A 235,594-nucleotide genomic window follows, 5' to 3' on the forward strand; every position below is an offset into this window, starting at 1 on the left:
CAAATTCTAATTTTTCGACTAATCGAGGTTCGATTTTTTGTTTGAATCTAAAATAACAAATTAAGAGTTACAAAGTAACAAAGGTAATTTTTAAGATCCGCTAGGTAGAATTAATGAATAAATTTTTTTAATCTAACAACAAATGCTGAATTTTTCTTATTGAAAATAATTTCATTTTATTCTCCTAAAGTTTATGTTTTCACTTAAGTCTTTAAAATTTAATCAATGTATTCATTCCATTTTTTATACTGGTTAGTGTATTTAACCCTTGGTTCCTATTCTTGTTGTCATTTTTTGTGTTTAAGAAATACTTGGGTTTGATCTTTTTGCTTATTTTTAGCTCTTCTGTTCTTGTTCAATGCATGGTGTAAAATTTACTACTAGAATAAGAATCTTGGGTTAAAAAATAATAAATTTTACATATTTATACATTTAAATCCTACTACGGGATTCGCTATTTAAAAAAAAACATATTATATGTACAAAAAATCATTATATTTATTGTTTTTAATTTGAAAATATTTTTTTCTGGAGTATGGGAGCAATGACAATTTAAAAAAAATAGAGAATGATGAAAATACTTTGATTTTTATTTTAAAATATTTGTTTTGGTTTTTGGTTGTGAACATACTACATAAACAAATTTTATATTTTTAGATATATAAATAAATGTTAAACTTAAAAAAAAATATTAGTATAACAATTAGCTCTTGTACTTGTTTGTATTGGAAATTTGATATTTACCTCAATTGAAAAAAAAATCTAAAAATTTTAAATAACGTCTTGCAATACTTGTTTTTCTTTCAAAAGTTTTATGGCAAATATTTTTCATGTTGGCTTTGAAAGTTTTTTTGCTTCTATTGTATGATTTTCATAATATCATAATTATTGCAGTAACAAATATGCTATATTGAATTTTAATACTAACAAAGATTACCTAACGATAGAAAAAAGAAGTATAGTTTGCAACGCCCATACAACAAGTGTACAATCTACAATGTAAACCATACGCACATACCGTACACATAAAAGAGTACAGCACATTAAAATGTATTATAAAGTAGGTATCTTTTGCTTTTTAATTCAATGAAAAAATCAGCTGAGTTGTAAGTCTAATTTACAATTTTTTGTTCGTGGCGCTGACATCTTAGCGTTAAAATCGAATAGTACAGCTAACCGATTTAGGAAAATAGAATCAATTTTAATTGCGAAAACTATACATTATCGTAACCAATGTAAATTTTGTATGACATATTTGATACTGGCAGAGAAGCTTGGACTATTTTTATCTTCTCTATTGAATACTGGCGGATCAAAATAACTCAAATGTAATAAATAAATTATATCTTAAGGTAAGTAAATTTTATTATATTAATAGGAAAATCACAAAAACTTACAAAAAAGTTTGTTATATCGAAGACGTATAATAATCCAGACTTATGGCACATCGAAAGTATACAATTACAAAAAAAGGTATAAATATTTGCTTCGACATAACTTTAAGAATTAATAGGCTAAAATTATCTATATTTTCAACTGATTGTAATAGGGCATTTTACAAGCCTCTCCAACTTCTGCAAGACTGTTCTCACAGAGCCAGAATAAGATATCTAGTCTTTGGCTCGACAAAAATCGAGAAGTCTAAGGTTTAACAATCCAGAGAAGCATTAGAACTAGAATTCGCGAAACTTGACAATAATCATAATGCCAGATTTAGAATTGCTAACTATCTTTTGTTTGTAATGCAAAAACCGTTACGTGTTAATATTTTATTTTCTTATACATAAAAATAATAGTAATAGCTGCATTTTCATGCAGCGAATTTAAAACCACAAAAGTGATTTGACTGATATTTACAAGAAAGAAGTTGTTAGAACAAATCCTGCAGGTTATAGAATAAATAAACGAAGTGTATTGCCAGAGAATGCTAAATTTCTATCCGTGGATACAGTTAGCGTTACGAATTAAGAATTTTCTCGCGTGGAAATTTCCTGTGATCGGCGGATTACTATACCTTTCTATACCTTTAATGGGGTCGAGTTAGCACGGGTCTGCGGGTTTTTTGGCTCCTGCGTCCATCCTATGATGGTATTTTTAGCAAAACCATGGTTATCGATGGATGATGGAAATAGCAGCACTTACAAATACTGTTTAATAATGGTACCTTTTGGTGACCTCTTTTATATTTAAGCGATTTTCATGACCTCTTCATAATTTTACTGTAAATACAAGAAAAAGAACTCTTCGAGTGAGTAAAATGACGTCATTTGACGTTTCAAAATGTTGTTATGATATGAATATAACTGGAATTATTCAAATTATTATTGTTTTGCTAGTCATTAACCTCAATGTATTTTTTGTTATAAAATATACTTAATAATTAAAAGAATACAAAAAAACGAATAAATTGGAACAAGTTTTGGCATCTTGTCTAAAAAAGCCAACAGAATGGGTTATGAAGTGAATCGATTTCAGGGTGATGTTGATGAAGAATTAATATGCCCTATTTGTTCTGGAGTTTTAGAGGATCCATTACAGGTTGGTTCAAAAATTAATTTCAAAAATAATATATATTTTTGTTTAAATTTGTGGGTAATATTTAGGCACCTGTTTGTGAGCATGCATTTTGTCGAGTATGCATACAAGAATGGATATCACGACAACCAACATGTCCAGTCGATCGACAATCGATTACGTTTACACAATTACGACCTGTACCTCGAATATTACGAAATTTATTAGCACGAATGTGTATATCATGTGATAATTTTGTTTATGGTTGTCCTATGATATTAAAATTGGATGCTTTGGCATCACATTTGGAAGAATGTGAACACAATCCAAAAAGACCCTTACCCTGTGAACAAGGTTGTGGATTAGTGATACCAAAAGATGAATTGCAAGAGCATAATTGTGTACGAGAATTACGCACGTTAATGCAATCACAACAACAGAAAATGGCGGATTTTCAACGGGAACTTACTGAACAAAGGTTTATTATTAAGGAACAGAAACGTGAACTGAAACTGCTCAAGGTTAGTTTATAAAATACATTTCAGTTAAACTTCTTTTCTTGATATTTTCGTATATAAAAAGTGTTGGTTCGTTAGAGTTTGTTGTATTATACCCTTTTTGGAAGTTTGCATGTATTAGTTAAGTTTTCTATCCATTTTAGGATTTTATGCGTGCAATGCGATTATCAAATCCAACAATGCGAGCTATTGCCGATCAAATGGAACGTGATGAAACAATTCGTTGGATTGGTTCCCTAACACGAGCACGAGTAACTCGATGGGGCGGTATGATCTCTACACCGGATGAAATCCTCCAAACAATGATAAAACGATCTTTACTCGAATCTGGTTGCCCATCACACATCATCAACGAACTAATGGGTAATTGTCATGAAAGTAGATGGCCACCAGGTTTAAATTCATTAGAAACGCGTCAAAATAATCGTCGTCAATATGAAAATTATATATGTAAACGTGTTCCTGGTAAACAAGCAGTTTTAGTCTTCCCTTGTGATAATACGCACATGCCAGAAGAAATGATGATTGAACCCGGTTTAGTTATGATATTCGCGCATGGCATTGAGTGACATTCAAAGTGATAGTATAATGCATTTATTTATTTTATTATGAGTTCGTTTTTTTTTTTATTAAAAAAAAGAGGCTCTTCATTTAAAAAAAACTTGTGATTTACTAGGTTTTTATTTCAGTGACATAAAATCATGTCGTTAAGAAAATGTTAAAACCTTGAATAGTTTTTTAAATTCGAATCATCGACAAAAATATTATGATTGTTGATATTCGGATACAAAATAGTTATTAAGTGAAATGGAGGTAAATTAGTTCATAAGTTAGTGAATGTCCATTATATACTAATGTAATTTATGGAAAATAATCGATAAAATTTATGGCTAATTTTTAAATCGTTAGTATTTGCAAGTTAAATTTTTGATTTTAACAAGTGAGGGCGCGTTAATCTAATCAAATATTTACTTGGATGTTAAAATTCCTATAGAAATAAACTTCAAAGTACAGAATGTTTCATGGTTACGAATAGTATATATATTTTTTCAATAAAGGCGCTTAATCCTGCCGATACTTTAAAAGCGTACACTCTTTTTCGATTTAGGGTAAAAAATTGGGTTATTTTGGATTAAAATTAAATAAAGAAATGTCTAAAGATATATAGTGTGTCCCCGGATTTAGGTAACCATACTTGTAAATTTCCTTATTTTGCATTTTAAGAAAAAAAGTCATTCTTTATAAGAAGTTTTGCTTATTCTGAAATGTATGTAGGTATATTTAAAACTTCTTAATAATGTACAGGGTAGCCAAAAATTTGGAATCACTATTTTTATTTTTGGTCAACTACCCTTCTTTTTTATAAGTTGGCGAAAAGTTATTCGCAATTAACAATTATGACTCTATACAAAATATCAAGAAGATCCGTGTACTTTAATTATAGCATCATTTTTTATTTGCACAAAAGCTCTAATTATAAAAACACGTAAGAAAGAAAAGAATAATAAATCAATGAACATGTACTATCTGAGAGTGTATTTTTTTGTGGACTAGTTTAGAAAATTAAAAAGAAAATTTATTTTCTCGGATAAACATTCACTAAGAATGGAATTGTCAAAGTTGGAAAGTTCTTCTTGATATTTTGTATTAGAGTCATAATTGTAAATTTCAAGTAACTTTTTTTTGTAACATTTTTTCAACTTATAAAAAGGAAGGGTAGTTTATAAAAAAAAAATAGTGATACCAAATTTTTGGCTATCGTATACATTATTTAGAATATTCCTACATACTTTTCATAATAAGCAAAACTTCTTATAAAGAATGACTTTTTTTCTTAAAATGCAAAATAAGGAAATTTACAAGCATAGTTACCTCTATCCGAGGACACACAGTATATATTCCAACATTAATTCAATAGAAATTCATATTTTGAATTTTAACCCATAACTTATTGCCCCAAATCATATAATTATTGAAAATCACTGCCCCCTTCTTTAGAAATAACAAATCTGAACTATTATTTTTTTATTTTTATCGTGTGATATTATTTCTAGCACTATTTTTCAAAATATTTATAATGATTCTTAGAATTTGATCTAGGTTTTTGCATTTTAATAACGGTATTGTTTATTCTTATGAAGCTGCGAATACATTTTTTTAATTTTTTTTCATACTTGTGAGTCAAAAAACATTTATAAATGTATATTTCATGCACAGTAAAATGTGCCAAATTGTAAAAAAAAACTTGTAATATAAGCTCTGTTTTTTGTTCTTTTTTTTAAATTGTGTCTTTTACTATACATGATTTTTGTTAATCAAAATCAAATTTTCAATAAAATATGATTTTCTAAAAATATTTTTGCTGCATTAATTTCTTTTCTAAAAAACTTTACTTATATTCAGTAAACCTAATTGGGGTGAGACAAATAAGGCTGATAATAATGCTAATAAAAGGGATAATGCTAATGGCTTCCTAGCATCTAGACCAATGGGTCTTCAGTCCTCTCTCTGAGAACAGTCTGTCACCCGGAGACGAGAAGTCTCCGGATAAGAAGTGGTATTTTAATCAGATAAATCTATAGGATTCTGTCGTTGCCAGAGTCCGCGCATAAAGCTCACAGATTCTTCGCTAGGATTGCTCTCAGGATTGATGAATAAAATTTTCGGACCCAAACATCATATACGTGACTCCTTGTAGATGTAAATAACATGTATATATATTTCATAGTCCTCCTTACACCGTAGTGCCACACTGTTTTGTATGTTATATTGAGAGTAGCGAAAATCTCGTCAAGATATCGAATATTTACGATTACTTTGGTATCCATTTCTATGTGCTTAAAAATACTGTCGACAAAATTGGTAAATTTATTTATTCTTTCTTTGATAAAAAATTTGTATACATTTGTTTGTTGTTTAAGAATCTTTATTCAAAATATTTATCTTGAATTATTATTTCTATTTGAATTTAAGTTTTTTAAATAGTTGGGCATACATTATAACGCACACCGTGGAAAGCTTCTTTTTCTTTTATTTCCATTAATTTATCATTGATAATGATATTTTTCATGCAACCAACATAAGGTTCGTCGGTAGCGTTAATAAAACCACGTAATCTCTTTGCATATGGATGCCCTCCAATAAACAGACCGTGTTTGGTGTCTGTGCGTTTCTCTGGTCCTCCTTTGCCAGTTGTTCCATATACATTATCAACTGATACCGTAACAACATTCTTTGATTTTAAAACTGGAAAAATGGTATAATTAATTTTTTTATTGATAATAAAAAGCTTGGAAAATAAAGTACTAGTAGAAAAAAAGGGGACAATATGCTTCAGACTAGGGAATAATTACAAATCATTAAAGGTGGAGGTTTTTGAAAAAAAAGAAGAATGCCATAACTTCAATAATGGCCGACTCTAAGGTCCTAATGAGTTTCAAGGAAGTATAGTTCCCTGAGCAAAGCTAGGAGAGAACAAGAAATATCAGTGCTTTAAAGAGGGCCGTAGATAAAATCTCGGTGACACAAAACACGATAACGAAGGAAGATGACAAAACAGGATTATTTCGTAGCCTGGGTGGTTCTGTGTTTGGAAATATGTTGATATAGTCTAAAGTGATAAACTACACAGCTGTTAAAACGAATATCTTAGACACAGGAAACTATTATTTAAAAGAGAAAGATAGCAAATGACAAATACTACCAGAAACTGCAAGAATAAAAAGTGCTGTGCCATTGTCAAGCATTGGAAAAAAGAGGTAAATATAAAAAAATTAATGAATTAGACAAGATGCTGGAAATATTTCAACTTCAAGCAAAAAGACTAGAAAAGAATTCTTCATGAAAATAAGGACAATACAGTAGGTGATTAGAACCCAGGTATCCGAAGTGGCAGGCTTAGTAAAGTAAATCTTTAGACTTTATTTAGGGTGGAAAAATAGGGAATATTTTCTTAGGAGCACGGTAAACTCAATAAAATAATTTTGTTTTTCTATGATCTTGGGAATTCAGATTTGATAAAGACATTTGCATTTCTGTGGAGAGATAGAAACTGCAATGCAAGAATTGAACTACAACTGTAAGAATTTCTTCTATGGCAAACAAATGAAGCAGTTTTTCATAATCCATAAGATCTTCTTATCCAAGAGTTCCATCTTTTCTACGGCAATGAACTTTGAAAGGAATAGCTTCTAAATAGTACTACATTTTCTAAACTGAATTAATATAAAAAACTTACGTTTAATTGAATGCCAGTTACCATTGCAGAAGTAATGTGGTGAATTTGGTTTAAATGTAGCTTCAAATGGTGGATCATCCTTATTTTTAACGGTAACTATAATATCACCATCTTTTAATATTAGAATTAAGTGATCCTTTTTACCATGTACACTTAATATAATTCCTGTATTCTTACGTGGTTTTATATCTAATTGTACTGTGAATTGTATACCAACTTTGAATTTTTGTTCTAACTTAACATAACCACCATCTTTGGTAAAGAATATTCCAGGCTCAACATGTTCAGAGCATGGTACAACGTCTGGCATTATTGAAGGTTGACCAACAAGTTTACCATTATGATGGAAATTTCGAATACATCCATACAGTGCTGTATTTACTCCCTACGAAATTTTTTTAAATTAATATTATAATTAAATATCAGATTTAAAATTACGAAAACCTTACTTATCCATTGGACTTGTGGTAAATATTATTTTTAATTAAATTATTTTTAGGTCATAAGATACGGACGCACTTGAAAAATTTGCGAGTAGCCCAAGTGAATAACTTATTTAAAAAAACCTGTGAACAGCACAGCTTCTTCATTAAGGTCATATTTCCCCCTCATTAGATGCTTCTTATATTATTTAAATTGAAATGAGATTTTTGTTTTTTCATATTTTTCAACACATTAAATATTTATATAAAAGCGTTGGAAGAGGGTTCGATCGCATTAAAAACCACGAAAATCCAAAGATTTTTTGACATAATACTAGGGCGAGAACTGAGAGACTGTGTAAAAGTGTGCAACGTTTCAAAAATTTCGAAAAAGCCATTACGACACAATAAAGAGAGTGGAGGTGGCCGGAATTTGACATCCACAAAAGTCATTTTATTGGAAATGCGAAACAAGCGGTTTTAACCAAGAAATCTCCTCCTAAATTTACACCCCTAATAACCCTACGTCCTGATATTCATCTCATTTCAATTAATGGGAATCGCTAAAGTTGCCCAAATGTAGTAAGAAAAAAAAATATATATTTGCATTACGTTGTTTGTAATGCTAAAGAACAATTCTCGGAAAAAAAAAAATGACCTAAATTCAGTTTTATCGATTTTGACCCAGAAGGACTGGCTTTTCATCAAAGATCACAGAGTCATTGTTAAAGTAGGATAAATTTGCAAAAATTTGAGGCCAAAACGGTTTTTATAGGATCGATAGTTTCGGAGGCACAGCTTTTTAAAATTTGGCCAATTTTTCAAGTTAGGCGATTACTCCTCCACAGATGACGTGCCAGACGAGATGAAGTAAACAGAGAATTGTCGGTGTCCGTCTGGATATTTTTGAAAGCCCTCATAACATCTCATCTTGGACTAAACAGGCCCATCAAACTGGGCAAAATTTGATTAAAATATCCATCCAATCCATCTGAAGACCTATTATTTCATTCCAAAACCCTTTCCTTCCTCTTAGTTGGCTCTCTTAGTTTTACTTATGATTGAAGCGAATATAATATCAAATCAAATATCGTACCACATTTTGAAGGACCGGTTGAGAGATTTGAAATGAAATTCCTCCTAAATAAAATGGTGCTTGTAAATTGGCTACTTGTGTATTTTCATCAGGTAATATATCCTCCATTGGTGGATCATGATCTACTATTAATTTCCCTGCTAAATGATGTCGGCTGATGGTTACATAATGCCAAATACCATCATTGATTGGTCTGTCATGGAGTATTGATCTAACTTCATTTCCTAATTTAAATCTAAGTTCCAGCTGTAAGTAGAGATTATCAATCAGAAAAATGATTCCAGTTGGCCTAAACTATTACTATAGACGAAATTTTATTCTTACCTTTCCTTTATTTAACACTAGTGATGTAAACTGCGAATGATCTTTACTCGCAGCATAAAATATTACAGCGTCACTGAATACATCCTCTGGTTCATCTAATTTTATTTCTATGGAAATATTCATGCTATGCTTATGTCGAATTGGTAGAGTATTTTCAGTGAATTCAATTCGACTGTATGGCATTGTACCAAATCTGTAACCACTGTTAAAACCAATCTGTTCCGTTTCTGGTTCGAGAGGTAATGCACACTCTTCTGTTTTTGGTGGTTGTGTCATTCGAGTTCTAGCTGTAGTAACCGTTGTAGTGGTAACTGGATTAAGTTCATTTTCATCTAAGTTACTTAGAGTTGTATGATCTACGGAATCTGGTGCCCACTTATCTCTGTTATCTTCTAAATCTGGTGGTTGAATTGGTGGAGGTATATTATAACCTAAATGAAAAAAAATTATAACATGTACTAATCTGAATCTATCAAAATTCATAGATTGATCCTTGAATTTCAAAAGTTATAACAACTTATAACACCCCTTTTTTGATTCGAGGGTAAAAATGATATGTTTAAATCGATATAGGGTATGGTAGTACATAAACCGGAAAAAGTTAATAATTTCACCTCGGAAAACGTCTTCCTGAGGTTTAAGGGGTCGCAGATTTCGAATCTGTGGTTAAAAAGCAACTGAGGATGGTTGCAGTACCATTAAAACCACCCCTTAAAAATGGTTTTAATGGAGTTGCTGTTTTTAATTGCTGCCTCAGTAATTCTCGAATACGATTCGTCGTTCGAATGGTAAGGTCAATGTATGTAGGTACACAATTTTTTTAAACATATGGAAGATGCAGGGAAAAGACGGAAAATAAAAAACATCGGAAAAAAAAATAAAATTGCTAAAGGTATTTCCAACATTTTAAAAGGAAGGATTAAGAGAAGTTTACTGGAATTACGAAAACTTAAGCCCTCCTATTTGTTTCAAATTGATACTGGATACGCTGTTGGGCAAAAAATTGAAGTTACCTGCACTAGATTGTAGATGCCAAAGTTATAGAACTTCCTTACGAAAATTAATTATAAAAAGTAATACTAACTTGGAGGCGGGACGTTTGGTCGATCTAAAACAGCAGATGTAGAACAATTTCCTAATATAACATTATATTTATCCACTGCATTTGCAAAATTAATTACAACTCCATTGAGTATAACATCTTCAATACATCCAGCGTATGGTATTCTAGATCCCAATCGGTTTTCTGGTACATCTAAGCTTGTTGGAATTCCACCGAAATAAATGTGTTTATATGTAAACTTACGAACTGGCAACGTTTGTTTTCGTCTAAAAATAAATAAATCAAATCAAAAGGTTATCCTTCAGTTTTGTATAAAATCTAAAATACTTACGTAAAGTTATCGTAATCGTTAACAAATATATTCAATGAATCAGCACGATGTGTTGCAGTGATTACATATCGTTCTCCATCGTTTAGTTTGATGTATGAAGAAACTAATGATGTGTTTTGATTTCGTAAAATAAGATCACCATTTGAAAGTGCTAGCGATAATGTGTCGTTTTGTAATTCATTTGTCGCGTAGAATATGATACCATCTAATTGTAAAGTGTTGATCGATAATGTAATCTCAAATTCTAATCGTGTTGTCGCGTTTGGATATAGCAAATAGCCTGGATGATTTTTATCGAATGATACCATTCCATGGAACTAGTGAACATAAGTAAATTACTATTAACTTCGTATCTTTCATCAGAATTTAAGAATAACTTCTTTTTTTTCCTCAATTTTTCTTGCTTGGGCACTAAATAGTAATTAAAGGCTATTCTTGTTTTTTTTTTTTCCGAAAAGGAGAAAGAATAAACTGTACTTACCTTCGGTGAACAACCTGGAGTCACATCAAAAGCGGCTGATTGTAAATTCAAATCAACTGGTGTAATATCAATACTAACTTCATCAATACACCCATCAAAGTGGTCATTAGTAACCGTACCATAATTATGGGCGCCCGGATATCCACCAAAGTACATATCATCTGATAATTTAATATCAGTATTTAATCCCCTCGCTGTTAAATTGTACGTACTGCTATCAACTCTTAGCCGTCCGTTTTGATTTAAACGGCCCGCTTCAATCTTATGCCATTTACCATCATTGACAATTTCAGTCGATTGGACAAAGGCTGGAACATTATCTGCAAGTTTATATTGATAAACAACAAATCCGTTACGTAGTTCTAACGACACAAATGATTCTTCTTTTGCTGTTAAGAATATTAAACCATCACTGGCTTCTGTTTTTAATTTTAAGCTTAAGCCTAATCTATTCGGACTCAAGTATGAACGAGCATCCAATTTCATGTATCCTTTACCATTGAATCGATAACCAGTTGTTGGTGCTACATCTATTAACTTTTCTCTAAAAAGGGTAATTCATGATAAAATTTATCCTCAAAAACTTTTACAGCCAAAATGTTTGGTTTTATAATTATCTCACCGCAGTTTTGATCCTCTGATATTACTGCCATCAACAAAGTTCCAAAGCGATATCGGTTTGCCGCCAATAACAAGTTCCTGAATATGTCCTTCAAATGCTGGATCACTATTTTGTAACTGAAGCTTAGATGCTAATGGATAACCACCTACAAATAATTTCGATTGGCCAACATCCAAGTTGAAGATTGAACTAGTTCCTTCAAGTTTCTCTTCATTATCATACGCTTTAACTTCCTTTGTTGGCAACTCTTCACGAACTATTAATTTTATATTTTTACCAACCCTAATAAAAAATTTTTTAGAATAGTATATGAAAATAAAATTTTTTATCGTATTATATTTTTTTTTTATTCAGGTTCATGTTCTGTACCTGTCTACAATTATTTGATACCAATTGTTATCGGCAACGTATTTATTACCAATGATTTTCTTTGGTCCATTACCAAGATCAATAGTTAGCACTGGATATCCATTTTGAATTTCTATTGCCATAAAATCATCCTAAAAATAAATTTTTAATTACTTTTAAAGTACTGAAAGAGTTTTTCTAGTCAACTTAAAAAAGGCACTCTGTTTAATGATCCAAAACTTAAAAAAGTAATTTTCTGCTTGATAATTCTAAGCAGTCCAGCTTAAGAAAATCAATTAAAAATCATTAAAATTTTAATAAATTTGAATAGTTTTAAATCGTTTATCTGTTTTTGAGATTTTTTGAAAATAATTCATTTTTAATCATTTCGTATAGTTCGGTGAAAACTATAAATTCCCGTTTAAAACTATTCAAAATTTTAATTCGGTCTATATCTATGAATTTTCTATGAATCGTTTTATAAATTTCTAGTATCTCCAACGATTTAGAATGAATAAAAATGATTGAACGATTTGAAATGGTTTTTCTGAACCTGAGAGTATTAACTTTAGAATGAAATGAAACTTGAGTAGGTAGATTAGAATACTTCCCGAGGTATTGAGGTATTTAAAAACAACTCTATTTTTTTAATTAACATAGATTACGGGTACAAATTTTTATGGCAATAGACAAAAAATAAGGAACATAAGTTTTCGTAACGAATTCGCCTTTGACGGTTGCTCAGAAAACTTACAGATACTCCTTTAGAAACAAAATAATGAACTTACTGTATTAGTTCGACGTAATTTTGTACCTTGTTCATTACCAAGATACAATAGGAAACCATTTTTATTTTCTGTTTTGAAATAAAATGAAACTTTAGTTGATGTACTAAGTGATGGTAGAACAGTTGGATTTTTAAGTTGTAATGTACTATTCCTATAGAATTGTACACCAACATCGATACGATTGACTTCATCACGAGCTTGTGCAATCATTTCATTTAATTTTTCAATTTTATTATGTATATCTAATACATCACGTTGTTGGATCCCTTTGTCGGGTGTTACTTGATCCATTAAATCTTTTAGATCTGGTAGAATTTTGTTTATATTTTCCACTGAAATTTGAAAATAAACACATCAAATACTCTTAAAATAAATTACACTTGGCTGGTAGATTAGATAAGAACTAGGAGTTGCTTTTTAAAGATCTTTTATTTATTTATTTATTTATCGTATCTTTTGAAAGAGAGATTTCCTGTTTCCTTTTCTTCATGACAAAATCCGCAGATTTTATGCTGTGTTATTAAGTCAACTGTGGTCAATACAATCCAGAAGGCGTATTGACCACATACTGCGTTGAGATTATAATAGCAGTTGTTAATGGCATCATTTCTTGTTTCATCTACCCTTTTACATTAAGGTTTGATTTTGTATGAGAGCTTAATGTTCGATATCACCGCTTCAGTCAACCTGATAGCTAAGTATCTGCAGAATGGTCGATATTTTCGACTGGTATTATGATCTCAAAATACGACGAATGTGATAATATACAATTTATAAAAGTCAGAAAATCGAATTATGAGAATGATTGAAAATAGAATGCCAAAGAAAATGCTTCTAGGTGGTATGCAAGGTATGATCGACGAAGGGGTCGACCAAGAAGACATTGGCTGGAAGCGCGAAGAGTGATCTGTGCAAACTTGAAGTAATAAACTGCAAATGAAAGTCTATGTGTAGAGATCAGTGGTATAAAATTGTTTAGAGACCAAGGCCCAGGAGATCACAATCCTAGGATAGTGATATAAAATCAGTTTAGTAATTTTAATCTTCGTTTCATACTTTGGAAGGTATCTCGCACTGATATTAAATAAAATTTACAATCTCTATTTTTTGACATGGTGGATAAAACGATAACTTCTCAAAGTAAACAATTTTCCTTGATTACTGCCAACTATAAAATGCATTTTCCTAAGTAAAACTATAAATAATGCAAATTTTAGATGTTTTGTTGCTAGTTACAACTTGGAGCGCCAAATGCTTGTTTTAAGAAAAAAATATAAATTATTATTATTTAATTTTTTTAATGGTTTGAAGTCTTTTATCGCTAAGACTATTAGCAGTTCGTATGAAAAAACAAAACAATGTAATTACAAAAAATGTAAATCTAACGAAGTATGTGTAATTACCTACCGATAAAAAACACGGATAAAACACATAATAACCATGTCACCATAATAAAAATAAGTAATAAAATAAGGACTTGCAGAGTCATAATTAAAACAGAACAGGCAAGTAAAAATAGTAAAATTTAAATAAAAAAATTAATTAATATTAAAAACTAGATATCTCAAGTTCGAGTACTCATACAATGATAAGTATTGCTATCAGTTTACATCTACCCAGAATGTGATAAATTATTTCTATAACAACAAAATTAAAAAAAAAAAAATTTAATACATACATTTATCATTCGCTGTATTCATTTTCTGCAATGTATCATGGTACACTTTTGGTAATTTTTCAGCTTCTCTCAATTTATCTGGTAAATTATCATTAATTTCATTGGACAAATTTGTTGCATCCAACGCCTGAGAATCTGCATAATTCACTTTATTATTCGCGCCAGTAATATCAACAATTGGTTTAAATAATTTTGGATTATCCGCTACAGCATGTACTTTATTCAAACTTTTATTTGCTTCGCCTAATATATACTCAATTTCTGATACATTATTTCTCGCAGCTTCCACTTGTGGAACTAAATCGTAATCTACACTGTTTAATAATTCAATGACGTTTTGTAACAATTCATCTGATTTTCTTTCAGAATTATGGCCAGAATTTTGTAAACTATTTAATATTTTTGATGCATTTTTATTGAATGTATTTGTGAGATTTAACAAGCTTTGTGTGTTGTTTACATCAGATACAATTCCTTTATAAGCGTTTGCAGCTTGGACGGCTTTATCGACGTCACTTTTTTTTGTTTTGTTTATTAGTTCTTCTAAAATGTTTGCCTATAATAATAAAAATGGTATTTTACTTATAAGATCTTCTAGAAAAAAAAATTTATCACGCGGGAGCTCCATAAACTAAATAAATTCCCTCTTAAAAATAGTAAAAAATGTAATTGTTATTAGTCGAGAAATAAAGATTATAACTCGAAAAATATCATAACTCGAAAGGATATTTGTTGGATCAAATAAATGTTCAGATAATAAATTTTAGTAACAAAATTTATTAATTACCTACTTTTCAATATTAATCGATAAATTTCAAAAACTTGTATACCCTCTACTAAAAGCTCCCTCTTGCATATGCTTCGATTTTTTCGTTCCTGTTGATATCAAAATTAGCTCAGATATCAAATTAAATTCCGATCGAACTAAAATTGTGACCACTAGAGCGCGGTACAAGCACATGCATACATAAATTTGGTCAGGCAAAGTGGTTAATCGACCTTCACTCGGGACATCGAAAAAAGATCTAGTTTTTTCTTAAATGTAAAATTTAAGTCCTAGTCTTAACTTCCAACTATTTAGATTAGAATATTTTAAAAACTACACGTCTAAGTACTTTGTTTATACATTTTTAATATTTACGGCAATCGATGAAGTATAAGTTTTTAAATTTTTGTTCTATATTAATATGGTTTTTATTTTTTTATTATACGTTAGAAAATTTTGCTGTAAATATAATTTTTTCGAGTAATTTTACTCAAAAAGAAGAGTAATTATTAAATTAATAATTAATAATTATTTAATTATTTTGTATAATTACAAATAACTTCATTTAAAGCAAGCAAAATTAAATTTCAAATTCTGTATTCAGTCCAAGTAAATTAATCATTTGGTTTTACTTAAATTTTTAAATGAGCAATTTCTCAGCGGATTTCCTGAAAATTCTGTTTAATAATTAAAACCCCATAACTTTGCGTTGAAAAACTGCTTCAGAATTTAAAGAAAATACACAAATAACCAATTAACAATTTCCTTGGAGTAATTTTATCCATTTGGTTAATTATTCGCACCCTGAGAAACCGAATTTAGTGTCGCTTCAACCACGATCACCGTGCCACCTATAGGTTTTAGGAGCTAGGAATGGTCAACAAATTTTTTAAATTAATAATTTAGATACTATACCTTTGTAACTAGATCTTCTCGATATTCCATTGCTCTGTTCAGATTTGTTCTGATATCATCAATTTCTCGATCGTTCAACAAAACGGTATCATTTAATGTATTTTTAATTAAATTCAATTCTAATTCATTCGACAATAAATCATCGAATGAATTTTTCGCACCCGTATAATAATTCGTAGCATTTTTTACTAATTCGTTTGATGAATTCAATTTTTGTTCAATTTCATTTATTTTTTCATTAACTCTATCCACTTTACTCGTCCTTTGAGAATATCTAGGGCAGAAATTAAATGAATTTAAGTAAATTATTCTAGAAAAGTTATACAGAATATATCAAAATGACTATATTTTAATGAATGAGAGTCACCAAAATATTATTTTTGGCATAAAGCTCATTTAATTATAATTATGACAACTTATGTCGAGTACGTAAAACTACTTAAAAAATTTTTTAAATATAATAAAATAATTGGTCGAAAAACTTGTAATTGTACAAATATTGTTGTAATTGTACAAGAATAGTTTGTCAAAAAACTTGGGCGCACTTATTTTGAGATACTCTGTTTATAATATTTATAAAACATACCTATTTTTATCATTTAAATCCTTAACTTTATCAACATTTTCATTAACTAAATTAGCATAATTTGTTAAATTTTCCAAACGTAATACAAAATCTTGATTTCGATTTCGTAGATTATCTAAGAAATCACTTTGTTCGTTTCGTGGTTGACTAAAATTCAACATTTTATCTAACAAGACTTTTGATTTACTCAATTGTTTCGTTGTTAAATTTAGCGGCGTAGTAAAATTCACTAAACTTATTTCATTTGATATGTTTTTGGATTTTTTAATTGCGGGGTCCAATTGTACACCTAAAATTCATTTTAAATATTATGTCTGCTAGCTTTTACCCATGGATTCGTCTACGTTAAACATATTGCTGTGAGAATAAGATTCATAATTTTGCAAAGGATTTCATAATTTTGCAACTATCATCAATATCGGATCAGTACCTTATCCGTGAAACGGAAGCGTACAAAACAATAATTGAGATTTCTTTCATAGAAAGAAGAGAAAAGTTCAGAGACATTTCATTTTCGAGAGCAAATTTTAAAATAAATTTCGAATAAAAAAGATTAGATTTTTTTGTTGGTGATTTAAAAAGAGATTTTGTACTGTTCGGGAAAAAAATTATATCATTTGAATAATCAAAAAAATACTTACTACTACCAGTTTCTAATCGATTTACAATTGAATCGACTTCGTCAACAGTTTGATAAGTTTTATCCGCAATTTCTTTAATCGCTTGTAGTGTATCATGGGCACGTTGTTTGACATTACCCGCTTCTTCAATCGATTTATTAGCATTTTGGAAAGCAAATTCAATTTTTTGATTTAAATTTTTTGTATTTTGATTCAAAGTCACAAATGAATTATTCAATGATATTAAATCTAAATTATTTGGATTTAATTTTGCTACTTGTGGAGTATACTTGTCTATGGTATTGTTAATATACGTAAGACGTTGTGATGTGAAATAATTAGTGGAAATTGTTTCGAACTGATCTATAATTGGATTAATTTCATCTCGCATAGCATCTGTGACATCTAGAAGATCATGAACACACGAATCAGATGCATAACATCCGCGATCTGGTATGAATACCCATCGATTTTCACAATGATCACATTTTACACCTTTTACATCTTTCAGGCAAGTACATTCTCCAGTTGTTTGGTTGCAACCAACGCCCATTGAGTACTCTGAATGGCATCCACATGCTGTAATTGGATTAAAATCAGTATACTATATATTTGATTCTCCTGAAAGAGAGGGACAAGAGAGAGTGCTGAATGGTAAAGTTAAATATTAATCAGTAAATCACGAACTATAGAATTCAGGACGTACCGATGCTATTATTATCTGTCCCCTAAATTGAGACCATTCAATATTAAGAATTCCTTTTAATGCATTACTTACATGTACAGCCATTTTCAGTGAAATTCCAATATCCTGCAACACATGTATCACAATTTCTACCAGTTACACCTGGCTGACATCTACATTGTCCATTGTTTGGATCACATTGTGAGCTGGTTGATGCTATTGAACAACCACAAGGTAAACATCCTAGGCCTGATTCAAATCCATAATGATTTTCTTCGCAACGATCACATTTTTGACCAACCACATTTGGTTTACAATGGCATGTACCGTCCGCATTGTCACAATAGTCAACACCAAGTTCATCACAGTCACATCCTTTAAAAAAAAATTGAAATTGCAAAATTTGAGAGTCGCTTTTAATTTTTTGTTACACCTAATCGATTTTACATACTCTGACAATTTTTTTGTTGGATGGCATCCCCATAAAATCCAGGCGCACACAATTCACATACTTTGCCGAACGAATTGTTTAAACATTTTAGACACTCTCCACTAACGGTATCACATGCTCCATTTTCTGTGGGATCTATATTACCAGAACAATTACATGGCTTACAGTAATCATTGAGTTCTTCTGGTCGTCCATAGTATCCATTTGAACAACTTTCACATCGACTTCCAGTATAGCCTGGTTTACACTCACAGCTTATGAAATTACCATCTGCGCTTACATCACAACGTACTCCAAAACTGTAATGAGATTAAATTTATGAATTCGTTCACAAATCATTTGTCTCAAATGGTATTTATAAGAACATATTGATTATTTGACAGTCGAAAGAAGGTACGTGGTATAATGGAATGCTTAGTTATCCCTATTTCTATCCCTGTATCTCTATATATCCCTATACAGAAACAAAATCTAGGAAAGTCAGAAAAAGTATAAAAAGGAGATCTTCGAGCCGGAGCAAAAAAGATTTTATCTAGAAATCTCTAATTGAATATAACTTACTTATTGGAAGCTAGTGGAACAGGACAAGCACATATCAAACAATCTCTGAATGTTCCAATCGTTGCATCTCCATGGTAACCAATCTCACATTGTTCGCAATGATCTCCCGCCGTATTATGTTGACAATTCAAGCATATACCAGTGTTCACATCACAAGTGTTCGAATGTCCGTTACATTGACAAGGTACACAATATCCACCATGAGGACCATGGTCAACCCTATAATATCCTGGAGCACATTCCTCACATGAAAGTCCAACATAATTAGGTGGGCATTGACAATCTTCAACCGCTGATGCAAGCTGTGAATTTGGTATGTATTGAGGTGCTGCTACTTGCAAAGATACTTTAGAGATTCTAATAAATAAAAATTTATTGATAAAATCATTTCGTAAACATAAATTACAAATAATTATATTTTACTTACCTTGTTGAAATACTTTCATTCCAATATGTGGCTCGAACAAATATGCCTTCTAAGTTTTGTAATGCAGTCATTAAAGTATCTCGAGATACGGATCCTCCATTTAATAAAGAAAAGCTTTGTTCTACTATATTCACGGTTGATGTGAAAAGAATACCAGAAGTAGGTTGCTCCAAGGATCTATACAAAAGGATTATATCTCCACTCTTTAATATTACATCTGGAGTATACGTGGACTGTCCTGGAATGTTCAAAAAAAATCTTTAATAAAAATCATACAAAAAGATGTGCAACTCGAGAATGTAACTCAAGGATACAAAATCGTTAAAAATAAAGAAATTACCGTCCATTTTAGATTGATATAGCACTGTGTAAGTCAAATCGCCACCGTAAGCCGTTAACTTATTTCCGAGGTAAATTTCCGGTGCTGAAATGTATAATAATGATTCTTTGTCGATATCTCCCAGAATATTAATAGTATCTTCGTCAGGTTTTTCGGGAACTACTAACAATGGAGTAAATTGTGCATCATTATCTTCTTCATTAAATTGAACTGCGGCAATTAACCAACTGTCCATGTGAATAATCTAAAAACAGATAATTCTTTTAAAAATTAAATGATTTTATATACAGGATGTCTTAGAATAATAAATAATAAAGTAAAACGATTATTTATGTTACTCTTTTTAAAATAGTCCATTTTTATTCATGGGATTCTATATCTCATACTTACATTAACTCTGTAAAAATCGGAACTTGTACAGCGAGTAGTCTTTCCAAAACAGAAACATTTTGTACAACCTTCTGGATTTGAATCTTGTAAATTGAATGATCCATCGACACATAAATCACAAGCATTTCCATAAACATTAGCTTTACAGAAACATTCGGCTGTTTGTAAATCACATATTTCTTCGGTTGTACCACGCTCATCACATTCGCACTCTTCACAATATGGAAAACTGTAATATCCAGCCGAACATCTACTGCAAGTACGATCAATCACTTTTGGCTTACACCTTGAAAATAAAATAAATTTTTGTGCATTTAGTTCACAAATATGATGTGATGTAAAATAAAAAGAATTTTATCCTGCCGGGAAAAAATTATCAGAGAAGTGAATTTTGAATTCAAATTCGAAACTTCACCAAATTGTAATAAATTTTAAACTTTTTTTTTTTTATTTATACGATTATAGCAAAATAATAATTTTTAGTTTTGGCAAGATAAAATTCCTTTTTCTCCAAGAAAATAATTTTGTAAAAAAAATAATTACTCGCAATTTCCATTTAATAAATCACATTGTAAGTTTCCATTGAGGACTCCAAGTGGATTACATTTACATTCTTCACATCCAATACTTATATCAAAACCGTAGGTGAGTGGTTCACATTGATCACAATTTGGACCAGTAACATGTGGTAAGCAAATACATTGACCTAAAAATAATTTTTATCTTTTATCCCATCTTTAGGCTAGAAATTTATAATATAGTAAAAATCAAACATAATGTCTTTGATTAGTTAAGCAAATATTATATTCTGAATTAAACTCAAAAGTGATAAAGCACCCAGATTTGATTAGGGACAGATTTTACAGCCTCTTCAAATTTTTTTTTGAAACATCATAAATTCAACAGGCAGGCTAAACTTTAGGCTAAGAGCTTTGTATGTTATTCTCATCTTTACATAATCACATAGCGATTTTCACTTCCATAGGAAGTTCATATGTGGTGGAATTGACAGTTGTGTTTAAAGACTAGGAAGCGAAAGTTTCAAACTGATTCAAAATGTCACAATCTACACGGATTTTCAGGTAACACTCAAGGCAATAAAATGTATAACGATTAGAAAAAAATTAAATTAACTCAATCTCTGTCGAGTTTCTGGAATTAGTGATATGAAGGAGAGTGTTAAGGCATAGATAAACCAGCAAAGTTGGTAGCGGCCAACGACAGTGCACAGGAGAAAGACTCACTACTTTCATCGATCAATGTCTTAAAGAAGGTTTTAAACGAATGAACTTCACACGAGGCTCGAAATGTTTCAAGCCAACTGATTAGAAATTTAGTTTTAATTTTTGTGAAAATTAAGGAAGCATAACGGATCACAGATCTTCGATTAAAAGTTACACGCTTAAATGAAAGATATATCAAAACATGGGACAATTTAATATCTGTATCCTTATCAAATTTCGGCAAAGGTTTTATGCAATTTATAAACTCTCTCCAGATTATTTGCCTGACGGGAATACTTTTTGCTACGACTTAGCTTTCACTTACATTTGTGGGGGCATTATAATTTATTTTTGTTTTTTGTCTTATTTAATTTAAATATTTAAATTTACCAGTGTTTGGTTCACAAAATGCTGTTATAGGGCAATTACACGGTTGGCAATCTGGAAATCCGTAGTATCCTGCTTTACATATTTCACATTTACGGCCTATTATATTTGGTTTGCATGGACATTGTCCTCCAAACATTTCACATTCGAAACTCAATGAACCATCAAAATCACATTGACATGGTTTTGCTCCATTATTGTATGCAGCTGTTAATGAAAATACTGAATCACGACAAAATCCTTCTTCTGTTGTACTTATATAAAAGTTATTTTGTCCACATTTTGTAATAAATTCATTTGTTTGGTCAAATTTATCCTCGAGTAAAATTTTTTCAGCATACGAATCAGCAGGAATTACCAGAATATAATCTAGCCACACTCTTTTATCATCGGGTAGCTAAACAAACGAAAAATAATATTAATTTAAAGTTTTTTTTTGGCAGCACGCCAACGATTGTTGTTTATTTTAATTTTAAAATTTTAGCTACCCTAAAGAAAAATTGATTTATAAGATGCGAAATAGATTGTTACGCATAGTTGACGCATACATATTATTAAATTGACTGCGTTTCATCGATAAAAGCGATTAAAAAACAGTGACGATTATAAGTGTTTGTATTAAACAAAAACCGCCAAAATAGGTTTTTATGTACAGTTTGTAAGATATTGTATTTACTTTCAATGTGACGACAAAATTTTCGGTTAATGTAAAAGCATTTCCACCATTATTTAATTCGATAATCGATCGGCAACCTGTATTTGATGGACAGTGCGTTACTGGAACGTGGGCCTCGTAATATCGCCCGTTATGAACCACAACACTTAAATCAAACTCTGTAACAAATAAAATTTAGTGAATGCTGCTGAAAGATTGATTTATTTGTTTTTTTAAAATTCGAAGTGTTTTCGAAGGTCATTTGATAAAGATCAAAATCCGTAGACTGATTCTGAACTTGAATACGTACTTGGATGGTCCGGCTGATAATAGTGAATAACAAATACATAATTTCCTGGAGATGGAACTTTTGAGCTAACATCTATCATTGGTTCCTGTTCGCTTAATAATATTAATTGAGTTGTATTTTTATAAATATTTGGCGGCAATTCTTTCGATAATAATTCTTCATTTCCAATTTCAAATTGTACTTTTTTCGAATCTGGTGCTAATGGGAATTTCGATGCAACACATAATCCATCTTTTCGAACACAAACTGATTGTGGCAATATGTAATCCAATGACCATTGTTCGTATGGAATAAATGTTACGGATTTAATGCCAATTTGTGGATTATCACGTCCCTGGAATATAAACAGAATTATAAATTCTATTCCATACCTTTTATTAGTTTCTGATAGTCAAAAACTTTGCAAAGATGTGTACAAATTTTTACTTAATTCTCGGTTACGCGAAATTTTCAAAATAAAATTTCTCATTTTAAAGTGTTTAAAATGGTTCTATTTTATTTGAGTGAAAGTTAGAACTTAATTTAAAATAAATACTAACCTTTAATACAGTTCGAATATTATTCGAATTAAAATTGAAGACGGCTACTCGATGATCCTTATCGGTGACTACTTGACGACATACAGTCGTGTAAGGACATGGGTATAAAACTACCCGACCTTTTTCACGATCTTGTTGATCACTTGTTTCAACAGATATATCAACTGTTTGATTATCACTAATCGGTGTTATGTAATTGATTAAAATTACATAAGCCCCAGTTTTTGATATAGTCACATCAAAATTGATTTCTAATTGATTGTTATTAATTAATGGTATCTCATTTTCACCAAGTTCACGTAGTTGATTAATATCATTATGATATTCTTTTAATCCAGAACGAGCATCCCCATCAGAAATAAATCCACCCTGGCCATGTACAGTATCAAATTGGTTTATATTTGGATATCGATAATGACGGCAAAAACCCTTTTCACCAATAACACAAGGTGTTTTTACATTTTGTGTTAAAATTGTTGCCTCATAAAAGGCAGCCGGCAACAATACGAAATAATCCTGTAAAATAAAACAATAATCAATATGCAACAAGCTATATAGGTTTTGGTTCATTAATGTGTGGAATGTTCTTTTTTATTTTCCGATCAAGGTACTTACAACAAGTAAATTTTTATTGATTTTCAAACTTATAGACCACTTTCCAGGATTCATTACAAATGGTGAAGGTATTAATCCATGTATTCCAGATACGGTTACAAAAGCCGGTTGTTCTGATGGTTTAAAAACAACCGTAAACGATTGTTCAATATCACTTGGATTATCCGGTACAATTTCGATACGTCCCACAACATCTTGTGAATTTTTATTAATATACCGAAGCACCATTCGATATAATGATGATTTAGGAATATAAACATCTTGAATAATTTCTGTTTGTAAATCGTTAAAAACACCATACCCTTTCCATGAAAAATTCGGGAATGTTTCTTCAAAAAATCCAAATCGAACTTTGTTATTTCTAGGCGTTCGACCATCTTCGATTTCATATTGATATTGATATAATGTGGGGAAATAATGATTTTGCATCGGTTTGTCACACTGTTTGCCTCGTATTCTGGGATGACATTGACATTGTCCAGAAGTTTTGTCACAAATACTGTTTACAGATCCGCCGATGTCACAACCACAATCTAAATAAAATTTTCGTTAAACAAATACAATTTTTCCAAATTTAATTTTCCTAACTCGATTAATGTTTTAGCATTAACTTCATATGAAAAACTTCATTCTCTGTGAAAATAAGGTATAATTTTACCTGTACACCCAAATAAATTGTTTTCTTGTAAATTGTAGGATCCGTCTTTACACTCATTACATTCTTTGGATGTTACAGATGGTTTACAAACACATTGCCCAGAGTTTGTGTCACATACACCCATAGCACCCATTACACCCGGTACATGGCACGTACATTCTAAAAATTAAATTAAATTAATTTGAATAAAACACCCAAAAAAAAAAGGATTCATACCTTCACATCCATCAGGATTATTTGCATTTAAATTCCAGAACAGGGGACGACATTTATCACAAATACGTCCTTCAACACGCTCTTTACATTCACATAATTGACCAGCTGGTACGGAACCACATCCAGTAAACGCTTGAACAACTCCCGCAGGATGACAATTACATTCTAAAATTTATAAAAAAAGTTGACTAAAAATAGAAAAATTCAAAGTCTTTTATAGAAATGGTTCGGTTCAAACCTTCACAATTTGGAAAATTGTAAAACCCTTCTTTACATGAATCACAACGGTCGCCTTCGAAATTTTCATGACACTGACATTTTCCTTGATTGTCACAGGATATACCATTTGAGCCCTTGGTGTAACAGTTACAATCTAATTTTCAAATAAAAGGAAAACTGAATGTAGTAATCAAGATTGAGATTTATTTTCCCTTCTACAATTAATTCCCCCCCCCTGAAAATAAAAATAAATTTTAACATCATATTTCTTACATAAGCATTCAGGATATTTATAATATCCAGGACTGCATTGTTCACAGGTACGACTTGCAAAATTTGATAAACAGGAACATGTTCCCGTTTCGTCACAAACAGACGAAGATGAACCCACTTCGCTACAATTGCATGGTTGACAGTTTGGATATCCAAAGTATCCAGGAATACATCGATCACATCGATCGCCGCCATATCCTTGTTTACATAAACAAGACCCATTATTTTTATCACATATTCCAGGTTCGGTACCAACAGTATCACAGTTACAGACTAAATAAAAAAAAAAAAAAAAAAAAAAAACGAAATGTATAAATTAACGTGTATCATTAACCGACTTATAAAATGAGACAAAAACAATAAGTTCCTGGCCCCATTTTCCTTGTCGGTTCGTTTTTTTATTTATTCTCATACTTACAAGTGCAGTAAGGATAATTGAAAAATCCATCAGAGCATTCATCGCATATTCTGCCTTGGTAATTGTTTTTACAATTGCAATTGCCTGTTTCTTGATTGCAAGCACTATCTAAAGATCCTTGAAGATTACATTCACAAGCTGGAAGAAATATAATTTAAATTTAGCGCATGCTTTTAGCTTTCGTCAAAATATGTATAATGCTTCTTGCTTATGTGAAAAAAAGGATCCTACGTAGATTTTGAAAAATAAATTAATCGTGTTTCAAAAAACGTTTACAGATTATAAGAGACCAAAACATAAAACGAAAGTTTCACAAATCTGTAGTCAAATTGAACTGTAAGCCAATGAAGCAAAAATTAGAGTTTTAAGGTCCTATAAATTTAAAATAAAGTCTTAAGAACTTTGTTTGTCTAAACGCATGATCATGGAGCAATCAAAATTTAAAATCGAAAACGCCCAGATCAAATAGTAGATATAAAGTATAGAGAAACGGTGCTATATGGACCTAAGCGAGTCAATTCACCTTCTGTTGAGTCCCCAAAAATATTAATGTAATGGGGAACACTAAACCAAATGAACTGGCAAAAGCGATAAACTCACAGTTTAAAGAAATTTATGGTGAAATTATCTTAAAAGAACAAATGAAGACATGGGAAAACTGTGATGACTGCCGACTGGCCCAGACTTTATGAGATAGATAAAGATAAAATTTACGATGAAGAGGAGGAGATATTTGAAAATCTGCTGTGCTACTTTCTAGCATTCTAGAATTGGAAATGCTTCATGCCAAAGGATTAAATAAGGTTATGGGTTTATGAAAAATTAGGGTAGCATAATGGAACATTGTTGAAAAAAGATTCCAAAAAGTAACAAATTTTCCCAAACTCCATTAAAAAAATTTTTGAAAGTTTCTGCCAATGTATGTGCTGCAAATTGATATTTCAAAGTACAGTTCTAAACTGTTAAAGCTTTAAATTTACTATCAATTTAAATTTGCTTGCCACAGTCAGTTTTAAAAGCTCGACTAGAAAAATATTGAATCCAATCGAATACAATTTTCGATGCAAATAATATGTCTAAAACTTTTGCAATTATAGCATTAAAATATTTAAAAAAATTATTTAAGTACATACGTAAACATTTTGGAAAATCGTAATATCCTTCAGCACAGCGATCACAATAAGTACCATTGTAATTGCTTTTACATGCACATCGACCATTATATGCTTCACATTGTCCCCCACGTGTTCCATTTATATTACATTCACATGGACGACAATCTGGATATCCAAAATATCCTTCACTACACGTGGAACAATCAGGTGATTTGAATGCTGGTTTACATTCACATTGGCCAGTGCCTTCAGCACAATTACCAGTTGAATAAAATGTATCACAATTACAAGCTGAAATCATTAACAGGTTATCTATTTTATATTAAAAAAAAAAAATCGGTATAGCAACTAGGTTTAACACATTATTTATTCAGCATTGATAAAAGGCAATATAATATTGACTCAAACAAAATGGTAATCCAGTTTCGGAGACCTTCCTCTTTATATATCTTAATAGAAATTATGAAAAGACGGGTCTAAAAAGAGTAGTAGCGCCCTAGATTTTTTTAATGGAGGAAACGTCTTTTTTTTATTTAAAAAAATTTAAACCGCAAAAAATTCAAAGTGATTTCCTCTAGTTGATTCTCCTTTGGTTGATTTTAAACGGAAAAAACACAGATAAGGAAGCCGAAGTTTTCATCATCTTCTCATGGAATTGGCAATTGTCCAGATTTTCTTGACCATTTTATGAGATACTCAATACACTAACAGAAAACAACATTTACCACCACCACCCCCCCCACCCAAAAAAAAGGTTTCACTATATCTTCGATTGAATTTTTATTTTCTGAAAAATTTAATTATATCGCCCAAACAATTTTACTATTGGGCATCTTTTTTTGTCATTTTTTTGGGTTGAGTTTTAGGTCGCAAATTGCCTACTCTGGAAAAATTACGAAAATATAAAGAAAATAAATCTTACGTTGGCAAACATCTGTCTCATTCCAATGTTTGTTGTACGGTCTGTAGAATCTCGCTTTGCATCGATTACAATTAATACCTTCTGTATTGTGTTGGCAATTTTGACAAACGCCACCACCATCATAATTACCATGAATATCAATCGATTGACCTAAACGATCTACTTCTGGATCGTATATACACTCGGTTGCGTGGTTAAAACAGTTACATCCTGAAAACAAAAGGAACTCGTAAAAGAGTTTCATAGAAAATTGTAATTTTCTATAGTAAAGAAATAATTACTTTCACAAACGAACGGCTTAAAACTCGAAGATTGTCTCCATTTTTTTTGCACGTAATTTGGACAACATTCAGCGCATTGTGGTCCACATGTTCGATGTACACATTGACAAATTAATGTATTCGATGTTTTTGATTCTAGTTGACATGTGTCTGCATGCCCGTTACACATACAACGACCTCCGATACTAATATCTTTGATTGAATAAAAGTACTAAAAGAAAATATGGTTGAAAAAGACTGATCTCTTCATTTAAAAAAACACAAATTTGTTCGTCATTTTTCGGAGGTTGCAAATTCTATGAGCTAATTAGTTTTTACTTGGAAACATCATATTTTGAAGCGAAGAACAAATAAGTGCAATTTTCTTACTTTGGAAATAATAAGAAGCTAAGAATATTTACCCGTCTAGTAACAGTTGGATCCTGTCTTGCCACAGACATTAAATGCCCTAATAATGTTTTTGTACGTAAAAATCTTAGACGAACGTTTGTTGCTCGTGTCCATTCTTGTAATTCGGTTGAATTAAAATACATATTTGCCGATGGTCGATTTTTTAACAGTGATATAGGTATCTAAATGCAAAAATATTTTGAAAAATGTATAAGTTATTGACAAAATTTTTAATTCTTGAAATAACTTACTTCGCCGCCTTCTAATGGTACAATTTGTGAATAATCCGTGGTACAAATAACTGAATTATCCCGGTAAATTGGTTGATTATGCTCTACACCAAAATTATAACCACAATCATGGGGTGATTCAGCAAAATATTGCCATGGTTCATAAGTTTGACCATAATCTTTTGATTTTTCTAATACCCATAAACCAGGTCGGGGTGAATTTCCCATTTTTATAAATACATAAGCAACATGGAATTCCTAGAAAAGTTCATTAAAAAAATACACAATTATTTAAAACTCCCTCATTTAGCATTTCAAGCCTTTTATAGAATAGAAAAACAATAACTGAGTTAATATACGCAAAGCGTAGGTTTTCCCCACTTAAGGGAAAACCACCAAACTAAGATATTATTGAAGAAAAACACAAAGCTGTCTTTGTACTATATTTCGACCCTCTAAGCATAATCAGAGGGAAGATACATCCGTTAATTTTACCCCGTTTTTTGGGGTTTACGCGAATATACCTAGCTTCTGATTGGGGTTGATGGCATAGATAATCAATTATAATAGTTAGTAGGACGAAGCTTGTTATATAAGGGTAGGTTTGTGTGTATCTTAAAATTGCCCTAACTTTGGGACGTATTCATATCGAGAAATTTTTTAGGGTTTATGGAATTAGCCGGAGATGTCTCCTTCCGATTGGCATAAAAGTTCTATCGCAACCATCACGAATTATTTAATCTTTGCGCCTCCTGAGCTATTGTATTTTAACATTTTATGAGACTTATGTACAGTTATGTGTTAAATTATATAACATATTAACACAAGAAAGAATACATCATTTTTCTAAAAATATCATTGTTAGAATCACTTAAAATATACCCAGCTACACATGAAATATGAACACTTATGTTTACCAGATGTTTTTAACTTTGATTTTTTTGTTTTCTTTCTAGTTTTATATGTACAGAGAAATTTTAAGGAATGGTAACATTACTAAACTGGGTATGTTCGTATCTTTTACATTTAAATGTGGTTTTTGTCGTCTAGTTTTAATCATTTAAAATTACCCTGTATTTGTTTAAACAAATATTGTATTTTGTAATTACATATTCATGTTTTTAAGGAATCGGCTGATGTAAAATTGTAAAACATTATGGTTTATTCTTTTATTTTAAATATTATTTTATCTTTTAAAATCATAGCATAAAAAAAAGTTTTACAACAATCCTTTTATCTTTTACAAAATTCAGGAATTTTTCGATTAAAAAGTCATGGAATAATATAGAATGATAAGAAGTCAAATAGGTATAATCAATATCAATTAATACATAGTATAAAAAAAGTCGCTTCCGTCTATCTGTCTCTAATCCATATGTATGCTTAGATCTTTAAACTACGCAACGGATTTTGATGCGGTTTTTTTTAATAGATAGAGGAAGGTTTTTATGTATAATACCTGCATAATGTAGTAGAGTAGGGAGTTGAAAAGGGTGTGCTTCAAAAGCTTAAAAAGTAGTGCATCGATTAATATCAAATATTGAAAAAATTTACAACTAGCTTCAAGGATTGTTTTTATCAATTTTTAGCTTTAGGGGGGTGGAAAGGTGGAGCGAAAAAGTACGGAAGAATAATCGAATATTTTCAAATATACCCAAGTGGGGTATCAAATAAAAAAACATGACGTGTACATTACAAAACTGTAACCCCTACGCAAGGGCATATGGCGGAGGGGGTAATAGTGGGGATGTTGGCCAGGCAAGCGAGTAGTTCACACGCGAGTAGTAATATATTATCATTTTTTTAATCAGTATATCTTTGCCAAAAGCAGCAAATGAAATTGTCCAATTTTGAAACCTAACAACTAGTTTCATTTAAGAAATAAATTTCAAAAATAATTCCATATTTTCCTTCCCAACTCCCATTTTTTGATTGCCGGCCCATACATTTTGGTTCGTTCTCTTTCAAGAAGGTCTATAAACTTTTATTTTTATGGAAAAATTAGAATTAACGAATAAGAGAAAAAATTTGGTTTTTTTAATGAGAATTTGAATAACGCATGCATAAATTATTTTGCATGGGAAAATGGGCAGTCGAGAGTTCGAGATTTTTAATATTGCAATTTGAAGGATATCGGTTGTACCACTGCTACATGACTCAACATTTTTGTTGAACTAAATTATTTAAATATTTTCATATAATAAACAACAAAAATCGTGTTCGTAACTAAATTGAAATTTTTCTAAGCACCTTGAAAGAGAACCTTGCAATTACGAAATTCAATACGAGTAATAATTACGCTTCATAAGAATTAATCATAATGAAAAAAGATTGATGACTCTATTTAATTAATATTAAAATTAATTACTATACATTTTGGATATTAATTTTGAAGAGAAATATTAAATAATTTGTATTTTATTTAAAATTATTTATAATAAAGAGTTTTATTATATTAAAAATAAAAAAAATAAGAATTATTTTGTGATGATAACAATGATACATATTTATCTCAAATTATATCCGTTCCTAAAATGTAGGAGTTGTAATATCAATTTTATAATACATCCTGAGACGCGATAACAACGATTTTTTTTGTATAGTTTATTGCTTTGTAATGAATTCTGTTCATAAAAGATATGCAGCTTTTTACTCGAAGCACTGGTAGACACATTTAACGTTTTATTCGATATATTGTTTTTTTGATCTGCAAAATCCTGTTTTTTATAGGAAATTTGGATTGGGAAAAATTGCCTTGATAAATAATCCTTAAAATAGGTTCATGAGGTCGTCGTAACTTTAGAACAAACAAAAGGTAATAATATTGAGATAATGCTATTGCTTTTACTAGCTTTTTATACCATGTATATGAAATGTACCAAGGTATACTAAGTTTAGTCCCAAGTTTGTAACGCTTAAAAATATTGATGCTATGAACAAAATTTTGGTATAGGTGTTCATAAAATCACCTAATTAGTCCATTTCCGATTGTTTGTCTGTCTGTCGCCTGTCCGTCTGCCATCACGATTACTCAAAAAAGAGATATCAAGCTGAAATTTTTATAACGTGCTGAGGACGTAAAAAGTGAGGTCGAATTTGTAAATGAGCAACATAGGTGAATTGGGTCTTGGGTCCGTAGAACCCATCTTGTAAACCGTTAGAGATAGAACAAAAGTTTAAATTTAAGAAATGTTCTTTATAAAAAAATAAACAACTTTTGTTTAAAACATTTTTCGTAAACATCACTGTTTATCCGTGAGAGCGCATATTATGTGCAAATTGTAGTATTATATGGGTATATCAGTTATGTATGTGTAATGTGACAGAGTAATCAACACTCTCATACATGGTATTTCAACAACTAACTCAGTCAATTGTTTGTTTCCACTTGTTAACCTGGATCAAAATAGCCCGAAAATGACATATAACTCGAGTAAAACTGTTTATATCCCTGCCAGCATCTGCACTATTTTAAGATGATATCACATATAACAAATTTATTTAAATTTTTTTTCTAAATAATAAATTAAAAATTATTATTATGTCATACGATGTCGGCATAACTGCAAGGTTCTTTTCTTTCTCATAAGCCCTAATTGTTTATAATATAATAAAAAAATTTTATTTAACAATTATTTTTTATTAGAAAAAATAAATAAAATATAAAACAGATGTGCCGTCTAATCAATTTTTAATAATATTTTGCAATTTTGAAAAACTTTAAGTATAATTCGCTTAGTAATATAATAACAAAATTTTTTGCTTTATTGTTTTATAAATTATTTATTCTAATTCAATAAAATTTTAAATAGCTGATTTAAAAAATCTTTCAGAAATTTCATTTGAATTGACTTGATTTAGATACTCTCATTTTGAATACAATTTTAAACGATATCTCCTACCATGTAAAAATTAACCAAAATTTTCATATTTTTTGATAAGCCAATCAGGAGATATTTTGGCAAGAATATTCGTAAGAAATTGAAACATATTCTTATTATAATCATTGAGGTATTGCAAAATTGAGCCAACCCTAGACTATATGAGAGTTTTTATTGTTTTTAGGGTTCAATATCGAAATATGTAAAACTAAATTCTTTTTACTTATTTAATATTTGATTATTGATGAAAATCTTAGACATTGTTGCAAGGGCTATGACACAAACCATCTCCGATGGGAGGAAAAGCATCACTTATTTGAGAAATGCAAATTTTAAGGAATTATAAAAATAACAATAACTTACTTGTCCAAAAGCAATAGTTAAATTAACTTCATTATATTTGGATCCTCTTGATAATGGAGGACTTTGCCACCATGTTTCAATTCCATCAATTGCTTTTGTGGCATTATGATTTTTCTTTGGGTCTGATGGATCGCAAACATCACAGAACTATAAAAATAATATTCCAATTTAGTTTAGTTTCTTGTTGTTTTTGTATCAAAAACCTTTATTAAATTTTTTTGTATCAAAAGCCTTTATTAAATTCCATTTTGTTTTCAGTTTAATTAATAACTAAACTTGGATTGAATCGCTGAATACAAAATTTGAATGTTTAAAAAAAAAAAAATTAAATCAATTTTTTAAAGGGAATAATAGGAGCAAATATTTTTAATTATTCTATTTTTTTCTTAAAGCTTAATATGGTTAATCTCTAAGTAAATTTCAATCTGGCGAATATGTTTTTTGCGACAGTTAGACAATTAGAATTCTAGTTATTTTTCTTTCATTACAGGAGGAATAAGTCATCAATGAATGGGACAAATTACTTCAAGTGATATATGTATTTTAAAATTAAATGTTCTTTTCTTAAAATCTGTAGTATTATGTACAATATGTTTCAGGTTTAATGCACTGAAGTACATCCAAGTCACTAAAATGTTAAGCTTATATACCCGTAAAATAGTGACACATTTTCTAGCTGTGCTAAAAAGTAGGTAGAAATTTGCTAGGGAACAAAAATAACAATCCATTTCCGGGTCCCTAATCTAATTTAGACATTCACAGACCTTATCTATACAGTTTGTGAGAGCCTCAGGGTATCCCCTTTCATTCTTTCGATTGATAAAAACTTGTACAATGTAGAAAATTGGAATGTTTTCTTTAAATATTCGAATTTATTGAATATGGAAAACATATTTTTTTCCACCATTTATTTCATGGGCTTCAATTTTTTATGCGGAACCCTCAAAAACATTTTTTAGTGGACTGAATTGTGAATTTAAACCGTCCTCCCATCCCCTATCCACTTGAACACACAAAAATTTCCACCATCCGTTTAGGAGGAGTTCAATTATAATCGCCGATGGCGCGAATTCCATTATTTTTGTTCACTCAAAGAGAGCTCAACTTACCAAAAGAAGTTTTCACTTCAAGAACTATTCGTACGATTCATTTTCATATTATAATTTTGCATTTCAAATTTCATTACTTTTGGATTATTTACTTTTTTAATTTTTGCTGTTATTGGAACAAATGAAATTTACAAAATTAAAAAAAACCCCGACAGAAAATTTGTTTTTCGGGTCACTCTCCATTAAATTGCATTTTTCCAAATTGAGTCGATTTTGAAGATCATCACCAATTTTTTAGTTTTTTTGGGTACGGAACCCTATACTCGGAAATGTAGCTAAGAACACTCTCCTTTAAATTACCTTTCAAACGAAACCAAAAAAATCAAAATCGGTTCATCCATTTAGGCGCTACGATGTCACAGACAGACAGACACACACATAGCGGTCAAACTTCTAACACCCCCGTTTTTTTAGTTTGGGTGGTTAAAAACAGGATCATTTATATTTTATATTCCAATAACAACCAAGAGTCAATAGCCGGTAATCTTTTTATTGCGGGTCATATAATAATTATGAATACCCATAAATTAAGGTTCTCAACTCTCTGTAATTCTAAAACATCTAATGAATATCCTGATTGGATTGGCGCTGATTAGATCACGAAATTTTCAAATTGTCTCAAATATAACTACAAGAACTTGAAACATTCTGTACTACAACTTAATCATCTGTATTCTGTAGCTTAAGTTGTTCCATGCTGGTTTTTGTATATATTTGTATACATGTTGCAGGTGTTTCGTTTAAAATCTCTGTCAAGATTTTTTAAAGAATTAAAAACCCATTCAATTTGGTTTATAAGTAATATGTGGATTATTTCATTTTTCTTACTTATCCTGAAATACCAGCTCATTTAAAGATTGTTTCAAATTTTATATTACCTAGAGAAGCTTCGAATTTCTCTAAAATTTTCTAATTTGAATTACTGAAGGGTAATTGTTTTTAAAATCAAACTATATAAAATGCATTTTTATTGATTTCGAGGCCATTCGAGGTTTACCTACTCATTTATATAATTGGCTAAACACTACAATACTCGAAATCTATCTGTTTTTCGTTGAATTTAAATTTAAAAAAAGTATTTATCTTTGATCATTTCTATAATAGGTATTACCAAATTTTAATTTTTAAGAATATTGAAAATAAAAAGCAAATACCAGCGAAATATTTAAAATAAAAAAATGATTAACCAGATTAAACAGAATTAAAAAAATAGAACATGAAGAATTTGGAATATTGATGTAATAGTTTATCATTTTTTTACGAAAGGGTCAATAAATTATTATCAAAAATTATTTTTATAAAAATAATTCAAGATTATGGAAACAGTAAACCAATTCATAAATTCCTCTAATCTCAAAATATATTTAAATAAAAAAAAATTAATTCAAGGAAAAATATTGCGATTTTGTGATATACATTTATAAAAAAACTGTTTTTTTTTTCAGCTCCAAAATTTTGTATAAAGTATTTAATCCTGGTCGTAAATATTTTAAAAAGCAATTCAGAAACTACAATTTTAGCCAAGAAAAAAATTAAGAAAATCATTTACCTGGCCATGGATGACATTAACATTAGCATCCGTTAAATCGGTATTAGCACCAGTAAGCTTACAGTAAAGCTCAGGAACATCATCCGTATCTTCACCACATGTAGCCGTAGCCGTAATATTACGACCCAAAGCTAAATTAAAGTATGGTGGTGTTAAACTTTGTGATTCATCTAATATTTCTGCACTCGCATTAATTTGTCCAAAATTATTTACTAACACACAAATTATAAAAAATACTAAAAACATTTTTTTGGAACGTTGCGGCGAACGTAGAGTAAACACTCTACCGCACCACTCTACCATTACTACTTAACTACAACTCACAAACTATACTGATCAATCAGCGGCATTCATTTAAGTCTTTTACCATCTTCTCATATTTTTGTTAAAGGCGCAAGAGGAAGACACAAAAATAGTTTAATGTAAAAGCATGTATATACTCAAAGTGGGCAGGATTGGGGGTAGTCATTTTATTTCGTCTATGCCAGTCAGTCAGTCACTCAGCCACTATGTGACTGACTACTATTTCATTCATCTCTTGAAATAATATGTGTGAGATTAGTCTGGTCCATGATAAACAGCATCTCTACCAAAAATATTTGTATACTAATGCCTTAACATCAGTGAATTCCAGAATTTTTGGAAAAAATATTTCATTGAATTTCATAGTTTTAAAAGTATAAAAAACCTGTTTTTAAGTTTATGTATTAAAAAACTCGACTGAAAATATATTGAGCTTTTATTTTATGTTGATGAGCCATATTATGACGGTGTTAAAATTTAAAAATTATATATTTTAACTATCCAAAGGTATGCAGGTTTTGGCACGCCTATATCAAAACCCAAAATTAATTGTGCTCAACAATTTTAATGAAAAAATTATGATGTCGTTTATATACCAATTACGAGTATTTACCAATTTCTAGGATTGCCACTTCAAAGTTCCGGGAAATTGGGACGCAGTGAAATTAATCTAATTATATCACCGAATAGTAATCAATCATATTTTGGATGTCTTGCATACCCAGTTTTCCATTAGGAATTAAAAATGCAAGTAAATAGATTATCCTCCCTTACGTGAATATACGAAACAAATAATCCTAAAATCTCTTTATTTACTAAACCCTACAGGATTTATGTTGATATCGGGAATAGAGAGGAACTAAACGATTTTTGGTCACTCAAGCAAATCTGAGAACTTGATAGCCCTACCATTGTCTGTTGTCTCTCCAAAAACTTTACATCGTTGTTCCACACTTTATGGTCGTTTATTTAGGAAATGATTATTATTAATAAATAGGCAACCTGTATATCTGGAATGTTTTCGTTTGCCTAAATGTTTTAAACGCATAGCTATTTTTATTAGATACACAAATGATGCATAAATAAGTATATAGTAAAAGATTTTCCAGCTATTTTTATAATCTTTTATTGATTTTTCTTCTAAATTAATTATTTTTGCTAATATTATCATTCTTACATCTAAGAAGCAAAAGTAAAGAATGTCTCAGATCTCATGTTCATTGTTGGTGGCAAACATGAGATCTGAGACATTCTTTATTTGCTCCAAGCGGCAACTACGTTTATAGCACAGCGAAATGAAAATTGACACTTACCGCGGAGAGAAGAAAAAAATATTTTTTCATTTCCCTATACCCAAAAAACATAAATATCCTGTTTATTGTACAAATAGATGAGCATTTTTATACCATGTATATATGAAATATACATAGTATATTAAGTTTAGTCCCAAGTTTGTTATACCATGTATATATGAAATATACATAGTATATTAAGTTTAGTCGCAAGTTTGTAACGCTTAAAAATAATGATGCTAGGAAAAAAATTTTGTCATAGGTGTTCATAAGATCACCTAATTAGTCCATTTCCGGTTGTCCGTCCGTCCGTCCGTCCGTCTGTGGACACGATAACTCAAAAACAAAAAAAGATATCAAGCTGAAATTTTTACAGCGTACTCAGGGCGTAAAAAGTGAGGTCAAGTTCGTAAATGAGCATCATAGGTCAATTGGGTCTTGAGTCCGTAGAACTTATCTTGTAAACCGTTAGAGATAGAACCAAAGTTTAGAATGTAAAAATGTTTCATATCAAAAATTAAAAAACTTTTGTTTGAAACATTTTTTCGTAAACATCACTGTTTACCCGTGAGGGCGCCAATTAGGCGGAAATTTTATAATATGTTCTATACTTGATTATCAGTTATGTATGTGTCACATGTTTGTATGTGTAATGTGATAAAGAAATCAACACTGACTATGCATGGTATTTCAACAATTAACTCAGTCAATTGTTTGTTTTCACTTGTTTCTTCATAAATATTAAAACTATTCAATAGTAAAAAAATTACTAAAATTTATTTAAACGAATAGGCAGCTCTACTTTGCATATTCCATTCAAAATTATTACTACAAAATTATTAATTATTCCAAAATTACAAGTATTGGTTTTTTCGATTTTTTGGAATTTTTTTAAGGGGTACCCCTTTAAAAAAATCGAAAAAATCGAGAAAATTTTTTTCTCTCCAATTTCGATAAAAGTCAGTTTATAAGGTAATTATGACCCATAAATTACAAAAATGGTATTAATATAACGGTTAGGCAACTAGTTTCGGAGATATCGAGCCAAAATATGGGATAATGGGTGATAATTCAAAAATTTTGCTTCCAATCATCAAATGAATACGATTTTTGAATTTTTTGGGTCAAAATTACCTTATATACTAAGTTTTATCCAAATCAGAAACCATAAATTTTTTTCGATTTTTTGGAATTTTTTTAAGGGGTACCCCTTTAAAAAAATCGAAAAAATCGAGAAAATTTTTTTGTCTCTGATTTGGATAAAACTCTGTTTATAAGGTAATTTTAACCCAAAAAATTCAAAAATCGTATTAATATAACGGTTAGGCAACTAGTTTCGGAGATATCGAGCCAAAATATGGGATAATGGGTGATAATTCAAAAATTTTGCTTCCAATCATCAAATGAATACGATTTTTGAATTTTTTGGGTCAAAATTACCTTATATACTAAGTTTTATCCAAATCAGAAACCATAAATTTTTTTCGATTTTTTGGAATTTTTTTAAGGGGTACCCCTTTAAAAAAATCGAAAAAATCGAGAAAATTTTTTTGTTTCTGATTTTGATAAAACTCTGTTTATAAGGTAATTTTAACCCAAAAAATTCAAAAATCGTATTAATATAACGGTTAGGCAACTAGTTTCGGAGATATCGAGCCAAAATATGGGATAATAGGTGATAATTCAAAAATTATGCTTCCAATCATCAAATGAATACGATTTTTGAATTTTTTGGGTCAAAATTACCTTATATACTAAGTTTCATTCAAATCAGAAACCATAAATTTTTTTCGATTTTTTGTTTATGTACTTTAGTTTTTAGTTTATGTATATGAAATATACCAAGGTGTACTAAGTTTTGTCCCAAGTTTGTAACGCTTAAAAATCTTGATGCTATGAAAAAAATTTAGGTATAGGTGTTCATAAAATCATTAAATTAGTCCATTTTCGGTCTGTCTGTCTGTCGTCTGTCCATCTGTCATCACGATAACTCAAAAACGAAAAAACATATCAAGCTGAATAAAAGTCTTTTTTTGCAATTTCATATATCATCTATAATATCTCTTACTTAGATATTTATATGCCTAGATGTAAATCGAACTAGTGGTATATGTGTGACATGTATGTATGTGTAATGTGAAAGAGTTATCAACACTGCCTATACATGGTATTTCAACAATTAACTCAGTCAATTGTTTGTTTTCACTTGTTTTAGATATAAACAAAATCGTTCCGAAATAAAAGCTTATCGTATAGGATTTCAATTTTTGTATTTTTTTCCAGAAAACAATTTTTTTTTTAATTTTCTCGACTTTTTTTTTTAAAAAAAAAAAAAAGGTTTTTGTCTCCGATATCTATAAAAATCATTTTCTGGAGTAATTTTGATTCAAAAAATACAAAAATCTGGTTTATCAGACGTTTAGTTTCTGAGATGTAGAAATTGAGATAAAGACGATAGATTTCGTTCAATCGTAAAATGAAAAAAATTTCTGTGTGTTTCAAATAAACAAAAGGTCTAGACTTTGCAGTATGCAATGAAATAAGACTAAAAAATTATTAATTATTCAGAAAATGCTGCTCAAATTTCCATGAAAAGTTAAGACCTCCTCCTGGATCCGCACTTGATAATAATATTGATTGTACATGATTTCGTTTAAAAGATGTGTGAAATAATCTTCAAGGTCTAGTTTATATAAATATTGTACCAATGATAACGCTAAGTTAAGTTTAATACAACTTTTTTGTTTAATCATCATTTCTTTTTATAAAAATAAACTAAAAAGACATTATTGTATCACTATTAGATTACCGATCGGCGCTTCGTGAATAAATTGCTGAATTAGAACTTTTAAATGCTGGAAAAAAGTCAATTACCTAAATTATTCATCTCAAATTTATTGTTCATTATTGAGTGTCGATCGTATTCGTCACTAACTAGAAGTAAAACAAATAATTGACTTAGTTCATTATTGAAATACCCTGTGTATAAAGTTTTGAATGCCAGTGCTTGCATTACTTTTTTTTTTATAAATTAGAAGGGTTTAAAAAACCAACACAATTTTATTTGCTTTGATGTTCGAAAATTTTCGAAAGTATTTTTTAGAACTTTTCTGTTTTATTATTCACAAAACCATTAGTTGAAGCTACCTGCAAATTTTCAATTGCCTATCTGTTTCACGGGTAGGCGGGCGGACAGCCGGAAATGAACTAATTAGGTGATTTATGAACACCCATATCAAAATTTTGTTCGTACCATGAATATTTCTAAGCGTTACAAACTTGGGACTAAAATTGGCATGCTTTAACATATATTTCATATATACAAGGTAAAAGAATAGAAAATTAACGATAAACACCTAGAAATTAGATTTTGTTGAAATTATTAAAGCTTGTTTTGTTCGATTTCTAAGTTTTCCCGCTCTCCAGATTTGACCGGGATACTCCAGAAATCGTATACGTTTTTCCCGACTCCCGATATCAAAATACATCCTCCAAAGTTCAGCAAATAAAGAGATTTTTTGATTATTTGTTTGTTGTTTCATATTCAGGAAAATTCGTCATTTGACGGTTAATATAAAACATCTCCCTGTTTTCTGGTTTATCGCCCGACTTCACGGAAACTTGAAGAGACGACTCCACCGATTTATCTAATGTATATATATAGTCGATAGAGAAATAAACAACTAAAATAAATTTTAACAATCCATTTATTTATTGAAAATATAATTAAAAAAATTATAAAAAAACATAATATAAAATGTCTTAATTCGAAACATCGAGAAGATTTTTTTGCCTACGTAAATCTTTTTACTGCACAAAAATATGGCAATTCTAGAAACATCTATGAAAGGATTAAAGAGAAGTGTTTATAAGTTTGATAATCTTGAATAAACTTTTAAAACTTCAATAATTACACAAATTTGAAAAATTATAAGTTTCGTCAAGAACATCGTACAAGAAAACTTAAACTGTAAAGTGTTCGTAGTGTCTCGGGCGATAGAACTAAAAATTTATTAACAAATTGAGTAATGACAGCTGTCAACATTTTTCAACCCATGGAATACGAACAACTATTTTAATTAAAAAAGTAAATTTTTGAAAAATAGGTTGAGAACCCCGCAAAAACACTAGAAGGTCAAAAAAACTTCTTGAATTTAAAAAATAAAATAAATTTCCATCATACACTTTAAAACTTTTAAAGTTTACAGAATTTTGTAAAAATATAAAGTTATTTTATAAATTTATTCAATTTATAAAGTAAATAACATTTTTTGTTCTGGAACTTAACAATTTAACACTAGTTTACTAAATTTTAAAATTAACACTGGGTTTTGTTGCATCAATTGAATGAAATATAAATTGTAAAATATAATGTTCTTAAAATATTAATATTAATAGAAATATTATTTGCACATGTAAAAAATGGCTGAATAATTATTTAAAAAAAAAATTATGTTATCAATTATTATCACAGATAATAATGTCTTTAATTAAGGGAAATTGTACATATACAAAATATGACATATTTTTGAATAACTTTGATAAAATACGATTCCTACTTCGAATAATTAACAAAATTAGGTAGCTTAAAAATGGATTTAAACCGTTAATTTTTGTACATAAGCCTTATTAAAACTAAATTGTACAAGATTTATAATGAAATAACCGCTAATAATAATTCTAAGTATGCTGATAATTTGTCAACAATTTTTAATAGTTTTACTACCTTTACATGAAAAATCAAATTTTAATTAAAGATACCTAAAATTTGTAGATTTTGTTTTATAAGATACAATTTTTTTTAAATTTAATTTGATTTAATAATTTTTTCTTCCTTATTGGTTATTTTAACTTTCGTATAATCGCGGTACACATACGGTTTTGGTATTAATCGACATGTGCCTTCCTCTTATAATAATATGCTGTAAGCAAAATTGATGTGCTAAGAATGGTTGATACCACAAAATTCAATAATAATATTGGGTCGTTTGAATCCATTAAAATACTAATTATACGCGCTGAAATATAAACATTTTCGTTAAAAACAATTTTTATTATAATTTTATAAATTCTAATTAAGTCTTTAAATTATACTTACTAAAATTTGTTGACGCTGATATGAACCAAGTGAACAAACTTATCGATTCAGCATTTCCCAATTGAATAATTTTAATCAATTGTACAACTTTACTTGAAGCACTAATCGGCGTATTAAACGGCTGAAATATAGACCAAAATCTTATCAAATTTTAGTCTTCATGCAGTTAGAAAATCAAATAGGACAGTTTTATGACACTGCATACGGTGGTGACAAAAAAAAAATGGTCAAACCACGGCTTCATTGTTAACAGTTTATAGCGGCAATTTTCATTAACTTTTTGAGGAAAACGGTATGGCGGACAAAAAAATCGAGAGCCAAAAAATTAAGACCAGTTGTTTTAATTTTTTCTAATGAAGTTTTTCATAATTTTTTCTCTTTTATAAACAACTTTTAATTTTGTAAAAAATTAAAAGAAGTCAAATTAATTGTTATTAAGTAATCAACTAGGTTGATCAACTTTTCAAGAAATAACAGATGTTCCTTAAGGTTCGATTCTTGAACCTGTTTCACATATAATTTTTACTGGTTAGTCCGTGGTTTTATCGGTATATTGATTGATTGCTATCATGATTTAATTCCGTCTGTAAGTAAGAGCCTCATTTTCAACACTTTGGATCACTTCTAAAACTATGAGTGCCTGTTTTACCACAATCAAATTTATCAATTATAATAAAAGTTGAACTTGACGTATCATCAAGAGAAGTTTACCATGTTCAACTCTTGGAATAAAATTAAAATCAATTTTAAGATAATCTTCTAGGTTGATTTAAGTAAGTAATAGGTAGTTATTTTTTATACGTACAATAAGAGCTGTTAAAATTCCTGGTGGTACAAATCCTAATAAAAACATCGCAAAGATTCCAAAATATAAAGAAGCACCAGCAAAAGCCTTAAAATTAATGAGATTCGAATATTGCAGAGTTAGATATATTATAATCCAATCTTGAACCAACAGAAAATGATATTCCAAATATGAGAGTAATGCATATCCATTTCGATAATTATAGCAAATTGACACCGAATAACTAAAAATAATAAAATTTTGAATAAAATAAAGATTATAAACTGTGATTATATAAAATGTTTACCTGTAAACTTCGAGTAAAAGACTTGCTAAACTTATTCCGTATGCAGTTTTCGCTTCTCGTAATTTAAAAATTTGTGGCACTTTTTGTACAAAACATACTGTAACAGTGATCAAACTCAAAAAATTCACAATATATAATATAAAAGGACTTGGTACTTTTTCAATTTCAGCCATGTTTATTTATTAATTATTAATTTTAAAAAAAAATTTTAGAGACAGATCATTGCGTGAGTACTTAATTTGAAACCTTGTTTTTTTTTTGGACAGTACTGAAGGTCAATATAAATAGATGAATACGATGTATATCGTACTTATGTATATATTTTGAAGATTAATGTAATGATACTTCTTATCACATTTTTAGAATCCATAAAAGGATAATAATAAGTCATTTATCAAAGTATTACATTCTTCCCTATTACATAATCCATGCATGGTATTATGCAGATAAGTATGTATGCACTTTACGATTATATAATCAATTAATTTTAATCTTTGAAATTCTCCTTAAACAATTTTTTGTTGAAGTCCATTAAAATACTGTAGTAAACAGAACAGATACAAATTATGATTTCCGAATAATAATTAACTTTTCAAAATTTTGAAAATGTTTCAAAAAAAAAGGTACCGTTCAGTAGAGTAAATCACGATGCAAATTTTTTGGAATATTGCGCGAAACAAAAATGAATCATTATACCATGTATATGAAATATACATAGTTGGTAATAGTTGGTTTAGGTGTTCATAGAATCACCTAATTAGTCCATTTCCGTATGTCTGTCTGTCTGTCGTCTGTCATCACGATTACTCAAAAATGAAGAGACATCAAGCTGAAATTTTTATAGTGTGCTTAAGACGTAAATGAGCAATATAGGTCAATTGGGTTTTGGGTCCGTAGGACCCAACTTGTAAACCGTTAGAGGTAGAACAAATGTTTAAATGTAATGTTCCTTATAAAAAAATCAACAATTTTTGTTTGAAACATTTTCTTGTAAACATCACTGTTTACCCACGAGGGCGCTAATTAGGTGAAAATTTTGTAGTAGGTATTAATATGGGAACATCAGTTATGTGTGTGTAGCTATTTAAGAGTGAAACAATTAACTCAGTCAATTGTTTGTGAAGCAATCAATCATTAATCACTTCCTTGTTATGGCTATACAAACTTTTAATTTTCCAACGAGAAGATTTTTTAGTCTCAGCCTAAAAAGATTCTTAAAACCAAGTTCGTGTTTTGCTTTCTTATACTTAAAAAAAAAAAATGTCTCTCACTTAGAGATATGAACTCTTCAAGTTTGTAGTTGGTTTGTAGTAGATTCCATTTTTGAGATTGTTGACGACTCAGCTACCTGAAGTCTCGCCCTTTTATTCAGACTTTGATATGAGTTTTGCTTTTTCTGGGTCCAAACATTAAGAAAATCACAGTTATACTATTTTTATCACAATTCAGAGCAAGTTTAACCATAGATAAAATATAGTAATGGGAAAGTTTAACTTAGATATCTGCTGGAATATCTTAATATAAATAAAATCCAATTCATTGTTTGTAAATGTAATTTACCGATTTAAATTTTGTAGAGTTTGAGTAGAATGCGTTCTATAAAATAGCTTTAGTCAAAATGACGTTTAAATGTCAAATAAAATAATTGATTTAACCTAAATTTGTATCGTGCATTTTTGAGGTTATGTGTAATTATTTTGATATTTTCATACAAAAGTATTTCAGGTTTTAATTTTATTAAAAATAAAATTTAAAAATGTGCGATATTAGTGAATTGGACAGTTCAGAATTGGGTACTAAAGAATATTGGGATAAACAGTATGAAACGGAAATTGAAAACTTTCGCCAGCATGGTGACATGGGAGATATTTGGTTTGGTGAAGATGCCGTTGATCGAATAGTACGATGGATAACAAAAAATAAAGATATTAAAGTCGATAGTGGTATTGTAGATATTGGATGTGGAAATGGCTATATCTTATTAAATTTAGCTCAAAGAAATTTTACGAAACTATTGGGTATTGATTACTCAGAATCTGCTGTCTTATTGGCTAAAGAAATAGCAAAAAAAGAAAATGTGCCTAACGTAAAATATGAAGTAATTGATTAATTTTTTTAAATGTACACCTTTTTTTTTGCTGGAGAATTTTTAAAAATGCATTTTCTAGGTTTGTAACGTATTGGAGGACGTAACTAAATTAGTGAATCAATTTGATGTTGTCCACGATAAAGGCACATACGATGCAATTAGTTTAAATCCAGAAAATCCAAAAGATTGCCGAGAGAAGTATATAAAAAATATATGGAGCATATTAAAATTAAATGGATTATTGATAATAACATCATGTAATTGGACTCAAGAAGAATTATTGGAACAATTTAAGGAATACTTTAAATTGTACGAAGTAATTCCAACACCACAATTTAAATTTGGTAATAAAGTTGGTAATGTCGTTACATCAATTGTTATGCAAAACTGTAATTTATAAGTTTATTTATTGAAAATCAATTTTTTATAATAAACGTAATCATTCTCAATTATTTTTTTAAAATTTGACTTTGTTTTTATTTACTTCCCTAAATTATTATCTGACTGACAATGCGTCCCCTAATTACCTATAACCCCTAAGATCGGTATTTTATTTTTAAATGGCATTATGAGCATTTATATATGTACTTATATTTTACATTAGGATGCCCAAAATTGTATTATATGAGCATTTATATACTAAATTTCATATATGATTTTCTAATTTGATAACTACTAACTATTAAATTTTCGACTTTACCTGATTTTTGGAATTTTATCGGTACCGTTTAGAAATATAAGAAAGCTTTCTAGAAGTTCAAAATACTTCTGAATAACTTTTCCCAATAGGTGAGTATTTGAGATCTCGTCAAAAATTTCTCCAAAATGTGGCGTAGTCATAGTTTCTCAAATATGATACAATATTCCACATGAAGAGTATTTCATGGATCGATTTCAGGCAGTTTTTCAAAAATAATAACTGCCTACAGGTAATGAAAGCCAAATTAACGAATTTTCGTGACTTGTGGGTCCTAATTTAGAAAATCCATAAATCGATATACAGTTTTTTTTTTTTTTTTTTAAATTTACCCGTTGATAATGAAAAACTAGATACGGTTTGGAAAGGTTTATAAACAAAGCAGAATTTATGATCTATTAGACTTTTTTAAGTTATTTACAAAATTTCATTAAATATGGAACAAGTCAAAGATTTTCATTATCCTAGAAATTGACCGTGCTGTAAGTAATCATAAAATCAGGAGAGGGAATGCGGTATATAGGCCGCTTAAATCAGGCCCTATACGCCAGAAATCTAAGGGGTAAAATTTGTTCAATATTTTCAAAAAGTACAGGATATATACGCTACACCTTTTCAGATCAAACCACAGAGTATATGCCGTATACCGCAGAAATAAGTAGTGGTAAAGGTAATAAATTTTGCTTATCTCGAGTTCATCGACTGTATTATTACAACAATAACAAAAATCAATGATTTTATAACAATGTAAATGTAACTGGTGGTCAAAGTGGTATAAATAAATATGGTTGCCAAGTCAACGGAAAAACAGATAATTATTTTAATAGAATACACGTGTATTCTATTAAAATATAATAATAACAATTATAAAGAAAATTAAATTTAAAAAAAATGGATAGAAGAATGCCGTCAAAACAATTATCGCTTGGACGAACTTCGAAAGCTTCGTTTATACCGTCACATGATGTTTCATTAGTTTCGTTAACAAAAAGCCGCAAGTATGATGGATTTGAAAAATAATTTATAAAATTCAAACTTAATAATTGGAAACTTTTTTCTTTTTAGAAAATCCATTAGATCGAAATCAACTCTTGTAAGTGGCATGTTTTGATTTTTTAAATTTTAAACGTTTTTAACTAAGCGTCAATCTATTTGCCTTTATTTTCCTTTTGTTTAGTTTAATTTACCTATGCTTTATAGAACTATCTTGCACACAGTTTTTGTGGTGATAAAAAACATTATAGTTTATCCGATCGAAATAAAAATACGCTACAAAGGAGGACGTTAATGAGTAGATTTTTTGATCCAAAATTGAAAAAAATGTCAAGTTGATCGCGCGTATGAAATTTTTGCAACTAAACATTTTAGAACATTTGTATCAATACTTTTATATTCTTGTAATTTGTGTGTTAGGAATTTTACAATTTTAGAGGTTTGATCTAATTCTTTTATATGAGCGACAAACTCTTTTAAATTTGAATTATTGCTTATTGTAATTTTTTAGGAAGAAAAAACAACAGTTGAAGGATCACGCTCTACGGTAACGACTACATCACTTGACAGTAAAGATATTGTTCCCAGCTCAGATCCAGCAAATAAATTAATTTATAAACCAAAGAAAAAATATGAACGACCTCCTAATATTATACCATTTCATATACCACATAAAAAATTATTGGAGAAAATTGATCATAAAAAAGAATTACCGCAACCTTTGGTAATGATGCAATTTTTAGATATCCACAATAAGATCGTACCAAGTTAAAATTTCAATATTCATTTGCCTTCAAAACTTCAATATGTTCGTATAACATGTTCTCTACCCACAGAAAAAGTTTCGAATACACCTTGCAGTATTAAAAGGTTTGAATTTGACTTATAAGTATTTTGCGTTATTACTGACTAGCTGTTAAACATCGAGGACGTTTAAATGAACGACTTGTTGAATTAAATGTTTTATCGTGGTGTAATTTTATTGTGGGCCATTTGTAATTTATTTAAAATAGTGATGCAACATATTACTTCTATATCGATATAATGAATTAGAAGCATCGATATTAAAGAATATCGATATTTTGTAAAGTATATTGAATTTGGAGTAATGATCTATACAAAATTTTTCCTATTTTTCTGCCGTCTGCGTAACTTACGGTAGAGTCCTTTACTTATAAATACAGGGCATTACCTTAAATTTAAACACCACATTTTACTTCTGCCCCGACAACGACGAGGGTTATGTATTTGACCGGTATGTATGTACATCACGCTCTAAAAAGTATGAAAAAATTAAAATATTTCCATCTGAATAAAATCGTCATTAGCCAGGGGATCTCTTTTCCGTCCTGTGGCATACTTTTTAATCTTAGAGGTCTCCCGATTGTAATGACGGTTTTATTCAGATGAAAATATTTTATTTTTTTCATACCTTTTAGAGCGTGATTTTGAAGTCGTCGGGGTTTAAGTTTTTGAACTTTATTACTGTAGTACCTACCCGTTTTCCACGAGACTAATCCGTTTACTGTTAAATCTATAGTTGAATAATGATACATTTTTTTCATTATTAGTATTCGATATTATATTTCTTAAGCAATATAGAACCAGCGGCAGTTTGATCAATTATAATTAATGGGGTGGTAAGTTTTCACACTGTCGTCGCTTCGAAAAAAACGAATTAAAATATTAAATAACCTCTGCCATAGACGAAAATGTCTGAGGAACCGAGGTTAAACAATTTTAATATTAAAATCGATATTATATCGATGTATCGGAACATCTAATATCGATATTCATATGTCGATTTAAAATATCGATAGTGCCATGCCTAGTTACATCCATTAATTATTGATATTGCATTTTCAGACAGGATATAGGCAATTTCAGGATAAAATGATGGTACGCAAATTACCCTCACTTGATAAATCAGTTTCAATTAGTGAAACACTAAAACCTGAAGAACCACCCAAAAAGGGTAAGGAATGCACTTCGTTATCATTAAAATGTCTTTAGTTGTTTAATACTAGCTATTTATGTTTTTCAGTTCAACGGATGGAATCAATATCACGGCACATTTCAAGGGATTCCAAACAATCCAGAACATCCTTCACAATGAGTAGACCATTTTCATTAGAGCATATTCCAAGAAGAAAAAGGCCGAGTTGTATTGTTGATCAAGAACAACTCATTAACAAAGTTGAAAATGATCCAGAATATTCATTTTTTTATATGAGTTATGCAGTTGATAGGTCTTCGGAGTATTTTAATCCATACGCATTGAAGTATAAAAAATTTGTTATTTAATTTTAATAAAGCAAAATAATGTACCTTTCTAGAATTTTGAGTAGTTAACAGCCTCTTTTTACTTTTCAAAATCATTAGTTTCATTTGAATGCATGTTTTGACGAAATAATCCACGAGTTTAGGCGCCAAAAAGGATAGGTTGCTAGATATCTTAAATAATCTGTGGAAAAACAAGAGTTAAAATAAATTATTTTTCGAACATTTTTGTAGTTATAAAAAAACTTCAACAATAGTTTACATAAATGCTATATACATTGCCTAAAAACGTACTTGTAACTTGCTTTGTTTGGTGCATTTTGAAGTTTCTTTCGTCAACCATTTTCATCTTTGGTTCATTATATGCAATCTCAGAAACTGCACACCCAATCGTTAAATGGGCCCAATGTTTGCTTTTTGGGATAAAAATTACAATAAAAAGTGATTTTATCGAAATTTGATGAAATATGGTATTCAAGGTCATTTTGACCCAACAAATACTAAAATAGGGTTCATTTAATGGCTGGATTAGTAGTTTCTTTTTGAGATATCGTTTAAAGTACTATAAGAAATGCTTTTATAAACGATTCTGGAGACATTTCGAAAAATACTCATCTTATCGTGAAATGAGCTGAAATTTGTATTTTTATTTTGGCTCTTGTTACCCTTAATAATATAAGCATAAAAAATGTTTAATTTTACGATTGGATACTTCCATCATATAGGATTTTAGGCGACATCTCAGAAATTTTGTATTTTTTAGAGTTAAAATTACTTTAAAGTGATTTTTTTTATCCAAATCTTTTAAAAAATTGAAAAAATCACAAAAATATTAATTTAAATGAAATTTAGTATTTTTTTTAACAAGAGAAAGGTATTTCTCAAATTTATTTTTCCACAGAATCGTAAAGTATGAAGAAATTGATAAACAAAATTTTCTAACAATGAGTACACAAGCAGTTACCCAATATTATGGCAATGAGGTGTATTATACACCACTGGATCAATGGAAACATGAGTATGAATTATATTTAAAAGTACATGATATAAAATTATTTCGTTTGTATCGTGAATGGAAAGCATTCTTTTTATGGCGTAAGAGTATCTTATTTCGTAAATTTATGGCAGCTGCTTCATTTTTGGAAGAGAATTGCTATATTTTAATACCAATATTGCGAGATGCTTTATTGTCAATACAAGCGATGTGTTTTAAATTGGAAAGTGGTAATTTTATGAATACAAAAGTTTTTCAAAATTATTTGTTGTACTATTTTGTTGATTGCCAGGTAAATAATATTGAATTCAGTAATTCCAAAAACTGTCTATAACATTTCTTCATGATATTATTGGGAAAATCATTTTGCCATACGATAACCGGAGCCTTTAAATATAACTATGACTTAAACTGGATTTCAACAAGATTTGAATAAATAAATTTTAAGAAACGATAGTAATTTGTAACACAACTGTTCCAATAAAGGAATGATGACCGACCGATATATATTGACTGTTTGACGTTAATAGTGATTCTTCAAATAAAAGCACGGCAATAAACCATCTCAAGCCCGTCCATTTAAACCATCCATACTTTGACGACTTTAATACTATTAAAAAAAAGGAGAAATAATTCTCAAAAACTTATTAATATTCGACGCGGAAATAGGTGTCTTCTTAATATCTAATGATGAGAACCTACCCAATTTTATTATAGCCTTAGATACCTTAAAATTTTCTTTAGTATTTTATACAAGAATTAATAATATTACTTTTGTAGTATTCGAATATATTTTATTTGAAAACACAATTACTTGAATTTCAAAGCATGTCAACAGAAATAGTAAATACAGCTTTGCATAACGAATTACAAGTGCAAGGATTTACTATAGACGATCGAAATATACTAAATCCTCCAATGCGTAATAAATCAGACCCACCACCTAAAATGTCTTATATCGAACAAGCAAGAAAAAAACGTGTATGTACGCGATTGTCTCGGTAAGTCACAGACATTGAGATTGATGGAATAGGAGACTAGCAGCAGTTAGTTTAGATTTGCAGCAAAAAAGAATAACTAAAGAATGACAGAAAATTCCTTTTGCCCGAATGGTCTTATATGATTAAAAAACCGAAATACCAAGAAGCCAGTCAGTTATTTTTCTTTGCACCTGCATATTCGGGCAAGAATGTTGAAAAAATTGGCTGAGACTTGTATATTCTGATCACTGCCAGTATTTTTTCTATACGACTTGCCGTTCTTAGTAGCTCCAAACCATAAAAACAGCACTGGTCTGACAATCTTTAAGAAATATTATTTACTGCATAATTTAGTAGCAGATTCATGGAGAAATTCCACAAATTTGGTGCACAATCTTTCACAGTCCTGAGGAATACTTTTTCATAACTATATACCCAATACGTATAAATGTTGTGATAAACACTCAAAGAGTAAATACTAAGTAAACGCTTGTAAGACAAATCGTAGATTCCCCTTTTCTATTAATCTCTGTGGTATCGAATAATATAAAAACTTTTCTATCAATTCATAATTTTTCTGTTAGTTTTGTAGAATTAATTGATTTTCTAACCATAAGTATGATACATTCGTTAATGAGGAATTCATTTGAAGACTTTGAGCGAGTACTTCGAATACAAATGGATTTCATACCAACCGATCAACAATTAGAATCGACGGATATAAGTGCCGAATATAAAACGGATAGAAATATTGATCCATTATTTATATATGATGCATTAATGGATGTTGAAAAATTATTTTTTGATCCAACAAAAGAATTAACGAATGATGCATTCGTTAACATTATTAATTACTGGGATGAAGTTATTAGGTTGATTACACCATTATTAGATAATCCATTGTATGATCCATTTATCAGGTATGAATTGAATAATACGCTCTGATAATAAAAATTCAGTTTAGACGAAATACTTTAAAAGAAATAAATATGTCATATCGAGGTTGAAATCACTGTGAAGGCGTTCATGTATTACGGAAGTTTTTTTTCAAATTGTTTTTGCTTTTGGTTGCGCCCTACAATTTTAAGTAATATTGAATTTTCCGAAATTATGCTTATGTAATACTTGAACAATGCCAAAAACTAAAATGAATCAATTTAATAAGTTTAATCATCTTTCCACGAATCAACTGAGATTTTTTAATTGTTTTCCAGTCCAATGATAAACAATAAACAAGAGGATCGTTTAATTGGATATGGCCCTTCTTTACAAATGGTATTAGACGATGATAAAGAAATGCATCGCCTACATGGAAAAATATTCGAATATTTTGAAATTTGTTGGGCCGCAATGGAAAAATATGTGCAAAGATTTGAACCAATTCGGTTATTTTATGCAGAAGATGTTTCAGTGGATAGAGAGAAACTACGTGCAAGTAAAAGTTAGTTTTGCTTAATTAAAATATGCTATTTAATTTAATTTTAATCTATTATTATACTTGTGAAAATTAAATAATCAAAAATCTATTTGTTCGTTTAGATTTAACGGAGTTTAAAAATATGTTACAACGATATAATAATGAATTGCAACAAATTGGAACAATTATAATTTCACAAGATATTGGAATATTCCGTTTAAAACTACAAGAGATAAGGGAAGTTGCGTATCCAGAGCCTATTAATTTGATAAAAGAAATTAATGAAATATTACCAGAGTAAGTTGATACTTTTTTTCACTTTCGTTGTTTGATTTCGAATTCAGAAAAAGATATCGTCAAATAAACTTGCCATGACTTCGAGTCGCGTTCACAGAGATAAGGATAATAGTAGATCGAGGATTTAGATGATTAAGTAGTTACAAAAGAAATCTATAATTTAAAACAGAATTCGATTTTGAAAAGTGAGTTCAAAAACTAAATGAACGGAAATTTAAACCAATATATTTTAGCCTTCTTAAATATGCTTGCTAAAAGTCCAATTTAATAGGATCGATAATTTTAGCATTTCCAATTCAATTTAAAATTGTGCGCTCAGAAAGTTCAACACCCCCGCCCCCCCATGAAAGTTTCCCAAGAAAACAGCATCGTTTCCATTGAGTTGAAAATCAACTTTCAAATGTGGTAAATAGCTCGCATATGAACGATGACGCGAAAGTTGGACAAAACAAGAAAAAAGTATCAGCCATGAGTCGTACGGGGTTAGCTAATTTTAATGCCATGGACATAAAGTCAGACACATATCTACTCAGCTATTTTTTGGGAAGTATAATAAAATTTTTAATAATATCTTTCTGATAGGCTTGGAAATCAACAAATTAAAAAAATTATGGATGATGTAGCTGCTGCTCATGTTTATTTAGAAAAAGAACCAAAAACAACTGCTGAATATGTTGCATTATTGGAATACATGGATCAATTAACAATGAAAATTGATTTCCTAGAAGCAGATCTAGATTATGCAAAAGATTTATATGATATCACAGATGAATATCAAATTGCAATTGATAATGAAGATGTTGAAGCATATTTAAATTGTGGACAATATATAAATGGATTACGTAATATCTCAGATCAAATAATTGATAATAAAGAGAAAGTGATTGATAAATTAGGCAATTGTATTACACATGATTTTGATGAATTAATGATTGAAGTCACAAATTTAAAAGTTGAAATATCTGTAAGCGAATGAAATTTTTTTTGCTATATGCTTACCAAAGTTGTCACACAAGATAAGACACAGATTTTGCAGTTTTGTTTCGAAATTCGTAAGAAAGATGTTACTCTGATTGAAAGAATTATAATTCGATCTTAGGCTTATAAGTGTCTTGCCTTGTTTTTATTTCAAACAACCTAACTTTCTTAACTATTTTCCTGATTAATATTAATATACTAGAATTAAAAGAAAACGGAAAAATTATGATAGATGCGAAGACGGATTCTAAAAAAAATCAAATTTTACTCCTTCCTACTCCTCGTAGAATAATGATCAGGTTGTACTTTCCATTTACATAGAAATCCAAGTCACTAAATTTGTGGAAAAATATAACTTTCTTAGATTATTAATGTGCTTTGATCTATACAAACAGAGAAATCTATAAAACTTTCTTAACTTTAGCGCGGATCCTTTCGTTTGTTCTTCCTAAGGTCTTAAAAATTCTTTACACTGCACTGATATGAAGTATAAATATTTTATTATTTTTAGCAACCTTGGTTAATAAACTCTCGTTCGGATCCTAAAAAAGTAACCGAAACATTACTTCGATTGAAAGAATCACTTGAAGATTGTCAAAAAAGAGTTCAACATTATAAAAAAATCCAAAAAACTTATCGGGTAATGACAGATATTTTTTATTTGTTTAAAAAAAAACCTTTTTAAGCAAAAGTTTTGATTTATAGCTGGAAGTAACACGTTTTGATATTTTGGATCAAGCAATAAGTGATGTTAAACTACGCTTACTATTATGGGATACGGTGCAATCATGGAACGAAGCAGTTGAGAGTTGGCAATATAACGTATTTAGTAAATTAGATTTAGAAGAAATTAGTGATACAACACTTAGAAATATAAAAAATGTCAACGCATTGGAACGTGGCTTGCCATTAAATGATCTAGTTCCAAGTTTAAAACAAAGTGTTGAAATAATGAAAGACAAACTACCGGTGATCCAATATTTACGTAATCCTTCACTGCGACCTCGTCATTGGATGCAAATTGAAAATTTATTAAAACATAAATTTAAACCGGATGAAGTGATAACCTTAGATTTGCTTGAAAGTTTAGATTGTTTTAAGTATCCAGAACAGTTAATGGAAATTGCTGGACAAGCTAGTTCTGAATATGCGTTAGAAGCAATGCTTAAGAAAGTTGAAGATAATTGGAAACAAATTGAGTTTAATATTTTGCCATATAAAGATACGAAAGATGTTTTCATATTGGGGTCAACAGAAGAAGTTCAGGTCTTATTGGATGAAAGTATGATTACAGTGAATACAGTGGCAGCATCACGTAATGTTGGGCCAATAAAACATAAAGTTGATGAATGGGTACAAAAATTGGACTTGTTTTCGAAAACTTTGGTAATTAGATTAATAATACTACTGTATATGATTCGTAAAATTTAAGTCATATTGAGTTAAACTGAAAAAAAAGCCAAAACTGTGATGAAAAAAGTCACCTTCACTCATAGCCGAGCATTTTAGGACTTACAGCCCACCATTACCAAAAGATGTACAATATTGCAGAATAAGGAAAAGCATTTTGGGTCAGACAAATTAAGGAAAATTACATTTCAAATATTTTATATTTTAGGATGAATGGTTATCTGTTCAACAACAATGGATGTATTTGGAAGTTATATTTTCAGCACCCGATATTCAGAGGCAATTACCAAACGAATCAAAAATGTTTCAAACCGTTGACAAAGCCTATAAAGAAGTTATGCGACGTACTGCTAAAATTCCACTTGCCATGCAAGCAGCAATTAGTTCTGATGTATTAGAAACATTTCAAAATTGTAATAATCTATTGGATCAAATTATGAAATGTTTGGAAGCGTATCTCGAAGTGAAACGTGTCAGTTTTCCACGCTTTTATTTTTTATCCAATGATGAATTATTGGAAATATTAGCGCAAACACGAAATCCACATGCTGTTCAACCACATTTACGAAAATGTTTCGATGCTATTTCCAAATTACAATTTGGTTCAAAAGTAATCGAACGAGAGATCGAACCATCAATTGATGAAACTCCGTCAGTGATCGGTGAACCAAAAGTAGTTTTAACAAACGATATTGTGGCAATGATCTCACCAGAGGGTGAAGTTGTTGAGTTAGTGAAAGGTCTAAAAGCACGTGGTAATGTTGAAAATTGGCTTGGTCGTGTTGAAGATGGTATGTTTGTAATTTTACGCAGAAAAATGAAAGCAGCTATTCAAGATTATAAAGAACAAACTATTCAAGATTGGATAAGTTGCCATCCAAATCAGGTAACATTCGGCAGGACTTTGATCCTCCTTTTTAAATTTTTAATTTAAATAACTGGAACTCCCATTGAACGGCAGCAAACAAAAATAGAAAAAGTATCATTCTGTATTACCAAGTTAATCAAGGACGCCGCTAAAAATTTTCCGCCATCGCGAATCCCTCATATTTGATTTTTTTTACCCGACTGTCAGGAAGTGGTTATGTTTTTATTTATAAAGAAATTTCTTTTCTATGAAATTCATCTCTCCAACATTTTACCCCCTCTCCTAGCCCATTGACTGGCGACGCCTTTAGAGCTAATGAGCAAGTTCTTGAAGTTCCAAAGGGTGGACATCAGTGGGTATTTTGACTTAATCAGGGAGCCCCACATTGAATCAGTCTATCATGTAAATGCATTTCACAGTTTTCTGTTCAAAAGTAAAAGCAATATATAGATAGATATCTGTAGGTAGGCCTCGGTTACTCTGAAACTTGAAACAAAAATCTTATGGCTTCCTAAAATATGGTTGGCTATTGTATAATACAGTAAACTAATTATTTTCTAGATTGTGTTAGTTGTATCTCAAATAATCTGGGCCAGTGAAGTGCACGCAATTTTTGATTCAGAGGGTGATAAAGATGCTCAAATGGTTGCATTCTTGGAAAAGAACTATCAAGTGCGTATCAATAAATAATAATACAGATAAAGAAGAAGAATTTAAATAATTCCAATTTCAATTATAGGGTCTGAATCTTTTAGCTGACTTTGTTCGAAGTGACCTTAATCCAATTGTGCGAAAAATAGTCATAGCACTTATTACAATTGATGTCCACGCTCGTGATACAGTTTCTTTGCTAGTAAATAACCATGTACAATCGAGGTAGGTATGACTTATTCTTTTTATGTTGAATATAGACTTCGCATAAAAAAACTTTCAACATGCACACTACTAAACAAAGTCTTTTGTTGCAACGAAGAACATATTGTGGGATATTAGCCCGAAAAAATTGGGTAGAAATTTCATTTATATGAAGAAGAATAATCTGTTAATTTTTCAGTGAGGATTTTGAATGGTTGAAAATGATACGTTATTATTGGGATAGAGAAATTGATAATTGTTTGGCAAGAATGTCAAATGCTCAATATGTCTATGGATATGAATATTTAGGTGTCGGTGGTGTTTTGGTAATAACACCATTAACTGATCGCTGTTACTTATGTTTGATGGGTGCCTTGCAATTGGATTTAGGTGGTGCACCTGCAGGGCCTGCTGGCACAGGCAAAACTGAAACAACCAAAGATTTAGCTAAATCACTAGCTATACAATGTGTTGTATTCAATTGTTCAGAAGGTTTAGATTATCGTATGATGGGTAGATTCTTCTCTGGATTGGCACAATCTGGTGCTTGGTGTTGTTTTGATGAATTTAATCGTATTGATATTGAAGTGCTATCTGTAATTGCACAACAATTGATTACAATTAAAAATGCAAAAACTGCTGGATTAAAACGGTAATCATTTTTCCTAAATTATGTTTTGTATTGAAATTGCATCTATTGCATCTATTATACAACTCATTTTAATAATGAATTTCTTTTTGATAGATTTATGTTTGAAGGACGTGAAATTAAATTGGTTCGCAGTTGCGCTGCTTTCATCACAATGAATCCCGGATACGCAGGACGTACGGAGTTACCAGACAATTTGAAAGCACTATTTAGACCTATATCTATGATGGTACCTGATTATGGTAATTATTTTTGAGTGCAAGTGAATTTTTTTAGTGCAAATTTGAAAGAAATTTTATGTCTTTTAGCTTTAATTGCTGAAGTAACATTGTATTCGGAAGGATTTGTATCATCAAGACTTTTAGCAAAGAAAATGACACAAATGTATAAATTGTGCAGTGAACAATTATCACAGCAAGATCATTATGATTTTGGTATGCGTGCAGTAAAAAGTGTATTAGTAATGGCAGGATCTTTGAAACGTGCTAATCCAGATAAAAATGAAGATATTGTATTGATTAGAGCATTAAGAGATTCTAATCTGCCTAAGTTTTTAGCAGATGATGCTTTATTATTTAAGGTACATGCGCTATCAATAAAGTTATTTTAGAGTAAAAATTATAATACTGTTCGAAGCATCATAGGAAGAATAATAAAGTGTCATATTTAAATTATTGTTTTCTGAACAGTTTAAATAACATTGCAGGGTATTTTGGGTGATTTATTCCCTGGCCGTGAACTACCAATAGCTGATTACGGCGAATTTGAAATAGCAATTAAATTTATTCAGCAAGAGTTGGGATTACAACAGGAAGACTGTCAAGTAAATAAAGTTATTCAACTGCATGAAACGATGATTGTTCGTTGGGGTGTTATGTTGGTAGGACCTACTGGCGGTGGCAAAACCTCAGTTTTAAATGTATGAAATATCATTAAGTTCTTTATTTTATATCAGGGCTTATGTTTTCACATAAAACTTTAAGAATGGAAGTTGCAATAAACTAACGATCTTGCTAAAGCAGAAAATACAGAAAAGCTTAAAGAAGTATTTTGTTGAGAATTATCTCAAACAATAAATAAGTTTACTTTCTAGATCTCATAACAACTTTTTAAAACAACCGTCCTGATTAATTTTATATCCTAATCCTGTTAGCAAACTATACCTGTAAGAATCAAATTAAAATACCAAAAATTTTGACAGGTTCTTGCTGGAGCTTTGACCAAAATGCATACAGATGAAATCGAAGGTCAATATTTCCAACCGGTTAATCAGTTTATTCTCAATCCAAAAGCTGTGGCAATAGGTGAATTATACGGTGAAGTAAATATATTGACTATGGAATGGCGTGATGGTCTTTTAGGAATTGGAGTTCGAAAAGCAGTTAATGTAGGCATTAAAAAATTTGCACCCACTTTCTCGTCGTACATCTTAGTATTTCGAGCTGATCAGTTTACGAAGCAGACAGGCACGTGAGCGTAAAACGCGCAGTTATTATTATTATTTTTTTCACCCAAAATTTTGATGATCGTTTTAAAGTTCCTTGAATTAAAAAAATACTATTTTTAGCATTAGATAGATAGATAGATAGATATAAGTGTCATAAAATTGCCTGCAATGAAAATTCAAAGACTTTTGATTCCTGATTTTGCATGATTAACATCCTGTTTTACAAAATGATATGGCCTGAAAGAGGGTGTACACGCGGAAAAACTTCAGCAGTGATCAATTTATTTAATGTTTTAAAGGCTGGTAATATGGACCACCAATGGATTGTTTGTGATGGACCCGTGGATGCTGTATGGATTGAAAATTTAAATACTGTTTTGGATGACAATAAAATGTTATGTTTGGCAAATTCGGAACGTATAAAACTTACCCCTTATGTTCATATGGTTTTTGAAGTACAAGATTTATCACAAGCTTCTCCAGCCACCGTTAGTCGTTGTGGTATGGTATACATAGATCCAGGTGAATTAAAATGGTTACCATATGTAAAATCATGGCTAGCCAGAATTGAAGAAACAATTCTAACTCCCGACATAAAACTATACTTGTCGAATATATTCCAAAATTATGTTGACTTATGCTTTAATTATATCCAAAGGCATTGTGAGCATGCTATTAATCAAGTTGACATTAGCAAAGTTACAATGTTATGCAAATTAATTGAAAGTATTTTACGAATGCCAGGAAGTATTGATAAAAGTATGGATAAAAGTATGATCATTACATTTGTATCTCAAGCATTTGTATTTTCTTTGCTATGGAGTTTGGGAGGTAATCTTACAGCAAATACACGTGACAAATTTGAGATATACCTTCGTGAAAAATTATTTTTGGATTGGGAGGATGCTGCTTTACCGCAAGTGGGATCCTATTGGCAAATATTTTTGAATAATGTGACCAAAAGAATGGAAATGTGGACAGTATTAACACCAGAATTTACTTATGATTCAACAATACCATTTTTTGATATGCTTGTACCAACTATTGATACTGTACGATTCGGTTACATAATGGAACGAATGTTAGACGTAAATGCATCCGTTATGTTCACTGGAGATACTGGTGTAGGAAAATCTGTAATTGCCAAATCAGTCTTGAATAAAATTCAACATGATGGAGTATGGATTCCAGTAGTATTTAATTTCTCAGCACAAACAAGTAGTTTTCGAACACAAGAAATGTTTGAAGTGAAGTTAGAAAAACGACGTAAAGCTATAATAGGTGCTCCTATTGGAAAAAAGATTGTTATTTTTGTGGATGATGTAAACATGCCAAAATTAGAAACCTATGGAGCGCAACCACCAATTGAATTACTACGACAGTATTTAGATTTTGGTGGATTATATGATCGAAAAAAATTATTTTGGAAACAAATTGTGGATGTAATAATAACATGTGCTTGTGCACCTCCGGGTGGTGGACGGAATCCATTAACACCACGATTTGTACGACATTTTGGTATGCTTTGCATACCTCCACCCAACGAAAGTTCCATGAAAGTGATTTTTTCAGCGATTATTCGTGGCTTTTTTTGGGATTTTAGTAAGGAAATTCAAGAAATCGCCGATCCTGTCGTGGATGCAGCAGTTGAAGTTTATTTGCGAATTGAAACTGATTTATTGCCCACCCCAGATAAATCTCACTATGTGTTTAATTTACGAGATTTATCAAAGTGTGTTCAAGGAATTTTGCAAGCAGATTCTGGGACAATGCGAGAACAAGTTTTAATCAAACGATTGTTTTACCATGAATGTCTTCGAGTATATGGAGATCGTTTAATAAATATGGAAGATAAAAGTTATTTTTACCATTTACTAGAGGCAGTTTCTTTTAAATACTTTGGAGACAAAGTTTTAGAATTACCAGATCAAAAAATTTTAGAAAAAACACCAATGCTATTATTTGGTGATTTTATAAATACAACTATAGCGAAAGAAGAACGTTTATACGAAGAGATTACTAGTATGGAAAAGTTACAAAATTGTCTTACCGAATATTTGGAAGATTATAATTTGTCAGCTTCCAAACAAATGAATTTAAACTTTTTCCAAGATGCCTTAGAGCATACAACAATCATAGCACGTATCTTGAGAGCAGAACGTGGCAACGCTTTATTAGTTGGCGTTGGTGGAATGGGAAAACAAAGTTTAACACGTTTAGCATCCCACGTGAATATGTGTAAAGTGATTCAAATTGAATTATCACGTAATTACGATCACGGATCATTTTTTGAAGACTTACGTGGCATGTATTATGTGGCAGGTGTAAAAAATTTAAATACAACGTTTATATTTACTGATACCCAAATTTTGCAAGAGGAATTTTTGGAAGATGTGAATAATATATTAAATTCTGGAGATGTACCAAATTTATTTACCGGAGATGATTACGAAAAAGTTATGACTGGTATTTTGGAACCGGCAAAAAAATCTGGACATAGTGGCAGCCGCGATGCAATGTATGATTTTTTTATTGGGCGTGTTCGATCCAATTTACATTTAGCATTGTGCATGAGTCCTGTGGGTGATGCATTTCGACGACGTTGTAGAATGTTTCCATCGTTGGTCAATTGTTGTACCATTGATTGGTTTACAAAGTGGCCAGCAGCTGCATTGTTATCAGTGGCAACTGATAATCTAAAAGGTGTTACAGAAGACGAAAATGTTCAGGAAAAATTAGCAAAAATTTGTGTTACAATTCATGAAGTAAGTATTTTTGTTCATAAATTTGAGATGATTCTCTGGCATTGAACCTGATTAAACTTCTCCTATACAATCGAGAGTAATTTTTGAAAATTTCTTTCCAAAAGGCCGGTATACAAGTAAGGAAAAACGGTATGTAACCTAGCGTATTATAATGCGTTATAAGGATCGGAAGGGGCGTTCTTGAATTGAGGTTTTATTACATTTATAAATAAATAATTGCTTGTTCATTTGTTGCATATCAAAATGGTTTTTGGCGTGAAATAATATAAATAAAAGGTGGGTTAGATAGGGAAGGCTGAAATTTCCCGTTTTTAGCAGTATGTATTGCGAATTGAAAAGAAAATGTCCTCACTTTTATACTTAAGACGAAATCAATATTTGCATTTAAACTTCCTAATGTGACTAAAATTTATTTTTCAGAGTGTTGAAACAATGACACAAAGATTTTTTGTAGAAATGCGAAGGTACTTTTATACTACACCAAGCAGTTATTTAGAGTTATTGAAATTATATCGAAAAATGTTATCAGACAAACACGAAGATATTGTTCAACGTAGGGAACGTATTGCGAATGGTCTTAAGGTAAAATTGAATTTTTAAAATTTTAAGCCTAGGGCTGAATATTATTTTTGCAGCGGAATATTATCTTTTTGTTTGCAGAAACTTTATGAAACTAATAATGTTGTTGACTCAATGAAAGCTGAGCTTGTTGCAATGGAACCATCGTTAAAAGCTAAAAATAGAGATGTAGCAGAACTTGTTGATTATGTATCGAGACGACAAGCTGAAGCTGATAAAGTGCGTGCAGTGGTGCTTGAAGATGAAGCAGCAGCTAAAATTAAAGCTGAATCGTGTCAAAAACTAGCTGAAGAAGCTGCAAAAGACCTTGAGAGAGCAATGCCGGCTATGCGAGCTGCAGAAAAAGCAGTGACAGATTTGAAAAAAGAAGCAATAAATGAATTGAAAGTACTGCAAAAGCCACCGGAAAATGTAAAATGGGTAATGGAGCCCGTTTGTATCCTGTTTGGTTCAAAGTAAATACATTAATTATGCTTAACATTATTGCTTTTAAGAAGCCTATAAAGTCTCTTTCTCTGAAGGAGAAAAGTCTCTTTCTCTGAAGGAATTAAATTTTGTTTGTATGAAGAAATTAAAGTAATATCTTTTTTTTTGTAGAACTGATTGGGATTCAGCAAGAAAGCTGATGGGTGATAATTTCTTATACAGGTTACAACACTATGATAGAAATAATATTCCTGAATCAATGTTAAAGAAATTAGTTCCCTACTTAACACATCCAAATTTTAAGGAAGAATATGTGGCAGCCTCATCTAAAGTATGTGAAACTATGGTTGTATGGGTGAAAGCAATTGACGTCTATGCGAAAATTTATAAAGAAGTGAAACCAAAAATAATCAAGTAAGAAAAACTAAAAAAGTTCGAATATTCTAAGTTACGATACCGTTATTATGATACGAAATCCCATATCGTTGATAATCAGAAGTGAAAAGAAATAGTAAAATGAAACCTGAATAATTGAGACCTTATGGAACCTAAGATTTTTGAGTAATTAAAGAGACTTACTCAGTTTCCCTCATGCCTGGCTGTGTTAGTCAGGCTCTAAAATAGTCAGGTTTTTATTAAAATCCGAGAAAAATTAATTCTAATTAAAACAACAATTATTATATTTGTATTACTTATATTGCATAATCCACTTTCTTTTTTAATTTTTCAAAAGAAAAATTAATTGTTTTACATGTATTCGATCTAAAAACAATTAATCGATGTAAAACAATTAATATTTCTTTTGAAAATTTATTTAAAAAATGGATTATCCAAAATAAATATGAGTAATACAAATATAAAATTTGTTGTTTTAATTTGAATATGGAATTCCACAAAATAAATCTCAGCACAATGAATAAAATTAATTATATCTTATTTTGCAAAATTATTTCTTATTCCTAAAAGTCTTTACAATGATTGTCCCACCGTAGGTTGATTTAGATAAATTTGCCTATTCTTGAATTTGTGATTTTGAAAATTACAATAGAAAGCTGTCGAATCATGGAAAAATCCTCCAAATTATATTTTCCTTCTTAACAAATAGCATTCAGAGCTAATTGGATAAGAGTATAACCTATGTCTTAAGAGCGCCAACGACGGAGCATGCAAGATAATGCATGCCCAAAAAAATTTTAGCATCATTTATTGGATCATCAGTCATCAGATCATTTTGCTAAATTTTCAGGCGAGAAGAAGCAGACAAAGAGTATAAAGAAGTAATGACAGTATTAAAAGCTAAACAAGCGATGTTAGCCGAAGTTGAAGCTAAAATTGCAGATTTACAAGATCAGTATAAAAGAACTTTATCTGAATTTAAAGAATTGCAAAATATGATGAATATAACAGCAGGTCGTCTTAATAGGGCTGGACGATTAACTTCAGCTTTGGGTGATGAACAGCTACGTTGGGAAAAAGCTGTCGAGGTATTGTTATACGTAAATTGAATACACTCAATAAAATATAGTCAATGTCTTTTTTTAATTCTTAGAATTTTGGTGTTCTGTTAATAAATTTAATTGGCGACATTTTAATAGCCGCAGCATCTGTAGCCTATTTAGGAGCTTTCACTTTGAATTACAGAGTAGAACTTGTAACAGCATGGCTAAAATTGCTAAAAGCATTGCAAATTGATTCATCTGAAACATTTAAGTATGTATGAATGGTAAAATTCATTGTTTTTCTAAATCTCGTTAAATGGATGAGTAATTTGAAGACTGTAGATGTAGGTTTTATATTTTTACAGCTCCCCCTGCCAATCCTCGCCTAATTTCTTTGATGGTCAATTTACACTTAAACCTCACATTATTATCATTATTCTTAAGAACCTTGACATAAAATTGGCTTTGATACTGAGATGATCCTCAAATGCAATTTAAGAATGCCATTTTTCAGATTTTTCACAGTGTTTTTGAACACAAAATCGACATTGGTGTCGATGAAATTTGCTTTTACGATCATATATTCAATCAATTATATTGAGCCTCTATAAGTCAACTCAGAAAGCAATTTAAATTATTACCTTCCATCGTTATCTTAACGGTGTATAAAGCCACGTTTCTATTTATTTTCACTAACGTTAACATTTAAAATACTAGTGTGATAGATTAGGAGCTTTGCGCTTTTTCCCCATTATCTTTACACAATAAAGCAATAAATGTTTTTATTAGAAATATTTTTCGATATTTCAAAAAATATCTAGAATAAAACGCATATTTAATTTCAAATGTTTTTAGTCTAATAACAGTATTAGCAGATCCTTATGAAATACGAGTTTGGAATACATGTACGTTACCCAGTGATAATATGTCCATTGAAAATGCAATTTTTGTCACGCGAGCAGGTCGTTGGCCGTTAATGATTGATCCTCAAGAACAGGTAAATTGAGCTTAAATAATATACTAATTTTGTCTGTATCGACATATCCAGGAAATATTCTTCATCTCGCATATTTGTAACAGTCAAAAGTATGTATTTTGAATTTTTAAATACATCTAAGTACAGATGCGCACAAAATCTAGTTCTGAGTTGATAGAAACGAATGAGTTGTTTGGCTCATAGCACAAATTGTTAATTTTAATTAATCTACATTAGGCAAACAGATGGATTCGTTCATTGGAACAAGCAAATGGATTAAAAATAACAAAATTAACTGATCCAAATTTTATGAGAATTCTCGAATCATCAATACGTATTGGAGTTCCTGTATTATTAGAAGAAGTTGGTGAAACACTTGATCCAACACTTGCACCTATATTGGCGAAGCAAATTACTTTAGTGGGTGGTAGATTAATGATACATTTAGGTGACACTGATATTGAATACGAAAAAAGTTTTAAATTTTATATAACAACCAAATTACCAAATCCACACTACATGCCAGAAGTTTGTATTCAAGTGACATTAGTTAATTTCACTGTTACGCCATCAGGCCTGGAGGAACAATTATTGGGGTATGTTTATTATTATTTTTAAAATAATTTCAATAAGATCGAATCAAATTTGCCTGTGTTATCAAAAAAATCAAACTTTTTAACTTTATGACGCCCGGCGCATGTTTTAAAAGTCTTAAATTAAGAGTTCTGTTATTTTTAATACTCTTTTAACATCATAAAAAAAATTACTGTGAGCAGTCTCGATATTTGCTAGCTTCGGGAGCTGACTGCTCCATTCTTTTCAATGCTTAGGCGGTCTTTTGACCTTCGAGATCCTGATGTACTGCACTACTCAGCCCTATAATAGCTACGCCACCAACTATTTTATCAAGTCCTCGCCATAAACGAAAAATATTATGACAGATGAAAGGCCTCGAAGAACAATTTTTTGAATTAATCTCATTTTTTAAGCCTCGAAAAAATTTTTAAATTTGCTTCCAGAGATGTAGTGCGGCTTGAACGTCCAGATTTGGAACAAATGAGAACTGAATGTATTGTTCGAATTAATGAAGATAAAAATCAATTGACTAATATTGAAGACAAAATATTGAAACTGTTATTCAACTCGACGGGAAATATCTTAGACGACGAAGAGTTGATTAACACTCTAAACGAAAGTAAAGTAAGTTTCCAGAAATTTACTTAAATTTACCCGAGATATTGGATTAACTAAATATTGATATTTTTTCTTAGGAAACTTCAGCTGTTATTGCTTCTCGATTAATTGAAGCTGAAGAAACAGAAGTAAATATATCAGTAGCTAGGGAAAAATACCGTACCGTAGCAACAAGAGGTTCAATTTTATTCTTTGTTGTATCTCAATTGGCGGAAATCGATCCTATGTATCAGTATTCATTAAAATATTTTAACAATGTAAGTTGAATCACAACCTTCAGTTTGAACGACTCGATCGATTTTAACAATAATCAGTTTTTTTACTTTAATTTTCTAAATTCAAAGTTAGAAAATTAAAATTGTTAAGACAGCCAATTATTTCTTGGTGGATTTGTACTAGATACACCCTTGTAACCTGTTCGTTCAACTAGAACATGAAGCAAGCGCGGATCCACAAAATTTTTTTGAGGAGTCATATATAAGAACTTTTCATAAAATAAACTTACTTACTTTTTTGAGGACAAAATGGGAGAAATTACCTCTCGCTGGATTCACGCTTGGTATATGTCACAGCCAAAATTCTTATTGGAAAAAACCCATTTTAAGTGCAAATAGTCTGACTTATTTGGATTGACACTGATTACTATAAAAAGTTTGGCGAACTTTGTATTTTGTGGAAATATGTAGTTTTAATTTTGTGAACTTTTTGTTATGGACATAAAATTTACAAAATAATTTTAAGAAATCTGTTTAATATTAATTTTAGCTATTTAATAACACAATTGAAATTAGTGAAAAAAATGAAGATTTACCCACAAGATTACAAATATTATATCGTGAATTAACGTTAGCTGTATATACGAACATTTCACGTGGATTATTTGAAAGGCATAAACTGGTTTTTAGTTTTCTATTATGTGTAAATGTATTAATGAATGCTGGAGAAATATCTGCCGCCAAATGGAGCTATTTAATAAATGGCCCTTTGGGTGCAAAAGCATCCAAACCAAAACCAAATGTGGCAACTTTATCCGATCAAGTATGGACATCAGTATTATATTTAGAAGAAGTATTTTCCGATATTTTTAGTGGTATTGAAGCAGATTGCTTATCAAAGATTACAGTCAACATTGGTGATTATATGCAGGTAAAAAAATAAAATAGAGGGCTGGTAAGTTGACATCTCCCAAAAGCTCATAATTTGCGTTCTAAGGTTTATAAAACGAACCCATTGTAATCCATTATTTTCTTTGTTAATATTCTAAAAGAGCCAATTTTTTGGGATTCATTGCTTGTAATGGTTATTCATTTTATGCCCATTTTCTTCTATGTTCGAAAGGGTCTTATGTGAAAGATTGGAAAGGCCATGACCTAATCCATCGTTCTGTTTTAGAGAAAAATCAGACTGGAAAATAATAAAAACTTTCAAAAAAGAAATTATAGTAAAAATTATTTTCAGGAAATTAGTGTGATATATGGTAATGAAACAAAACCTACAATAGATTGGGAAAACAAATTAGAAGCATTTGAAAAATTAATGTTGGTGAGATGTTTGAAGGAAGAAAAATTAGTTTTTTGCATAACATCGTATGTAAAATTCAAATTGGGCCAAGCTTTTGTTGAAAGTCCTCAAGTAACATTAAATTTATTGTAAGAATTATTTTGTTTGTTGTATCATAAGGACGTTCATTTGCCAACCTGTTTTGCTGTGTGCGTTCATAGAAAAACAGTATGTAATATGACGTCCTTGTTCTTTTATCATTTTTGTATACCCAAAAAAAAAACTAGAGCTTAACATAAAGTTTAATAAAAATATTTCGATATTAGGTACCAAGATATAAATAACACAACTCCGTTAATATTTGTACTGAGCACAGGATCCGATCCGTTTGCAGCATTTCAAAGATTTGCCGCTGAAATGGATTTTACAGATAAAATACAAAGTATTTCATTAGGGCAAGGACAAGGTCCTGTTGCCGAACGATTATTGGAACGTGGTCGTTTGAAAGGAGAATGGGTATTCTTACAGGTTAGGTCTAACCCTTACAAATTTGCGTCCTTGATGAAACGAATTGTAAAACATTTTATATTTGAATTTAGAATTGCCATTTGGCAACTTCCTGGATGCTGAATATGGAACGTCTAATTTTAAAATTATCCGAACGTGGTACCAAAGTTCATCAAGATTTTCGTTTGTATTTAAGTTCTATGCCATTAAAATCATTTCCAGTATCGGTTTTGCAAAATTCTGTAAAAGTAACAAATGAACCTCCGAAAGGGTTACGTTCAAATATTAAACGAGCATTTTCTGAATTAAACGAAGAGGAATTTGAATATCATCGTAAGTTACTAACTAATTCCAAGATTATGTAATGATATGAGAGCTGGCAATGTTTTTAAGAGTTTATTTAGAGATGGCTGAATTTCGGAATTTCTTTCCTTAGGACACTTAGGTCCGACTGGAGTACGTCTTGCATCTCAAATCGGTTACGTTAATTAATCCGGTATTAAATTAATCGAATTTTAATCTGTCAAATTTAAAATTACATTCTTTAATTGTAAAATCAAAATTTCAGCCTCACTAAAATTATTAAAATACGTTTTTTTAAATTAATAGAATAATGTCTGCCGAGGTATTAGCAACGTAAAAACTTTCTAGAAATTATATTTTATATTGCTTTTTTGGAAATGTGCACTAAAAAAGCAACCGTTCTCAGGTACCAGATTTCCTTCATCCTAATTGCATTAAGAAAAGAAATATTCAAAATTCAACCATCTTAAAATGAACTTTTTTCTGGCATTGCTAGACTCTTCTGCCGTAATATAAATTGTTATTGTTTTAACATGAATATCTAAGCTTTGGGAATGGATTGGAGAAAAATTGTATTTGGAATTATATTCTTCCAAGCAGTTATACAAGAACGGAAAAAATTTGGACCGCTTGGGTGGAATATTGTTTATGAATTCACAGATAATGATCGTGAATGTGCTCTTTTGAATTTTAAAATGTTTTGCGCTGGTGGATATATTCCTTGGGATGCATTGGAATATATAACGGGTAAAAATTTATCAATAATTAAAGCTCAATCGTATGAAACTTTTCGAAATTCAGTTTTCTGAGAAATTACAAAAAATACATGTGGCATATAACCTTAGCTAGCAAAATGTAATATAATTTACAACACTTTTACACTTTTACTTACAACAGCAGGAAATTTGTTGGACACTTCGACCACTTGATAACATTAATAGTTATTAAACAATAAAATAGTGGTTGGTCATTGGTGATAGCTTAAACATACCGTCATCATGCTCATTAGAAAAGGCAACACTTTCGAAAAAAGTCGTAGACGGAATTTTGATAGACTAGCCGAAAGGAATTAGCCACTCACTAAAGTGTCAAGTATATATAAATCATTAACAAAGCACCCACGGTCTATTAGCCTGCACGAAATTGCATTTTCCAAAAAGTGGCTTATGAGTTATGCTATCACTTTGTTTTAAAAAATCCGATATTTTCAAGAAGTTACCAGAAGCAGAAACCGAATCCTTTAAATCAATGCAGTTTTCAATAATTTTTCTTAAGTTCTTACAAGAATTCATTGCATTTTTCTAAGTTCTTACAAGAATGCATTGCATATCACTTTATAGTTTCATGCGATGGCAACTCGTCTTATAAAAATATGATTCTCTCTTTGAAATTTACTAGGCGAAATTACCTATGGTGGGCGAGTGACCGATAATTGGGATCAACGTTGTTTAAAAACAATATTAAAAATATTCTTTTCGAAACCAACTTTGAAGCCCGGTTACAAATTTTCTCCGTCTGGTATTTATTATTGTCCCGAAGAAGTAAAATTATCCAAATTTAAAGAGTACATTGATAATCTACCATTAATTGAACAGCCGGAAATATTTGGAATGCATGAAAATGCAAATGTTGCCTACCAAACTAAAGAAACGGGTGACATTCTGACTACAATACGTCATTCGCAACCTCGCACTGAAGAGACAGGTGAAGGCAAATCAGCCAATGAAATTGTGATTGAACTAGCCATAATGATTGAGAAAAGTATTATTACAAAAATTATGATGGACGATGTTTACCCTCCAATGTTTGAGGTAAATTCTAGAAACACGGAACCATCAAAATTATTGAGCGTCTGCCAACAAGATTTTGATAATGTAACTTTTTTTTAGAGGGATAAGGAAGGTCGATTACCATCATTAACTACAGTTCTGACTCAAGAAATTGATCGTTTTAATAAATTACTGAAACTTATTCATAGCTCATTAGATATGCTTAAAAAAGCGATTAAAGGATTCGTAGTAATGTCTGAAGAATTAGAAAGTATGTTTGTGGCTATGTTACATAATCAAGTACCAGGTTTATGGGCAAAAAAAGCTTATCCATCTTTAAAAATTTTGGGGAGTTGGGTGATTGACTTGCAATTACGATTGGATTTCATTTTAGTATGTAAAATAAAAATTTTCAATCACCAATTTTGAATCAGCAGATTTACGAATGATAACATATAGTTAAAGGCCATTGTTAAGATATTTCGAAAACAAAATAATGTAATAACCAAAAAAAATTTGAAATTTTATTTATCAATTAATCATCTTTTTATACATCTTATGTGAAAAATTCATATCGATTCTCTGTACGGTTTAGAAGAAAGAAATTAACTATCAAAGTCAGTGTTTTTACCAAAAAAGTTTTTCTTTTTCATGCACAGTTCTTAATTTTTGTATGATTTTAAAGCTTAAAACTTGAGGAATACTTATAAAAGTTTTTTCTATAAATGGTAAAACATTTTTAAAAGAACTTATTGACTAAAAACCAACATTTATCACCATGTAAAAGAAGGGCTGTTTTTAATAATGAATTTCTCGTAATTTGTAAGGAGAATCGAATTGAAATTTATACAGAAGGCGTTATAAATACTCATATCAATTGACATACAAAATTTCTTTTTTTTTTGTTTGGTATCGAAACACCTTAAGTTATCCTATATACAGCGTTGCAGTTTTTGTATTATTTTTATAAATAAGATGTCTAAAAATTTTCTAGGAATTTTTTTTCGTTTTTAGAAATTTAAATGCCTTGAAACAAATTTTTAATGACCCTTTTGACCCTATTAATATTATCGGATCTCCCTATTTGAAGCAGCCTACAAAATTTCAATTCTCTATCTTTTATAGTTTTTGAGAAAATTAAGTTTGGCCCTAGTTTGGCTGGAAAACAAAAATGTTTCAAACAAAAGCTATTTATTTTTTCATAAGGAAAAATTTTTAAATTACTTTTGTTCTCTTACGGTTTACAAGATAAAGACCTATAATTAGATGATGAACACCTATACCAAAATTTGGTTTTTGCCATCAATATTTCTAAGCGCTGCAAACTTGGGACTAAATTTAATATACTCTGATATATTTCATACATAGGGTATAAAAATACTTTATAGCTAATTCAGAATTGGGCGTAGAAAATGAAAGGCTATTTATTATAAACAAATTTCATTCATCTAGCGCTGGCTTGAAGTTGGGATGCCTCCATCAATTTGGATAAGTGGTTTTTTTTTCCCACAAGGATTTCTTACTGGATGTTTGCAAACACATGCCCGTAAATACAATTTGCCAATCGATTCCTTATTATTTGATTTTACGATGACAAATATTTATATTGATCAGGCAGACATAAAGGCATTTAATGATAAAGAAGGGAAGAATGCTGTAAGTCTTAGAAAATTAATTGTTTTTTGCTGATTTTATTTAAGAAATTTGAATTAAACTAAAATTTAATATAAAATTGAATCATCGATACCAAACTAATTTTGGTAAAAATTATTTTTAAAACAAGTGAAAACAAACAATTGATTGAGTTAACTGTTGAAATACCATGAATAGACAGTTTTGACTATGCAATCGTTTTTTTTTTTACGTCATATAAGTAAAAAAAGATAGTCACTCGTAGATACACACATATAACTGATATTCCTATACATACTAATAATGTTCTAACCTAATTTGCGCCCCCACAGATAAACAGTGATGTTTACGGAAAAAATTTTAAAACAAAAGTTGTTTTAAGGTTTATAAGGACCATTTTTTGCATTAAAACTTTTGTTCTATCTCTAACAGTTTACAAGATGGGTCCTACGGACATTTAACAGACCTAGGTTGCTCATTTACGAACTCACACTTTTTACGTCAGCACGTTATAATAATTTCAGCTTGATATCTCTTTTCGTTTTTGTGTTATCGTGTTAACGGGCGGACAGACAGACGGATAGAAAACCGGACTAATTAGTTGATTTTATGAAACCTATACAAAGGTTTTGTTCATAGCATCAATATTTTTAAGCGTTACAAACTTGGGATAAAACTTAGTATACCTTAATATATTTTATATATACATGGTATAAAAAAGCTGCGTATTATTCACGATTTTGACTATATTTTTAGGTTGCTGAAATTTTTGAAAATCTTCCCGTAGTAAAAGATGGTGCTATCGTACATGGATTATTTGTCGATGCAGCTAGATTTGATACTGATAGAATGCTTTTGGTTGATCCAAATCCAGGTAATCATTTTTGAAAATTTTTGGAATATTTTATAATCCATATAAAATACATTTATGCTTTGCTAGTAAATATTTTGCTAAGAATGAAGTGCCTTAGTAGGAAATCTAACGCAAACTAGCAAAAATAATGTCATTTAAACTAATTTTCTTCCAAATAATGGCAAAAGATTTGAGGACTGTCACGTGTTATAATTCAAGCAAGCTTCAACTCCAAATTTCTTAAGTATGTAACTTTATTCCAGAACTACAAAGTTTTGAATAGGTTAAGATACTCCTCCCTCGAAGAAAGTTCTCCACATCGCGAGATATGACTAGCAGAAAACGCATCATCACATCGAAAGATTTCCTTTAACAAAATTTACTTATTTTAAGAGCTCTTTCAAGTCACAAACATAATTATCATTTTTCCAGTTGTTAAACAAATGTTCAATAATTTTTAGGAGAAATGAATCCACCATTACCAGCAATGTGTTTAACACCATGCACAAAATTACCAGAAGATGATCCACGTTATAATGCACCATTGTATAAAACATCAATACGAGCTGGAGTTCTTTCAACAACCGGACATAGTACAAATTTCGTTATTTCGGTTTTACTACCGGCTAGTGAACCACAAAGCTATTGGATTATTAGAGGAACGGCTCTTTTAACTCAATTAACTAATTAATTAATTTTTATAGTTATGTATTTACATAAAATGTTAAAATAAATTTATACTTTTGTTTTAAAATTGAATTTTAAGTAGTTTTCATTCTTTCAACCTTAAAAATTTATTTACTAAAATAACATGATAATTATTTGCACTCACCCATAAATAATTATTCTCAACACAATTATTTTTTTAATAAAAATTCTCAAAGGATTGTAACTGAGTAACTAATGACAATAAAATGTTGAGTAAATTAAGTTTGAATTTGAAAGTTCGTAAAACGATTGTAAATTAATTAAGTAATGATTGTACACTATTAGCATGCCAGTCTTACTACTTTAAGGTTCTTTCTACGCGTATGTGTTATTCTTATTTGGAAAAGAATTATATAGTTTAAAACAGGGTGGGCCATTTTAATGGCTAATAGCTTGTTTTGTAATTAAACAATCAAAAAAAGAACTTAAACAAAATTGTAGATTTTGATGGGGGACATCGAGACATTAGATTGGACCTGGGGTGGACCCAGGGTTGCTTTCATAGCCAATTTAGATTCTAAACGGTAAGAGATATAATAACACTACAAATTTGAAAGTTTATTTTCATAAAAAAAACTAACAACTTTTGAAGAAATTCGACTTAAAAATATGTCATTGCATTTAATCGAAAGAAAATACGCTCAAATTTAATTGATAATAATTTTTTAAAAGTCTTAATTTATGTATTTACTAGCTTGATATTCACCCGCTTCGCTAGGCTTAAAAGTAAAGACCATCGCGTTAGAGCCTCCACCTCTCTTGCTCTAGCTTATCTCCCTTTCATAACACTGGAAATAGGGGTAGGGATTGTTTTAAACAGGTAAAATATATGTACAGAACAGATGGCCATGAATTGTATCTTGTTCACAACTTTACAGAAATCTTTAATTTATGGTTCAAAATGATGCTCATAGATGACGTAGTGAAATGTCATAGGTTAAATTTAATTTTTTTCAATATATCTTTATAAATTACAGCTCTTGTGTAAGTCTGATGTTTGGTCTATATTGTTTTAGTTTCATTCAAACCCATTCGCTAGTTTTTGCGTGAAAGCGTAACAAACGAATGCCTTTACTTTCATAATTATAATATAAGTAGGGATAAAAATTAAGTGCTTTCAATTTACATATTTGCCACAAGTATATGTGCGCACTGAACTACCACCCGACGACGTTTCGTAAGGGTTAAGGACGCCACAGATTATTTGCAAGCCTCGCTATTCTACCATCTCTACCCCACATAGTGAACACACTGCCGAAATACAAAACATCATCTATTAAACGCTATCAACTAGAATATTCCCAAATATATACAATACATTACACACCCTAGTCTCTAACGGGAATCACCCAATTTTATAAAAATCATTTTGTTATAATTACATCTCTATGTACAATGTACAGTATAGTAAAGAATCTCAAATAATTCTTTCCTATTATTACATAATCATCCATTATATAACATACCTACATATAAATTATATCAAAACTAGGTTGCAGGAGGTTATACAAAAATCAACACCAACAAAACATCACGAGAACGACAATGCAAAGCAAAGCAAGTGGAGAGAAAAATATTGTACACGGTGAATGTTGAATATGTGATGCGATAGTTGAGTTATGTGATCTAACTGAGGTATGATTTGCGCATGTGCAAATAATTTGACAAGTAAATAGAAGAAAGAAAGAATGCGGGGGTGGTAATCATAGATACATACATACACACCGACCGGCGCGGCGCATTCAAAACAACTACACACATATAGAACACACTACAGTATGTACGTACGGTGTACGGATGATGATTTAGAAGTAGGGGCCAGCAGTACTGTAACTCGCATCACAATACGATGACGAACTAAATAAATGTGGTTTTGTAGATGTTCAAGTGTGTACTTGTACTAGCGATGATCATCAAAACATAGTTAGAATTTGCAGCTGATTGTATACACAAAAAAAAGCACCCATCATAGATAGTGGCATCTATATTGTAGACAAGTAGACGTTCTCCGATTTTTGAATCACAGTGAGAACAATGTAAATAAAATAAATAACCTTATTCAGCTCAGCTTTTTAAATATCTCTCCCTTAATTTATTTAAATCAGGAAACGATCCTTTTTAATTTAAATTACCCGGTTTTTTATTCAAATGTGAGTGTCTTTTGTTTTTATTGCCAAAACAAAACTAAATCGCTTATCGATTTTGTGTTAATAAGTGATAGTGTTTTGTTATTATTTTAAATTAACATAACCTTTTGACAAATTGCAAAAAAAAAAACATATCATCTAGGTAAGTATTGTGCCAAAAATATACTTGAGTTTGTGATTAAAAATGTGCCATTAATAGAAAAAAAACTTGAACTTTTTGAAAGTGATAACTGAGAAAGAGTGCGTTTTTTTTTGTTTGTAATTAAATAATGAATTTATAAAACTGGTGTAACAAAATGTTATCATATATTTTACCAATGGATGAAAAACCACCCTTATTGCCAAATAAAGATCATTTACAATTAAATTTTGAATCGAAACCACCCGAATCACCAAAATTAGTGACAACAAATGGTAATACAACATCGTCTGATAATACACCGTTAATAAATAATACAAATAGCCAAATTACATCAACAAATAATATAAATATAAATAATAAGAAACCATTTATTAGTAATATAACATCGGTGAATAATTATGTAAAAAGTGGTGCAATTAAATATCATTTGGCGCAAGGTAATATATCGAAGGAGAGTAGTGTTAGTAGCTGTTTAAGTGATGCAACTACCGCGAGTTCTATGACGCCAACAAGTACAATCAGTGACAAACCGAAAACGAAAATATTAGCGAATGGAACTAAACATACTTCACTTAAAAGGTAAGATTAATATTAGTTTTGGATAATTGTACAGAGTGTTTAGAAAAAGGGTTGGGAGCTATGTTGGTCCAGAGTGATGAGCGACCTTGAAAAGCTAGATATGTTAGAGAATATAAAGATTTGAAATGTCAGGCATTTTTGTTTTAACAAAATTTGTTTCAACATACAAAATCATGGAATTTCATGACACTAACTAATTCGATTGCCACTTTATTCTAAGATTTGAGCAGAAAAAACAGATCTTTGGTATAGCCAATTGCCAATTGTTCAATATGTAAAAAGAAAAGCAGCTATCCTCAGGCTGCGAATTTCTTAGTAATAAATGCGATTGCAGCTCTGCATACAAGTAGGAAAAATATTACCGAAAAATTTAAATTTGAGATTTTCGAAAATAATACCTTTGCCCTTAGCAAAAACAAAATGATGCGTGCTGGAGTATAAATAAACTTGGGGAGGAAAGGTGAGATTTTCTTGTCCACGTCAGACAAATTGGTGAACTTGTGTGTTTGCGCTGTGGAAATTTCAAAACTGACTGGCCTGAGATTTTGTGTGTGCTAACGTTGCGCCAACAAAATCTCAAAATCTAAATTTCAGTAGGGTTTTGAGAAGAAATAATTGCTGCAAAACATAACAAAAATAAAAATTTTAAACTTTCGGGATCAAGACAATTTTTTCACTGAGAGAAATTTTCACTTGCCTAAACTAAAACAATGACAAAATATATCTGCAAAAAAAAAATTCAAATTTTTGGATGCTAGCGTTTAGCACCTATGATTTTGTAAACAAAAATAGCGCTTGTGCAAATATTATGATGCAAATGATTAGTACTAAAAAAACCCAAAATAATCCAAACTAGGGAGGTGAAACTTCACAGACTTAATAATTCCATATTTAAATATTTGATTATACAACCTTTGACATTGTGAAAGGTTGAATTTCCAAGAAATGCAATACTATTTATTACTTTTTAACAGTGCATGTCTATAAAATTTCACATTTGAACAAACTTTTCAACCTTTTGCTTTTCGAAAATCCTTTTTTCATTCAGAAAAAAGTTATACAATTTTTATTATTTTTATTTCATTAATTCCTTAAAAATAATAACAACAATTGCTTGTTCATAAAAATCCCTTTTCTAAAATACTCTGTATAGGTTAGGAATAACTAGGGAATTGATTATTTTTGAAGGTTTATTCGTACTAAAAATCAATTTTTATATGTAGACCGACCAGATTTTAATTTGATATATAAAAATTGTATTTTGTTATCACCTTGGGATAAAAAAAAAGTGCTGATAAACCTTATTGCTAATATTGATAATAATATTTTTCCAATCTGTTTATTTGTAACGATAAAATATACAGGGTGTCTTTTTTGACTTGCTCAAATCACAATAAATACGCTTAAAATTTTTTTTTTTTTAATTTTTTAAAATAAAAGTTATCTTTTTTCCCCTATAAAATACGAATCACATGTAAGGAATATAGGGTTTCATTTGAAAAAGTTTATTTGACCATCATTTAACTTAGAGCCTACCCACCTAAAAATAAACATGTATTTGGAATTGATCGAGGCTTTCAAATGATACAACTTTTGTTTGAAACAATTTCTTGCATCTCAATCATTTTTTTATTTTTTTGTAAGTTAAAAAAACAACCTGTATATGGCGTTCATTCTAAAAATTATTATTAACAAGTGAAAATATAAATATTATCAAAGAACTCGATATTTCGAAATAAATTTACGTATTTCGACTACTAAGGAGTCATCATCAGTATGAATAAGCTAATTGTAATAACTTTTATTGTGTATGTTACTCGTTGCTAATTTGGTGGCGTACTACGCCGACTTGGTAGTCGAAATACATAAAATTAAGTGAAAATAAACAATTCACTAATGGTTAATCGTTGAAATACCCTGTATAGACAATGTTGAATATCAGTGTTTGCATTATTTTTAATAAATAAGAAAAAACTAAAAAATCAACACATATTATAGCGGCCTTTTTGTATCTACTTTTTGAAAATTTTTTGAAGTATTTTCTAGAAGAGTTTTTTTTTCGTTTTTCAATAATCTTTGACAAGACTTACAAATTGAAGCTGCCTACAAATTTTCAACTCTCTATCTTTTAAATTTTTGGAAAAAACGACCATTAAAGTTTTGATATAATTTACGTCCTCCCGAGAAAACAATGACATTAACGAAAAAATATTTCAAACAAAAGTTATTTATTTTTTATAATAAACATCTTTTACATTTAAGCTTTTGTTGTATCTCCTTCATACGGTTTACAAGATCCAAATATTTGTCTGATAATCAAATGAACTGGATTTTTGTAATATTTACGTTCTAATTATCTAAGAAAATAGAAAAACTGAACAAAATATTCGTAAAGATTTCAAAAATTTTGTTTTCGGCAAGGATAAAACTCATTGTCTTCGAGATAAAGTTTTAAATTCTATGAAAAAGAAATTAGGAAAAATGATAAATTATGGAAAATCCTGAAGGAATTTCGACATATGATTCCCATCCGATATTTTCCCAAATTATTTCATACAGATGCTTATTAAACACGCTATATACTCCAATTAAAAACACTCTACATATTTCAATTTATTTCTATCAGAAAGTAACAAAAGACTTTTCAAATTAAATTGAATTTTCGCTTGCGGTAATGTTACATATGGGTACAGTCAAATGTTACGAGACTTCGTTCTATTATACTGCTGTTTGATGATAGGTATTTTTTTTTTGTTCAACAAACGAAATGCAGAATGTAGATTATGCAGAAAAAAAACTTTTTAATTCTACCCATAGTTCTGTTTATAGTTGTCAGTGAAAGTGATGGATATGTATATACACAGTGGCTCATAAAAAAGTGTCCTGTATAAGAATAAAATATAAAATGAATCAAGCGTCAAGCAGTCAATATGGCAATCATAAGGAGATTTAAATTTAAAAAAAAAATCGACTGGGTTAATTATTAAAATAACCTGTATAGACATTGTTGGTTACGCAATCGTTTGTTTTTTTTACGTCACAGAAGTAATGAAAGATAGTCACTCTTGCACACAAATTAATAAGAGTATCTTTGCTCTCACTTCCTCAGTGGACATAGTACATGCTATAAACAAACACATACATAGTATAATTAGGTTTATAATTTTTTACATTTAAATTTTTGTTCTGTCTCTAACGGTTTACAAAATGAGCCCACCCGTCTGTTCGTCAAACGATAACTCAAGAACGAAAAGGGATATCAAGCTGAAATATTTATAGGATGCTCAGGTCAACATAGGTCAATTGGGTTTTTGGTCCGTAGGACCTATCACGTAAACTATTAGATTGGGGATAGAACAAAAGTTTAAATTTAAAAAGTAAACAACTTTTAATTGAAATTTTTTTTCGAAAACATCATAGTTTACCCGTGAGGGCGCAAATTATGACATAATTTTCTCCATTATCTCCAAAACTATAGAAGATTGCGAGTTGGAAATTTGCAGGTAGCTTCAACTAGTGGTATTGTGAAAGATTCTCGAAAAACGCAAAAGACATATAGAAAATATCTCTTATAATAATTTATTAAACATAATCTAAGCACTGACATTCAACACTTTCTTGACAGGGCATTTTCAACAATTAACTCTTTGATAAATTTGGCTCAAATTCAGCTCAAAAACTTGCAGGAAAATGTTTCAAACAAACGTAAGTTTTTGGTTGAACGGTGAAAACCTAATGGTGACTTTGAATTTATCCTTGACCTTCAAGGATTTTTTTACAAGACACAAAACAATTCGAGTTTTTAATGAAATAGACTTGGAATAATACTACCAATTGATAAGTTTTTCCGTATAAAAACCAGCCCATATTTTGAAGGAAATATTTTTTTGTATTCATAATTTGAAATTATCTACCCTACTTTGTTTATCAATAATATCTTTTACTTTATTCGAATTTTTGCTCAAGCTGTTCGATTTATACGAAAAAATGTTTTCAATGTTCCCGTACTCTTATTCTTAGAAATGAGACGTCTCTTTTGTCGGCGTGTTAGCGAACAGAAGGGCTAAGTTCAACCATCTTGTTTATTTATTGTTACACTATAATCATCGTCTCAATATGTCGTCTCATTAAAATACAATAAATTTGCATTTAAGAAATACCACCCTACCCATTTTAAAGGCTAAATAGACTGTTATAGTTCTACTAAATAAGTTGATTGATTGGAAGTAATTTTGATACACCCTGAAACATTGTTGCCAACTTTACCTTCTGTTGCCAACTCTATCTTTGTCAAATCTACTACCTCGTAAGGAAAATCTACAAACTTACTTTATAAAAAAATAAAAATTTTAATAAAATTCCGTGAAAATGCTCTTAATATTATGTTTCTTGGTTTTTATCAACATTTTTATTGTCCTTTCATTAAACACTTACCGAAGAACAATTCTGAATTGTTTAATCAAAATATGAGGTTCGGGATATAGTTTTGATAAAGAGCGACCAAAACCGACAAAAGGGCATCACGGTGGGTTTCACAGAAAAAAAAAGATTGGATCTATCAACTTTTAAGCAGGATTTGCTGAAAATTATCAACATTTTAAATTATAGTTACCACCTAGACAAATTTTGAGTTAGCAACACTGACCTGCAATAAAATAAAACAAGTGATATAAAAGTATACACTGAAAAAAAAAAAAATTAAGAAAATGATAACCTCCGAATCTCGGAGTTGGTCGTTTCATATTGAAATAAAAAAAAATATACTTTCAAACAATTGATTAACAATTGGAACAAGTACAGCTAAATATTTTATTTACAATAGAATGGGATTGAATTTAAAATATGAATTCATTGATACAAAATCACTGAAGTTAAATAAACAAAATCATTACTTCTATGAAAGAGATTGATTTTAGTTTAAAGTCATGCATTTTATTGATGAATTAAAAGAAAATTTCTTTGCGTTTGCTTTAAATAGAGTATTTGGTTATTATGATCGCATATCTATCATGTTTAGTCCATATGTGATTGAGCCAACTTCATAAAGATTATTGTTACTAGTTAACAGAGAATTTGAAATAAACATATTGATCATTTTAATAAGATTTACCATATTTCTTAGTATGTTTGTAACAAGCATCGATAGCGCCATTGGTTAAGCTGTAGACTTAGGAAATTAAAATCAATAGTAATCCATATGCCGCTAGTTCAAATCCTACTTCAAGAATATTTTTTTTTTTTTTAATAATCCTGTTAGCAGGTATAAACCTTTTTTCTACCTGCTCGTGTAGCTGTGACAATCACATCAGTATTTTGTTATAATATTTATAAGTGGTAGAATCAATCAAAAAAAGATTGCTTAAAATTATGATGCATTTCAAAACAACAATATTTGAAATTTGATTTGACAGTATATTACTTTCATACAAACAAGTCATGCGTTTGTGACAACTTCACCACTCCACCCCGTACGGTAATAATATCACATTCGTGGCACCATTCGCCGTATATGATCTCGCGTTGAGGTTGAAACATTCTCATATCGGTTGGTATTAAGATTTTTTTTTTCAGTGTAGCTACCCATATAATAAAACACGTCGCATTTCATTGTAGCAAGCTCGTCATCAGAGAGCTAGATAAAATTGTTTTTTTTCTGCGTTTCTTTTATTATCGTACACATAACACACAGCCACAGTATTTGCAGCACATAAGTAAGTGACATGAAGTGCATGGTACTTAATACTTTTTTTTTCTACTATTCAAATCGGATTTCCAGACTTTTGGAATGAGACACGATTTTATATAATATATAAAAATTGTTTGTAGAAAGTTGTGTATAAAAATATAAAGCTTTTGTAATTGTAAGTGTACGTTGATAATATTAAGTGGATTATTTATTATAATTTATTTATAATAATATTTGTTTAATATTATTATTAATTAGTTTTGTTCGGAAAAGTTATCTAGAATACGAGTTACGGTTTTTATATTAATGTGTCTACTAGGTTTTGAAGTTTACTACTTTTTTTTATGTGTCTGGGCAGGTATTATGATTAAATGTTTTAATAAATTAAGGATGTACAAGCACGGTACTGGAGTACGAAAGGATCTTAGTCGAGTAAGATGTAGTACCAAGAGTCAAACGTATCTTGAATGATTCTGTAGTTTCTTGGTAGATATTGCTATTTATTAAAATTCATTTGTACTGAAGTAATGGTTTATCAGAATGCAAGTTGGCCGAAGACTTGTTGTCAATGTCGTTTTGTTTTCGAGAAAACTAAAAATAAATTTTTTTTGTGAAAACAATCCAAATTGGTGATTCAAAATATACGGATCGGTTGGAATTTTTTTGCTTAAAAACTTTTATTCAAAATATTTTTTTCCTGAAATGCACAGTTTTTAAGAAAAATTAAATAGAAACAAACAAAATACGGAAAATATTACGTTGACGTAAATTTTTCCAGAAAATGTGAATGATAAGAGAAAGTTTATATATACAAATTGATCAGAAATTTTACACCCAATAACTTTGAATTGATCTATTTTTCCATTAAAATGCATAGTTTTCGAGTAAATTGCAAATAGTTATGTAAAATCGTGGAAAATCGTTTTCCGAAATTACCGTTTCTTTTTTGCGCATATGAAAATTGTTAATCTACAGATAAACTTAAAATTGGCATGGGTGGTATTGCTGCACCCAAAACTTCAGTAAATTTCACCCAACGTGATGGGACTATATCGTTATTTATGACGGGATAAAATTTCAAATACGCAAAGTGATGTACTTTGAATCTAACAACATGATGTACCTTGATACATTGAATTGATACATGGAAATATACCTATGAAGTTTGCACTAAATAAAATTATATTTTTGTTTTTTATGGGATTCCAACTATAATAGGTATACGTGAAAAATAGAAGTCTCATTCATCCTGAGCCATTAAAAATACTAGTTGAAGTTGTTTCTGAAACACGTAAAGTTTTAAATGTTTCAATCGCATATGTTCTATGATGCTGTTCTCTAGATTGAACTGAACAATCGTTGGGATGATCCTAGGTACATTAAGGTGAAAACGAACCATTGTAAATTTGGATGTATCATGGATCACATCTCATGTACCATGGTTCACTATTTTAATCGATAGTTGTTTAGTATATAAACTCTCGAAAAAATACATACTATTGCGAAATATTAGTAAAAATTGCATGGCTGTAAGTACCCAAAAATGCAGCGTACAGGTTCTTTTCGTTGTGTATCAATTCATCACTTAATTTTTTAATATCACGTTTTTTCAATTAAAATGAAATAAAATTTCAATTACCTATTATTTAAAAATCTTAAATAATTAAGTTCAATTAAAAAGTCTTAAATAATTTAGTTCAATTAAAAATAATATTGATTACATTAATTTTGTTTAGTATGATGTGAAATAACTTTTAGGTATTAATGAAACTTATAGAAATTATCAAAATATTTATATTATAAAATATTGATAATGAATTCTTATATGCATATTATTTAATGTTTACAATATGTAATAAAATGTTATTATTTTCCAATCAATAATATTATTGACAAATTTATTGATATACATATCAGCAAAAATTTTTATTCATATCAAAATATTACAATACATGATATAGAAATTGTTAATTAATTAATTAACTACATACAATTGATGTTGATTAATTACAATAAAAATTAACTTGAAAATATCTTTTTTATTACTTCCCTTATTATATATAGTTAGTTTTTTGTGAGTCCCAGAGATCTTCCTCATTCTTCATCAAATTCCATAATATACCCGTAATTAAAGAGTTTATCGTGTCGGCCAAATAGATCCACGGTCTAAAAATGTACCGCTTCTCTTAAATTTGAGATTTAAAATCATTTAAGAAGAGATCCTTTAATGGATGCGTCGTCAAACAAAACATTGTCCCAAATTCGATTTAAGTGCGAATTTCTCGTGAAATTTTAATAACTGAATAATTATTCTTATATTAATTTTATAATAAGTTGGATGAATCTAGCGGGTTTTTATCGAAGCAAAATTTTATCGAATTCATTATCAAAATCCGCTAGATTTATCCAACTAAATGTATTAAATTAATGTGCTTTTGAGGTTAGCATCCGGTTTGTTGGAATCAGTAATATTTTAAGTCGTATATTTTCAAATACAAACCATTATTTATTTATTTGAGGTGTCAGAAATATTCCAATTTTTGGGAAAATCATCCTACTAGTTTTCTCGAATGGTATATTGTTCGGAACAACTAGCATCATCAAGAAGAATTAAAAATTTTGATTCTTAAAAATAGTAGCATGGGGGAAAATAATTTTTAGAGGTGATAGAAAAATAATTTTTTTGGAATTATAAAAAATATAATCTGATTATGAAATATAAACTCGAAAAATTATCGCTTTTAAAAAATCTGGCGTAAATTGGACGCATATATTCAATTGGGAAGTTTATTTTGTTATCTTTCAAAAATTTTTAGAATAAATAGTAGAATAGGTTGACAAAATTAAGTTAAATAAAGAAATGTATATGTATTTCCCCGTGAATCGAAAACAAAAATATTTAAAATTATTTTGAAAATACATTCGACTATCCAAATTTTAAATGATTATTTATGTGGTGGAATTCCCTAAGTAACGGTCGGGAAAACAATAGGCAATTTAAAACACGTGGACATTTATGAATGATTTTTTTGGCCTTGAATTGTGAACTTGTGGAATATTTAATTTTTAGATAATAAAAGATGTAAATGTCTCAGGTTCTCAACATTTAAAGGCATGATGATTTTTGAACTTTTTGTATTAAATATCTAATTAATGGCATAATTAATTTCTATTTCATTCGAACCACGTACCTACAATCTTCCAATTCAAATAACGATTTTTTCTGTTCAATAAAAGGTGCAGTGTAAAATTGAAACTCGGATATAAGTTTTGCACTTTGTAAAATTTATATAAAAGTACAGTTATTCACGGAAATACAATATTAAAAGTATCTCACGGATTTATTAGTTCTCAGAGCAGAGTTAATAAATAGTGACATAATTTACAATCATATAAAATATAAACAATTTAGTTAGATTTGTACGTGACCGTAACTATTTTACAAACAAAATAAAATCAGTTAATCACGTGTTAAAATCTATGTTCTATCCATAAGTGAAAAGGGGTCAAGTTCTCGTTTGTTTTAAAATTCAGCAAAAAAAAGTCTTGACGAATCTATTTAAGAATATGCCGGATAATTAATAAAGAAAAATTTCTGGTTATTCCATTCTGGCACAGATTGTATATCCTTTATTAGACGAAAAAAGATTATTAGTTTTCACGAAAATCTTACATTCGTTGAAGACATTATCACCTTCCGTGATGAGAGGCATCTTTTTATGCTTTCCATAATTGGAGACATTCTTTCTATGTATCTTTGGTATCTTTGTATGAAACCATCTCCATTCTTTTTATGAAGAAGTTATCAGTTGCCACATATTAGGGACAAAGCAAGGATGGGAAAATAAGAAAACCACGAAAAAATTCTTCAAAAGTCAAAGTAATGCTCGCTGTTTTCTTCAATCTGTATCATAATCTTACTCACTTAAACTTGTACTTTGATCTAGCTTTTAGCCATTGATCTTGGTTCTTCCATAATTGCTTTATATGTCTTGCACACCTGGTGTTGCTCTTTCACATTAGCAAGACCAAACATAAATTGCAAGACCAAGACTAATTAAATGTAGAACAAAGATGAAAAATCCGTAAGACTAAATGTGATCCCATTTTGAAACTTACTAAATACATATCGGCCCTTGGACGAAAATTATGCATTTTATTTTATAATTTCCAGTATAAATGAAGTAACTTTGCTCGAACTTGTATTAACGCAATCCCATTTGTGTAGATTAATTCAATAAAATTACCCCATATTTGCGAATTTATCAAAACACGTGAATTAGAATTTGTATACATGTAATATAAACTCTTCATATTTATTACAGTAAATATATATTTTTTTATTATTGATTAAGAAGATACGTGATGAGAAAACTCATATTCAAGTTATGTCATTCATGTATCGCTTATTCTTATAAAGTGTAGTTGAGCGCGATGCTCTCTGCCATAGCATGCGTTTCAACAACGATACACAAATTGATGTAGAAACTAATCGGAGAAGAATATGTAAAACATGGTGAGTTCTTCTATTCCGCTTAATGAAATTATCAAGAATAAGAATATTTATGTTATAATTGCCTTATAGTGATTGAAAATACGTCACTTTTCGTTCACCATTTGGTCTTTGGTGTTTGGTCTCTGTTAGAAATTGGATGAGTAAAATTAGCAAACAAAGTTTTCGGAAGCTTTGGAGAACGTTACAAATACTGGAGCATTTAAGCTGTATTTGAGATTGATATTTTTATTACGAAATCAAATTTTTACATTTATTTCAAATTTTTGTGTACTTTATGTATCCCAAAGTCCTTCATACATGATATTTTTAATAGCTTTTGTCATATTAACACATTATACCACGAAACACATGATAGCGAGATCGTACTTCTGTTCTATGTAAGTGCCTGAATTATAAGTAACCTTTGCGTGTATTATTATACTGTTTGTATGTGACAAAAACATCATATTTTTATTATGAAACCAAGTTTTTACATTTGTTTGAAATTTGTTTAGTACTTTCTTTAGTCAAAATACCTCAGTATTTGAGGTATTACAATTGAAAATCTGCCCAAATGTATTTTTGTTTGCTAATTTTAAGTTTCCGTACTAATTTATTGGTAGTATCTACAACAGGCATGGGCGAGTTATTTTAAGTCGAAGTCACCATTGTTATAATTTTTTTGTGTGCCACAAACTTTATTGTGTGTCTCTTTATCCAAGTCCGCATTGCTCATAGAGGAGGAAGCGAGGCGGGTATACGATTCTTCTACCTATCTTAGTTTCTCTAATAGTAATGGGATAGGTAGAAAAAAAAAGTTGTGTCTCTGTCTTACTCGTATTATTGATTGACACTGGTTAGGTTGTCGCTGTCTTGCTCGTTATTTAGTTACAGAAGTGTGAGGGACTTCTCAGAGTCACATTTGCCCATGCCTGCTAATCTACATGAAAAAATGAAACATTCCTAAAAAATTTAATTGATGTCAATAAATTTAATTGATTTTGAAATATCGTATTTCAAAATTTAGTAATTTTATACCCACATTTCGCATATTAAATTTAAATTTTATACCCACATTCCGCATATTAAATTCACAATTCGATATATTTTATTATTTTCAAAAGTATTTTACTTATTAAAAAATTTCTTCACAAAATTTTTAATTTTATTATTTATCTATGCGTTTTTAACCATAGAGATAAGTAGACACGTATACCTGTCGTTGTCTCTCTTATACACCTACAACTTCTGCCTCTTTCTACCTCTCTCCCTGCAGTCAAGAATTTACCTATTGCGTTTCTTATGTCTATACAGTTCTATGGTATTATTTCTATGGTTATAACCTCATAATAAAACTTTTGAGCTAAACTACACTAGTAATCACAAAAATGTGCCCCTTTCCCACTACTCGCCTGTGCTCACTAGGATGCCTAATGTGAAGTCTGAGAAGGGGAGAGTGTAAAGAAGGCAGTAAATTATCCATTTTCAAATACATTGCAAATGTTGTATGAGGTCAACAAACTTTTCTCTTTCATATATTAAAATTTATGAAATCAAATTTTACAAAATTTGACCCACAATTTATTTTAGAGGATTCCACATTCTGAATTTATAATAAACATTGTCGTGTTCCAATATATTCTATTCGACATAAAATAAAATATTCGCTCATATGAGTTTCTTCATGTTCAATTTCGATTAGAACCCCTACCCTTGATAACATGGAGATGAGGAATCAAAAGTCTGTTTTTAATAATGAAATCAACTCTCATTAATGTAGGTATTATATTATATTTTATTATTAACATGTAGTGATGCGTGCAATTTAATCTGAGACATCCTGTATACACGAGACTTGACATAAATATTAATATTTGTTACATGATACTGATATAAAAAAATACTTTTTAGAATTTTTGTATCAAAAGTGGTGCATAAATACTGTTCCATAAAAGATTCAGTCATGGTAATAATCAGTATTATAAACAACGTATATATGATAGAAATTCTTTGACAATGACCTGCATGATCTAAGGGGAGCATGGGTCTGAGATATCTACCAAAAAAAAAGCATATTTTTGTAATTTTTTTTACAGATTACCTTAGGTCAGGTTAGGTTATATTGGCTGTCCACGAAGGACACACTTGGGCTATAGAGCCCATTGTGATAACATACATGTGTTTTACCACCTTTCCGCTTATAATTTCATTTATCAGCTCCTCAATTTCAGAGGCTGAGTGCACCTCCTTCACGCATATATCATCATGCACTACACCAGTCCATCACAACTATTAATTAAATTTTTTTTGTTGTGACGGCGGTAATCGAATCCGCTACCCTAAGCATACCGCTGACGGAATTGGTTACGCCTTAACAACTGAGTTATTAGGGCGACAGAGTACCTTATTTATCAATATTTTTAAACTTATTGTACATTGTTAAGCATTATTCTAAGAATATACTGCTATATTTTCATAAAAAAATATTGTAAGTTCAGCCAGTGGTAGTGGTGAGAACCAAGTCATATCTTCTTCCAGTGATCTTCCAGTCAGGATAACTCATTATTGCTACATCTGAAACTAAAAAATCAAAGGGACATCTTTAATAAATAAGTATATCTTGGATTTGAATGAATGAATAATTAACAAAATATTCATTTTTGAATTTTTGGTGAAGGTGTAGTCAAAAAACTCAACAAAAATTGCTCTTTTTGTTAATTAAAAATAAGTTGTAATTTTAAAAAAAATCCTTGAATGAGAAAACTGCTGTTAGTGCGTCTAAAAAGCTTGATTTTATCTACAAACCGAAATATAAAAATTTCTTAGGAATAATATTATTATTATTATTATTATATTAACTTTAAAAATCATAATAATAAGAAAGCAGTAGGTATAGCTAAGCATTCAACCGTGTACACAAAAAAAATTAGTTCGATACAAATAGTAAACTGTTTCATTTGACTATGAGAAAAGTAGACTTCATTTTATATATTATGTTATCATTCATTCATTGTAAGGTGAATAAACTTTACAAAGTTGTGAAAACATTTTAAAAATAAATTTTTCTTTAACCTACTTGTTATTTCATTTTAAAAGAAAATCGTTATTTATTTAGAAAAATAATTTTGCAAAATTCGTTTAGTGCAGAATCTAATATACAAAATTATTTTGTTTAGGTAGGTTCTTGGGAATAAGTGTCTATAAAATATCTGCGCTAACAGGGCGTGAGAAGTTAAAGATTCGGACTCAAAATCCTTTGAAAATTGATCCATAAGTCTCATTTGGTATGTTTTTAGGGCTTGGGTGGTCATTGATTTTAATTCCCTCGACAAATGCGAAGCGACTTCTTGTAAACCGATTATTTGATACTTTGTTATAAAATGTTCTCAATCGAGTCGGTTCGACCGTTTAGGGGCTACGATGCCACTGTGAAACACAAAGACGCACAGATAAACACTGTAAACTTATAACTCTCCTTCTTAAATAAATATCAAAGTGATGGTCAAGGACATCAGATGAGATGAAAAGGATACTTAGAGAGCTATCATTTTTTGGGACAAATTTTTGGGATTATTTTAATTGAAATTGAAATATTTGAGTTGGCTTTGTTCTTTTGAATCATTGTTTTAAATTATCTAATTATTTTACCATTTTATTTTTCTAAATGAATTGAACCAGGTTTATTTGACCATTCATTTCAATTATAATTATTTATATGTCATGCCTTTTCCAAATTAAATCGATTTTGAAAATCATCGCCAATTTTTTCCGGTACGGAAACCTTAGCTCGCACTTAAAGCATAGTTAAGAATACTCTCCGTTAAATTACCTTTCTAATGAAAGCAAAAAAATTAAAATCGGTTTATTCGTTCAGGCGTTACGATGCCACAGACAGACAAACACACAGACACACACACATAGCGGTCAAACTTATAACACCCCTTTTTTTAGTTCGGGGATTAAAAAATCCAACGCATGTAAAATCGTAAAAATTATATTTTTATCATTCAATGTATAGAGCTCTTATTATATCGCAAGTTTAATGACCAAGAATTTTCTGGGACCATATTGAAAAACGTTAAAGAATTTGCTCTACATAAAACAAAACATATCAAACTCTAAATCTTTTTCTTTCTTAAAGTGGACTAAAATTAATTAAATATTCAATAAACGGAGTACATAAAATTATAACTCTTAAAGTAGGGTAACTAAAATGAATCACACACAATATTTATGATTTAAGAACTAGGAACTAACTAGAAAACTAAGTGAGAATGAGAATTGAGAGTATTGTAACATAATGTTGTATTTTAGTACTATGATGGCATAACATAATTATGTTTAAATTAATACAAAAGGTGATTTATTTTCTCTCAGTATGAATACGTTTTATATACGTATGATAGAAGATTGTTATGCCACCAAACAAATTGATTTGAATGGCAACTTTATTAATATATATCATACAAGTTAAATTAATACATATATACATGCTTCAATTTAAATCTTTACTCCAATAATCGAGGAAAAAAACTGAAAAAACAGTCTAACTACTTCAGGACATCACATTCACTTTACATTTAAAAAAAATTATTTTATCTATATATGGGACAAGTTCCAGCATTATTTGATTCTTGGCATTTTACCTGGACAATTATAAAATTACAAGACTTTTTGATTCCTGACATTTTTTATCTTACCTCACCGTCTTCGATGTATATGCGTTTCGATATATATTTGACATTTTCGATATATTATTTTAACCACAAAATGACAGATTTTTTAAGCCCTTATCGCAGCTTATTTAGGTTTCTTCATAAATAATATAAATAATTTTCTTTTTAGTCTATTTTTTATATTTTTGGATAAAATAATTCTCTGTATATACAAAATTTATAGGCCTCGTTGAGGGTTTTACTGACCTTTTAAGCAAATGTATAATTTGCTTGGACTACATACGGCATCGGCGTTACTGGATAAATAATATAATAACATCTCTTCAGACTATCAAATTATAACATCGAGTACCTACTTATGTAAAACTGTAGTTTATTTTTTATATTTATATCATTCTAATTTACTCTGTCATAATAAAAAAACTGATGACGTCAATCAGTCGGGTTTGTTTAATAGCCAATTTAGATCCTAACCGGTAAGAAATTGAATAATATTCTATGCCAATATGGCAGACATAAACAGGCTTAAATCTTAAAACAGCACCATTCGAAAAAACTGGACCATTAAGAGAGTCAGAAAGTATTAATTAACACATTTGAACAGTATTATTGTAAATTGCTACAGTTTCTTAATATCCATGTATTTATTCAACACCAGTTGAAACCTAATTTAAGGTAGTAAGAGCGCCAAGACAATTTTAGACTTAGGGTTGAAATTATATTTGTACCTTAGTTTCAAATTTGATGATTAATTTTGTTATAATTTCATGAATATAGACGAAAAATAAGAATAAAATTTTTCGATATCTGCCTTGGTTTTCGCAATATCGAAAGCTTAATAATTATATATAATTTTCATTTTTCGATATTTTGAAAATTACTCCAGATATCAAAGAATTGTATTCTTACTTTTCGTCTTATATTGTCAAGTTATAACATAATTCACTATCAAAATTGAAAAATATAAATTTGTGTCCCCACTACCGTGCTCATACATCCTTAATTTTCCCTGTGCTTCCACCACATTATCAAAGCCTTCCATTTATGAGAATAGAGCTAATAAATTTTGAAATTTTTTATCAAATTTTCGGAACACTATGAATAAAAATATTCAAACTTTAGACACATACATTGTTCAGACATTCATTCTGTGAATTGCTTGTATTGTTATCTATTGGGTGGGTAAAAAAAATAATTATATCCACAGGGAGTCAATAATTGAATGCGGTATACATTCAATGATATAAACTAGAATTGATAATTGCAATAATGAAATCGTTTTCAAAATATAATAATTGTTTATAATCTTTTGTATTTGACTGCTAGACATATTCTTCAATTCACAATACTATAATGGCGTAATCAATATGGTTTTTTTGTACATTTTTCATGGCCTTTACGAAATCAATTATTAAAAAGTTATTTGATTGATACACGTAAATAAATTTGGTTTAAATAAAAAAATTGAAAATTGGGATTTTGAAAAAATATTATTTTTAATTTTTTGTTGCCAAAAATGGAAAGATCATAGATAAGTTTTAAAAAATTGTTTTTTTTTTTCATGATAATTTTAAAGTTACAGGTAGTTTTAAATGAATTTTTGAAAAGAGAAACGATAATGCCCTACAAAAAAAATGTTTGTAAAAGATCGTGTAACGTCATAATGTCAATTAATAATTGTATACTATTCAATAAACATTATTACGTCACAACGATGTTTAACAAACAATTGCAATAGTTGCATAGCTAAACGGTAAGAGAATAACATTTTAAATAAGAAAGTTGATTCTCATAAAAAAACTAACAATTTGTGTTTAAAACATTTTTTCGAAAAACGTTAGCTCTCAGAGGAAACGAGACTTAAAAACAAAGTTTATCGATAATTTTAAAGTTACAGGTAGTTTTAAATGAATTTTTGAAAAGAGAAATGGTAATGCCCTACAAAAAAAATGTTTGTAAAAGATCGTGTAACGTCATAATGTCAATTAATAATTGTATACTATTCAATAAACATTATTACGTCACAACGATGCTTAACAAACAATTGCAATAGTTGCATAGCTAAACGGTAAGAGAATAACATTTTAAATAAGAAAGTTGATTCTCATAAAAAAACTAACAATTTGTGTTTAAAACATTTTTTCGAAAAACGTTAGCTCTCAGAGGAAACGAGACTTAAAAACAAAGTTTATCGATAATTGTGGGTCAAAGACACAGGTGAACCTCTATTCCCCTTGACAACTTTTGGCTAAATAATTTTTCCGTAGTTGACGTGTTTTCTTTCGATTAATTGCAATAATGAAATATTTTAAGTCGTATTTTCTCCGAAAGCTAACATTTTTTGAAGGAGGATCAATTTTTTAATTTAAAGTGTTATTCTATCTTTTACCGTTTAGGATATAAATTGGCTATTAAAGAAACCCGAAGAACTAGATTCAATCTGAGGTCAGAACATCATATCCGAGATCAAACTCTGCAACTTTTGTTTAAGACTTTTTGATTGGTTAACTACAAAACGAGATATTTAGGTGTATATATTAAAATGACTCCTGTATATTTGTTTATGTTATTAAAATTTAAGATTTTGAAAGATTGTTTATTGATCTCGTATTTGAAACAAAAAGTGTTTGTTTTTAACAAAACTATTGTCCTGTATCATTATGTAAATTTCCAAAATTGATTGAAAATACAGTAGAATCTCGATAAGTTAAAGTCCAAGGGAAACACAAAATATTTTAAGTTATAGAGGTTTTAAGTTATCAAGTGTCTATGTTAGGTAAGTTATAGAGGTTGCGTATTTTAAGTTATAGAGGTTTTGGGCTCTGATGGGAAGGGAACATAGTATTTTTTGAAGTAACAGAGGTTTTTATGTTACCGAGGTTTAAGTTATCGAGATTCTACTGTATTACAACAAGAAGACTAGAGAATGTCGAATAACTGTTAACACTCGGTATAAAATGTCGTCCTATTTATTAAGAATAATAATAACGATCAATTTACCAATGTTTACGTTTGTTTAAAATCATGTACATTTTTGTTTATATATCTCTTACAACTGTTATGTAAAATTTCATTGTAAGGATGTTATAAGGTTTCTTAGTACAGTTGTTTTATTATAATAATATTGTTTCAAAAAATATTTATTAGATTTCATTTTAAGAAAATTTTAATGAATTTGTGTAAGATAAATATTACTCAATGAAAATTAATGGAAAGTTTTTTTATAAAGTTGCAAGAGCCAATTAAAAAACAAACTTCATGTTCGATTTTAAAATGAAATCAGTCATGGGAATTGTCGATGGAAGTGAAAACTTAAAACTTTGGAATAACTGACCTTCGACCAAACTGGAGCTTCCGGTAGTGAAGCTCGCTGCGCTCGCATATAACTCTAATAAATACCTATTTACATTCCCTGAATAATAATAATAAATAATACCTGAATACTATTCAAATAGCTGTTCACAATTCTAAATAAATATGGTGGGAGCGCAAATAAATACATTTGAATAGTAAAATGTAATGTAATATATTATTTATATGCGTTTTCACCATTCATTTCATGGGTTTTAAATTTTTTGGCGCGGAACCCTCAAACAAATTTTTTATTTTAGTGGACTGAGTTGTGAACCTAACCATTCATGCATCCTCTTAACTACATACACAAAATTTCATCAAAAACGGTCCACCACTTTAGGAGGAGTTCAATTTCAAACACGCGATGACGCGAATTCCATAATTTTTGTTCATACAACAATTTGGCACGTGCTCAATGTGCCAAAAAAATTTTCACTTCAAAATTTTTTTTTTTAAATTATACGTAAAAATTGTTTTTTTTATTTTACATTTAAAATGGATTTTTGTCATAAATGTTTTTGAAAATTGTGTTCGCGACAAATGCAAAGCATTGCATATAGAGACATTGTTCAAATTAACGTCTTGCAGCAACAAGGTGGCAATTGATCTGGCGATAACAGGGACTTTTGAGATTCTGAAAATGTCAAGGGATAATAAGATAATTATAAGCTCGGTTAAAGAAATAAACAAAAATATTTTATGAGTAATGTTGGACCGTGAAGCCCTGATCTTAATCGAAATCATTTTTAACCACATTTGGTTTTTGAATTAATTTTACGTACGTACATAATTTTTAACAAAATGTATGGAAAATTAATTATTATTATTTTTTTTTTATTAATTTAAACACAAGAAAAGAAATTGCTTTAATTATAGAATTAATCATAGAATTTCACAAAAATTTCAAATTTCGCAATTCGATCACCACTCTGAAAATGTTTGTGATTGCTTCTTTGTTTGGGACCAAATTTTTGGCGCATGAAAATTTTTGAGCACTAAGATATTTGCTATTTTAGGGAGAAACACAAAATTTATAAAGTCTCTTATTTAACTGTTAGTAAATTTATAACATTTGTCATGAACAACATGTGCTATATCTTCCATTTATGTTTTCTGAAAGTTAATATGCAAAACATAAGTGTAACGAAAAGCATGAAGTCCCATTACTGGCTCCTGGAGTGAAATAAAAGATTTATTAGATTTGTTTTCATGAAATTACATAAATTTTATAAAATAAATACTGAATGAATCTTTATGTACACATTCCAATATGAATAATTATTAAAATAATAAATAAGACATAATTTTTGAATAAATATGAAATCATAAATTTTCTAGGCCAAATTTTAAAGACGCACTGCACAGATCTATTTGATATGTAATTTTTATATCCTGTTATATGAGATATATATCGAGGTATACTAATTTTAGTAAGTTTGTAACGCTTAAAAATTTGATTATACGAACAAAATTTTGGTATATGTGTTCATAAAATCATCTAATTAGCTATCAAAACGATAACTCAAAAACGAAAAGAGATATCAAGCTCAAATTTTTATAGAGTGCTCAGGACGTAAAAAATGAGTTTGAGTTCGTAAATGAGCAACATGGATAAACTGTTAGAGAAAGAACAAAAGTTTAAATGTAAAAAATTACCCTTAAAAAAATAAACAACTTTTGTTTGAAACGTTTATTCGTAAACATTACTGTTTACCCGTGAGAGCGCCAATTATGACAAGATATGGTTTTCATTTTCTATAAAACTACAAAAGATATAAGGATGAATTCTTGTTGACTTCGAGTTAAGACATAGATATTGAAATAACTAGTGGTCTTGTGAAAGATTATCGAAAAACGAGAAAAAAAATCTAGAAAATGTGTTGATTTTTAAACTTTTCTAATTTATTAAAAATAATGCAAGCACTGACATTAACCACTTTCTAGACAAGGTATTTCAACAATTAATTCAGTCAATTATTTGTTTTCACTTGTTTTTTTTTTGGTTCTATTTTTGTAAAATGATTTCATTTTATTTTACTATTAAAAGTTGTAAACCTTGTGTAATTTGAAATAAATATATATTATATGAAATAAACATGCAAAAATATTTTACATACACTCGACGACAAAACAAGTGGGTCTAAAAAGTATGAATCATAATTAATATTTACGTTGTATGTGAATGACATATACAGCGGATGTCAGAAGGAGTGTACTAAATTTTAATAGTATGTTATACATTTATATACGCGCAAAATAAACATAAAATAAAAATTGAATCCTTTGAAAAAGCGATCGATAATTATTACTGCCACCAAAATGATTTGCAAAAATTAAAATAAAATTTTTCCTAAAAGAAATTTCAAATATTTCGAAAATTGCTTAATAATAATATCTCAACTAAAATGATTTGATTGCGTTTTTTCTTTTTAATTTATTAGATAAATATCTGACATAGTGTTGGCAACGGCAAATCTGTCTGATAATTATAATTTATATTGCTAAAAGGACATGGAATAATAAAATCGTCTTAAAATGATTTTAAAATTAAAAAAGTAATTTTTGCAGTTTTTCTTCGGTAATGCTTACTAGACGCATCCCTATCTAATTTCAATAAGAAAAGAATAAAGGGTTTTGAATTTCATAAAAATTTGAATTTTCTAAATTTCCAAACCACACAAAATGTAATATTATCTTGGTTATTTTTTTATTCATCGAATATTAAGTACACTCCATTTAATATGAAAAATGATGATAGCCAAATGGCCACCCTTGGATCTTCTGCAGCAGTTTATTCGTTCAAGGTAATTTTCTATGTCTTTTCGGGAGTTGTTTCGGCCATAATTTGGCGGATTTTGGCTTTTAGGTGCTCCTACGTCGCAGTTTGTTGATATAAATGCAACTCTTAAGAAAACACCTATAAAAAAGAAATCCAATGGCGTTCAGACGCACGGTACGATAATACGCACGCCTTACTCTATCTTCAATTCTTACAGTTTCCCGGAACTTTTGTACAATGATGCGAATTGTTCGCTCACTTGGACGGTTAAATTGGTCATATCTTCCCGTAAAAGTCTATACATAGTTCTTACAGAAAAGACAATTTGAGCGTTGAGCGTTAGTTAATAAACTGTTCATTTCGTAAATGGGCAGTACCTTTGACTTGAAACAAAGAAAAGTATTCAGAGCAATCTTATTTACAGAGTTGCAAACTTAAAGGAAACTGGATCTTTTTTTTTTTTTTTAAATACTTAGTAGTCTCTAAGTAAACTTTTTTTGCGGCGATGCCAGCTCTTATACTATTGGTATTCTTGTATAGCAACTAATAAAATGGCTTTTATTCAAATAGATGTCAATCTATTCGAAGGATTCCCTAACGTTTGTGTCATATTCTTTCTCATTTTGTCTGATTAAATTAAATTATGTACGGAATCCTGTTTAATATGTGCGTGACCAACATGCTTTTAGACAGAGTGTTTTTAATTACTTTATCACATTTTCAGGTCAAAAATATCATTTAAAATAATTTTTTGTGAATGTTATTTAAAAGATCACATACAAGGTCAATAAAATGAATATGAATATTCTAGTTTGCATATTTGTAAATTTTAATTTTAATATGGCTTTAATTAATTCATATATTTTACTTGTACGTAATAAAAAGAATATATTTTGTGTCTAGTTCTAGGAAAATCTCATTGAAAAATCTACGAAATTTTTTTTTTTAATTTCAGAAGAATTCTTTAGCGGTTACTGAACATTTTCAAAAATAATAACAATTTTTGTAAAAACAAAAACTATCATTAACTTTTGAAAGAGTGAAATAGTACTTTTTTGGAAGAAAGTTGCTGGTGAAAATTTTGTTTTTAATTGAAAACTGATTTGACTGTTACGCAAATATTTTAAAAAATTTTGTATGAAATCGATCTTAGAAATCGCGCTTCGTATGTGATTTGGATTAATATTTCATATTTTCCTGAAATGAAACCGATTTTTGAATATTTTTTGTGTGAAAGCTACCTTATGTTACTGCTATTTTTCCGAATTAGGAGACTATCAAAAGTAATTTTTTGGATTGATATCAGAGAAATAATTGTCTGAGAGTTAAATAAACTACATTTTTGTGACTCTTCACAATTTTTTTTAAATACAAATTTTATACAAATATTTTTTTGTAAAACGTTGATCTTTTTCCAGGAAAATTGAGATATTATATATTTTTTAAACAAAAACTGCTGTAATTGGATTTACACGTTGTAAAATTTCTTATACACACAGATAGAAATAATCCAAATATATATAAAAACATGTTAAAATGTCTATATACTGTACTAATTAATATGAATGCGTATATCCTATAACTAATATTATAAATGCGAAAGTAATTTTGTCTGTCTGTCTGTTTGTTTGTTACGTTTTCAAGCCTAAACCGCTGAATCAGTTTTGATGGCTTCCGTTATAGAAATGGATGAGACCATGGAAAAAGTTACATTTTGTCGCGAAAATACTGGAAAGGAGTTAAATAGAGAATGAAAGTTGAATAGGCCATAACACATTATGAAATTTAGTTTAGTTTCGTTTAATATTCATAGATGACGTTTATGAATATATTTATTTAGGTTTTGCTTACTAAATTCAATGACAGTTGGTCGCTATGACCGATATATGAGCTGTTCTAAAATAAAGTGAATAAGGCTCCAAATAAAGTTTACAGGGTTTGAAATAGTATTACAATTTTGTTTTGTTTAACTGAAAGAATATTTACATTTAATACAAGGACATGCGTTGGTCGTTATAGCCGATCTATATACAGGGTTGGTCATTTTAATCTATACACCAAAATATCTCGTTTTGTAGTTAACCAATCAAAAAATAACTTGCACAAAAGATGCAGAGTTTGTCATGTTCTAACATCAGATTGGTCCCATTGCTTCGGGTTTCTTTAATAGCCAATTTACATTTTAAACGGTAACAGATAGAATAACACTTTAAATAAGAAAGTTTTCTTTCGATTAAATGCAATAATGACATATTTTTAAGTAGCATTTCTTCTTTGTAGCTTGTGTTTTTCGACAAAATGTTTTAAACAAACAAAAATTGTTCGTTTTTTTATGAGAATTAACTTTCTAATTTAAAGTATTATATTCTATCTCTTACCGTTTTGGATCTAAATTGGCTACTAATCCCGAAGAACTAGGTTCAATCTGATGTCAGACCATGACGTCGAAACTGCAACTTTTAATTGGTTAACTACAATGAGATATTTAGGTGTACAGATTAAAATGGTCCAGCTTGTATATACAAGCAAAGCGGGCGGACAACGGTTAGTAGTTTATATACCTTCAAAATTATTATGATAAATATCAAGGGCAAGTAGCATATTTGAGGTGGTCCTAAATCATTAGTTAATGTTTGTAAATTATAGGTTAACAAAATTTATTATGGTAAATATTTTATTGGAATAAAATTCACATATGTACCTACTCAGATTGTTTGTGTTTTATTTACACAAAAAATAATCAAAACAAATTCCTTAAAGGTACAAGTAATTCATTTCAAAAGGTCAAATTATAAATCAAATTACTGACGATGTTTGCATAAACATTTAAACAATATAATAAGCTAACTTCGTAATTGAAGCATCAAATTTTGCAAAAGTGAGATATAGTTTAGAAAAACAAAACTAGACTAAAACGTATAAAATAAGTTTTTCGGGTACCCATAGCTTTATTTACATTGTACTGTCTTCAAAACGAACGCTACATGGTAATCATGAAATCACTCTTCTTGCACTGAAACGCTACACAAAATAATTTCTATTGATAAATTAATAATTTTAGAAACTGTTCTCGCAATGTCTCCTGATCTTAAGAAGACGTACAAGCATTGGAAAAAATGCTCTTTCCATTGGTTTTTGGTACAAATAAATATTGTTTTTAGTTTTGTAACTCTAAGGGGCATCAAAATCTGGTTAAGTTTTTGTAGTAAACCCTCCCTGCGGCTATACTGTTTTTTGAGTTGTATGCAATAAACGTTTACCGGTTTTATAAACATTCTAAGTAGCAGATTTTAAAAAGCCACCTGCTGTTGCAAAAACTTGCCTTTTCTAATAATTTACGATTTAAGTATAAAATTGCATTAAATCCTTTTAATGATTTTTGACATTAAACTTGTGTATTTTAAATGTGGTTTATTCAATCATTTCGATTCTAAAAAATATAGAGTCAGTGGCGTCGTGAATCAATGGACTAGAACCTGAAAGATACAAAATCTGAATTATAAGTAAAAAATATTAAAGGTCCCTGATGCTAAATAGTTTTACGCTTTTCTTACGCATGTAATTTCATTTGACAGATTTAGACTTGACACATGTTGCTTAGTTGATTTTTGATGATTCTTTAGAATTTGGATAAGGCAATCTTAATAAATTTTTGAGGAAGATTACATTTATTTATAAGTTTTTCTTTAGTATCTTATTAAATTCCTATATACCTATTATAAATGTGAAAGTAAGGGTGTTTGTTATGCTTTCACGCAAAAACTACTCAATGAATTTGAATGAAACTTGACAATAATATAGCCCATACATCAGAATAACACATGAGCTATAATTTATAAAGATATCTTTTTATAAAAATATTTAAAAAATTATATTTATTGTTTTGACATTTCATAAACCAGGATGAAGTAGATACAATTTATGGTCATCTGTTCAACCAAGGTTGTCAGACATTTGTCAGGCTTGTTTCATATTTTTTTTTAATGATCTTTGTCACTTATTTAAGGACAAGAACGCGGGCGAAGCCTTTTGTAAAAGCTAGTGGATATATAAAAATGAGAATCTAGAAAGAAAAGTTCGTAGAAGTACTCCAATTCAATAAATCATTAAGTTTGAATTTATTACACCAATAATTTCATTTGTACGAGTGACTTGGTGGGCATAATAAAGCATGTCTTCTAAATTAATTATGGGTGTCAATAATTGAAATTAAGTTTGTGTAATAGCTGGCTCTAATATCTAAAGAACCAATACACGCTCCGTAGAAATTAAAAACTAACAACCATGTACAATATAACGTTGAAATGAAAAAAGGTCAGACTTGATGTCTATGAAATAAAACAAGATTGAATATTATTTTTTGCAAATGAAATTTTAAACAATCTCTTTATATATTATTTTCTACACAGTCGTTAAAATGAAACGAGTTTTTTTTTTGTAATGTATCAATTTACTTTTGAATTAGTAATTTGAAAGGAAATTTTATTTAAAAAAAAAAAAAGAAAGCGGAAGTAATAGTTATAATTTAAATAAATATATATATAAATTATTATAAATATAAATGTCTTTCACCTTCAATGTAAATTATAATGTTTCAATAAATTTTTTATTACATAATTTTTTTTTTGTATGACACGACAAGATTTACTTTTTAAATAGATACTGTAAAGATGTGTAAAAAATTTCGTGAGCAGCATAGGTCCATCACTTAGGTCATATTTTCCCCTCATTAGTTGGGAAGTTAATAAGTTAATACTACTAAGAAATAAGTTTCTTATCATCAACTTAATCGTGAAAAAAAGAAGTTAATACTGCCAAAAGACACTTTTTCGACACTAATTCAACTCATATAAAAATTTCCAATGTTCTAGCTCTGAAAGGACTCAGAAAGTGAGCAAATCCTTAAAAACATGTTTTTTCTATATAAAAAAAAGGTGGAGATATTGGAAAGTTGACACCCTCAAAAGGCATTTCCTTGATACCTAAACGTTCTACACTCCGTAGGTTCGATACAATAAAAACACCACTAGATAAATTCCACAATAAATCAATTTACAACATCGATTTCCTTAACAACTAATGTATTTAATGATTTAAGAATGATAACTTTTCGGATTGTACTGCTGTATCAACTGTCCTCAATGACTATTCGTTATGGACTCTCCATATCGACTGACTTGTTATTTCATAGAACTCATAGCTAAACTTTTACATATAAGCTGTTTCAAACGAAAATCGGTTCAACTTTTTTAATTACTTTAGGTTCTAGACTTAATTTCATTCAATCTATAAAATACCATCAACGCTCCTACTATACCAAACTCGTTACAATACTAACTGAACCTAAAACCCTCTCTTAATCCTCTAACTTAATTTGAAGAGCTCTGGAAATGAGCAAAGTTTTAAAAATACAAAAAAGTGCTGGGAATCGTTCTAACTAGTAAGCAACGATACTTACCATGTTTCTGGTAATTTGAACTACCGGACAACTACTAAATGTAGCGGCAAAAACTACATATATTGGGAAACAACCCAAAATCCCATAAATCATGTTCTGGGGTCTTGAAACGGATTCATTAAACACTTTCATTTTTCAACGTGGACCTTTGATACAGTACATAGTCTATATTTTCGGATTCGGAGAAAATATGACTAAAAGATTTAGAGAGTAAAACTAAAGATATATAATTTATATTTCATTTTGATAGTTGATTCATTATTAAAGACTTATTTAAGAAATTATTAATTCATTATTCAAGAAATTATTAATCTTCTTTAATCGCAAATTAAATAACAATATTTGATTATTTTTGTTTCGATATTAATCGGAGTATATTAGCTCAAAGGGTCGTCCCCGGGATCGAAACCAAAAAATTCGCCCGAATTTCGTTTAAAGAAGACTACAGCTCTGAAACTACTATTTGAAACTATTGAAACATTGAGATACGAATTAAAAGAGTGGTTTTACTATGTAGTTCAAAAGTCTGTGTTGATTACCCTCCTATTCTTCGGAAGTTTCCCGCTCATATATTTTAAAACAAAGAGAGATCTTTGTGTGATCTTCGCTTTAGTTTCTAGGATCAATTCTACAAACTGGAAATCAAACCAGACAAAACCGATATACATATGTAAAATTGTAACAGAGGTTGAATTGGATGTTTTTATTGAGTAAAGTTTGCATGTTAACGAACCATGAAAAGTGAAAAGTTTATTTGAAACTTTACACCTACTTCAAATAAATATCCACCGCATATTTTCGTTTTAAACCTACACAATAATATAATACTAATTATATTTATAATTATACTTGTGTTTTTTTTTTTCGCGATGAACTAAATTAAAACGAATTTAAAATTAAATATTTATAAAATTCTTGTCTATTTCGAAAATAACGCGTAGGTTTTTGCGGAATTTTTGTCTTTCTGTTAATTTAATTCAGTGAAATAAAAGCAATTCATGATATAAAATATTATAAACATTATATAAAAAAAAATTTTGATTATGTTTTTCAAACAATGTAATCGTAGGTGAATTTTGTTTAAATACAAAATAGCAATTTCTTTTTAAAATGTATGAAGTATAAATACTTCGCGTTTGTTTTTTTGTTTTATAGAGTCTGATGAAGATTCACAAGATGTAGTTTAGAGCAGGCATGAGCGAGTTATATAAACTTTATTGTGCTTCTTTATCCAAGTCCGCATTGCTCATAGAGGAGGGAGCGAAACGGATATACGACTCTTCTACCTAACTTAGTTTCTTTTATAGTAATGAGATCATATTATTGGTTGATACTGGTTAGGTTGTCGCTGTCTTGCTCGTTATTTAGTTACAGAAGTGTGAGGGACTTCTCTGAGTCACATTTGCCCATGCCTGGGATAGAGTATTTCCGTGAATGCAGAAAAAGCTTTAACTTTTATAATGTATTTTTGTAAACCCTTTTACTTGGCATTTTGATTTTTTTTAAATTATAATCTCGCAAGTTATCTCAACAACGCTATTATTGTTTCTTTTAATATTCAAGGAAAACTAACGGCATTTTAATTTGTCAGTAGGTGTAAATGACTTCAAAATGCCTTTCCATAAAAACAACCATTAAAAAGTTACCACCATATTGAAATAATTCTAAAATACATTGTGTTATAGTAGCAATAAATGCAAAATTGATTTGATGTATAATTTGGCATATTTACAAAGTTTTTACAACAACAAATCGTAAAAATTATTTGTATATCCTTTAATCATAAAAATTTGTTTTTAACAAAATTATTATGTCGTCGTATTTTTGTTCATAATGATTACATAAACGAATGATGAGCGGTAAAATTTCGATTCAAAAATTTATTGTTTTAACTGTAGTGGATAATAAATTATTCATTTATTTAAGATATTTCTATTGGAGTGAGATAAAATGCGATAACTCTTTAGTGAAAAAATATATTTCTGTAAATAGTAGTGTGTTAGTACAGCAAATTTTTATAGGTAAATCACATAGGTAATTCAACAACGTTGCCGCTTGTACAATTCATTTCTGAATTACACTAAATATTCGTCAAAAACTAATCTTTCTTTATTGTTTTTTTCGTAAACAAAACGATCAATTACATCCTATTTAGGCTGAAAGCATCCCTAATTTGTTTATTTACATATATCTACTTTTGTTTGCAAAGTTACTATCTGTAGCAAAAACGCGAACTAAAAATGTTCAAAAATGCCTTCGAAATATTAAGTCGCAGAGCGTATTCGATTCGTTAGAGTATGAGGAAATTTTGTGACCTAAATTGATTTATAAGAAAATAAAAATATGCAATTTGCATTAATAATATGCATTTTGTAAATATACTAAATTCACAATTCGGTTAATTGTGATGAAAATGATTCCAAACTTGTTACTTGGGGGGTTTTTGCAGTCGCGATTACGAATATAGCGTCGGGATTGGTCTCTGAGGTACTTGGTGATCAGGGTTATATAACTATTCGGTGCCTCGGAGATCAATTCTGCCACGGTATTCGTGCTCAACGACCCCAAACATCTCTGAATAACGAGTTTGGATCGATTATATAACGAATTTCTCGAAAGCTCAAGGATACGGTGGGGATACCGTTTACTCTAGGACCAGATACCTCACAGCCCAATTCTGACGTGATATTCGTATTCATCGACCTCAAATACTTTCATGTAACAAGTTTGGAATCATTTTTATCACTATTAACTGAATTGTGAATGTAGTATATTTACGGTTAATTTAAAATACAATATAAAATGCATATAATTAATGCAAATTGCATATTTTTAATTTCTTATATATCAATTTAGATCAAAAAATTTCCTGGCGCTCTAACGAATCGAATGCCGAAAACCGCATTACAATGCGACTTACTGTTCAAATTTTGCGAACTTCATTGCTTCGTTTCTGAAAACAACTTTGAAAATTTTGAGCAGTTTTTTGTATAAAACTTGATGTCGTTGAAAACTACTTGTTTGCACAATTTCGTGCAAGACTACTTTTAGTCTCATGTCGTTAGAAATACCTTAACTACAGAATTTATGAATTGGCGATTCATAAACAGTTTCCACATCTTAATCAGTTGTTAAAATAGTACTAAATGCACTGCAAATGTTTTTGAAAATGTTTGCAAAAGAGAACAATTTTTTCATTTTTCACGATTGCTCACCTTTTCGCACAAAAACAAATGCCACTATCAATTTCGTATTTAAAAATCCATTCCACAATTTTGACATTTGAAAAATAACTGAAATAAATGATTTTAATATAAAATGAATCAATTCAAATCACGAATCAAAGTTATTCGATTCAGCATTAATATGCACTCAACATATGATACACCAAAACGTAAATAAACGATATATGGAACTGATCCAGTAAAATATAATTAAACGTAATAATTATTATGTTTTAGCTTTAGGTACTTACTATATATAGATTTAAAATTTATTATTGGTATGTCCTTGATTATAATACATTCAAGGTATATTTTTTATTTATGTTTTATTGTGAAATTTGAATTAATTCAAAAAATGTTTTGTAAATTTATGTTTTTTTGTTTCCAAAAGTGTTAAATTATAATGTAAGTACAACAAAAACTACGTTGCTTTGTTATAAATATTACACAAATGGAAAATTTACTTTATAAAATCTTAAAACTTATAGGGTGGCCAAATTTTGTAGACTTCAAACATATTCAATTCACTGAGGAACAAAAAAATATTATTTTTCTGCGGCATTAATTTTGGTAATTGTTTTTGATATCTGGATGACAGAGCTTTACTCGGTATTTTTTAGTTAAACGCATATTTTATCACTAATATAAGAACCGTTTAAAACTCCACATAAGTACCAATTTGAATGTCCCAGTAATGTACTTTATTTCGTTAACTACAATATACACCAATAGATGTCAGGAAGAGTCATATTTTGCAGTGTATGTTTCAGTTTTTCATAAAAAACGACGTTTTTTAAAAATGAGAAACCTAGCTAGATCGACTTTTCGACCCAAAAAACCCCTGCACGTTTGCTCGTTTAAATATATAAGATAATATGTGTTTATTTTGTTTGGATTTTTACTGAGAAAATTTAACCGTGGGAAAAACAAATGCCATTAATGAGCCATTGATAAGCCGGGAAAATATCAATCTTCCACCGCTTTACATTAAGCTTGGGCTAATAAAACAGTTCATCAAAGCTTTGGACTCGAGACAGTTCATCAAAGCTCTGGTTTTAAATATGCATGTCAAATATTTCCAGCCCTGAGTGTGAAAAAATTGAAAGCAGACATATTTGACGGATCACAAATTCGTACCCTCCTAAGAGACACTGAATTCACTAACCATATGACGCAGATCGAATCGGAAACATGGGTAAGCTTTGTATCAGAAGTCAAGGAGCTAATATGAGCGTTAAATTGCATTATTTACATACGCACAATCTGGGCGATTACAGTGAGGAACAAGGAGAACGGTTCCACCAGGGCATCAGAACTATAGAGGAAAGATACCAAGGCCGATGAGACCACCATATGATGGCAAACTATTGTTGGATGTTTATGAGGGATTGTCTCGAAGTATATATTTCTTAGTTAATTAGTTGATGTTCTGTATCTCATGAGCTAGAGTTAACTTGACAAATTTGCTATTTTTTTCGTATACAACACACTGAAGCTATACAAAATTGACTTCTATTTACCATGCCGCAAAATAACTGTTCCCCAGGGAATTAACTTTTATATTTTCTGAAACTCTCAAAAATTATAGACCGTAGGACATCACGGCTTTTTTTAAAATAATGAATACATACTTGAAACTTCGTGAGTGGCTTCCTTTTGACGAGTTTATCAAACTTTCCTCTACGATTTTTTTTTGAAAAGGCTGCGTTTTCTATAGGCATGATAACGTTAAGACTTATGTATTTATCATTTAAAGAAACCTGTGGTGTCCCACAGGTTTCTATAAGAAATGAATTTTTTTCGGCCAATTGCTTTAATTCTAGGATAAATATGAAAAATTGGGAAAAACCTAATAAATATAATGAAATCATTTAAGATCATTTATTTTTCATAAAGAATCATTATGATTCATAATAATTTAAAGACGATCTCCTTGACATTTATTTTGTAAAACAACAAGAGAGACTGATTGATGCCAAGTCTAACTTTAGATCTTCTAAAACAAATTCAAGTTCAAAAACATTTAATTACGCTCTGTCAGTGTTCTTCTCACTTTGATGTTTTTATCACATTTATTCGATTTATTCTTTACATATTTTTTTTTTACACTTCGACTCAAATTGAAATCGATCACCGCTCTTCTCATATAATATGCTTGTTTCTAAACATCTCATGTGTATGTTATTTTAGTTGTTTATTGACACGGTGGTGTGTGCCCCCACACACGCTTCACTAAACAATCATGTGTGTACACATTATTTGTATTTACGTCATTCTTTCCATTTTTTGAAATTCAAACGGTATCTTATTTTTTCAAATCATGTCCTTAAAGTTAGCAACATCTAATTAAAATCTTGGATGGATCTGTTCAATCTGTAATTATTCCGGTGATAACACCTGAAAGATCTTGCCAGCATTTCAATAGCTGGGTAATATTAACCTGAATTTCAAAAACCGAGTTATAGTTTAATCTGATTTCGCTATTTCGGGCTTATGGGCCAAGAGCGACCCAGCAAGTACTACATGGTTAAAAAGAGGAAATAAAATCTGTTTTAACTAAGCCGTAGCTAACTATGTTTCCTATTTTTTAAAACCACAACTTTGGGTCATAACTCAACCGTTTTATTTAAATTTTACCCTCCATTGGATTGTACAGAAAAATGTGCCTTTAGGATGCCAAATTTATATTCTCAACTTTACAAACAACGACTTTTTCTATCGTTTTTAACGAGTTTTCCACTTTCGTTTATTGAATTTAGTGACTTTTTACTCGATTGCAACCAAAGTAAAAAAAGGAAGAGAATTTAGCACTTTATGTATGTATGTTTCTTGACCGTGTCTTCAACTATTTAATGAGTAATGAAGCTATAAGCTTGAAACAAGATTTAGGGTGAATATATCTTGTTTGGTATCAAATGAAAGTGTGGTATCAATATTGAATATCACATTTAGTATTAAAATGAAGGCATTTGAAAAAAAATAAAAAAGAGAATAATTTAATGAATAAAATAAAATAAAATTTAAAACAATTCGACTACATAAAAGATGAAAATAAAGATAAATTATAGAGAAAGGTAATCAAAGGATTATATCTTATTTTGATTAAAAGACAATTGTAGTAGAAGGTAAGATGTTTGGCCACCAACTGCGAATCTTTTCAAATAGAATCAGCATTTTGGTCTTCACCTAAATTTTACGTTTGTTTTAATTTTTGTTGTTGTCGGTTTTAGATTTTAAAGGAGGATAGCGTTAGCTTAAAAGACATTTACAATCTTTCTTCATATACTAAAATACAATTAGTCATACTTTATTTATAAACAATTACACTATTATTATTTGTTGATATATTTGACAAGTTTATTTTTATTTTTTTATTATATTATTTTAATATTTATTATTCATTTGTTTATTCTTTTGCAAACAATCTCAGGGACATAATATATGTTCATGAGTAAATAAAATAAATAAAAAAGATTTTTTATGAACAAGTTTTCTTAATTACTTTTTATCGCAAAAATATACTTATACCTTATAAAAAAGTATTTTTATGGACTTTTAATTAAGTAAAGTAAAAATTACTTTCGCAATTTGTTTGAGTATTTTATTTTAATTGACTGGTGTAGAATGTTACAAAAGAGATAATGACGCGAGAGTCATGGATGAACATATTGTCGGGTAATTATTCATATGGGTAATAAACGTAATTTATTATGTTGTCTGGTCGCTACAAATTACAAAAAAATGCTGAAAACATGATTATTTATTCGGATTTTGTTGTGTAGAAGGGTTTTGGACTTTAAAAGGTCAAGTTCGTTAATGAGAAAAGTTGACAGATAATCAAAAGGTGGAGGGGGGTGATTTTGGTATGAAAAAGGGCTTTGATGTTTGAAAGGTCAAGTTCGTTAATGAGAAAAATCGACAGATAATCAAAAGGTGAAGGAGGGGGGCGCAAAGAACAAAATTTTGAATTATTGAAAATAAAATTTCTTTTTTAATTTTTAATCAGTTTTAAGCAAACAAGTACTCTTGTAATTCTTGAAAAAAAAGTGTTATTTTTTCAATCTAAGTGGGGATTCGCTTAGTTAACTCAGCTCTTGCGCTACGAATTTCTTAAAAATAATTTATTAAAAATAATGCAAGAGCACTGACATTCAAGATTTGCTATACAAGGTATTACAACTATTAACTCACCCAATTGTTTGTATTCACTCACTGGAAAAAAATTAAAATAATGACAACTTCATCCCGAAGTTGGCCATTTCATTTTGAAATAAAGTAAAAATACTTTCAAACAATTTGATACAAAATCACTGAAGTTAAATAAACAAAATCATTACTTAAATAAAGCGAATCGATGAATTAAAAGAAAATTTCTTTGCGTTTGCGTTTTTTGAAAGAAAATAAACGTGCTCATGCGGTTGTGTCAATCACATTACTATTTTACTATAATATTTATAACTGATAGACTCAATAAAAAAAAAGTGTTTAAAACTATGTCGCATTTCAAAACAACAATATTTGGAATTTGTTAGACAGTATATTATTGCTGTCATACAAGCAACTTATGCGTTTGTGTCAATTTCATCACTCAACCCCGTACGGTAGAAGTATCAAATTCGTGGCCCCATTCGGCATATTTGCTCTCGCGATGAGGTTGAGACCATTCATTTGCTATATTTTTTCAATCCAGGATTTCAAGAAGAAAACAAATGTTATTAATATCTTCTACTTATAATAATAATTTTTTTTCTTTTTCCATTTTCTACTCGTTTTCTTCTTGTTTTACTAATTATTCCAACCAACGTCACTTCGTTCGATAGTTAAACACGATATTATGGCGGCCTAATGAAGAAAAAAATATTTTGAATACTTTTGTTTTTACGATGTTTGGAATATTTTAACGGTATTATTGTGACTATAAATTCATTGATTTATTGTTTTTCGAAATATTCATTAGAATAGTTAACTCATTTTTTGAAAGAGCATTGAACGGCTACCTAAATATAGCGAATATATTTTTTATTGCTTAAAATAGTGACCACAGTGAGTAGCACTTCCTTGTTTAAATACTTTTCGTGACTTGTTTCATTAATTACTACCTCTAAGCGGTGAACTTCATAGTTTTTAATAATATAATAACTTCCTATCATAACGATGAAAGTTTGTTAATAAGTGCTGTTAAGTGTATAATTATTATGGGTGGATTCTTTCCAACAAATTTTGTAAATGTCAGGAAATAAAGATTTTTTTAAAGAATAATTTAGGATATGATAAGAAAAAATTAAATATAAAGTGAGGTACATGAGAAAAAGCATCATGAAAACTATTTACAAAACTTATGAATTAAAATTTTATAATTCCTACGATCGGATGACTTACTGATGACTTTGAAGTGTATATTTTAAAAATATATTGAGTAAATTGCTTGTTACACATATTTACCTTTCTCATGTTAGTATGACGAAAATTTTTAGTATTTTACCTACTTTTTATGGCAAGTGTTAAAAAAATTTTGGTATCATATTTTAGGAAAAAATTTTTCAGGCTTCAAATTGTTAAAGCTCAAAGGCATAGTTTTATGATCACCTTGAATTTAATTTTGCCCAGAAATGTTAGAACGCCAACTCTGACAAAAGATGTGTGCTTTAAATTAGAAAGTTGTTCTTTATAAAACAAATATTCATTCTAATGTGAAAATCTATCTGTACATACTTAAATTTTAAGGTATTTCGATATCAAAAAATGAAAATGATCCAAAAAATTTGAAATTTTATTTATCAATTAATCATCCTTTTATACATCTGTTGTGAAAAATTCATATCGATTCTCTGAACGATTTAGGAGAAATTAACTATCAAAGTCAGTGTTCTTACCAACAAATTTTTTCATTTTTATGACAGTTCTTAATTTTTTTATGATTTAAAAGCTTAAACATTTTTAAACATTTAGTATGACTGTTTTATATATTTAATAATAAATTTATCGTAAAACCGTACAGAGAATCAACTTGTGTTAGTTTTTTGGTTACGCTTTCGTTTTGGTATCGAAACACCTTAATTTGATCTAAATAATTTTTTTTGGAAAGGTATTTATCGCAAACTAACCATCCTGCAATACTAGTCTAATAATACTATTTTTGCCGTATGTATTTGATTGAATAAATTTACCAACAGACAATGTGAGGTGTTATTGCGGAAAGATTTTATTATTTTTCATATATTTCTGTGTACCTACCCGGTATAATTTTAAAAGTCTGACAATAACATACACAAAAAATGTCAACTATAACAAATAATCTTCTCCGATTACAAAATTCGTCAACATTAATAAAATTATCAAAAATTTAAAAATATAATTTTATTATGTCTGTGAATCAACATTTGAATATTTTTATTATAATAAACTTTAAAATATATTTATAAAAACAAGCACAATTAAAAACGAATTAAAATTTTTAATAATAATAATAACACGAATATAATCAAACATAATTTATTATAATGAAAGTATTTTAATTCATTAGCTTACAGTTTATTTTAAAAACTGAACTCAAATGTGATGTTTATAGATCAGGAGCTAATCGTATTAAAATTACAATAAAGTGAGGCTACAGTAAAGAATATTGTGCTTTCTGAACACAGTCACAATCCGGGAATTATCAGTGAACAAGGTTGGCCGAAAATTATCATTTGAATCAGAGGAAATAAATTCAATAATCCTTTGAAACTATCTCACAGTAAAAAAAGATTTGTATGCTATTCGAATTTAAATTACTTTCGACAATGATTTTATTGTATTAAAAATGTTGATGCTTTTTCGATATCATATATGATTTTTGGGATCCAGCCATGCTTAAAGAGGTACCAATAAATTCGTAATTTTGGTTCACAAAACACAGAAATCCAATTTATTTCCTGACAAGATTCGTTATTCTCGAAATATGTATTTCCGAAGGTATCTCTGAAATATAGGCGTTATTTCATCGAATTTTGGGCGATACGGGCGATAAAAATACTCAACCAATCGTCAAATGAACGCAATTTTTGTATTTTTTGTATTAGAAATCTGTATATGGAGTTTTACTCATTTCCAAAACAAAAAGTTAATGCGAAAAATCGAGAAAAAAAATTTCGTATCCGATTCCGATAAAACTCATTATAATTGTAAGATAATTTCAACCTAAAAAAATACAAAACTGCGATTCACTTGATAATTGGATTCAAATCCCATTCCAAAAACGAATTATCGTATCGATTCAGGCATAATTTCTTAGTATTTGGTAATTAGTCAAATATGCTGGGTTTTCGAGATTTTTCGAAAATTTTTTATCGATTGATCATTAAAATAAACAACATCAAATAAAATCGTAAAAATTGAAAAAATCCAAATTTTTTATTTTCTACTTAAAAATAAATCAATATTTATTGCTACAAGTGTTCAAAGCGGCTTTGAGCATAAAAATAATTTAAAAAAAATTAAAGTATGACAATTTATACTTTAAAAAATCAAAATTAGAAATTATAATTAAATTTTGATAGTTGATTCTAGTAATCACGCAGAATTTAACGAGGATTTTAGTTTAGTAACTACCAATCCGACTAAAACTTGAGCGATATAAGTGCTTTACGGTACCATTGCCAATGCAATTTTGAAAAAAATTTTGAAGTTTTGGAAATTTCAACATTGAATTTTTTCATTCGTTCGATCTGAATAAGATACTGGAAGAAATGATGCATAAAGTAGATACTGTGACCACCTGATCTATATGTAATATATTAGACTTCATAATGTGATCAATCTAAAATGACTTAATAACATCAACTAGGTAATTAATTAATAATTACATATACAATTTACAATTCATATATAGACTTGTTTAGTAAAACTGCATTTCATTTATTAATTCTTTTTAAATAAAACTTATGTATTATACACGCTCTGTACTCCGCTACAAATTTATCATCACCTTTATGAATATTAAAAGTGTTCACCACATTATCAACACTTATAATATTTATTTAAAAAAAAAAGTATTAGTCATCATTAATAATTATTAATATTATTATTTAAATGAACTTAAATTAAATGATATTTAAAAAAATGACACTTTATAAATATGAGTGCATTATTTATTTTAATAATTTGTTAAGTCCTACGTATTTGTTATTGTTTTTTTAATGCAACTTGTTAATTCATAGAGATGAGACTGTGAAGATGAAATTAGGCTTTGTGTGTCTTAAGGTAGTTCCTCCGCGACCGTCCAGTCAAAAAGTTTTGGACTAATACTATCATTCAGTGCATTAACTGTGCTATGACTATTATACATATACCATATATTATTTTGACAAGACTGTAGTTCCTCACTACTGATTCTAGTATACATATAAGCACACACACTATGACATATGCCTTTAACATTAGTCTTCATATCTTTTCCACAAAAATCATCGCTAAAACGAGTTATTTATTTAAGTTTTTTATCGAAACTATATGGTAAATAATTTTTATTTTTATTTATATATTTTCTAAATATAGTATTCTACATTATATTAGTTTTTCATAGAGATGGTGGACGTCATTCATTGGTAAATAAATATAATATTTGTAAATTTGTGTATTTTTATACACTTCTCCCATGTACACGTACAAATTGCGTCACTTTTAATTGCTAATATCTCATGTATGGCATGGTAAATCATCTTCTAATTTTAACAGCAAGTGTATTATGAATTAAATATTTTATATTCTGAGTTTTGAGAGATTCTTGGAATATCACTTTCGTGTAGGTACTACCTTAATTTTAAATTTGGATTTTTCTTAACTGTTTGATATAAGAATATAATTCTAATAATTTCAATGAATAACAACTCTTAGATGATCTTTGGCCTATTTTAAGATACCTTTTCATTCTTATTTTGGTTCTACTCGTTTTACAATCATCTGTTTCTTGACTGGTCCTGGCTTTACATCCCCACTCCCCATCCGGAAGTGATTCATTTTACACCTCCCTAAGTTCAAAATATTTAATATAAGTATTTATTTGATGATTCCGAAAAGATTTTATACCAGAAATTATGTATTAATTACCAATACATGTATATTGAAAAACCGTCTCGGTGGCCGAGCGAGTAAAGAGGCAATGGCCTTTAACCGTTTGACTACTCACTGAGAGGTTGCGGGTTCGAATCCAGGCAGCGAGAGTCTGATGCATTAATTGATCACACTGTCGTCGCTTGGATAAGAATAACGTTTCCGACTCCACCCGCATTATAAATTTAATTGTATCCTGATGTAATTTAAAATAAATGAAGATTAAAATGATGATGATGAGATGGATGACTGAAAACGGAGGTTTAACTCCATTATTTTCTTTATTATATTGAAAAAGCAATTTAAAATTTCCATCTGAATTATATGTGAAACTTTGAAATTTGAAAAATCTCAATAAAAACAGAGATAAAAACCTTTTGCCACCGAATAAATAATATTAATTATACTTTGTAATGGAAGCGCAGAAAAATTTAATTGAAAACTTTTACCCATCTCAGCCTTCTCACATTAATTAGAAACTGATGAAAATGCTTATTAGATTTTCCAGCACTCTAATCGTAAAGCTACAAAATATATCAAAGCAATTTAGTGCCACAGGGTTTTATCCATTCTTCTACACAAGCTAAAATGCTGTGTTTTTTCTGGTAATCAGAAAAAATAGTCCTGGAAAAATAGACCGAAAATTTAATTGAGACGTATTATTGTTTTAATTACTAGTTGGTTGGATTCTGAAGTTTTTTGCCCTTGTGTTCAAAAAAGGACACTATTATAGAAATTTTTTTTGGTCTATTTTTCGTAGCAATGTGGATATTTGAGATCATTTCAAGTGAGAAATTAGAAAATTCTGCTAAGAGTTAAGCCCCTAACTTTCAAACCTGAAAATAGCCTTACAGCTTCAACAAATTGATAACGTACAATCAACCAATATTGATAATATGATGTACGCGCTTTCAAAAAACTACAACCGGTGTTTATTCAACCAATTCAAATTAACTAAGTTGGGGAAATATAAAACTCTTCCATAAACTGACCGAGGATGAATATAAATTTTGAATGCGTATGCGAGTTATCAAAAAAAAAAAAAAAAAAACAAGAAAAAAGACCGACTCGTGTTGAAAGATTAGTTAAGGAATTTTGGATTAGCTCAACTAATTTATGAAAATTTATAACTGGAATGAAATGGCCTTTTACCTTGGAAGTTTCACCTAGACAATTTATGAATAAATCCAATTTGTTTATGATTTATTTCTGTCAACAGTTGAATCAAATGCAATTAAAATGGAAAATAACAAATGATGTAATCGTTATTAATTTATTATCTATTATCCAAAACTCAATTAATGTGAACAAGCCTTTATATAAAATAATGATGAACAATTACAATATTGTCATACTTACGTAAACAAAAACTGTTTGAATTAGTTTACTGTAGTAGGTACTGGTAAACAGTAATGCAGCACATTTATATAAAATAGTTGAACATCCGTTTGACATTGTGACATTATAAACTATTTATTAATTAGAAATATCGTGTACACTACACGTACAATATGAAAATGACCTTCAAATGTTATTTGTTTATTATTGTTATTGTACATACAAGTGTATGATGGAAAATCATTTTCTTTATGTATGCAGGATAAGTACTCTCTTTCTGCACTGTTTTCCATTCAATAATTAACCAATGATTACCCTACACTGTAAAAAAAAAACTAGATTGAAACAAACGCATTTAATTGGCTGTTGATGTTCTTAATAACAAGTAAATGTTTGTTGAGTCAATGATCTCAATACTTAAGTCAAGAGAATAAGTATTTGAAAATTTTCTTAATCCAAGAACTTCTAGCTAGTACTTTTTTATAGTGAAGTGCGACAAATAAATTTGGTACACTAAAGTGATAATTAGCTATTTGTCATTGAATTGCTCAGAAAATAAAAATTATCCGTAATTAAAGTATACACTTCGTGCCGATTGTGTATTACATACTTAAGTGGTAGAAGTATTCGGTAATCGGAATTGAGTTTGTCGAGAGAAGTTGTTCTGAAATTCGGATTCTGACATTTTTAGCCCTTGCGTTAAAAAATGGGACACTATTACAAAAATTTTTTTTGCTCTATTTTTTCCGGGTCTACTTTTTTCCTAAATCCGAAGTATTCATATTGTTCATAATTCTAACTCCACTGTTGTGTACAATTAAAAATTTTCCGTTCTAGTTGTATAATATACTATTTTCATATTCATGATTGACGTTATGACGAAAAATTACGATGGATATAACATGCAATTTTCCCAACAAAAGAATGTTTACAAAAAAAGTACACCGGTAATGTATTTATTATACACGAACATACGGTCAATAAAACAGTTTGGTTAGGAAACAGTTGGAAAGGTTAGAATAGGGGATCGAACTAAATTTTTTTTATCACTTCAGGTGAAGACTTCTCACTGGAAGTGCAGAAAAGTGAAGTTAGTTTATTCAAATATTTACTAGTATGCAAAATATGAACGTTTAAAATTTCTAATTAAACAAAGAGGAAGATACCTACTAGTGACGTCATACGTGGGTATCGTCATAGAAATTAAATATAAAACTTTGTTTTGCTAAAAGGAAATGGACAAATACAATTTTTGATTGCTTATAACTTCTTCGTTTTTTAATCAATTTTAATTTCACTTTTAAATGTCATGGTATCAAGTCTAGTAATATGGCCAATTCGACATCAGGATTATCCACTATTGCAAAATAATTTAAAGAAATATAAATGTTGGAGCTTTCTTTTACATTTTTAGTTTTTTCATTAACAATCCTGGAATCTTTGAAGAAAAAAAGGTACATCTGAGTCAAATTGATTGCGACACAAAGCTCTTTAATGTCTTACTTCTTAATCTAATCTTCTATATCAGATCAGATTGATAAAATTTTATTGATCTTTCTTTTAACGTGACACTATAAGTATACACAAAAATATATTATATAAAAATAAGAAAAGTGAAACAGCACTCAATTTATTTCCTTCAAGGCGTGGCTTATTGCGGGTTTCTTAACATAAACCCCAGGCTTGAAAAAAGTAAATTTAAATTCCATGATCTGGGCGGTTAATTACACAATCAAAGGACCCCGAAAAATTATATAATGGAAAGGTAGTAAGAGGCATTTTACTACCTCTGTAAAACTCTGTAAAACTTTTTCAAACCGCCTCCAAAATGTTCTTCAGATCATTCTGATCAAAAGCTCTCAAGGGCACAAAATTTTTTAACGGGTAGTTTTCGAGGTACGGTTGATCAAAACTGCACATGCATTATAGTCATATAGCCCATTCGTTAAATAATTTTGTGGCAGTGCTGACTTTTGATCAGCACAACCTGAAAATATTTTGTGGGCGACTTGAAAGAGTTTTACAGAAAGCTTTTCCCAGTCATATAGGTACTATAAATATAATGTGTAGCTTTCATCACCCATAGAAACCAATATTTAAAAAGTTTTGTGGCCGTGAGAGTTTTTGATCAGAACGATCTAAAGAACATGGTGGGGGTGGTTTCCTAGTCGTATATTAAAACTGTTATATTCGTAGTTCATCATTCGTAGCTCGAAAACTAATCGTTAAAAATTTTATGGCCGTGAGAACTTTTGATTAGAATAATCCAAAGAACATTTTAGGGTGGGGTTAAAAAAGTTTCAAATAACTTTCTATTTTCGTATTTAATCTTGCGGGGTATTTAGATGAACTTAAATCAATAATCCAATTCAACAATAAAAATAATGAAATTTTTCGTTTAATCTTCTATTTTGAGTGTTGGATTGCGGAACTTTTTTGGTAGCTGAAAGTTCCTAAATTAAGTAACAGCTATCAACGCTGTCTTTGTTCTTTTATTTCAATGACATAATACTTAAGTCGTGCATTATTTCTGGAACATCGTTTAAATAGCTCCAGTATTAACAATATTTTCGATGCATTTATACAAACTATTTCTATTATAATTATAATTTGTTGTTGCATTTATGTTTTATTCATTAATGTTGTTAGGGGAAATTTAATTTAATATCAGTTGTTTAGAGAAATAGTAATATCAGTTGTTTAGAGAAATAGATTCATGGAATATTTTAATCAAATGGAATATACGGAAAATACGGTTTAATAAATCTAATTAATTAATTGGTTATTGCGTTGTATGTTTAATTTTATATGCATTTATTAAGATTTTTGTACACAAGGACGAATTAAACGAACATTTCGAATCATTACTCATGTAAATTAACATTTTATGAGTTTATAATGTATTTAAACAATTAAATATTAAATCCCTTTAATTTACAGCGCTCCCACCAATATTCACTTTGATTTGTTTTTCTAACCAACGCAGCGTTTTCATAAATATTCAATATTAGGTTTCATTCATTTTTTGTAATTGCAACATACTCATCCTTAGTGCAGCCCCTCTGAAAACATAGCTGAAATTGTTTCTTGTTTTTGTATACAGTAAAATACATATTATCAATTCAAAATATTAAACAAAAATCAAATAAAGCGTGAATCTATAAAATACGTCACGTAATATTTTGTTTTTTCGAAAATTAAATATTTTTTCAATTAAATGCAATAATTACATATTTTTTAGATCGCATTTCCTAAGAATTCTAAGGTTTTTTGAAAAAACGATCTACGTTATTTTATCTCTTACCGTTTAGGATTTAAATTGGCTATTAAAGAAGAACCCGAAGATGTAGGGCTAATCTGATGTCAGAACATGATGCTCCCACCAAATTCTGCAATTTTTGTTTAAGTTATTTTTTTATTCGTTAAATATTAAACGAGATATAGATTAAAGTAGCCCACCCTAAAGATAAATTAAATTATGGGACATTTTAGGAAGGATGAAGAAATGTTTCGAAAACAGTTGAATATGAAGTTGTACAAGTATTTTCACTTTACAAGATCAGGTTGTTAAAAATGTACGGAGCCACATTTATATAATTTTTAGTTATATAAAAATGCAAAGTCGATTTGTCTATTTTATTCGAGATGATGGGTGCATTTTTTTTTTTAAATTAGTTAATGTAGCTTACAATAAGTGAATATTTTTAATAACTGAATTTATATTTAGTTTTTGGTAGTACATACTATAAATAAATAATTAAAAGTAATAAAATAAGTTTTTTTAATTTTCTCAAAATTTTTCGAACTCTTGTTTATCCTCAAGAGATTAAGTTAATTTATACAAAATTTGTTAATAATCAATATAACAAAATAAATACCATGGTTTTTATAAAATTTTACGAATTTATTAACTCTTGAATACCTTAGAAATTGAATTGAAAATTTAAAGAAAATTATTTGAAATTTAGATTCAAAATATGAGTTTGTTGAACACTTCCGTTTTATCGTTATACATTGGTTTTTAATTTTTTCTTTCTAACCCTTCTGAAAAGTTCAAAAGCTTCCCTTTCGCGTATGTGTGTAAAATTTTGACTTTATCATTAAATTTGTGGGAATTTAGAATGCAATGCTCTGAAAAAGCTGTGGCGATTTATTCGAATGAATGCGCTTTGTTCCTCTTTTCAATTTTGAATGCTCGGCCTGATTGCCCTACATACGTTACAGAGCATTCTTCACAATCAATTTGGTAAATACCCGATTTTGCATTATCTAAAGTTTTTTCTTTACCTATTATTTACTAATAATTTTGATAACGTTAAATCATTTGAAAATATAATGTTGTAATTATATTATTTGAAAAAAGTCCCAATTTTCGATCCAAAACTTTTATACTATATTGTTTGAAAGGTCCAATTGTTTTCTTTGTTTGTATCATTTCAGGGAATATTTTAAGCTGTTTGAAGTGTTGGTTTGTTTAAATTCTTACATTTCACATCACTCCCATCAATTGCAATCGCAAAAAAGGATGGGAGTGTTTTATTTTTATGAATAAAATGTGGGAAAAAGAACATCCATTATATATGAATTTGCATGTTTTTTATCTTCCCTATGTTGAATATACGTCCAAAATTAAGTTAATGCAATTTTATAGTTTTAAAATATATGCACACAATTACGTTTAATATTCGTTCGTGTTGTAAGTAAGAACTGTAACTCCCATTAAAATATGCAGAATTTATATAAAATTTAAATAAAAAATTCAATGTACGTAGTACTAAAGACTTAGAAGTTATATACGCTACAATTTTACCAACATGAATGATGACGTGTATAAGTTATTATGATGATAAAATACAGTTAAAGGGCTCGGCGAACGTCAAGTCATAATGAAGTACATTTTATACCTTATACAGTGAAATTTGTTTATATTAAGATCAAAAGAAACAATTTCTTTCTGAATATCTTTTAGTACAATGAAACTACATAACTCAAAGGAAAAAAATTGATGCATCTTTGAAATTTTTCTCAGTTTTTTATTAGGTTGTAATAACTTTGTATCAAAAAGTCGACCTCCCAGGGGCGCGCCTATATAACCTCCTTTCTTGGGGGGTAGTTGGGGTTTTAATCAGTTTTTTACAAATTACAAAAAACTGTGTATCAAATAAAAAACAAGTTCAACTAAAACTTTCGACTTTCTAGCCTCAAAATTGACCGAGATATGCCAATTTTAATATGGAATTTTGTTTGCTCTTTCAATCAAATGAAAAGTATCCATTTTTTTAACCGTTAGAGATAGATCAAATGTTTAAAAATAAAAGTTACTTATTCCTTATAAAAAAGATTAACAACTTTTATTTGAGTCATTCTTTCGCAAATGTCGCTGTTCACCCATGAGGGCGTAAGTTTGGAAAAAAATTTGGTGTCCATTTTCTAAAAAACTATTTAAAAAGTTTATTGAAAATGTGCATAATAAACTCCTTTATATTTTTTATTTTTCATTTTGCTTTTCCGGGTCGATATAAGTATTAACAAGTAAAAATAAACAATTAAATGAGTTAATTGTGGAAATATCCTGTATTGGCAATGTTGAATATCAGTGCTTGCATTATTTAAAAAAAAAATTAGATAAATTTAAAAAAAAAAACATATTTCTTCTCTGTCCACACTCTATTTGCCCTAGTTTTGAAATTTTTTTAGAAATTTTCCACAAGACTCACTAGAGGCTACCTATAAATTTTCAACTCTCTAGTTGTTATAGTTGTGGAGAAAATGTCACCAAAATTTTGCTGTAGTTTGCTCCGGCTGCGCCACGAGAAAACAATGATATTCATGAACAAAAGTTATTTATTTTTTTATAAGGAAAATTTTTTATATTCAAACTTTTTTCTATCTCCAACGACGGTTTACAAGATTGGTACTATACGGACCTGAACTCCAATTAACCGATGTACTAATTCTTACCAACTCAAATTCTTTTTTACGTCCCGAGTACGCTATAGAAAGCAAATTATCTCTTTTCGTTTTTTAGTTATCGTGATGACAGACGGACAAGCAGAAATAAACTTCTTAGGTGATTTTATGAACACCTATACCAAAATTATGCTTGTATCAACAATAAATAATTTCTAAGCGTTACAAATTTGAGACTAAAAGTAGTATACCTTGATATCAATTTCATTTCATATATTGAGTATAAAAAATTCGCATTATTTAAAATATTAATGAATTTATTTTTTTTTTTAGGTAAAATTAGCTGTTTCATTAAAATATAGTATTTGTAAGTATTAAGTTTTGAAATATTACATAGTTTCTATTATATAATTTTCCAACATACAGACGGATTCTCTTTTTAGACAGGAATGTTGCTACAGCACTTAATTTTCGATTAGCCAAATACGAGCCTCAAAATAACTTCCTCAATTTTACTATAGACTGGACTTTATCGCTCAATTTGAGAAAATCTAATTTACAGCAACGATTTCACTGTATTTTGTTTAATTGTATTTTCATGTTTACTTTGTATATATTTAGTACCTATATACAACAATGGATCAATAAATTGCACCTTTAATTGTGTGTTTCAGTGCAAAACATTTTATTGTGTTCAGTTTTTTTAGTTCGACATTTTTTAATAGGTGTATCAAGGTTAAACATTTATATCATAATCATAATTATATTCATAAATATAATCAATTTAGTGCTTTTCAAGTTTGTCGATTGCTATATTCACATTTTTTTACCGACTTTAAACAAAAAAAGAGAAGGTTATAAATTCGACTGTATTTTTTTTAATGTGTGTTACCTCAGAACTTTCGACTGGCTGAACCGATTTTGATGATTCTTTATCTATTTGTGGTCGCATCTCAATTTGGTCCAGTTCTGACAACGGCATCTATGAGAAAACCATAAAAGTCTTAAATCTGCATTAAGTATGTACGACAAGAGGACGAATAACTCAATATCACACCAACGGATTTCGGTGATTCTTTTTTTAGTGACAAATTAATTAGTAGTTCAGATTCATATAATGTAGTTAAAATGACTTGTATTGTTAGAGTCAGTGTCGGTGAAATACCATCAGCACTTATTCTAAAATATATTGCCCTACAATAAAAGAATTAAACCTAATTTCAATTAATAAGTAAACCTGGATCTCCTTTGAAAGATCTTTTCACAACATTTTTGATTAGACTCCAAGCGCATGCTAAAACTTTTCGGGTGAAATAATCCACCAGTAATCATGTTGAAAAAAGTGCTTCTATATGTAAAAGTAAATGTAGGCACCATAGCGTCAGTTTTTCGTGCTGAAGGTGAGTTCAGGTGAGAATATGAATGTCACAACCCTTGGTGTCTCATCCCTGCATTAGCAAATATGTACGGCCTTGCTGGATACCAATTCTGCAAAAGTATTCGAAGCGCATACATACATGCCGGACAAAAACAAATCCGGTAACTTCGGTACCGGGAGTAAAGTTTTTTTTTGATATCCCGCCTATTTCCGAAACTTTATGTGATTTATTTCTGTACAGCATTTATGTAATTCGCTTCGAATACTTATGCAGAGTTAGTATCCAGCAACGCCGAACATATTTGCTGCTGCAAGGATGAGACACCAAGGGGTTTGACATTCATATTCTCACCTGTACTTACATGTACCGCGCAAAACTGACTCCATGGTGCTTAAACTTATATTTTTACATATAGGCGCATTTTTTTCAACATGATACTTGGTGTCATTTCATCCGATAATTTTTTGAATGGGCTTGTAGTCTAATAGATTGCTTAGTTAAATTCTAAATCTCCACAAGGTTCTAATGTGACTCTCCCAACATTCTAGAACCCTTAAGTGATCCCTTTTTCTCTACATCGCACATTCATCTGAGAAAATTACACAACAATCACTCTTTTAAAAGAAAAAGTTTTTTGTTATTGTTGTAAAAGGTATCTTTACTTTTTTTTTTGAATTAATCAAAATTATGTATTTTAAAGTAAGTTATTTTTTACTGAAATGCAAAAATGACGTGTGTATTATGAAATTTTTAACATCTATTTCACAAATTGAAGCTCATCAAAGACTATTATCTTTTATGCAATACTAAAATTGTTTACACGTTAATAAAAAATGACAACATTTCAGAAGAAAATAAAAGTAATTACATCCATTACAGAAATGACGTTAATGAATATTAAATTAAAACATATAAAAAATCATATGTTTAAAAATAAGTTTAGCATTTTTAACCTATTGATAGTATGTTAATGTAATTCATATATTTATTTTTTTACTAATGGCCAGGAAACTCGTTGAAATTAATATTTTCTGATTTTTTTCTGTAAAAATAGAGTGTATACTTTTTTCTTACAAAAATTTTCACTTTTTCTTTTATGGTGTCCGAAAATTTTTTGATTGAGTTGTGCTACCTATCTACGGATTTTTTCTCATTATAGAATTTAAAATAGTTGGACATCGAACTTCGTACATCATAAATATATAAGACAATATCGTTTGGCAGCAGATATTAAATTTTCTAAATAAGAAATGAAAATAATCAATTGACTGAGTTAGTTGTTGAAATACCCTATATAGACAGTCTTCAATATCAGTGCTTGTGTTTTTATAGATAAGATAAATTTAAAAAAGACATTTTTTTCTCCCAAAATTTTGAAAATATTTCAAGAAATTTGTTTCTTGTTTTTTTGAAATCTACATGATTAGAAACGAATTATTAAACAAAAAATTTGAAACAAGCAAGGCTAATTTGACTGTCTTTACCTCACACTCTTGGGCATAAATTGTCTCTGTGTCATACATATTCTTCGTCATTTTATTATAATTAACTGTTTCTGTCTAGCATACTTCGTGTTGTACTTTGATCTTGCTCTTACACATATGCAAGACCAACCAAGACTTGCACGACCAAACCCAATGACTAAGAGAAAGATGCTAAACCCATTACACTAAATTCGTTTAACAAAGATAATCAAATACAGCCTTGATTTTAGTCTTGATCTCGCTCATCACTATCGTATGGATTTTGTACGAAACTATTTGAAGCTATCTACAAATTTTCAACTTTCTATCTTTTATAGTTTTCGAGAAATTTAAAGTTTTGGACTAATATAGACCTACTCATGGAAAAACAGATATATTTATGAAAAATGTTTCAAACAAAAAACTATTTTTGGATAAGAAACATTTTCTATCTGTTACGATTTAAACGATAGTTCCTAACATGACCTAATTGATCTGTATTGCTCGTTTTTGAACTCAAGGTCACTTTTTACGCCCTGAACAAGCTATAAATTTCAGCTCGATATCTCGAGATATCTTATGAACACCTATACCAAACTTAGCACAAAACTTTATATACTCTGATATATTTCGTATATACAGTGTATACAAATATACATGTAATAGTTAATGGAACAACATATGCTTTAAAAATAAATTCATTCAAAGTTTGAAGTCATTTTAATTTTAATAAATGTTTATTGTGATAACAAACTAATTGAAATAACAAATAATAATAACAACACACACTTAACTTAGTAGCGTTTTAAAAGTCTATATAAATTTTATTTTTAATATTATATACCCCGAAGACTTGTTTGTACGACGATAATATCGATTAATTTTTAACATTTAATAAAGCCATGAAATATAATGTTTTAAAAATATGATGGGAATAGCTCCCGCAGACTTCTATGTACGCTATGTAATATAACAAGTGCACTTTTAATTCCTTTGCAGACAGAGAATTAATCAATCAGGTTTATTAAATATAATAAACAGAGCCAATATTGGATCAAATTCATATAAAGATTGTTAAACATTTGGTAAATTTGGAAACCTATACTGTCTCAATATTGTATTAGAATTGAATGATACCGTCGTTTTAACCATGAATGTCAGATATTGGCCTAAGCCCGATTTGTACATATTCGATACTATATTTAATAAACGGGTTTACATGATCGAGGTTTGAAGTGAGTTAAACTCCCTATTCCATAGCAGCATATTCTTATTTCATAACAGCAAAAACGTAAGCAAGAATTAACAATAAATTTGATTCATTAGTATTGGCCATGGTTTAAATGAGTATGGGTTTACCAAACCTTGAGACCCCCGCCCTTGCCAATCTTTGGCCAAAGATAATATACCAAACCTTAATTTTCCAATTGTTCCTGTCCAAATCTTGGCAGAGTGCAAATGAAGGATCGAGCGAAGACTCAAGCAAGTCAAGGTTTGGCCAAAAACTGACAAAACAAGGCTTGAAAAATTGGCAAAATCTCGTTTTCACCACCAAGTTTGATATTTCCTACTTGAAATCTAAAGCAAATTCGCTCAAATTACGTACTTTTTTTGCGCAAACTAAATACGTGTAAGCAGGAAAATCAAGTTTTTGTGCTTAGGTGAAATCACTATATAAAAAAGAACCTTTTTTTAATAAATTGGCCAAATTTGATTCGGTATGAAACATTCTATTGTTCTAAAATTACTAGAAATGGATAACTTGGTTTAATTAAATCCTTGAAATTCAATAAAAAATTTTAAGGTTTTAATTCAGACCTCACGAAGTTCGATAACCAAATTTTTTAATAACAACGCCATGCATTTTCTCTAATTTGTATAATAGTTCTTACTTTAAGATCTTATTTTTCGAAATTTCCCATGGAAACGTGTAAAGGCAAGAATACTTATAAAAAGCTCTATGATAACTACTTCCAAAAGATCTCTATAAGACTTAACAACAAACCAACGCATCTATTGCGCTTGACTTACGACTATCTAAGCTTTTCAGGTTTTTTAAGAAATCACTTTCTATATCAGAATTTATTCTTTGTTAAAAACCTAGACATAGGTGCTTACAAACAATTTTTATTCTAGCAAATTAAATATTACACTAATTAAAATTTTGATACATAGTATTTGATTTATATTCACCTCAGAAAACGTATTATTAATTAATCTAACAATGAGTCTTGTAGTCTAGTCTACTGGTCTACAAGAATTCGTAGGGATTAGAAGAGTAAATAACTTATTAACAATTTGCGTTTTAAGAGTCAATAAAAATATATACAGTATTTTATGTTATACATTTGCAGTTAAAATAGGCTCGAAACTCTGTTCTGACTAGCATAAGTTATGATAATAATAAATTGACTCACTATTTACTGAATGCAATAAAATTTTTGTTACAATCACCTTAATTATGATAATTAAAATTAATATTTGATATAGAATGTTTACTTTGCATTTATTCTTTTCGTAAGGAAACGATTTATATAAAGTGAGTGTTCCAAAAAAGAAGTACGGCTCACTGGGCTCACGCAACGTAGATATTTGAGCGAATGCGTAACAATCGGTAACCTGGTCTATCGTGGGGATGCATATCAAATGAAAGCTTCGTCTATCTTGGGAATCCATATCAGTCGATAACTTGAACTCAGTAATATGGGATAATAATCGATAGGTAACCTAAAAATAGACAAAATTTTGTTAATAATAGGGCAAACTGGCCCCTAAATGATTCATAACTTAAAAAAAAAAATATTGATATAAAAGTGGGAATATAAAGAGATTCAGTCATGGAGACTGTCGACGGAAGTGAAAACTTAAAACTTTGTAATAACTGTGTTTTGCTTTCAGTTTTTTAATTAATTATAGGATAAATAATTAAAATTTCATAATTTGTAAATTGAAATTTTAAACGTGTTTATAAAAAACTTTTATAGTAATTATTATTATAAAAATATAAACAAATCAAAAAACATTTATGGAATTTTTGAAATTTTTATATCAAATGCCATCTATGAACAGTAATTTGAAGTTATCAAGGATCAGAATCACTTCGTTAATAGTTAATTATACAGCTTTAATTATTGTTACATAAGTGTCGTTATTTCAATTGAAAAAAGTTTTAGTTTATACAAAAATAAAACGGATTTTTCCAAACGGAGAATCTGTGTGTGATTGAAGTGGGTAGTGAAGATTTCTTCTTCATCGACATCGATTCTTCTGAGAAAATCCAAAATTTTTTGAGCTAGCTGCTTTTAAACTTTGAATTTTACCTTTCCATTGATTGTTGTATAATTGACTAGAAAGTAAATTTCTAGCCTATAAAAGATGTAACATGGTTCAATATTAAAGTAGTTTCCACGTGTTTAGAAATAACACTGTTCATTGACTTGTCTTACATTAAACATAGCAAGCATCTTAGTAACACCCTTATTATTTGATTTCGAATGAGATACACGCGGTATATTAAATACACACGCGGCTATATATCTCTAAATTAGCAATTTGAAGTAATTTATCCTGGATTCGTGACTTGTTTAATAGAAAAAAAGTTCTTTTTTTTATCAAATCACGACATTAAAATGCACGCAAAATTTATAAATGTTAAATATTTTATGCTTAAAAAAATGTGTGTATTCTTTAACGGATATTAATTACAAGTCTTTTTGTTTAAATTAAAATTCTTTTAGATAAGAAACAAGAATTAGTCAATGAAGTCGTTATACCTTTCTAAATTTTTGGATAGACGAATTCATCAACTAAGCCAGTTCATTAGGGTCAGTTTCTTATAAAAAGTTTATATAGATTGAGAGATAAATTGGCAGAATATGTTTATAAAAAGTTATACAGAGTGATTAAAATTTCAGTTCATTTGTTTAGAATAAATGATTCAGTTCTCATAATATTTTCAAAAATTCCTGCAAAATAAAGAGCCTTATATCCAATTTCTGAAAAATAAAGAAAAGCAGAAACAATTTTTTTTACTATAAGGTAATCTCAGAGATACCTAGTTGCACTTTTCTATTTCATGGTGACTAGATATACACGGTGGTCCAGATAACTACAGATAAAAGTACTATAAATCGAGAAATAATCTAAAGCAATGGTAATCATCGATGCCATTTTTCGTAAATAATACACCGAATCCAAGAGACTTTTTGGATTGAAATTCTATTTAGAATTGCTGATATTTTCGTTTGTGGTTATCTGGGTATTGTGTTTGTTTCTAAGTAGTTCCAAGATAAATCGATAACTGAATTTTGTCTGAAAATGCTTTAAAATTATACACAATTTATTAAAAAAAAAATTAAAGACAATCAGCTAATTTTTTTATATGAAATAAATAAAAAAATTTACTTTTTTTATATTAAATAAAAAAAGAAAACCGACTTCAAAAGAAAAACTTTTATAAAACAAATTAATATGCACTAAAAAGTAAAAAAATAACGATAATATAATGTAGTTAAAATTATTGTTCTTTTTGGAGTCGGTGTCAGCCAAGGAAACAACTCTGATAGAACATTTTGCTACATTAGCTTGGCTAACACCGACTCCAAAGATAACAATAATTTTAACTACATTATATTATCGTTATTTATTTACTTTTTAGTGCATATTAATTTTCTTTGGAGAAGTTTTTCTTTTGAAGTCGGTTTTCTTTTTGTTTTGTGATTTTAAGTGAATCTAATTTAATTGAAGTACACTAACTAATTGATCACTAAAAATGCCGGTGTCAGAACTGGACCAAAATGAAATAGAGCCACACGGGAAGCACCAGGTTTCAAATAGATAAAGAATCATCAATCGGATCACCCAGTCGAAAGTACTGAGGTAACAAACATTAAAAGAAAAATACAGTCGAATTGAGAACCTACTTTTTTGTTTGAAGTCGGTTAATAATAACCAGTAACTTTTAACAATTTATATTATTATCTCTTTAATTCAGGTGAGTGTACTTTTAATAACAAAAATAACATCGAACAAAAAATTAACCTATATATTTTTTTTTTTTATTCAAAGTATAAAAAACTATAAATTCTAAAACAATTTCAATCTGTTAATAAAATATATCTATCGGGAAAGTGAATATAATTGATTATACCGACAAGTAATCGATTTCATTGAAAAGATAAATTGTTTTTATTATTTAATTTATTATATTGATGAAAAATGTTTTAGTTTTTATTTTATATTTTCTAAACATATAACGTCACGATAAAAAGATTAGACGTAGTGTCTACTACGTATTTCTTTTATTTGTATTATGCATTTAAATTTATTTAAGTGGAAAGGTATTTCATATGTCACTCGTTTTTCTTGACACGTAGACATCTTGAGTCTCTTGACGCATAATATGCAAAAGTAGGTACTTTGGTGTAAAATGTTGCGGTTTAGTTATATTGCTTTTGGTGGAAACTTGAGAAATATGCACTCAATGTTTTCTTTTCATATTTAATAACATATAACACTTATTTCAACTTGAGTGTGTCCACGGAAAATTAGAATATTATAAATATTCCTGGAAGTCGAGACAAAACAAAACCATTGCAGCTAAAAATTATTTTTCCTGTCATACATGAATAGAAAATTTCGAAAACGGAGGTAGTCAAACTTAAACTTCAAGGCTTTCTTAAAAATTACTGGATTACCTATGATTTAATTTTTGTTATTGCCTTTGCCGATTATATGAGCTATTTTTGCAAGTTTTAATGGGTTGTACTTTATGAATACCTACGGCCACATCTTGTACTTTTTTAATGAAAAAGGATTTACATCTTTTGAGTATTTTGATTCCAATGTTAGAAATGATTAAAAGTACACATGAGGAAGAATTGAACTCACAATCTCAGAGTCTGGACTAGTATTTCAATCAATTGAGCCACCCCAGTAATAGTAGCTGGGTAAAATTCGTCTTCATCATGATTTTGTTTATTTTTATAAACTTTTGATAATTTTCTATGTTTGTTCGTTTCAAATCTGGCAACGTTTCAAATCTGGAATTTTAAAACAGTTTCTCAACTGATTGAGTTGAATTCAAGTTCCGATGAAAATACATTTTGGAAATATGTATCTTAATATTGCGCATTTTGCGGGTATTTTTGGGGCTAGAAGAGAAAAAATGTCTTTTAAATATTCTTTTTTTATATAATATTATTTTGAAATATTAAAAGTATTGTCAACGAGGACATGGTGTTGTGAATAGGGTGCCCGCTCCTCATCCGGAAGGTCATGAGATCGAAACCCATCCACACTGATAGATTTATTTTTAAATTTACAATTTTATTACCATTCCTTCATTGTGCTTGTTATTCAATAATGCAGAATTTATAGCGAAATGAATAGTTCCTACCGGATCCCTACGACACCTCTCGCTCTATTTTACTGGATGCATGACATGAGTTTGCTTACGCTTCCACTATATTTGATATACATACGTTTTTTAGTATTAAATAAAAAATTCATTTAAAAGGCCAAGCTTTTATTTTAAACATAATTTTCAGTCACTCATCCATGACTCTTTGTAATAGCCTGAGGCGATTCAAATCATCCTTGTTATTTTAAATAGAGCGCTTCAAGCTTTTACGAAATAGTTACGTATGAGTAACCCTAGGAACATATTATTTCCTAATTTTTAGTACAAAAATAGCTTGGTCCTTAAAGCGTCATTTTTTATTATTTTGTTAACTTATGTCTGCTCGCATAAAAATTGTTGCCATTTACTGCTCCTACACCATTATTTCGTGTATACTTTCTTAAGAGCGTAATATTTACTTTGAAATTTAAAAATTGACTTTTGACTCTTTTGAAGATTTTTTATTCATTTAATATTTTTAAGTCTATATAGAATAAACTTTTAAATTATTTTGATTAGGTATAACACATCTGTTGTGTTTGGATTGGTTTCAGTGACAGGTTGTTCTTTTCAAATAAATTAAATTCAATCTCCCTCTGCGTTTTGTGATGTATCGATTTCCTGTAATTACAATTTTAGTATTTTATATTTATTGAACAGTAGACAGATGTATACAAGTCATACATTTGAACGTAAAAATACAAAAATATATTTTTTTTTTAATTCAAAATTTTGTGTTTTGCACCCCCCCCCCCCTTCAGTACGAAATTCCATCATCAATACAAAAGCAATAGCTTCCATTTTTTTCGGAGGAAATTTGCTAATAAATCTAGAAAGATTAAATTTATTTGGATGATTTCTTAGTTATCGAAAATTGTTCACCATAGCAGTTTCGCCACAATTATTGACAAAATTATTTGTATCCGACTATGTATTTTAGTGCTTGCTGATAGTCTCAAAATATAAAAATGAGATATGTTCTTTTTGATTTATTTGATTATTTTTATTTAAAATTGAAGTTGGTCTCCATTTGGCCATGAAATCCAGGGCTGCCACCTTTCCAAACTTGATCGATAGACTTCCGAAATCGTGTAGTCCCGCACGATTCTCATTATTAACATAAATTCTCAGATAAGATGACTGGAATTACAAGGAAACGTGACGTTCGGAGTTTGTTGCCATTTCATTTCCTTTTACTTTTTGACTGTTTCTATTTTATTCAAGTATTAATTATTTATACATAGAAATCTAGAAATTGTGACGCTACATTTGTAGGGAGTTGCAGGTTATGTGACGCAGCGCGTGACGAAATGAGAGGAAAGAGTTAAAAAAGACGAAATTTTTGCATGACCTATTTTATGGATAGCTCCTAGCCACTGAAAATTTTTTTTAGCCACGCTTTAATATCTGATCTATACCTATAAAATACATTATACATAATAAATAATTCATTCAGATGATGATGTATCGTGTTTTATTGAAAACAATTCACGATTATAACAAAGAATTAAAATCACGATATCAAAAAGTTCACATTTTGGCGTTTTACAATAAAATATAGTAAGTATAGGTAAAACAAACTTAAACATTGTTATCGTGTCTTTGCAGAATATAATTTTAATGTTTATTTTATAATATTGTGAATGAAGAAAGTAAATAAATTAAGTGTTGAAGATTATTATTATCAATATCATATTACAAAACAGAATTTTAGAAAAAAAACTTTGTTGTGAATTTAAGTTAATATAAAATTGGTTGTTTTTTTATAATGAAATTGATTTTGTAAATTTAATACCAAAAATTATTTGTACTACAGAACATATATAGAATGATTCATAAGTGTTTTAGTTCCCATTTTCTTACCCCCAACAAGGAATGTTTTGAGTTAAACGAGTCTGTGTATCTGTCTGTGGCATCGTAGTTCCTAAATGGAGAGTGTTCTTAGCTATGTTGCATGTGCGAGTTCAGGGTGCCGTGCATAGGGACAGATTTGGTCTAAGTACAATCGTAGACGTTCCGAAGGTCTTATATCACTTCCGAAGGCCTCCATTAGCAAGGAATTGTTGCAGCTATTACAGGACATTGGCTTAGCGGAAGGCATGTTGAACGCCTGATCCTGACAGTGTATCATGACTATTGCAGGAGCTGTCACAGAGGAAGAGACGATGATAATCTTCTCTGTCACTAACCAGCTCTTGCCTTGAAGAGATCTCTTGCCTTGAGGAGCCAACCTTTCTTTGACAATCTCTACGATCTAAAGTCTATTGACGTCAAAACATCACGGCCGTTCTAAACAGCTCCAAATGCTCATGGAGTATTGGCTGGGGATGGGCCAAATCCTTCTTAAGTGCCATCCATCTACAAGCTTCGATACCACAAACGAATCGATCAGACCTGATTTTGTGACATTGTTTCTCCTAAACGGATGAACCAATTTTGTTTTTGTTTTTGTTTTTTCCTTTTTTGTAAGATAATTAGTTCGAGTTAAGAGTTCCGTATGCGAAACAACTAGAAAAGTGACGATGATCTTCAAACGGCTGAGTAGATATTCTTGAAACATAGCTATGAGCACTTTCGATCAATTTACCTTTCAAACAAAAAATCAAAATCGGTTCATCCGCTTAAGAGCTAAGATGCCACAAATGAATCAATCTAACGTGATTTTATGTGGGGAGGGAGGGGGTTCATTAAATTTTTAATTTATGTGTTACTTTTCAATATCTCCATCTATGTAATTCATCAACTGCAGTACACGTGACCATAATCTATCACCAAAGATAATTAAAATTCGAAAATAAGAAAATTGATTAAACTTTTGACTAGACTTTAAGGGATAATCTTACTAATTCCCTTTTCACATAATGAAATAATATAGCTTATAAAAACCAATTTCATGGTTTTGATAAGCATATAATACCGACTATTTTAGGGTTAAAATTGTCAGAAAATCAATAAGATTAACTATTGTATAATTTAAGGGTTAATATCGGTCTGGTCATATACATTATTGTACAGGATCAGTTGGGAGGAATGGTTCGTACGTCAAAAGTGAATTGGACACAGAAAATAAAGTGAAAAAACTCAAATGCTGTTATTCTTTTTTTTTCATTTATTGTTAAAAGTATAGCAACAATATATGTTCTGTCAGAATGGATTATAACAACATTAAAAGACGTCTAACAAATTTCGTCGTTATAACGGATAGTCGTTATAAGCGTTATATGTACATTTCTATGTATATATCGCTTAAAAGTATGTACACATTTTGATCGTTATTGCTGGCTAACTTCCATTATGATTGATGGCTATAACCGATTTATGAGGTAACTAGCTGTGAACTACCCGCTTCGCTGGGCCACTTCAATTTTAAATACAACGATTATTGTTTTATATAACCTTCACTTCATATGTCATCTCTTAACCTTCTTTTTTTTACAATTTCGTCGATTTTATTATTGTGTTGTGTAACTCATTTGAAAACAGCCCATGTTACTCGCTGATAAAGAAGCTTTCTATACGTGAAACACACGTATAGAAATCTTGAAGACATATATCTTTTAGACTGTGGCCTAGTTCATATCCTATGTTGGTTTCACCTTTCTAAATGAACACCTATTTTGCGTTATTGCGTTAATTTCAGTTTCACATTTTGTAATGACTCCTTAATTCTGTATATTTCTTCTATATGTTTATATTCTGGGCCGTAAGCTTTCTTACCGATATCACACAAAGACTTTCATCACCTATTTTTACCCCCTTTAGGGTAAAATTTTCGCAAACTTTCAATGTCGTATTAATAAATTCTAAATATAATCAAATCCAAAAAATAAAGCTTCTAGCTTTAAAAATGAAGTAATCTCCATACAAACTTGCATCCCCTATTTCAAACCCCTTACAAGCCCCCTCTGTACCAAATTTCATTTAAATCGCGTTTAAATCGCACCTCTGTTTAAATTTCATTTAAATAGTTTAGGCGTGACTGCGTAACAGACAGACAGAGAAAGTTACTTGGCATTTATAATATCAGTTAGGATTAGGGTTAGGATAAGGTCCAAAATAAAATTGATAAAATTAAGAAAAAGTATGTACATGTAAAAACATGCGTTGATCGTTATAGCCAATGTAATATTTTCTTTTAATTTCAAAGAACATTTTTAATTTCATGAACATGTGTTTAATAATTACTAATGTTATCAAGTGGTCATAGTGTCCGAAAAATTCCCTGCTTCGATTTTTCAAAGCGATAAGTCAAATATGTTGTCATTATGCTTATTTGAAAACGCAGCTTTTTCGAAAAAAAAAATCATAGAGGAAAGTTTGGTAGACTCGTCTAAAGGAAGCCACTCACGAAGTTTCAAGTATGTATTCATATTTTTTTTTTAAACCGTGGTGTCCCACGGTCTATAATACACTCCTAAGTTTGGTCTCATTTTTTTCTACTCACTTTCAACATAATAGCTCAGATAATTGAATATCTTAAAAATCTTTTCCAAAATTTAATTTGCATTTTACAAAATTCAATTTCATGTCTTAGAAACTAAGTCACATGCATATAATATGTACATGATATGTTCCATAGATATAGTATTGTAGGTAGTTATTGCAAGAAACAGGTAACAATATTGTACATGTATAAATGTTGTAGATGATGAACTCTTTATATGAAGTAGTCTATAATAGGTTTATTATAGAATTAGATACAAAATAATAGAAGATGATTTGATATGAGGTCGACAGCCTTTCACTTCACATTCATCTTCTATCTATAATATTCTATTCTGTTACTTTACTTTACTTACTATATGTGTTCTATGCGCCTCTTTTACACACACAACACTATTTTCTAAAAATAGACATTTTATAAATTTCTGTCTATGTTATAAATTGTATGTAAAATACATTGTATAACGATACTAGGCTAGCCCAATCAAAAAATCACTCAAAAACATCATCATTGGCTAAATTTCGATTTCAAATTTTTCCAAATTAAAAAATTAACAAGCCGTGGGTAGTATCTGGTGCGACTCTTGAGGTCCACACGAATAACTTCCCAACATAATAACTAAGTTAAAAAAAATAAAAATTCGACTGACTCGAAACGACTCGACTCGAATATTATGAAATTCTTTTTGGATTATATTGCTGTTAATACGCTTTGATTGACACCGCAATGAAGTCAGTATCTTTTTTTGTTCGCACGATATCGATGGCGAAAAAAATGATCACGAACGTACACACACACATACGTTTTCTGCAAATTGATGTTAATGCCTTGTCCTCACCATGAAACGTAAAGATATGCTGGAAATTTCTATTTCGAAAGTCAGACCCTTTACAATAACTTCCTATACTGACAAGTAGTTAGTTTTACCATTTGAGAGAGCTGAAAATGCCAATCTGATATATATTTTAACCGTGAAAGTTTGAATGGATGGATGGATGTTTGTTACTGTTTAGGCAAAAACTACTGAACGGATTTATATGAAATTTGGAACATAGATAGGTTATAGTCTGGAATAGCGTAGGTTTTTTTATCCCGGGAAAATGTATGGTTTTCCTGGGATCGATTTGTTTCAATTTTTCATAGAGGAAAAGATTGACATGATTTTTTGCATAGGTGGTACTTTAGTTGTCAGAAAATGACATTGGCACGCTAATTTTTATCCCGGAAAAATGTACGGTTCCTATGGGATTGTATAAAGGAACCGTGCTTTTTAAATGTAAAAGTTCGTGAAATGAATTTCTAACGCATTTTTTTCAAGAAGGCTTGATTAGTTTACACAGTAACGATAAAAGCTCTCAAAATCTCTTTTAATCGCGGGTAATACCGCGGGATGCAGCTAATATATACACATTTCTTAATCCACAAAGAAACTGCAAATGTTTGGAATCTGTCTGTGGAATCATATTGTGACTATTAAAAAAATGAAACGATTTATGTTTGTAAATTTGAATCGTGTTAAGATAACTTTTTTCCAAACCAAACAAGTTTTATGATTTTTAGATTCCTGATTCTTGCGATTTTAAGTATAAGGTTTCATTAAGGATTTCGAGCGAAATCATAGAAAACACACGACCGAACGTCAAATGAACCCAACTTTTGTCTCTTATTAGTCAATGTTACTCTATACACAAAGTTTTATTAATAACTTTACCCAATACCCAGTTTCAGTAATAAAAAATTGGATGTGATTTTAGCGAATTTTAAATTTTGAAAAATGGGAAAAAAGTTATATGTGATTTATTACAGTAAAACTGCTAATGATAGGATCTGAATGAGGATATTTTAACCCAAAAAGTCAATAATTAAGTTTGTTCAGCAAAAAACGAAACAAAAATTTTCTTTGAATTTTTATGAATTTTTTTTTGTCATACTCAGTTTCCCAGAATTTATAAAAAACAAGGTGTAAGGTATTATAAATTATATTAGAAAATTGAGAATCAACAAGGAATTTAAATGTAATTTTTACGATCATCTTGAGGTCATTTTTCGCATGGTCATAAAATTGGGCTATTAAAACCCGTTTCTATCCAACTAAGATGTCAATCCAACGATATTCTTTATAGTTTCTGTTTCTGAAAAAAAATTCTTCTGAAACCCTAACTTATGAATTTTCAATAGTACCGCACTCATTCTCTTAATGTAAAATCCAACTAACGAAGTTTATTTGACTGAACTACACGTTGTATTACATTAACCTACCTTCAAAAGTAAAAACAGTAATATTCGAATTATTGATAAATGTAATTACTTTTTTAATTTTTATTTGGTACTACTATTTATTTTTAAGATTATAAAATATTTATACCTAAGTGTGTGTGTTTATAAGTTTCCTGTTTGAAAAAAGTATGTTACCTATTCTTTTTTTCGTAAAATCAATAAAGTTGTTCGTAAGTACTGTACTTAATATTACAGTTGAAGGTGTTATGAAATTTCACCTTTATTTCTTTACATGTTTTTAAGCCTATTCTCTTGCTCTGGACATAGTGTCAGACCGTCTGTAACTCAAAATAAACTCAATTAAAGTTCATATCATTTACATGTAGAAAATTAGAAAGGTTGGGTTTTTAACAACTTAAAGTGAAAAAAAAATAAGAAATTTCCAAACAAGTAACTGATCATTGATGTATTTGTTCTAAGTTTAAAAACAAACAAAAATTTTGACCATTAAAATAATGCAAAGTTAAACCATTTTATTATTGTATAGAAACAACTATAATTAAAGTATTGTGATTGTAACAGAAATAACTATTGTACCAGAATTTTAGACATCTAATCGTACACAGTATTTTGTATTAGATTACACAAAAATGAGATCTTATTTCATTACAAGCTTATATACTCTTACCGCGCATATAACCCAACACTTTTTGAAATATTGTAACAGGACAAAATTTTAGTTTGATTTTATTGCATTTTTTTTAAATTTGACCATTTTTACAATTATTTGAAAAATATTGAACTGAAGAAAATTCCTAAAATTGGTTCTTTGGAATGCTATTGTCAAGGTCGATTTTCATTTATGGAAATTTTCAATTCCAAACCCTTCTCTCACGGGGTTCTTGTTAAATCTTAAATTGATGACTGTTCATTTTGGAGTAAGTTATTCAAATAAAATTGAATTAAAAATGCAAGAATCATTTTTGCCGCTACTTAAATTATGAATTTCCAGTCGTTCTGAAAAGGTATGTCAAATATTAGGATTACCTAAATCTATTATAATCCTCGTTATTAATTTTCCAATTTTAATCACTAACGTATAATGGTTTTTACTGATCATTATTGGTGGTTTTTTATTCTTACTCTGAGTTTTGATATTTTCAATGTAATCGAAATTGTATTTCAAGGAAATGAATGTTTAACTGAAAATGTGCAAAAAATTATATATAATTCCATATCTCATTTTAATTAAATTAAATTAGATCTAACAAAGTGTTAACGAACCAATTTAATAAAAATATATCCATAATATCATGGAAATTAGAATACTGGGATTTCCCATACATGTCTGCTACATATAAAATATAATTGTAATAAAATATTATATTCTAATAACAATTACAATTGTTCCGTAATTGTACATAGATCCAAGCATCTATATATTTATTATAATTTTAAATTACACATCATTAAATTAAATAAAGAAAGAATAAAAAATTTATACATTTTATTATGTTTGTTATAAAAAATATATAAAATAATCTTAATTAGTAATAGACCTAATTTGTGGTTGAAAAAAAAAATTATTAAATTAAATTAAAACACATTTATTTTTTCTTAAAAATGTTTTTTTTATTATAGATATAACTTTTAAATAAATATATGAAACAATAAATTTTAATTAATTGTAGTATTAAAAGCTAATCGTACAAAATGTACCAGGATTGACGTGGAGTAATATATGTGTACACTCTTTCAAATTTCTGTCGTATTTTACTGAAAGTTTTGGTAGTTGTAAAGAAAAGCGATTAATAAAAATAATTTTTATAAAAAAAAAAAACTATTTAGAAGCAAGTTTTTATTGTATTCTAAAGTACAAAATAATTTTTCTGTAGCCACTCATGCATGATTACTCATAAGAAAATTGTCCAAGCTGAGCGCGCGCAATTAAAAATATCAAGGATGAATCGGAGCTTCAAGCTTTTACAAATAGTCATGTATGAGTAATTCATAAGAAAGAAAAGACTTCCCGATCATCAATGCTTAATACGATAAGCAAAAAGTTGATATTTTTAAACGCCTGAGCAGAACTATAACCATTCAAATTAAGCAAAATTATTTATTATAGGTAATACCAACGATCTATATATCATACAAATATCACCATTTCTGCCACACTCTGCAATATTAAACATTAAATCAATTTATATTACATATTATTTAGTTTAATTATTAATAAATAAAATGATTACGTTTTATATTTCTTAGAAACTAAGTTGTGGTAGCTTAGTTTTGGAATTATTTAATTTTTAATAAGTCACACATTAATTTAATTTAAAAATTTTATCCATTCTTCCATTAATTAATTAATTAATTGGACTATATACTACTTCTTATTAAACTAATATTAAAATTATTTATTAATTCTACATTAGACTATAATCAATAAATTCATAGAATTTCTTGAATTTATAAATAATTATTGTACAATCTCTTTAGTCTGAATTAAGCTTGCAAGGACTTCTATTCGATAGGATTTTACTTAGAAAAGCTTTTAATTCAATAATTACTCTAATTAAGAATCCGTCAATATTTCTCTAGAATAATAAAGAAGTTGAGAATTCAACTGGTGGAAAGCAATTTTATAAATTATCAGATGATTGGCAGGCAGGTCTCATTTTCCTGCTTCTACCTCGGATTGAGAGAAAGTATATCAGATGTAATGAGAGGGAAGTATCAGACGATAGGCATAAGCTTGATCAATATTTTTAAGGGTTTCAAACCTGGGACTAAACTTAGTATACCTTGGTTATATTTCATATACATGGTATACAAACTTTATTGTCTTCTCCAAGAAAACAAATATATCGTCTATAATATTTTACGTGTAACATTTTCAATTTCCCATAAATTGAACAGGATTTTTTTTTGTAATGGTTCGATTTATAGAGACTAAACCATAATATAAATTATGAGTGATATAAAATCACGTTTTATTCAATTCAATCTTTAAAACGGGAATAATAATAATACTGCCAGTTATGAGTAGGTGTTTACGATTTATCTTTATATAAACATATGGTTTTCAAACTCTTTGAAGCAACAATTTGATTATTTATCGTCAATCTTTTAATTTACTATACGTTATATCTTTTTTAATAAATTTTCTTTAGAAAGAACATTTCATATTTATCTATTTTTCAAAATAGTTTGACTAATGAATTAATTTTAATAAATTATGATCTGATTAGTGCAACAAAGTTTGATGTAACTGACTCTCAACAATTTTATTTTGTCTTGTATCGAAACAGGCCCATGCGCAGGAATTATCCAACGGAGAGGTAAAACAAGAAATTCGTTTTTCGAGTAAGAGAACATTTAATTAGGTAAAAATGTAATATTCAGTCACTGTTTTTCAATAAGTTAATTCTGGGAGGTACACAAAAAAACTTTTCCAAAAACTCTGTGCGTATCCACTTCTACACTGCGATGTATATTAGGCGAGGGCTAAATTGTTTAGTCTTCAGACTTGGTCTATTTTAGGTATGTTTAGAGACAACGCGCCGCAGGGTTTCATTCGGCGTTGTGGTCACAGGTATCAGCTAGTTCGATAGCCTCACCAAGATGTAGATTTTCTGTTTGAAGTACTTGGCTCAAAAAAAAGTCACAAAATGTATACTCAATGTCAGAAAAAATGCTCGTTTTAAAACATTCTAAGTGTTACTATTATAACATAACATATGATGAGTACGCTTAGAATGTTTTAGCTGTAGCATTTTTTCTGACAGTGAGTATACCTAGCTCAAAATATACATGCATATCTGATTCGTCAGTTGAAATGCGTCTCATAAATGGCTGCATTTACAGGATTATATTGTTAGTTCTAAATTTTGTGGACATATTCTCAATGGAAGGGGTTTTGACCCCCAAAACCCTTCCCTTGTCCACGGGCCTGTATCGAAAATATTAATTTATGTAGTAATAAAAGGCTAAAATAATATTTAAGTAACCCTGGATAAAAATTCGAGCGTTGTAAATATGACGACTAAACAGTTTTTAATACAATTTTTGTTTTCTGAAGGTATTGAGTCTTCTGAAAATTTCTTCGATTATTATTCTTATCATCATATTTTTCTAGATTTTAAAAGATTCATTGAATATATTTTTGATCCCAACGCTTCCACCATAATTATTGAATAAAATTTCATTGTTTATGGCTGTGCATCTGTTCATAGCCTTTTTTTTATGAAAACCCATTCAGCTGTTTGAGGGACACCAGACTTTTTTTTATATAAAAGTAAGACTTCAGTTAAGAATATTTCTACAGAGAAAAGTTATATTGTATCTCTTTGATTTTTCATAATAAAATTTGTTTTTGGAGCTGAAGACAAACGATAATTCAATTTTTTAAATCTTATATGTTTATTACTCTTGCAAATTTTTTTTCTGTCCTACCCCTATCTTCCTTATTCCTTTATCAAATTCCATGATTCACCCCTCATTTTCAAGCTTATTATGTCTAGGTTTGACGAAAAATTTACTCACGGTCTAAAAATGTACCGCTTAGCAAAAAACACCCTCTACAAATAATTTGAACGATAAACTGTCATAAATTTAGATAATAATTTTATTAGGCAAACATGTTGTTTTTACAGATGCTCTCCTAATACTTTAGACATATAATTACTATTTTTAATCATGTTCTCCTAATATTAATTTAAGAATTTTTGACTTATTCACCATTTTTCTACGAAATATGTTGTTTGTTGTGTTTATACGGGTTACGGAAACTACGGGAGCGGAATTCCGGACGGGCGGAGCTAGTTTTTTGTTATTTGTGATAAAATAAATTTAGAAGATATAGCAAGATGTTATTTCAATAGCAAGAATGACAATTATTAATGGCAATGTCTTTTAACCAGCAAATTAAAGTATGTCTAAACTTTAAACTTTGCTCCAATACGATGTGCTAATTATACCATCTATGTAAATAGTTGTAGAAACCAACATTTGAAGTTCAAGACTGAAGAAATCTTATTTGAAATTCAATACGAACTACTATCTATTTGTTTATTAAGTACCTACGTTTGTTTAATATATTCAAAGTAGTGAATATAAATGGTAATGTATAGTAAAATAATGTATGTATAATCAATAAAATTAGTATAATTCCATTGTTGTTCAATACAAATATGATTATTGGATATAATATAGGTAATATTAAGTAAATAAATGTTTATAATCACATTATTTAATTATAATATTGACGCCTATCATATACAGGCGATTTTAAAGAATGTTAATTAGTTGCTACAATCATTTTGAAAGTATGTATATTAAATTTGAACAATTAAATCCAACCTACAGCTCCGTAAGTCTAATGGTTTGGAAGTCTAAATGGCCGAGCGGTCTAGGGAGTTCAGGCAGTGGCTTGGATAAGAACGAAGTAACCGATTGATGCAGGTGGCCTCTTTTATAGGCGAATTTCAGAAAAACGGAGGTTAAACTCCATTATTATTAATCATTTTTGAAATATAATACTTGAAAAATTTACATGGTTTTCAGAAATGTAAAAATTGTGATTGTTGCTTATGTTAAACCATTAGAGATAGAAAAAAGTTTAAACGTAAAAAATGTTCTTTATAAAAAAATAAACAACTTTTATTTGAAACTATTTTTCGTGAACATCATTGTTTCCTCGTGAGGGGACTAGTTAGGGCAAAACTTTGATGTCCATTTTCTCCAAAAATATAGAAGATAGAGAAATGAAAATTGCGAGTTTTATGAAAAATTTGTGAAAAAGACGAAAATAGTTTTCTAGAAAATAATAGTAAAAATGGCAGCTGGAAGGCCATGTAAAGCGGCTTTTTTGGTATGTTATTTGGACCCCTTAGAGCAGTGTGAAACTACGTTCTGCAAGCAAAATTAAAGTTGTACCAGCGGCGTAATTGGTGGAAACACACATTTTTTATTTTGCTTGCAAAACGTAGTTTCTCACTCCTTGATCCAAAAACCATACCATCATACGATGCTATTTATGTAGTCTAAATAGTTTTAATGATTTCTATCTTTTTTTTGAAAGTGAAAACTTCTATATGCGCGTTAAAAAATATTTAGTATATGTATAATAAATAATATTTGGTAGGGTAAAATCTTATGAGTTTGCGTCATCAACATGCTATCAATAGAGCTCCAGATATAACACAATAACAAAGAAAACTAAACTTTTTTCAATCGAAAAAACGACCCGAATTAATAATGATAAAAGATGTATAATTAAGTGATCCTGATCCCTATTTACTAAGTGATCCTGATCTTTGGTAACGTCTGATGATTGTTGATAGATAGTTCGATGTCTTGAAAACTAAAATAGATTTTGAAAAATTTTAATCTTTCATAGTCAAAATGAAAAAAAAAAGGAATATTATTGACTTTTAGATACCTGAAGCAAAAATCATTTAATTTTTAAAATATAAGGAGGTTTCATCACTTATTGTTAGAGATTCTCTATAAAGAAAAAGTTACAATAAAAAAATTGATTGATATGTTATCTACGATCACCTTTTCAATCTACAAACAATGCATTATTTTCCCCTTATATTTATTTGAACATTTGATTTATTGTCTTGACGATAATAAACATCAGATAACTTCATTTTTAAGAATACAAAAGATTTTCGACATGCAAGTTATAAAATATTCCGATATAATTTTTCTACATTTTTGTTATCATTTTCGTTATGCTGAAATGCGTCAAAGAATTTAATTATGCGTGGTAATAACCACTATGACGAAGTTCAGAATTAATTCTATCACGTATTCTGTAATAACCACTATTATCTAATAACTGATGAGAATGTCACAAAAACTTTAATAAAATATGCATTTTATAAGAAAAAGATTAGAATTTTTTGCGAAAACCTTGTTGAATTTTAACTCAATCGAATCTTCTTACAATTAACAACTGACCATTTTAGTCATGATGTCTGGTGGTTAAAATTCTAAGTATCATAAAGTTGCATGTGATACTCACAATACATAAAACCAATTAGTTATTATCAAAAATTAAAATGGAAGTAGCAGTAAAATAAGTGATCTAGTGGCAGCGCTGTGAAATAAATTTGACAATAGTGAAGTTGACACAAAATCAAAACTAAATGAAGTCTACTAAAACGATGTCAAAGAAAAATAAGTCGAAGTATAAATAAATTGTAAATAATATCATCCCTATCCCTATATATTATAAATGTGAAAGTAAGGATGTTTGTTTGTTTGTAACGCTTTCACGCAAAAACTAGCGAATGGATTCGAGTAAAACTGTACAACAATATAGCTCATACAGCAAAATAACACATGAACTATAATTTATAAAAATATATTTAAAAAAAAATATATATTAAAAAATTTAAATTTTATCTGACCTTGTACTGCTCCATCTATGATTACCCTTTTGAACCATAAATTAAAGGTTTCTGTAAAACTTTAAAAATAGTAATTGTAAAACAATTCATGACCATCTTTTCTGATATAATCAATGAATTATTACAATTTTACACTTTAAAAAAAATTGAAAACTGTGAATATATTTTAGCTGTGTAAAACATTCCTTTCGAATGTCATGAGAGGGGGATAAGTGAGATCAAGGTAGGTTGAGGCTATAAAGCGATGCTTTTTACTTTTAAGCCCTATGAAGCGGGCGGGTATCAAGCTAGTATCTCATATAAAACACATGTATTATTTTTAAATTTGCAGCCTTATTAATTGTGACAAATGAAATAGACCCTCAAACCATAAGTAAGCGGAACCTGTTTTTTGGAGACTGATATAAAGATATATTATATTACGATACTCGAAAAAAAATTATAGGTATGTTTAGAAATTTCATATTCCTGAATCCCAGTATTTTTTGTTTGGTAACGAAACATCGGATATTTAATAAAACTCTATACGTGATTTAAAAAAACCTAGTTTATTCAGTAATTGAAGGTAAACCCTTTGTATATACGTGATATTATTTAAAACAATTACATTTGTTTTTCATTTGTAAAAATATTATATAGATGCACTAGTTAGGATTCTTTTTGTCTCTTTTAAAAGTACACTATAATTGCATATACGTATAAAATGTATGTACAAGGTTTTTTAGCGCCACTCTCAAACGTCCTACTTTTAACTTTTTAGAACAGCTATAATCAAACCAAAATTGGATTTCAATCAAGTGCAAACATAAAAGTTTTTTAATTATAGTATGCAATCACAATCAATTATAATTTAAAAAAAAATAAATAAATAAGAAGTTAATCATTTCCAGACCTACACGTCTTAAAAAGTAGCAAATTACTTAAGATTTTAAATCGGAATCTTTTTTGGAAGACTTTCTATTTGGCCACTAATAGTTAATTGTAAAAATTAGCGCAAGATTCTTTATTATCATTGAAAGTTGGATAAGAAAAGAAATAAGTAACCGATTCCACTCACATCATAAATGTAATTGTAAAATATGAATGTAATTTAATAAATAAAGATTAACAAATACTGATGTGGGTGGTCTCTGTTATAATAATTAACCGAGTCAAGTTATAGTGAATTATATTATAACTTGACAATATAAAACAAAAAGTAAGAATAAAATTAACTGGAGTAATTTTTAATATCGAAAATTGAAATTTTTTTTTTATTATTTAACTTTCAATATTTTGAAAACCAAGGCAGATATCGAAAAATTTTATTCTTATTTTTCATCTGCATTCATACAGTTAACAAAATTCATCATAAAAGGTGAAAATAAAGTACAAATAATTTCAATCACAAGTCTAAACTTGCCTTGGCGCTCATACTACCTTTAAAAATAAGCGCATCGGTTTTTCCGGTGATTCCACTTCAAATTGTAATCAATAGATCTTTTCGCTGGGTTTTCTCTTGATTCTGTTTAAAAAAACAAGTGTGGCTAGGTGACTACGATATCGTTTGAGATGAGACCTTGTAATAATAACTGGAAACCAAGCAAGTAATCTAGTAACCTTGCCGCCTGAAAGTTCGGGGTAGTTTGTGTTAAATTCGGTAGCTCTGATTTTTGGTAGACTTGTTTTTCATGTTGGTCTAATGAATTATCAAAGTTTGCGACATCGAGGGCCAAACGCAACTTTGTCAAAAAACGTGAAAAATTTCGGCTTTTTCAAATTTTGGCGATTACAATCCTAAGGAACTAGTTTTTGATAGTAGTCTTTCAGAAATTTTTCGAGTAGACTAATTTTGCTACAATATGAGACTAGAGTTGTCTCTGTATAGATAATAATAGTTTCCGAGATAAAGCCTTTCAAAATTTCCATAATTTTTATTTGAACCAAAAGAAATATAAACCGTCTCACTTACTCTACCAACATGCACTAAGGATTTTTTTCAATCCACTTGAGACAGACATTGTTTTTCACAGGAAACAATCAATATTTTCCAATGTATATAGTAAACTAATTAAGATAAATGATTTCTAATGAAACACGATTATAGATTATTTTAAAGTTTGTTATAATTAGTTTTCGAACGTATATATCCTACTTAAAGTTCGATACTCCTTGGTAGGTATATTTTTTTATTTTAAATCTTCATTCTTATTTAGATAAACATTTATACAAGCGATCTTCATATAACCTTCATATTAAAATTTGAGGGGTAGAAAATAGGGGATAAATCTGATGTTGAATTGGCCATATCACCCATAAAAATGTAAAACTAGACTTGATACCATGACAAAATTTGAAAGTGAAATTAAAATTAATTAAAAAATGAAGAAGTTTATAAGCAATCAAAGGTTGCCCATCTCTTTTTAGCAAAACAAAGCTTTATATGGAATCTCTATGGCGATACCCACGTAAGACGTCACTAGTGGGAATCTTCACCTTTGTTAAACAAGGAATTTTAAACGTTCATATCTTTTATACTAGTAAAGATTTTTAAACAACTACTTCACTTTTCTGCGCGTCCAGTAAGAATTCTTCACCTGAAGTAATAATAGAAATTTAGTACGATCCCCTAAATATATTATTATGCTATTTTGAATATGTATTTTTTGAAACTCGATTTTTAAAATTAATGTTTGTATTTTTTTTATTTTTAGGTAAATTAAGCCGTTTTAATAAAATAATTACAATGTCAAGAAATGCTCCTGTATTGTAAGTATTAATTTTAGAAATTTTATCTCTATATCTATCCCTAAATATCATAAATACGAAGTGTCCCAGGGACACACTTAGAAACCCATCATAACTGTTTAATATTATATATTTAAATTTTTTATGTGACGGGGGGAATCAAACCCGTAAGCCCCTGCATATCACTTAGGCAAAAATGTAGTTACAAATTCAGTTCATTCGATATGTAACTACCATCTACATACATCAATCTACATCATACGAAAGTCAAGAAGATAAAAAAAAGTAATAAACCCTCAAGGTATTGACGTCTTTTCATTCATTACTGACATTTTAATTTCCGCTTGATTCGTTCAATGGTAAATAGGTACAGTTATGCAAGTGTACACATAACGAAATGAAAAACCAGTTGAAAAATCAACGGTACCATTTCTTAATATAAATTTTCACAAAAAAAAACCATACTAAATGAATATTATTTTCGGTGTAAATTCCGTCGTAAAATGCGGAAAATCTTATTGCATTGAAGCAGAGCAAGTAAACCACCCTTCAAATAAGGTGGCATTAAAATGGTGTCTGTAAGACTTTAGGAGCTATAACTACAGGCAACAAAACATTACAAACATATTTTGCGTTTTTGTCGGGTGCTAAAAACGGAACTTTATATTACAGTTAATAAAAAATGCACTCTGTGTAACCCCCCGACCAAAAAGAGGTATGTTATAAGTTCAATGTGGATATTTGTGAATCTGTGTGTCTGTCTGATGCATCGTAGTTCCTAAACCGATGAACCGATTTCAATATTTTGTTTGTAAAAAAATTAATTTTATCGAGACTGTTCTTTCTAAGCTTATATTTCAAGAAAGAAACTCTCCAGAAAATCTAGGAGGACTGGGATACTTGGTTTTAAAATTTTGTTAATTAAATTTGTTTATAATAGTAGAGCAGATTTTATAAATTATCTTTAAATCATTATCATCCGACCTTCAAAACAATTAATAAAATTAGAATCGTTCAAAATGTTTGTGAGCTACAATGTCCTAAATTTAGAAGATTTGAATTCCTTGGATTTCAAAGAACAACAAACACAAATTAAAGTGAAAAACGGCTCTTTTTTTAGTAGATACTTATGATCAGCGCCGCATTAAGTTGCTACAGAGTAGGTTTTTTACGGTGAGATATATTATATTATAGTATTGCAATCCTTTAGGAAAACACCTGTATGACAGAGAATATTGAAGATAATTTTATATTATACAATGCTTTCTTATGCAACCAGTAAAATAAACATATATATAAGATATTACTTTACTATTCAACCCTAATTATACGCCATTATCATCATCCTCCTTCAGGATGTAATATTTTATACACATTATTAAAAACCAGTGAATCAAGGTCAATCATCACTGTAGAAGGAATACAAACAAACATAAGGATAAGGGAATTTTTTTCTACATATACCTACCATACATATACGTATGTAAGTAAAGGTTCACAACTTTAAGTTAAAATTTAAAAAGAACAAGTGAAAACAAATAATTGGCTGAGTTAATTGTTGAAATACCATGTATAGACAAGGTTGATTACTCTGTCACATAACACATACATACATGTCATACATACATAACTTTTATTCCCAAATACTACATACTATACTTTTTGCGCTCTCACTGGTAAATGGTGACGTTTACGAAAAAATTTTTCGAACAAAAGTTGTTTATTTTTTTATGAGGAACATTCTTTACATTTTAATTTTTGTCTCTAACGGTTTACATGACGGATAGTCTGTAGCAAGACCCAATTGACATATGTTGCTCATTTACGACATCATTTTTTACATCCTGAGTACGCTGTATTTCAACTTGATATCTTTTTTCGTTTTTGAGTTACCGTGTTCACAGACGGACGGACGGACAACAGAAAATGGACTAATTAATTGATTTTATGAACACCTATACCAAAGTTTTGTTCGTAGCATCAATATTTTTAAGCGTTACAAACTTGGGACTAAACTTAGTATACATTGATATATAGTACATTTATACGTGGTATAAAAATATCTTTAATATCAATGTAACTGTCTTTATTGGATATTAGAATCCGACCAAAGCTTTGGCTCCGGATACATTAGACGAAATCTTCAGCTTCGACCAGGTTTCGCCGAAATTTGCAAGCGTTGCTCTGGTTTGATTCTATTTATTTGGAAATGGCAAACCAAACTAAACACAAGGCAACTGTCTCCTGTCCAAACCGTCATCAAACAAAATAAAATTGCCAACTTAACTCCCTTTATATGATACTAGCTTGATACCCGCCCGTTTCACTGGGCTTAGAAGTAAAAACCACCACTTTATAACCTTCATCTCTCTTGATCTCACTCATCCCCTTCCCATAACACTTGAAGGGATTGTTTTACGCAGCGAAAAGATATGCACAATTTTCAATTTTTTAAATTGTAAAATAGTCATGATTGATTGAGTATATCAGAAAAGGTGGCCATGATTTGTTTGACATTTACTGGTTTCAATTTTTACAGAAATCTTTCATTTCTGGTTCAAAATGATGATCATTTTGCTCCATCTGTGATCATTATTTTGAACCATAAATTATAGATACCTGTAAAAATTTAAAATATAAATGTCAGATTAAATTTATTTCTTTTTTAAATATCTATATTTTTATAAATTATAGCTCATGTGTTATGTGTTATTCTGATATATCAGCTATATTGCTGTTCAGTTTCATTAAAAACCATTCGCTAGTTTTGCGTAAAGCGTAACAAACAAACAAACATCCTTATTTTCACATTTATAACATATAGGGATGTTAGATATGTAGTATATGATATGATGCAAACCTTAAAAAAAACTGCCTTTATATGATATGTATATTTGTAGTATATGATATGATAAAAAAAACTGCCTTTATTATGATATGTAGGTATAATTAGTAGGAAAAGTAAATACTGTTAGTTTCCTTTGTTTACTTTTATCTATTTGTTCCATATTGTCAGCAATAATTTTTGTAGGAAGATATTTTATACCTAATCAAAACAATTACTAGCCTGTCAAAGCTTCATAAACTTTAGTCTCTAAAACATGAAACAGTTTTGCAGCCGATCTCTAAAATGAAATATCAAATTTGAGGTTTGAGATTTTTTCGATTTTTTAAAAGGATTTTGTATTGAAGCCAATTTAGATTAAAATGATTTTCTAGTAAAAAAAATCATACAATCCCAAAATTAATCAGTTTTAGGGAAATTATGACTCAACAATATAGGAATCCAGATAATTTTAGAAATATCTCCAGAATCTGTCCGAAATAAAAGCTTTTCTAACATAATTTTTGGCAATATTACAAAAATTACAAACTTAACCGTTAAATGAATCCGATTTTTTTCCTTTAGGTCAAAATGAAGTATACTTAATTCCATAAAAATCGCCATAGTTAAAACATTCTAAGCGTACTCATCATATGTTATGTTATAATAGTACCACTTAGAATGTTTTAAAACGAGCATTTTTTTGACATAGAGTATACATCAACGTTCATCAAATTCTGATACAAATAATTGTTTGTGATTTTCTCGATTTTTTCAAAGGAGTATTCCTTAAAAAAATTGTAAGTAAATCAAGAAGAAATTGTTGTTTCCTAAAAATACAATTTAGAGCCTCTTTGACGATTTGACGAGTAGTCTCTGAAATATGGACTGAAATCTAGTTAAAGAGTTGATATCCCAGAACAAATATGACCAAAAGACATTTAACAATTTATCTCAAAATGAGTCAAATTATTCACAAATATTTCAAAAAAATTATGCCTAATCTATCAAAGATTTCTTTCGAGGCGCCCAACGTACAATTAATTTCTATTTCTTCGACACCATTAAATGCCCCAGTCGTTATATGCCTCTGGTAAACCTAAAGCATATTTTTTAAGTTTACTTCACCTGAAGCTTCATAGAAAATATGATGATTATTCAAGAGATAGAAATAGATCTACAGTCCTTGGACACAGTGTCTTTTGAAATTGTACGGTTGAAATAGGTTTGCTGATAGAAATTGAATTGTCTAATATTTATATAATTTTGTAGTTTTTCTCAAATATCAATTCTAGGTATGGTCAACATACAAGTCACAGTATACTTATTGAAATTTTTAAAATTTAATAGAAAAAAGTTTATTTTTGTTCTACGCACACCAAATTACGCAAAAATTGACTATTGTCAATAGTTTTGTTTACTGCGTTTTATAAATGCCATTTTTAATAATAAAAATGTATGAATAATTAATTCAATTGATATAACATTTGACCCTGAAATACCCTTCATATTGGAAAGAACTTTATTTTTATCCACTACGTCACACGTTCAGAGATGGGGTTACAATATTTACAGAGACAAAAAGTCTACGTTGATTTTTCATTAAAATGGCGATAAAATAAACATTATTTCTATTTAAATAAAAACGTATGAAAATTAAAAAGAGATACGTTTATTAAACATTAAAATTTATGCAGTTTTCATACATGAGAATAGAGTAACGAAAATCTGAAAATGAAATTGCGCAAACTCACACATCGAAATTTAAATATTCCCACACAAACTTGTAACCACCAGACCTAGACGAATTGAAAGCGACTAACAAAAATAACAGTTTATTAAATTTGCTACGTCTTAGCGTGTTCTTTATAATACAGTCGATATCATCCCCGAATAAATATGCAAGTATTCATTAAATACACGTGGTCTAATTTTGACTTTTGGGTTTATAATAGTATATTGTGTAACGAGTGTTATAAACTATACACGAAAGATAAATTAGAATCACGAATGAAATGAGGCAAAAAATGAATCGAGTTTGGATAAAAAATTGATCCCCCCAATCTTCGTGCAAATAAAATAGCTTATTCAGATTTTCTCTTCGTCTCTTGAATATACATATTTGGATCAATCGAAATACTGCTACCATTACTATTAATTTGCATCGAGTAAACCCAGTTCTAAAAAAATGCCGTTTTTATATAAAATAATTTGAACTATGATACGCTTTAAAATTTAAGATATACAAACACGACGACTTATTCTGCATTTGAAGTTAGTTTTGGCTCAAGAGATCAAGAGTACTCGAGCATAAAGCACTAATAATTAACTTTATGCTCGTGAAGACTTTTGATTTAATGGATGCTTTTGTAAAGGAGGAGCTCTTTAAATTGAAATAAAACGCAGATAAATGTTTTAAATAATTTTCACTCCCTCTTCGAAGTAAGTCAGGCTATATTTCGGCAATAATCAATAGCACGTCCGATGTTGCCTTCGAATTGCTCAAATGTTTCTGATTTATCGCCATAGACATCCGATTTACACATCCATACATGAAATAATCTAGTATCGTTAAATCGAGGTTGCCAGTTAACACATCCAGTACCTGAAATTAACAATTTGTCCTATATGTTTCCTTCAGTAAAATAATTGTATCGAGCAAAATATGTGCCAATTGCGGTGGTCTTATACCCTTAAACATGTTCAGACAACTTCATACAATTATTTGTCAAATAGAGTCAATTTAATGGATATTAAAAACATATTTTATTTAAATTTAAAGCTCTCTATCTCCATCAGAACAACATCGCTATTTATCAAGAACTGCAGATTTTGTCATGAAGGGGAAGAAATCAGAATACACATAATATTCTCTGGGAATTGACTTAACTCCACTCAATAGTATCGAACAAGAATATCGTAAAGTTTATTATATCTTAGGACTTCTAGAGCACCTTTGAAGAAAAGGAGGTGAAATAGACCCCATGACTTTATATAAAATTCATACATGATTTTAGAAAAATTTATTTTTTAATACAGTAGCCAACAATTCTTCATCTTCAATTGAATTTGAAATATCTTGGTCAGCTATTGGTTATTCAAATTTGACTAGAGAAGTACATTCAAAAGTCCCATTGATAGTTAGCGAATCTACAATAACACAATTAAATAATGAGAAAATGAGAAATTTTAGTTAAATTATAGAAATTTATTATATATTCATCAATTATACTGTAAATATTTATTGAAATTTTATTATTTCTCCTAAATAATAAACATTCAAACTACTGTACAGGAACAGACACGAAAGTATTCGAAATGAATGGTTTTTATATTACAATTATATGCGCCTCGTGAAAAAAGGACCACAATTTCTGAAAGGCTTGAAAAATATATATTTAAAGAAACTGTAAATTGGTTGAAATAATTTGAAAAATTCATAATTCGAAAATAGATAAAATTATATGAAGGTAGACAAAGTTTCAACCACATGTATGAATTAAGAATCATCAAAATCCGTTTCAGAAAGCCTGATCGAAAACCATTTTCCGTAAGTATTGTGTGGCGTCCACTCTAAATATTTCAATAGGAAAATTAAAATGATTCACCGTGTATAACATAGAAAGAACTGTATGGAATATGGCACACAGACGTGGTTTTATTCAGCTGATATGGAGCTCTATATATACATAGCTCTCTCTCTGGATAGTAAGAAAATCAATACATGTCATATGCGCGCAGTATTGCACACGTATTCTAGTAGAGGGGAGTAGTAATATTAGTGGGGGATAGAGCTTAAATCCCTAATGGTTCATATAACTATGTATATGGTTTGAAGGTAGCAGCAGAACGATGCATCCCATCGGTAACAATATATGTTAGTTGACCTTCATATACTTCTCGACGACGCTATTGCAGACATGACCTAGCCATTTTCACATCTCGGTATGTACAAACAAAACAAGAATTTAAGTAAACATTTATTTTATTTTTTAGTGTTTAGAAATGAAAATAAATATGTTTGGATTGGGAGAAATATGTCTAATCCATCATATTAATATTATATTGAAGAAGAAAAAATACGAACAAAGAAAAATGTATTTTCAGCATTTTTCTTGATAAGAATACCATTTTCAATATAAACTTTTGAAAAAATACTCAAAAATAATATAGAAAAATTTTATATTTGAAGTACACTTTTTGATTTAAAAAAAAGATATTTTGTGAAGTATATTGGCATTGTGCCAATACTGGGGTTGAATACCTAGGGGGATGTTTTTATTATGTTTGAAAATTATTCGGACCCCTTCTCCATTCGTCTGTGACTTTTTGTTTTTAGTCACATTTTCCTCGAATATATAGACTTATGCTCTTTATAGAAGGGTAACGTAGAGGGGTGAATGTGTGTTACAAATCCGCTTCATGTTTAATTTGGTCAAAATCTGTAATTTTTAACGTCTATAAAAATCATTAATACGAGAATACTTAGCAAACATGCAGTATCGTTTATAATTTATGGAGCCATAATCACGTAAGTTTTTTGTAATGCACGTAGGTTTTCTACAGATTATTCAAATGATGTGTTCCTTATAAAAAAAAACAAACTTTTGTTTGAAACATTTTTTCATAAACATCATTGTTTACCCGTGAGGGTGCAAAAATTAAGAAAAAATTTAGGTGTCCATTTTCTCCAAAACTATAAAAGATAGGGAGTTGATTTTAAGATAGCTAGTAGTCAGTCTTGTGGAAGATTTTTGAAAAACAAAAAACAAAATTCCAGAAAATACTTTTGAAAAATTTCGAAAATAAAAAGTATAAGTGTTGATTAAGATTTACTAATTCTAATGTATAAACAAGTGAAATTTACAAAATTTGAAAAACCCCCGATATTTTTTTCTGGTACGGAAACCTAAACTTGTACTTGAAACATATCTTAGAACACTCTCCATTAAATTATCTTTTTCCTTAGAGCTTTCTCCAAACAGAACCAATTTTGAGGATCGCCACTTATTTTTTAATTGTTGCGTGTACGGAACCCTAAACGGAACAATAAATTAGCTTTCAAACAAAACAAAAAAAATTAAAATCGGTTCATCCGTTTAGGCGCTACGATGCCACAGGCAGCCAAACAAACACACACACACACATAACTGTCAAACTTATAACACCCCATTTTTTTTATTCATGGGTTAAAATTATGCAAGTTCAATACTTTCTATACAGGATATTTCAACTATTAACTCAGTCAGTTGTTTGTTTTTACTTGTTTTAATTCTTTTTATACCATGTATATATGAAATATACATAGTATTATAAGTTTAGTCCCAAGTTTGTAACGCCTAAAAATATTGATGCTACAAAAAAAAAATTGGTATAGGTGTTCATAAAATCACCTAATTAATCCATTTCCGGTTGTCCGTCCGTCCGTCCGGCCGTCCGTCCGGCCGTCCGTCCGTCCGTCTGTGGTCACGATTACTCAAAAACGAAAAGAGATATCAAGCTGAAATTTTTACAGCGTGTTTAGGACGTAAAAAGTGAGGTCAAGTTCGTAAATGAGCAACATGGGTCAATTGGGTCATGGGTCCGTAGTACCCATCTTGTAAACCGTTAGAGATAGAATAAAAGTTTAAATGTAAAAAATGTTCCTTACCAAAAAATAAACAACTTTTGTTTGAAACATTTTTTTGTTAACATCACCGTTTACCCGCGAGGGCATTTATTAGGTACAAATTTTATAGTATGTATAAATATCAAAGTGAGTATCTTTTGTTATTTACGTGACGTCAAAAAACAAACGAGTGCGCATCAACACTTGCGCATTATATGAGAATATCAGTTAAATATGTCAGATATGTATGTATGTGAAATGTGACAGAGTTATCAACACTGCCTATACATGGTATTTCAACAATTAACTCAGTCAATTGTTTGTTTTCACTTGTTACTATTACAAATTTAAATTTCTTTTAATATAAACAGCCAACGAAAAAAATCTTCGAAAATCGAAAAACTCTTATTTCAATTATCGTGACTATTACCCAAAGGTTAAAAATTTTTATTTTTATCATTGCCAAAATTGCATTTATCAATATCCAGCAAAATACAAAAAGATGCCTAGAATTTACCTTCGTTATGAGCAAACGGTATATAATAAACTAGCTGGGAACTACCCGCTTTGCTGGGCAACATCCCCACTTGCACTCCTCCCTCCACATTTCCTTGCGTTGGATAACAGTTTTGTAATGTACACGTCATGCTCTTTTATTTGATACCCCACTTAGGTATATTTGTAAATATTCGATATTTCCTTCCCACTTTCTCGCTACACCTTTCTACCCTCCGAAGGTTAAAAAAATTTCTAAATGTAATTTAAAACATTCTGACCAAGTTTTGAACTATTAAAAGCCATAATTGAAAAATATGAATTTTTTATTCATGAACACCCCCGTAACCCCCCTTGTGGGTGGAATTTCGTTCTTAGCTGACCTCTACTTGGCAAAAGGAATATTCCTGCCAAATTTCAAGTCTCTAGGTCTTATAGTTCCAGAGATATCGTGATGAGTGACTATCTATATCTATAGAAAGTCTCCTATATATTTATAGATGTAATAATAATCATTAAAAATACGGATATAAAAAGTTAATTTCTAAGTACTTAAATCGTTATTAAATTAGCGGTGAAAGCAGTTTATAATCTAAGTAATTTTTTGCCGACTGATTTGTTCTTTTACTTTTTGTGATAGAAAAAAATTTGTAAAAACTACTTTTGCGGTTAATTTTTTTAAATTCCTATTGCAATTGCAATGTTCTGTGAAATTAATCTTAAAACTAATTTCATAGTAAAATGATTGGATTGAAACCTAAATGTTGTGTAGATAAAAATTCTGTACCATTAATATTGAACGCTGTAACGGAATTTCTATTAAAAATTTTTATGCCTGAAAATAAAGTTTATAGAGATCATTCATGAAAATAATTTGAAATAAAAATGAAAACGAGTCAGTTTAATGTCATTGCTGTTTTTTTATTTATTTATTTTAGTGTTCTTGACATTGAAAATTTAATATCACAATGTTTGTTGTCTGTCAAATATATAAAAACACTAGCTGTTATATGCGACTTCGTATGAGTGCAAATTTTATTTTTAAAAGATTTTATTTATTTTGAATTCGAAACTATTAAATCGAGCGATTTTAACAAAATAATTGCATAGCAGTCTTTTAATTACGTTTTAGCCCCTGCATTAAAATTTTACCAAAATTTCAAACAACTCCATCTCTGAGAAAAATCATTGAATTTTGAATAGCAATAATTATTTTGAAGACTTGTACCCTAGTTTTGGAATATAAAAAAAGTAATAGTAGTTTGAGAAAGTCTGAGGTTATTTGTCGATGACGGCTCTCATTGTTTGATTTGTCGATTTTTTGTTAATACCACGTTTCAAACAACTAGTGGTTCTACTCTATTCTACATTAAACGTTTCGAAGCGTACCCTAGTTTTGGAATATATTCGAAATCTTTTATTAACCCTTTATACAGAGGCTTGAAAGTGTGAGAAATGTAATCACCAAATTTTATTTATACAAAACGAATCGTTTTTCATTTTCAAGGTTTCAAATTTTTCAGTTAGTTAACGTTGAATACTCCAATAGTTGTATCAAGCGAAAAGGCAGATGTCTTCCACCAGTCGTATCTAATCAAATATAGCACAAGAACGAATAAAATAGGGCACTTATCTTTTCTTTTTTATAAGCTCCATTATCTGTAAAAGCTTGTTTCGTAGGATGTCAATTTTTTTAGTTTGAGAGAAAATGATTAATGAGATTTTTTCAACGAAAAACGGCGAATTTCATCAACTTGTATTAAATTTTCGAAATAGGTTTCAGTGACACTTTTTGCTTAGAATTTCCCCCACAGAGCTAACTCAATTTATGTTGGACCTTACACACAAAGAGAATAAATAATTATGTCTTTCTTTTTATAAAATTTCTTTTTTTATATTTAATTTGTAAATCTAATCAAAATATTTTATTCTTTTCCTGAAAATAATAAAATGATGTGCCAAGCTACAACAAAAATTGAGTTGGCTCTATGTATAGTTTATACTAAATATTATAATTATTTATTTAACATTGATACTCCGCTAGAAATTCTTTAGAAATATTATCTATAACACGTTGTTAATTTCTGCTCATTTTCTCTGTCTTTTTTAAATAGTTCGATATTTTACCACCACAGCACAACAATCGTGCCATCTATAGAGAATCATAAGTCTATGGTTATTACATGACTTGTTATGTGTGTCTGATGATGTAACAGAAGTCAGTTTTATAGATGTATAGATCGTAAAGAGTATAAAAATTATAAAATATGTTTATAGTGAATGAGTTACTTTACTAGTATACAGAATACAGTAAACTACCTATTTTATAAAACGGAAACTTTCGATATAAAAGAGAATTATAATTTATTTTCTTTTCTATATATTACGTTATACAGCTACACAATTCACAACAGCTACAGTGTTATAATAAAGAATTTATGTAAATAATTTACTTTATTTTTATTATTTTGTTTAATACAGGTTGCGGCTAATTATAATTCGAAAAAAAGTAATAGTAGTTTGAGAAAGTCTGAGGTTATTTGTCGATGACGGCTCACATTGTGTACGATTTTTTGTTAATACGACGTTTCAAACAACTAGTGGTTCTACTCTATTCTACATCAAACGTTTCGAAGTGAATTACATAAATGCCGTATAGAAATAAATCACGTAGGGCTTCGAAAATTGACGACAGATCAAAAAATTTTTTTTAACTTTCGGTACCGCTGCTTTTGTACGGCACTATGTTTTCTGTCATTTTTTATAAGGTTCTAACACACGGAAGAAAGTTGTACAAAAATACTTCACCATAATTCTCCCTATTTGAACCTGCGATTGCGCAATTCTCACCCGAACTCATCTGTACCCCGATAAACTGACGCCATGGTGCTTAAACTTACTTTTACATTTAGGAGCATCTTTTTCTACATGATTCCTGGTGAGTCATTTTAGGAGGTATTCTGATCTAGAAGCCTCAATTGTAGACACTTTTCAAACCAAGTGTAATCTTGGAAAAAAATGAAAAACATATATGTAGCCATTTTTTCAAATATGATATTTATTGACCTTTTTTAAAATACAAAATGAAAATTGTAAAATAAAGAAAATTAAAAATTCTTCGAATTACAGGCCGTTGAAATGGGGGCTACAAAAAAAAAAACACGACACCCTAGTTGACACAATTCCAACCCTTATAGTGACCTGAAACAACAAATTTGAAAAATTGTAATTAGTAAAAATGTCGTTATCGTCTGAACTACGTTCCAAAATTCACAAAATTGCGTCAAAATGAAAAAAAAAATTCATTTTTTACCCTTGACCTTTTCAAATTAAAAAAAAATACTAAATCCAAGGCTCAGATGAAAAAGAGATTTATAAGGTAGATTTCCACCAAATTTCAAATATCGCTCAAGTAGAACTTCAGATATCATGTCAACAATTTCCAAAAATGTAATTTGAAGAAAAACGTTTCAAGTTTGAGAGTCAATTCCGACAAAGTAACTTGGATAATAATATTATTCACTCTAGGTTAATCGGCCATCCAAGATCCATAGATTGGGCCTTCTTCTACTTCATATGCAATGTCTTGCAAAATTATTTCTGCTAATTGTGCTTTTTTCCTTCTTTTGAAAATTTTAGCATGAGCTTGTTGTAGTCTATTAGTTGTACCTCTTCTCATCTACCTCTCGTGACCGCATCCTGTACCTACATACCTACATTCATGTTATATACATTTACTCGTAATTCACTGTTTTTTGTTCCTTTTTATTACACACGTCGATTACATACTTTGATATGACACAGAAACAAAAAATTGCTTAATTACTCTATCGCTTGTTTTTATTATGATTTATGTGCACCATTTTTAACGAATAGTTTCTTTTTAACTGTCATAATTTGGGTGTAATGCATTTATATTATTTATTTATACATGCTTCTATATTTTTTGTGTCAAATATTATGTTTCTGTCCTAAAATAAACGACAATGAAATTATTTTATTATGATCAGTCCCACTTGAATCTTAATTTGATATATACGGTATTCTAAAAAGTGTCACACTTTTAGAATAAATAATAATCAGATCAAAAAATATCTAATATGTTTTTAATAGGGCCGAAACTAGAATAAGGCACCCTCCTAGCAGGGGATAGAAAGAACAGCTTTCACTAAGATTAGTTCAAGGAAAGATTTAGTTAGCCCTTTGTGAATCCCTTTGCGAGCAAAGCGAGTTACTATGGCTTTTATAATTTAAATAGTATGATACGGAAAATTTCTAACTTCAAAATAAGGTGATAATAAATTTAAATACCAGCAAGTTATTTATCAAAAATGTTAAGGCAGTTTGCTAGTCCAGACTCAGATGATAACACTAACCGATTAAATCCAAATATCTCGCAAACAAAGTAATTTTAAGATTAAAAGATTCATCTCAAGGCAGCATTATTAAACGATATAAAGCTACAAAAAACTTCTTTCAATGTTTGAAAACAATCGTACCTACTTATTATCAAGAGACCTGCCACAAAGATTTAAAAGAATTTTTGCATTTATAGCAATTTCTTGTAAATTTCTTTTTATTTTTAATATTTTACAAAGTAAAAAAATAATAAATATAATTCATTTCAATTATAAAAGAACTTAAACTTAACACTTGACGTACTTATTATTTGTTCTTTAAAAGGTATTATAAATGAGCATCATCTATACATAAATGGTTTTTTTTAATGAGCAAATCATGTTTTTGTACAATAAATCTCATGAATTATTATTATGAAAATAATAAAACGTGAAAAAGCACCCGTTGAAAAGTCAATTTCATACAAAATTAATAAAATATGGTTTTAAAGTTAGTTAAGGAATAGGGAATTATCTTATTTAGGTATAATAAAACAATAGAAGGTGTGGTATTCGACATTGTCTTTACAAGGTTTTTCAAAAATTAACTCAGTCAATTGTTTATTTTGGACACTGGGGGACAGCAGTGCCTTAAATAACGAAAAATTTTATTTCAACTACTTCTAGTACTTACTGTTAGCGATTTATGTCTGTTCTACATTTTGAATCAATATTGTATATCGGACATTCAATGAAAGTATACGAGATTATGTATGAAAATGTAATAACATTATACTTTCTCCTTATTAAAACAAATATAAAAAATCACTTCATTTAATTAAAATTATGATAGCAAGCAAGTAAGGTCTAGTCCTCACTAGTCACTCATAAAGTTGAAGTATATAAAAAATAAATTACTAAATTGAACTTGACAATAATTAGGTGTCAATTTCATTATTAAAAAAAAAAGAATCATATGTAAGTGTATGTATATAATATATTATCAAGGTTATACATTTATTTCTCTTTGTCTAACTCTAACGCAACTTTAACGTTATCTAGGGTTTGTTCTTATTCTTTGTTCTTTTCTTTTTATAAACATTCATTATTATTTATTTATATAGTTTTTGGTTCTTCTATATTATGTATATAATCAAAATACGAATTAAGGTCCATTATTGAAGATTTCAGGTCAAAGTGCGAATATTAACTTCCTAGAGGAAGTTAATGAAACGGGGCCGATTTTGAAAATCTCCAGTTTTACATATTTCCGCGGTTTCAAGGCCGCAATATCCGAATCAAACCTTTTCAATCAAACCTTATTCGGCGCGTAATCGTGTATTTAAGAACTGAAAGACTTTTCAGCAGAATTAGTTGAGCCGTTTTTTAATGGTAATAATAAAATTGAATAAACAGAATCTGAAAAGTGGACAAAACACATCATTTATCTATGGAGATAATGATCGTTCCAGCATAGGCTGCAGTAAATGTTCGAAGAATAATCTATGAAGGCTAACAAGACATTTTTTTAATGTTTTCCCCCTCTGAGAAGCTAGTTGTGTGGACTACAGGGGTCGCACTCACACGACTTTAGTACCACACCGACTATGTACGGCCAATTTATTTAGTTATAAAATTCGTGGGATAAATACACAGTTAATTCACTTCAACTGCCTTTCTATACCAATGCCTTCCTATTTTTTTAAAATTACACTACGCCCAAATTATATTGAATCAATAGTCATCAAATATATATTTTATAATTGTCACAGTATCCTTTAAAAAGTGCTGTTTTGATGTACTACGTCGATAAATCTGCGGTCTAAAATCTTGGTGAAAGGTTTTCTAAAGGGCCTGAAAAGAGACTAATGGGCTTATTAATATTGGGAGCTATGTACTTCAAGTCTCTGTGCGAGTGTTCTAAATTCTCGGTGACTACCGGTGATGTTACTCGAGCTCTTTAACCTATATCCTAAGCATCCCTGTTATACTTCAGATTTCGAAAGATCATCCTAGACTATTCAGATAAGAGATAGAAAAACTTTTTCTAAGGATATAGATAAAGTTTGACATTAAATTTGAAAAGCATAGCCCAGGCATCATTCAGTTCAAAAATTGATTTTTTGCATAATACAGTCAAATTTTAAAAAATTAGAATGGAATTGTTTTTGAAATCCACTAATTATGTTGGACCAAACTTTTCCTCTTTGATGTTAGTTTTTTTCCTACCAGTCGCACCTTTGTCCTGAATATATCTAACAAGATAGCAATAATTTATAATATGACCCACAAACTTATAAAATGACCCACATTGAAGATAAGAGGTAGATAAACTGTTTATATTAGTTAGTTATTCCTTACATAATTTCTAACAATTTTATTTTCGAAACTTAATTGATTTGGTCGAAATTTCATCAAAAATCATCTGTATATTTTGCATTGAAATTTTGGGTCGCGTTAAATTTTGAAACCTGTTTTAAAAAGTGTCCAAGTTCAATAAGTAAAAAACAATTTTAGTAAAAAAAATTCATTCTAGTATTTGTTAAAGCGATTTTTGTAAAAATTTTTCCTTTAGTATAAGAAACAACTTTCTGCCCTGTTCTTTATCTTTGTCTTCCCAGTAAAAGTCTTTTCGATATACACAAAATTTAACTCTAAAAACCTTTAAAGAAAAGGCCAAATTCTAAGTCATCCGAAGATGTGCTTTTCTGAACCTAAGTTTGAACCCTGACATTTTTCAATTTTCAGTTAGCATTAATCGTGTTTCGATGGTTACTTACACACACCGAGTTTTATTATGAAGTTTATTTATAAAAAAAATGGTGTTGACTTGACCGAATATGTTCGTGAATTTTATTTATTCCCCAGTTTCTGATCACATTTTTTATCTACAATCTTATATGGATTAAATATGTCTAGAATATAAACATATCGGACTTACTTATAAAAATAATGTCTTTAACAAATTTCAGTTTATACTTATTTATTTTATTTGAGTGTAAATCTTTGAAGATACACTTCTTTAAAGTCGATTTTGTACTGGATTTTAAGATTATTTAAAATAAAATATCCAAGGGATTTTTTTATCCAAGTCCTTAATTCGTATTTTATACACGTATTTTACTTTTCATATTTTATAATACTATGTTATGTATATTATTGGGTCTAAATGTAAGGCAGAAAGGATGCTTTGTAAAATGATTAATACATAATTGAAACGTGTGGCTTCCTTTTTGTGAGTCTACCAAATTTCTCTCTACGACTTTTTTTCGAAAGTGGTGCGTTTTCAAATCAGCAAGATAACGTCATATTTAAGCTACCGGTCTGAAAAATCGAAGCAGGAAATTTGTCGGATACTATGACCACTTGATACTACATTAATAATTATTATACAATAAAATCTTGTTTTTGAATACATACATGTTTGACTTTTGCTGAATTGTTAAATAATTATTAATATTATCAAGTGGTCATAGTAACCGAAAAATTCCATGCTGCGATTTTTCAGTCCGATAGCTTAAATATGCTGTTATCATGCTCATTTGAAAACGCAACAAAAAATAGTCGTAGAGAGAAGTTGGGTGACTCCAAGTAATCATTTAACAAAGGATTCTTTTTGTCCCACGGTTTGTCATCTTTGATCAATTGAAATTGTACCCGATTTTAACTTATGATATCGTTTTTGTTGAACCCGATTAAGTATAAAATTTGAAGGTACAAATTATTTCCGAATTTTTTCAACTTGAACGAAATGTGTGAAAATGTTGTTACTATCCTTATTATATTAAATTATTTTCTCAGGTCATTTTGATCTTAAAATTAAGAAAATCGAATTCATCTGTGAGCGTCTGTATTCCAAGATAACCCATTTTTACTTAACATTTTTTTTTTAATAAGAAGTTTCTAGAATGAAGTACCCTGCATGGTTAAAATAGAGTGTTCAGTTCAGTGATCAATCATGCCCTTTTTGATTTGTAAATTATGGTAGAAGCAATGTGAAAACGAGAAACAAAGCTAAATAAGCGTGCCGCAGATAATTATAACAATGGGAAATTGAAATAACATGAAAGCGACAAGAGAATGAGGAACTGGTTCATACCACTGTACGGAAATGTTAAGAAATCTGCATTTCGATAAAAAAGCTATTTCTAATCGATAAAATCAATACGGGAAAATTTGAAATCCCTTTAGATTTACAAATAACTTAAGTGGAAATAACATTCCCTTCGAAATGACGATTGATAAAATTTCATTGACATTCTCCATTGGTAAATAATTCCCAATACAAACTGCGAAATTCTTTATGGGAAATTTCCACATTAATTTCTACATATCCAGCTATAACATTTGAACTCCGAAAAGTCGTGTGGCTTTTACAATAATTATTTCCTTCTTCGAAAACAACATCCCCCAGTTCTAATTATCATATAAATTACCATAGTTTAATACATGCTATAATCGTTAATGCAATAATTTGTAGCATCTATTAAAATTTATTTTTAAATTCCATTATCGTATACTCAAACAAAACAACGTAGTAAAAAGCAATAGAGATACGAAAGAAAAATAAAAAAAGTTCAAATAACTTAAATCGGATATGAACACCATATAACTTCATTGTACGTTATCAAATTAGTCAAAAAATATGAAAGAATTATAAAAATTAAAAAAGAATTAAATTGTGAAGGAATTACAAAAGAATGGTTCACAAGTAGACGTTACAGCAGTCCAAAATTCAAAATTTCAACATTCTACGGATCGAGATACATATGGTCGCCAAAATTGATTCAGTTGAAAACAAGGTATCGAATTTTTTCGTATTTAAATTACTTCCTTTACTTCGTACGAGGAAGTAAAAAAGCATTTTATAATAATGTTTGTTTGTTTGTTCACTTGCATATGCTCTCAACTAAGTTCAGAATGTTTGTATAGGAAAAATATACCCACAGCATACATTAACCTTCAAGTAAAGTATTATATTTGTTAGACGGAACGATTATTATTACCTCTAAACATATAATGTCAATAACATACACCACATTCAATTCGATATTAGTAAGAAGAAAACATATCACTATACAGAGAAAAAAATAGTACAGCTTCTACAACTCGAACGTATTTATGGGTGCTGGTAGCTATTTGCAAGGCTTCCTGCTTCGACACCCCCGAAACTGCTATATTATATAAACCGCTGGAACTGAAGATGTTTGACACAGAAATCCAAAAAACCCAAGTTGTTGAATACCTGCGAGTAACTCTGCAGAGGCAAATTGTATGGTACACAAAACGTCAAAAAATATCTTGCTTTCGGAAACGCATCCTTTGGACTTGGACCCATTACTCAACGTGAGCATTAGACGAACGATTAAAGCATCGAGTACCGGTACATACGCGGTACCTATATGGTCGAGAATTTCTCCTTCGCAGCTTGCTTCACAAATTTCGAAACCTAAATAATTAAACAAAATTTTCAACGATATTTTGAAAATTACTCTTGATATCGCAAAATTTTATTCTTACTTTTCGTCTTATATTGTCAAGCTATAACATAATTCTCAATCAAAATTGAAAATATATATATAATATATTTTTTCCCCACTATGGTGCTCATACATCCTTTATTAGTCGGGTACAACGGATTTTTCTTTTCAATAAATTAAGATTTTAAATTTAAATAGCTTTTTTTCTAATTTCCACAGGCTGGTTTTGGAAAAATCTATGAAAACATATCATCCATCTACCGTTTTTCCATAAGACCAATTTTAAATATGCCTACTTGTGAAGTCATTTATTTATTTAAATAATCGGGCAACAAATTTTCATAACTGAGTCCAACTTTATATTTAAAAAAATCAAGCCTTTTATCCAAAATTGATCCTTAATGTTTTATAATTGCTGGATGTCTTTTTTTAATATACAAATTTTAAAGATCCTACATTTAAGTTCAACGTAAAATGAATTATAGAAATTAATACATTTTTTAAATATTATATTTCATAGATGTTAAACTACGAAAAAAGTTAAAATATACTTCATTTCTATCGCTTAACTTACCAAATAGTAAGCTGATAAGAAATCAAAAGTAAATGAAGCACATAATAAAATCATATCTCATATTAAAACACGTATTGTTTTTAAATTTGCAATCCAAAGTCAGCCATATTTATTAAGTCACGAAATGCATGTATTACGATTCTACCATCTGGTCGTAATTCTCTATGAAGAATGTATATTCGCATTATAAAGACACAGTAAAATAAAACAAATACTAGCAGTGGTTCGCATTATTGATAACTTAGTTCACGTAGATTCACTGTACCACCTATCCTATATATTATGTTTTGTATTTTTCTTCTTACCTTTGAATATTGTAAGAAAACACCAATCGATTATGTTATAATATTTATTATACACAGATCATTAAATAATCTAAATGAGTTATTATTCTTTTATTTTTTTTATTGTTCAATGTGTATTTTAACAATAAATTATATACATTTTTTATACTGTTCATTGATTATTAATGTATGACTCATTTTACCTAGAAATCTTAAATAATTATCAGGTATTGTAATTGTTTATTATTAATAATAGTTTTTATGAAACGGAGAGATATCCCGTTTGTTAAATAATTCGTGAATACTTGAAGTTGTAAGTTTAAGATAAGACAAATGGTAGTAAGTGAAAACTTAATAATTCGCTGCTATCACAGAATGCTTTTTTAATCAGTTGCTTGGATAAATTAACTTCTCTTCGATTCCCGATTTTAATACATATATTAATTCAATTTCAGTTTTTAATTTATTTATTTTTTCTTTTAACAATACAAACATTCTACAGAACATGTCATAAAAAGGAATATGGAAAAAAGAGAAAGGAAAAAATATATAAAGTATATTTTACAGCCCCTAAATAAAACTTTGTAAAGATGGAATATTTCAAGATCCGCTTGGTTTTGATTTTCAAAATAGGATAATTATTTGAATGTTAAATATTTGCAATTAATCTTACTTTCTTTATTTTAAGGCTATTATGTACAAATGTTTAATTTACGTGAACATTCTTTGAATGGCGTGAAACTTCAGGAACCGTTTTAAATATTCATTGGCGGAAAAAAAATTAAGAAAAGCGGTTTTCCAGATAAGAATGGTAAATTCGTTCACATTTTAATGGGAGGGTATTTTTATCTAACCTGGGACTGTAGAAATTTTTCTTATTCCATTGTACCTGATAATTAAAAATGAAAATTGAAAAAATTAACAAAATTTTCAAAAAATAAAAGTACCCAGGGCAGGTAGAATATGAAAAAATAGAATAACAAAATTGTAAAGTTTCACGCCAATCAAAGAATGTTTAAAATTTGTACATAAGAGCCTTAAAAGAATATACCCACAGATGTATGTACGGGAAAATAATTGTTTAAAAGATGCATCACTTTATATCCCTTTAAGCAATTTTAGAAATATATTTTTAGAGAAATACCACATGTTAAAAGAGTATCATAAAATGGATAATACAATATGTTTAAAATCAATAGCAATTCACCCGCCAGTATCAATTCATGAACTACTTTCTTCCTTCTTTTGAGGAAACCGTAAGCCTTGATCTCTCGTGTTGAATGGAATTAAAATAATTTATTTTAAAGATAAATTAATTTTTGTTTTAATTCAAATTTCCACATCATTATCCCAACAAAGAATGTATTTTAAAAATTCTACTTAATTACTTATTTAAACGACTAAAATTAAAGCTGAATGCCAAAAATAGAAGTACAAAGCACTGTAAATTCGAGCATACTCCAAAAATTTTGATTGGATGTAAATATCTTGGATGAATTTAATATTGGCTGAAATTATTCATATCAATACTAAAAGCTCATTCAGGCAATCTTATATTATGCAATCATTGCTCTACGAACACAGTCGAAAACCTCCCTTCTTTTTTTCTAAGCTAATTGTTGGCTTAATATAATCAATCAGTGCTCACAAGCGGTATAAGACCTGATTATTAGAAAATTTAAGTGGATGAAGACTCAAGCGGAAACTTTTAAACAGGACCGTAAATTTAAAAATATACCAACAAGTAAGCATACCGAAAACCTAACTACTTGACCCTCATTCATGTAATGACGAAATTTAAATCCACATCCTTTACGTTTCAATCAACATGTCCTTAAAAATTTTACTGATAGCTGTTACAGGGTAGTGGCAATATGACGAAGACAATAGGCCATGTCTCATGTTTACCCAAGTATTAAAACATTTGATTTATGATTTGATTACTTTAAATTTTAAATTCTTTTTAAAAGAAATTATTTTAAGAGAAATCCTTGAATATTCAGTGGCAATATTTTTGTTTTGAATAAAAATCGATTTTGCAATGTACGCACAGGTACATTATAATTTGCATAAACTTTTAAGTGCGTACTTAAAACCGATTAGTCATTGCAGATTAGCGTTATCAGATTGAATTAGCACTGATAAAACAATACAAATAAAAAAAGATTAAATTTATTCCAAATTATGACAGTATTTTTTAATACAATTTTTATGGCAATACAAAAACAAAGTAAGTAAGTAAGTAAGTACTTTGGTAGTTGTATATGTATGAGTGGGATTCCTACAATAAGTAGGAAGTTATTTTCTACAATAGGATTTAATAACAATATAATTTGACTCGTTATGGATATAAATGATTATAAAATTAATAAATAATTTGTATTTTGTATTTTTATTCTTTTAGAATGTTTTAATGTGTAGTTAGCAGTTAGTTAGTAGTATACTACGTTGGTGTTAAAATATAAATTGTAAATTTTATTTTTTTATTTTTACTACAATTCATCACCAAATATGTAATAAAATAAATAAATACAATAAAAAGTAACTGTAGTTTATATGTGATACATTGTGTGATATTGCAATGTCTAGTTTATAAATAGAAAAAAAATATCGCTTATCCCAAGAATTTTTTGTAAAATTTAAGAAAATTTTTATATTTACAAGCTTTTTTAATCTCTGGGAGGCAATTCTCACTCAATGGACCTGCAAAGTCCATTCACCTGGAACCTGGGGACGGGAATTGTTAAGAAAATTCGGCTGAAAATTTTGTTAACAAATTTTTTGCTGCAAGTTTTTGCGAATAAATGCCTAAAAACGGCTATTTTTCAATTGAATTTATTTATTTGCGAATACTTATTTATAATAAAATTGACCCCTCTATCTTTTTGCTGAAGCCTTGGAGAACAAAATTAGCTTGGGAACGTTTCATTCGGCCTAATAGTTTTTCGACAATTCTATTTTGCACTAAATGTCAGAAAAAAATTGTTTTATCTGAGCAGACCGCAAGGTCTGAGTTTTCATCCGATCGCAATCTACTTAACGGGAATCAAAAGAGTGAAATGTCACCTTTAGTTACCAATTTCGTAGCCTAAACCCATATTCAATATTAACAACAATTACAGTGGTTTAAAAAAACGGCGAAAATTCCTTACTTGCAAAAATTAACAAATTTTCAACTTAACGAGATGCGGTTTTAAAATTTTGCTTAGAAAACTTAAAAAAGTGCTTAGAAAACTGAAGATCAAGAGAAAATATAGATGTTTCGTGGTCTTGGTACACTGGTCAACTCATACGTTTTTCATGCTTACCTCCCTGTTAGTGTTCTGTTAGTTTTGAATATGTTCAGAAGGCCCATGATTATGATGTTTGTTTGTAAGCTATAGCTTTTATTCTAGTAAGATCGTCGATCGTTCTACAATTTCCTGGAATATTCCCATGGCCTGACACCTTTCTTCATCCAATAACCTTTTTGGGTTAATAATTTTTAAAACAAGATATAAACTTAACAACATCTATTATTCAACAGACCAAAATTTTATGGAATATTTATGATAATTACAGTCGTGTGAATATTTCACTTGATTATTTTTTTTATCTTCATAAAAATGAAATTTAATATATAGCATTCATCCACCATACCATTGACGTAAATATTAAGTCTTGTTGTCATACACATATCAAGAGCGGATAAAGAAAGTTTTTATAATGGGGCGGGAGGGAGAGGGGGTTATTATGAACATGACTATTTTTTAAGCAATTAATGATTTTGTACTTTTGTACTTTTTAGTTTGTTTTGTTGCCTAGTGACTCTGAACTTTTTCTTATCTATGAAGACCTGTACGTAAAGCTCTTATTTCGGTGCTCATCTGTAGATATCTTGTGAAATACTTATCAAATCGTTGAATGACCATTTTTTATATTTTTGGGTCGTAATTACGCTAAAAAATTCAACGACATAAATATTTGATTGAATTTGCGTTTGAAAAACAGTTTCTGAGGTATCGATCGAATAACAGTTTCTGAGGTATATATCGTTCCAGGATATCACTTCAAATGGACCCGGAACGATAAAGATCCACAACGTAACTTTGACTCACTAAGTACAATATTCTGGCTCGATTAACGGTTAAGTGAGTAGTTTTTGAGTTGTCGCCTAAAATCCAGTACGGAAAAATCTTATTTCGGAGTGGTTTTGGAGATATCTAAAAAACCTCATCCAAAATTACGTTAGATTTTTTATACCATGCATATATGAAATATACATAGTATATTAAGTTTAGTCCCAAGTTTGTAACGCTTAAAAATAATGATGCTAGGAAAAAAATTTTGTCATAGCTGTTCATAAAATCACCTAATTAGTCCATTTCCGGTTGTCCGTCCGTCCGTTCGTCTGTGGACACGATGACTCAAAAACGAAAAAAGATATCGAGCTGAAATTGTTACAGCGTACTCAGGACGTAAAAAGTGAGGTCAAGTTCGTAAATGAGCATCATAGGTCAATTGGGTCTTGGGTCCGTAGGACCCATCTTGTAAACCGTTAGAGATAGAACAAAAGTTTAAATGTAAAAAATGTTCCTTATAAAAAAATAAAAAACTTTTGTTTTAAACATTTTTTTGTAAACATCACTGTTTACCCACGAAGGCGTTAATTAGGTGCAAATTTTATAGTATGTATTAATATAGGAATATCAGTTGTGTGTGTGTCTATTTAAAAGTGAATATCTTTTGTTATTTACGTGACGTCAAAAAAACAAACGATTGCGCATCAACACTGTCTATACATTTTTGTATGTGTAATGTGATAAAGAAATCAACACTGACTATGCATGGTATTTCAACAATTAACTCAGTCAATTGTTTCTTTTCACTTGTTATTTAATATATTTTTGGTCTCTATTACCCTAAATTAACCAAAGACACGAATACTTGGTTGATTTTGGGGCTTAACGACAAGCTTTCCGAGTTATTGACTGAAGAAATTACAATGGAATATTGTCTGGGATACAATTTTAGTGAACATTTCAGAAACTAGAAACTACACTTCCAATCGTAAAAGACACCATATTTTGTTAATTTTTTGTCTAAATTGCTCTAGAAAATGATTAATATTTCAATCAAAAAAAGACAAATTTTCTTCCTTCTATGAACATACTAAGAGAAGGGCACGACAAGTATTCCCAGAAACTATTGAATTTATAATATTTTTAGGTTACAAATTTTTTATTGCCCACTTCTAGACTAAAAACTCCGGCTTTGCTCCCCTTTCATGCAAATTCTGGGTATACTTATGCATTTTTTTTTGTTCTTGTTGGTGGCTTTTTCCTCGATTGCCCCTCTCTGGATCCGCGATCGCATGAATATTAAATTCTATAGAATATTATTTTAGTAAAAATATATAAATAAACTAAGTAAATACGCATTTAAAAATAAATAAATATAACACTACATAATATTTATAATATATTATTTATCTCTATCATTCCTGTTACTCCTTTAACTAACTAACTACATTATGTTGTTATGTTTATGTTAGGCTGAGCGTTTGAATTTTATGTAATATTAATGATGATGTTATGTTCATCATGTTATATTAAAAGTTCATGATCACATACATACAAACATATTCTTACAACATGCATACTTTTAAATAGATAGAAAAACTGTATGCACAATATAAATTATAAATAACAAATGCCAGTTTAATAAATTCTCATAATTCAAGTGTCAAGATTGTTGCACCAATAATAATAAAAGTCGAATTATTTTTATTTTGAAGAAATTTCTTTCTAAAAGTATCTATAGATAACTAGCAGACCCGGCCACGCGTTGCTGTGGTTATGGTTCGTATTATATTACATTATAGTAAAATATTCAAGGGGAACAGTTGGAGGACATCAGTAATGAAGACGACCATGCTTTTTTACATAGATGCCATTTGTAAAAAACTAGGTGCCCTCCATGATTAATTTTCTACTACCGTTACCCCTTAATACAATGAAATTATTATTTACGCACGAAGACGGAAACGTTAAAGATGTTATAAGAATCCACTGGATGTCTAGTCTAAGTAACACGTGGCCTACTATGCTAAAACTAAAAATTGAAAAAGTAAGAACAATTGAATTTCGCTGTATTTCGTTTATAACAAAATAAATTTAGATTATAGCTTAGCCTCAGCAACACGTGGTGTTTATGCTATTAAATTGTAGCTTATATGAAACGTTTGTATTTTTAACATAGCGCAATCTATTGAATACTTACTCAATCCAGTCAACAGATATCGCCATCTGTTAGAATCGTTTGGAGCTAACAGATAATTGTGACTGTCAAATAATAGACAAATAATTTGCAATAAAATAATATTGCGACTATAAATTAAGATGTAAGCTATCCTATCTTTCAAGTTGGGTCAAATTGCACACGGTGCGCAAATCAAATTTAAAATCGGTTCAGTGGCTTAGGACAACGTGGCACGTAATTTTTATATATAAAGATATATAGATATTTATAGATAATATATATAGAAAAAATGCCATAGTGTCCTGAAAGCTCTGTTTGGGTAAATTCCTTACTTTATATTGGTCCACTAAGTAAATGGATTTGTCTAACAGAGAGTATTTTTTTTTAGTTCATTACAGAAGATGCTTGATTTTACTCCCTCATTTGTTGTTTTTAGTTTAACATTATATCTAATTTAACGAGTTTATTTCCATTTTGCCCCAATTTTATACCCTGCATATATGAAATATGCAGTGTGTCGCATTTAAGATTAAGACACCCTCATATTTTCGTTATTTAAAGGAATATCGATTTGAAATTTAGCACAATCATACAAGGTGATGGGTCACATTTGTTAAGATACTTAACCGAAATCAGAATTTTAAACTCAAATTGGCAAATAAGGTCCATTCGTCGTTTTTAGTTAACATTATATCAAGCTAAAATTTTTATAGCGTACACAAAACGTAAAGACTAAAAAAAGAGTTTGATTTCGTAAATGGGCAACATAGATCAATTTGATCTCGAGTCCAAATCCTTTCTTGTAAACCGTTAGAGACAGAACAAAAGTTCTAAATGTAAAAAAATCTTTCTTGTCATTTTTCCAAAACTATAAAAGATAGGGAATTGAAAAGGGATATCCATTAATCAGTACATAAAGATATGTTGAAAATTCGATTTAAAAATTTCAGCTTGGCTGACAATTCACTACAGAACCTTACATCCCTTATGCCCATTAATTCACACTTAATTATTTTCGTTCGAATGCGTATCATATTTATCATAAAATAATTAAGATAAAAATATTATTTCTATATTTATATAATAAGTATACCTATTAACCTACCACATCGAATTTTCTCATTAAATATTCATTATTTTCGATGTTATAGATACAGGTTATTTAAGTTATATAATTTGTTATATAAGTAGATAAAAATAAATATAAATGCATTCATAATAATCAAAAACAACATTCATCGCGGTTGACCAATCAACCATAATTAAACTGTCAACTCTATTCTATATTTTCTATACAAATATACAAATAGTCAGATACAGAACTCTCTTGTTATAAGAAGTAGAAGATAATTCTTATTCAGTCATCTCCTCTATACATGACATTTTTTAATCTGTCAAGTTAATTGTTGTTATTTATAAACTGTATGCAATGCATAATATGTTTCGTGAACTGTGTACAACAGTAAAGTTTGCAGTCAGAAAATACTTTCTAATTAGTTTACAACATTGTTTGCATCTGTTTGCACGGTATTTCTAACAATATACGACTAAAAGTAATTTTGCAAGAAATTGTGCCAAATGGTAGCTTTCGACGACATAAAGTTGTAAAAAAAATTATCTATGTTAGTTGCTTTAAACTTTCAAAGTTGTCGATATTTAGCACGTAAAGGATAAGAATCTTAGTTATCTCTGATAGGAATACCTTAATCGTGAAGAGCAGATTTTTTCGTTGTTTTTTTCCGGAATTTGGAATAACTCTCCCGAGCTTTTTTCCAAAATAATTTGCCCGTAAATCCATTGGATACATGTTCTCTAATATCACGGTAATCTTGATGGAAATACAGACTCATAAGAATAATGATCTTTCCGAGATATCTATACTTTCTCAAACACCTGAAATACTCATGATCTATCCAGAAAAATTATTCTATATGCTCGGAAGCAAAAGGATTGAAAATAGAATCTGAATTTATTAAAAACTAGCTTGGTACCCGCCTGCTTCGCTGGATTTAAAAGTAAAAAAAGATAGGTAAAGACCAGCGCGTTATAGCCTTCACCTCCCTAGCTCTCACTTATCTTTCTTCCATAACACTCGAAATAGGGGTAGGGATTGTTTTATACAGGTAAAATATATGTACAGTTTTCAAATAAATGTTCATGTAAAATAGTCATAATTCATTGAGTATATCAGAAAAGATGGCCATTGTATTTCGTTTACAATTTTTTCAGCAATATTTAATTTATGAATGAACTGATGCTCATAGATAGTGCAGTAAAATGTCAGATTAAATTTTATGTTTTTTTTAATAAACCATTCTTTATAAATTATAGTTTATGTGTTATTTTGATGTTATTGTAGAGTTTCTTTCAAATGAATTCTGTAGTTTTTGTATGAAAGCGTAACAAACAAACAAATAAACAAAAATAAACAACCTTACTTTCACTTTATAACATATAGGGAGGGGGATAGAGATGACAAATTTCCAAATTTCATGAAAATATCAGATTAGATATTTTTATTAACAAGTAATAAGATTAAAATTGTTACGAGAAATTTTTGAAATTTGAATCCAATATTTATGTTTACTGTATGTAAGAGAATTGGAAAGTTTTGAATGTCTTATATGTACAAATTGCATTGTATTGAATAATTGATATTTGTGAGTAATTCGCAAGTTTATTGGCATTATGTTAGTTGATGACTTGCATGCCCTGAATAATATATAATTTAATATATATATATACCTTATTAATTTTAATTACAAAATTTAATTTTTTGTTGAAATTATTTCATTAAACACTTATCTATTATATGTATTTCCTGTATATAAAATATAATTGATTATTTTTTATATTTGCAATTATTATTATTATTTTATGTTAACAGTTAACACAGCAATATATTAATTTATATAAAAAAGAAAATTAATCTTTTTCACAATCGAAGCTATCAATATTATCCATAAAAACGGTAAATTAAATTCATAAATTAAATTATTCCAATATTCGATTTAAGATAGTTTAGTTAATGTCAGTTTAAATTTACATATCTGATCGTTTATAAAATTTATAAACGATCAAGGAAGTGTTCTTAGAAAATAGTTTATTTACAATGATCGATGGGGCTTTATTGTAGAAAGAATGTTTCTCTGGGCTTTATAATTAATTGCTTTTCATATAGAGAAGGCTTTGAATCGTTGAATGGAAAAATTATTAAGAACGAGAACTGTTTAACTGAATTTCGCAATCAGTTGAATCGTTTCGAGATTTCGAGAGCACTTTAAAGTTTGAAAAAAATATTATCTACTGGCTAATTACTAATTCTAAACAATTTTTAAATGAAATGAAAATAAGTAGTGATGAGCAAAGTTAATCTCGGTCTTGCAGAGCCTTTATCTATATGCATTAAGATCAAAACCAAGATTCAACTCTGCAAGACCGAGACCTAACTCTGCAAGACCAATACTTATTTGTGCAAGACCAAGACTCATGACAAGACTTTTATCATACTTATTGTTGAAAATGATGAATGAAACCACCCTCCTCCCCGCAGAGAATTTTTCAATGTGCTTTTCTATTATACCTGAGTAAATTTTTCTTTCGCTTTTTAAATAAAACCAGAAAAATAAAGAAAAAACAATAACTAATCTACTAATTTTCGGTCTTACACAGTTTGGATCACAGATTTTGATTATCTGTTCTAATAATAATTAATTTTATATAAATATCTATGTAGATAATTTATTAATTTTGTAATGATTATTTAAGTAAGAATCCAAAAAATCTGAAATAATACAATAAGGCTCAATTGAATCTTAAAAAAAGAGAAACTCTAACCAAAATATGGTTGAAACAAGATCAAAAACAAGATTCGACTGGCCAAGGCCAGGATGGAGATTATTTTCGCAAGACCAAGACTTGATTCTGCATGGACAGGATTAAAACTAATAATGCAAGACCATAATCAAGATTCCATCGTCAAGATTCTCTTTGGTCTTGTTTTTGATCTCGCTCATCATTTAAAATAAGGAATTTGCAAAAATTATTATACTTTCGTCCGATAATATTCGATTCGACTCGAAGAGTATAATAATCTTCGAAAAGTTTTTAAAAGTTCAGTTTGAATAATTCAAAGTTGTTTCATTATGAAATAATTTTTAAAATGCACTTTTATTGCTGATAAATTATCCTTATTGTTCATATTATTAAGATTTAGGAACCCCAGTGCAGCTCCTTTTAAAAAAGAAACAAGCGTATCTGGTAAGAAATGACTTCAATATTTTTATTATCAATTATTTCAAAAATCGTCTTTCTAGAATCGTTATTAAACAATAAAAATGGTGGAAGCGCTTTGGAAATGTTTGCATTTCTTCCTTGCGCTTCCACATTTTTCAACGTTTAATAGATCCTTACAAAACTAGAAAGAAGGCTCGATCCTTAAACAAATGAGTTTCTTCCCGTTTAAAATAATAATATCTATTCTCATTCGTGCAAAGTTTTAATTTTCTTTTACCTATATTTCTTAGAACTACGTTATAAAGAAAATTCATTTCATTCAAGGAAATTTCATTTTATAAATTCCCACCTACACTAAACAAATCATTTTTATTATCTAAAAAAATATATCTATGATCAATGCACTGAAACATTATCCAAATTATTCACTGCTAATACGTTTTCAATGTAAATTTAAAACAAGCAATAGTTAGTTCCGTGTATACTTACAAGATGGAAAATAATAGTTAACAATACCTACGTACTTATTACAATATACACTAGATGGCAACAAAGTGCATTCTATATATTTAACAATAGAACCGCAACTATATGTTGCAAAATATATATTTTAGGCGCCATCATTGTCAAACGATTAGACATTTTAAAAAAAAAATGTGACATCAATTTTTTATAATTATTTAATTGTCATTTGTTAATCAGATATATTAAAGTTATGTAATTTTTATTTTTTCAACAATTGTAAAAAAAATTGAATTACATTTCAAAAATCTCTCTCTGTCATCTCATTATCAAAATTACAGGAAATGATATATATTTTATTTATAAATTATTGTTGTACTATTATTATTACAATTGTTAATGGAAGTTTAATCATTATTGTACATGATTTAGATTAATTATAATTGTTATTTTATGATGATGGTATTTTTATTAATGAATGCAATTTTTTGTAATTAATTAATTATATTGTCTGTGTTGTAACTTTTATTTTTATATCATAGAGGATTTGTGTAAATTGGAACTGTCTAGTAGATCATACGCGCTTATAAGTCCCGCATAACAAAAAGGTCAACCATCAGCGACTTTAAAAACAATCTCTGTATGATGCGAGCCTAATCGCGGATTCATAGAGGGGCAATCGTGTTCATTGTTGCCTCCAAACAATAAAGTATTTAGTTTTCTTTACCCTTTAAGTAATAATCAAATAATTTGTTGCCGATAACCATAATCAATACATAGTATAAAACAAAGTCGCTTCAATCCGCCTGTCTGCCCCTTATCCCTATGTATGCTTAGATCTTTAAAACTAGACAACGGATTTTGATGCGGTTAGTTCTAATGGATAGAGTGATTCAAGTGGAAGGTTTTTATGTATAATACATGCAGTAGTAGAGTAAGGGTTTGAAATAGGGGTTGAAAGGGATGTGCTTCAAAAACTTAAAAAGATGTCAATCGATTAAGCTCTAATACTGACATGATATACAACCAGTTTCAAGGATTGTTTTTATCTATTTTTAACCTTTGGGGAGTGGAAAGGTGAAGCGAGAAAATGGGGATGTTTAATCGAATATTTTCAAATATACCTAAGTGAGATATCAAATAAAAGAGCATGAAGTGTACATTACTGTTACCCATACGCAAGGGAAAATAGAGGGGAGGGGTAAAAGTGGGGATTTGCATAATATAGCTGGTATTTAGACGAGCCTTCAAAAATCGGTATATGTAGGATTCTTGATCAACAAAAAAACCAACAGCATCCGTGAATTTATTAGCTAGTTAGGTACTCAAGTATTTGAAAATACTGCAGTATTTTCAAAGTAATTTTAATCTTTTTAGTATTGACTTAGAAATCCATTAGAATCTCCAATTTTCAATAGAATAACTTTTTTGTACAAAAGTTTCCGAATTTCACTAAATTTCATAAATAATGTTGGCAACAATAATAATAAAAAATAATATTGATGATATAATATTATAAATAGTCCACAAATTACATATACTCCAATCAAATTAGGTAAAACTAAAAAAAATCTGAAAAACGAAAAAAAAGCTTAAAAGTTTTAGCTTTTTACCTATACAATAAGTTACTCTTAAACTTTCCATTTTAGAGAAAACATAAGGTTGTCGAGCGTAAAATTTTCGATTGATTTGTATATCCTGTTTTTTTTTTTAGTATTCTGTGTTTTTGGAATTTTTTTGTTTATTTTCCTTAAGAACTGTGCCTCCAAAATCAGTTTTGAAGGAAAATTTAAAAAACCCAAAGAACCGTACATAAATGAGGATTTTTCAGAAAATGCGTACGGAAATTTTACGAAGAAAATAGTTGATTTTTCCGAAATAATCCTTGTTTGCTTTTCGTACAGAAGCAAACATGGATTTTAAGGTATTTTATTCTACAGGTAAATATTGAAATAGTTGGCATTGCTACTTTTCAGATTTCTATAAATTAAATGACATTTCAACTAATTTTATTGGAGTAATATTATAACACAATAGTATAGTATATGTAGTAAAGAGTAGTTAGTTATTTGGTTTAAAAATAAACTTCACACATCAAAACTAAACTACTCTGACTACCACATTTACGAGTTTAATTTACTAAATTAAATTTTACTAATATTAGCACAATTTTAGTTTGAATAATGTTTGATATATGTATAATAAATAATGTATATTTGAAGAAAAAGCCCTGTTGAAAAATCAACAATATATCCTTTATGCCAGTATGTTTATGCTAGCGTAAATAGTTTGAAAATTAACGTTCATTCGGCAAATGAAACATTTCAATGAAGATCTGACGGAAATTCAATTTTTTGAAACATAGTTAAGAACACTCTCGATCAAATTACCTTTCAAACAAAAGGCGTTCATATTTTCAAATTGTTCCATACTTGCATTCAATAAAATCTAAAAGTTTTAAAAGTATTCCGATAAATTATCATTGACAATTTGTCTTGGTTTGCCTATCCTCTCCATGCATGAGGTACTTTCACCTTCGTAGCATGAATCTTTGAGCTAAAAAATAGCTTAGGTCACATTTTGCTATTTTTAAGGTCAAGCATTCTTGTTTTTATTCGCCTAAAAGAAGTTTTTCTTGTTTAATGTTGTTGATTTGAGCTAAGATCTCACTCCAGACGCTATCGATGAGGCTTGTACACTAACCACTAGCCATACTTTTACACTAGCCATATTTTGGTCAAACACGGCCAATATGATAGTTAATAATAGCTCGAGGAGAATGTACCTTCATTAGTTATAACCATTGCCCGTTGGATAAAACGGGACCCGCTGGCTAAATTAGGATAGGTTTGTCACGGGCCTCGTTTTTTAGTCGTCGTGAATCTACTGTCAACCCTTTGTCGTTTATGGGGACCCCTTGACAAATTTGCTTGCATCGTTTATCTTTTTTTTGTTGTCATCGAGTATTCACTACTATTTTTTAACCTTTTACGCAGAGTGAACGAGGTCTGTAGCATTTGCTACTCTTGCTTTATGGTCTCCGCTACTTGTTCTAACCAACGCCTGGTATCTGGAATATAAGTTTTAACTTCAAAATTTATTTTACTTAATTAAGGATTAAACATCACACATTCGGACATACAAAGTAATTATATAAAGAATAAAACCTAATTTGGGTGAGGCATTCAGGTTTTGTGTGTTATAATAACGTTGTTATACATATTGTAGCCTACACTTTTTAAACATAACATTATTATAATAGTTCCGTCTATGTGCCTGCCTGTCTGTCCAATCTGTACGTCAATTCCTGTGTGTAGGTGTGGTAAAATTACTTTGGAAACAATCAGATATGTATTATTATTATATTTAACTCTTTTTTTAATAATAGGTAAATATTCGCACAAAATTTCTCTATTTCTATTTTTGTATTTTATGTAATTATTAGAGATGGGATTTATAAAAAATAGTTGTTTAAGATACAAGTGGATAAGAGCATTATGTACGTACACATGCGAAATTCGCACAACAAGTGGTATGAAAATTTATGAACAACCGGTTAATTTTTACACAATTGTTTAATAGATATAAGTAAAATTAAATGTACACACTGGCCTACATATTTCATGAGCCGTTTTCCCAGACCTACGCCTTAAACATTTCAGAATTTCGCGAAATATTCTAAGACCACACCAAATATAACAAACGAATAATATAATATTTATATTATAAATGCAGATTACTAAGAAAGAATGATTCCAAGAAGAACATATTTATCGCAAAATTATAAATAAAATATGCATAAAATATACCTTTATTTGATTAGCAGCAAAAAGATAAAGAATATGAAGAACTTGTTAGCAAAAAATATTCCACTCATATGTATTTTAGAGTAATTTCGTACGTACGGAAGCCTGAATGTCTCACAATCAATTTATGAGAGAGTGGCGCTACGCTAGCTTATATTTTATATGTGTACTACCCACAAGTATAAAACCAACTTTAAAAAAACCCCAAGTTCACTTTCAACAAGTGCACTTGTGACTTGTGGTATTATGGAAACGAACCTATTTGAAGATGTCGGTATTTTGTCATGTGCAGATTTCTACTTATAACGTCATAATAAACATTTAATAATACTTTTAAGGCTAGAAATTGAAACGTGCAGATGCAAAAGAAAAAACATCAAAAATTAAAGCATTATATTTTTAAATATAAAAAATTTTGAACTAACTACATTAAAGGATAATCATCCCCGACTGACATCTTCAAAAAGGTTCGTTTCCATAATACTATAAGTCACAAGTGCACTTGTTGAAAGTGAACTAGTGGCTTTTTAAAAGTTGGTTTTATACTTGTGGGTAGTACACATTTAAAAAATAAGCTAGTGTAGCGCCACTTTCTCATAAATTGATTGTGAGCCATTCGGGCTTCCGTATGTACGGGCTCCAGTACACCTGTTAAGTCATGCTCCGTTACATATTACTTTTGGCAATCCGATGTTTGCGAAGCACCGTGAAAATTTGTATTACATGTCTTGTGCAATTCCCACTCAACCTTTTTTATTCAATGTATTTACGAAATCTGTTTAAATTTTCTTGCATAAAATTCAATCTTTACCAAATTAAAAAATATTCATTAAATAAATAAATGAACTATTTTTATGTTAAAATGACCTTTGATAATGAATAAATAAAAAATCAACTTTTATATTATTAATATTAGAAATTTTATAGAAATACGTTCGACGTCATTCAAGCAATAATAGTTTGTGTCTGCACAACCCACGATCACCAATGAATCCATTCATTTTCTACGTTTGATTACTTTTATACATGAAAAATATATTAATTCTTGATTGCAATTGATAATCATCTAAGTACAATTTCTAGTTTTATTATTCAAACTATACAATTGAAATCGTTGCGTTATACGATTTTATTTTTATAGTTTTGGATCATTTGATGTGTAGGCGTTTAACAAAAATTAAACTTTAATCATAATCGAAATTGCTCAATTTAATATAAAAATTATTAAAAGTTTTCTAATTAATCTACCATTAAAGTACATTCACTCATTTTTTTAGGGATTTAATGAAAATTATATATTATGTTAATATGTTCTGTTTCCATTAATTTGGAAAACTACATTTTTGTTATCGTTTGTGCAATTCATTAACTATAACAAAATTTAGATTTACCAAAAGTTCATTGTACACTGAACTTGTATTTGTGTAATATATCGACGAGGCAGTTATCCTTATACAGCTATCCTACATGAAATTTCAGGTACCGTAGGGAAACTGTGCGAACTAAGTTATCTTAATCTATGCCCGTGAAAAAAGAAGAACTTTTCTCACTCAGTATGTGTGGGAAAAATAGTTCTTTACCGTCCTACTATGATAATTCCTCCCCCTAATAATAATTCCTCCTCCTCCCTATGAACTGTGAATTCATTCTCGCACTAGGGCGGTAATAAATTCAGTTACTAAAGTGAATTTTTTATTTTTCTATCTCTATCTCTATATATTATAAATGCAAAAGTAAGCATGTTTGTTTGATTGTTTGTTTGTTACGCTTTCACGCTAAAACTAGCGAACGGTTTTTAATGAAACTGTACAGCAATATATCTGATATATCAAAATAACACATGAGATATAATTCAAAAGATATATTAATAAAAAAAATTTAAATTTAATTTAATTTGACATTACCATAAATTACAGATTTCTGTAAAAGTAGTTCTTTGACATTACCATAAATTACAGATTTCTGTAAAAATAGTCAATATAAAATATTTCACGGCCACCTTCTCTGATGATATACTCAATGAATAATTACTAAAATACATTTAAAAAAATACATATATTTTACCTGTGTAAAACAATCCTTACCATTATTTCGAGTGTTATAGATGGGAGTAAGCGAGAGCAATCTTTATCAATTTTTACTTTTAAACCCAGCAAAGCGGGTGGGTATCACTCTAGTTAGTGAATGTAATAAATTGTCAAATAGAAAAGCTACTTCAAAAAATTTTCGATTAACTAACTCTACGCTTGGATTTCTATGTATAAATAATTCTACTTACTAATCATTCGATTCGAGATCATTTTCCTCGAGATTTCGTGTAATCTGTCGAAAGTAATATTAATGTATAAAGTTTTTTTAGGTATTTTTCCTGTGCCATGACAGAAACCTTAAAGGATTAATATTGTTTCTAGATATGTTAAAAGTGCACACAAAAAATATTCAACATGAATTTAATGTTTTTGAGTAAAGTAAAATTCAATCTTAACTTTGAAAGATTTTTAACACTTAGAAAATATTTTATGTGGCGTCTCTCCACTTGAAAGCATAAATATTTAAAAAGTCAAATAAAAACACAGCTGTAGGTATTACTTAGAAATAACATTTCAATTCGTTGTATTTACAATAATATTTATGTATATACATTTGATTTACCTATTTGTATAAACACTATTGTACGCTTTTAAATATAGTACATTCTGATAAGATTCCTTATAAAATCTAGGCTACCATGACAAAATATTCAATTCTGATTTTTAAACATTAATTATGTTTTATTTACATATGTACAAAGTATAAATAGTTTTTAATGAGTGATAACAAAATGCTTTTTTATTTTTACCTAAAAATTCATTTCTTATCTCCTAATTTATGCCTACAGTTTATTGACCCAATTCTCAACAACAATACAATAATTTTTGATTTATCATTTAATGATTAAGATGACCACACGTCCGTTTTTGCAAAGGGTTCATTATTTGGAAATACAGTTTATGGTCTCCATTTGTTGTTAGATTAGATGATTAGAAAAATATCTCATTCTTTTTTAGGAATTCAATGGCCTTAATAAACAACAATATATGTCTTAGCGACAGTAGATTGCACCCCCTAAAATAAAGGGGCTTTTGGGATATAGGATTTCCTATACACAAAATGTAGCTTCTGCCTTCTTCCTTTGTCAAAATTAGAAGGGATCGTTCCTTGTTGCGCATATAAGTTTCTTTAGGTTACACTGGGCAATTGACAAGTTATTAATTAATTTATTCTGTCCTTGTCCTAATTGCGAAACAAAAAGATAAGATTTTTCCCATGAGAATCTTTTTATAAGAACCTTTGCACTAGGTACGTGCCTAGGAGCTCGAGGTTACAAAAGTGCGCGCGCGTAGAAGTTAAGCTAGTTATATTAAAGTTCTAGTATTATTAGATGAAGTGTTTTCGACATTTAATCCGCCGTCGAGTATCCCTCTGAAAAATTTGGAAATTAGCAAAAATATTTTATGTTCAATTCAAGATAATGCCTCGGATTTGGAATACCAGAGCTAGTTGAATGAATTTTAATGGAAATGGGAATTTGAGCTTCTAAAGTGACACGATGAGGTGCTAACTTAGGGCGCGAGCTACGATGAGGTGCTAGCCTAGGGCGCTCCCGACATTTAATCTGCCTTTGCAAGAGTATTTATATACATATATAACCAAGAACAACGGTTAGTACCCCGATTGATTACTATTACGCCACTTATTCTTTTAGCAGCTAGTGTTAACAACTTTTTTATGTGGATTGAGATGTGGATGATTTATATGTAAAGGAAGTGGTTTATGGTAGTACCAACTCTTCGCTTCCATTTTTTATTCCGATATATCATATTTTTGAAGCCTTTCGCATCACTACAGTCTCTAAAACTCGAGTGCTTTTTGATAGTGTAAACTCTTCAGTCTTCTTTTTTGGTAGATATTTATAACCAAGAACAACGGTTAGTACCCCGATTGATTACTATTACGCCACTTATTCTTTTAGCAGCTAGTGTTAACAACTTTATATGTGGATTGAGATGTGGATGATTTGTATGTTAAGGAAGTGGTTTATGGTAGTACCAACTCTTCGCTTCCATTTTTTATTCCGATATATCATGTTTTTCAAGCCTTTCGCATCACTACAGTCTCTAAAACTCGAGTGCTTTTTGATAGTGTAAACTCTTCAGTCTTCTTTTTTGGTAGATATTTCATGTTTTTAAAAACGGAAATAAGGAGGAAATATGAATTTAGTGATTTAACTCTGCTTGCTACTTATTAGTTATTTTTTCAAATTTTGATTTTATTTTAAATATTAACATATCCATTATTGATAAAACAAGATAATACATTTCACATACTTCTAGTGGTTTATAATCGAAATAATATTCACGATACAAATGCCTCTAGTGATAATTGCTAAAACTATATATTATTAGTAATTTATTATATGACAGGTGATAGATATGCCTCTGGTAGGATATAATTAAACTGCATGGTATATATTTATTGTTATTTAACTATAATGTATATATTTATTAAACAATAAGGATTTCTGCGAGGCAGTTTTATAATGAAGTGACAGCATCTGACAACGCCTCCTCATTGGTCTATTTATATAAGTTATGAAGAAAATATTAATTAACCACCGATTTCGATACCGATACTGCGTTTGATTTATTTATAATTAGCTTTTATCCACTTTGGTGGATAAACTATCTCTATGATCTGTATATCGTAACTTCTAAAAGACTCTGTAGCTTAGAAAATCACGTCTGTGTGCTTCTTCGCATTCTTGTGAGTAGCTCATGAAGTGATGCGATGTTTCCCGGGGATAAAAATAGCCCTTGGCGCTTCAATTATCGTTGTAACAAAAGAGAAACATTAGGGGATAATCCTGATGTCGAATTGGCCATATTATCCATGAAAATTTAAAACTGGACTTGATACCATGACAAAATTTGAAAGTGAAATTAAAATTGATTAAAAAAGGCAGAAATTATAAGCAATCAAAGATTGCGTACAAAGGTTGCTTATCTCCTTTTAAAAAAACAAAATTTTATATGAAATATCTATGGCAATACCCACGTATGACGTAGTGGGTATACCCACGACGTAGTGGATATTTTTCTCTTGGTTTAATTAGCAATTTTAAACGTTCTAAACTGTGCATACTAGTAAAGATTTTTAAAAACCAATTTCACTTTTCTATTCGTGAAGTGAGAATTCTTCATCTGAAATTTTAGCCCGATCTCCTTTTATAGATTTCTTAAATTTTTAAATATAGTTGTTTTAAATTATTTGTTATGGAACACTCTATATAATATAAAAATATTCTGATTTGTACTTTTCTACATTACATTAGCGTAGAAATTATGATAGTAGGTACCAAGTTTTTGTAATCAATACTTCACGTCACGAAAAACTTTTCATTACTTTAACTTGAACACCTCTATAATCCTTACTTAATTTCATGCTATAATATTTACTGTAATGATACAATTTCATACCATAATTTTAAAATCCTCACACTAATACCCATTGTGACCATAAAATATGTACGAAACATATCAAAAGATACATAAATTTAAATTATTTGAATGTTTATTTATAATAAACTAGGTTATATTTTTTAATCTATTGTCGTGACGTTTGAGGTTATACTATAAAACATGTCATATCTTATATTATAACGTATAAAAACGTAAACTCAAAAAATTGTTAATATACACCAGAATTCATTAAAATGATCAAGAGAAAATATTCTTCAACACCACAATGGTATTCAGCACCACGAGCTTGTTGGGTTTTCATGCCAAAAAACATTATGAGTTAAATATTTTTGGATTGTTATCAAAATTATAAATGTCCAAACTTTTTTGTTTGTGTCGTAAGCTTTTAGCCGTGTTGTAACCATCTACTCTTGAGTGAGCACATAACTTACTATATAGTCGCAGAAACGAAGCACTGAGAACGACCAAGATTTGCAAAATTTGAATAGTAAGACGGATTTGAATGCGGTTTTGTGCAATCTATTCGTTAGAGCTTCAGGAAACTTTGTGACCTACATTGATTTCTAAGAAATTAAAAATATGCAATTTGCATAAATAAGGCATTTCATAATTCTATTTTAAATTGACCGTAAATTCTAAATTCACAATTCGGTTAATAGTGATGAAAATGATCCCAAACACATCACTAGGGGGTTTTTGGGGTCGCTGAACACGAATGTAGCAGAACGCAGAATTGGATACCGGTACCTGGTGCCCAGGGTGAACGGTATCTCCTTCGTCTCCTGGAATTTTCGGGAAATTCGTTCGGGAGATCTATTTTGTCGCGACATTTGTATTCAGCGACCACAAAAAACCCCGAGTAACGTTTTTGGACTGATTATATAAATAATTTCTCGAGAACTCCAAGAGACGCCGGGAACACCGTTCACCATGGGCTCCAGGTACCTCGGAGACTAATTGTGTCGTGATAATGTGATATTCGTTTTCAGCGACTGCAAAAAACCGCCGAGTAACGACTTTGGACTAATATATAACTAATTTCTCGATAACTCCAGGAGACGACCGATTACCATGAGCACCAGGTACCTCGGAGACCAATTCTACCACGATATTCGTGTTCAACGACTCCAAAACTGATTATATATGTGTTTTACGAATTTAATAATGGTTATCGGACTTAGTCCTTTCTAAGTAGAAGTTTCCCATCAAATAAGTGTAGACACTTGTATATAAATTCTTGTCTTGATAAAAAATTATTAGTCTCTCGGTCAAAGCCGTATCAGATGATTCTATTGTATAAATAGCTGAAGCAAAATCTACATTGGTCTGTTGAGTGAGCTTAATACAATAAGCTCACTTAAAAACCCAATGTACAATTTAACTGACTCTACTCGATACATGGGCAGAGCCAGAAATGCATATCTTGTAATTTTTACCTTTCTTGAATATTCAAAAACCATGAATTAATAAAAATATTTTTTTTTCTGTTTTACAGAGTATCATTTGGAAGTTCAAAAGGTTCTATGGTAGAAACACTCATCTATGAAAGCCCACTACAAGAGGAACCAGAAAACAGTCCAATCGCAGAACGTCCTTGTCCTAGTTTCCCTAGTAACACACAGGAATCAACCGATTCAACCGAGTAAGTGCTCTCTTCTCTCATCTCTTCTATTTGGCTACTTTCCAGTAATATAAACAGGTTGTACAATAACATTCAAAAGCTGTGATACGTTGATGCGCACAGTGTAACATCTCCAAACACATTCCAGTAATATTTTCAAATATCAGTAGTTATTATTAGGTCATTTTCCATTGCACATTCTTGATAACATTTTTTATAACTATTATATTTTTATAATGTTATCTGATATTTTAATATTAAAGTTAATTGTTATTATTAACATGATATAACGGTTTAGTTAGTCATCATCGTGTGTCTGTTCGTCTGTCAGAGTATGCTTCCTTTTTGTACTTCGTTTTCTATTGCAAACATAATATTTATACCAAAAAAAATAACATACTGAATAAAATACATGTAATTTTATTCACAAGAGTTTGAATATCACGTGTCCGTGTTTGTTTGTAGTGGTAACATTCATGATGATTCTGCGCAGTATCCAATATTGAACACCACCACGCCTCTATTAAAATAATATAAATATATGTACTGCAAAACATTCATGCTTAACAAAGATAGCTTCCACAATGATGTAATACATGTAACAAAGATAACATGAAATGTTATTATTTTAACAGACTTCTATAATCAAGTTTTTTTATACTAAGCATGTGTTTTTTTATTATTATTATTGAAAATAGAATGTTTAGAAATGCCATACATAAAATGAGAATAATTTATAAAATGTGCATTCAAATTTTTCTGTATTTTGTGTATGGGCTATTCAGGTTTATAGATTTAATAATTCAGAAATTAAAATACAATTTCCCCAAACAATAATTTTCTTTAAAATCGATTATAATATGCAAATCGTGTATTCAAATTATTCTATGCAATCTCTGGAATGACAATTCTTTTCTTATCAACAAAATGAATTCCCGCATGATTTAATAATTAATATAAGCTGAATTTATAGTTCTATTTTAGATTTTTTAACATAGTTTCTTCACACAATGGTATTGTTTTAAGTGAAAAATTCTGAACTGATTTCAAGGTTGCTTTATAAGCACTAAAATATTACTTTTTCAAAAAAAAACTTCTTTTTAGTTTTGGTAGTCTCACAATGATTTTCTGAATACAAAAATTAGATTAAGGCATACTTGAAGAACTATTGGAAGAAAACTGGATAATCTCGAATTGTTTTATGATATTCGTTGGATTGACCAATATATTAGACAAATCTATTGCCACTTTAAAATGTTAACAATAAAAAATAACCTTCAAACATAGTAATTTTTATTATGTTTTTCAATATTAAAAAAATTAGTTGACCTTGAAATATGAGATAAAATTTCTAGTTCAAGATCGTTATCTATAACAAATTATTTCAAATGAGTTCAATTAAAATTATGATTTACTTTCTATTTTTTTTTTTTTTTTTGCTTAAAAGCATCATGGTTATACAAAAATTAGCCAGCATATGTGTTTTTTATAGCCAATAATAGCCATTAAACCTACATAAATTTTTTGGAATTATTTGAATACAAAAAAACCGATATGCAAACACATTCATGTTACATTTACTTGCTGAAAATAATTCGTAAATGTACACTGCCATATTTTCTTTCTTGATAGCATATTCACCACAGCTCGATGGCGAGTATCTCAGAGGTCAATTTTCAATTACATTTTCCCATAAATTTAGTTTCAATTTTCTTTGTTATATTGATTGAGCTCGGGCCTAGTTAATTTCGCTTCCAGTTAAACAAGGGAAACCAGTCCTCTCGATTTGAACTGTAGAAAATATTTTGTTTCATGCTTTATGTTACACTCAGGACCATCTTCTAGGAATCAGTCCATTTGGGGAATATTCATTACCATTTTAAACTTCAATTCGTTGCTGATCAAAGTAAAATTATCAAAATTTTAAAAAATTTGTAAAAAAATATAGCTAGTATCCATAAACAAATGAAGAACAAAGTTTTATAAAAGATTAAAATATAGTTTTGGAATCTGATTAAAAGGATTTAAAAAGGATTATATCCTATTATCCATTGACGGTACTCATTAAGCCCCTAAACAATTTTATTACAATAACAACACATTACTATTAAAATGCATATATAAAACATATAAGTCTATGGATATAATACATTTTTATACGAATCCCCGCACATCCGCTGTATGTTATAGGTGCCCTGGTCCATAACGTATACTCTTTTATGCTAGAGAGAGAATCGACTATTAACATAACACAGTACACTGGTACGTACAGTAGTGAGTTATATATCTTTTGTGGTGCTGCACAAAGCTATTGCGCGATGAACTTCTGTGTATTAAGTTTATGCGTGTTTCTAGTCAACAGAAGAGAATTGTCATTTCCATAAATACTTATTTTACAAAATTAATACAATATTTTTGATTATACAAATTTTACACAACTTTTGTACTGTACAATTTTTTTAAAAAACTAGTGTGTTAGTGATTGCATAAATGTTTTTTTTTCGAAGTAAATTATTCTGATTGAGGTGAGTCTTTATTTCATTCAACCAGTGGCGTCACTGTTATGTTTTTTTTTTTCGTTATTCGTTATGTTTCTATTCTTCGTTATTCTTTTGTTTATTTGTTGAGAAATTATAACCTATTCTTTTTTGTAAGTGCTTTGATAAAAATAAAATTATCTGTTTAAAATTGTAAGCGGTGTTTTATCAAACTAACCTTGGAACAAAATGCAAAAAAAAACACCTGTATTGTGTGTTTTTTGTAAGAAATATTTTTTGTGGAATTTATAAATAGAGTTAGAACATATTTTTTATTTAATTTTTTTTTCGGCTGTTTGTTAAATGTAACACGTAAATGCTATAAATAACTTTATGACATATGAGGGTCAATATTAAATTTGTTTTATGAATTCAAAAAAATTTAATTCGTTTTAACGTTAGTAGATGTGGTTAGTTGTTTTAATTTTTTTATTAATTTATTTTAATTGAGTGACCTACTTATGATTTTAGTAAAAAAGCTTTGATGTATAAAACTTAAATTGGTGTTAAGATAAGAATCTTAATTGCATAAAATATATACCGGCTTTCTTTAGTAGAAAGGAAGATGATATTTTCTGCTACTACAATTGTTAGGTTAAAGGAAAGCTGGATGAATGTTGTAGGGTGTAAATACTATTCTCTGAACATACCGGCTTAATTTATTATTTAAAAATTTTTATATTATTATTGTACGTATGGCCTTCATGAATAACATACATGTTTGTTATCTAGGGGAATTGAAGGTATTGTGTCCCCATCGATGTGATCCTTGAATAGAGTAGTTATTGTAGGTCAGTGTATTGAAGGTTTTCCCATATACCTAGTTACCGATTTTCCAACGCATTATAAAATTACCACTCCATTCGAAGTATTGAGTTCTCTCAGATGCCCCATTTGTTGAGTAGCTAATGGTTTTCAGAAATTTACATTATAATTTATTATTTCATATGTAAACTATCTAGGTTAATGTTGTTTATTTAAAAAAAATTGTACAGAGAAATTAAATGTGGTGCGCGCCTAAAAGTCGCGCGAATATTTAGATAGAGATGGGAATAAAAATACGTGGGCATTTACTTCTAATCAGTACTTGTTGATTTAATTAACCTAAATGTCAAATGTAACAAGATGAGTAAATAATTTCATTTAAACTTTTAATTATTTGAATTTAAATTTACTGCAGAGAGCAATTGTTTTATTTTAAACCATTTTCCCTCTTTCAAGCCTCTATCACTATAGAACATCCACAATGTTATTTTTAGTGAAATCTTACCAAGTATGTCTTAACATCCTAAAGTGATACAGGCTTATTCAATTCCAGTTGAATCCTATTTAGGCTTCAATGCATTGCCATACCCATATCTATATAAATTTAGGTATCATGAAATCAGTCAATTTGTTGTGTCAGTTTCTACCTGGTGCCAGCTCTGTATTGCATGCATCAATTTTCCTTCTGATTTCGTTTACTCTCCTTTTGTTTATTAAATCAGAAATATAATGGTGACACCAATTCCATAAGTAACACAAGGGAATTCCACAAGGATGTGTATTAGGCCCTTTATTATATTTAATAAATGAATTTCTATTTTATTTAAATGTTAGTTACAGCAAAGTTTTTATCTGTTCTAAAAATTAAATTAAAAAAAATTTACTTTTAGAATATTTATTTTGTATAAAGATGTCGGTTACTTTTAAATTTCCTGTATTTTAATAACCTGTAATGTATTTTCAATTCACACTGATGTCATTTGTGTGTGAGCGGTCGACCACTTAAATAATCTAATACAATAAATTGATAACACACGTAATTTTAATGTTTTTTTTTGTTCTCTTTAATATATAATTGCCTTCAATTAACGATTTCATGTGTTTATTTTTTGTATTGTTCTGAATGAAACTGCAAAAATACTCAAAACATTTTTTAATTTTTTTACTCTTCGTGTTTTAGAGCACTTTTTTAAGAAAATGCTGTATTGTTATTTTATTATTTTTGTAATAGAGATGACATTTAATCGATTTAGTGCTCGTTAATGAGTATCGATAAAATTTCCTTGAATATATACAACATCGTAAAATTGTAATTTAATATTTTTAATCTAAAGGGATGTTATTTGATACTCATTTCATTTATATATCGATATACTAACTATTAAACGTATGGCAATTGACATTTATATTATGATGACTTCTTAATACCTACATATAGTGCATTTTTAAGGTAGTATTCGCTCCGAGCGTGAATTTCGTTTCCATGACAACGATACACTACTTTAATTATAGAATTAATGGATGCATATATAATTGTGTGGATTGCATTGAAAACTTACATTTAAAATTTAATATTCTTGTTTCACAAATTTAAATAAATAATTACGATAATTAACATTTGAAAAATAATATTTGTACAATTTGATTTCTTATTTTCACAATTTTTAATGCATTAAGTTTAATTAATTAGTGTTTTTCAATCATTTTAATTTGACAGTTTCTATATCATTAACATGTAAAGAATTGCAAATTAGTCATAACAGCCCACTTTATCTCCAAAATTTTTCACTTAAAGCGCTGGCATCGATTTTATTATCCCTACCATGACTACGCACACAACGAATACTCTTAAAGCAGTCGTAGCTTAAAATATAAGATACTAGAAGGTAAATTATCAAAGATAATTGAGAAAAGCCCTAGCAACGAATAAAATTTCAAAACCGCCCACTCAAATATTTAAACCTATTAGCACGGTTTTTTTAAGTGATGAATACACATACTTGAAAACTCGTGAGTGGTTTCCTTTTGATCAGTTTACCAAACTTTCATCCGCGATTTTTTTTTTCAAGTATAAATTTATTATTTTAAAAAACCCGTGGTGCCCCATGGTCTATATGTCTCAATCTATTCTTCCTGTTATTATTGTGTAAAATGATTTCTTCGAAAATCTAAAATAATTGAAAAAATTCAATGAAAATCAATCGGCATACAAAAAATAAATTTATTCCCGAAAGATTTATTTCTTGAATTGAAAAGCTGATAAATAAATATAAGTTTTTCAATTCGAGGAATAAATTCGCGTTCTAGTATTTTTACCTAGAATATTCTATTTCAATGATTTGATATTTAAAATGCTACAGTTAGCTTGTGAAATCCACTCGACATCTGTATATAGAACCAAGTTCCTCAATCTTATAAAACAAGTTTCGAAAAAGTAGATATTCATTGTTATTACGAATTTGATATTTTTTTAAATAGTTATAGCATACTTGGATTTGCTACAATTTCTTATATAAAAAGCTAATTGGTTCTTTGCAAACAAAACTTTTCAAAATAGACTCTCAGAACACCTCTAGGCTACATATTACATTGTATATACATAGAGGTAATAAAAATATAGTTCAATTGTAACAAAAACTAAAAAATTTTCCTATTGAAAAATACTTGATCGAATTTAAAACCCTCTTTTATCCCGATAATAATCACAATGACATACATATTAAACAATAACAAATACATTGATTTTTCTTTATAATGGGAAAAATGGGAAATTCCTTGTATACAAGAAAACTTGTTAAGCGCCATACTACTACAAACTACCTCACTATTAAACCTTCGAGGCTTCAAGGCACCGTCTATACACAATTATGCAAGCTATACATAATATAAAGGCCGTTGCTATTTATACGTTACACGTTAACGTACAAATAATTATTCATGTAATTCAAACGTGAAGAAGATGGAATTATCTAGAATTTTCATTCTAAGTATAGTGGTAGGTTGTAATTATTGTATTTTGTTTTAAATCTAAGAAAAATTGGCTCTGAAAATATAGAAAGAAGTTTATTTTGTTTTTTGTCATTTCTTTCTCGTGAAATGATGATTTTTTTTTTTTTGAGCCTGATTTCAAAATGTCATTTATGTCAATATATTCAATAATGGAAATATTGATGGCTTCCATAATGGATAGTCATCAATTCCATACAGAAACATTAAACAAGGCTGTTCCACAAGGAAGTATATTAGGCCCTTTCTTATATTTAGTGTAATGAAGGGCCTTATTTTTCGTTTTTTTAACACAAATGAATATTTTAATAATGAGCGTTTATTATTTCAAACAATATTCGTAATTCGTATATCAAAAGGTCGAACGAACATGATTTGTTATTTTTTGAGTCCGACCTCAAAAGGTCAACAATTCAATACCAAATTTTTTTAATTACTCCTTTTTAGAAGTTGTGAGACAAAAGCTGAAAATCATCGCTCGTGACTAACTAATTCGAAACGAAAAACATTACTTACAGAAGTTCCTTAGGCCGTGTATTAGGCCCTCCTTAGGAAGTGTATTAGGCCCTTTATTAATTTTATAATTGATTTACTATGTTATTAAACAAAGGTGAATAATTCAACCAAAGTAGTATAGAGTGTAGAATTGTGGGGTTCATTTTATTTCAAAATTTCTTCTAGAAAAACTAAGATTCATGAAACGTTATTCAAACGTTAACGAGTAAATAAGCACTTCTTATAACATAAATTATAAAACATAATTTTCTAAACATTAAAATAATAAAATTTTTATAGGTTATTTATAATGGGTCACATCAACAATCTGTTCTAGTCAATTCAATCAATAAAATATACTAACTGACTGTGCTAGCAGCTTGCTCACTTGCTGTCTGCTATTGTTTATATTAGTTTGTAGGTAAAACTCATGATGGAATGAAACAAATAAAGCATATGATGATGATATGAAAAACCAGTGTTAGCTGTTAGGTAGCAACGAAAGTGAAATAATATTTATTAATTTATGAGAGATTTTTTTTTTTTTTTACTTATGAAAAGGGAACAATTTTTATAACTAGTTTTTATTCTGTTCAAGGAAATTAATTTATTACTATCGATTTTATTATGAAAATGTTGCTGTTTTTTTTTTTTACATAATGCCTTAACATTTAAAAGCATCTATTTATAGTTGCACTAGAGTGATACCCACCCGCTTCGCTGGGTTTAAAAGTAAAGATTGATAAAGATTGATCTCGCTTACTGCCTTTCTATAACACTCGAAATAATGGTAAGGATTGTTTTACACAGATAAAATGTATGTATGGTTTTCAATTTTTTTAAATGTATAATAGTCGTAATTATTCATTTAGTATATCAGAAAAGATGGCCGTGAAATATTTTATATTGACTATTTTTACAGAAATCTGTAATTGATGGTAATGTCAAATGAATACTTTTACAGAAATCTGTAATTTATGGTAATGTCAAATTAAATTATTATTATTTTTTTATTAATATATCTTTATAAATTATATCTCATGTGTTATTCTGAAGTATGAGCTATGTTGCTGTACAGTTTCATTAAAAACCATTCGCTAGTTTTAGCGTGAAAGCGTAACTAACAAACAAACAAGTATGCTTACTTTCGCATTTATAATATATATAAAGAGATTTTGTAGGTATTAATGTTTTGTTTAGAATTGTGGCAAATATAGTTCCGTCCTGTGGCTTTTTTGTTTGTGGAAATTATCTTAAAAAAAAAGTAAAACTCTAAAATTTGTTGTGGCGTACCATAAAAGTATCATAACATAATAAATGTATAAATTAAGAATATTTAACTATTTCTATAAATTTTTTTGTTTGTTTTGGGGATTATCATGTTTGTATTTTTAAGTTTATAAAGGTCTATATCTCATCTTATTATTTATATAGACATTTGCAAGTAATCGGAAACTGTAAAAGGTAGCAAATTTTAAACGGTCGAATGACTTTTCTTATTCATTTATAAATAACCGATTTTTCTTATCTGAATCGTTCTTTAACTTAAGATAAATTCAGTTTTCGCTTAGCTACTATTAAAAAAAAAAGATCGATGCGCTTGTACTCATTCAACATTTGGGTGATCGATAAGTTCAGAAAATTTAATAATTACCAACAAAGTAATTGTTTAGAACAATGATAACCCACTATGGTGGTTTTGATAAGGAATCTCCGAAATTTGAAGTGTTCAAAATTTGGTTTTGTCTTGGAATTTATTTTTCATTGTGAGAAGAACAAACAGAAATTAGTTTATGATCAATATCATACATGACATTGACACAGACTTTAACAAAGTTGAATCGCGGTTAATCGAGAGTTTGAAAAAAGATAGTTTCATGCAAACAGGTGCCTTATTCATAATTGCATAAATCTAAATGTACTAGCTTGATACCCGAACGCTTCGCTTAGTTTGAAAGTAAAGATTGGTAAAGACCACTACGTTATAGCATTCACCTCCCTTGCTTTCACTTATATCTTTTTCAAAACCCTCGAAATAATGGTACGGGATGTTTTGCACAGGTAAAATATATGTACAGTTTTCAATTTTTTTAAATGTAAAATAGTCATAATTCGTTGATATTTATATTCCTTTTTTATAACAAAAATAATAATTTAATAGTTTAAAAAAACATTAAAATTAAAATAATTTGAACTTATTGCAATTGATGTTTCAGTAAATTGCATTAGCCTTCTCAAATCATGCTATTATTATCAATTATCATTATTATGTCATAATAAATTTTGTTCAAAAAAAACAAGTACATAAATTTGTAAAATAACCAAGAATACTACCACCGCGACCGTAGTGTCTATTGCCCATTTGGACATAACAACGAACACATTTGACCATATTACATTGTAAATAACAAACATATGTTTTTATATCAAAAATAAAATAATATATTATGTATAACATCATCACATAACACACATAATATGTAAATTTTGAATAAATTATATTTTAGAACATTAATATCAAATAAAATACAAAAAAAAAATATTTAGGTGAAGGTGATTTTAATATAATGTACATATGAACAAAACGAACACAAACGATTTTTTTTTTTTTTGTTAATCATTTGAAAAATGTGTTTTCTGACGGGCAGTTTTATTCAATAATAAATAAATCTATATTTTATATGTTTTTATTAGCGTGTACTAATGGAAAAATAAAATTATTTGTAAAATATATTATGCTAGAAATTGTAATACGCATTTAGCGATAAATAACGTGAGAGCAGAGCAAATATTTAATTTATTTAAGTTTCGATTCAGAAATTATTTGCTATTTTTGTAGGGCATAATTTTTCTTAGAGAATTGATTTGGTTTTAAAAGTTTGAAACTATACTGATTGCTCTACTTAAACTTTTAAACTTTGATTTTGAGTGTATTATTTTAACTCTCAAGAGTGGGTGTAAATCGTACTGAAATTTCATATTACCATTCTTAGGTAGACCACCGGGATTCTACTGAAAGTTATCTGGGAATTATATTCGCACAAAAATCATCAGCCTTGCGGTTACAGGATCGAAATTAATTAATTAAGACTAATAATAATAAGCCTGATTTAGCTAACTTGTTGGGCAAAGGCTTTTCTAACAGTTTTTAATTTTCCCTATTCCTTCCCTTGCGCATCAGACCTTCTGTAGATTTAACAATTTCGTCTTTCCAACATTTTATCTAGCATATCCTTTTTCTTCTGCAATTATAGGTGATCGATGTGGTTGTTTTACTAGTCCAGCGCTTATTCTCAAACCTCGACACATGCCCTGCCCATTGCCATTTTAGTCCTTTAGTCCTTTAGTCCTTTAGTACGATTACATCTTTTGTTTCTTATATTTTGTTATCTTTTTTGCTCTTGTTTCTTATATTTACAGGAGTACTTTTAATACTAAGCATGGCTAATTCTTGCGCACGCTAGTATGAGCAAAGCTTTTTATAACTATATAATTTAAACTTACAAACCTTAAAAAAGACAGAATTGAGATCTCGAAGTAACATGTTTATCTTTCTTATCTTTCAGAAAAATTAAATCACGTTTTTAATTTTTTCCAACCTGCCTGAAAATCCGTCAAATCTGTAATCTGCTCAGTTTTCTACAATCTGGAAATAGCAAAAGATAATATTGTTTTACTTCTTTCTTAAAGAGTTAAAATGTATACAGAGATTTGCCCGCGGTCATGCAGAAGCATTTGTTTAACTTCCGAATCAATTTTTTATTGTAAACATGGTAGACAAATAGTGTTTTTCAGTTTTGGGATAAATTGTCAGAGTATAAATTATCCCAGACAAAATATATCCTTTCGGCAACTTCCGTTTTCGAGAAAATTTTATTTAATTTATCTCACTCTACTAGAGTGAGTAAGGCAGGTCTTGGACTTCGGTTCTAAAATTCATGCACAAGTTTTTCAAATACTTTTGATTCATTCATGTTTTAGATGCTATTATTCGATTACTAATAGAATATAACTACCGAAGTATCATCGGTAAAGTAAAATGACCTTAAACATTTTAAATTCACGTGAGATCATTAAAATTGAAATCGAGTAAGTAAAATCAAAATATAATTAATTAAGTGTAAATCATTTGTTATTTATTCACTAAATACGTCGTATGTAATAACATCTTAAAGAATGATTACATTGTCCTTGATATTTTTATTCTTTAATGGCCAATAATAATCATAAAAAATAATATATAAAATTCTGTAAATAAATTGAGTATCACTAATTTGAATAAAAACATTATATGTATGCGGCACTGCTGCTTATTGGTATGTTAAAATATTTTATACCTTATAATAAGACGCTTATCTTTAATGTTAAAAGACATTATTATAATATCACTTAGAATAATTATGCATATTTATTTTATTATTTTGAAATTGTTATGCACAAGTGAAATTTACAAAATTTAAAAAACCCTCGACAAATGCGATTTATTCCTTGTAAATCGATTTTTAGAAACCTAGTTATAAAATATTCTCAATCGAATCGGTTCGACCGTTTAGGGTGTAAGATACCACTGAGAAACACACAGAAGCACAGAAAACACTTTAAACTTATTACACTCCTTCTTAAATCAATATCAAAGTGATGGTCAAGAACATCAGTTGAGATAAAAATGATACTTACAGCTCTCATTTTTTGGGATAAATTTTTGGAAATATTTTAATTGAAATTGAAATATTTGAGTTGACTTTGTTCTTTTGAATTATTGTTTTGAATTACTTAATTTATTTACTTTTCGAAATGAATGGAACCAGCTTTATTTGGCCATTCATTTCCATAGTAATTATTTATATGTTAAAATTATATGTCATGCCATAGTGTCGTATACCCGTCTCGCTTCCTCCTCTATGAGTAATGCGGTCTTGGATAAAGAGACCCACAATAAAGTTTATGGCACACAATAAAGTTATAACAATGGTGACTTCGACATAAAATAACTCGCCCATGCCTGCTGTAGATCCATCTTAATAAGGTCGGCAAGTGGCACCTTTTTTTTTTTTTTTTTTTTTTTTTTTTTTTTTTTTTTTTAAGGAGAAGGGGAAATCTTGCATAAGACATCCTCGTGGATAGTGTCGAGATTCCTACCGACTAAAACCCCTCCTCAATCTAGTAGTTCGCATTGGAACCGCGTTAGCATTACTTCAATGCGAGTACTGTCTTTAAAATTACATCAGGTTTTCTCTCTGCCTTCTTTTTCTTTCGTCTCTATAATGACACGCACTACTTCATAGGCCTTTATCCATTCGTCTCGTGACAGTAGCAAGCTTTTCATCATGGATTGCGAGGTGAAAGTCTCCCCTGTTTTCCTCTGGAATATTTCTCTGGCTGCTTCCCATCTAGGGCAGAAAAAGAGTGTATGTTCCGCGTCATCTATCTGATTGCAGTAAGGGCATTTATCGGTTTCGGATCTTTTTCGGTCAAACAGAAACTTTTTGAAGCAACCATGACCGGACAGGGCTTGAGTCAAAAAGTAGTCCACCTCTCCGTGTGGTCTTTCGATCCAGTTTTTGATATTTGGAATTAAATTCCATGTCCAGCGACCATGGATCCCAGATTCCCACCTTTTCTGCCATTTTTCCATTGTGCTAACTTTGACTTCTTCAGTAGGCCGACCTTCATAGAGTTGAAGTCTTTCATCCACTAATAGGTCTATCGGGGGTATGCCTGATATAACACCAGCACCTTCAGCTGAAATTGTCCGGTATCCGCTGCACACTCTGATGCAAATGATTTTTTGCAGTCTCACCATCTTTCTCAGCAGGTGTTGTTTCTTCATCGCTTGTTGCCAGGCAGGAGCTGCGTAAAGTAATTGAGAATGAATTACGCTGGACAATATTCGTCTTTTGGAGGCTCTGGGTCCTCCCAAATTGGGCATGAGGCTCGATAATGCTGACATGGTTCTCTCGGCTTTCTGTATAGTCTTGTCTAGGTGCACTCCAAAATTAAGTTTGGTGTCCAACCAAACACCTAACTGCTTTAAAACCTTGCCTGGACGGATTGAGACCCCTTGAACCTCAAACTCAATGGGACCAACGTTTCTTTTAGTTGTTAAGAGAACTGCTTCGGTTTTCTCTGGTGCTATTGTCAGTTTCCTCTTCTCCATCCATTGGACCACTCTTTGAACGGCAGTATTTCCGTGATTCATTAGAGTTTCCTCGTTGGTTGCTACCACAGTCATAGCTATATCGTCAGCGAAACCCACTAGCTCCACTCCTATAGGAAGTTTCATTTTCAGTAGGCTGTCGTATTGGATATTCCACAAGGTTGGGCCTAGTATAGACCCTTGTGGTACACCACTACTGACTTCCTTCTTTGTGACCTTTCCTTCTGCTTCTAGTATTATTTCCCGTTCCGACAGATACGACGCTATTAAACTGATAAGGCTTTCATCAATTTTCCTCACCCTTAGCTCATTAAGAATGATCTGCCACGAAGCACTGTTAAAGGCATTTTTAACATCGAGTGAGATAACCGCACAGAGGCGCCGAAATGTCTTGGAGAAGGCAGCTGCTTTTTGTGCTGTTTCTATAACTTTTCGAATAGCATCAACTGTCTGTCTACCCTCTCTGAAGCCGAACTGGTTGTCTGCTAGGCTTCCGGTACGGTCCAATTCCCTTTTGAGCCTTATGAGAATTAAGTGTTCGTACAGTTTACCTTCGACATCGAGGAGGCCTATAGGTCTATATGAACTAGGGTTTTCAACTGGCTTATCCCCCTTTTTCAATAAAACAAGCTTGGCACTTTTCCATTCCTTTGGAAACTCTGATCTTTTTGCCAACGCGTTGTATATTTCAAGAATATATTTCGGCTTAGTTTGCGCTACTTCTTTTATTATTTCAGGTGGTATGTTACCTGGACCAGGAGCTTTGTTTTTTTTGATCTTACTTGCTGCCACTTCTAGTTCTTCTTCCGTGAAGTTTCTGAAATCGGATCCTTTAATGGTAGTAAAGTTTACGGGTTCATGTATCGGAAAAAGATATCGTACAACATTCTCCGTGGCTTTCATAGTCAGTTGGGATTTAGGTGGGTTCCCAACGAGTCTTTTCAAGTGGCACCTTATTGGCGCCAGTATTATATTAGCCTATATCATAAAAATGTTTTACCTTTAATTACTCAACATTAACATTATCATTATCATCATGGAATAATTATTATATTTATTTATCAATATTTATTTTTAATTTCTTCACATTTACTTATTTTGAAATTATTGTGCCTGAATGTTTGTTTCACTTGAGTGAAGCAACACAGAAGATTAAAATAAATACTAATTTTGAAGAATGTGTATATTTCTAATAATGCGCAATTATTATACCTTTTGTGGTCCTCACATATAAATACACACAGGCGTGTGAATCACGTACAGGATATGTAATTTAACATTGTGGAGATAATATAAATGTGGACTACTTGTAATTTTTCATACGAAATTTATTTTTCTTTTACATATTTCCTATAAAAGTTAATGAATTTCGAATTACATTTTCTAATTTGGGAAAATGTAAAGTTCTAAAATTTATTTGTAAGCTTCTTATAACTTCTTATAACCTCTACTGCAAACTTTTTCTTCTTGGAGTGTTTTCTAGACGACAATATTCGCGATAATTTTCCAAAAAGCGCTTGTAAGTTTCATTATCTAAATCGAAATGAGAAATTATTGAGCAAATTGTTGAATAAATGGATAGTAATCGGAAAAATAGGCCGAAAATTTTATGGTCCCGGAGTATTGTTGTAATTACGAGTTGGCTGGGTTGAGTTTATCGACTATAGAGGAGTTGGTTTGGTTCTGAAGTTTTTAGCCCTTGAGTTCAAAAATGGGAAAAAATTACAGAAATTTTTTCGGTCTATTTTTCCTTAATTCGAATACAGCAACTTTGCAGAATTTGGAATTATAATTCAAAGTAGTTTACTCACTAAGTAATGAAGACTTTTAAGATTATGATAGCCTTAACCAACTGTAGTGTCTCAAAAATGGGTAAACGGCAGCTAATTTCGTACCTACGCGGTATGCTTAGCGTAACGTATTCGATTCCCAATGTTGCAAACTAAATAGGTGCCAAAAGTATAATCAAACATTCGTAAAATAGATGGATTTGAATGAATTTCAATTATTTTCGGCTTCAAAATTTCGATTAAGTGTTGTCGAATAAATGTATCGAAGAACTGAAATTCCTGGAAAGGGGAATTACAGTTAAACTGGTCTGCTTACCAGATCATTCTGGCGTGATATTAGGATTGCTATGGCATTACAGGTGGTATCAGTAATTCCCTCAGAAAAATGATTCAGGATGTCACAATTCGGAAAATACAACTTTTCAGAGAACGTTATATATCTGGTATCGATAGAGTCCTGAGGCTTTATTGTATTATAAAAGAGCATATGAACTCTGCTTTTAAGTGACGTGCTACTTTCAAGAAGTGTATAGAAGGCTTCTTAGCTTAGGAGCTAGGTATTTGATTCATCCCTCGTACTAACTGTTCTTTATGACAGCTGAAAGTCGAGTTTACAAATTAGGGGAAACATATAAAGAAGTCAACGTTACAAGAATTACATTTTGTATACACAAACGGAATCGTGTAAGAAAACATGATAATCTATTATGAAAATTTATTGTTTGAATGCAATCGTATTGTAAATAAAAATAAGCATGAGTTCTTTTGTTCTGTTTTATGTTTGTGTTAATATTTCAACATGCTAATAGTAATTTGTTGTTGTTAAAGTTGTAGTAGCTTGGTGTTGTGTATTCCTTAGGGAATATTGAAAATATATTAACGTATAACCTTATAAATAACATTCTATAACCTTATGAATAACATTCTGATTTTATAAAATTGGAAATATAGTTTGTTTCAAAGTTGTTCTTGAATATCTGGGTGTAACAAATAAAACTTTTGGAATAGTATAAAAATTTATTTGTGATTCTCCACCTTTATTTGTCCCGATTTTAATAAAATTTATCAGATAAGGAAAATTTGACACCAAAATATAAAAATTACGCACATTAGGGTTTTTTCTTCTTGTATTTTACCTGGTCTGGTGCCTTCTTGCTCGGCTCTTACGAAGTTATTCGAACAAGACTATACTATTTTCAACTGTTAAATCAATAGTGTATTTGCCAAGCGGATATCATATAGTTCTTAATGAAGTATTTGAATGAATAAGAATGAATACTGTAAAACAAATAAAAATGCTAAAATCGGTTGCTAAGTAGTCTGTTCGTTGTGTGCGTAGTCATGGTAGGGACAATAAAATCGACGCTAGCGCTTCTAGTGTAATATTTTGGCGTTAAAGGAGGCTTTTATGACTAATTTGCAATTCTTTACATGTAAATGCTATAGTAAATGACAAATTAAAATTATTGAAAAATAACAATTAATTAAACTTGTTGCATTAAAAATTGTGAAAATAAGAGACCAAATTGCACAAATATTAATTTTAAAATGTAAATTATCATAATTCTTATTCAGCTATAATACAATCCATACAATTATATTAATAAAGTAGTGTATCGTATGGAAACGTCTCCAATCAAACTCATAAACGGTGCGAATAGCAAAAGAGTACAGAGTATCACAGTTTTTCTCTTAACCTTATAATAGATACCGTGGAAAATTGGGAAATTCCAGAAAATTGTAAACCCAACGAGTTGATCAGAAATTGCACAAAGATAAATATAATTCGAAATAGAAACATACTTATGGAATTGAACTTATAGAAAGACATACATGCTACTTCTTCGAAGAGCTTCAAGAGCTTCCTTCAATTGATTAGAAGGCAAATCCATGCTTCCACAAAGAAGAATTATAATTCCTTTTATTAGTTTTTGGTGTGGCAAGACCAATAACTTCTTAGATTTAAAATCTATTGGAATCTTTGTAATATTTTCATAGTTTCAAATGGTTCAAAATTTTTCTACATTAAGGTGTGACTATAAATTAATTGTAGGATATTAGAATGATTCAATTTCGGACAATCGATATAACCTAATCAATTTAAGGTGTTTCGATACCCAATCGAAAGTGTTACCAAAAAACTAAAAATTGTTGTATCAATTAATGAGTATATATATATACATATTACGCCTTCTGTATTAATTATTAAAAACAGCCCTTTTTATATGGTGGTATATGAAGAAGTCATAATAAATTTTGGTTATTTAGTCAATACGTGTTTTTTTAAAATGTTACCATTTACATGAAAGACTTTTATCAATATTCCTCCAGTCTTAAGCTTTCATATCAAAATTAAGAACCGTGCATAAAAAAGAAAAACATTTTTTGGTAAAAACACTGGCTTTGATAGTTAATTTCTCCTAAACCGTACAGAGAATCGATATGAATTTTTCACAAAAGACGTATAAAAGGATGATTAATTGATAAAAGAGTAAGAATTTAAAATTTTTGGTATCATATTCAATTTACGGTATCAAAAAACCTTAAAAAGTTGAAATGAAAATGAATCAAAAATATAAAATTTAAGTTATCAATTAATCATCCTTGTATAGATCTTTCGAGAAAAATTCATATAGATTCTCTGTACAGTTTATAAGAAATGTGCCCTTTTTTGGTAAAAACACTGACTTTGATAGTTAATTTCTCATAAACCGTTTAGAGAATCGATATGAATTTTTCACAATAGTATAAAAGGATTGTAAACTGATAAATAAAATTTCAAGTTTTTTGGATCATTTTCATTTTTTTGGTATCGAAATACCTTATTACCGTGAAAATTTTTATTCCTGAAAACTTAGAATAAATGAAAAAATTATCTAGAACTACAGGCAAATGAAATTTGTTTATATGAGAAATGAGAGGAAATTTCAATTAAAATAACATTAAATTTTTCTAGACATAAAGACACATTTATTACAGCAAAACAAACATGTTTAGTGCAAAATGACAGTTTGCAGATTTTGTTTATAGTTTGCTAAAACATACATGAAAATATAAAATAAACATCTGTTTATTATATGAACTAACAAACACTCTCAACTCGAATCATGAGTGTTATTTATTTGGTATCAGTTGGGGGTAATCAGTTTCTAGGTTATTCCCCATTATTATCATTTATATAAACACAATCAGAAATCAAAATAACATTTAATACTAAATTCAAAAGAATGAAGATTGTCACTTATAAATATTTGACATATTTTGACCTTTTATTCATGAAAAGAATATATTTAGAAAAACTTTCTAAATATATAAATTTTGTTTAACTTTATATAAATGTATATTTTCCTGATTATTCGTCAAGTAAAAGAGTGGGTGTGTTGTTTATATCGAAGTAGAAGTTCGATGACTAGAAATTTTTTATAACTTTTAGTTCTATTGAGAAAAAAATTACATTTTATATCTGATAAGTTTTTTTCGTTTTTATTAATTGTAAAGTTTTTTTGCAAAGTAAGTAAGTTTGAGCGCTATATGTGGCTGTGGCATCGTGGCCCCTAAATGGATGAACCAATTTTAATTTTTTGTTTTTTGTTTTTTACTAGGATTTGTAAACAAACATTTGCTTAATATTGCTTGAAAAATAGAATTTTCTAGATGGTACATATTATTAAAATGATTATTTGTTATGGAAAAATTATTATGAAAAATAAATAATAAAATCGTGTTTTAAATAATTGAAACATATTATTTATTTATTCTTAGCATCATAATTTAAATACATTCAATGAGTGACTTCTAAATATAGAATTATTTTTCTATGAATATTAATACAAATGTATAGTGTTGAAAAGTTTATGTAAGTGAAATTAAAGGTATTTCCTTTAAAGGAAATTACGTAAATTCTTTTGAATTACTTGTAATTTATTTTAATTTTCCTCCTTTACAATGATATAAGTTATTTTTTTTATTTAAATCGAATACATTTTACGAGAAACATAATTAGTTCAATTCTCGAAAGCACTATAAGCAATAAATGTTGATAGCTACTACAAGTTCTCAGTTTCTTATTTATTGTCTCTTGAGGATAATATGCAATTAGTATTTTCGATTTTATTGCTAAAAGCATTAATTATAATTCAAAATAATATTGAAGATAATCAAATATGGTAGAGTAATCTTCAGTGGCGACTGGTGGATCATAGAGCTGGTGGTGCACTTTACTTGCTTTATTTATATCTATAAATTTGTTTATTGAATAATTCTTAATTTTTATTAATTTTAAATTAATCTTTTCAAAATCTAATCAAATGACGAAAAAAACAAACAGAATTAAGGATATACGTGCGGCAGGGCAATTTTGGATAAAATATTTTTTTTATATGAGTTGGATAAAGTCTAAATCAGTTCTGAAAATTTTAGGGGGGTTGTCCGATTATTTAAATAAATAAATGACTTCAAAAGTAGGCATATTTACCATGGATCTTATAAAAAAACCCTAGATGGATGATATGTTTTCATAGATTTCTCCAAAACTAGGGGCACAAATTTAAAAAAAATTTATTTTGATGGTGAATTATGTTATGACTTGTCAATAAAAGGCGAAAGTAAGAATAAAATTTGGCACAATCTGGAGTAATTTTTAAAATATCGAAAATTGATAATTTTGTTTAGTTATTTAGCTTTCAATATTTCGAAAACCAAGGCAGATATCGAAAAATTTTATTCTTATTTTTCGTCTAGATACATGAAGTTATGCAAAATTCATCGTCAAAGTTGTAAATAAGGTACAAATAATTTTAACCACAAGTCTAAACTTGCATTGGTACTCGTGCTACCTTAACCGGGTAAATTATAATAGTACCAATAAAAAACTAAATTTTCAGTATTTTTTGCGCATCAGAACGCTAAGAGTAATCGACGACAATTTCTAAACGTTTCGTTATATACTAAATCTGTGTAAATTGTGTATTGTTTTCATTCTATGATTCATTTCTTTTGTTTGAAGCATTTTTTCGTAATCATCACTGTTTACCCATGAGGGCACAAATTAGGTTAGAACATAATAGGTCATATTCTATTATATACTCGACTGCGGCTATTTACGAGTAACTATGTTTCTTTACTTACATGACGTAAACAAACTATTGCGTAATCAACACGTATACATGGTATTTCAACAATTAACTCAGTCAGTGTTTCGTAATTTTTATTAATAGAGATGGGCAAAGCGTCTATAGGCATTTCTTTTTGTTTAAGGAGGATCCCTCACCAGTAATAGAAAAAAATAAATTAGTAGAAAATGATCCAAATTTTTAGTATGTTGTAGTTAACGATACATATTATTAAATCAAAAAAAATTTTGGGTATCTTATCGATCAATTAAGAGAGTAATTAATTAATTAAAAATACACTAAATAGCATAATCATCCTCATATCATGCTATGTTATTTAGTGTATTTTTAATTAATTAATTACTCTCTTAATTGATCGATAAGATACCCAATTTTTTTTTTGATTTAATAATATGTATCGTTAACTACAACATACTAAAAATTTGGATCATTTTCTACTAATTTATTTTTTTCTATTACTGGTGAGGGATCCTCCTTAAATAGATATGAATGAAAATTATTAAAACTTAACGATTCATAACATTAACATTTATGAATGAAGTTTGACTGTAATATATTCATATTGTTATTTAAACAATAATAATAATAATTTAACGGTATTAGAATCCATATTTTAATTTGCACACAACATTAAAGACTGCACATACACAGTCCAGTATCGTATACGGATATATCGTGCTAAAACAATTATTAAAATGCATTTATTATTTACTTGAATAAATAAAATTTTAAATAATTATGTATTAAAATGTATAAATTATTATATTATTATTAGTATGAGATGTACTTAAATAATATTTTATATGTTTGTAATATTGTATGCAAGTTAAATATTATATGCAATTATTATTATTATTATAATATTTATTGAACAAGAATTATTATTGTTTACAATGAAATTCCACTTGTTTACTGCTGTTTAAGTAAGGGGTCTCTAGACTATCAAAATTATTTAATAAACAGTTGTATGTGTTGATAGCCATTTAGTGAAACTCGTGCATTTTTTTTTATCTTCAAAGTTCTGTATAATTTTTTTATTGATAGCTAGGAGGTCGCAAATTTGGATTCAAACGCATCCTGATCAATATCTCCGGTTCTAGATGAAATGAAATAAATTGGCTGGCAGCAAAAGTTGCGCTGTAGTCTACTCAATTTGGCAAATATACAATTCGAAAATCGAAAACTTAAATACCACTTTATCGAGTTTATCCGAATTTTGCTAAGTTAGCTCAGAAGTCGGGGTATTGAACAAACTTACTATGGATGGCATTTTTAGGTTATACTGACCTCGTAAAAACTCAATTTTACGAAAATGGGTTAATTTGGTACCGAAGGTGGATTATTCTTAAAACCAAAAATGAGGTGAAACAGTATAAACCAATATCTTTTCCGGTATACATTTTATTTTACCTTCTGTTCGAAAAAACTCATTCAAAAAAATGGTAAAAATTCGCATATCTGGGCCCCATAACGTAAATGACCTTTAGGTGGCGAAATATCGTGTCTATGTACTCTAGCTTCAACTTTTGTATGAAAATTTCTTTGATCTGATCCTTCTGTTCAAAGCTTGGCTCAAAAAACCGAAATTTCCATGTTCACTTCAAATTTCACGCTTAAAAATGGCCATATCCTTTTTTAATCACCTAGAGGAACAAAATGACTCAAAAAATCGTGATCAGCGCACAAAATTACCCCTTAGAATAGTATTTTCAGCCATTCGCCATTTTTTTTCGAAACGAGTTCGATTTTGACTACAAGGTGACATGCTTATACGCTCTTAATCTATATCCATCCAGTCACGGACACCCTGTATATCGTTTTATTTTTACTTGTATACTTAAAAGATCAATGTAATTAATATTTAGGTGGAAAAGAATAATAACAGCTCCAAGGCGGCATCCAATGAAAAATCATGAATCAACATTAATGATTACAATATTGATCGTCTAGCGGCTACTTTCGATTGCCGAGAAGAAAATATTATCATTGAATGAATAATTTTATTATTTTTAAAATATTATATAATAATCAATTCTTTGTTAATAAACCAAGTTTTTATTAAAAATAATTTTTATTTGTTTAACAATAGTGAAACGACATTGAATATTAATTATGTCCAGATATTATACTATAAATTATTAAAAATGTCATCGTAACAAATTGTTGCTGCATTCCTTATAAACACACATTGGAATTCGATACTTCCGTAAAAGGGTTAAATTAGAAAGTTGGTAAATCAATTGATTTTGTAATGTAATTGATTTGTGGTGTATTTTGTAATCGAAAATTTACGAGAAATAGTGGCCCAAATTATTTTCGGAGACACATTATTTTCGTTATTGATAAGTTCTTTGGTTTGTAAAATATAATTTTCCGATGTTTTGATATAACTATGTAAAACATCTAACGATGCACGCAGTCTTGAACAATTTAGTCCTTTCAAATCCTTATCAATACCTTTGAATGAATCTCTCTGTGGCGCATTGTAATATCTAGCAGTGAAAAACCTTTTCTTAGACCTTCTTCGCTTTAAGGTATTCTTCCTTATCGCATTCTTGCATAAGGAAGACATACCAACATTTAGAAACCAAATTTGCATAAACAGAATTTGTCGTAGCATATTCAGGACACATATCTCACTGAAGATGCTTTTTGACTTCTAATCACTATCTTTGGGCTTAGGCTTATCACGTTTAAAACTGTACGTTTAATTGCAGTCTGGTTGGGGTAAGCTATGGCAATAACATTTTTGGGCAGTCTGAAAATGAGGTTTTTGGTTCTGGTTTGTCTTGGAAACCTTGCCTTATTTCATGACGTATCGCCTTTGTTTCCTGAAAGCTGGTTACGTGAGACTTCAAGGTACCTGCAAATATATCTCACTTATAGAGATATTCCACTTACCCAGTGTCTCATATATCCAGATATAAAAAATATCTGTCTCATTTACAGAGGGTTCCATTAATAGAAATCAGAATACAGGTCTTGGGTCCGTAGGACCCATCTTGTAAACCGTTAGAGATAGAACAAAAGTTTAAATGTAAAAAATGTTCCTTATCAAAAAATAAACAACTTTTGTTTGAAACATTTTTTGGTAAACATCACTGTTTACCCGTAAGGGCGCCAATTAGGCGGAAATTTTATCGTAGGTACTATACTTGAATATCAGTTATGTATGTGTCACATGTATGTATGTGTTATGTGATAAAGAAATCAACACTGACTATGCATGGTATTTCAACAATTAACTCAGTCAATTGTTTGTTTTCACTTGTTCAAATAAACATTCGTATGATAGTAAAGCAAAACTAAAACTGGAGGTCCTTGAGGCTCAAAATTGGTTAAATTGCGGAATTTGCGGGTACAATAAACATAAGTAAGTAAACAATCAAAACGATGTTATCTCAGTTACAGAGGTTAAGTGAATATGACGATAAAATCGAAAGAACGATTCCCAGATATAGAAGTTTGCTTCGTCCCACTAACAGAGGTAATTCAGTGCCAAAGTGTTGGGACCTCAGCATGAGTTCCAGTCATAGAGATTTCTAACTTATCCAGGTCCCATTTTACCAAGTTTCAGTGTACTACACACTGATAAAGAATGCCTCTTCTATTCATTTTTTTAAATTGTCTTTAAAAACTGTATAAATTTTATAATTTTGTTACACTAATTATACAAACAATTAAATAATCCATCATGTTCTAGTGAACATTAAATTTTAAAAGAATTATAAAATTTTATTATTGTTCAAGGTCATGAACAAAAACAAACCAAAAAGTAAATTTATGATGTTCTCACCAATTTATTTTTGTTTTACATTTTTAATGTCCTATGTGTGTAAAACTTATTCGTGTATAACAAAATTTCTTGTAATCTGTTTTTGGCATTGAAATTGTCTACATTTTTTTCTTGTATTTTTAAAAATATTACTTTCAAATTACTTGTAGATAAGAAAACCATTTAAGGTTTATGTCTATTAAGGGTAACTTGTTGTGTTATGTATGTAAGGTATTTTGACCCCTTTGGTACGATTTAAAAAACTGGTTATCACACTAGAAAATTATAATTAGGTCTATAAATAGTAATTATTATGTATTTGATTTTCTTTTTAAATCAAACAGTATTATTTAATTTGTAAAACTATTAAGGTGGTTCCTTTGTAAAGTCTTTAATTTTCCTTCGCATAATTATATATTGAGAAGTTTTCTTTCGAATTTAAAAGAAAGTGACTTTTAAATAAAACTTAAGAGAAAAATATATAATAGATGGAACGAAAACATTGAATTTGGCCTTTTAAAACCAAAATAATGCTCTTAGTTTAAAAACCAAATATTCTAATTACATTAGAATGTTGTTCCTTAAGGAGGTTTAGGCACTGTAATGGGGGCACAAATTTAAAAAATATATACTTGATATAAGACGAAAAGTAAGAATACAATTTTTCGATATCTAGCGTAATTTTCAATGATCGAAAATTGAAAACTCGGTTTAATTATTCAGCTTTCGATATTTTGAAAATCAAAGGAGATGTCAAAAATTTTATTCTTATTTTTCAACTACATTCATGAAGTTATAACAAAATTCATCATAATAGCAATGTATTTTATATCGATTTTCAGCGATTTTTTTTTAAATTTGCATGGATAACTATGCAAAAATTTTAACCAAATTTCGAGCTTTTAAATCGAACATTGTTGTTCATACATCCTTTCTGGTTAAAGTTAAGATTCCTCAAAGTATCGGGAAATTTCTACATTCGTTTTCTACCGACTTTTAGGAATTTTTTAAAATCATGTTCCTCAAAAGTTTGCTATAACTTTTCTTTCAGCAAAATCTCGTATCTTTTATTAAGTAACATTCTTCGTATCGATAAATTTGCTATAATAATTTTGTTCCCTTTTTTACCCATATTTTCAGATACCGCAAAGAGTTTTCATACTTTTTGGAAAATTCTGTTGGGGTCCATAAAGTATCCTTCGTTATTTGATAATATATACACGTTGATAAAGAATCCTTCGTTATCTTCGATAATGTGGAATAAAAATTAAAATCGATTGATAAACATAAAAGATATAAGCAATTAAATAAATTTTAACATCTTTTTCTCGCAAAACAACTTTTGAAATGTAGTGGAAAGTTATGACGTCATCACGTGCTATTTTCCCTTCTTTCTATTTATATTTAAATTCATCATATTTTCATAGTTTTTGATGTTATCCAAAATTTTATTCACATATAGAATATCTTCCTAAAAACATTTTATACTCGCTGCTATTAATACAATACTAAATAATGTACTATACTATCAACTCCAACTGTCGCGCTATAACTACCTTAAATCATCTTATCTGAGTGGTTTTATACGGAGAGGAATAATCAGTTGTGTTGAGGTTTATATTATTTAATCCAAAGATACTTGTTTATTAAACCACTGCAGATTATTTTATATAGCCAGAAAATATTTTGATTGAATACAAATAATCTGATGCTTAAGTTTCATTTATCAAATAATCCGCTTACCTTAGACTCAGTAACAAAAAAGATCGTTTTATATTCTAATTATTAAACAAATCAACTGATAATGTTCTTCTTGAAAAGCAGATATGTTGTGGTTATTTAAAACATTCATTTATTCGTCTTCTGCTTTTGTTTTGAAAAATCAATTCATCTTGCTTTACATATGTTTATACAGTCTGTCGCATTTAAGATGAAGACATCCTCATATTTTCGTTATTTATAGAAAACTTTGCACTCAGCTATTAATACAAATTTTTAAACTCTCAAATAAGGCCGATTCTTAATATTTTGCCTAGTGTCATAGATGATAACAGATATCGAAAAACCTGTTAGTAAAAGTTACTTCGCAACAAAATCGCATTTTTAATTTTTTCATAATTTTGGTCCACTCTCATAATTAAAATAAGTTTATTGAAATATTTGAACATAACATTATTAAATTATCAATTTATACAGTTTTTACATTCCATAGTACTAGTAAAGTAAAGTTTATTTTTTAATTTTATAAATATTATGCTAAAAACTGTGCAAAATTTCAAATCGATATTCCAAGGGTGTCTTTGTCTTAAATGCGACATTTAAGATGCTATTTTGGTGCATTGCATTTTCAATTTGTATTTAAGAAGTATCGTTTTGATTTCATGTATTTAAAATGAAATTTTTAATCAAAACCAATATAAGGATAATTCCACAGGATGTGTGTTAAACGTACTGTTGCGTTTAAAAATACCTGTTAATTTTTAAATGAAGATGTCCAATCATAAACGAAATTTTTTGCCATCGGATATTCTTTATTTTTTAACAAATGACTATATATGTTATTTCTATTGTTATTTGTATAAGTTTGAAAAAATCTGGATTTATACACATCTTGAAGCAATTACAAGATTATATTTATGAGAAGAGTTCAATGATATTTTTCTTTCCCTCTGAAGTCCACATATAATAACAAAATGCGTTCCTTAATGACTTGCATACATATTTTATTGGTCATTTATTTTTATAAAAAGCAGTGTGCAGCCCATCAACAAAAGAATAGAAAGGAATTCTATTTGAAAGACGTACCCTATCTTATTAAGAAATTTCTTTCAAAAAAATAATAAAGAAATATATTACTAGACATAAAAACGATTAATAAACATTAGACTAGATATGTGGATGTTGACAACTTTTATAAGAAACATTTTTATTTACAAAGAAAGATTGCTATTTATTTTCACTATGTTTGTCGAAACGTTAGCGTTTTAGAAATTGTTGAACAAAGTGTTATAGGTGTAGTTTAAAATCTTTCTGACTTAAGTAGTTGAAAATTCGAATATTCTGATATTTTATTGTAGAAACAAAAACATTAAGGCCTTATAAGAAAATATTTTGGTGAGTCGAATACAAAATATTTTTGTTTACCTATATACTTTAAGTAATTCTACTACGGGCAAACAGAAATGGACTATTTAGGTAATTTTATGAACGCTTTACCAAAATTTTGTTCGTAGCATCAATATTTTTAAGCGTTACGAACTTGAGTCTTAACTTAGTATTCCTTCTAATTTAAAATGTTATTATATTTGCTAATCAAGAAACCCGAAGAACTAAGTCCAATCTGATGCCAGAACATGATGCCCTCCCCCCCATTAAATTCTGCAACTTTTGTTTAAGTTATTTTTAGATTGATTAACTACGGAACGAGATATTTTGGTGTATAGATTAGGACCAACCTGTATATATTTTATATATACAGAGTATAAAAGTACTTTTTTAGGGATAAGCTTTTATTATATAAGTAGAAAATAATCTTCCTTTTGAATCACTATTGCATGACTATGTTTAAAAGCTTGAGACGCTCCGATTATTCTCGTCATTTTAAATTGAGTGCGTCCAGCTTTTACATGTATGAGTGATTCATAAGAAAAATTATTTTCTACTTTTTAGTAAAATAGAAGCTTGTCCCTAAAAAAGTAGTTTTCTTTTAAATTACCTGAAAATCATATCAATTAGACAATTTATTGCATTGCTTTTAAGAAATTCACGTGAACAAAACTACAAATTAACTCGCTAGCATTTGACTAAACATAATATTTTCAATATCATCCTGTTCACATGTCGTTGTTGATTTTCACATGTAGTTTATAAAAAGATTTATTTATTATGTCTAAGATGTATAACTCTTTAGAGAATGAAGGTTAGAAGGATATTTTTTTTCTACCTTTCTACCTCATATCTCTAGAGATACTAATGATACTTTTATGTAAAGCTTTTTTCTTTACCTATATAGAACCACATCCATATGGTAGCAGTTTTTTCTACCTTTGTATGTGTTGTTATATTCTGTATGTAAATATATGTTTAAAAAAAAGTTAAATAATAGATGGATGTACTTACTATGTTTAAGTATAATGTGGAAAAATTACTGCTCACGCGATTATAATTCAGTCCAGACTTTATTTAATGGTATCTCTTGTATGTATTGAATGATCTATGATTTTTGATACAAAATTTTATTTCTCAAAAACGTTTACCACCTTGAATAGTTCATGTATTACGTATCTCAAACCCATTGAAGAAGGAATTCAATTAAATGTTGAAACGAAAATTTTTCTAAAAATAGGGTTTTTGGGCAATATCATAGAAAATATTTAATGAATTGTCAAATGAACTCAAATTTTGTATTTTTTTGGGTTAAAAATACTCTAAATACAAATGTTTATCCAATTCCGAAACAAAAAATGAACGAGAGGAATAGTTGGACACCCGGTAGAAGCTATACTCCTGTCGTACCTTGCTACATTTTAAATGTAGCGTATACTTTTTTATTTACTAGATATTTTTCTGAAAATTTAAGGTATTAATTTTAGAAGTCCAATACTTATTTGATTCTTTAAAGAATTTTTTTCTACTATTATCTTTGTTATCTTTAACTTCTGATAACTGTCACAACTTAATATTTTTAAATGATAAAACATAAAATTTTGACAAAAAATACAAATTGAAATATTATAAAAATATTTTTGCATTTTTCTCAAAATTCATGGTAGGCTGAAACGATTAAAAAAGTTTTAGTTTCCTAGGTGCCTAACCAAGATAAAAATGGTCGGTTTCTGGTATCGTTTTTTTTGTTGAAATTTAATATTGTCTTGAACAGATCAAGCTGTAGATTCTAATGGTCTCATATTTTAATTATTTTGTAACTAAAGATGATAGAATACCTGTCTGGTATCTTGTTTTGTTGTCATTAAGTCTGAGTCGTTGAGTTCACGGTGACTATAAACGACATGTATCATTCTTAATAAACACTGTTTACATTTTAGAAGGTAACATAATAATTTTCTTTATTTTATCTATTGTGGTTTCACAAAATATCTATACCATTGTTTTCAACTTTTCAAGTTTTTATTTGTCTAAAAATATCCATTAAGAAATTTAATGAAGATCCGTTTAAATATTTAACTTTGTTTGAACAATATACCGTTAATTCAGAATCACGACGAGATTTTTTCTCAATGACTTATCTATACTAATTAAATAAAGAGAAAAGATTTGATTTTTCACTTGTTTGTTTGTTTGATTGTGTTATGGATAAACTCAAAAATTACTGGACGAAGCAGCGAATAAAAAAATTGAAACCCTTGAAGTGAACAAAAGTGGAAATACGTGAGAGCATGCGAAATGAAGTCAATAACGTGGATGGCTTTGTTTTCAATCTAAAGTTGAAATTTCCCAACGAAGCGGAAGGGAAACTGCTATGGTATAGCAGGGCTTTCTATCTAAAAAAAGCCATTATATTTTACTATCTGTGAACTACCCGCTTTGCTGGGCAACATCTCCACTTGCACCCCTCCCTCCACATTTCCTTGCGTGGGATAACAGTTTTGTAATGTACACGTCATGCTCTTTTATTTGATACCCTTTTATTTGATATAAATATTCGATAATTCCTTCCCACTTTCTCGCTACACCTTTCTACCCTCCGAAGGTTAAAAGTAGATAAAAACAATAGATCTTTGAAGCTGGTTGTATATCGTGTCAATATTTGAGCTTAATCGATGCACAACTTTTTTAGTTTTTGAAGCATATCCCTTTCAACCCCTATTTCAACCCCTTACTCTACTATAATATGGATGTATTATACATAAAAACCTTCCTCTTGAATCATTCTATCTATTAAAAAAAACCGCATCAAAATCCGTTGCGTAGTTTCAAAGATTTAAGCACACAAAGGGACATAGGGACAGAGAAAGCGACTTTGTTTTATACTATGTATTGATGATGATGGCTGCTGAGAAACGCAGTCTATGTTGTGGTTCTAATCTGATAAATTTAGAAGGTGGTTTCTAGTCAATTTTTGAGATAATCACATTTTTGAGTTTAAAAACATGGAATATTACTTTTTTGCAATATTTTCAAAAAACAAATTAATAGGTATTATTGAATAAAATTAACTACCTGTAATAAATCAAACCCCCAAAAAACAATTTATTTAACCCATTGTGCAATTATTTTCGAGATGTCTTTTCATTTACGTGTTATTTCAAGCTCGGAAATTATTAACTAAAGAACCACGTGAAAAATAATAAAAATAATTAATGAAACATTAAAGTTCTTTTGACAATCAAAATTATGTCGATTAATTACAATAATAAAATGTATTTGTATAAATAATGATTTGCCTCTAGACGTGTTAAAAATTAATATATGTAAAATATAATATTTAAAAATGTTAATAGTATGAAACATATCTTAAATAAATTAATTCCCACGTACGAAATTCTTTGGATGACATCATATTATTTTTTTTCATACAAATTAACATGTAAAATAAAAACAGTGATTGTTTAATAATGCCTTCCATTTATATAAAAACTATTATATCATTTATTACATCTATATACAGACAACTATGAGTCTGTTTATTTTTGAATATTTATAAAAATTATGATTTTACCTTCCAAAGTTTCGTGATGAATCTAAGATCATAGAAATTTTAGGAAAAATATTTGAAAGTAATATAATAATGGAATGGAAATTAATTACCAAAAATTACTAAAATTGGATTGTTGCTATCATTTTTTGTTTACCTATACTTTTTTTACACTTTCGAATTTTTAAAAAATACTCAAAATTGAAATTTTTTAATTCCAAGGCACAGACTATAGAGAGAGATTTATAAAGAAGATTCCTACCAAATTTCAAACGGAATTAGTGGACCAGAACTTGAGATATAATGCCAATCATCTCGAAAAATGTAGTTTCCAGAAAAACGTGTCTTAAGTTTGGGAGACAATTCCAGCAGAGTAACTGGGATAATAATATGACTCACTTTGGATTAATCGGCGATCTCAAAAGATCCATATATTAGGCCTCCTTCTATTTCATGTGCAACATCTTGCAAAGTGATTTCTGATAACCGAGCTAATTTGCTTTCTTCTCCGCTTCCAGAATATCCGCTGTATCTCTGAAAATAATTCGAATTTTGAAAAATCCGTTTAAAGATATATTCTTCAAGGTTTAACCTTTAAAAAATGCAAAAAAAAATCGATTTTTTCAAATTTCTAGATCCGAATACTGTCTTAACGAATATCAGCCGGTGATATGGTTTTCGTCAAATTTAAATTATTCCAATAAGAAATAAAATATTGTTTGCTATTATGTAAACACATGTTTGATGAGACAACAATCTCGTTTTTCAAAAATTAAATTTCTATTTCGTTTACATACATTACATTATACGGAGGATATGTGGGGGTTTACATCTAATTTTTTTTGTTTATATTAAAACAGGTTATATTTTGATAATTTTTTTACTCTCTTGTGACCTTTATTAAATAAAATGGTCCTTGTAAATTTCATATGCACCGAATGTCTATTTAAAAATTCATTTATCTATCGCGTAAATAAATATTGATAAATGATTTGTCGTGTCTTTTAATATATATTTGTTTATGATAATCTCTAAAATATATTCTAATCGCATTTCTTATCTCGTAGAGATGTAAAACACGACTATGTATTATCTAAATTTATCAAAGTTAAGCTTTTTCGATTTAGTGAATTGTTCGGATTATAGATATTATTTACTATTAAAAATATAAACGAAAATGCTCTTTAAAAATATATTTTTTAAATTCGATATCATTCGTTTTAATAGACGGTTTTGGATTGAATCGTCGAATCAAAATTTGCATAATTGTATTTTTCAAAAACAATATGAAAAAAAAAACTATAATGATCTCATTTGGTTAATTACCTACCAGAAAGTAATTAAAATGAAAGTTTTATTATTTGTTTTTTGTAATTAATTAATCGCTTGATCAGTTATGTCTAAAATTGAACCAGATCAAATAGAACTAATTAGATTTTGTTTTTAGAAGTAAGAGTATATTTGAAAATGTGTTATTGGACCGCTTCGCTGAACAGTTTCATGTTTACGAATCAAGTAGATGTTGTTAACAAATGTCTCTGGTTTGGAACCCTAAAATCACACTTAAAACGTATCTAAGACGTATCTTTTTTTCTTTAGAGCCTTCTCTAAACTGAACCAATTTGAGGATTGTCGCATATTTTTTTAGTTGTTCTGGGCACGGAACCCTAAACTCGCACTTGAAACACTCTCCTAAAATATGAATATTCTCCATTAAATTACCTTTCAAACGAAACATAAAAAATCCAAATCGGTTTATCCGTTTATGCGCTACGATGCCATAGGTGGACAGACACACAAAGCGGTCAAACTTATAACACTCATTTTTTGGTTCGGGGGTTAAAAATTAAAGACTTATAGACGATTTGTACTCTTCCGAGTTTAGTTAAAAGACGGACGTCTAAAGATTATTTTGGCTACTCAAAGGACTCAATTTGACTGCCGTATTAACCAATCAATTTTTTTCTTTTGTTATTTTTTATTAATTTATTCCTAAAATATAGATTTGTGATAACTTTAAAACAGTTCTTTATTTTCTCCAATACTGTGTAGATTTAATTGTTAGATGATTACTTCCGTTAATTTGTATTTACCTCAAAAGAGATTGCAACAAAAAATCTGTTAGTGATTTATACTCACCCCTCTCTACGAATTGAATGAGAAATTTCTCAACATGGTTGGTTCTTAATAGCCGTGAGCGCCAAAACTAAATAAATACGTGACTGTTCAAAATTATATAACAAATTGAAAATATGTATAAATAGCTAGGTTAGCTGGAGAAACCCGTAATAATAATATATCTCAAAACAAACATAGTGAAAGTGTGTTTCTATGCTTTCTCCCTTACACAATAATACCCAAAAAGCCAGTTATATTTAAATAAAATATATACAATTAAAAAAATGAATTTGTTAATTTTAATAGTTATCTGTCTGAATGACTTTCAGTATTATTGAAGTAATTTAAAACGGTAATGCATACAAAGAGATGTATTTAAAAAACATTTGTACATATTTTTAATAATAAACAATAATTAGATGTATGACGTAGCTGTAGTTAAAGCTTGCCTAGCCATCCGTAGTGTACATCTATGTTATACACTTGTTGACAAAACAATCGATCCGTATCTATAACCCACTAAATTCAGACACAAACAAAAGGATCCTACACAAACTTTATGGAAAAGAAAAACATTTTCGATAAATTTGAATATTGTTCGAATTCTTTGAAAACTCAATTGAGAATCGATATCCTGGTCATCAAATGTCGCAAATCACAGGATTACTTGACCATCCACGAGTATTCATGGAGCTACACATTGTTAATTAAGCGGGTAAATTAATAAACATTTAAATGAAGAGCTTCTAAACCACTGGCTGTAAATTGACCACTGTATTTACAAGGTCCTGGTTACTTAAATGCTCTCTTATGAAGCAAAATAAGAAATTCCTTCTTGTCAGTTTTCGTATTTCTTAGGTTGAATTGCCCCCAAGCATTTTCGTTTTAGTAGAAAATTAAAAAATTTCTTTAATTGCACTAAAGAGTCCGTTTAACTTAAAGATCGTTTTTCCAATAATTTCCGTCCTATTGAAGACCTTTCGCAAGATGTGAGCGGGTCTATTCAATCACTCATAAACATTAAAGAGGTGGCATTGGCACTTGTAGTCTCCTCAATTCAGGACACGCAAGCTTGTCGTTGCCTTGGAGATTTTAGATCACATCGTGAAACGAATTCTTCAATATCTCAACTTTAATCCACACGCGAAATTGGATAACAGTTTAGAGGGATTATTTAATGAATTTTGTTTTTATGGAACTATCTGAAAACTATCGGGTATACCGATTGTCCGAAGACCTTCAACCAACTTAAAAATAACATCCAGCTAACTATGGTCGATGTTCCGATCGTCGAGAGTGAAATGACACCAAAGTAAAATTTTAGAATCACTGTTTGAAATTGTCGCCACACCTTGCATATTCGCTTCTGTGTATTCAGAAATGTAATTAGCGCTAAAAATGTTCATTAATAAGACCGATTTGTTTGTTCGCTAGTATATTATAGTCAAGTGAAATACATAGTCGACAAATGGGTGGGTGATGTCATTTATGTACATATAAATAGCTTTTAATTTCACATCTACATAACAACATACGTTTTGAATCATAAAAAAGTTTTTTTTAATACATATTATATTTATTATTATTATGCTGGTTGGTTGCCTTTCATAATAATTGGTCAGGGTCGGCCTACAGCGCAGAAATCTTTGTAGAGACTGAAAAAAACATAAAATTGGAAAAAAAAACCGGTAACAACTTCCACAAAACGTAACATTCTGATAACTGTCTTTGTCTTGCACAATAAGATTGTATTCTGATCTTACTTCTTCTAAAAATCCACTCTATCTAGCTTGCATACTAATTGGTTTTCCTCGTATACATTAGCATGGCCAACCAAGACTTGCAAGACCAAGATTAATTTGTTTGACAAAGAGGCTAAAAACGTAAAGCTCGTAAAAGTGTTTTAAATAAAGATAACCAAATATGGTCTTGTTCATCAACGATACTTCCTTCACATTCTGAAAATAATCTGATAGCATACCTTCAAATACTCCACGAATTACCCGGGGATGCCATAATCATGTATACAGGGTGGGCATTTTTGTTATTAAGTTATTTTTTGACTACAAAACGAGCTATTAGCCATTGTAGATTAAAATGATCCACTCTGTATATTATTCATTGCAAATTAAGAGTGAGAGTGCTATCTCTTCCATACACTGATTTAACTTTCTGCAATTGGGCTACGCTATAATTATACTGTTATTTACTATCACTTTTACACCATTACGCACAAGCACCATAACTTTAAGAAAATTTTTAGAATTTTTAATCCGACTCTGAAATGCATTTCTTATGCACTCAAATTAGAGCCCACGCTTAATTTACGTTACGTTGTTTAATTCTGTGTTATAATTTCAAACAAACAAAAAATTGTATTTTTAAAATTGTGTCATTCATTGCAGCATTCAACAATGAGGATTTCATAAATCAACAAAAAAAGAATTAATTCTAACAACCTGCATTTTTGACAATATAAAAACAAAATTCGGTACTGAAGAGTAAATAAGACAAATTCAAGGATCTTTTAACAATTCGCTTTGTTTATGAATTTTATCCTTCGAAATTACTTGTGTTAGTATAACTGATTAGAATAACATTAATTTGAATAAGATCGCTGAAATAAATTTGGGTATTTTTAGCTGCTTACCAAAAAAATTTAAATTCAAAAATTTTATTGATGTAATATTTTGTTTCAGATTAGAAAGATCGAAAGTACGAGTTTCATTTTTTCAACAAAGTCGACCTCAACAAATTTCACCAATCAATTCAACAGAGAATTTACTACATTTGGATATTGATATGGCATCTACAATGACAGCGACACCACCAGGTCCATTATCTGCAACGGCCACAATTACCGATATTAATGGTCATTTACAGTATAATCGACAGGAAAGGTACACTTTTCAATTTTTTTTAAACTGTCCGAAATCTTCTATTGCAACATTTTCTTAATCGTTAGAGTTTTAATTAATAATAATAATTATCATGAGGTTTAACCTCCGTTTTTCAGATATCTATCTATAAGAGGAGCCACCCAAATTAGTAATTTTCGTATATTCTCGCATTTCACAAATGTATGTAATAATTTGAAATAGTATAAGCATAAAAAATGTAATAAGGAGCTATCGAGATTAATGTTCGACAGTAGTTTTCTACTACCGAAAAATTCATACTCATATATAATTAATATACTTCGTAACATTCGTAGATAAGAAGACTTGCAAACCCGGCAATCTGCAAAAATTATTGCCTTGAAAAAATGGTTTTTCCTCAAATCTGCAAAAATGATTGCCATCTTTCAATTATCACCATTTTTACTCTTCTTACTCTAAGCCATACAAAACCTCGTAACGCAGAGTTAATAATTTCAGTGAAAGAAAAAATGACTCCTCTCGTTATCTTTCATCAATAGGTTCTATAGCCTAAGTGTGTCCTTCGTGGACAGCTAATATAACCTAACCTAACCTATTATGTTTCATGGGTGTGGAGTAATCGAGTAGCTCTACTTGCTTCCCCGTACAACCTAATCCGAGTGACCATAAACAAAACTGTTTCTGTTTTGCAAGACTGTGATGATTAATCAGGATCAAATAACTTTAAATGATCAAATTGCTTTAAGAATTAAACTTATCATAAAATTTTATCAGATAAATAAATAAATATTTTTCTGTTTAGTACTGACAGTGGTTGGGATAACCCATTTCGACCAGGCGGTGAATTAAGTAGAGAAGCAGAAGAAATAGTTGAATTAATAAAAGGTGGTAAACCAATTACGCCCACGCCAGACAGTAGTGCACCACCGTTACCCTCTGCTGACGAAACAGATAATACAATACACAGTGGCGGTACAAGTCCAACGGCAACACCTGCAAGTACAGTAGATGCAACATCTCCATTAACACAATCACCGAGAAAAACAACAAATTTAAATGCATCACCCAACAATAAAAGCGACGCATCAGCAAATGGAAATGCCGGTGTAAATAGTAAACAACCTGGTTCAGTTGATATTAAACGTGATACAATGAATTCGCCGGGTGAAGCTGAACATGTTGTTTTGAAAAAGAAGCCTAAATGCAAGTGTTGTGTCATACAGTAATGCAGGACTTTCTGGATGAAAACTTAGAAAAGGATTGTTATTTAAAGCAAAAAAGGATATCTTTATTGAATGTTTTTCAATTGGTCCAAAAAAAAAATATAAAGATAATTTTATTGAATGACTGAGCCATATTAAAAAAATTTTTCTACAAATTCAAGATTGTAATGATCGTTAGTAGTGGGTAGGGATTAAAATAAAACACAGAAAATGAAAAAAAAATGAATTTATATACAGTGTGCCTCTGTCGAGGGAAAAGTGACCTAATACCAAACTTTTTTTATTTCTTTTCGAAAACATACATTGGTAGGCACAGAGAATGAGAATGTATTAAAATATTCAACCTTTGTTATTTCGTTATTGAGGATGTGTTTTTTTGGAATTTTTTAAAATTGAATCTTGATAATATATCACATATATTTGGACGATTGGCGTTTTGTTGTCATCAAATTGAGCACATATCATATCTAATAGTTTGTAAGAACTTTGCCAAAAGCTTTTTTTGTAGCCTGAGTGCGTAAAACTAAAATTTAATGAAAGATCTATCAATGTGCGTTGATAGCTCTTTCATTTTTTGATTGCCATCGCTTATTTGTATCTGCAAGTGAAAAGAAATTTATACATACTTTTTTTTTGTGATTTTGTTCTAAACCAGACAAAAGGATATTTCTGGTTTAGAAGAAGAGTCAAAAAAAAAGTATGGAGGTATAAATTTCTTCTGCACTTGCAGATGCAAATAAGCGATACTCTAATGGGAAACCTTTTCGGTAGTAAATAAACAACATAAAAGTGAGAAAGATGACAGCAAATAAATTTTCGTTTTAACAAAACTTTTGATAATTATTATGTTTCTCCACTACCAAAGCCAATTATCACAAATTGTTTTCAGTCGCTGTGATATTATTTTAATTTGGGAATAGTCGTATAGTTCAGTATTTAAACTTTTTGAAAGGAAAATTGATTCATTTATTTTCAATACATTATATTTGATAAAATAAATCAAACAATTCGATGTTTTATAGAAATACTCTTTCCGCAAAGGAAATTCGTATTTTTGAATTTCTCTCGTTAAATATTCCAAAATTATTTTGTTCAATTTTAAAACCAAGATACTTTGACGAACAAATGGGAAATAATTTCCAAGGTTGGTTTTCCTTTGAGTCAGGAATAAATAAGATGAGATGATTTCCTATGAATTAGGAAGAAATAAGTTAGGAATAAATGACACGTACCTAAATTTTTTTCACATACTTCTAAAGTCGTAATAAAGCAATAACCGTAAGTTTTAGGACCATAGAAAAAGATTTATTTAAAAACTAGAAAAATTTAAAATCGTTCGTATTATCGCTTTATTTTTTCGGTTGAAGCAATAAGTGAAGAAAATCGGGGATAAAGGTTGAGTTGAATTTATGGTTTCTCATTTTCTAGATGATCAGTGTATATTTGCATGATGAATTATTGTGATAATTTAATTTTTAATGAATTAAATATAATTTTTATTTAATTTTTTATTCTAATCACACTCGTCGATATTAATTTTTAGTATAAGCTTAAATAAATGTTTCTTTTTTAAACTAATTACGTCACACTTGTTTTTTAAATATTAAATTCCAATACGTATATTTTCTATTGTTTTATTGTTTTTACACTATATTTGTTTAGAAAATATTTTTTAGCAAGTTTGATATAGGAGGTCACTTTGGCAATACATAATTTAATTGATCCACTTTTTAACAAAAAAACAAAACAAAACAAACAAAAACTTTTCAATGTGTTAAAACTATTTATAATATATCCTGATTTTAGATTATAATATTAATAATTAATATATTCTGTATATTTATCAATTTTTTTTAAAGGAAATTATGGAAAATCCTCTTCATGAAATTTTATTATTAGGTAAAATTTTTTAATAAATGTCGATTCAAAAGGTTTGGTTACCTTCTCTAATTTAAATTTAATTACGATTTTGTAATTTTGTTATGAAAAGAACATTTAACAATTATTATAATAATAATTCAGAAAAAATCAGATATTTAACAAATCGACAAAAACGGCATTGGACATCGAAAATCAAATCGAAAAAATTTGCTCTGAAATTATAAAACACTTGACTTGGCTGGCATCAAATTTTCGCACCATATTAGATCCATTGGGTTTTGGAAAAGCGTTTCGAACATTAATTGTTATTATTTTTTTTTAATAAAAAATTGTGAGAAATTTACTCTAAAAGTTTGTAAACTTTGAAAGTTTTTCTTTATCTTTAATAGTTTTCTGGAGATAAAGAAAAACTGAGATACACCGGAACCTTAAAAAACAAAACTGGCACCTGGGTCTGAAGAAGGGAAATTCCGGTATTTGATAAATTCTATTAAAGATCATTTTTCTCTCCAAACAAATTTTTTCAATGTATAAAAACAGTACTATTATAAAAAGTGCAATATGTTACAAATTTTAAAAAGGTTTCTAGGATAGAAAACCTATAATTTTAACACATAATGTTTTTAATTATTTTTATTATGACATAATCTCTAATTAAAAATGTCATGAAGAGGATATTAATTTGATTTATTAATATAAATGCAATAATATATTATACTTACACAAAAATTTTATTAATTTATTCAACAACAACAACAAAAAAATTGTTTTTTATATATTTATTTTAACACTCTGTATATAATAGAAAAAATTATGTGAAAGACTGGGTTTTGCAAAATTTTCAATTAATCAGATGGATAATGTGTTTCAATAATAAATAATATAATTTAATTCAAAAAATTATTTCATCTCTAATAATACTTAAAATAATTGTGCCATAAAAATATATATATTTCTGATAATTTTGGAACACTTTTCAAAAGTTTTTCTCACAAAGTTTGTCACAAAAATTATGAAGGCTCAACAAACAAACACGTTTTCAAGAAATATTTTTTGAAATAAATTATAATTATTTAAAAAATTAATTATTATTAAAAAAAATGTACACAAATATCATTACAATTAGAAATTATTTAAAACAAAAATGAAACATCTATAAAAGAAAATAGTTAATACTTCTAAAAAAAAAAAAATACAATTAATATATATAATAAATATTTTTTTAAATTTATTTATTAAAAAAAAAAAGAATAAATCTTTGTCATTATTCAAAATGGCTCATACTTTATAATAAATATATTTGTGTTTAGAAAATATATTAAAAGCAATAAAAATAATTTTTTCTTGGCTGAATTTTCTAAAAATACAATTTTTATCGTACTTTTCAGATTTTAATTGGTTACAAATTATTTATCAAAACCTAAAAGATCGTTTTTGATACGTTATTTCTGTTTAACGAAAAAAATAAAACATAGTTTTCATATTTTGTTTTTATAGTTTAATTTCCAGATCCTGCTCAAGAATTCACCACCTGAAAATCCTTCAATTGAACGTTTAAGCAAACCAATTTTTTAAAGTATCGAATTTTAACTGGATTTTGAACTACAAAGGAAAAACTTGTCGTGATAAAAGTACATGAATTGTACGTTTTAGAAATATTCTGTCATATTCAGAAAATAATTTTTTTATTTCATTATTTCTCATCATTGCCTTGCAAATTTTTCCTAGTGCTCGTTTTTTGCAAGCTAAAGTAAAAAATATTTACAAAAGAAAAAAAAAATAGCTCGTATTATAATGGTGCTTATTGTACAACAAAAAAAAAACAATCTTAAAAAATATATTTTTCTCTTCGTCCTTTTTTTTCACCTCTATATACAAACTACAATGTAGTTTGTAATATCTGCACAGAAAAAGTCTTTTGACGATAGAAATTTCTTCTTGTATCAAAAATATTTTTGCATTTCAAACGGAAGAAAAAAATTGTCTTTAGAGTAAGATTTTTTGAATCTTTTCTGAAAATACAAAAGAAAATATTCTTTTTTCAAGAAGACCATTTTTTCTGTGTGAGGATATTTATTGTTTTTTGTAATATTATTTTTAATTTTACAAATATTTTCATTTTTGCGCACTGCAATAATCTATCATTATTATTAATTAATATTTATATTTCGTTACAAAAAGATTCTAAATAATGATTTATTAAACATGGACGTCAATTTTTGAAATATGACTCTAAATTTAGACTCTCCAAAAGAATGTTATTGGCTTTATTTCTTTCTGGTCGTTATTAAAGGTTAAGCTCATATAAAATTAATAACTCACTGCATTTTCTATTCCTAGAGCATGTTGTCTTCATTCTAGCCATCAATAAACAACAAACTAAGATTAAAGCATGGAAATACCTGCTTTTAAAGTTTTTTATTATATAAAATTTATTTGTTTCATAATTTACATCAAAAATGTCTTTTTATTTTGAGTCAAGTAATATTTACAATTATCTACATTCCGATGATGATTAAATTGTAATCGAAATATCTATTTATAATTCAAATAATGTCCAACAATTCTAATTTAAATTCTGGCATAGCTACCATTGGTAATTAGTAAAATTAATGCTAGAAGTGCGTGCTATGAATTGCATTCAATTGAATAATTTTACTGTAAATATATATATAAAAGAAAATAGAGAATCTTAATCCGGTTCGAAGGATCAGTTTAAGTACTCTTATATTAACATTGATGTTGTTATTAAATAGTACAATAGAAACCACTTTTAAAACCAGTCAGGAAAAAATAAAGCTAATAAATTTATTTAAATTTAATTTTGTATATTTATTTGAACAGACTGATAAAGAACAAAATGCAAAAAAGCCACTTGTAAAAATATCACAAAAATATTCAATTTTTGTTTTTGTGTGTGGTTACGTTATATTTTTTTACGAGTTGTGTATGCTAAATTTTTTTGTTTGTTATCGAAAGTCGATGGTGCATTATCATTAATTTGTTTACAATTTTTGTCTATAAACTCTTACTCAACATAGATTCTTCGTCAATTTTTTTTTTTGTTATAAAAATAGTGATATATATTATAAAAAAAAATATATTTAAATAATATTTAAAAGAAAGAAAACTAATGACCTGTTTGTTACTTCTTCATAAATCTAAAAAAAAGAAATTTTTTTATTCATATTCATATATCCATAATACATACATTTTGAATAACTTAAGCAAAAAAAGTGGTAACGAAATGTCCAATTTGTTAAGTCCTATTCCCATTTAGTAATAGTATTTGTTTTACGTAATAAGTCAATATCAAGTGGTAACTGATGAAAACCATACGTAAGATATACATTTTTTAATTTTAATCCTACTCTTTAATAAGATTTGTGTCCATACTAATGAAAGTTGAAGTAAAAAGAAACTTATAAACAATATAATTTTTAGAAAAAGAATGCCGTATTTAAGGGCAAACGGCAAACTACAATTATAACAGAGATATTGTAAAAAAATGCAAGAGAAAAGAAAATATAACTGCTTCAATGTAAGGAAAAGGGAGAGATTAAAGGGCGGGTTCAAAAATAAGGCAAAATTAAAGAACGCCAGATTTGTTTCTAGACGTTAGGCCATAGAATTTCGAAGTTCAGCCATGTTATACATCAAATATAAAAATTGAAATTCTTAATCCAACTCGAAGGTCCATTCATACTCAACAATAATACATCACAATAAATACAGAGAAAAGAAATAAAATTGTATAGAAAGCAGTCAAAAAATCATTTGCATATTTGATTAAGATACCTGCAGGCTCGCAAAAAGTTATCTATTTTAAAAATTTTAACGAATTCTGCGGTTAAGAGTAACAAATTTGTGAAGTAAATTCAGAAAATAAAAAGATAGAGTTAACTTGACATAAATTTTTTAATACAACTTTGAGAAGTTACAGGAAGTTAACTTTTATTAACGTTTATGGCAGCTATGGTATTCAATCCGTTATAAAAAGATCTGGTACCGTGGATACAAGTCTGTAATTCGAGATAATCACAATATTTGAGAAGTAGAGATAGCTATTAACCATTATTAATAAGTATTAATAATTAATTTATATATTTTCTACTAATTAAAAATGTATGTATTATTTAAAAAAAAATTAAATCCAGAACGATGGAAACTAACTCAAATATAGATTTCTGACATGACATAAAAAATAGCCATTTATTTATTTAAAATATGGGTAAAGAAAAAATTATTTTGTAGATTTGTATAATGTTTGTAGATAATAAAAAATAAAACAAAAGATGGCGAATGTTGTTGTGCAACAGAGAGCGAGAACGAGCGAGAGAGCGAGCAGTATTGTATTATAAATATTATAATTACAAAATAAAAACAAAAGCACGCAATACAAAAATAAAAAAAACTAAAAAAATAAAATCTGTTTAAAACTAAAAAATATTTCCGTAGCAACAAAATAAATTATTTTGTTTCAAAATTTAATTTTGTAAAATATTATTATTGATCAAAAACTGGTTTCTATATTACAGCAATTTTCAATTGTTGGAAATTGTTTCTTGTAATTTACTTCGAAATCGTAAAAATAATTTTTTTTCTGCATTATTCAATTGTACATATATAAAAAAAGCTTAGATGAAATTTAGTTTTTTATCAATGAAAGGAAAGTTTTTAGATTTGATTAAACACGAGAAAAAACAGGCAACATCATTTTACACCATTTTAAAATACATATTTCTTTTGATTGAACTTTTACAATGATTCTCAGAATTTTTGAGAATTATTATTAAAAATTCTGAATGGATTGATGGAAATTCTTCGTCCTATACTCTGGTACGAAAATCGTAATTAAATATTTATCCACCGTTTACTCCTCCCCTCCTGCGAATTTTGTATATTAATTACTAGTTTCACTCTTGGATACTAAAAAGTTAATTCTTGTATTTCCATGTTCTTATTGTTGTAAAATGGCTATTAAAATAAAGCACACAGTTGGAAACGCTGAGCTTTTATCACTTTGACGACATTATATCAAAAAAATGTAAATTTTTAGAACTTTTGCTCTATTCATTGCACTCTAATAGATCATTTAGATTAAATAAACGTCAATGTTATTCCGTGATATGAACTTGTGACGTCAAAGTGTTGCATATTAGCATCTCCGCCGTCATTGTTAAAAATATTTAAAAAATTTCAAATTTCAAAACTTTAAGCTATAGTAATGTAGCTCAAATTCTTCAGATCATTACTTTAGAACTCGAATAAAATTAGTCAATGGATGAATAGTTGTTAAATTCAAATTCATAATACTGATTTACTAAGAAACCCAGGAATGAATCTTAAATTCCGGTTAAAATATTTGCAGGTAAGCTGGTAAGGGGAGCATTGTTTATAGACGAAATTTGTAAGTCTTGCAACGTTCAAATTATTTCATTTTGGAGACATTGAACTACGCCTCAGTATACAAAATATATGAAATGGATTACTTAATCCGGCTCGAAGGACTATCTGGCATTGTTAAAAATTCAATAGTACTAGCCCTACTTCTGTATACAGCAATTTATTTCTTTAAGAATTTATTTACAATTTTCTCTAAATTAATGAATTAATAATAAATTTTAATAAACGTAATTTTGATTATTATTAAATCCAACCAAATTTAAAGTTAATAAATTATTATTTAAATAATTTCCATTGATCCAATCGATACTCGAATAAAATATTGATCATCTTATAATATTTTACACAATTTCATTTGATTTTTTTTTTTTTCGTAAAAAAAAGTTTGTAAAACATTTTAAAACTACGTAAACAAAATTAACATAAAAATATAGTCAAAATTGTTAATTTTTAAGTACCTTGAATCATCCAAATTATGTAAAACTTTTCTAGATAATTTAATTTATAAAAAAAGAAAGAAAATTTACATTTCGAAGAAAATTTGTTTAGTCTTGTGTTGTATGACTGTAAATAATAATACCATATGATCAATATTTTTATTGCCAAAAAAAATTACATAAAATAAAGAAAAAAATAAATTTGACGACATTGACGTGTGGAAATTTACTGTTATTTAGTCCGTCTGATGGTGATAATTGATGATTTCATTGAGAATATTATTTGATAATGAAAAAAAAAACTGAGGTCTTTAGATTTGATAATATTTAGACTTTCCGTGTGTATTTATAAAGAATTGTATTTATTCTAATAAAGTGCTTATGTGCTTCAAAAAATTACTTACCAAGTATATGAAAATGTTCGTTTTGTTTTATTTTTCGATACTATCCATGATTTACTTTACAATTTTTTAGACATTTATTGAAAATGGTAAGTCTTGAAATATAAGTCAGGTAAGTCCATACAGGAATTAAGACAAATCTCCCTTTTTACTTACAAATTTTCTGAGATAATTGTGATATGACTTTTAATAGCGAATATGTTCATGTTCTAGAAAAGGCTTGAAGCAGTGAGGCAGCGAACTCGACGAATAACGTGGAAGTCAGGGTCATTTTAGAATAATATGAAATATTCTGCCTAAAAATTGTCTGCTTAGAGGTTAGAAATGTTTCGATTAATTAATAGTACAGATGATATGATGAAATATATATTCACTCATAAATTTTGGGAATCTTTTTTGAAATTTCGCGCGTAATTTGACAAAAACGCTGGACGCAGTGGATACCATATTGTTCTGTGGTCATGACGTCAGTTGGCTATGTAAATAAATGTGCTGATATTTTGTATGATAATTGTTTGTAATTTAAACTTTTTAATTTACACAGCCGTATGACGTAATAATATACTTAAAGAACTCAGCTGATATTTTCATCGAATGAAAAGGCAAGAGATATCTAC

The 235,594-nt window shown here is 29.2% G+C and overlaps 6 protein-coding genes across 6 annotated transcripts; 4 read left to right on the top strand and 2 right to left on the bottom strand.

Annotated features, from left to right (window-relative positions):
• The first annotated feature begins 2,288 nt into the window (after positions 1-2,288).
• On the top strand, positions 2,289-3,667 carry LOC123295423 (E3 ubiquitin-protein ligase NRDP1). The gene is made up of 3 exons (XM_044876769.1): positions 2,289-2,538; positions 2,604-3,035; positions 3,176-3,667. Exons 1-3 carry the CDS (start codon positions 2,449-2,451, stop codon positions 3,599-3,601), a joined length of 948 nt encoding a protein of 315 aa, XP_044732704.1. The 5' UTR covers positions 2,289-2,448; the 3' UTR covers positions 3,602-3,667.
• Positions 3,668-5,983: 2,316 nt separating this feature from the next.
• Positions 5,984-35,875, bottom strand: LOC123296574 (laminin subunit alpha). The gene is made up of 38 exons (XM_044878104.1): positions 35,517-35,875; positions 32,859-33,005; positions 28,636-28,872; positions 28,396-28,566; positions 27,995-28,205; positions 27,714-27,923; positions 26,810-27,082; positions 25,677-25,814; positions 25,259-25,531; positions 25,005-25,139; positions 24,767-24,931; positions 24,551-24,709; positions 23,893-24,425; positions 23,278-23,793; positions 22,739-23,072; positions 22,450-22,607; positions 21,777-22,170; positions 20,707-20,869; positions 20,164-20,449; positions 19,774-20,017; positions 19,434-19,671; positions 19,007-19,363; positions 18,446-18,744; positions 18,088-18,369; positions 17,331-17,888; positions 16,690-16,978; positions 16,104-16,377; positions 14,423-14,978; positions 12,745-13,076; positions 11,978-12,108; positions 11,609-11,890; positions 10,987-11,530; positions 10,506-10,822; positions 10,196-10,440; positions 9,112-9,542; positions 8,788-9,033; positions 7,270-7,654; positions 5,984-6,278 (listed from the first exon to the last, which is right to left on the bottom strand). Exons 1-38 carry the CDS (start codon positions 35,817-35,819, stop codon positions 6,010-6,012), a joined length of 11,085 nt encoding a protein of 3,694 aa, XP_044734039.1. The 5' UTR covers positions 35,820-35,875; the 3' UTR covers positions 5,984-6,009.
• Positions 35,876-41,532: 5,657 nt separating this feature from the next.
• LOC123295675 (solute carrier family 66 member 3) lies at positions 41,533-43,912 on the bottom strand. The gene is made up of 4 exons (XM_044877096.1): positions 43,301-43,912; positions 43,015-43,237; positions 42,210-42,330; positions 41,533-42,129 (listed from the first exon to the last, which is right to left on the bottom strand). The coding sequence occupies exons 1-4, from the start codon at positions 43,471-43,473 to the stop codon at positions 41,999-42,001; spliced, it is 648 nt and encodes a 215-aa protein (XP_044733031.1). The 5' UTR covers positions 43,474-43,912; the 3' UTR covers positions 41,533-41,998.
• A 1,042-nt stretch (positions 43,913-44,954) lies between these two features.
• LOC123296186 (EEF1A lysine methyltransferase 2) lies at positions 44,955-45,789 on the top strand. Its single transcript, XM_044877647.1, has 2 exons — positions 44,955-45,398; positions 45,469-45,789. The coding sequence occupies exons 1-2, from the start codon at positions 45,057-45,059 to the stop codon at positions 45,787-45,789; spliced, it is 663 nt and encodes a 220-aa protein (XP_044733582.1). The 5' UTR covers positions 44,955-45,056.
• A 1,200-nt stretch (positions 45,790-46,989) lies between these two features.
• On the top strand, positions 46,990-73,888 carry LOC123296187 (dynein axonemal heavy chain 6). Its single transcript, XM_044877648.1, is given in 43 exon segments — positions 46,990-47,084; positions 47,152-47,179; positions 47,591-47,803; positions 48,946-49,054; positions 49,124-49,361; positions 50,261-50,583; positions 51,192-51,354; positions 51,918-52,253; positions 52,548-52,774; positions 52,873-53,047; positions 53,461-53,559; positions 53,630-54,011; positions 54,537-54,665; positions 54,731-55,411; positions 55,644-56,321; positions 56,865-56,979; positions 57,014-57,179; positions 57,358-57,810; positions 57,904-58,049; positions 58,116-58,387; positions 58,514-58,726; positions 59,009-59,194; positions 59,554-62,019; positions 62,440-62,601; positions 62,680-63,053; positions 63,196-63,438; positions 64,271-64,508; positions 64,574-64,734; positions 65,319-65,460; positions 65,677-66,035; positions 66,459-66,639; positions 66,711-66,890; positions 67,399-67,779; positions 67,903-67,922; positions 68,100-68,282; positions 68,460-68,661; positions 68,733-68,973; positions 69,490-69,690; positions 70,342-70,754; positions 70,833-71,105; positions 72,165-72,365; positions 73,101-73,218; positions 73,659-73,888. Coding segments are annotated over 43 exon segments (12,396 nt in total).
• A 2,334-nt stretch (positions 73,889-76,222) lies between these two features.
• On the top strand, positions 76,223-228,342 carry LOC123295240. Its single transcript, XM_044876509.1, has 4 exons — positions 76,223-76,773; positions 190,195-190,341; positions 225,450-225,650; positions 226,432-228,342. The coding sequence occupies exons 1-4, from the start codon at positions 76,349-76,351 to the stop codon at positions 226,853-226,855; spliced, it is 1,197 nt and encodes a 398-aa protein (XP_044732444.1). The 5' UTR covers positions 76,223-76,348; the 3' UTR covers positions 226,856-228,342.
• Positions 228,343-235,594: the final 7,252 nt, after the last annotated feature.

Source organism: Chrysoperla carnea, chromosome 3 (genome assembly GCF_905475395.1).
Source record: "Chrysoperla carnea chromosome 3, inChrCarn1.1, whole genome shotgun sequence".
Lineage (NCBI taxonomy): Eukaryota > Metazoa > Arthropoda > Insecta > Neuroptera > Chrysopidae > Chrysoperla > Chrysoperla carnea.

Bases quoted from the DNA above. Each gene is read 5' to 3' on its own strand.
- LOC123295423 (XM_044876769.1), top strand. From the start codon at position 2,449: ATGGGTTATGAAGTGAATCGATTTCAGGGTGATGTTGATGAAGAATTA. The intron at 2,539-2,603 runs GTTGGTTCAAAA...GGTAATATTTAG, and splicing joins TTTTAGAGGATCCATTACAG to GCACCTGTTTGTGAGCATGC. The intron at 3,036-3,175 runs GTTAGTTTATAA...TATCCATTTTAG, and splicing joins GTGAACTGAAACTGCTCAAG to GATTTTATGCGTGCAATGCG.
- LOC123296574 (XM_044878104.1), bottom strand. From the start codon at position 35,819: ATGGTAGAGTGGTGCGGTAGAGTGTTTACTCTACGTTCGCCGCAACGT. The intron at 33,006-35,516 runs GTAAATGATTTT...TTATTTTTATAG, and splicing joins TTAATGTCATCCATGGCCAG to TTCTGTGATGTTTGCGATCC. The intron at 28,873-32,858 runs GTAAGTTATTGT...GAACTTTTCTAG, and splicing joins TAACTATTGCTTTTGGACAA to GAATTCCATGTTGCTTATGT.
- LOC123295675 (XM_044877096.1), bottom strand. From the start codon at position 43,473: ATGGCTGAAATTGAAAAAGTACCAAGTCCTTTTATATTATATATTGTG. The intron at 43,238-43,300 runs GTAAACATTTTA...TATTATTTTTAG, and splicing joins CTTTTACTCGAAGTTTACAG to TTATTCGGTGTCAATTTGCT. The intron at 42,130-42,209 runs GTAAGTATAATT...TTTATATTTCAG, and splicing joins ATCAGCGTCAACAAATTTTA to CGCGTATAATTAGTATTTTA.
- LOC123296186 (XM_044877647.1), top strand. From the start codon at position 45,057: ATGTGCGATATTAGTGAATTGGACAGTTCAGAATTGGGTACTAAAGAA. The intron at 45,399-45,468 runs GTAATTGATTAA...TGCATTTTCTAG, and splicing joins TGCCTAACGTAAAATATGAA to GTTTGTAACGTATTGGAGGA.
- LOC123295240 (XM_044876509.1), top strand. From the start codon at position 76,349: ATGTTATCATATATTTTACCAATGGATGAAAAACCACCCTTATTGCCA. The intron at 76,774-190,194 runs GTAAGATTAATA...TCTGTTTTACAG, and splicing joins AAACATACTTCACTTAAAAG to AGTATCATTTGGAAGTTCAA. The intron at 225,651-226,431 runs GTACACTTTTCA...TTTTCTGTTTAG, and splicing joins CAGTATAATCGACAGGAAAG to TACTGACAGTGGTTGGGATA.